This window comes from Barbus barbus (genome assembly GCF_936440315.1).
Source record: "Barbus barbus genome assembly, chromosome: 4".
Taxonomy (NCBI): Eukaryota; Metazoa; Chordata; class Actinopteri; order Cypriniformes; family Cyprinidae; genus Barbus; species Barbus barbus.
This window is the reverse complement of record NC_136732.1, coordinates 9,444,001-9,707,137: the sequence shown is the minus strand read 5'-3', so window position 1 is coordinate 9,707,137 and position 263,137 is coordinate 9,444,001. Positions and strand designations below refer to the sequence as shown.

The following is a 263,137-nucleotide window of genomic DNA, read 5'->3' as shown; positions in this document are numbered from 1 at the left end:
TATGGAATAAGGGCAATAAAATAAATGAACTGTGTTTTTACTACAAATGAATAAATAAAATAATGATAATAAAAAAAATAAAAAAAACATTGTAGTTAAACCATGGTAACCACAAATTGCTACACTAACCATAGTTTAACCATGGGATTTATAGTAAAACTGCAGTCATATGGGGAAAACATACTATAATAAATCCATGGTTTATTATCCTTTAACCTTTATCATCCTTAATTGGTTATATAGTAGTCAACTTTTGAAGCGATCAAAAAAGTTCATCAAAGTTGTCATATAAGACAATAACGCATTTTGGTTTTAGGTTTTTGGGCAACTTTGATGAAAGGTTTTGATCCACTTCAAATGTTGACTAGTGTAGATTTTCTATAGATGCAGATATTCTTCAGTATGAAATGATTGCACAAATGTCTAATGTCAAATTTAGTTTGGTTGTTTTTGGAACATACAGTACATTTAAGTCATATAAAACAACATATCAGTGTGTTTAAAATGATCTGCAGATTCCAGTTGTTTTGCTAATGGCTGAATGTGAGAAAAAGAAATCATACATTTTGCGACTGTGGTCATTAAGCGCATTTGTATTCTAGCAATTAAAAAAGCTGGGAAAGCCAAATCCACTTGTAAAAAGTGACTAATGAGGGGAAAATAACTATGTGCACCTTTACAAACTGAGGGACAAATGACTTTCTGTGGTATTCATTAACGTTATGCCACAAATGCTGTCAATAGAGCTCGACCTGTATTGAACACTCATTTCATAATTTCCAGTGACTCACTGTCTGCAGAACTTGAACAACAGCGACTTTCTGATTATTAGCCTCAACCATGACACCACCCCACCCTAAAACAAATTGTCATTCCTCACACATCCATCAAATGAATATACATGCATGTGCACTGGAGACAGAGCCAGATATCCTTCCCTTGTGAAATTGTTAAATGGGTCAGCAAAGGGTGTAGCTTTACAGAAGTCTGATTAGCATTAATTACCATCAATGAGTGATGAGCTAAAGGGAAATGTTCCTCTTGCTGTCTTTAAAGGGGATTTTAGTGTCATGCATTAAGCAAAGCAATGTTAAAATCCATATTTTATGATTCCTTTTGGTGGCAGCATAAAAACATGTACAAGCTTGTAATACTTTATCTGCTGTATGCAGACTTTTAGCCATATAATTTATGAGAATTGCTTTTGCATGGTTACATCTATGGTAGGTTAACACTCATGTTCTGTTGAGATTGACGTTACTGTCTAAAAAAAAAAAAAATCAATGCTTAAATATAAGTGATAATTTTCTTCTTTAAATTGTTTTATGTTCATCTGATCTAAACAAAAACTTATTGAAACTTTAACCATCTCTTCTATCACAAATCATTAAGTGAATATTGAATATTATTGAAGTTTGAATATTAACTGGGCAGTCGTGGCCTAATGGATAGAGCGTTGGACTTGTAACCTGAGAGTGCGGGTTCAAGTCTTGGGTCTGGCAGGAGTTGTCGGTGGGGGGAGTCAATAACAAGCGCTCTCTCCACCTTCAACACCACGACTGAGGTGAGACCCTTGATCCTGATCCCCCAACTGCTCCCTGGGTGCTGCAGCATTGGCTGCCCACTGCTCCAGGTGTGTGTTCACTACTGTGTGTGTGCACTTGGATGGGTTAACTGCAGAGCACAAATTCTGAATGTGGGTCACCATACTTGGCCACATGTCACTTCAAAAATTCAATAAACTGGTTATCATCAACTCACCTTTATACATAAACAAAGAGAAACCATGAAAATTTTAATTTGGCCCCTTCATTCCAATGCTTGGTTCACGCATATCACTGACTCATTGGCCCGAGTCTGATTTGGTGAACTGTTTCAACTAGCTTGAATCATCAAGGACCAGGGTTTCAGCTGAAAATCTTCTTTACTGCTCTGCTGAAGAAGAAAAAAAATTCACCTACATATTGCTTGGCCTGAGGTTGAGTAAATTAACTGCAAATTTTACATTTGGGTGAACTAACCCTTTACGTTTTCTTTAATGATTAAACAACCTAACGTTTAAAAAACGTTAGATGAATGTCCAAAAATGTTTCATGAATAATGTATAAAAAAAAATTGTGCTAATATTTTGAGAACATCATCAAAGATCAGATGACTTTGAACAAACTTTCTTTTAAAGTCACTGAAGGAACATTTGTTTGTATCTTTGAGAGAAACTTGCCAGAGCATTAGCTAAAATTCTGAAAACGTTCCCTGTTAGCTTAGTCTAGGTATTTTAATGTATTAAAATGACACTCAATCTATAAAGGACACCAAACAGAACATGAAGGTTAAACCTTGATACTACATGTTTATACATGTTTATGAGTGCATACACATGCACTACTTAAGGCACCAGGATTACAATCTGGAAGAGAAAAAAACTGAGCTGATGTTGCATTTCCAGCTCGTTCTGATGATTCCCACAGAGACAAAACCCACATTTCTGAAGAAAGGCTATTTATGTTTGCTGTATTTGGCACTAACAGTGTTTCTTATCACTGCTTAGAGTGTGACTGAATTCTCCATGCACCAATTATGATTGCTCAGATACACTCCTAGCCGGCTAAAGGCACAGAGCCAGCACAACTGGCAGAATTAGACTGTGTGTATGTGAAGTATTCTCTGCCAGTTTCATATAGTGAACATGCTCTAGGTGATGCTTCATAATGCTTCATTTTGGCGTAAACAGCAGTAAAGTTGGGTGCCAAACAGCAACTGACTAGATGCTCCTGCATGGCCCAAACCACAACAACATGACCTAATTTCAACATTCTCACCTAGTTTTATACAATACTTCTTCCCAGGGGAGCAAATATTAATCAAAACCTCAAAACCCATTTGTGAGAAATAAGTGGTTAAAGCAAAGGTCAGCTGCCTTGCATGCTGCATGCTAAAGCTAGTGTGCTACTTGCTCAATTTTCCATTTTCATTCATAGTTTGGCAGGGATCAGCCATATTGACATGTAATATTATCCACGACCCAAGAAAAATGATCTGAACCAAACATTTTCCTCTGCAAAGGCACATATATCACAGATGCTACAGCTAGACACCAATTGTCATTTATGATGATTCAGTAACGTATGTAACCCTAGTTCCTCGAGGGAACGAGACACTGCGTCCGAAAACTCTAGGGGAACGCCTCCAGCATGACTGGCTCTGAATTTCGTGTGCAACCTATCCAATGGATGAGCAAGACGTCACGGACGAGGTGACGTAATGACCAGTTGGTATAAAAGCACGTGTGGTGAAACCGGCGTCAGTTTCTAGGAATGAACCAAGCGCTGGCAGGGATGCCGGAAGTATGGCCTCGAGTTCCCTCGAGGAACTAGAGTTACATACGTAACCTAGAGACGTTCCTTTTCAAGAACTCGAGCTGCGTCCAAAAACGCTAGGGAAACGAGATACCCACGCTGCCAGACTTTCAAGTCCTTGCCCAGTGTATCCCTATGGAGCACATCTAGGGCAAGAGGACAGAAGAGCCTGGAGTGGCCCTAATAAAACCTGACAAAGGTCAGGGGCGTAGACCATCCCGCAGCTTTGCAGATGTCCTGTATTGGGACACCTGGAGAAAGGCCTTGGAGGCCGCCACACTTCGTGTCGAATGAGCTCTGACTCCCATCAGCGAGGGGAGCTGAGAGAACTCATAGGCAGTGTTGATAGCATCCACAATCCACCGACTGAGAGTCAGCTTTGTAGCAGGCAGATCTCTCTTAGGGGGGGGACCGTAGCAAACTAGCAACTGGTCCGCCCTTCTCCAAATGGCAGCTCTGTGGACGTATGTTATACAGTTATACTTTTGCTGGTCAGGCTCCCGAAGGGAGGAGGACAGAAGGCCTGCAGGCCTCTTGTCTGGGTCACAACAGCAGTTTGCTTAATTCATCATGTTGAATTGGCATTGGGGCCATAAATTAGAGCGATAACTCTGATTGGGTGTTCGACACAGACAGAAGGCTGTTGTAATGTTACGTTATCTTTCCTAAGCTTTCCAATAAGTGAATATATTCAAAACAACATGAGTATCTTTAAATGATCAAAGTTATCAACATAACTATTATTCAAAACGTTTTGTATATCTACATATTTCGGTTTCTCAGTTTGAACGATGAATATAGACTAATGATTCCTGCTGATTCAGATATGCTGGCACAGAATGCACATGCTAGTTTTCAGTCGGCTGTAGTCTATGCAGCGTGTTCAACAGCTTTTTGATGCAGACACAGCTGCCGTGAAGCGACAACTCTGTTAGCTTGGTGGGTCTCAGCCTATAGCGCTACTCACTGGACATTTCATTTTCAAACTGAAATACATACAACAAAGTAATAAAACATTTCCAGTTTTAAATTGATCTGTTTCAGATTAAACTGGATGTGCTTTTATCACCTCTTAATTGAAAAAGTGTTGCAAAACATGCAAGAAGCATAATATAATTTTGAAGAAAACTCACCACGGGTATGGTTCTCCAATCAGACTGGATTGAGTAATAGTGTAGTAATTAATAAATTATTTCATCAGCAAGCTTTTGGTCTCTTATCTGTTGTCTAGACTTTTTCTCACATTAAGCAGAGTGTGTGTGTTTGCTTGTTCATACTGATAAGACACTGCTGTTTCACCTGTGTCACTCTTATCATTCTATCCCTCCATCCAAGATGAGGCTGAGAAATCAGAGTGACAGGATTAATTTACAGCTGGATAGATTTAAAGTTTGAGAGTGGATTACAATTATCGATTCCTTCTCTTTAAAACAACATTGCTGGTTTTCCTCTGGCATTTGTCACATGAGTTCAAGCACACCATGTGCTGTGGAAAGCTATTTCGGGTGACACTGAAGACATTGAAGGCTATTTATTTATTGATCTTCATTCTGAGAAAGTCTTACTCATAAAATGCCTCTATAATACTTCCAGCTCATAAAAGCTGCCACTGCAGTGAAACCCCTGGAGATAGATCTTACCATGGCACATCTCAGCAAAGAAGACAATACAGTGAAGAGACGTGAGAAAATAGGAAAAATAGGAGAAAATAATTATGTGTCTGTGTGACTGCCGATAGCTTTAAAATTCTAACCTCGTCATGTTATTTGGCAGATTTAACTTGCTTGCTTACATGTTAGTGTTACCTGTAAATGTTTGCACATTCCCTTATTCAATAAATATAAAACGTTACGTTACGAATTAAAGGTACATTAAAGGTCATTTTCTCATAAATTCTCATGTAACATCCAAGACTCTAGTGTGACCAAACATGAATACAAAAATATAGACTGTGTTTCATAGTGTCACAGAATGGCCTGTCTCCAGCGTCATCACGATCACATTCACCTGCTAATGATCACACGCACCTCATCACCGTAATAAAGACCAACATAAGAAGCTCACACCACAGCCATCTCACTGTCCGATCTTGTTAATCCTATGTGGACTCAACTCCTACGGACGTCACTCGATGAGTTTAACCTCTGAATACTTCCCTTTTGTACTTCCCTCCTGTTCTCCACCCCATTGTCTCTCCTGTGCTCAGATCGTCCACCGCTGTGGTCAGTGTCTCCTGTGTTCCTGTCCTTATCGTCTGCTCTGCTCCTCGCTCCTGTAAAACACGAAACCACAATCAGAATCACAACACGAGATCCAACACACGACTTCTTGAGAATCCTCACCTCACGCACCCATCTACACGAATCCTCTGCACCAAAGCTGTCAATAAAAGTCACTGTGTTAACACCTACCTCTGTGTCCGGCACATTTATAACAGAAGATCGGACCGACACGGACGACGCACTCATCAAGATGGAGTTTTTCGTCCGCCTTGACTCTTTAATCCAGCAGAACCCCTCATTTTACGAATTCACAGAGGAGTTCTGCAAGCTCGCCGCGACGGTGGATTTGCATGATGTGGCCATCCTCGAGCTGTTCAGACTCAGGATCCATCGTCTTTATTCTATGGACCTCCCAGACACTTCTGGATTATGTTGGAGACAGGGAATTTTCCAGTTGGGTACTGCGATATGTTTGACTCCTTGCCATTTTTTTTATGATTGACTTGTAGGACTTCACCTTGTACGTCCATCAAAGATCTTTACTGTTAGCTGCTCTCACAGCAGCAAAAAATTGCTAGTCAACTGTTGGAATCCTCCTCACACAATGGACCGACTAACCTGGACTGTGTATCTTTTGGACATTATCTCGATGGAACTCTCAACTTCTTGCATACATGGATCTAGTGTGAAGGCTGTGGCATTTGACTTTTGATGTTGTCATCTTTTCTAAAATCTTTTGTAAAAATTATATTAGTTTATTTTTATTTATTTTGCTTATTTACTTGTTATTATATTTTGGGGGTCTGCTGGGGTGGATTCTGGATTTGTACAGCTGCTTTTTGTTTTGGGCTACTGTTTCTGGAAAAAAATCAATAAACCGTTGTTAACAAAAAAAAATTGTGCAGTGCTGGAGGGCCTCCAGGACATGTTTGAAAACCCCAAGCAGTGCTTTTCAAAGCTCTCCTGGAGCCCCTGCATATTTTGGATGTCATGGATGTTACACACAATTCAAGTCTTGCAGTCTCATCTAATGAGATGGTTAGTTGAATCAGGTGTGTTAAATGAGGGAGACATCCTAAATGTGCAGTGCTGGGGGTCTCCAGGACAGCTTTGAGAAGCACTGCATGTCTTATAGCACTACACTGCTAAAAATAGAGCCCCTAACTGCTCTATATGCTACTGCGTTTCTAAATGTTGACAGATTAGCTTTTAGCAAACAAAGGCATTTCAAATTTCAGTCTTTTTGTTCAGGAAAAATTAAACAAAAGTATTTTAAAAAGTTGTAATTACTAATGTGTAATGTCATGTTCAACTGCTTTGCTGTTGGAGGTAAAAGGTAACCGTAATAATTCAGAAAATGAATAATTAGCTTTCATTCACAACAGTCTTCTCTGCTGTAATAATAGGTAATGACTAACTCCAAAGTTCCCCTTCATAATTGCAATTTTTGTCCAATCAATGTTGTTTAGAATGAAAATGTCCCTCCCCTTTCAGCTTAAAATGGGTACACAAAGGGGTTTTTAACAGCTACTGTATGGTGTAGAAGAACAAATTAGAGATCTTAAAATAATCTAAAAATACTCCAATTCTACTACAAGGGAGTCGTTAACGCATTGGAAATGTTCCATGGACGGTTCATACAGGAAACAAAGAGTTAAAGTTTTTGTTTACCAAATATATAATGGGAAATATATCTTCTCAGGACAGAAAATGATGCTTGCCTCACAATTTCAAAGGGTTTTTAATGTAAGTTACTGTACATTGTAGTGATACTGTGTACAAACATTTGAACTTCAATAGGTTTCTTTCCAGATAAACAGAAGGAGAAGATAATGCATATGTAATGTTGCTTTTATCAGCCTTAATTATTTCTGAAAGCTCAAAAGGTCCAACATCCAGGACTGTTTTAGATCTTGCTTTTCTCTTCTGAACAGTTACTAATCAGACCGAAGCTGTAATTCGTTATGGACCATTGCCCTTTCAAGTAGAGTGAAGTGCATTTTGCTTAATCTGAATCAAGCAAAAAAAAAAAAACAGTGTCTCATTAAAAAGAGTGACATTACCAGAAACAATTGGAAATAAGCAGTGTGTCCAATGATAAAGCCTTTTTTGAACACTTTTGTATAAACTCCCCCCAAAATTAGTGTATCTTTTTTGGATACCTACTGCAGCCGACTATTAGCAAATAACAAATAATGGTTTTGTAAACTAATAGTTATTGACTATTGAATATTAGGACAAGCCAGACACAGAATGAGTAGGAGACAAACAACTTGCAGAACAGAGAAATAACAATGCGCAATATGATAGTTATACAGAATTAAGTCCAGCCTTTCAGCCAAAAGAGCCAGTCACATACAATAATTGATAAAGACAATGCCTTATCTTTTCACTCTAGAACAGTGCATCTCAAACCTGCTCTTAAGGCCCTCACCACTGCATTTTTAAGATGTCTTCCATATCTAGCACACCTGATTCAACTCGCCAGCTCATTAATAAAGACAACAAAACCCAAAAGTTTTTCTCTTCATTTTTTGCTTGTTCAAGAAGCAGTTTCACGATATACATCACAATATGGAAAAAAAATATCATTGCAACTTCCATTTCATGCCGACTTTAACCTTTATGACTCCAAAGCCAACCATTGTCTAAAGAAAAATGCCTACTAATATATTTTTGCTATATTTACAGAACTGCTTGATTTCAAGCTTTTTTGATTAATTAGGAGTGGCAATATATTAAATAATTGAATAAATTAAATGATTAATTTCACAATTCAAAGCAGTGTTATTTTGATATTTTAGTGTTCTTTTTTCATTTTACTGTTTTCTGTTTTCTTGACTAGCTGTTTCAGATGGGGATGAGCTAAACTGTGGCCCTCCTGGAGCAGGATTGGATTGGCTGTTTAAAACAGATAAATAAAGCCGAGCCCATGGGCATCCTTCAGTGGCTCTAATAAAAGCGCAGTGTATAATTTAATTCATCAGGATTGATTCATTTTAATTTATGTAAAAGTTGCAATAATTTTGTCATTCTTATTTTTAGATTTTTTTAATATTGTTAAATAGTTTTTTAATTATTATTTTAGTTCTATTTTTATTTTTTAGCATGTCAAGTTAAACTAAATTTATTTATTTATTTGTTTTAGTTTTTTTTTTACTATAATAACCCCAATGTTTCAAGAACATATTATACCTCAGGGTTCACTCGTTCAGTCGTTCTTGAGGACATTTTATGAGACATTTTTAATTACAAACGGCAATTTCTGCCAGTATTTTAGACCATATTTTAAAATATTGTAGAGCTTGACATAAACAGAGAATTTATTTTCATTTGTTCATATTAATTCCATTTGGAAATCACACTTTAAAAATTCCCTCTTATAACCAATATTGTGTGAACCCTGGGTCTTAAATACAAATGGCACATTAAAAGAACAAAATAATACAAGATATATGTCAATGTTTAGCGGTTTTACCTTATTTAAAAGCTTATTCTGTGTTATTTTAAATATTATAGCCCCCTTGGAAGTTTTTCAAGACATCCTAGTTGAGTTTAAGCTAAAGAATATTGATGATATTTCAATTTGTGATAAAGTTTTGTCATAGTTTGCTGATTTGAAATATGCTTTTAAAATGTAAGCTTAGAGCCAACAATTTTGGTCTTGCCATATTCAAACAGATTGAACCTCTATTTGCATATCTATTTCCCAGACAGAAAACAGCTGCTTGGAGTTGTTGCTAGGATGGAAGTACCCAGTCTTTGCTAAGGGGCATTCAGTTCCTTTTAACTCAGTTACCTGAGCTGCAAATGCCATTTGACTAATTACTCTGAAGCTGCAGGAAAATTATGTTATGGCAGCACCACAAGAACATCTCAAACCTCAAACCCTTACAGTAATTATCCTGAGCTTCAATGATTTTTTGTTTGTTTTTTTGTTGTTGTTGGTATTTATTTCTAACGAGTTGATGCAAAGGTGTCTAGGCCTGAAAAGTTTAGTTCCAACTTGCTCCAACACACCTAGCTGGAAATTTCTAGTAAGCCAAGACTATGGGATCCCCCTGGGTCTTTAAAATGACAGCCACTGAAAGAGCAGCCTTGACTAGCTGTTTCAGATGGGGATGAGCTAAACTGTGGCCCTCCAGGAGCAGGATTGGACACCACTGAGTTAATGAGTTGAATCAGATGTGTTTGATGAGGACTGGGTTTCTCAACTCTGGCCCTTGAGGTCCTGAAAAGTTCAGCCCCTAATCAAGCACATCTGAAAAAGTTAATCAATGTCTTCAGGAATACAAGAAAGTTGTAAGCAGGTTAGTTTGATAGTCTTTGGAGCTAAACTCTGCTGAGGGCCACATTTGAGAAACCATTTAACGGAAAGAGCTGCAAAAACAAGATTGAGAAGCACTGTGTTAGTATTTTTGAATAGTTGTTAATGGTTTAAAAAAAAAGATGAAAAATACAGAGGTTTTACAATTCCTTCCAATCTGCCTCAGACCTTTAGGGAATTAATGTTCTTGGTTTGACTGTAGATGAGAAAAAATACCTTTTCAAACCTCTAGACCATACAAAAGGTCAAAGCTAATTTCTTTTCCCACCACGCTGTGATCATTCATTCTCAGTTATTTTGTCGTTATGAAAGTCTAGCTTCCGCCTGGTGCTCATTTTTACTCCGGTAGATTCACTGTACGGGTCACCGCAAGCACCATCCTTGGTTCATTAGAATGTGTAATCAGCAACATATTCATCATGATGATTGATGTGTTCAATATGGCAGGAGGGATTTTGCTTTTTTTCTCTTATTACTACTAAGTAATCTCCATCAATATGCCTCACACGCAGGTCCAAGCTATAAAATAATGACTAAATGACAATATGAGTTGACATTTACATCTGTTTTCATGAATCAACAGCTTTCATATATTCTGAGATCTAATTAAGCTTATATGTGCCAGTGTTGTGAGTTTAGTGTGAGTATGGAGCCATTAGTTTCGCTGTAAGATTTTGTTTGAAAAATTTTAAAGGGATACTTCACCTAAAATTCTGTCTTCAATTCTGTGCATTTCTGTCATTTTTATGCAATTGCATGGAATTCAGAAGGTTTTAAGCTTCAAAGAAAGGACACGGAAACACCTTATGTATTATAAGTGAGACCCATAAAATATCTGAGGCCATCCCATATGCATTCTTTTTTTTTTTTTTGGTTAGTTAGTTAGTTAACTTAAGGGGTCAATAAAGCCCATTTTAAGTCTTAAAGGTCAATGCAAAATGTAAATTTTAAAATATGTTATGAACACATGGAACTCTAAATGGTCATTTAAATGCAATCTTCTTGCGATCACATTATTTACTACATAACACAAGCTCATTGGCCAATGCTGATTCTCCAGCCAGTAAGATTACTTGCTCAATTTGAAAATAAAGTCTGGTTCAGTTCATTGTATGCTGGTCCTGCAGTGTGCTTTCAAAATGTATCTGAAACCCTCCTTCTCCCCCAGCTCCACCTGTTTAGATCTAAATAAAAGATAAATATTTCAATATCTATGTTAGCAATATTTGTGGATTTCCTTATATATATTGAAATGTATTTTTATGTATGCAGTATGCAATACAATAGCTTTGTGCGGGAATTTCAGTAAACTGTTGATCTGGTCTGAATGATTAATGATTCATGCATTGGACTGATTTGGATCTCTACAATCAATGATCCAGTTACTGCAGTTAACAGTGCACTGGAGGGGAAGATTATCAGTAAATATCGACTGAATATTGACAGTAAATATTATTATCGTATGACCTTGGAAGACCTGGAATATTGTGCACTGCTTCCATATGAACTACACACATGGTCATATTTTGTAAGTTGAAAGCTTCAGTCCCTGTTCATTATTTTTGCGTCAAGCAGCACAGTGTTCAGATTTCCTCCTTTTGTGCTCTACAGAAGAAAGAAAGCCATGTGGGTTTGGAACGACATGCGGGTGAGTAAATGATGACAGAACTATTCCTTTCATTTGTTCCACTATCCTATGAATACATAATCACATTATCTTAACAATTCTGTCTTTCTGCCCTCCTACACTGTTATAATTCTGAAGTGTTCTGAAAGCAGGACTAATGTTTTCAGCCCTCTCAGAATAAAGATCTGTCTACATGTTAGTGCTAAAACATCAATAAAACAAATGGATCTGTCGCTCTGAGTGCAAAGATAGCGGCAATAGGCACCTTCAAGGTTTATGCAAGAATTATTCGATTGCTGCCTGAACTGCATGCGTGTGTGTGTTCCTCTCACAGAGAAACCCATGCTAAAGAATGGCTGTTTAAAACAGATAAATAAAGCCGAGCCCATGGGCATCCTTCAGTGGCTCTAATAAAAGCGCAGTGTATAATTTAATTCATCAGGATTGCTCTCAGAGCAATAGGAGAAACTGTTATTTAAAATGATGTTGATAGTGAACATTTGGCAGTGGCAGTGTCTGTGACAGATCATTCTGCTTTAGTTCATGTGAAGGGTCCAAAATTAGCACTTGTAAAAGACAGTTTAATTTCCTGCTGAAACAAGAATTTGGGCCAGGACATTTTGAAGGGCTCATCCCTTAAAAAAGCCAGCCTTAATGTCCAATTCCATTCATTATCCATTTTTGGAATAATACATGTACTTTCCAGGAAGGTCAGAAATGTTCAAGCCATTACTTTTTGGCCCTCTTGTGAAAGTGGAATTGCATGGACTGTGTTGTAACTAATTGGATTTCATCTGAATAAAAGCTTGTAATGAGGCAGACTGTAATGTGTGCTGGAATCCGTGTACAGTGGCTCCATAGAGTAAAGCTGTAATCCAGTATTACAATCATTATAAAATGCAGTCCAGTGAACAATCCAAAAAAAAAAAAAAACTCCTGCACCAAACCAAGAGAGCATAAGCAATAAAATAAAGGTAAAAGCCCAAAAAAAATAAATGTGTGATGACTCAGAACGGGAAAACAGGTGATGGAAATTATGATAAAACAGTTTATTGCTTGTAAACGTATAGATACATTTTCTGAAAGTTAAGTATCAAATTGATGATGATTGTTTTCCAAAGTATTGAGTCATAACAGCAGTATTCTTGAGATATTGCTGAACCAAATGAACATGCTGGACTTATCAGCCTTGGGACACACTCTGCAGTCTCCAATAATCAACTTATATGTTTAGAAAAGGCTTTCATTGTTCACTTTCTATTAGAAGCTCTTTATTTGAAATTCATAACTGAACTGGTTCTGTGAAGCTTATGTTGCATAGATGCCACAGAAAGCGGCATATTCCTACAGAATGTTTTCAAGCTTATCGTGCTGAATGCAGTGTGTATTGGTGATAACCTAGAGATTAAAGGAGCCGTCGCAGCAGTCAACCAGCATCCATTGAGCATGACAACAAACCTAGAGAGCCGCTAACTGGATTGAAATGGAGACAGAGTAGTGTTCTATTTGGGCCAGTACTGCCAATGTAACCATGTGCCCAGAGAAACAGCGGCACTGAGCTTCCCCTGCAGTCTTTGTGTCATTTAAATGCTCTTTACGCACCATAATTCTCACCAAAGAATTCAGGAAAGACTAAAAATCACTTCTAGCTAGTAACCTCTAGTGACCTTATTCACTAGAGATGGGAATCTTAAAATATGTTTAGTTTTCACTGCACTTAATGATTCTGAATAATTCCGTTTTAGATCTTTTAGTTCTTGAAGAGGATGGATGGATGGATGGATGGATGGATGGATGGATGGGTGGATGGATGGGAAAATCTCACAAACAACATTTGGTTCTAGCAAGTATTTGTTTAAACATGGAAAAGGTTTTGAATAAGGAGTAGTTCTTCATTCCCAACTCTATTATTTAAAAAAATGATTCACTATGGAGTTTAAGTCACTAAATATAGCAACAAGGCAGTGGATGTAATGCCTAAGGCAGGAATCTTTTGAGACCAAGGCCGAGTTCAAATGGAATTGGTCTAGAGACTGTCATCAGCCTTGAGAAATATAAACCTGCTTGGTGGAGGTTGTAATGTGAAGACATATTCATATTTATATTCATACTGCGCAAATGTTAATGAAAGCAAAGGCCGGTATCGTAATGTACTAGCAGCAGAGCATCAATATGTGTGGATAACCTCTCATTAGCAGTAGCCATTTCTATGGCCCTCCAAGGAACAGCTGCTGTTGGAAATGCAGCACCATCTGGCCTCCTGTACACAGGTCACAAAGTTTGCAAAACTAGGTCTGTATCATCATTTGTACTGCACCTTTTATAAAGTATTTTGTGAAACATCCTAGAAAATTCAGCATTGTTAGAAGATGCTGTTTTCAGACAATGAAGGTTGGATCAGATGTACTTTAGACTTGCATTGTGTAGTTTGTAAAATTTTCAGTTAGAAATTACAACAGGAAGGTTTGTCAAGTCAAACTTTTTTATCTTGACGTCTAAAGGTTATATGACTTGTATGTCATTTAAATACTCAAGTTGAAGAGAGAATTTAACTTTGAACAGGGAAATGTAAATATTTGTGGCAATTTCATATGAATTCGTAGAAAACCATAGAAAAACAGTATTTTTAGGAAAAGAAAAAAAGAAAAACATCCACCCCAACCAAACTTCTAAACAAACTGTCAGTGGGGTGTGAGCAGATCATGCATACATGTATGAATCAGATTGTACACATTCGTACAAATTAGCCACCAATTAGTCAAAATGTAAATAGTTATGAATTGCCATGAGAGTGTGTTGGTTTGAATGGGTGTAGGATAGATGGTTTGTGGTTGCTAGTATTTCCAGTGTTTCATCTTCAACTTCAACTTCAACTTCAAAATCAATGCTACTTTTAAAACAATAGACTAATTGGATGCATTTGGAACACATATATTAAGTCAAGTGTGTATATTAGCAGCTTTCTACAATAACAGTATGTTAACTTTGTAAAGCCAGCATAATATGTTTAGTCTCATTTAAATGTCGGATATAGACATGCCTAATTCATGGAATATTTTCATCCTGACCTTTTTCTAGTATTCGCAGCTGTGATCTTCCCCTTGATTAGCGCTAATGCATTGATTGAGAGTAATTGAATGTTTCTCTTGTTCCTCATCTCCACTGAGTTCAAGGCCAAACACATCATTAGGGGCACAGCTCTCCTGCCATGCCATTGCTGTAATTTTCTCTTTTTCCTCTCAAACCCTCGCTCACACTTGCATTCAGCTAAAAAAAACATTGATGTTTTGTGCCAGATTTGATATCATTGATGCATTTCGCATAAGAAAACGTTAATATGCCAAATGAAAAATTAAAATGTAAGAGCTGCAGTGGTGGGAACTGTTTTTCCTTCTTTTTTCTGTGAATAGAGGCTGGAATACACCATTGTTGCAAATTTCTATCCCGATTTCCCAAAATCTAAAGTCAAATCCTGTCTGCGGATTTTTATCAGTTGGAGTTGACAGGTGTCACAGAAAATCACATAATGTTTTTAGCTTCAGACTATGAATCTGTGCAGAGAATATCAAATACGTTTTTAAAATGCATTTTGTTTTCATTTTCCATGCGTCTTCTAGCAACATGGTGCTTGTTTCTGCATAGAGTAGAGTTTTTCCTCACTCATTTAGTGTATGATGATTTTTCTCTATAACCATTTACAGACATTATGCCCAGGTAACACATTTAGGTTATAAAACATTGTTTAGAAATGTTTCTGAAATATTGAAATGTCCAGTTCTTTTGTCGTGATTATAATGTTATTTACAGGTTACAAAAGTGTTTATTACAGTGTTCTACTAACTTTGGTTTCACCAAAAATATGTTTATGAAAGTTTATTGTTTTACATTCTGAGAATGTTGATGTGATAAGAAAGCTATATAAAGGTAACAAAAATGTTTCTTAAAATGTTTATCAAGTACAAATATCATCATAAGGGGATTTTGGAAAATTTAGTTATAAGAACGTTTTCTCTTAACATTATGAAAATGTGCATCAAGTACAAATAACATAATAACAAAGGAAGTTTTGAGAATGTTGATCCCTGATTTTCTCTCAACATTCTGAGCATACATCAAATTTTAGTTATAAAGTTATAAGAATGTTTTAGAAACATTACTTTAAGAATGTTTTGTCCTAATATATATATATATAACTTTCAAAAAACTTTTGTTAAGTTGATGCCTAGTTTTAAAAATCTGTTCAGATTCGAAATTGTGTAGTGTATTCCAGTCCGATCTTATATTTCACTCTGTTCCTCGTACAAAGCAATCATACCACTTCAAAAGACTGAAATTATTTTATTTTCTAAGCTGCCATGTCAGATTTGGCAGGAAGTTCCTAGTTCCTAGTCATGTTTGCAAAAGGTCTGGCTTGTATATCTCGTGTGTGGGTACTGGTTGTAGCTTGATACAAAATGATACATAGAATTTTAAACTATAGTCAACTAGATAACTAGCAATTTGAACTTGGAAAGTTCAAAATAACAACGCTGTTTGACTTCTGGGATTCACCCACAGTCAAAACAAAGAAAATGAGAAAAAGATTCTGTCTGAAAACAAAAGCTGGTCCACAGCGGCCAACACAGCTAATATTATTTCTGATATGTGCTTTGCTGGAAGATCTTCTAAATGTCAGATCTTAGTGCAGCATTATCTGCTTTGATATGGTGTTTATCAGTAACCATTATTCCTCAAAACATCAGATTCATCCATGCAAAAGAGCAGTGCCAAAGCACATCTGTCATAAAAGAACTACTCTGCAAGTCACATGCAGTTTGATGTTTCTACCCCAGATAGCGATGGAGAGGCCAAAGTTCTGTAGTACAACCAAAGCAAAATCTTTATATTTATTGTGTTCAGTGTCATTTGTGTGATACATAAAGCCCTTAAACTGATATAATGTGATAAAGTTCCTCTGTAGAGAACACAACTGCAAGTAGAAAAACATACAGATAAATAAAGATGTCCAGTTGTCCAAAATGTCCTACATGAACATTCACAACAAGTACATAGTCTGCAGAGGTCTGCTAGATACAGTTATCTCAGTCGATCAGCAGCTGCTTTCTTACTCAAAAAAGATTTATAATTTATAGGGCATTTTCTTGGAAGAACTAAAGTGCCTTCCTCAAGGACACCAAGGTGATAAGGGATATCAGGCTTTTCAGTTTGCGTATATCATTCTTGCAAATTAACAACCTTTAGGTTATACTAGACAAGACTACACAATCACAAAACTCATTCTTTATGTTTCCCTAGAATGCTTACGTTGAAGTTTTCATTAAGTTTTACTTTGATATTTACTGCATTAAGCTCCACATATATCGTTATATACACTCACCTAAAGGATTATTAGGAACACCTGTTCAATTTCTCATTAATGCAATTATCTAATCAACCAATCACATGGCAGTTGCTTCAATGCATTTAGGGGTGTGGTCCTGGTCAAGACAAGCTCCTGAACTCCAAACTGAATGTCAGAATGGGAAAGGAAGGTGATTTAAGCAATTTTGAGCGTGGCATGGTTGTTGGTGCCAGATGGGCCGGTCTGAGTATTTCACAATCTTCTCAGTTACTGGGATTTTCACCCACAACCATTTCTAGGGTTTACAAAGAATGCTGTGAAAAGGGAAAAACATCCAGTATGCGGCAGTCCTGTGGGCGAAAATGCCTTGTTGATGCTAGAGGTCAGAGGAGAATGGGCCGACTGATTCAAGCTGATAGAAGAGCAACTTTGACTGAAATAACCACTCGTTACAACCGAGGTATGCAGCAAAGCATTAGTGAAGCCACAACACGCACAACCTTGAGGCGGATGGGCTACAACAGTAGAAGACCCCACCGGGTACCACTCATCTCCACTACAAATAGGAAAAAGAGGCTACAATTTGCACGAGCTCACCAAAATTGGACGGTTGAAGACTGGAAAAATGTTGCCTGGTCTGATGAGTCTCCATTTCTGTTGAGACATTCAGATGGTAGAGTCAGAATTTGGCGTAAACAGAATGAGAACATGGATCCATCATGCCTTGTTACCACTGTGCAGGCTGGTGGTGGTGGTGTAATGGTGTGGGGGATGTTTTCTTGGCACACTTTAGGCCCCTTAGTGCCAATTGGGCATCGTTTAAATGCCACGGCCGACCTGAGCATTGTTTCTGACCATGTCCATCCCTTTATGACCACCATGTACCCATCCTCTGATGGCTACTTCCAGCAGGATAATGCACCATGTCACAAAGCTCGAATAATTTCAAATTGGTTTCTTGAACATGACAATGAGTTCACTGTACTAAAATGGCCCCCACAGTCACCAGATCTCAACCCAATAGAGCATCTTTGGGATGTGGTGGAACGGGAGCTTCGTGCCCTGGATGTGCATCCCACAAATCTCCATCAACTGCAAGATGCTATCCTATCAATATGGGCCAACATTTCTAAAGAATGCTTTCAGCACCTTGTTGAATCAATGCCACGTAGAATTAAGGCAGTTCTGAAGGCGAAAGGGGGTCAAACACAGTATTAGTATGGTGTTCCTAATAATCCTTTAGGTGAGTGTATATTTTCTTCTTGTTTCATTAATAAATGCTGCAGATGGCTCTCGATATTGCAGTCTTACAATAATAAGGTCGATATTGGCAAAATCCTTTTCATTCATAACACATTTCTTCAAAAAGATTAGTATATTTTAGTCTGGTTATGTGCCTGTAAGTATATTCATTCAAATCTCTGGCTAGGCAGTACTTGCATGCCTCATATAAATATAGTCTTTAGTCATGGACACTATGGAAATGCCACATGAGCGCAGCTTTTTTTTTTTTTTAAATGTTATCTGGGAAATTTAAGCATTTTTAGTGTATTTTTTGTGTATGTAAACAGTCACTAAGCTTTTCAAGCCCATTTTGAAAAGAGGCTACTGCAATAGTGTTCAATAATGGATTTGAATGATTTGAACTGCAATGAACTGCAGTAACAGAAAAAAATAAATAAATAAACAGTTTTAATGCTGGAGTCCTTGAAGGTCATTCATCAAAGTTTCTTGTTATCTATTGATGCAAATAAAACAGTTATGTGTGGAAGAAATTAATTTTTAATTTAACTGAATTAAACTTTAATTTGAACTGAATTGAAATTAATAAATAAAAATAAATATATTACCTTACAACCCTTAGTGAGTAAGCTAATATAAACAGACCCCCATAAAAAAATATATATATAATACTGATACATGTTGTGTTCTAGATTTTACATTTTTAAAAACATTGACTTTCATTCATTTCGGTAACTTCCACATCTGAAATCTATTAATGAGATCTGTCTATTAAAGGGGTCATCGGATGCAAAATTCACTTTTACATGGTGTTTGAACTAAAATGTGTCTTGGCAGTGGGTGTACACAACCACCCTATAATGATAAAAATAGACAGTGGCTAAAGGTAACAGTCTAGAGAACTGCTTGTCACCTCATGGAAGAGAGGGGCGAGGTGAACAGAGCTCATTGGCACTTAAAGGGACATACTGTACATCAACATGGGTCACTGTGAACAGAGCAGTTTTTGACAAGGTAAAAAGGGTGTTGTTTTACACTATCATTGATAAATTTTAACCAAAGTATGTTATAGATTTTTCATAAAGACCCTAAAGAATCATATCAACTTGTGGAAAATGGGCATCCGATGTCCCCTTTAAGGCAATATATGACACACACAGGTTATGGTAAGCATTGGGTCAGAACATTTTGACAGTAGATGATGGTGCAAAAGACATAGTGTAGATTGTAGACGCTAAAACTTAGCTAGGGGGCTTCACCCTCCTTACTTTCATCCCAATCACAATTTATGTGGACTAATAAATGAATGATGCAGTCTCTCTTCAAATTACCTGAAAACTGCAGCTGTGGTAAGCAATCTTCCCTTACTAGTCACTAAAAAAGCTAATTAAAGCTTAAGTATTATACTTCTCTCTGATCAGTGGGAGATCTTTGCATATCTGGAGGGTGCTGGATTGCTAGAGTGAAACATACAGGCCATTTTTACGGGACACATCCTTGCCAGGATTTCTATATTGCCTAAAATATCCAGGTTTTGGCTGTTTGCATTGTGCAGATCAGTCATTGTATGACATTCACAAGAGCTATAGAGAGCAGAGCAGATGGCTTTCGAATCACTCTCGTGGTACTTTGGTGTCATACAATTATCGGTGCACAGCTACACTTCAAGTTGAACGAATGAACAAACACACCTAACATTTGCGCGTATTCGCATCGATTTGATCATTCTCTGTAGATCTCACCTTCTCATGCACCATGATTGGTCGATTATGTACCTGCATGTTATTGGTCAAACTACTTTGGATGTTTTAGGCGATATAAAACTCATGGTCAGGACATGTCCCGCATAAATGGCACATATGGCCACCCTATGGATTGCAAATATTGATTTAGTCTGTCAGTTGGCCATTGCTGAGCATCTGCCATTTTTGCATATAGAATCGGCATTGGTGAGAGACGTCACTCTGATTGTCTGTATAGCTTAGCAAACCAGTGCAGAAGAAGAAAAATTAAAGTGTTATAAGTGAGTAAACGACAAAGTCAGAAAGGGAAACATAAGGTTCTTCTGATTTTTTATTTTTTTTTATCTTCATCTTACCTCAGCATTCCAAAATGTGAATATTTTCATAACAACATGGCCATCAGGAATGATAAAAAGGGAAGAACTATTGATCAGCATCAATCATATTCAAAATGGTAAGCAAGTGCTGCTTTGTTCTTTTTTAATGTTCTTTTTAACTGCCACCTGCTGGTATGGAGAGTTATTTCCACTCACTCAGGTACAGAATGTGCTAGTTTGGCCACTGACTGTAGTATTTGTGTGTTCAAGCACAACTTTTTGGCCCAGACACATGAAACGCTGCTGGTTCTTTGATGTCGACTTGGTGTGTCACAGCCTTAAGACCATCAGTGAACAGATTGTGGGTGGTCCATAAGATGTGCCATCTCAGAATTCATCTATGTGTTGATGAGAAGCTTTAAGGCAGTGATCCTAGAGCCCTTCTGAGACAGACAGCTCACTCTGCCCCGCTTCAGTCATTCATCTGAATCAATGTATGATTCTTCTCCAGCATGATGTACTGTATTAAGGACACTGAGCTCAACATGCTTTAAATATATATGCTAAGTGAAAGAAATGCCAGATCCCCTTATTCACGCACCAAAGCTGACGCTGAAGATCTGCACTGAATGACAGCTTTACTATTTTAAAGAACAATGAGAAGCTTTTTCAAGACCCCTCAGGGATACTGGCCTATTCTCTCTGTACTAATAAAACTGTGCTTACTGAGCCATAACCAAACCTTATCTGAGTTACATTGTGAAGCACAGTGGATGACGGTGTTAAATTCCTAAACTGACCCTTCTCTCAACCCATACTCCTACTCAAGCATATCACAGACCCTGTTGAGCTGTGTGTGTCTCAGCTTCAACATTTATTTATTAGCTTGCTGAACATCCTCCATGTGTTAAGCTATGAGTGTGTGTTTAGACTGAAAAAGTGGATTTATTACGCCAACATGCAGCTGAGCCAATATGTGCCCACAAACAGGGCCGCCTGTAGGATCTCAGTCCATGGTAAGCCAAATACATGACTTGTTTTGAGATGACTGAAAATGTGGTCATCTGCATTTAAATTGGTAAATATAAGTAATTGTTTGTTTTGTTACATTTTAATGCTATCATAATTACTTTGGTTATACTTTGGTGTCCTTCTTACAGTGTAATTATACATTCATTTACTAAGTAATATTATTTATTTTTTATTTTTTTAAATGTGTATTTATAGTATTTATAACATTTTAGATTTTAATTTTGGATCTGTTTTAATGCTGCAATTGATTGCTTCTGTTGTCCTCATTTGTAAGTCGCTTTGAATAAAAGTGTCTGCTAAATGACTAAATAATAATAATAAAAATAATAATTAATTACATGCACTTACTATATGGGTAGGGTTTGGTTTAGGGATACTTGGGATATTTATAATTAATTATAAATAATTTATTTTTATTATAATTGTACATGTAAAGTGTAACAAGGACACCTTAAAATAAAGTGTTTTACCGCAGCTTTTGCTCTGGGTAAATTAAATTCTGTATAAGAGAAATGTTGAAATGTATTGATGTTGGTTGTGGGGTTTTTTTTGTTTTTTTTAATGTACAAAAGTTAATGGCTGTTAAAAAAAAAAAAAAAGTAATAGCATATTAGTAACATATTTTGTTAAATACTGTATTATTATTATTATTATTATCTTTATTATTATTATTATAGTATAACAAAATAGTATAATAGTATTAATAGCATAGCATTGCACCACATGACATTTTATAATCTAGGACATTTAACTTGTTTTTCTTTTTTTTTTCATTGTCAAATTATAATATATTTTTAAACACTTATTGACCTTGACAGTCTTGGGGTCTGCAAGATTGTCTGTTTTACATTTCTGCATGTTGTTTGGACCAATATTGTATTGGTCACACCACATTACTTTTATTTGGCAAACTATTTATTTATGAAATATCAATAAGCAGTGACACAGTTTTGTTAAAATATTATTTAAATAATATCAGAAATAAGGAGACTTTATGCTAATCTACTTAATAAAGAAATAATAATCATTGTATGTTTCATTGTAGATCAGCTGTAGGTCACTTCACACATACAAAGTAAATTTTGCTGTTAAACTGCTATGCTGGATGTAGTTTCTTCCACAAGCGATCATTTTAAAGAACAAAAACAGTCAACGTTTCTAGTAATTTCAGACAGAAAGGCAGCTTTTGATACCACCACCTGCAGATCTCCACACAGCTGAACTTACTATATATCATGGCACTCTGTGTGTTAATAAAGGTACAAAGACATTTCTGGAGCAACCAATATTAACTTATTTACTACCATTATTACTAATTTTGTAGGCCAACCCAGATTTAGCATTTGTTCAAACTCCTGAAATTTGTTCAAGCATCTACCAGTGATATGGAATACATTTTGTTGAATACATATCAACAAAACAGAACAAAAAGAATTGTTAGCTCACACATCATGGACACTGCATTAGCATGAGTGAGTGGTGCATCTGATAGTCTTAATGGATTGGCATGCTTCTAATGTTAGCATGAACATATGCTTGGATGCCAGCTTACCTCTGGTGACATATTGTACAGTGCCTGTGAATCAACCTGGAGCCATCAAAATGGAAATATAATGGGCTGGTCATATAGGCAAACACCTGTTCACTATATCAGGGATAAATAGGAGAGGACAAATGCAGCATAGGTGACTCAATGGGGTGAGTATGATCCCTCATAGGGCACTTGTAGTAGACTAAGCAGGACTGCTGAACGCTCCCACAATAACTTGCACAATTAATCATTTCCCACACCAGTGTGCAACTAATTTACTTAATTCCTAAGAAAATTGAGGCAAAGTGCATCATAATGTATGATTTACACCATAGGTCTTCAACCTTGCTCCTGGGGACCCACTGTCTTGCAAAGTATGCCTATAGCTAAATCCCTAAATAAACACCCCTGTACAAGCTAATGAAGCTCTTCAGGATCACTTGAAAAATCAGAGGCCAGGTAAGCTGAAGGAGGTTGGAAATAAAATTTGCAGGACAGTCGTTCCTCAGCAGCAGGGTAGAATACCTTAGACCTTTTCATTACTTTTCATTATTATTTTAATAAGACCTTTTCATTATTATAATGGATAATATGAATGATAAGACATTGCAGAATTTGTATATTGTACAGTAAATCAATTATCACATTAAAAAGGCAGCATCTGTTTGCAAGTTGATGCTATTTACACTAAGTGCAAATAGCTATAGATTATATTTACACTATTCTATTTATACTACTTATTGCAAATAGAGGCAATTATCTGCACCTCAGTATTGTAGTACATTATAAAACAGTATACAATATTAATGTCACAACACACTCTCTGGAGCAGGAAATGAGGAGGCAAGGAACTTCAATAACGAAAGACTTTAACAAAACTCAGGGACCGCTGGAGACATGGAAATACACAGAAAGATGATCACTGACGATAAGACCAGACACAGACACAGGGAAACGCAGGGCTTATGACGGGCAGACTAAACTAGATAATTAACAACACATGGCTGGGGACTAATTAACTGATGAAGAGATGAAACGAGGACAGGAACAGGAAGACCAAATATGGGCATGGAAACACAGGGAGCACGTGGAAACACAAGACACAGGGAAACAAAGTCTGCCATTATGCCCCCCTCCGGAAGGCGCGTCCTCGCGCCATAAACCATCCAACGGGGAGGGGGGGGGTGGGCGCTCTGGAGGCCTCCAGGGCGGCGCCCGTTCCAGGAGTCATGGCGGGTTAGGTGACTTGGGTGGCCATTGCGGGTCAGGGAACTCGGGAGGCCATGGTGGAGCAGGGAGCTTGGGCGGCCATGGCAGGTCTGTTTCCGAGACCGCAGCCCCAGCCTCCGCCTCTTCGGCAGGAGCCCTACTACCCTCCCAAAAAAATCCTTGGGGCAAGTAGGGGCTCGATCCGACCAGCATCTTGGAAGCGCGGGCACTTGAGGGCGCTCTGGAAGCCCGGGCTCTTGGGGGCGCTCCGGCAGCGCGGACACTTGGGGGCACTCAGGCAGCGCGGACACTTGGGGGCGCTCAGGCAGCGTGGAGCTGGACGGAACCAGCGGAGACGCAGGAGACGAAGGAGAACTGGACGGGACCAGCGGATTCATAGAAGGACTCATGCGAGGAGCTGGCACTAGAGGGCACTTGCGAGGGGCAGGCACAACTTTGGAGAGAGCATCAACCGGAGGGCTTGCCATACTCTCTGCCGGAAGGCTTATGTGGGCCGCGATTCGCTGGCTGGTGAGGGAGAGCCGCGGATGGCAGCATGAACTTCCCCGCGGACGGTGGGCTTACGTGGGCCACGAACGGCGGCGTGAGTTTCCCCGCGGATGTCGGGCTTGCGTGGGCCGCGAATGGCAGCTGGCTTATGTGGGCCGCAAGCGGCGGCAGGCATGGGTGAGCCGCGGATGGCGGCGTGAATTTCCCCGCGGATGGCGGCGGGCTTGCATTGGCCACGGGTGGTTGTCCTGCGTTGGCCGCGTACGGCAGTGGGCTTGACTTCGGAGCTGCGGACGGCATTTCTGGGCTGAGGGTAGGGATGGATCTGGGAGCTGGGCTCGGAAGACAGGGGGCAGATTTCAGCACTGACTGGACAGATGTTAATGACGGGTCCAGTACTTTCGCCCCCAGGTCAGCGCTGTTGGAGGCCCACTTATGGGCTCATTGGAAAACAAGAGAATATGGGTGGCCGTAGCCATTGGCCAGGCATGTGGAGGGTCCTGGCGTGGGGTGAATTGGAGAGGCCCTGCAGTTCTCAGGAGGGGCTGGATGAGTATGGCTCTTACATTCTTCTACTTCCCAATCACAACCATTTAAATAGAGAACCAAATTAATCAGCTCGATCAAGGGAAAATCACTGACAGGAAGATCAATTAACAATACAACACAAGGCTGGGGACTAATTAACTGATGAAGACATGAAACGAGGACAGGAACGGGAAGACCAAATATGGGCATGGAAACACAGGGAGCACGTGGAAACACAAGACACAGGGAAACAAAGTCTGACAATTAATGTATTGAGTGTAAATTACAATTTTAATTCAAATTATTAAATGGATGCCACCTTGTTGGGGCAATAAAGCCCTCCCTACACCTACTCTAACCGTACCTGATACTCTATTTTCAACTTTTTGATTATTTCCTTCATTTTTTATTGAAAATAAATGCCTTTCTAATGTGAAATGACATTTGAAAAGGGAGAAAAAAAGTTCAGCAATAGGCAGATTCAATATCTAAGCCTCTGAAAACTATTTTTAATGGGCAATTTTTGCAACGTTGACTGTCCCAATCACAAGTTGGTGGGCGGAGTTAGTGTAAATAGCCTCTGCCAACAAGGCGGGCTATTTGCACTTAGTGTAAATAGACACTCCGTATTAAAAATGTCAGTCTTGTGAAATCTTTAAGAAGTCAGAGTAGCCTGTTCAACCTTGTGATCGTGTTTAGCTCCTGGTCTTGTACAATCTTAAAGTCATTCATTCTGATTTAAAATGTTAACAAATCTGTTGGGTTAATGATTCAATGACTCACTCAAAAGACACTCACTGCTTGCCATGGTTACCAACAGAAAGTCACTGAATGAATCAGTGAACTAATATTTTGGTGAATGGAATCTAAAGCTCACTCGGGTGAACCAATTTCTTCAACAGCTAGAACACCAGTTTCTAGCTGTTGAAGCTCTTCTGAGATGTGTAGAAGTTTGGTAATAAATATAATTTATAATATGTGTGCTGACACTCAATCCCTCATGCCACAGAATTAAAATATCATTCCTTTTCGGGGCATGACTCATAGCTCTAATCATAGCATAATTGTATCTCTCTGTAAAACTGCACCATCACGATAATGTTAGATTCACTAACACAATATTGCAAGTATTGTTTTTTTTTTACTAAACTTACAGTATTTCAATTTAAACCAGGCATTATGTACCTCAGCAGCAGATCACTGAATTCTTTCCAAATGCACTGAAGGACGCAAACTCTAAATTTGTTATGGCACATTGAACCCACTCAGCTCCTTCCCCCTTCTTTCCCCTAACTTGTACTTTTAATAAACATTCGTCACAGTAACTTCCAACTTCAAAATTATGTTTGTGCCTCATCCTTCACCACACTTCTACAAAGACTTATTCCCTCACAACCTGTGCAGGCAGCATGAGTCAGAGTATGCTGATGGGGAAACTTTTGCTGCTGATGTGAGTTCACAAGCATTAATGGAGGACATTACCACTGTGATCAATAGCTGTGGTTTGACAAATTAATATGCTTGAGAGCTCACAGGCTTTTCAACAGAACTGCTGAAAGAACTGTGAGTATATTTTGATGTACAGAATCGGATATGCAATGTTTGATTTTATATTCCTTCATCATTTACTCACGCTCATGTTGTTCCAAACCTGTATAAATGTAACTACTTTAACTTCTGTGGAGCATTAAGATGTTTTGCACAATCTCTGGTTGGTGTTTTCATAAGTGTCTTGATAAGATAAGTTGATAAGTTTTCAAATTAAATCAAGTGAGACAGTGATAGTAACAGACAAATTAAAAGTAACTAGGAAAAAAAAGGAGAAGCATGAATTTAATATAATAATTTTCTTGCTCATGCAGGTGCCTGTGGTGAACTTTTTTTTTGGCAAAACATTACATTACATTACTGCTGCATTTCACAAATATTTAGTGAGTTTATTTGAGCATGGATCTGGCAACCTTTTATAATGTTATTTGTTGTATGTATCATGGCAGTTTAGTAATGAAATGTCTGCTGAGTTACCTTCACCTACACTAAACCCTAGCTTAAACTTGGCTGAAAGCATTAACAAAAGCAAATGTGAGATAAAAACATTTGCTGAAGCAATCATGTCATTTTAGCTTGCTTCTACAAGTCTTTGAGCTCTTTTATTGTGACTCTTATTTCACAGGACTCGTATCTCAAAGTGCAATGCTTTACCAGATGGGCTTACAAGCAAGTTTACTACTTCAGAAAAGCTATACACCTGGAACTGATTATGTAAACCTTAAAATGTATTGGATTACAAATCATGCACTATATGGTAAAAATGTTTTTAGGTCATATAGTATTGTGTGAAGAACTGTGTGAAAATAAATGTTTATTAATCAATAATCTGGCCATGTAATCATGATTTTTAGGGAAAATAATAAAGTTGTTGGTGATTTACTGTTTCTAGCGTTCATTTCAGCTAGAAACTGCATGCATGTAGAGTACAGGTACGTTTTGTAGTTTCGCAAAAAAATTATTTAAAAAGTCAGATTTTTTTTATTGAGTATGTATCGGAATTTTCAGTGTCTCCTTCCCTTCCTTTATTAAATTTTCTGTTGTTGAGAAAAAAATAACGCTCAATAACACATCCTGTGCCGACCTCTGAAGACAGCAAGGCTGTGTCTCCCGCCCCTGTTATTCAACTGTTAGCGTGATGAAAACTACCCCTCCACATTAGCCTCTCCCTCTGGAGCTCTACCGGTAGATTCATTAACACATTAACACAGAGTCTGATTGAAATGGAGCTGGTCTCATGGGCTAGAATCTATTAGAGCAGACAACCTCTGTCACATCTCCTCAGCATCTCATCTGGCTCTCATGACTCCTGACAGCTCTGGGAAAAAGAAAAGTGGCCTCCAGTAATGAAGAAACACTTTAACTCAGCAAGTCTGTGCAGTAGGCATACTTTTATGCAAACGAGCTGCATTGACAGGACATTTCCGTTTTCAGAAAGCTGAGACTACTACTCCAACCCCAGACGCAGCTTCGGTTCATTTCACTCTGGCAAAACAAATTCTTGTTTGGAGCAGTCGGCCGCTGTTTGAGTTGGTTAACTAGATGTCAGTAGTAAATTTATTGAGTGTTCAAATTATTCCAGAGGTTCCGGATGCCACTGGGGGGTGGGAAGTAAGTTTTTTGACATTCCTATAGGGCTTGAAAAAAAATCAATGATGGCCACATTGTGGTGACACATGAAGGTGCACAATCAAAAACATTGATTATTTACAATTATTTAGTCATAAAAGAATCTTGCACGAAACAAGCTATTTCTTTCCTGATGAGAACATGAAAAAAATTTAAGTACTGCACATGTTCTCTGGTCTGGAATGCTGTGAAAATGTTGATATCCCCACAATAACAGACCAGCGTGCAACATTTATGAAGGTCATGCAAGTTTAAAGTAACAATGGAGCACAATGTATACCATGAACCTAACATATTTTTGAAATTCCAGTGTTTGGTTGATCTGATAAGCTATCATTGTTACAACTGTAAACACAACGGCGATGAGTGATATTTAGAGATGAGTGATACACGTCTCCTGGAAAATCTTCTAGAATTCAACAAATCAGATGATTACTTCAAAATTCACCGAAGTATTTTCCATTTTGTGTGCCTTTTGCATATTCAGACATTCAGCCAATGGTCCATGAGCATAGCGTCTGCATTCTTGCAATCTTAGAGTATTGGAAATATGTTACATTGTACAGCATATGATACCATTTTGAACATTGTTATAGCTGACCCATTATATTTTACCTACACTCTAAGATTTAGGTTAAAATATTAACTGTAGTGGGAATGCAAAGTTACAATTTGGATAAAATGTATAGTTTAAAGATGTTGTAACTGGTCACAACTGGTCACAAAAAGTTAAAACAAGAACAACACCGTTTACTCCAGCTCAGAATAGTTGGCTGGCCTTTTGCCATGGCCCAAGTTTCTTGCATGGTTTTAAAAGGGCTTTGTACGGTGGCCAAGAGAGCTCAATGCACTGCAACTTCAGAAAACACATGCAAATAAAAAAAAGCACCAGCAAATCAAGAAAACATCTTCATCAGTTTGACAGCAGGTGGTGCAAATGCTCACAACACAAACAAATGAAGAATAGTGATGGGAAGTTCGGATCATTTTACCGACTCGGACCTTTGAGTCTCGTTCAGCAAAATGAACGAATCTTTTTTCGAGTCATTTCGTTCATTTCGTTCATTTTAGCAAAATATAATTCCAATGTTATCTGTTACTTTCCAAACACATCTACTACTTATGCAAACGTTTATCACACTACAAACAATACAAAACTATGCTATAAGAAACAGAAAATATTACTTAATTGTTTACCTGGGTCTTTAGTCTATGATTAGCGCACCACCTCTTATCTGACAAGTGTTCGGGTTTGAGTCGTTCGTTCATCACGTGACAGCCCCATACGCTTAACCAATGCAGCCTGAGCCGGAAAGAGAATTGATTAGTTCGTCTATATCGAGTCTCGGGTTTGAGTCGTTCGTTCTTTTGTCACGTGAGGTGACAGTTTTGGACAGAGAAATTAGTTAATTTACAACCTTCCTTACAAACGGGTGCATAGTCATTATTATTATTATTAGAATTATTAGTATTATTATTTACTCTTACAGTTATGTGATGCTTTTCTGGTCTCAAATTATTGCTTTTAATTTCTGTCACATGGCTCTTTTCCATAACACCATGTGGTAAAAAAAGATAATGACGAGTTGGTTAACCTCTTCTTGCACTACACATATATCTGCACAGTTTTGTTTTATTTAACTGGTTTGCACTCTATCTATTCTGCCATGTGCCTTATGCCACTTTATCTCTTTTTTTATTTTTCTACAAACGTCCTCATTTGTATATCTGTATAGTTGCATGTACATGTGTTTAAACTGTATTTATCTGTATTTGAACGTCTACTGTCAGTGTCTTAAATGTTAACTGTATGCACCAAGGGTCTGAGAGTAACGCAATTTCAGTTCTCTGTATGTATGTGCTGTACATGTGGAAGAATTGACAATAAAGCAGACTTGACTTGTTATGCTTTGTTTTTATTTATTTGTTTTAGTCTGATCTTCATAAAATACAATACCTTACTTTTGTAACATATGACACTTTAGACATTAACACTCTGTAAACACTCCTGAATTGTTTTCATTGTTTATTTTTGTGCCAGAAAAGCTATAGCAAAGAAGATAACTATTCCAAAATGAATTTAAACTATTTAAATAAAAAATACAAGAAAATTAAAATATACTAAAGCCACAGAGCCTTAAAAAACTAAAACAAAATACTGCACAACAAGCTAGGCTTTTTTTAATAATAAATAAAATAAATAAGCTTTAAAATAAATAACACTTTTGTGCCAAAAAAAGCTTTCTAGCTAAGAGAATAACTAATCCCAAATGAATTTAAACAATGAAAAAAAAAAATGAAAAAATGTTTATATATATATATATATATATATATATATATATATATATATATATATATATATATATTAGCACAACAAGCTAGGCCTTTTTTAAATAAATAAAAAATAAATAAGCTTTAAAATAACACTGTGGCTATATTTTAGAACATGCTTTAAGGCATGTTTGCATTCAAAAAAATGAACAGACCATTTTTATTTCTAGGAAAATGCTTATTACACATATTTTGATAATTTTATGATAATTCTTAAATATGATCCAACATACAAAAAATACAGTTTTACTTTATGGTAGCCTATTTGATATGTACTGATCCGGCAAGTGGTCACGTGACAAAAGAACGAACGACTCAAACCCGAGACTCAATCGAAGAACTAATCAATTCTCTTTCCGGCTCAGGCTGCATTGGTTAAGCGTATGGGGCTGTCACGTGATGAACGAACGACTCAAACCCGAGACTCGATATAGACGAACTAATCAATTCTCTTTCCGGCTCAGGCTGCATTGGTTAAGCGTATGGGGCTGTCACGTGATGAACGAACGACTCAAACCCGAGACTCGATATAGACGAACTAATCAATTCTCTTTCCGGCTCACGCTGCATTGGTTAAGCGTATGGGGCTGTCACGTGATGAACGAACGACTCAAACCCGAGACTCAATAGAAGAACTAATCAATTCTCTTTCTGGCTCAGGCTGCATTGGTTAAGTGTATGGGGCTGTCACGTGATGAACGAACGACTCAAACCCGAGACTCGATATAGACGAACTAATCAATTCTCTTTCCGGCTCAGGCTGCATTGGTTAAGCGTATGGGGCTGTCACGTGATGAACGAACGACTCAAACCCGAGACTCAATAGAAGAACTAATCAATTCTCTTTCTGGCTCAGGCTGCATTGGTTAAGTGTATGGGGCTGTCACGTGATGAACGAACGACTCAAACCCGAGACTCGATATAGACGAACTAATCAATTCTCTTTCCGGCTCAGGCTGCATTGGTTAAGCGTATGGGGCTGTCACGTGATGAACGAACGACTCAAACCCGAGACTCGATATAGACAAACTAATCAATTCTCTTTCCGGCTCAGGCTGCATTGGTTAAGCGTATGGGGCTGTCACGTGATGAACGAACAACTCAAACCCGAGAATGCTGTGCAATGCGCATGTGCGACTGAACGAATCACTCCCCGAGACGACTCGTTCTTCCCGAGTCACATTAAAGATTCGTTCAAAATGAACGAATCGTTCAAGAACGACCCATCACTAATAAAGAAACACACTGCAAATGCTCACAATACAACCAAATACATTTTATTTGCAGTGCGTTTCTTTGTTTGGTTGTATTGTGAGCATTTGCAGCTTGTGTGTTGTCAAATTGACAAAAGTTGTTTTCTTAATTTGCAGGCGTTTGTTTTCTATTAGCAGTGTGTTTCTTTTTTTGGTTGTGTTGTGAGCATTTGCAGTGTGTGCGTTGTAAAATTAATGAAGTTGTTTTCTTAATTTGCAGGTGTTTTTTCTATTTGCAGCTCGTTGAGCTCTCTCGGCCACCGTAGCTTTGGACTAGAACATTTATGACCAGAAAACCACCATTGTGTAGCTTAAGGTATTTGTTTCATCAGGGCAGATTTCCTTGTGCCAACATTCACACAAAAAATCAAAGCTTCAACTTACTTTATGATGTTAATCTCTTTCTATTATAGAGGAGTCATACTGTGGCAATGAGTTAATGAACACCCATGTAGTTCCACATGAACATTAAAAACTTAATTAATAGCAGGAGGTAAAACTCTCCCACAAACTCACATGCTAGAAAATCTTATTTACTTCCCGGTGAGGTCCTGATGAGCAGCATTTTAAAGAAAGAGATTTCCAAATTAGGTTTCCTGAGTTACTCCAGAAGACTAAACGAATTTTAAATGCATGACCAGTCTTTTTGAAAATAGCCATTACATTGCTCATTTTGATTTTTTATTTAGATTTTATTTTTTTTACTGTCAGACTGTGATATTTTTCATTGTTGAAGATGTGTGTATACTGCAAGTGTGTTTTTAGTTTGGTTATGTATAAACTATTTGTTGTTGTCATGTACATTTTAGGTTTATGTCATGTACATTATTATATGTAATGAACTAGTAGAAGTAGTGCATTTATAGGAAGTTGGGCTGTTTTAGGTTGTATAAATACCAAATGTTAGATTTAATACATTACACAAATCCAGCTAATTAAGGTTCAACACAGAGTGTTGATTTGCACTAGATTTGAACACAAGTACATAAACCACACAATAACATGTATGAAAAGTACAGTAGGATAAGGCTTTGACGCCTTTATATGGGGACCTATGAAATGAGGTTCAAAAGCATCTGATTTTAATAATAATATGCTTAACAGATTATTTATTAGTTTATCCTATTCAGTTTATTATGTGGTTTTACATTTAGATTAATTCATGCATTAAAAAGAACCTAGAACATGGAAAGGTGACTTTGTGAAAAGAGAAGAGTGGAAAACTTCACTGAGACCAAACAGAAAAAGAAAAGAAATGAACAAATCTTTCAGCAAAAATCTTTATAATTTGTGGCCATCAGTATGCAGGCTGAGAGACAGCGGATGACTCCATAACACACTCCACTGCCCCTTACAGCTCCACAATCAGCACTGTCATGCGGGTTAGTGTTTGTGAGGGCCTGTCAGCCTGCCTCGATGCACATCACTGTCTTTCATCTGCATATAAAGGACAAGGGCAGCACTTCCTGATAATGGGAATAGCATACATTTGACTTCTGCCACCCACTGCAGCAGTACGGCATACAAATGTTAATGGCTTCAACTCTTGAAAAGATCCTGAGGTCTATGTCTACATACTGCACAATACTTTTATTTGAAGATCACTGCTAGATTATTTGTGTCATACAAAGGATCAAGGTGTGCAAGCAAGTTTGTTGGTCTTATTGTCCATTAATGACAATTTACAAGTATCATTTTTTTAAAGACAAATACTATATTATAGTAGATGTTTTGGCAGTGGCTGATTGGTTTATGTTTTATAATGATACTATACATGATGTTTGTCAGTACTGATGCAGGTGAATCATACTAATTAATGCTCTACATCATTTGCTTAACATGCACAGATGGAGACTTTTTCCATTATAGACATCAGCAGATCCCCAGCCCATTGCTTTCCATTCTGTTCAATCAAATTATTTTTGCAGACGCTCCAAGAGCTCACACACGCTGTCACTGTGTTCCATAACCAGAGCCAAATGTCAACACTCCTCACCAAACAATGGCTCTGTAATTAATCACATGTCAAAGGCAGGTCATTTATCAGTAGCTTCAGATCACAACAATGCAAATGTTTCATCAAATCCTTGGAAAGTTCAGTGGATGTCTAATTTCTTTTCATTTCCATGGCTGTCTTGACCTTCTGATACATGGTGTTCATTATAGTGGAAGGACATTTATACTGCATTTCAGTCATTTTAACTATTTATGGTGGGAAATTTTTATATTTAGCTCATATACTACTGTGCTCTGTATAGGTGTTTTTTTTTTTAGGATAACATAAAACCAAAATGGCTAGATCAGTTTACATGCAAATGATCCATTAGTAATCAGATTCATGGCTCATTTTATCTAACCTGATATCCAAATCTGATAGACCTGAAATAACAGTTGGTCTGATAGACCAATCAATAATACATGAATCTGACTATTTTCTCAATCGGATTGAAAAATACCTTCCACGTCTGCTGTTCTATGGCTTACAAATGCGTTATTTTACATCAAACTGAGTGAATGAGAATTAATATTTACCATATATTTGCTAAAATAGTTCTACCGATATGTCAGGTTTCTATTTAGATATTTTTAATTATGCTCCAGTAACATTAGCACAGTAGCTTTCTCTAGTTCTGAACACAGCGTGGGCTTAAGTTTTGTTCAGAATATATGTCACAACTCTCGGGAAACACGGAAGCCAGGAGACGAGGAATTCACGAAGCGAGAGTCTTTAATATCCAGAAGATCACAGGCAAGGAAGACTATTCAAGGACCGACAAACACTAACTGAACGGACTGGGGCTTTTAAAGACAGTATAACGAGGGAACTAAGGAGACACACCTGGGATCAAATTAACAATTAACATGAGGCAAAAACTGGGTCACAGAACATATGGGGAGCAAAACACAACAAAAACAGGTCCATGATCCTGACAATATGTACTGCACATGTAAACGAATATGTGAAATAGATTACAAAGTTTCAGAATCTGAAATCGGATTTGATTTATTCAGATTGATTAAAGGTGTAATATTATTTATGCCCTTTTTCCAAGTCTTGATTTGTTTTTTGGAGTGTACTAGAATAGGTTTTCATGCTTTATCTTTACAAAAACATGATTTATTTATTTTTTTGACATGTTACATTGTTACAGCACCTCTCTTCCTAGTCTGTCTCAAACATTCTGTCTAGCTAATGTTTTGATGAGATCCCTATTTCACGAGTTCACACTTACATATATTTAGCACGAGTAAGGTAATGCGTATTTGGCAAGTATGGTAATGCATAGTTGGCGTGCTGTCCTGGGGAAGGGCTCCTAACTCGGGAATGGCCCGAACCCAGAGTACCAACCAAAAGCAATTGAGTGTTGGACAGCCGCCAGACTAAGATAGGTAGGTGGACTGAAAAGCCAAGATTGCTTGACCGAACGGGTAAGTAGCGTTCGACGGGGGTTCGATATTGTGGCGCAAGCAGACGGAAAAGGTAAGTTTGTCTGGCTGGGAGGCTCTCGCCGACGTCCGACGGGAGATCAAGACTCACTGTGTCGGACAGGTAAAGACAGAAAAGGTCAAGATGTGTGGTCGGGAGGCTCTCACCGACATCCGACTGGAGATGGATACTCGCAGCCAGGATGGGTAAGTCCCTCCGGCCGCAGGATGGAAAAGGTAAGTAGTCTGGCTGGGAGGCTCTCGCCAACGTCCGACATGAGATCAAGACTGACTGTGTGGGACGGGTAGGCCTCGCCAAGCGTGGGACTTGAAAAGGTACGTTTATATAGTTGGAAGGCCAAATTTTTATTTATTTATTTTTTAGCCAATGAGTGTCTGGTGGGCTATTTTTATACTGGTTCGTTCTGATGTAGCTTTGGAAAGCTTCTGAAGACCATCTTGCTAGAGTTCTGCTGTTTAGAGAGGCCTTTTTGGGCTGCTGCTGATGTTGCTGCCCCGATACGAAAGGAGTGACTGGAGAAATTTCCTGCTGGGAAGTCTGACGATAGCAAAATTAATCTCATGTGTTATTTGGAACCAAAAGCGACTGATGGGTTTTTTGGCGTCGTCTATAAATAGAGGTTCGAAGGGGGATTTGGCCTGAGAAATTCTAAGGCGAAGGTACTCGAGGACGGATTGGTAAGGTTGGATTGGAGAAGAATGTTTGAAAAATGTAAATTAAATTACCTTTCTTAATTTGGTCTGTCTTTGTTTGATCAAAAAGGAAATGGTTTCGCTATTGAGAACTGTTAGGTCTGAGATGGTGGGGTTGGTTTCCGGATTGAATTTAGAGGAGATTGTGAGCTCTGAGCATCTCAGAATCCCAGAAAAGACTAAAATGAACATGGCGTTCGACGGGAGATCAATACTCATAGCATCAGATGGATAAGCTTTGCTGGTGGTCGGACTGAAAGGCCAAGATTTGCTTGGCTCTCGCAGCATCCGGCGGGAGTTCAATACTCACTGCATCGGATGGTTATGCCTCGCCAGTAGACGGACTGAAAGGCCAAGATTTGCTTGGCCGGATGCTGTTGTAGCGTTTGACGGGAGTTCAATACTCGCTGCATCGGACGGGTAAGCCTCGCCGAACGTAGGATGGAAAAGGTAAGGGATAGGAGGACCGTAGGACAAAAAGGTACAATTGCTGGGCTGGGAGGATTTTGGCAGGAGTTTGATACTCACGGCAGCAGACGGGTAGTTGAAAGGGAAGTATTCACTCAACCGGGAAGGCTCACACAGCGTCTGACGGGGGCTCCGCACTTGCGGCATCGGACATGTAAGCTTCGCCGGTGGTCGGATGGAAAAGCGAGGTTTGCTCGACCGGGAAGCTCTCGCAGCATCCAACGAGAGTTCAATACTCATGGCGTCGGATGAGTGAGTCTCGCCGGTAGTCGACAGAGAAATATATTGCTCCACCGGGAGCTCTCTTGCAGCATCTGACAGGGAGTGATCATGAACCCTCGTTTAATTTGTGCCTATAGGGGAAAAACTGAACAGATTATTTCAGTGAAACGGCTGAACGTAATGAAGAACTCAGAAAAATGGCAATTTTTGATGTCCACATACGATAATTTAAAATTGTTGCAGCATTTCTGTCGTAAAGAAATGGCCAAATATTAAAGATTAAGTGGACATTTTAATTAAATGTTAAACCGAACGAGGATTAGATCACACGGTGACATGTAGACGATTGTCGGGCCATTGGAGCCCTCTGTAGGTTTTGATGTAATGCAAATGTTCATTATATTGTTCAATACATTATATTAAGTTTTCGACAGAACCATATGTTAATTACTTTTGATACTTTATACAAATTATTATTATGGCCTATTGGGAAACTGATAGAAGCGTTAGAGAAAAAGGAGTATGAGAAAGAGATGTGTGGGTCTGTGTTGCGAGCAGAGGCATCTGGAAATGGAAGCTAAAGGCCCGGCTGCATATGGCGCTGCGGCCAGGAGAGCTGTGGTGAAGGCTGAGCCAAAGCGGGAAGGTGAGTGAGGCTTTGCTGCGGTGAGAACTGGGGCGTGGCCCAGGCTCGTTGAAGGCCTGCTGCTGCGACCTGACACTCGCGGGTGTTGTGCGGGACAATGGTGGTGTCGAGAGAAGCTAGTTCGGGCTTTTCTCGATCTATTGGTCGCTGGAATGGATTTAGCAGTGAGGTTGGCTGGTCTGCGGGGTGATGAAAGATCGTGCAAATCCGCTTTGTTTACCCTCCGCGAGGACGGTGCGTCGGAATTAATCAGCGTTTGCGCCGGTGGAGGAGAGCTTGTGGCTGGTTGAGCAGAAAGCAGCGGCCGCGACAAAGCCTGGAGCTCGGTGGCCGTGTCTGGTGGAGAAAGGCAGATCGTGGGGTCAGCAGATTGGCCGGAGGATCCGAAAAGATCCCCAGCATAGGTCTCGTTGTTTGGACGGGAAAAGTTGAGTCTGTAATGTAATGGCAAAAGGTGCAGACCGAATGCTGAATAACCGTTGAATGAATAGAGGTATGTCATCTGTATTTATATCCATGCATTGATTCACTTGAGTGCGTACCACTTGTGTTTAATTAGGCTAAGTATCTGACATGATCCTCCCGAACTTTGTTAATAAAACATAATTTCTAAAATACGAAAGCTGCTCTGAGGCTGGCATGCTAACAAGAACATTAAACATTAGTGTACCTCTTGAGCTCAGAAGGGTTAGGTTTAACCACACAACGTTTACTAGATGGCCTCCGTTACACTCATTCCCTAAACCTCACTCCCATCTGGGTCAAGGCACCAATGTAACAGGATGTAGCAGTAATGTAGCAGGATTCAAACCAGTGTTTCCAGCATGGGAGGCATGTGTCCTAACAGAAATGCTAAAGACCGCACCCTCTAGCGATTTAAATTTGAACTGATCATGGTCCGGAATTGACCCATATGTGAAAAAGAGCAATAACAAAAATAGAGGCCAGGTCAGTTTATGCATTCATGAGCCGTAGAAGCCAGCAAATTCATGAGCAGACGATAAGGAGGATGAGGAGAAAGAGTAAAGGTATTTAAATATTTATGATTCCTCAAGTTTTGCTTGTATAGAGCTGAGTCCTAACACTTTCCTCTCTCTTTACTTTAGCAGCCATGTTCCATATTTAACAAAAGACCAAAGAGCTACTGGTATGTCAAATATTTTGCATGACTCCCATCAGCACAGAATTATAACAAATCTAGAGTGACGTAGAGGTAAATTTCGATATAACTGTTCAGACTGAGGTTACATTGTAAAACATTGCATCTCTATGTGATTTAGTACCACATATGGGAGTTTCATTGTGTGTACGGAACAGAACTCACTCTCAAAATTGTGATGACTGACACTGTTGTAACCATAGCAATATTTTAACATCTTCGGTGGCTGGAACAGTAGTACAAAACAAAAATCAGCTGTACAAATTTAAAAACCAACCCCAACCCATCCCACCTTTTGGTAGACTTAAATAAAATAACATAAATAATAATAATAAACACATATTAATTAGTATTAATAGATAAACAAATAACAATAAAAATAATTTTTACAAAGATTTTAGAAAAGACACTAAATTAAAAGCTGAATGCCATGAATTTACAGTTTTCACGTTAGATTCGAGAAGTAGAGCGTTCATTAAGATAATGCCCAACAAATACACAGTCCAGGTTCGTCTGTCTATTGTGTGAGGAGGATTTCAACAGTTGACAAGCAATTTTTTTGCTGCTGTGAGAGCAGCTAACAGTAAATATCTTTGTTGGACGGACAAGGTGTTCCAAAAGTCATTCATGAAAAAATGGCGCGCAGTCAAACATATCTCAGTACCCAACAAATATGATCCTGTGAGAGCTGAGTCCAAAAAGGTGAGAGAGAGGGGCACTCCCCAAAAAATGGCAAAAACGTGCCTAAAACTCCTTGGGAACAGAGATTGCACTTAGGAGAAGACAACAGATTCATAGCGAATGCCTATGCCATTTTGTAACTAATTGTGAACGTCTTTCAACATCTCTCCATGTGGAGAGGAGATGGGTTACAATGGGACCAAACCGAGATTTACACTGCCTAAGCGGAACTCCCGAAAAAACAAGATGCTTCAATTTATACGGATAAACAATAGATTCCTCAATTGCTCTCCAAGACACAGAAGCGACAGGATCAAACCAAACTGCTAAAGGGTGGAGGGAAAAGGCTTGAGAATACAGTCTAAAATTATAGATACAAAGACCTCCATGTAATCTACATCGTTGTAAGGTAGTCAGTTTAATACGAGGACGTTTCCCATCCCATATATACCGTGAAGCACATGCATCTAGTTTATTCCAGTAGCCAACCGGTGGAGGGAGAGGAATCATGGAAGAAAAGAAATTGATACGTGGGAAAACATTAATTTTAATCACCGATATACGGGCCTGAAAAGAAGCAGGAAGATGAGACCAATTTTCCAAATCTGAGGATACTTTGGCTATACCATTATAGTTTTTTGAGACGATTTCCTGCAGGGGAGGAGAAACATCTATCCCCAAGTATTTAAGTTTTTAACCAATGGACTAGATATAGAAAGGGACATGGAATAAATTTTAGAATTGAGGGGAAGTAAACATGACTTACTCCAATTAATTTTAAACCCAGAGAGAGATCCAAAATGGTAAAATAAATTCAACACACGAGGAACAGAATGTGACAGCTTCTCCAAAAATAAGATAAGATATCACCAGCAAACAAAGAAATATGATGATGAGTATTCCGTATACTTATGAGAGAAATAGTTTCAGATTGTCGGACCAACCCTTACGAGTACCTCGGTGTATAAAGAATGGGTGAGAGCGAACAGCACCTGTGAGAACAGTGGCTGCTGGATTGACATACAGAACTTTTATCATATTTATGAAACTCGATCCCAGATCCAGATGCTGTAGAACCGCCCATAAATAGTTCCATTCTAGCTGTTCAAAAGCTTTCATTGCATCTAGAGATAATACTGCGCAAGGGGAGGACAAACTATTCTTTGAATTAATAATATGATATAACCTGCGTAAGTTATCCGTAGCAGAGCGAGATTTAATGAATCCTGTTTGGTCATGATGAACTAGCCTAATCATAAATTTCTCTAGACGACGAGATAGTACTTTAGCATATATTTTAGCATCAGTCCCTATCAAAGAAAGTGGCCGGTAACTAGAACAGGAAGTCGGATCTTTATCTTTTTTTAACAAGAGAGAAATAACATCTATATTAATAGATGGGTGAAATGAGCCTTGAGTAACTGAAAAATGTATCATATCTAACATGAGGGGACCTAAATCGGACCAAAAAGTAGTATACAATTTGTTTGGAATACCATCTATATGCCTGGGGATTTCCCCTTGTTCATAGATCGAATTGCTGACTCCAGCTCCTGAAGAGTGTTCGGTTCAGCCAGGTATTGACTAGGTAGTATTTCTATTAAAAAAAAAAAGATAGAAAGAAAGAAAAGAGAGATAAAGAATACAACTAAAACAAATAAAATATCATAATCAGTAAGCGATACTGTATGCACAATGAACTATGAATTAAGAAGTGAACATTAAAGTGAACAGTGAAAGACACAAATGTCCAGCTGGAGTTCACTGAGAGTTGGTGGATGAAAGGGATCTGAGAAAAGCTCTTGCTTCTTCTGGGGAATATAGCATTTTAGGTTCACCTTGATTGAAAATGACCTTCAGCGTTGCAGGATAAAGGAGAAAATTCTGGATGCCAGCGTCTCTCATCTCCTTCCTAATTGGCACAAATGCACTTCTTCTTTTTGCGGTGACCAGAGAAAAATCTGGAAAGAAAGAAAAAAAAGTTTTCACCGGGGCATGAAGTCTGGCGGCCCACAGAATGAGCTCCCTATCTGTGACCCGCAGTAGTTTAAAGATGAAAATCCATGGTTTAGCGCGATCGGAGGAGAGCCTTGTGTACACGCCATGCGCTCGCTCCACTTCAATCTCTTTGCCGGCCAGAGACGGGAGCCACGTCGGTAGCGATCTTTTCAGAAAGCCCATAAGGTCGTCCTTTTTGGAACCTTCAGGCAATCCAACCAGACGCAGATTGCTGCGCCTATTGAGATCCTGTAAGTCCACAACCTGTTGCGTGGCAGCGCACCTATCGTGATCTGCGATGACTTTCTTTTGTCCTCTCATCTCCCCTGTAAGAAGATCCAGTTTAGAGCATAGCGACTGAACAACTGACATGTGAGAAGCGAATTCGTTCCGCATCGCCGTCAATTCGGTTCTTAGAATGTCCTCAAAGTGTGTAACAGTGTTCACCATCTCGTCCATCATATCGTTTGAGTTCGGTGACTTGGATTTCTTCTAAATCGGAGAAGCCGACGGAGACAACTCCTGATGTTTACGACTGCATGCCATCAGGTAAAACACAACCAATGAATAAAACTTAAAACAAAATGAAAAAAATCAGCAAAAAGAAGCCAAACGTACGGAGCTCTACTCAAGTGCGACTAGGTTCATGAGCATGTCACGTGACTCCTTGAACATGCATATTAAAGTATTAGCAAACTACTTTGATTTTCCCAGAGTGGCCATTAGTAGCCATTAGAAACATGAATCCAGAAGATTTGTTGTACAGAATTTGTGAATATGTCTGAGAAGAGAAAAAGAGACTCTGAAAGGCATACAGTATTAATGAAAAGGGGCAGAAAGCAAGATCAGGAAAAACAGATGTAGCTCGAAGCGTTTTATGTGCAAGTATCAAGATAAGCGATAAATGACCGTTAAATGAGCAAGAGCCAAATGTTTTTCCTGAGACCCAAGATGACTTTTTGAGAATAGTTAATTCACAAGCTTCTGTCATGCTCACTGATCCAGTATTAAAATTGGCCGATGCTTTACTTCAACAACACACAGCAGTGATGAGTTCAGGGCAAATGCACAAACACACACTGCTTTCTGTTTGATTCTCCTGCTTTAAATCAGTCTCCTAAAACAACCATTCATTACCGACAATCTACTGTTTCCCAGATCATAGTGTGCAACAAGAAGTGTAAATAAGTCAGTTTTGTGTTTAGCTTTCATATAAAACTTTTTCAATGATTCTTTGCAGTAGATGAATAAATCATCTAAAAATGAAAACTGACTCTCATTATCATCTGACATCCAAATATTATTTCTTCTGTGGAAAACATAAAATGAGATACTTAGCAGATTGTCTAAGCTGCTGTTTTAATGACTATTGCTTGCCAAGACACCATTGAACTCTGTAGTCCTCTGTAGTCCTTTAATAGCTTTATCTGAGGATCAGACAGAAATTTAAGTTGTTAACCACAAATCACAAAGGTTTAACTGGCTCATCTCATAATGCCATGTGTTTTCGAGCTTGTATTAGAAGATATGGGCCTGTAAATGAGTTATACCTATAGGCTACCTTATACCTAAGGGAAATTATCTGCTTGTTTGTTAATTACTAACAGTTATTGGTATTACGTACTATTAAGCACATAACAGTTATATAATTAGTGATAATCCTGACTGTTTAACAAACATGCCAGTCTCATTAAGCTTAAAATAGGTGGGTGTAAACAACACTCAAATACAGTTTGATAGCATAACCTTCTACTAAAGGAGGTTATGCTATCCTGCTAAAGGAGATCCATACATTTAACGCTGGTTTTAAGCCAAATGCAGCAAGACTTGGCCATTTATTATAAGACAATATAAATAACAAGTCCTGAATCATGAAACGCCACAATTCTGTGAAGTCAGTTAACTATTTGATGGTCAGAATACCAAAGGGAATGGTAATAAATGAGAAGAAATTCATATTTGTATCAGAAATCCTGCAGTTGACTGGCCATCCATCCAAGGATTTCCCCTGCCTAGAAGGTCCCTAGAAGCACTTTGAAAGACAGGTGTGGGATGTTTGTATCAGAAATCAGGAAACTGAGAACAGTTACTGGTTATTAAGCACTTAATTAATAAAATCCTTCAAAGATTTTAGTCAGAAATCACTTTAATGACTAAAAATGATCTGGATAATGAGTCTGTGTTTAACTGATCTCATGTGACTGCCTCTATCAATGTGTATTATGTTGCATTGGTTTATGATATATTTTTTTCTAATAACATACATATAATTGCATATATATTAATTACATATTAATAACACTAAAAGATTAAACAAAAGCTGTTTTATCCTATTGCGGGTCTTAGAGAAATGGCAGCCTGAGGATATAGACAAAATATCAGACCTGGATTCTGTTGAATCCTTATTGTAACATGATATTATAGGCTTCATTAAAATAAAAACTTTATTTGCACTTGACATCACTTCATGTTGTTGTCAGCCAGTGCGCAGAGGACATAAAAACAGCAATAGTGTCATCTACTGGTTCATAAATGCCATTTTCAAATATCACACAATCATTTTCAGCAACATATCAGTGCGCAAAGAATGAATATGATATAAGGTAACACTTTAAAATACTGTTCCAGAACTACAAAAGATTAAATGAGTAACACTACAATATGATAAAGGCTAGTTGGGATTAGGGTTAGGGTTAATAAGACTTTATTTTAGGGTTAGGGTTTGTTGGTACTAATGTACCCAAGGAGCCCAGACTTATCTTGCTGGGGGACACTTCACTACAGGTTAAAGAACAAAAGGGAATTAATCTGAGGTTTGTAAGAATAGCTCTTCTACCAACCATAAAATATATAATGCTGAAATGGAAGGATTCAGAACCTCCTTTGACTTCTATGTGGACTAAGGAAGTATCATCTTATGTGCCTCTTGAAAAAAATAACATTTCGCTTGAAGAAACTTCAAGATCTGTTTGTAAAACACTGGGGCAGCTTCCTCTCTTATTTGGGTATAACAACAGGACAGAATATATAGACCTCATCTAACTATCTATCCTTTACTTTTTTTAATCAATATTTGTTTCATTTGTTTTTTGTGGCACTATGGGATTGAGATTAAGGGTTGTAGGGGTATGTCTTATATGGGGAAGATCTGTTCAGGCTAGTTTGTATTTTGTGATGTATATTTTATTGTAAAAGCATAATAAATGTATTAAAGTAAAAAAGTGTTCACAAAAAAAAAAGACAAAAGGGTTAGGGTTAGGGCTTAGAATTTAATTTTTTTTCTATTGTGTAAATAATCAGCATTGTAAACAACATGTGTACAGGGTGGAGTAAGCATAACTGGTTTGGGGGGGGGGGGGGGGGGGCAATAACGTCAATGGCTTCAGTCATTATTAAAGGTGCTGTATGATTGACTGAACTAGGTATTGCAGTCAAAATTCAAAATATTGGAGAGGGTTTTTTTCACCATCCCCTCCTCCTCAGACTTGATGCACATGACAATGACTGAAATGAAATGGGCTGTGTTTTCCGCCAACTGGTAACCCGGTAAACTGTCAGTGGGCGGGTTTCCCAAACCAACACACAAACAGACATTCCGGGCCGGAACGCACATTTTCAAAGGAAAATAGCTAACTGTAGCATTGTTTTTCAGATAAGCAAGTATGTTAACTTAACATGTTTCTTAAATATCTGCAAACATATTATGGTATTTGTATGCTTTAGTAGAGTCAAAAACTTACATACGGCACCTTTAAGGAGTTATGTTTTTGTTATTGTTTTACCTTAGAATTCTGTTTCAAATAATTCGAAATTGCTTCTGAGGGATTTGGTAATACTTGAGTCATCGCTAGTAGGTTTCCAATTCTAAATTATGCATTATTCAACTTAAAATTTTAAGGCAACCAGCTTCAGCAGATTTTTGAGTTTTCTCAATTTGTTGTTTTAAGTTTATACAACAAAATGTTGAGAATCTCCTACAAAAATAAGTTGAGAGAACTCAAAAATCTGCAGAAGCTGGTTGCCTTAAAATTTTAAGTTGGCTCAACTTTTTTATTTTTTTTACAGTGTAGTAGTTTTTAGTAGTCCTCTGAGAAGAAAACTAGTAGTTATTGACAATAGTTAAACTAGTCTGCTGTTACTTATTACTGACTAATTTGTTAATCAGAGGTTTTTGACAGTCTTGTTAATCGGAGATTAAATAGATCCTAACCCTAACCCTAAATTTAACCAATTAAATTGGCTGTTGATTTTTTATTTTTTTGGGATTTGCACTGAATAGTTTGTGAAAGAATATTTCACAAGTCATTGTAAACTTTTGAGGTTTTTTTAAGGTTATAATTCCTTTTGCTGGATTTGGTAACATTTGAATCATTACTAGGGAGTTATCATGTTTTTCACTATAGAATAGCTTTCCAAATAGCAAGTACATTTGTAAAAGGGATGCAGGAAAAATTTTCATCATTTTACTATCCAAAACCTTACAAAAACCTCAAACGCTTATATGACTTCAGTCATTACTAAGGGGTGTTCATGCTTTCCACTTAAGAATACTGATCCAACAGTGTATGTACAGTAGTTATTCATTAATGATGCAATCGTATTCCAAAATGCTACCCATAATCATAACAAAAAGACAATACATCAACAAAAAAGCTGAAGCTAGCATGACAACCGCGCTTCTCGTACCTTTAAAAAGCCTGAACCGCTCAACACAAAGACCAATCATCTGAGCCGTAAATGTCATTTGACTAATTACCCATAAGAATGCACCTGAAAGTGCTTCACTAAAGCAACTCTGGCCCCATCCCAAATGGCACACTTCATGTCAATTACCAGGGGCTACAGGGGCTGTGCTAACCCGCTAAACACTGACATTTTATTCCTGATGGATAAAATCCAAAGTCCCTTCTACATTCTATTATTTTCTAGTTGTATATCACATATAGTAAAATGGTATAGTACATTCTTTCTCCGCTCTTGTCCACGACCTCACAAATCTCAGCCTATCAAACTCCCCCGAAGTTCTGCTTTTGTGGGAGGATGATAAGACTCTGCTTTGACATTTGAAATATACAGATGAGCTACGCAGGGGTTACACAAAAGAATTTAACTTTCTCTACGTCATTCTCCATATCTTACCCATACTTAACTCTATGTTCCTTACACTAATTCATTTTCATCAGAAAAGAAAAGCTTATCATGGCAAACATTTGAATGTTGACAATACTAGAGCAATTTGCAAAGAGATTTGAAATGTATAAAAGCATTATGTTGCCTATATACACGTCTTGCTATGTGGTTGATAAGTGGTGGTGGTTGCTAGGTAGATGGTAAGGAGGTTTCTAAGAAGATTTCAAAAAGATGGACTGGCAAAGTATACACACAGTGTCAATTCAATACACTTTTCCAACCCAGCCAGTCAGAATCATGAAAATGATATACTATCAAACAATCATCAGCTGACTTTAAGGCTTATGACAGAAGTGATTGCCTTCACCTCACAGTGACTCGCATGAAGAATATTTCTCAATGATTTGATGGTCTTGCTGTTTGCCTCACAGTGATTTCAGCTCAGAATGAATTGAAAACACCCACTTATATAGTGGACACATATAGTTGCAATCCATAGGTCTGGTATCCTTAGGCTCTCACGAAACTTATTATTCATGACTTTGACCATTCTTTGACTCATGACCATTTTATTAATGAGATAGACAGTATATTTACTTCTATGAACTTGGCATATGCTTAGCATGCATTTTGATAGGAAATGCATGCCAAATACAAAACAAAAACAAAGAAACGGACAAGCGCATGCAAAAATTTAGGACCTTAACCTTTTAACCGCACGTTTTCCCATGAGTGTGGGATTTCATAGGCAATAAGGATTCATTAATGCTATATGTAACACTGGATTCAGACAAGCTTTGATGTCCTCCTACTTCAGCATTTTTCAGGTTTTGGACAGAGCCAAGTGCATCAAAGACAGAACTTCAAAATAAAAGCTAACAAAGACCAGTCTAACAAATCCGACATTGCTCGAAGGATACCAAACAGACTCAACAGCATGGAGCAAGATAACCCAGGATTACATTTACACAGAATTGTGATCTGTCATACTTCAGATTTTGCAGGCTGTACAGAATAAAAGATAGATAAAAGGCATGTTAGAGTGAAAAAATGAGTTTTCAAGCATTCTATGCGTGGGATGAAAATGCATTTCATCACAGATGTCTCCAAAGTACCTGACTAGGTTATAGTGTTTGAGTGCACTACTGCGAATATCTCCTCAGTGAAGTCACCATAAAAAATTAATTAATCAAAAAAATCTCTCCATGTTTCCAAAAACAGCTACTTTAACAACTCAGTTTTTACTCTAATTAAGTATTTATTTTTCTCTTTAACAGTCAATAAAAATACTACACACTCCTAAAAAAAAAAGGTTCCAAAAACCTTTTTTTGTTTTTTTTTACAGGAAAGTCATAGAAGAACCTTTTCAGGTTCCCCAAAGAACCTTTCAATAAACAGGTATGAAAGTAAGCATTTTTATATTGATAAAATATTTTCATAATCCAACATTTTTACACTCTACAGAACCATGGATTAGAGATGTAGCGGTATGAAAAATTCTTATCATGGTTATTGACCAAAATTATCCCGGTTATCAGTATTATCACGGTACTGTTAAAATGTGCTGGAAATGTTCAAAAAGTACTGACTCATAAATAGTTTCCCCAAGTTGTATATTTAAAATCAACAAACAACAAATAAAATAACTTTTTGTTTGCATAAACACTAAAACAATAACATTACCAGTGATGTCCGGATTTTAAATGACAACCTGACGAAATGTTCGAAAAATAAGATTTTAAAGAGTTTCATAAAATGATAACCTCACATTTCAGCCTTTAAACAACGAAAAGGGTTAAGTCAAAGTGAAAACTGATTAATAAATGGTTAATTGCGCATGACACCACTAACTTTATCAGTTCTGTGTCCTTAACTCTTAATATTTAGTTGATGATTGTTAAAAATAATTAGAATAAACTAGTGCTGTCAAATGATTAATCGCATCCAAAATAAAAGGTTTTGTTTACATAATATATGTGTGTATACTGTGTATATTTATTATGTATATATATAAATACACACACATTGTCACGAATCTGGTCCATGCTCTCCTGGTTTACCACCACCAGAGGTCACCCGTTCACCACATTGACTCTCACACTACACAGCACACTGGACTCCATTTCCCACTATGCATTGCACAGATCACAGCTGTCACCATTCACTCATCACACACACCTGATGCTCATTTCACAATCACACACACTATTTAAGCCATGGACTTCCTCAGCTCAGGGCCGAGTATTGTTTAGCGTTTATCACTCACCCAGCGATAGCTACTTTACAGAGCCATAGGCTGTGTCCAAATTCAGGGTCTGCATCCTCCTTAGGATCCTTCCTACCTGGTTGAAGGAGGAGGGATCCTCCGACGTCCGCAAAACCCGGAAGTCGGTGTTTGTGAATTTGGACAGCCTACCCTTCTTTCAGTTCCCTCCCTTACCCGTTGCTCATATCCTGTCGCCTAGCAACCGTGACAGCGCCAAGCAAGAAGCGGGAAAATGGACAAACAAAGAGTTATTCTCCTCATTTTAATTCTTTTGGAAGAAATAAAGCAATTAAATAAATTAAATACTTTCTTTGCTCGTTGTCGGAGAGTTTTTTATATCAGACTACAAGACAGTCACATCCAGGTAAGCCATTATAGCCTATTTTTATTTGTTTTTAAGTATTCTACTAATTTCTCCTACAAATTCATTGAGCCGAAGCATAAACTTTAGCTTGTTTTGTCAGAGAAACTCCTCTCCCACTCCGCTACCGCTCGCTTCGTCCGCCATTACGCTCTGCCGAAAAGAATTATGGGATAGGTAGGACGGGAAAGGATCCACCACACCCATCCTTCCAATTCGGGGAAAAGGAGGACGTATTTGTGGGCCGCATTTGAAGGATCCTACGAATTTGGACAGCCTTCGTCGCGGCGCTGTGACGTAACATCCTTCAAATGAGTACTCCGAAGGATGCAGACCCTGAATTTGGACACAGCCATAGTCATTGTCACAGTCTTAGTCTTGCCTTGTGTTCCTGCCGTGTCTGACCCTGCCCTTGTTTACTGGATTTATCCTTTGCCTCTGCCGTTTGGACTCTGTTCGCTCCCCGTTTGGACTATTGCTCCTGTTTCTGGACTATCTCTCTGCCTTGCCCCTTTGGATACTGTTCGCTGATCGTTGACCCACGCTTGCTCCACGGATTGCTTTGTCTTGCCCTTGCCATACCTGTTTGCCACTGTTTGACCCTGCCTGTCTCACCATGTTTTATAATAAAGCTTTGCACATGGATCCGCACGTCTCACGTCTCGTCAGCCCCGTAACACACATACAGCATATATTTTGAAAATATTTCCATGTATATATTTACATTCATATAACTGACATTATATATAAATGTTTTAAATATATAAACATAACATATATTTCTTAAATACATGCATGTGTGTTTATATATACATAAGTATACACACATATATTATGTAAACAAATCTTTTATTTTGGATGCGATTAATCGTAATAAATCATTTGACATCACTAGTAGTTCATAACAATCAATTGAGGAACTTAATGATTTCAGTGAATCAGAGAATTAGTTTTTTAGAGCATTTTCTGACTGAGATAAGGTGCTAAAATTATTTTATCCAGCTGTTTTTTGTTGAGTGTTGGGTGTGTGTTTCTTTTTTGACTTAGAGCCAGTTGAGTAAACCTCTGTAATATGAGCACGAGCACAATCCCTCCTCTATCCTGTGACGACAGAAGTCTAACAGAGAGCCAAATGTTTTTGGATGCTTCTCACTTTGAGAGATCAGTTACATGATGATTAATGTTCTTTGCCTCTATGAAGCAAAGGAGGAAGAATGAACCCCTGAGGACATGATGATACCACTCAACCATAGGAAAACAACACTTTACACAGTCAAATTGATACATTCAAAACATTGTATCAAGGCTCTTCAGCTACTCCTCAGCATTATGTCCTGCATTGCCCCAGCATGCCAATACAGCACCCATGTCTGTCTGAAATATGTGCAACACCTTAGAGAACACTATTCACTATTAACTAGCTGCTTATTAGAATGCATTTTACTAGCATTGTTGTTTATTAGTACTTATAAAGCACATATTAATGCATGACCATATTCTAGATCCCTTAACCCTACCCAATGCCTGAACATATAACAACTACCTTACTTACTATCAATAAACAGCAAATTGGGAGTTTTTGAGGGTAAACTGTTAGTTAATAGTGAATATGTGTTCCCTAGTCTAAAATACACAGTCTTAAAACATCTGCCAAAGTAATACTGAAAACATGTAAACTCAAAAGCCTAGACAATTTTGTGGAAGAGTTCCAAGAATTGGACCTGCTGTTGAGTTTCTGTTTTGAGTTTCTCAATTCATTACACAAGACAGAGTCCAATAAATTTCCTGGGAAAGTGTACTTTTGCAAAGTAAAAATCATATTATTGTAAATGCAGTAGCATTCCAGATAAAAGGATATGAAAGAAGGTGTTGGATGTTTGACCGAATCTCTTGATAAGAGAAATAATGGGTACTTTTGAGATCTTGAAAGCCAAAGAGAGATAGTCTCATTGTTTAAGAGGGAGAAGCTAAACCTGCCTTAATTACAGTGGGCAAGCATCTACATGCTGTAAGCTTGAAGAAAATTCCCCTGTTCATAGTCAGAGGCCGAGAACACTTTATTCTTCACTTTCACAATCACCTTCTTCTTCCACACAGCACGCATCTAACAGCATCCCGATCTATTCTAAAAGGGAAGATGTTAGTCGTTATGTCATTTTTAATTATTCTCCTGACATCAGATTATAGCAAAGGTAAGTAATTTACCACATAGACTTTTAATCCTCAAAATGACATTTTAGTGTTTTAAAAGGGTTTTGGTTTTGTATCCCATTGTATGTAATATGCTCAGCAAAAAAGAAACCTTTTTTTCACATTCAACTGCTTTTATTCCCAGCGAATTTCGTAATATGTGTACATAACAATTATTGTTTATTGAATAAGTATGAAACATAATTTAAACCCGTTCCAATAAAGATCTGAAAAGTTTGTTTAGATTTAATGAAATTATCTTTCAAATACAATATGCATAGAAATGTGTCAGCATATGCTAATATTGCTTTCTTATGCATTCAGGTGAAATAGAGCTGCATGCTGTTAAACACCAGACAGTGAATTGCAATGAGAGGACTGTCTTACATTGCAGCGTCAGCTCATCGGTGCCATTGAACTTTATTAAAGTTTACTGGATAAAACAAGATGAGAAAGATTTTGAATGTGATCCAAAATCCAGCAACAACCCTCCAGGATTTGAGTGCAACTACACAGGGGAAGCATTGACATTAACCATCTCAAATCCCACACCAGCAAACATGGGCACATATTTTTGTTGTATAAAAACAGACTCTGGACATGGATCAGAAAAAAATTATGTGTCTATGGGTCAGTGCATCCACCTATTTAGCAGTCCAATGCTGTAAGCATGAAGCATATTTTAATGAATAAATACAGGATTAAATGTATCAATCAATCAATAAGTAGAAAACGCTGCATCCATGATAAACTGGGTAGAACTTTATTTTACAGTCCTGTGACTCATGTGCATACTATGTACTACATTTACATTTATGCATTTAGCAGACGCTTTTATCCAAAGCGACTTACATTGCATTCAAGTTACAGTTTTTACATTTTTATCAGCTCTTGCTTTCCCTGGGAATCGAACCCATGACCTTGGCATTGCTAGCGCCATGCTAGCGCCATTTGAGCTACAGGAAAGTACTAAGTATAGTAATTACAATTACTAGGTAATAACTACCCCTAACCCTACCCCATGTACCCACATTATATTACCAGTGCTTCCTTGGGTAGTTACACTGTAAATATATGGAAGAACACATACTGTAAAATAAAGTGCAACCATAAACTTTTATTTTCTTTTTTCATTTTTTTTTTCTTTTGTAATTATTATTGTATTATATATTATATAATTTTCTTTAGTCAGTGTATTACTCCATCACTAAAATGTATAATTGCATTGCAACTAAATTTAGGTACATGACCTGCAAGATTCAAAAGAAACTGAATGAATAGAAATTTTAGTCAAGCATAAATGCTTGTAATAACAATCACATCGATTGTTATTACTAACCATTTTTAAAAGAAAATAGAAGTAATTATGAAATTACACATTAGGATGTACTTAAGTGGCTCAAAAACACACTATTAAGCTCAACTAATTGTATTGTATGTTTATGTAAAATATAGCACATTTTGATTTAATTGAAATTAATATGCAATTAAGTGTCCAAGAAAAGAACATTATTGTTTTTGTGTTATATGACAATGATTCCTCCTTCCACTGTCATATGGTGAAAAAAAACGTCTCGGGTTACGTATGTAACGTCTCGGTTACGTACGTAACCCTCGTTCCCTGATGGAGGGAACGGAGACGTTATGTCGTGACGACATAGGGGATTTACTTGGAAGCCCCAATCATCTCTGACTTAAGAGAAAACGCCAATGAAATTGGCTAGTGGATTTTGCATACCTGAGCCACTCCCCGTGCATACGGGTATAAAAGGGCGACAGGTGCATCCACTCATTCGGTTTTACCCGCTGAGGAGCCGAGAACGTGTCCCTGGCAACCAGCGATGGTTCAAGATTGTGGCATGGGGACATAACGTCTCCGTTCCCTCCATCAGGGAACGAGGGTTACGTACGTAACCGAGACGTTCCCTATCTGTCGGTCACTACGAGTTATGTCGTGACGACATAGGGGTCATATGGAAAGCGCCACAACCTGAACCCCGTCACGACCTTATGCATGCAAATGTTGACAAGCTAGTGCGTGACAGACAAATGCCATGCGAAGGTCGCAACCTTCCCATCGCCCCAGCGCAAATTCGCTAACCTTGGTGCCCGCAGGGACCACTGAGTACATTGCTGCTGGAGATAGCCAAGCCGCTGTTCCTTTCCCCAAGAAATCGGAAGGGATTTCGACCTTCTATGAAAGACTGCTTCAAGTCTTTCCTATTTGCTGTTACAGCTTGGCGGTAACGACGGGGAAGCGAGCCTTCCGGAGAAGGGCGCTACGGAGGCCACATCCTGCCCGAAGGGAGGTAACATGTGGAGACACTGATATGGACTGACCCAGGCCTGGGGCAGTACTACATACGACTGGACCCTGGGGCAGATCCTACCTAGGAGTAGGGAGGAGGACTGCCAGCAGGGCCTGACAGAGCTCTGCCAAAGGGAAGACACGGGTTTACCGTGAGGGAAACCGTACCGTGGATGAATACACGTGTGGGATTACCCGAAGGGAATCAGGCCATACGGACACCTAGCCGAGTACAGGGGCTGACCGGAGACCCGGGCGAGCTAGCACCAGTACTGGGCCTGGCGTCAGACTGCTCCGCCCAGTCTGACTGCCGGGGGTGCTGGAGGTCTCCACCAGGGTTCGCCGTCCGGGGAACTGAACTGGAGGAGGAAAACAGGCGCTCGTATCCCCGGGTGAGGGGGAATGGCGCAGCAAGCGTGACACCGGCCAACTCTTCCCGCCACTTACCTGTTACCCAACACACGGGAAGAGACTGGCTCCACGCGGAGACTGTAAAATCTCGCGAAGGTGTTCGGTGTCGCCCAGCCCGCAGCTCTACAGCTGTCTGCCAAAGAGGCGCCGTGCGACAACGCATAGGAGGAGGCAACACTCCGTGTGGAGTGAGCCCTCACCCCAAGGGGGCACGGCTCGCCTTGGGATTGGTACGCCAAGGCGATGGCCTCCACTATCCAGTGGGCCAACCTCTGCTTGGAGACAGCCTTCCCTTTCTGCTGACCTCCGTGGCAGACAAAGAGCTGCTCAGAGCTTCTGAAGCTCCGGGTGCGGTCCACGTATATGCGCAATGCTCTTACGGGACACAGCAACGCCAAGACTGGATCTGCCTCCTCCGAAGGCAGTGCTTGCAGGTTCACCACCTGATCACGGAAGGGCGTGGTGGGAACCTTGGGCACGTATCCCGGCCGGGGTCTCAGGACAACGTGAGAGTAGTCCGGCCCGAACACAAGGCACTCTTCGCTCACCGAAAATGCTTGGAGGTCCCCGACCCTCTTGATGGAAGTGAGCGCGGTCAGGAGCGCTGTCTTAGCCGACAGGAATTTCAGCTCGACTGAGTCCAGCGGCTCAAAGGGACCCCTCTGAAGTCCCGCCAGGACGATAGAGAGGTCCCAGGAGGGCATCAGGGGTGGCCTAGGCGGATTCAACCTCCTGGCACCCCTCAGGAACCTCACGATGAGATCATGCTTTCCCACGGACCGGCCGTCCACTGCATCGTGATGGGCCGCGATAGCAGCCACATACACCTTCAAGGTGGAGGGTGACAGCCTACGCTCCAACCTTTCTTGCAGGAAAGAAAGCACTACTCCAATCGTGCATCTTCGGGGGTCTTCCCGGCGAGAAGAACACCAGTTCGCGAACAGACTCCACTTCAGAGCATAGGCTTGCCTTGTTGAAGGAGCTCTAGCCTGAGTGATGGTGTCTACCACGGCCTGTGGTAGACCACTTAAGTCTGCCGCGTCCCGTCCAGGAGCCACACCTGGAGGTTCCACAGATCTGGACGCGGGTGCCATATGGTGCCGAGTCCCTGAGAAAGGAGTTCCTTCCTCAGAGGGATACGCCAGGGAGGGGCTGTCGCGAGGAGAATGAGTTCCGGAAACCAGGTCCGGGTGGGCCAATACGGCACGACCAGCAGGACCTGCTCCTCGTCCTCCCTGACCTTGCACAGTGTCTGTGCGAGTAGGCTCACTGGGGGAAATGCATACTTGCGTAAAGCCCGAGGCCAGCTGTGTGCCAGTGCGTCCGTGCCGCGGGGCCCCTCGGTCAGGGAGAATATAGCTGGCAGTGGGAGGACTCGCGGGAAGCAAACAGGTCTACCTGAGCTTCCCCGAATCGACTCCAGATCAGCCGGATCGTCTCGGGATGGAGTCGCCACTCTCCGAGAAAGTGAGCTGTCGTGAGAGCGCATCGGCCGCACGATTGAGCTCCCCCGGAATGTGGACAGCGCGCAGCGACCTGAGCTGCGTGTGACTCCAGAGGAGGAGATGGCGGGCGAGCTGTGACATGCGGCGTGATCGTACACCTCCCGGCCGGTTGATGTACGACACAGCCGCAGTGTTGTCCATGCGGACCAACACATGCTTGCCTAGCAGCAGTGGCCGAAACTGCCGCAAGGCCAGATGCACTGCCAACAGCTCCAGGCAATTGATATGCCAAAGCAGTCGAGGCCCTGTCCAGAGCCCCGAGGCTGCCTGCCCGTTGCATGTAGCGCCCTAGCCCGTACTGGAGGCATCTGTTGTGACAACAACATGCCAGGACACTTGTTCTAAGGGCACCCCGGCCCGTAGAAAAGCACGGTCCGTCCAGGGGCTGAAGGAGCGGCAACACTCGCGCGTGATACTCACCCGAAGTGAACCGCGGCGCCATGCCCACCTCAGGACTCGGGAGTGCAACCAGTGCTGAAGTGGTCTCATATGAAGCAATCCGAGCGGCGTGACCGCAGCTGCGGATGCCATATGCCCCAGGAGCCTCTGAAACTGTTTCAGTGGCACCACAGTCCTGCCTCTGAAGGAACTCAGGCAGTTCAGCACTGATTGGGCGCGCTCGTCCATGAGGCGCGCCGTCCTACTCACCGAGTCTAACTCCACACCGAGAAAAGAGATTCTCTGCCCAGGGGAGAGCTTGCTCCTTTCCCAGTTGACCCGAAGCCCCAACTGGCTGAGGTGCCGTAACACCAGCTCCCTGTGGTCGCACAACTGCTCTCGGGACTGGGCCAGAATGAGCCAGTCGTCGAGGTAGTTGAGGACCCTGACGCCCACTTCCCGTAGCGGGGCAAGGGCGCCTTCAACGCCCTTCGTGAAGACACGGGGAGACAGGGAGAGCCCGAAGGGGAGGACCTTGTACTGCCATGCCCGACCTTCGGACGCAAACCGTAGGAACGGTCTGTGTCGCGGAAGGATCGAAACATGAAAGTAAGCATCCTTCAGGTCAATCGCTGCAAACCAATCCTGGGGATTGCACCCCAGGATTGGTCGAAGACCACCGCCTTTCTTGGGTACGATGAAGTAAGGGCTGTAAAACCCCTGCCTCATCTCGGCTGGAGGGACCGGCTCGATTGCATCCTTTGCCAGGAGGACAGCAATCTCCTCGCGCAAGACAGGAACGTTCCGAGCTACCACTGAGGTCTCGAGAACGCAGCTGAACTTGGGAGGTCGCCTGGCGAACTGAATCGCATAGCCGAGTCGAATTGTGCGCGTGAGCCACCGAGACGGGCTGGGCAGCGCAAGCCACGCTTCCAGACGCCGTGCAAGGGGCTCCAACGGCACAATCGACGTACCTGCGGTGGTGCAGCGCAGAGGAGTAGGGCTGGATAGTACAGAAGGCAGCGCGTTCTGAAGCATCCTTACCGAACTCCCTAGGTCCCAAAGGGGACTGGCTAGAGGTGCGTGGGGAGGCACTGCGTCCCCGAACCGCACTCTCTTGGCCGCTGGCAAGATGGGTCGCGGGCGAGAGTGAGGAGGCAGTGCGTCGCGCGCTGTCAACCCGCAAACCTGATAACCCGGGGAAAAAGGAAATTGCTCTTCTTTTGACAAAGTGGGTACCGCTGGCTTTCTTGAGCCAGCGGCGGAACAGAATGAATGATTCTCCCCCCAACCCTCCTTCGGGGGAAGGAGCGGCGCTGATCCCGCCATCTCCTGAGATAGAGCAGCTTCCCACACCTCCGGGTTGCCCGTGTCAGGGCCGTTTTATCGCCTCCTTGGACGATATCGGGGCCAGTTGGAACACGGGGGGGGGGGGGGCGCCACGCTCCTGCAAGAGGCTCGACGCCCCAGCACAAGGCGGAGCAGCTCAAAGGGACACAGGAGGGCGCCCACGGTGACCAGCAGACTGGGGCTTGCCCTGTGGCGGAGCGGTGCATCACGCCGGGGCAAGATGTGCTGGACGGCCTCGGTCTGCTGCAGTACTGCCGAGAACTGCTGGGCACAGTCCTCGACAGTGTCGCCGAACAGTCCAGCCTGGGAGACAAGAGCGTCGAGAAAGTGTACTTTGTCGACTTCGCCCCTCTCCACAGGCTGAGCCACAGACGGCACTCTTGGACCACAAGTGTGTGCACATCGCCTTCCCGAGGCACTGCGCTGTGACTTCCGTTGCCCGTAGGGCAAGGCCAGTCGCTGAGCGCAGCTCCTGCGTCAACCTCGGGTTGGTACTACCCTCGTGCATTTAATGCCTTGGCCTGTGTACTCGCAGGATAGCCGTGGCATGCAGGGCAGGGGCGGCCTGGCCCGCAGCACTATAAGCTTTGGCCGAGAACGGCCATCAGCCTATAGGCTTTGGACGGGAGGCGCGAACGACTCCCCTAAGTGGCGGCGTTTCGCGGGCACAAGTGCGCCGCGACCGCTCTCTCCACCTGGGGAATGTCAGCGTCACCCTTAGCCGCCCCGCCATCGAGGGTAGCGAGGATGGAGGAGGCAGACGCGCCGCTTCTGGCCGTAAAAAGGGGCCGTCCACGACTTCATCAGCTCCTCGTGCACTTCCGGGAAGAAAGGAACCAGGGCAGGGCGTGGTCGCGAGCCACAGCCTCTGCCGAGGAGCCAATCATCTCACCGCGAGGGCTCAGGACTGAGAGGTGTGCACGCCTCCAGCCCGATCTCGCGGCGGCCCGGGAAAGCACGGCCGTCAACTCTGGGTCCGATTCGGCGGCGGCCGCGAACCCCGCAGCTGCGCCGAACCTTCATCCTCAGAGGACGATTGCCCATCCCCCGATGCCGCGATCGACATCTAATCCTCTATCGGCGCGCCGAATGAAACTGCTGGGCACGCCGTGAGACGGCACAGCAGAATCACCGGGGAGCCGCACAGAACAGCTGCTGCAGGAGGAGTGAAAGGTCCGTGGGGACTGGCCCGGCGGAAGGCTCTCACTGTAACCCTCAGATCGCCCAGAGCACTAGCCGATGGTTCTCTGCTCGTGGCAGAGAAGCCAGCGCGGGTAGTGACAGAGGGGGCCCCTCCCATCCCCGTGAGGAGAGAGAGGCGCGATCGCAGCGCTGCTATGGTTATACGCTCAATGAACGCATAAACCATCCACGAACGCAGCTTCAGCGTGCTGGAGCCCCAGACACTGAAGACAACGATCGTGGCTGTTTACGGAGGACAGGAAACGACCGCAACCAAGAGGACACGGCCGGAACAGCGTCTTTAAAAAGACGTGAACCGACCATGATTTGCTCTTTTAGGAAATTTGCTCTTTCAGTTGAAGTGCCCAGGGGAATCGCTGCAGACAGGACACCGCTGTTCGCACCGTAACGCCAACCAGAACAGCTTCCAGACAGATGATGAATGGCTTTGTGGAGATCAACACGTTCATCCACTCGGCTCCGAAGCAAAAATCGGATGAGTGGATGCACCTGTCGCCCTTTTATACCCGTATGCATGGGGAGTGGCTCAGGTATGCAAAATCCACTAGCCAATTTCATTGGCGTTTTCTCTTAAGTCAGAGATGATTGGGGCTTCCAAGTAAATCCCCTATGTCGTCACGACATAACTCGTAGTGACCGACAGATAGGGAACCATGGTTCCCTGAGAGGGAACGAGACACTGCGTCCTCTAGAGGTCGCTATGGGGAACTCCATCTACGTGACCCGTGTCTGAAGCATATATACAACAACACCAAATATTGGCCGGCGACAGCCTATGACGTCACTCCCGGTGCGCCACAGTATAAAGGGGCGCCGGGAGAAAGCATCATCCGCTTCTTCGTCTGAAGCTGCATCCGAAGCATGGCCTGAAGTCTAGAGGACGCAGTGTCTCGTTCCCTCTCAGGGAACCATGGTTACATACGTAACCCGAGACGTTCCCTATCAAGGGAACTTCGAACTGCGTCCTCTAGAGGTCGCTATGGGGAACGATATACCAACGCCGCCATGCTGAGGGAAGTGCATGCCATTCCAAAGGCGAGCACTAAGCATCAACTCTTATCAACGATAAAGGAGTTGTCCCTGGGATGAATTGACGGCTGTCAGTGACATTATCCCCTTCGGCCAAAGGCCTGAGTTTCATACCCCGGACTTACCTGATAGAGGCCGGACCTCCTGGACCTAGGGTAAAACTCAGGGCTTGGAATCAGAAAGAAAGATTCCTTTAAGGGGATACGGCCGAGCGCTTAGGATAGTAACTAAGCCTGGCCTGTCACCCAGGGGCTACTGCTTGCTCCTACAAGAGCTCGCCGAAGGAACTGTATCAACAGATCCTTAATAGTAGCCCCCTTGCAAATGATATCACTGGGGATACATAGGTAGAGTGGGGCCCAAGGAGACCGGGGCCCAACTGACTCAAAGAATGGGACGAAGCCTCAGCGCGTAACCCATACCATACAGGATTTTTAGAAAAGACCACAAGACACTCGGTGTGCGATCTTACCACAGCGTGGCTTTCAGAAAGTGAACAAAGACTAGCGTGCGCACTTACCATAACATGGATTTAGACATCGTTCTTTTCATATGCTCTGGAGGGAGCAGCAAGCTCATAGATAACCCTCTATAGCGAGGGGAGCAGTGCCGGCTCGACCAACAAGGAGAGCTCGTGAGGGAGCAGCAAGCTCATAGATAACCCTCTATAGCGAGGGGAGCAATGCCAGCTCTACCACGACAGAGCTCCAGAGAGCGGAGAACTTAACTCTCAGTTCATGAGAGGATACTAGCACGTACATGAGTAGAGTGGGGCCCAAGGAGACCGGGGCCTAACCAACTCAAAGAATGGGACGAAGCCTCGGCGCGTAACCCATACCATACAGGATTTTTAGAAAAGACCACAAGACACTCGGTGTGCGATCTTACCACAGCGTGGTTTTTAGAAAAGTGCACAGAGACTAGCGTGCGCACTTACCAAATATGGATTTTAGAAATCGTACTGTCAGATGACGAGGAGGCCTAAAGAAAGGCCTGACGTGCTGAAATTTCTGAATAACAGAGCTCTGAGAGCGGAGACTCGACCCTCATAAGAGGGGAAACTCAACGCTCAGCAGGGAGCGGCATGCTCATAGGCAGCAATGCCAGCTCTACCCAGACCGAGCTCCAGCGAGCGGAGAACTTAACTCTCAGTTCATGAGAGGATATTAGCACATACATGAGTAGAGTGGGGCCCAAGGAGACCGGGGCCTAACCAACTCAAAGAATGGGACGAAGCCTCAGCGCGTACCCCATACCATACAGGATTTTTAGAAAGACCACAAGACACTCGGTGTGCGATCTTACCACGTCGTGGATTTCAGAAAGTGCCCAGAGACTAGCGTGCGCACTTACCATAATGATGGATTTGAAATTTCTATTCTCCAAATGCTCTAGCTTTAAACAACGTTACTCTCTATCGGATGCTCTCTGGAGGGAGCAGCATGCTCGTGGTCAAAGTGACCCTCTAAGAGAGGGGAGCAATGCTATCTCGACCAGCAAAGAGAGCTCCTGAGGGAGCAGCATGCTCATAGGCGACCCTCTAAATGAGGGGAGCAATGCTAGCTCTACCAAGACAGAGAGGATACTCAGCACATATATAAGTAGAGTGGGGCCCAAGGTGAAAACCGGGGCCTAACCGACTCAAAGAATGGGACGAAGCCTCAGCGCGTAACCCATACCATACAGGATTTTAGAAAAGACCGCAAAAACACTTGGTGTGCGATCTTACCACAGCGTGGTTCTTAGAAAAATGCACAGACACTAGCGTGCGCACTTACCAAATATGGATTTCAGAAACCGTATTGTCAGATGCTCTCTGGAGGGAGCAGCATGTTCATAGATGACCCTCTAAGTGAGGGGAACAATGCTAACTCTACCAAGAAAGAGCTCTGGAGAGCGGAGAATTCAACTCTCAACATGAGAGGGAACTCAGACACTCAGAAGGGAGCGACACGCTCATAAGAGACCCTCTAAAATAAGGGGAGCGATGCCAGCTCACCCAACAAAGAGAGCTCAGAAAGGGAGCAACATGCTCATAAATAACCCTCTAAAGTGAGGAGAGCAATGCTAGCTCGACCAACTATGAGAGCAACCTGACAAGGAGGCCTAGAGAAAGGCCTGACGTGCTGAGGCTTCTGAATAACAGAGCTCTGGGAGCGGAGACTCGACTCTCATATGAGAGGAAACTCAGACGCTCAGCAGGGGGCGGCATGCTCATAGGCAACCCTCTATAGCGAGGGGAGCAGCGCCAGCTCAACTAACAGGGTAGAGCTCGGAGGGGTACAGCAGCAACGACGAGCAGGTTGTTAAGTAACAAGCTCTGGGAGCGAAACTCTACTTACGGCAAAAGAGGGAACTCACACGCTCATACGAGAGCAGTATACTCAAGGTGACCCTCAACCGTGAGGGGAGCAAGACTAGCTCTACCATGATAAAGCTCTGGAGAGCGGAGAATCTACTCTCAGCATGAGAGCTCAGACACTCAGGAGGGAGCGGCATGCTCAAAAAATAACCCTCCACATTCTAGGCGAGGGGAGCAAACCGGCTCGACCTACAAACAGAGGGATACCTAACAACCCGAACGAGCTGCTGGAAAAGTATCAGGTAACAGGTAGCTGAACAGAAGGCAACAAGGGCTCAGGGAAACTGCTACTTAAAACCCTAATAAGGGTGGGCAGTTCCAAGCTAAACCTCGTGTGCCTATTACTGCCTCGTTTGAAGAACAAAAGGGCCAAACTCGAAATGCTGCTCCTAGTTACCAAAGCATAGTAATAACGACGCTCATCCATACCTGATACCATTTCTAAAGTAGATTGAACACATCCCAGCGAATCTGAAAATTGGATCGTACTCACCCATCCAAGGATCCAGCGCATAAGATCGGACCCAGAGGCGCAAACAGGGCCTAGGTCCAGATCATCAGTAAGGCAGGTTCTAAAGGCATAGAACCTAACCAAAATCATCATAGATCCGGTAGATGGAAATGTGAGTGTAGGAGGTGCTCACCTAGCCTCAGTTAGGTGGAGTGAACGGAGGTTGCAAGGGAATTAGAGAGGGAGATGTAAAGGCCCTCTGAAGGAAGGAAAGTCTCAACTTTCACCCTGGCCCGGGCGAGAGCGTTGTGAACGTCCCTCAGGTTCTGCCTACCTCTCGTCGACCTGCGCTTCCCTGAGGCCTTACCCGCAGGTGGGGGAGGGGCGCGAGTCGCGACACTAGCCTTCTGTACCCATCTTTGATCCTCAGATCCAGATGGGCCAGGACCCTCGCGTTGTTTGGGTTCAGACCTGGACCTTCTCGGGATGAAGGTTTTAAAAGCCGCTGAGCGCGCCCTCGCCTCCCTAAACTTTTCAACCACCGTCTCGACGGAGGTACCAAAAAGTTCAGAAGGCGAAACCAGCGCATCGAGAAGAAAGCCCCTCTCTTTCTTCCCAACGTCTGCCAGGTTCAACCACAGTTGTCTCTCCGTTACCACCATGGCCGCCATGGACCTGCCCATAGCAGCGGCGGCCTGTTTGGTGGCTCGGAGAGCCAAATCAGTGGTGCGGCGCAACTCAGCCACCTCGTCAGGGGAAAGACCCTGACCCTTATCCAGGTCTTTCAGCAGATCAGCCTGATAAGCCTGAAGCACAGCCATCGTGTGCACCGAGGCGACGGCCTGACCTGCTGCTGCATATGCCTTACCATTTAAGCGAGATGTCATCTGAAGGGGCTTAGATGGCAAGGAAGGAACCTGAAGAGAGGATGCCTTGCCCTCAGAGAGATAGCTAGCTAGCGTCTCTTCTATGGGAGGCATCCGCTCATAGCCGTTCTCACGCATCCCCTCAATATTAGCATAACTGGTATGCTGAAATCTAACAATACGAGAGGAAAACGGCTTTTTCCATTCCTTCTCAACCTCCGTATGAAGGTCAGGAAGGAAAGGAAGGTTCACTTGGGCTGGGGGGTTATGGCCAGAGAGATAACGCTCATCGAGACGACCCCGCGGCGCCACCACTCTGGCCCGCTTCCACGGCAAGTCAAGCCTTGCCGAGGCGCGTTCCATAACCTCCAACAGCTCCTCATACGCAGGGCAGGAGGGTTGAGAGGGCTCCGTCTCGACTTCTTCACCCTCAGACATCTCCTGCTCTTCCTGGGCAGCGCCCAGCAGAGCACTAGCTGTTGAGTCAGATGGCGCCAGTGAAATCGCGTCATCCTCCTCCAGCAGCTCGCCCTCGTCCGCGACTGATGAGCGTGAGAAGGAAAGCCCCTTCTCTAACTCACCAGCGAGACTCACCTGCGAGCCCCATGAGCTCATTTTCCTCCGTGCCTCAGCAGCAGAGGGTCCTGAACCCCGGGGAGCAGATGGCTGTCCCTCCTTCCTCAAAAAGAGAGACAAACGAGAGCGGAGCGTTTTCATGGAAAACCGCTCACAGTGCACGCATACCGCTCCCTCGAGAACATCGCGTGCGTGCTCTTCACCCAAACAAAAGACGCAAAGATCGTGTGAATCATCAGGTGTCAGATAACGCGGACACGGATGCACACACCTCTTAAACGCCTTGCTAGTGCTCGCCATTATTATATTTAGAAGAAACCGTTCTTACCTCGTGAATACACGCTTCAAACAAAGCAGTCATTGAAGACGAAGAAGAGGATGATGCTTTCTCCCGGCGCCCCTTTATACTGTGGCGCACCGGGAGTGACGTCATAGGCTGTCGCCGGCCAATATTTGGTGTTGTTGTATATATGCTTCAGACACGGGTCACGTAGATGGAGTTCCCCATAGCGACCTCTAGAGGACGCAGTTCGAAGTTCCCTTGATAGGGAACTCACTTATTTTCCTATTTTTTTCCCTTTTTTTTATTTTTTTATTTACTTATTAACAATACTAAAGTTTTACTCTACTTAAGTTTTTTTTTTTTTTTACTTATTAACAATACTAAAGTGTTACTCTACTTAAGTTTTTTTTTAGTTTTTTTTTACTTATTAACAATACTAAAGTTTTACTCTACTTAAGTTTTTTTTAGTTTTTTTTTTATTAACAATACTAAAGTTTTACTCTACTTAAGTTTTTTTTTAACTTTCAGCATGTTATGAGATTTTTCTATATTTATTTTCAATAATTCTTATTATAAAATTTGGTGACACCATTCTGACTCCACAAGTATCATGCAAATATAAAATACTCCATAGTATCATGCAAATATAAAATACTCTTATACCTTGTGTTTGTAACTGTTTTATGCAGGACAATGCACCGGAGAATTCTACAACCAGATGGCTGGACCCAAACGAATGCAGTGCAGCTTCAATGGTGTGTACCCAGAGGCCACAATAAACTGGTATCATTATGACAAAAACGTGACTTCCAACTCTACAACCACAAGCCTGGGGAACTCTGATGGAACGTTCAACATCACAAGTGTCCTCAACATCCAGGACGATCAAAAGAGATACAACTGCTCACTGTGGTCACTCAAATGTGGACGATATAGTGATCAAGAGTTTGAAGTGACAGATCATGCTAATTCCAGTCCTGTTAGCAGGATCAGCACACAGCATTGTTTATCATGGACTCTTTTCCTTCTTTGTCTGCTGTTTACATTGAAAGCCTGTTTGTCTTTATAATCTTGGTACATGGTAACTCAATCTAACGAACACAAGACCTGATGACAAAACCAAAGATCTGATAAATGGAATTTGCCAGATAAAATGATCATCTAGAACTTCACCATGTGGTAGGTCTGGATCTAATTACGAACCAGGAAACACCTGAAGACATGGCCACTGGATATGGCAGTGAATTGACATTTGACCCACAACTTCTCTTTTACTGATTCTTGACTGGATTTATTAAGAAACCTCTCAAATGAAAAATCCAAACTATTTCGAACAGCATTCTAAAAATGTATTTATTCCCATTCTTTATGCAAAATAATGTATGATCTCAAGTTAATTGAAAGACTTCACTGAATATACAGTAAAAATGGTGAAAAGCTTAGTCATTTTAGTGTCATTGAGATACTCTTATAGTTTGTATTAATTCGTTTTTATTTTTATATTTTGTATTTTCATTATATATATATATATATATATATATATATATATATATATATATATATATATGTTTTTGTTCAAATCTATTTGTTTAACGTCATTTTGTTTTGTTTTTCATTTTATTGTTTTTATGACTATATATATTATTTCTTATTTTAGTTTCAGTTGTTTTAATACATCAATAAATTAAAATTAGGAATGTTTCCTTTAACTTTCAGGTTACAAAAAAGAAACACTTTCAAACATCAATTATTAGATATACCATGCTGTTTAGAAATTAATATAATTGATCTGTTTTTTGTTTTTTTTTGTGTGTTTTTTTTTGAGTGACTGAGCTGCCTATATGTGCACTTAAGATTTGTTTAGTTTGTTTTTAAACTGCTGCTAATAAAATTATTTTGTTTATGCTTTTGTTCCCATCAAGGCAAATTAGTATTATTATTTAGCCTTACATTATATGTTTTGCAGCAGACTGTAACCCTTTTTTCTCAATTGAAAAAAAAAAAAGTAAAATAATACTTGTTCTTTCTTTCCCTACTTCACAAGTCACCAAAAAGAATTCCATCTGAAATCACATCCATAGTCTAATACCTGATTTAGGTAAAGCTCCAGTAAGCTCAAAGCTACACTCTAAAAAAAATGGTGCTATATAGCACTAAAAGTTCTTGGCTTGTAGGGGAACCACTTTTGGTGCTATATAGCACCATATCTTTAAAGGTGCTATATAGAACCTTTGTCAAATGGTGCTATGTAGAACCATAAGAGGTGCCATATTGCATTGTATTTCTTCAACAAAAATGGTGCTAAACAGGACCAATAGAGGTTCTTTGGCTCGTAAAGAACATTAAAAAGGGGCTTAACAGGTTCTTTGTACAGCAGTGGTGCAATATAGCACCTTATTCACCCAAAAGAACTGCTGAAGAACCACTGAAGCACTAAGATTTGGTGCTATACAGCACCAAAAGTGGTTCCCCTATGATTACGAGCCAAAGAACCACTTTTAGTGCTATATAGCACCATTTAGTTTTTAGAGTGTAGCTGAAGGAAATGTGAAATCCTGCTATTATAAAACAGCAACTGGTGAAACAGACAAACATAAAAAAGAAAATAACTGTTTATACATGTGCACTAACTAAATCTGATTCAAGTCTCTATTCAAGTATTCTTGTGATTTTCACTGATGCATTTATGCAAATATATATAACGTATTTCCACTCCAGAAGTTTCTTGCCGTTCTACTTGCACCCACTTGGTGTCATACTCCCACTACAGTAAACACATGATTGAGTGCTTCTCAACTAGTTTTGCACAAGGATAGAGATTTTACATTGAAAATCAAGTCAATGCAGTACCAAAAGTATTACTGTTCTGGATTTTGATGTCAAAAACAAATGAGAAGTATGAGAAGGGTTTTCTCTTCCCAATACTGATTAAGGGGTTTGTTTTTGCAACTGGTGAAATAAACCGAATGTGCTAGGTATTACACATGCTTGCATAAAACGTAATTGAACTCTTTTGTGTAGCAACAAATTTGGGCCAAATCTGGCTAGCATTTGCCACTTCTGCTTTGGTTCTGGAATTGTGTGTAAAACAGCACTGGGTTATTCTGGGATGGAGTCCTGTGTGACACACATTGAGTGTGTTGGATGCGAGTGTGTTTACAAGAGACAGAAACCAGCCTAATTCAGAATATTGTAAGTTTAATTTTACACAGTATTTCAAGAAACTTTGAAATTAATTCCCTGCTGGGGAAAAACAAATAAAAAATAGAAACCATTTGTAACGGTTTTACAGTTTATAATGGGAATTGTATTGGTTTTAATGGAAATTGTAATGGTCCCTGTGGGTCTGTACTGGTAATTTGTGGCTTGTTAAAACCACTAAAAATTTTAACATTGAGTAACTTACTTTAAGACATTGCCAGTTGTTCTATCAGTGAAAATAGTTCCTATCTGAGCAACATAGACACGTTTCATTCATGAAAGACGTTTTTTTTTTTTTTTACAGATCAGTTGAGTGATTGATTAAATGACTGTATGTCTGTCTGAAACAGACTATATCAGCCTTTGGAAAGGAGCTCAGCCAACCAATCTGAGGACTAAAATTAATTAACTTTCATTAATGTCATTTAGAATTATTAATTATAACATGATAATCACTTTATTTTCAGTTACCACCGACATCTCTTTTCTACACAATTGAATGAAACCATATTGATTTATCCAATAACCTACTGTATTGATCTTTCTATTATTAACTGTAATGTAGCTCAATAAAGCAGACAGAAACAGCAGTCATGGGTTTCCATGTGAACCACTGTAGCATTAAGGATAGATTTCATTTCATCTGCGCTGGAGCTTATGTTACGGATAGTAGATTTATGAGGATGGTCATAGTAACTGCATGTGTTTTACCTTGAAATATCAGTTTCAAAATGAGTCTGATGCTACACTGACTTCTATAATGAAACAAATAGCTTCTGTTTCTTTCCCATGCTTCATCACAAACGTCTATTCTGCAAGTGTTTAGGTTTATGAAGTGGGTAAAAAATTTGGCGAAATGGGCAGGTTGCTTTAGGCAGCAACAAAAGCACGTGCATTGTTATCCACTGAAATTACGACAGTGAATTTCACTCACTTAACTGTAGGGGCACCAAAGTCACCAACATATACAAAACTACACAGTTGCTTCAATCAAATACAAATTAAATAAAAACTGATAATGAAACGAGACAGAATACAAGAATTCCCAACGCTATCTCACGACCAATTCGTACGTATTTTACGAGGTGGCTAATTTCGTACGACCTCACTCGTACAATTTTGTACGATTTGTCTAATTTGAATCAGTACTTTATAACGAAAATCATATCTTAAAATGAAAAGAAGCAATCACACCATTTTAAACCGTAAACTCCTGGAAAATCCAAGGATCCAGAAAGAATTCAAACAGTAAGCTCAAAACAGCGCTAATGCCGATTTTATCAGCGATTACGGAGAGAATAGCGACTGACGTCCAGATGTCAGTAAAATTATTATTTTCAGCGTGTATTTGGCTCAAAAGCAAGAGTGTTTTATTATGAACGCTGATTATGCGATGGTCAGAGATTTAGCGATTCTGAATGGATCCGTATATGAAAGGCAGGCAATTTAGTGGTCTTTGGCCTCTCCCTGTGGTCCTGTTTGGTATTGCAGCTTGACTTGTGCTAATTTGTATTGAAAACTTTTATTTAATTATTGATTTATTGATTGTGGCACTATACATTGTGAACTATTAAAAAGTACTTATTTATTTAACATAAATAAATAAATAAATAAATAAATAGGGGGGGGGGGTGATTTCAAATTGTATGAATTTGTACAAAAGCGAGGTCGTACGAATTTGTAAGAATTAGCCACTTCGTAAAATATGTACGAATTGCCGTAAGGTCGGGCTGGAATTCCATGTTCCTTTTGGAATAATTTTACATTATGACAAACTTGTTTGCTCTCGAGATTATAAAGAATGAAGAGAGTTGAGTCTTTTTTATTAATGAAAGGTTTGTAAATATTGTGAAAATAATCGACTATTATCTGTTTTGTCAGTAGGTTAGAGGTTTAGCTGCTCAGCAGTGAGTTTCATTGGTTGTTCTCAAAGCCCAGTATCACACAGTCCCACACACCTGAGCTTCTGCCGCCAGAGCCGCTGTTGCCATGGTGAACTCAGGTTTACGATGCTTCTTGCTCGCAAGGAAACATTTCTGAATGCCTGCTACACAACAACAGCTGATTAGCTCCAATTATTTTATTCCAAGTGCAGTGAAATTAGATAAAGATGCATTTGAAAAATCTGCAGTGAATTGTATGCTGTGAAATATTACTTAACAAGAACAACCGACACAGTCTGATGGCTATTTGTGAATATCTAACAATTGCAATTTATTTTGTATGTGTTTGAAAATGTACTGATGGTCTTCTCGCACCTCTGAATAAATTTGGGTCCATTCAGCCTGAACACCCAAAGTGCAGTTCACACTTATTTCCAGATGTGAAATCTCCAACTCTGTAATACGCGCGAATCAAGTTTAATCAACATAAACTGGTTGGTATTATATAAAAATGCACATAAATGCTTTGGCAGCTAAAAGCAGAGAATAATTAATTGCACTCAGTTTGCTTGAGGGCTCTACCTCTGTTATTCAGTTCTAAGAAGTGCAGCCCATGTACTTTTTTTTTTTTTTCCCTGACCCAACTCTGGTCCACACAACAGTGTTTAATTAATTTAACTGGTCAGAGCTGCATCCATAATGTCTCAGCAAAGGTCTGTGCTAGCAAATCTGACTCATCTCAGTGTTACTAGCCTATAGAAAATGTGGTCATTAAAGTTTCAGTTCTCATGCCCTACATCTGTTAAACCATGAACAGAACTGTGTAAAATAAAAGAAAACAGACAACCCCCACACAATACTTAATTCAGCTTCACTTGCAGTGTTTTGTGAAATATTGGCTGCCGAGAGCAGAGAGACCATCAAAATTCAAGATTCAAAACCTCAAATGATCAATGTTGCACTGTTTAGTCTCTTTATATTGTTAAGCTTAATTATTTTACGTGTAGTGTTTTATTATAAAGATATTTATATTTAATTTTGCACAAGCAATTCTGGTACTATATTTTGAGTCACCACTTGATATCAAATCTAAAGTAAAATCAGTTCTACCAACACTGTATATATATATATATATATATATATATATATAAAGTGAAAGTGAAAAGTGACATACGGCCAAGTATGGTGACCCATACTTGGAATTCGTGCTCTGCATTTAACCCATCCAAAGTGCACACACACAGCAGTGAACACACACCCAGAGCAGTGGGCAGCCATTTATGCTGCGGCACCCGGGGAGCAGTTGGGGGTTCGGTGCCTTGCTCAAGGGCACCTCAGTCGTGGTATTGAGGGTGGAGAGAGCGCTGGACATTCACTCCCCCCACCTACAATCCCTGCCGGCCTGAGACTCGAACCCGCAACCTTTGGATTACGAGTCCAAATCTCTAACCATTAGGCCATGACTTCCCCACAACCAAATATATATATATATATATATACACACACACTTACCTAAAGGATTATTAGGAACACCATACTAATACTGTGTTTGACCCCCTTTCGCCTTCAGAACTGCCTTAATTCTACGTGGCATTGATTCAACAAGGTGCTGAAAGCATTCTTTAGAAATGTTGGCCCATATTGATAGGATAGCATCTTGCAGTTGATGGAGATTTGTGGGATGCACATCCAGTTTGGGCATTTAAACGATGCCCAATTGGCACTAAGGGGCCTAAAGTGTGCCAAGAAAACATCCCCCACACCATTACACCACCACCACCAGCCTGCACAGTGGTAACAAGGCATGATGGATCCATGTTCTCATTCTGTTTACGCCAAATTCTGACTCTACCATCTGAATGTCTCAACAGAAATCGAGACTCATCAGACCAGGCAACATTTTTCCAGTCTACAACCGTCCAATTTTTGGTGAGCTCGTGCAAATTGTAGCCTCTTTTTCCTATTTGTAGTGGAGATGAGTGGTACCCGGTGGGGTCTTCTGCTGTTGTAGCCCATCCGCCTCAAGGTTGTGCGTGATGTTTTTCCCTTTTCACACCATTCATTGTAAACCCTAGAAATGGTTGTGCGTGAAAATCCCAATAACTGAGCAGATTGTGAAATACTCAGACCGGCCCGTCTGGCACCAACAACCATGCCACGCTCAAAATTGCTTAAATCACCTTTCTTTCCCATTCTGACATTCAGTTTGGAGTTCAGGAGCTTGTCTTGACCAGGACCACACCCCTAAATGCATTGAAGCAACTGCCATGTGATTGGTTGATTAGATAATTGCATTAATGAGAAATTGAACAGGTGTTCCTAATAATCCTTTAGGTGAGTGTATATTGTTCAAAATTTATTTTTTTATTTTTTCAAAATAAGTCTTTTATGCTCATCAAGGCTGCATCCATGCATTTATATGAAAAAAACCTGTAAATTTGTGAACTATTATTACAATTTAAAACAACAATTTTCTAATGTAATATATTTTAAAATGTAATTTATTTCTGTGATGCAAAGCTGAATTTTCAGCATCCTTACTTCATTACTCCAGATCCTTCAGAAATCATTCAAATATGCTGATCTGCTGCTCAAGAAACATTTTTGAACATTGTTAAACAAATAAATAAATAAAAAAACTTGTTGTTTAGTATGGGATACTATTTTCCTGAATTCTTGCATGCATAGAAAGATAAAAATAACTGAATTTATTTAAAATCGAAATCTTTTGTAACATAAATATCCTTACTGTCACTTTTGACCAATTCAATGTGTCCTTGCAGAATCTTTTTTTCTTTTTTTTCTTTTGGATAGCAGTGTTCAAACCTTTGATGTCTGGATGATATGTAGCACACTGTGGAGCTTTAGGGGTTAAATTGCCTGAATTTAAATTGAAATCGATCATGTGTAAATAGAAAGGCTATTGTACTCTATTTACCCAGTTGCACCAGGTGGAAAATGTAAACACCACTGGCAATGCAAAAGCCCATTATAAGGATGGTGGTGAACTATCGCTCCTCTCAGTGCTGGGGGTTGTTGAAGCTACACAATCCCATCATTAAAACCACTGCTTGCATCTATGATTATTCTGCGAGGAAACACCCAGATGAAAAACGTTGTGTGTAGTTTAGTGGATGAGCTCTGTATGATTCACAACACGTTTGGTGCCAACCATGATCGAACATGCATGAGCCTAAAAGTGTTTGGGCTTGGGAAATAAAACAAAAGCCCATGTATGAGTCATGTCTATTAATCAATGGAGACTTAAAGAATGGATGTGTGCCCAGTGTGTTACGCACTTTTCACTTTTGCACGAATCTAGCTTGGACCACTGGAATATAAAGCTCTGTAGAAATGCTTGGATCTGCACTCCTAATAATTGTCAGCTCACACTCAAGAGTCTGATTTTGTCTGTTCTTCTAAATTGCATTAGTATTTTCTCACGACCCTGTACAATAACACTCGGTTGCTGAAGTGGTTTGTATACTAGCTGTATGTATTTGAAAAGTCATTTGTATTCATAGCAGAATCCGTACCGAAGCTAGAAACACCAGAGCACATCTCATGAGACTCAGTGGATTTCCTGACCAAGCATTTGCCTTATGTTGCTTTTGGAGCAGTGCACACACATTTAAATGCAAATGGCTTCAATGGTGCCATACATACCTGAAAAGTTAACGAAAAATACTTTTTGAATTAATATGTCTTTTTTATATATATGAATGGGGAGAATCACAGTGTAATGCATTGGAGTTGACCAAAATAGATTTCAAATTTCAAATATTTTTAAACAAACACAAACAGTAAAAGCATCTTTCAGTTTCAGTAAAAGCAAGAATTTGACATAACTCCCATGAAAATATGAATGGTGAAACGCAAATGTACCTACATTCTGATGAAAAACGAGCATTTAAGTAACTTTAAGGTCTCTAAGTAGCATGAGAGACAGTAAAGAGCTAACCATAATTTGCCATAAATTCAAGAGCTCTATAATATAAATATCTGCCAAATAATGTTTCCATCCAAGCTATTACAGCAGCAAAAATGACAAATTGTTCCTTGGCTTTTATGAAGCAAACTCGCGCCAGCTGACCTGTAAATCATTTGCAACAATGTGCTATTAAAAAAGCCTGTCTCTGCAGACCTTTCTGATCCAGGTCGGTCCCCTTTCCTTCCATATATAGAAGCGTCTAGCATCACTACAATACCTCCCAAATGCAATACAGCAATTACCCGTGCAAGGGATTGTGGGGGCTGAGGTAACCCATTGTGATGGATATCACTTGATCATTCTGCTCAGGAACATGGGCACACACATACAAATGATTTCAAATCTTCGCCCTTTTTAGATCTGCCTGGTTTATTTGCACATTTATGGGCATTCAGATCCACGATCTCCAGTATGATTTAAGAATGAGCCAGAGAGCATATTGTGCTTCAATGAAAGCAAGAAATTCTGTATACAATTACTTTACAACAGAAATAGTTCAGAATCTTGAATATTAAATGCTGAATCTTGAATTTTATAAACTGATACAATTTATAATAATTTATAATGAATGAAGGTGTATTTATTTAGTTAGTTTGTTTAAATATAAAAAAGATAGTTTAGACATGCCAAATATATTTTATTAATAATAATAATAATTTCAGTATTTACTTAAAAAGGAAATAATTTTAACAAAAATGATTGGAAAATTATTCCTTTTTTTTTTTTTTACAGTGGTGATGATGCCTGCAAGAGAGGGTTAAGCAGATGAATTGTCCTAGAATGACATATAAGTCTTTTGTTTCAGAGCACTTTTGATCAAGCAATCGAAGAAAAGAAATTATTGTGGCTGCCTGAAATAGGGCTGATATATAGATCATGGCACTATGTTATTAAATATTAATTTCAGAAAAAGCTTTGTCTTTGTTTGCTTCACGTATTTCCTCCTCATTCTATCAAGATGAGGCAGCAAACATCGGGTGAACAGGTTTGCTTTTCCTTCCCATATTGATCGGCATACATCTGTGCTGATACACTTCAACTGACAAGGCCAATCGCTACCTTACTATGTTCATGTGCTTCCATGCGGATTTTTAACTTAGTCGTGTGACCCTCTCCGGGTTTAGTGGTTAACGTCATTGCTGGCATTGTAGCCCATTAATACGGCACATTAAACCAGCAAACACATCATAACCACATGGCCGCTCAAACCCAAACACACTGTCAGTATGGTTGACTCCGCTGTGTTGACAGTGACGCAAATCTTACACATTTGGCATTACAAGAGTAGGGTTTGTTATGATGATTTTACCCTGTTATGATGATTTTATTTGTGTTTGGTAGTGAGAGCATGTTTTATAGGTACTGACCTGTAATATGATGTATTACTCAACAAGTTACTACTGGACACTGACTGTCAGGGCCGTGCAGAGACCTTTGGAGGGGCAGGTGCTCAAAGTATAAAAGGGGCACATGGAACATGGCTTTTAATAGGGCTGTGCTCCTTGCTGATATGTATTGAAATGGATGCTTCTGTATTGATACAGCAGCAAATGCCATGACGCAGGTTTGAAAAAGAAACACAGAACAGAAAAGACCATTTTAAGTTTAAATGTTAAAGACATTTTTGCACCTCTTAATTTCTCTAAAAGCAGAAACGTTTTTACAGATGAAATGTGAAGACAATAAACAGACGATTTCTTTTGAAATGTGAATTAAAAAATAGACAATCAAAAAGATCAAAATGGTTTGTGTTTGTATGCATGCCTTGCCCGAAATACCCTCTGGCCTCCAGGCAATTAAAAAAAAAAAAAAAAAAAAAACCCTCACTGTACAGGATTGCCACCCCAATTGCTACCAAACCGCTACCAAAATCACTCGAAATTCATATTCGTCTGTCAAAATCGCATTCCGGAGGCGGTGGTTTTCACTAAAAGTGGCCCAAATCCACAGACTTGGCAACACTGTTACTGCATCAACTGGGAATTGTTATGTAGGGGAATTGTGGGGATTGTTATGTAGATCAATTCAAACAGTGATGACTTTTTTTTTTAGGGTGGAGCCTATCTGGTGGCAGAAAATGTCAAATTTCAAGTAGCAGTCTATGGAGCCATGGAATTATAGAATTTAAAAAAAAAGGTAAATTTGAGTTGATATTTTAAAATACTGACTTTATTCTCGCAATTCCGAGATTGTAAATCACAATTCTGATAAGGACAAAAAACTTTCTCTCATTCTCTCTTTTACCCTCGGCACAGAATCATGAATTTATATCCCACACGTCTGGCTTATTTTTTCCCTCAGAATTGACAAACTCACTATTGTTGAGATAAATCGAGTTATAAAGTCCGAACTAGGAGATATAAACTTGCACTTGCAAGAAAAAAAAGTCAGAATTGTGAAATAATGTTATGCAAAATTAAAATTAATAGGTTAAAATAATATTTATTGCTGTAACTGTAGGGCTAATACAATACGTCCCCTATGAACAGCATATGTAAATATTATATAGACCTATTGTTTAAATCAAATTTATGCTTTAAAAGTAAAATAATCATAGCAGTTTTCATCCATAGTATGTCTGTTTAAACATCTGCATTTAGCTTCAAATGGCGTCTTTGATGACAATATTCTATAAAAATTATTTGCATTCCGATTCTGACATTCAAAGCACAAAAATATTTTTCTCGCTCTTATTCAATGAATTTTACCAATTTCCCTCAACTTGTTACCAGTATTTCAATTTTAATGTAAACAATTAATATAATAAATAAAATAACGCTAAACAGAACTTTTAATGGTTTATACAAAATAAAAAATAGTGAACCTCTAGTGTCTGTGGCAGTTACTTCCCTGATAGTTTGAGTGTGAGGAAGGAAAATGATTTCTTGCACATCCTGTAATGAAATGATACAAAACATCACATAAATCAAAAATAATTCTTGATGCATCCTCAAGGGTCACCATAGAGAAGAAACTAAACAAAGCCATTAAGACAGATAGGGACCAAATTTAGCAGTACACTGGAACTGGATCATTGCACTCACCTCTAACCCAAATCAAAGAAAGCACAGAGCATAATTGGTAGCCTACACCTATTACATAATGTTCTTCCTGTCAAAACAATATTTCCTTTTTAGTAAGAGGTCATCTAAGCCACAGCATTACTATAAGTCTGGAAATGCTTGAAGAAATTATAGTCAGAGTCAACATGAAAGCAAAATCCACACTGTTTTTAATGTTTGTTCCTGATCTTCATGTGTGTGTGAATCATTAGTGCATGCTTTTATAAAAAAGAAAACAATAAGTTGCAATCATTCATCAAAATCTAATAACTTACTCCACCTCTGAAACAAATGCTCTTTTCAGCTGACACCAACAAGCCATGTTTAGCACCTCTCTGACTTCATTCTTGTATCTCATATGGAAAAAATAAATAAATAAATAAATAAAATCAAGCCATGTCCTACATTTATTCTCACTCAGTAACAGTTTTACCAGAAATATGTGCAAAATATGGGTTTCATGTTGATTTCAAACAAGATCATTTATACACTTTCATTAAGTACACAATGAAAGATTTAGTTTATTACTTTTGTAATACATTTATTCCAAAAGCATAACGTATTTACTTGCAGCATATACTTTATATCCTAAAAAAGTCATTGAAAAGTGATATGTACAGCTGAAAAAGCATATCCAAATGAAACCCTGGAACAGATGATTCAACCATGCCTGAAACACAATCTTCTAAAGCTGCACTTCTTTTTTTTATGATATTTTATTATACACACCGTAATATTCACTGGATTATTCAGCACATTAGAGTACACCACCAGATTTGAGACATACATTACCGTTTGACCACCAGAGGCAAAGGTTGCTCTGAAATATCCAGGATAAACAACATGGAGAAAGCTGGCAGTGAAGGACAGCCTGTGAACTTCAAAATTCAAAGCCAACATTGTAGCAGATATCTCTGTTGCCAAAGGGAGTGTGATAGCATCTCATGGATATTCATGTGGGGAAGAAAGAGATAACACTGGCAGATTTATAGTTTGAGTTTCGAGTCAAATCCATCCACAGGGTTGGTTGATATTCCTGTAGCATTCAGCTGTGCTAATCCATACATCTACAGGCTATGTACTCAAACCTTGCCATAGCTGCACTGCTAATAGCAGCCCTGCTGTCTCTAAGCCTTTCATGATTGCAGCCAAGCTGACGAAACCAGGTTTGTAAAGATTCACAAAGGCCGATTCAGTCCTCACAACAAAACCACTATATACTATTTCAGAGAACCTGGTACTTTCCAACTCATGTTTGATTCATAAAGCGAGACTCTCACAGAATATCAAGTGACTGTGTGAATTTAACATTAACATTAATAACCTAATCAGGAGTGTTTTTCCAAAAAGCATCACTTGCCAACTATGGTTAGTTGTTACCAGCATCGTTCAACAATTTGGTGTTTCCTGAGTCCATAGTTGAAACAAACATTTGCAAACAATATCACAAAAATATGGATGGATCTACAGCTGTCAACCTGCGGTTAGAAGCATAGTTTCTTGTTAGTAAGACGTGTAAGGAACAATGTTCATCCAGCCGGTTGTTATCACAGAAAAAAAAGCCAGACAGGCTTATGAGCAGCCCAATGCGAAGTATGAATCAAGAGAGAGTGATTCCGCGATACCAGGATGATATAATTCAATATTTGCACAGTGAATAATGATTTAAGTTTTAATATTTTATTAGCCACCCAAACGAAAAACAAAGAAAAAATGTTTGCAGCAAGCGAACAGCTCTGACTGCAGTTCCCCGGATGTGTTATTAATTTTACCCGGTTGTTATTGGGGAATAACATACCTCAAAATTTGGTGACTGACCAATCAGAATAGACTATTCCGCAGAGCCGTGCATTAAAAGGGCTTAAATATATCTTGCTCTTGAGTAAAATAAGCAAGCTAACATACAGGAAAATCTATATTTTTAATTCCATCCATATACAAATATCATTCTACGTCTTTTAGTTTGTTAAAGGGGTCATGAACTGCCTCTGTTTCTGATTTTGTACTGTTCTCTGAGGTCCACTTTTAATTTTATCAAGATTTTTACTTCTTCTGCAGAGGCGGTGCTTGTCCACTCTATTACATCATAGAGTTGTACATTCCAAAAGCTGTCTGTTTTTAGACTAACAAGATAGTTTTGAGTTCTGAAACTTACAGGATGTTTTTGTAGTACAGTGACCTCTTACGGTATATGTCAAAAGCTCAAGGTTTCATGTTGGTTTCTCAGTATATGACTCCTTTAAAGAATTAAGCACAATTTTTTAAAAGTGCATGTGTGTATGTGCTCTAGTACCATGGGGGAAAGCCGCAAAATGATGAATAACAAAAACAGCAGAGCAATGCTCAGATGCCGTGCTTGTCTTTTACAGCAATAATCTGATATTAATTTGATTTTGGACTGATTAATTTTATGTCATTAATGACAGTTCTAACCACCATGGATTGAAAATATGGAAGGCAGACAAGGCCAAAAGTGTTTAAACTGAAAGCGTGAAATTTAACTTGCTCAACACGCACAGCAGCCACTTAAACTACTGTATTTTAGAGTACATTAGCATATGCAATGTGATAGTACATTGGTTTATACCAGAGGTGTTAAGTAATAAATTACATTTACTCACACTACTGTAATTGAGTAGCTTTTTTGTGTACTTCTACTTTTTAAAGTCATTTTTAAAATCTGTTATTTTACTTTTACTCAAGTATATGTTGTTTGAAGTATTGTACTTCGCTACATTTTAAAACACATTAATTACTGAGTAAAAAAAATCGCTTCTTAGAAACTACTGCAGTAAATAATGGGCAGGAGAACAAACTGGTGCTAAAATCACAAGAAACAAGACAGGGGTGTTACATGTTGGGTTTTTTTGTGACTGTTCCATGTCGGGTTTTCTGTTTTCCCCTGTGTCCTAGTTCAGTTTAATTAGTCATTGTGTGCACCTGTCCATCCTCGTTATCTGTCCCTTTATAAGTTCCTGTGTTAGTATGTCTGATTGTCGGTTATTGTTTCTGTTATGTTGTGTGTGCACTCCTGTGTCTGTATCTGCTCCTGGATCTCTGATTAAAAGAGAAGTTAATGGTTTATCCTCGTCGTGCGCTCCTTACTCCGCACAGCACCGTAACATAATAACCGACCGAAACAGTAAGATTGCGGCGTGTTTTTTCCCCGTTTTGTTTCCCGTTTTTCGTCAAGTTTTTTATTTTTTACTATGGATCCCGCGTTCCTCGTCATCCTGCTGGAGCAGGGGGACCGCTCTCTCGAGGACCACACAGAGGATTTTTTGTTCCTGGCCAACTTAACACACTTCCCGGACTACTGCCTCTGCTCGTTCTACAAAGCTGGACTGAACAACACCACACGTGGGCAGTTGTCCGGGGACGGTCCTCGAGAGAGCCTCGCCGCCTTTATCGAGTGGGTGCTGGTGTCTTGCAAATCGCAACTCACCGTGGACCTCGCAGAGAATGACACCAGCCCCACTCGGGACCCAGCGCCCAGTCCACTACCACCCCGCAGCGCGGAGCTGCCCGAGCCCACCGCAGACGGAGAGCCAGAGCCTGCCGCGGTCGTTGAGCCATCGCCATCAGGAGCGACAGAGCTGCCGATCGTCCCGGAGCCCGAGCCCCAAACGTCTGACCAGGTGCGAGAGCCGGCAGTGCATCCGACGGTGGAGAAAGTTGTGGAGATCGCGGGGGCTATGGAGCGCCCCGCCCACGGCGCCACCGCTGAGGGTGAGCATGAACTGGACCTGGGTAACCTCATTGACTTCCACTCTGACACGATCATCCTTAAGCCAGCTCCTGTATTGAACTTCTGGGAAATTATCCCACCCGACCTCCCTCTCCCACCGCCTCTCATTGATCTAGTTCCTACTCCAACACCCTCATCACTGGAGTTCGTCAGCCCCTCTGCTCACCCTCAGCACACCATCTGTGGCGTGGGCTCGCCGCGGGTCTGCCGACCTCCAGCTCTGTTGGCGTTGAGTCTGGAGGATCCCTCGTCTCCGCCCTCAGCCTCCGAGACCCAGACTCCGCCTCAGTCCGGCGACCCTGCGGCTCCACCATGCCTTCAAGCTCCCTCGGCTCCACCGGATCCCGTCTGTCCACCAGCTCCACCGGGCTCCCTCGTCCTTCCGGCTCCGCATTGGTCAGTCGTCCCCCTACCTGCACCTCAGGACTACTCTCCTTGGGCTGCGCCCCGTCCCTTCGTCCCTCCGGCTCCGTTGGGCTCCTCCTTCCCTCCTGCTCCACCTATGTCCTCTGTCGCTCCGGCTCCGCCGCGGCCTTCCGGATCTCCGCCTGCGCCGAGGTCGCCGAAGACATCTGCTCCGCCTTGGACCTCCGGATCTTCGGCGTCACCCTGGCTCTTCGGCTCTCCGTCTCCACCTCGGGCTCCACCTCCACCTGCTCCGCCGCCGTGGGTCGGTCCCATGGAGTCGGCGGCCACTCCTCCACCATGGCTCCTCCCTCCGTCGGCTCCCCCGTGGACCACCATCCTGACTGTGGCCTGGGTCGTCATCTGGCTCCTCCTGTTCCTGGCTCCCCCTTGGCTCCTCCCACCCTCCACTCCCCCATGGACTTATTGTTTGGACTCCATGTCTTGTCTCCGTCACCCTCCTGTTCCACATCCTCCTCCAGAACCCCCACCCGCCCTCCTCAGTTGTTACGGTACGGCGTGAGGCCACGCCTTGCGGGGAGGGGGCGATATGTTACATGTTGGGTTTTTTTGTGACTGTTCCATGTCGGGTTTTCTGTTTTCCCCTGTGTCCTAGTTCAGTTTAATTAGTCATTGTGTGCACCTGTCCATCCTCGTTATCTGTCCCTTTATAAGTTCCTGTGTTAGTATGTCTGATTGTCGGTTATTGTTTCTGTTATGTTGTGTGTGCACTCCTGTGTCTGTATCTGCTCCTGGATCTCTGATTAAAAGAGAAGTTAATGGTTTATCCTCGTCGTGCGCTCCTTACTCCGCACAGCACCGTAACAAGGGGTTATGGTGCAGACCCAGCTGAAAACCAAACCCTGTCGTATTCTACTGAAGTTGAACTCGAAGGAAAGGAAGTGAACACCTGGCCATGTTTATGCTCTATTATGCAGTGTAAGCTGTTTGCCTAGGAAGACCAAACTAGCAGCTAATAAAATCTGGACATAAACCCTTTGCAAGCATGTAGAGCATTGGTTGTTAAAATGAAGCTTTTACAGTTTATCAAAAGGTTTTGCACAAATTTGCCAAAAAGACAGTGATGCAGGGTGTGCGATAGTAATATCGTAATTGTTGTTATAACAATGTGCGATTTGACATTATCAGTATTTTGCCCAAACCAAATAAAACACTCCTACAGAGTGCTGTGAAGTCTAGTAGATTAGACTAGTGTGTTCTTTCACTGCGTGTTTCAGTCTGTTAAATGCATTTAGAATGATCACAAAATTGAAGATATAGGGGCAGTAAATGTATATATTTATATCATTTCATATAGTAAATCAATATCACATGAAGAGTGCCGATTTTTTCTCCAAAAATCAGCGTCATTACATATAGATTTTTTACAACAGTTCAATAAACAAGAAGTTAATTAAGACACTTGCATTTTAGACACCATGTTGCCTGTTTTTTCGACAACAAAAATAATTCCAAACACAGCCACCATAGCACAGTTTTACGTTTCTGAGCAATGACGGTCGTTCCTGAATGGATCAACAGTTTAAATGATTCGGTTCAATCGCAATGACTCACTTATTAACAGTGACTTGCTGCCACCTACTGGCGGTTTTAATTTCTCATTTACTTTATTTTTTTTAATAATTTCAAATGAGTATTCAACATTTCATGTCTTATATATAAAAACATTATTTCTGCATTTGTAACTGCAGATTAAATGCATTCATGTCCTGCATTAAACAGTGTGTAAATACATCTAAATGCCACTTCAGATGAAGCTTCTGTTTCCTCTGCATTGCAAAGATGAATTTTGTTGATACTAATTTAATGTGCCTGGTAACAGCCACAGAGTTTAGTTCCAACCCTGCTCTACCTCACATACCATGTAGTTTTCAAATAAGCCTAAATGATTAGATCAGCTGGATAAGAAGTGTTTAATTGGGATTATATCTAAACTGTGCAGGGCTGTGGTCCTCCAGAAATTGTTGTCACGGAACACTTCGGGAACGGCGTGAAAAGAGGGAGTCAGGGTCCAAGTGCAGGGAAGGTGCTCTTTAATTGAAACAAAAATGCCAACACGGCAAAAAACAAAGTAGTAACAGACTGGGATACAAAAACGGCAACACAGTGCATGTATCCCAGAACCGAGCAGACACTAGAAACCAAAAACACATCAACTACCAAATACCAAATATCAAATAACGCAACCAGGCAGAGTGGTGGGAGAGGGGAGACTAAGGCCCCGTCCACACGAAGACACGTTTCGCTATATACGCATACATTTTTTTACCGTATAGGCGTTTCGTCCACACGAATCTGGCGTTTTCGAATAGTGAAACCGATCATTTTTGAAACCGGGTCCCAGGGTGGATAAATTTGAAAAACGCCGTTTTCACGTATTCGTGTGGACGGCAAATCCGTATATTTTCTGAAACGATGATGTCATCAGCCCACGTCTCGCCCCTAATCAGACACCGCTATGTCACATAATAGCGACAACAACAACAACAATGTCAGACTACGTGCCTGTGTTCGTGCTGCAGAACCCACTGAGCTCATTAGTTTTATTAAAGCAAAATCTTCTGCTTTGTGTGTTAGTTTGTATTCAGCGCGCAAGGTTTACGCACATGGTCCAAGTCTTCTTCTCTGTTTTTTTGTGTATCTCTGTGGCAGAATTACAGCGCCACATATTGGTCTGGCATGTGTACTACATCGTTTTCAGTCGGTTTCAGTGATTCCGTGTGTACGCAGATATTTCCTGAGACGACTCCGTGTTTACGGAATTTGAGGCAAAAAAAAAGATTGGATAGGGAGAAATCTGGCTTCGTGTGGACGTAGCCTAAATAGTCTGTGACAATGGGGAACAGCTGCGGGTGTCGTGAGTGTAATAATGATGCGGCAGGTGTGAGTGATGTGGCAGGTGTATTTGGTTATGGGAAATGAGTCCGGGAGGACGGGAGATGGCGGCCTCCTGTGGCGACAGGGAGAAGGGCCGGACCCGGACTCATGACAATTGTGTTTGACACCCTTGGCCTATCCCATTTTTGCCTCCGTCCCACTGTTAAAATGTAACTTAATTAGTTACTAATTATTATTACTAATTATATTAGTAAGTTAGTAAATTTGAAATGAGCTACGTTTTACTTTTACTTGAGTAGATTTTTAGACTGGTACTTTTACTTGAGTAGAATGTTTTTGTACGCTTTCCACCTCTGGTTTATACATATACAAGCATCAGACATCATGTTTATTTATGAAGGATGCTGTAATGGCACACTGGTATGCATGTATGCAAACATCAGATGCTATGTTTGTTCATGAGGGATGATGCATTGGTTGTGTGTGATGTTGTTATGGTTTTTCATGTCCTTTTTCAATAGTTTAGTTCAGCGTTCTTTTTTATGTGGAAAAGTCTTAATTTACATTGCTACATTAATTTACTCTAGCACAGTAGATATCAGTAAAGCAATGCAGAAATAAGCTAAATGAAGGATTAATGTGTGTATAAATCTAGTAAATTTACTTAAAAAATATATTAAAAGTATAAAAAGTATTTCACATTGAAGAAATTTGAGACACATTATTGAGAAACTTTAAAATTCATTGTCTTTACAGGCTAAAACTGTGAATCTTTAAACGTACTAAAGAAACACTGAAAAAACTGATTCAGTTAAGACACCAATTCATTTAAGACACTGAAAACTGCCTTAACCAAATGTGTGTCTAGACATACAAAAGAAACATGTTCAAAACTGCCGTGTTAACGCAGTCGAACATAGCATGTTGAGAGTCAAATTTTACATATCTTTTTTAAAGACTTTTGGCCCCATTCGCCTTCCATATGAATGAAGAATGTGAGACAAGACACAGTTAGATCATTTCTGCAACAACGTATCATACTATGATAGATAAGCAGCGATTTATGTCTTTGATTGGGAAATACACACCTGATTACAACTATTTGCTCTGCTGATTCTTTTCAAAAGTGATTTCCGAACACAAAAGAGTAATAGGAATGTAACTCGTGGCCTAATGGTTAGAGAGTCGGACCTGTAACCCGAGGTTGTGGGTTTGAGTCTGAGGTCTGGCAGGGATTGTCGGTGGGGGGAGTGAATATCCAGTGCTCTCTCCACCCTCGATACCATGACTGAGGTGAGACCCTTGAGCAAGGCACCGAACCCCCAACTGTTCCCCGGGCGCCGCAGCATTGGCTGCCCACTGCTCCGGGTGTGTGTTCACGGTGTGTGTGTGTGTGTCCACTGCTGTGTATGTGCACTTTGGATGGGTTAAATGCAGAGCACGAATTCCGAGTATGGGTCACCCACTATACTTGGCCACACGTCACGTCCTTTCCTTCCTTCCTTTTCTCTTGTTTCAGTGAAACACTACAAGTATGCAACATCAGTTACACTACAGACAAGACCTTGATACCTATGCAAATGTTTAGATATGCTGAGATTAGAAGATTTTCAAAGGTTTCTAGTGAGGTCTGTGAATAGATTAAATGCCACCAAGCACACTTTATACCCTGCAAATGGCAGACCTTTTCTTCTAAAGGCTAATTCAAATACACCAACAAACAGCAGCGGTTGTTGGGTTTGGTAAGATCAGTGTGCTAACTCTGTTGCCATTTGTTAGTGTTTATTTTCACCGACCAAACATGTTCAGCCATGGTTGTTGGGTCATGAAATGTGTGAGCAAACTGGTATGATTTTCAACTCCAAACAAACCCTGGAGTAATTGGACTTGATCACCATCTGTAGCCATAACAATGAGGTAAGCACAGGGTGTATCACTTAAAATTCACGAGGTAGGACCAAAATGGACCAAAAATCGTATACTGGTGACTTCCCCCAATCGTATATTGGGGGAAGTCGTGGCCTAATGGTTAGAGAGTCGGACTCGTAATCGAAAGGTTGCGGGTTCGAGTCCCCGGCCGGCAGGGATTGTAGATGGGGGGAGTGTAGGTGGTACAGTGCTCTCTCCACCCTCAATACCACGACTGAGGTGCCCTTGAGCAAGGCACCGAACCCCCAACTGCTCCCCGGGCGCCGCAGCATAAATGGCTCCGGGTGTGTGTTCACGGTGTGTGTGTGTGTGTGTGTGTGTGTGCATTTGTTCACTACTCACTGCTGTGTGTGTGCACTTGGATGGGTTAAACGCAGAGCACCAATTTCGAGTATGGGTCACCATACTTGACAATACGTCACGACTTACTTACTTACTGTGTGTGCTATACATACATTTTATAACTAATTTTAGAAGGTATCTCTGTATCATTTACTGATAAGCCCTAACAGCTTAATCCAGGTTTTTTGAAGCAAAGTGTATGTGTTGTTCATAGCGTTGCACATAATGAATTTTTAAGGCTTACATGGAATCAGAAACAGATCAATAACAAATTGTATCCATGGAGTGTAAAGGGCCCTTAGGAGCTTGTCACACAGCTCAATCTCATTTGACAATGTCAATGCCCTGTGGTTTGAGTCTTAAAATGAAATCTGAAGGACAACTGGGTAGAAATGCAGTATGATTCTAATCACAGACATGAAATTGCATTATACATCTGATTATATTTCCATACTGAACTCCAGAGGACATATGGTTTTTATAATCACTATATAGGGTCGTATGAATAATGGATGGCAGTGAAACATGCCAGAGGAGTATTTTCTAATAAACAGTTCTTGGATGTCAAAACCTGTTTTTGTCATTTGATGAAATAAGAAACATTTGGTATGACATCCTCGGCTCTTGAGGCATAAATGACCCAAACCGAATGGCTACCATCAACTCAGTTATTGCAGCTAATGAATTAAATAATGGGATAATTATCAAGTATAAGGCTTTAGATAAATTAATTTTATTTTTTAGCAATCAACAGGTTAATAATATTAAAGTAATTATTGGGATTCATTCACCATTGTGTCCTCATAACACTGAATTTATTTTTAACGTACGTTTATGGTAATAAACAGAACATGAAGGTAAACCAGGTCAACATTCTAGAAGGCTTAACATCAAGTTTATACTCTCTGAACTTTCAAGCCTCTTATGTCTCTGAGCAATTGAGAATGGGCAAAAAAATAATAAATAAAATACACTATAATAAAATACAATATATTTAATCAAATAAAAATAGTATATTTCAGCCTTTTGGCAATATTTAATACAAATCTCAGTTTGTGCACTGGAATGGCTTGAATAGAGGATCTCAACCTTTTTGACTCCAAGGAAGAGTTACAGCTATATAAATATTTCGGTATAACTAGAAAGAGATTAGTGGTTTTAGCTTATTTTAATAGTCTTTTCTTGTTTTTGTCATTTTAAGCCATTTTGAGGCTTGCTGGTTTAGAATCACTCATTTTTTTCAAAGCACAGTACATGATTTATGGAAATGAATAAAACATAAACTCAAAAGCCATCTATGCTCCAGAAGATCAGACACTGTTAAAGGGCAAAAATTAAAAACTATGGCACATAGTCTTAGAGTACGTACTTGACTAACTGGGGCCCAGGTCAGGAAGCACACAGACTGGCTAAACCGACCGTCTGCTAGCCACCTCACGTCACAGAAGACAGTTAATTCTCAGCACATAGAGACTCTTTCACCTAGATATCACACTATAGAGACTGTGTCTGTTCCCCGAACTAGAAAATACAAAAAACATCCAAACCAATTTATGAGTAACAACTTAATTGATGTTCAACAAATGAAAAATGCATTTAACAGAGAAACAAATGATTAAGCTTGGCTTATTGAATATCAGGTCCATTTCCACGAAAACGCTTTTTGTAAATGATATGATCACTGATCACTAGATGTGCTTTGTTTGACAGAAACCTGGCTAAAACCAGATGAATACATTAATCTTGGGAGGTAGACTCGTTTAAAATACTGTTATAAAACTGAGCCGCATCCAAAAGGCAAAGGGGGAGGTGTTGTTACAATTTATAGCAATATTTTCAGTATTTCACAGAAGGCAGGCTTTAAGTATAACTCCTTTGAAGTTATGGTGCTTCATATAACATTATCTAGAGAAAAAAGTATTAATGATATATCCCCTGCGATGTTTGTACTGGCTACTGTATACAGGCCACCAAGGCACCATACAGACTTTATTAAACAATTTGGTGATTTTCTATCAGAGTTAGTGCTGGCTGCAGATAAAGTCTTAACCATGGATCACTGCAAAACTCGGACAGCTCCGTCAGGCCAAAAAAGATGCTTACAAAAAGGGGGATAAAGTCTTGTATAAACAGGCCAAATACACACTGGAAAAGGAGATCAGAGTGGCAAAGAGGAATTATTCTGACAAGCTAAGGAACAAATTATCTTCCAGTGATCCTGCTTCAGTGTGGATAGGTATGAAAGATATCACCAGCTACAAAACCGGCAGGCTGATCATAGCTTATGCTTGATCAATTTAGCCTTCTCAAATTATCATGACTTGCCTAAAATAAAATCTATAGATATTCTAAAACAGTTCAAGCATATAACAGTGTTAAATACATAATGATAATGATAATACATCATTCGTAACTGTAAAGGGTCTACTTTTATTTGTGTGCACTCACAATATCAACAAAACGTTGTGCTTTTATCTTGAACAGGAGTGCTTCACAAAATTGAACCGAAAGTCAGTGAATACATGCCTCACAGACATGATAAATATATATATTGAAAGCTTTAAATTACTACTTAACAAAATAAATAAAAATGAAAACAAAAACTGTTTAATACAATCGTTATCCGTGAAGATGCACTTTTCTATAAGGCGCGTCTAACGAGCAAATCCTTACTATTTCACCACCACTGAAGCCGGGCCCTAGGGACACAAAAAAGTCGGAGCCCGACTTTAAATTAAATTTAAAAAAAAATTGGGGGCTAAAAGTGTGTTGTAACGCAAGCATTACTGAACATTAATAATGCCTTACACTACTGCGTTACAGCAAAAAGTAATACGTTACTATAATGCATTACTTTAACGAGTAACGCGTTACTCCCAACACTGATCACGGACACCCTTCAGAATAAACTCTCAGCTCTCCGTCCCCACCTCCGTCTGTCAGTGGATCACCAGCTTCCTGACAGACAGACAGCAGTTAGTAAAGCTTAGTAAATCCACATCCAGCACTCGTACCATCAGCACTGGAGCTCCTCAGGGCTGCGCTCTCTCCCCACTGCTCTTCTCCCTCTACACCAACGACTGCACATCTAAAGACCCCTCTGTCAAGCTCCTGAAGTTTGCAGATGACACCACACTGATCGGCCTCATTCAGGATGGTGACGAGTCTGCTTACAGACAGGAGGTTAAGGAGCTGGCTGTATGGTGCAGTCTTAACAATCTGGAGCTGAACACACTCAAAACTGTGGAGATGATTGTGGACTTCAGGAGAAACCCGCCTGCACTCTCCCCACTCACCATCATGAACAGCACTCTAACAACAGTGGAGTCATTCAGATTCCTGGGCACCACCATCTCTCAGGACCTGAAGTAGAATCACATTGACTCTATTGTGAAAAAGGCCCAGCAGAGGTTGTACTTCCTTCGCCAGCTGAGGAAGTTCAACCTGCCACAGGAGCTGATGAAACAATTCTACTCTGCCATCACTGAATCCGTCCTCTGCACTTCAATAACTGTCTGGTTCAGCTCAGCTACCAAATCTGTCCTCAGAAGATTACGGAGAGTAGTCCGGACTGCTGAGCGAATCATTGGTACAACCCTCCCCACTCTCCAAGAACTATACTTATCCAGAGTGACCAAAAGGGCTGGTAAAATCACTCTGGACCCCTCACATCCAGCACACTCCCTCTTTGAACTGTTACCGTCTGGTCGACGCCACAGAGCTCTGAGCACCAGAACGACCAGACACAGAAACAGTTTCTTCCCTCAGGCAAGCCATCTCATGAACACTTGACAATAAAACGCGGAACACACAACTCTATTATTTATTCACCACACTTGCTTACTTTTTTATTTATCAAATTTTTCATTTCAAATTTGCACATATCAGACCTGGACACCATAACTGTCTATATTATATATTGTGTTTTTGCTGTTTTGTACATTGCCTATTTGGATATTTGTATTATTCTTTATTATCTGTGTCCTGTCCTGTTGCTGTCTCTCTGTTGCACTGTGGAGCTTCTGTCACTATAACAAATTCCTTGTATGTGTAAACATACATGGCCAATGAAGCTCATTCTGATTCTGATTAAGGGAGATTAAGGAAAAGAGTCCAACACCGTGGTATAATGAGCACACTCGCACACTAAAGAGAGCAGCCCGGAAAATGGAGCGCAGCTGGAGGAAAACTAAACTAAAGGTAGTTCATATTGCTTGGCGGGAAAGTACCCTATCCTACAGAAAAGCATTAAAAACTGCTAGATCTGATTACTTTTGGTCTCTTTTAGAAGAAAACAAATATAACCCCTGGTATTTATTCAATACAGTGGGAAAATTAACAAAAATAAAGCATCAACAGGTGTTAACATTTCCCAACAGCACAGCATAATGACTTTAATGAACTATTTTACTTCCAAAATCGATACTACTAGACATCAAATTGTAAGCATGCAGCCGTCAGCCACAGTATCGCATCAGAGAGTGCACTATAGATCCCCTGAAGATCAGTTCCACTCATTCTCTCCTATAGGAGAGGAAGAATTGTATAAACTTGTTAAATCAGCTGAACCAACAACATGTATGTTAAACCCTATTCCATCTAAACTACTAAAAGAGGTGCTTCCAGAAGTCATAGATCCTCTTTTGGCTATTATTAATTCGACATTGTCATTAGGATATGTCCCAAAAACCTTTAAATTGGTTGTTATTAAGCCTCTCATTAAAAAAACACAACCTGGATCTTAGAGCTGCGTTTGACACTATCGATCACAACATTCTTTTGAATAGACTAGAAAACTTTGTTGGCGTTAATGGAAGTGCATTAGCATGGTTCAAACCGTACTTATCTGACCACCATCAATTCGTAGCAGTAAATGAAGAGGTATCATATCGATTACAAGTGTAGCATGGAGTACCTCAAGGCTCAGTACTAGGGCCGTTACGCTTAACATGTTACCCTTGGGAAATATCATCAGGAAACACAGGGTTAGCTTTCACTGTTATGCTGATGATACTCAGCTCTATATTTCTTCACGGCCCGGTGAAACACACCAATTTGAGAAACTTATGGAATGCATAGTCGATATAAAAAACTGAATGAAAAAACTGTGTTAATTATTGGACCTAAACCCCCCAAAAGTAATAACCTGTCTAACACTTGATGGCTTCTCTGTAATTTTTTCATCATCAGCCAGGAACCTAGGTGTGCTGTTTGATAACAATCTCTCCTTTGACAGCCATGTTTCTAGCATTTGTAAAACTGCTTTTTTTCATCTTAAAAATATATCTAAACTGAGACCTATGCTCTCGATGTCAAATGCAGAAATGTTAATTCATGCGTTTATGACCTCAAGGTTAGATTATTGTAATGCTTTATTGGGCGGTTGTTCTGCACGCTTAATAAACAAACTACTAGAGTTCCTACTAGAAAGCTAGAGTTTTTACTTGAACCACATTATGACCACATTAGCCCGGTTCTGTCAACACTGCACTGGCTCCCTATTAAACATTGTATAGATTTTAAAATCTTGTTAATTACTTCAGTACTTGAGCGAGCTCTTATCGCATTATAGTCCTCCACGTCCACTGCGTTCTCAAAACTCTGGCCATTTGATAATACCTAGAATATCAAAATCAACTGCTGGGGTCAGATCCTTTTTCTATTTAGCGCCCAAACTCTGGAACAATCTACCAAACACTGTTCAGGAGGCAGACACACTCTGTCAGTTTAAATCTAGATTAAAGACCCATCTCTTTAACCTGGCATACACATAACACACTAATACGTTTCTAGTATTCAAATCCGTTAAAGGATTGTTAGGCTGCATTAACTAGGTCAACCGGAACCAGGAACACTTCCCATAACACACAATGTACTTGTTATATCGTAAGAAGATTGACATCTACACTAATATTAGTCTGTTTCTCTCTTATTCCGAGATCACCGTAGCCACCCGATCCGGTCCGTATCCAGCCCAGAGACGACCTCTACAGCCCTGAACGTCAGCGGAGACCAGGACACCTAGATGAGCCCCAGAGACAGATCCCCAGTGAGGACCCCACCACCTAGACAGCCATCGGGAAAAGACCACTGGAACCAGTTGAGCCCTTACAATCTGACTTTGCTGCAGTTGGAATTGAACTGCTGGTTCATTTGGCCAGAGGAGAACTGGCCCCCTGACTGAGCCTGGTTTCTGATCGCAAAGACACTATTTAAACTGAACTGAGCTGGACGATGACATCACTGAACTCAGTAATGAAATGCCTTTAACTGAAAATTGAGTGTTCAATCTTGTCATTTTACATTACTGACACACTATTTTCCTATTTTTTTTCCTATTTTGATATTGTGCAGTTGCTTTGACACAATTTGCATTGTTAAAAGTGCTATATAAATAAAGCTGACTTGACTTGATTTGGAAAAATACTTAAAATACTTGACTTAAAAATGGAGCAAAATGCAGTGTAAACAAGCAACTTTTGTTTTCATGGTTAAACTGGTCTCCTGGGTTAGGCTTGTGCTTCAATGTTGAACTTGCTGAATTACATACAGTGAGAAATATACTGATAAACCATTTAAAAAATACAGATACAAAATGTATGAGAAAATCTACTCTGATAGAACAATGTGATTAAACATGATTAGGCCTATCTTTAAAATATGAAGTTTTATAGATCAAAAATTATATTTAAAGGGACGTCAGAGCATAATTGTGTTAAACAGAAATAAAACTACAGAGACATTAAGATCAGTGAACCATTAATAAAATATACAGTGCCGTGAAAAGATTTTTGCCCCTTTCCTGTTTTTTTTTTTGTTTGGTTTTTTTTTGCATATTTGTCACAATTAAAATGTTCAGATCATCAAACAAATTTTAATATTACATAAAGATAATGCAAGTAAATACAAAATAGGTGGAAGGTGGAAAAAAGCTGTCAAAACCTGCCTGGCACTACGTGAAAAAGTAATTGCCCCCTAAATCTATAAACTGGTTGTGCCACCCTTTGCAGCAACAACTGCAATCAAGCATTTGCAATAACTGGCAGTGAGTCTTTCACATCACTGTGGATGAATTTTGGCCCACTCTTCTTTGCAGAATTGCTTTAATTCAGCCATATTGGAGAGTTTTCGAGCATGAAAGGACTGCTTAAATAAGGGAAGTGGTGGCCTAATGGTTAGAGAAGTCAGACTTGTAACCCAAAGGTTGTGGGTTCGAGTCTCGAGCCGGCAGGGATTGTAGGTGGAGGAGTGAATAACGAGTGCTTTCTCCACCTTCAGTACCACGACTGAGGTACCCTTGAGCAAGGCACCGAACCTCCAACTGCTCCCCGGGCGCCGCAGCATTGGCTGCCCACTGCTCCAGGTGTGTGTACACTTGGATGGGTTAAATGCAGAGCACAAATTCCAAGTATGGGTCACCATGCCACAGCATCTCAATCGGATTTAAGTCCAGACTTTGATTTGGCCACTCCAAAACCTTAATTTTGTTTTTCTTGAGCCATTCAGAGGTGGACTTGCTGCTGTGTTTGGGATCATTGTCCTGCTGCATAACCCAAGTGCACTTGAGCTTGAGGTCACAAACTGATGGCCGGAATTCATGGCTCCATCAATTATGGCAAGTCGTCCAGGTCCTGAAGCTGCAAAGCAGCCCCAGACCATCACACTACTACCACCATGTTTGACTGTTGGTATGATGTTCTTTTTATGAAATGCTGTGTTGGTTTTATGCCAGATGTAACGGAACACACACCTTCCACAACGTTAAAATTCTGTCTCATCAATCCACAGAATATTTGTCCAAAAGTCTTGTGAGACAAGCCTTTGTGTACTTTTTGGTCAGCAGTGGCTTTTGCTTTGGAACTCTCCCATGGATGCCGTTTTTGCCCAGTCTCTTTTGCCTCAGTAATTATGGTAAGCCGGCCACTGTTGCAAGTTTTCTCTATTTGTGGATAATGGCTCTGACCATGGTCCGCTGGAGTCCTAAAGCCTTAGAAATGACTTTATAACCCTTTCCAGACTGGTACGTCAACTATTTTGTTTCTCTTCTGTTCTTGAATTTCTTTAGATTGCACCATGATGTGTTGCTCTGTATAAGTATGCTTCACTTTGTCAGACAGGTTGCATTTAAGTGATTAATCAGGCTTGGGTTTGGCTAGTGAAATTTGACTTGGCTTTCTAAAATAATGTGGTTACAGTTCTTTCATGATTTAACAGGAGGGGCAATTAATTTTTCACGTAGGGCCAGGTAGGCCAGCTTTTTTCCCTTAATAAATGAAATCACCATTTAAAAACTGCATTTTGTATTTACTTGCATTATCTTTGTGTAATATTAAAAATTTGTTTGATGATCTGAATTTTTTAAGTGTGACAAATATGCAAAAAAATTAATTTCCACGGCACTGTATGTAAGTGATGATATGCAAACTAGCTAATGATAAACATTTAATTTAAAACTTCATTCTGCATTAATTATTAAATACATTCAAATAAAGTTTGAAAAAGTCCATTAGATCAGTAAGTCGTTTGGAAGCAGATAGGGCACACATCTCACTGTATCCTGAGAAATACTGACCCAGATGTGGACTAATGTCTACTTTAATTTTTTTTCAAAGGGAAACACTTTGAAAAATATACTTCACAATGAATATTAGATTTCCTGAGGGAAACAACAAAAGGAGCCCAGAGTAAAAGTGAAAAATAGTCTGAGTGCAGTCATATTACTCCTGCATAAAGATTGAGTCGGCAAAGTCTCTCTTCCCATCATCCTTCTATTTCGGGCTCAGAGATGTCAATAAAAGTTCTTTCAAGTCCGCATAACACTGCAGCCTTATTATCATTTGTGGTTTCAGACCAAAAAGCTACTGAATGATACAAATCAAATTAGACCGCATGCCTTCAGAGCTTCTGAAACTAGGTCATCGGTAAGGAAGTTCTCGTGTGCTAATAAAAGAGTACTCACGTTAACATTTTGGATGAGTCATATGGGTCAGTGCCTGGTTGGCGGAGCGGCCCGACGGACCCAGAAAACGAGCCTCTTGTCTTTGAGTGTTTCTGCCCATGAGGCAGATGATGAACTGCTTCATCACAGTGAGAATGATGACGCACACAGTGTTCTCATTACAACAAATAATCGTCAGTGTGATCTGCTTCTCCGCACCCAGAGTTGCATGGTCTGCTGATATGTGCGGTCCTGAGGGCACTTATTTTAGAGTTCAGGAACTTTAGAGTTCCTCAAGTGCCTGCCACCTATTAGTGAAGTTAGGTCCAGTCATATATATACTCTCACAAAATAATTATAAAACTGTCATGGTGCCCTTTCAAGGTATTAATATGAACGTTTATGGTAATAATAAAAATATGTACCTTTCATGCCTTAGGGTCTTTGCTCCAGTGACAGCTTTGTATCCTTTTTTTCTAATAGTATACTGTTATTGCTCATACTGCAGAAACAAAACCCACAAACATGACTACAAAGCCTAGATCGCTTCCCATTATTTACAGAAATATATTTTTTTTAACTAGATGATAGAGGTTTGGAAACAGACTTTGATGTTGGATTGACAAAGCCTTTTTTGAAAGTTTGAAATAACTTTGAAAAGCGTGAAGTTTGAAGATGTTATTAAAATGTTATGTTCTAGCACATTGCCAAAAGGCTTGACTAAACATGCTTTAATATATTGCTAGCATGATTTAGCATGTTGCTAGTATGTTTTAACTCGTTTTAATAAGATTTAACATGCTTTTGCATGATTTAGCACATTGCTAGCATGTTTTAACATGTTGCTAGCATGAATTAGAACGTTTGGTCACACTTTATTTTAAGGTCCAATTCTCACTATTAACAAACCATTAACTACCTCAACCATTAATTTTCCCTCAATAAACTCCTAATTTGCTGCTTATTATTATTAATAGTTATTAAGGTAGTTTTTTTGTTTCTTTTCATGTACAGTACAAAATGTTCACAAAAAGGAGAATGCTCTTGACTCTTTAGCTCCGCCCACAGCACGACTCCTCCAGGAGCTCGACTGTTTTAAGAGGCAAGCAATACAGCTGTATCTGTCTTTTATAAATCTGCTAAAAATAAAGACTCTTCAAAGATATGAAGCAATGCAAAACTACTCTATAGGTACTCAAGATTACCATGAAATTGGCAGAAACTATATGGCCTGGTTTCACAGACATGGCTTAGATTAAACCAGGATTAGGAAATAGTTCAATTAGGACATTTAAAGGTGCTGTATGTAAATTGTTGACTCTACTAAAGCATAACAATACCATAATATGTTTGCAGATATTTAAGAAACATGCCAAGTTAACATTTATTTGAAAAAACAATGCTACAGTTGTATTTCAGTACCTTGGGTTGCCAGTTGGCGGAAAACACAGCATATTTCATATCATTCATCATCATGTGCGCTCGTTCCTGTTGGTGTCATTAATACGTCAAGTCTGAGGAGGAGGGGATAGTGAAAAAAACCCTCTCCAATATTTTGAATTTGGACTGCAGCACCTTTAAGTACTTTTTATAAACATGCCTTTGAAAAAAACAATACTGATGTATCTTGAGACAAAACAAAGGCACTGACATATTTTAAGATCAGTTAGTGCAAGTTTCTTTAAGTTGACACAGCTCAGACTTACATATTAGTCTGGGATTAGGCCTAAACCTTGTTTGTGAAACCAGGGGTATGTGCTATGTCCCCTTTAACTTCAAATCAGTGTTTCTTATGTGATACATTTTTGAGCTGCTTGGCTGAGTTATTGAACTATTTTTTTAAAGACCCTTTGTAAAACATGAATGGAAAATTCTTCTGAAATACGAACAACTATACGAACATTCAAAATAAGTGTGCCATTGAGCTGAATTGGCTACTGCTGCACATTGAAACACTTCTCACTACTGCTCTATGATTGTTAACTTCTCCTGAATAATAAAATGCAGATGCAAGTGGGTGACACATCACAGCGATACGTCTGGGTCAGATGTGTCATTTCAGCTGAAGAGCGTCTTTCAGCTACATCCACAGTCAGCACTGCCGATGGTAAATATAAAAGATGGGGAACAGGAATAGGATCTTTTGAAGAATCATATCCAGGCAACAAACAAGCTTTGAAACATGAAGCTACTCACATTTGACCCTGTATGCTGAAAGAAAAGCAGTACATTGTGTCTTCTGTCATGGTTCATTTACTCCATTATGTATAAAATGCATTATTAAAGAAAATATGGTTACACTTTATTTTAAGGTGTCCTTGTTAGTGTAATAATACATTTAAGTATTGAGTAATATTAATACATGTACTATATGGTTAGGGTTACTTGCATGTAATTATGTATACTTTATTGTTATTATGATAGTAAGTAACACGAAAGGACGCCTTAAAATCAAGTATTACCAAAAATATCACATAAAAATAAAACCTGATATTGGGAGACCGGTCAGTCCTCAGTCTGTCTGGGTAGAAACAGTATTACTGTTGGAGTCTTTAAACATAAATTTTAAGTCTCTACAAACACACATCACATACTTCACAAACACACCTCCATGCAGTACATTATCCTTCAGAAGGTCTCGTCCTTGCGCATCTAATGAGTAAATTACTGATCAGTGAGTGGAGAAAGAGCTGTTCACCTTAAAGCAACCCTTTCATTATTCACAATACCATCAGCTGTTGCCTGAACCTCTGACTGAGACTCATTTGAATTATGGATCCAAACCCCAGAACATATGTACATGTTTTTATAAAAAGCATAATTAACATGCAAATTTTGTGCAAGCATGCACATTTCATATGCAAGGTCACTTAAATTTGTGCATTTCCCCACTACACATATGCTTCATGAACAGATATGCTCTACTTGAACAGAAAATGATACAGGCATGAGAGGAAACTCAATAGAATGGTTTTCAAAGATCTCACTGAGATATTCAAAATAATTGTCATCTGGGGTGGTGATGGCGGAGTGGATAAAACACATGCCTTTGGTGTGAGAGACCCGGGTTCGAATCCACTGTGAGACACCAATGTGTCCCTGAGCAAGACACTTAACCCCTAGTTGCTCCAGAGGTGTGCGACCTCTGACATGTATAGCAATTGTAAGTCGCTTTGGATAAAAGCGTCAGCTAAATGAATAAATGTAAATGTGGATAAATCTACTTGTTTAAGACTAAATCATATTATATAATCTTATTTCAATCATTTACTCATCTTTTGTCTCTTAATAATGAAAAGATTTTACAGGAATCTTAAAGAAACTTGAAAATAGATATAAGTACATTCTGATTAGATTAGACGTATTTAAAATAATAATAAAAACAAAATTGCAACTTCATGCAATTTATATGTTGTTTGGCACCTGTTGACATCAGAGCTAGGCAATTATATTTTGATTATTAATATTAATAATTTAAATACAGAATGAACATAATTAAACATTATACATTATATACTGTACATGTATGCTTCTTTATTTTACCATTATTTAAACATCACTGTAATGCATGGCCTTTCAAGACTTATTGCTTTATAAGATTTTCTCTAAAAATAAAAATCATCATCCTTTAAAAGTAAATAACGTATGCATCAGCCTTACAGCCAATAATAGTACAACTGAGAGAAACTGCAGCGTACATGAGAAAAAGTATGACAATATATAGAAAATAGACAATGTTACCACAATGGAGCTTTTCATGTTATATTACATGCTCTGAATCGATCTTTAATGAAAGGATTTTCAGTGGTATTCCAGCATCTGAGGCCGAGACACATGAAAGAACCCACAGCTTCTTGAGTGTCAGCTGAGTCGCACATTCGAGCACATCAGTGTTGGGGGTGGGGAGAGTAAACCAGTGAAATTACCACAGGTAATGGTTATATGCTGCTCTTAACAATTCTAATGCCAACAATCCATACAGTGCTTCTGTCTTTTCAAATTAGTGTGATCTAAATTGTGCATTGCGCAAATGCACTAATGCATTTTTTTTATTATTTTTACATTTTACTTCAACAGAGAAAATAAAGCCATGCACCTCCTCCACTTACAATCCAAGTAACTGGCTTTCTCCTTGAAAAACTGAGAAAATGCTCTCAGCAATACAATATTGTTTCTATTCGAAAACATAGCAAGCATCCAAAATCGAATCATGTACATGACAGATTTGAAATACTCTATTGGTAACAACTGTACACTTCCAGAAGAAGATTGCCTTCTTCTTGAAGGATACATTCTAGTACATCAAAACACGGTATCTTGAAAGCCAGCATGGAAAGAAAAACACCCATGATGCCAGTGTTGGAACAAATATAGTGTGCATGCTACTGCTGTTTGTGTTACTTCAGGCTAAATCTGCTGCAATGATGAATTTATATATGATATCAATAACACATATTTGTCATATAGTATCAGAGAATCTGACGAACTACTGCTGAACTAGTCACACTAATACTTTCAATTGCACATGCAAACACAAAAACTGGCAAAATGTGAATCCAAGCTCTTTGGATATTAAATTCACACATTTTTTTCTAAAACACCCAGCTTATTCAAGGCGCAAAACACATCTGCCAGCTCTCCTCTCCTTCAACAGCAAGTGCTTGTATCTCATATGCATAGTGTCTCGTGATTGGCCAGTGGTTTAACAACAGGAGATGCTGCTGCGAGCTGATTGGCTGAGCTCTGAAGAGGGCATGGAATCCCTGCAATTGAGAAAGGCCATAAATAGGGCATGAGAACACACAAATCACAGATGCAACTGCAACAGCTTACCATTCGACATTTCACACGCTCTGAGACAGCTACAATCAAAAATTGAGAAGTTTGAAGCCTTTACTGGAAGCTGCAGACTTAAATACAGTAGAGAGTTTGGATTTGGGATTGGGATCATGTCTCTAGCAGTGAAGGAAAAGACAGAGGTGCGCTTGGTGTTCATGGGAGCAGCAGGTGTGGGAAAAACAGCCCTGATTAAACGTTTCCTACAAGACAGCTTTGACCCCAAACATCGGCGCACGGTGGAGGAGCTCCACAGCAAGGAGTATGAGGTGGCTGGAGTCAAAGTGACCATTAACATCATGGACACAAGCGGCAGCTACTCCTTCCCAGCCATGCGGAAGCTCTCCATCCAGAATGGAGATGCATTTGCCCTGGTCTACTCCGTGGATGACCCTGAATCTCTAGCAGCTGTCAAGAGACTGCGTGAGGAAATCCTGGAGGTCAAAGAGGACAAGTTCACACCTATTGTGGTGGTGGGCAACAAAAAAGACCGAATGCAAGAACGAAGGGTATCGGCGGACGATGTTCTGGTGAAGGTGGAACTGGACTGGAACAACTGTTTTCTGGAGGCCTCGGCTAAAGAAAACGAAAACGTGATGGAGGTGTTCAAGGAGCTGCTCCAGCAAGCAAACCTCCCCAGCTGTCTCAGCCCGGCTTTGCGCCGTCGCAGAGAGACCTTTCCCAAGGACATGAGTCTTCGGCCGCCCATGAACAAGACCAACAGCTGTTCCGTCTCCTAAAGCTGGCAAGAAAAAGATTATGGAGAACGGAAAGGGTCGAGTTGCTTCTCAATGCCAATGTTGAAGCAAAGCAAAGATGCGGAAGGCTCTTTGAAGGAATGAAAATATGGTTTTGTTACACAGCGAAACTTCCCCTAATCCTGCTCCAAAATCAGCATCCTCCGCAGTCATGAGGGAAAATGGACAATGATGACAAATGGGAGAAAGATCAAAGGACAATGAACTGTTGCATTTGTGCAAAGAATGTCTTGAATGTTTTGAGTTCTTATTTAAAAATTTGACTGTAAGACATTTTTTGGTTTACAAATCATTGCACCAAGTATTGAAGTCAACTTGTCTATATTTCAAAATGTTTGGCACTGTGCACATGCACTTTTATTCTCTCGAAAACTCATATAATGCACAGGTGTCTTTTTTTTTTTTTTACCTTTTTGATTTGCTGTAACATGTATAGGAAAAAATAAAAGAAAAAGAAAACTAATGGCACCTCAAATGCTTTCTGGCTTCTCTTAAGATAATTAATATATATATATATATGCGTGGCGTGTGTGTGTAATGACTTCAAAGAGTTCAGAAAAGACTTGAAAGACTTCAGACCTATGGAATGACAAATCGAGGGGTGAGAACCAGAAGGGCGTAAGTGGTAAATTTCGCCAACTTTACAGGAGAGCCAAAACAAAAATTTGACCACAGTTTGATCTGACTTTGTGTACTGATTTCAATAGTTTATAATACAAATGCTCTCACTAGGGCGGTACCTCTTCAAAAAAGTACATTTTAGGTATGCTCCTTTAAGGCACTCTTCACATGTAAATAAATGTGTACCTATTGATAGTATGCTAATCTATTTAAAATAAATACTTTTAAAATATTATTAACTATAAATGCACTAATAAATTTGACATTTGTCTAATCATTTCCAAATAGCTAATTAGAAGTGTTGTCAAATTGTGTCCAGATCTCTCTCATAATTATCAAATTTGATCAGTCCTAAAATCCAAGGAGCAATAAAACATCTAGTGGCTGCCACAGCTTAAATTGCATGTTCGCAAGTATGCAGTGAGGATCCTACAGGAATTGTCAAATATTGCCATCTTGTGGTGCATCGACTGACTTGAAGCTTCTCACTTCACCTGCTATAATATGAAGTGAATAGTGACAATAAAGTAACAGGAAATGTGTGCTGTGTTTAACAATGGCTCATTGTTCTTTACGCACACAACAGGATGTCAACTAGTTCCTAAAACAGTCAGTTAATGACCTATTGAATGAAAATGTAGGGCCCATTTTATGCATGTTGTGTATGCAGCATATAACTACAACAGGATCATATAACTTTGCACTAAATATCTGCAGCATTACAGCACTGAAAGTGACATCTGGGTTACCACATTAAGTATTCTCTATAATAATGGCCATAAAATACAAACCAAGAGTGTTTTGTTTGTTCAGACTGAATACTGCCTGAGAGAAAAACTATATACATATGTCTGGTTGTGCTGGTGCTCAGTGTAGCACCAGCAGGAGGGCAACAGCAGAAAGAGAAAGTGGGCTGGGTGTCTGGGGTCTAAAGTAAATTCTCAGCCCTTTTTCTCACTCTGGAGGTGTAAAGATCTTGAGGTTTGGGCAGGGAGGCACGAATGACGCACAGGACAGACTCAACGACAGCCGAGCAGCTCCTGTGGCAGGTTGAACTTCCTTAACTGGTGTAGGAAGTACACTTGTTGGCCCTTTCTGATTCTAATATTTTCAAACTAAAGGGATGTAGATGAGCTTGTTTCTTTATCGGAACAGATTTGGAGAAATCTAGCATTACATCACTTGCTTACCAATGGATCCTCTGCAGTGAATGGGTGCCGTCAGAATGAGAACCAAACAGCTGATAAAAACATCACATTAATCCACACCACTCCAAAGATGCACGTTTACGATAAGCAAATCGATTTTTTTCCAGACCATTGCTTACAGCAAAAATACTATAGTCGCTAATCCATAATATTGTTTTCGTTGAAAAAGTCGTCTCGTCTGAATGAGGAGAGAAATATTCACAGATCAAGCAGCGTTTGTAAGCAAAAACAGTCCAAAACTGTTCTAAACTTTGATATGAGAGAACAATAGGGGCTATTATGGACTATTATATTTTTGCCAGGAGCGACGGTTTAAATATTACGTTAAAATGCCTTAATGATACATGTGTTTCTTATAAACACATAGCTCTCTGCTTCACACGGCTACAATTGATGGACTGGAGTGTTGTGGATTACTGTGATGTTTTTTATCAGTTGTTTGGACTCTCATTCTGACGGCACCCATGCACTGTAGAGCAAGTAATGTAATGCTACATTTCTCAAAATCTGTTCCAATGAAGAAACAAACTCATCTATATCTCGGATGGTAATTTTCAGCAAATTTTTATTTTTGGGTGAACTATTCGTAAGGCTCGTTTTCATTGACTTTCTTGAATTGAAGTTTTTTTTTTTTCTATTTCACTTTCTACACTTTTCTGTTCTTAAAACAAGTGAAATATTCCAATGCAGTAAGTGAAAATGTAATGAAAACATTTTAATTGTGGTATTTCATTGTTTCTCACAGAAGGCTACTGTATTATTTCACAGAAGACAAGTCATATGAACTACTTTTATTTTGATTTTTAATCTTTTCTAAATGAACCATTTATCTTGATTGCACTGAAACAAGTAAATCATCTCTTTTCGAGTCAGTTATGTAGGTTTGGAACAACTTTTCAACAAAGTTTCACAAAATGTCTATGCACTAAAATACAGTTAGCCATTTATACACACAAACCGTGAATATTTCCCCTTTCATACAAACGGTAGATACAAGGTGTATTGTTTCCTGAGGCCAAAAGCGGGAAGTGTCCTCTAAATGCTGCATGTCTAGTTCCTCTTTAAGTCGTGTTTAAACACACAGCTGTCTGTTCATCGGCTCTGACCTACAGCCATCCTCACACCGATAAGTGCTGCTCTCTCAACACAGCTTTGTTTCACAGATAAGGTGAGGTTTAGCTCGGCTACAGCTGGAGAACAATTGGAGGTATGGGTTTTTATCTTTGCACAACTTTCATTGTTCTTTTGAGATGTAAAGATCCTTGACAAAGCTATATCTAGCCATCAATAAAAGGGTAATATTTGATTTTTAAACAGTTCTGTAATGATCTCTGTGGGGTGAAGCTCACTAAATCGGTTTAAAATGTTCAATTCTGTCATCATTTACTCATTCTCATGACTTTGTTTTCCGTAGAATATAAATATTGATATTTCGGTAGAATGTTGGTAGCCAAATCATTTTGATGGCCTTTTAATTCCACTGCAGAAACAAGAAACATTCTCAAAATATAGATTTTATGCTTCACAGAAGAAAAAAAAAGAAAGGGAAAGTAAAAGACATTTTCATTTTCGGTTGAACATGTCTGGGTGGCGTTTCACTTCAAGAAAAGTAAAACTGTAAAACCATTAAGATGTTTCAAATTAAATGAATTTTTTTTTTTTAATGATTTAAATTAATTTATGTAGGGGAGAGCAGGGACTTTCTCAAATTGTGTAAATCCACTTCGTGTTCAGAGTATAATTTTTTTTTATCCACAGTAATTTCACACTCGCCTAGTACAAATATGTCGCTTTGTTTCATAAATACATTTTCTAACCCACATTTAAAAAAGTTCAGATGCATTATAGCAATGGGAACAGTCAAATATATAATGTCAATGCTAAATATTCTAATTATTAAACAAAAACAAAAAACCAGGAGACACAGAGCTTTGTTTGAGTCCCTTGACTTGGTCTAAGCTCCTCAGTGTCATGTGAACAATCCTGAGGAGTATAGAGCAAGTAAAGGGTCTTTTACCAACTCATCCTCTAAAAATGAAGACCACTGATGACATCAAATCCTGATGGAGATTTTCAAAATACATAACATCCCCTTGTATTTTTTCAATAAAGATACACCTGAGCAGCATGAAGCAAATCACTTGTGTTTATTTACAAAAATAAGATTGCAAAGCAACAGCAAATACAATACACTGTAGCAAAACTGTATGTTCTCCATAAGGTTGGACCATATTTGCACTATACTGCAAAAATATAGCTAGAACAGCTCTGAATAAGGTTGCCATAGCAACCACACTCGCTCTCACAGAGTGAGGCACTGGTAAACGGCTAGTCGACGTACAATTGAGGAACACAAAGAAGTGGAAGACAACTTTAAAAGAAAGAAGTGTAGCTGTGCTTCAAAGGAACACTGAATGACGGCTCGATGGCAGAGACAAATGCACACAGAGGAAGTACAGGGACGTGCGGGGGCAGTGCTGGTGCATGTTTTCTCCGTCCATCTGTGATCCCGGTCAACCTGACACACAAAACTCATGCATTATGGTTATCAGCTTACCATTCGGTTTTACAATCCTGCGCCAACCTCCTCTAAGATTTAATCAGGAAGCAAAAGCTAAATGGTTTTATCTGATTGGGTGGATGTCACTGCTAACAAGCCAAGTGCTCACAGTATACTGCATTTAGTTAATGCTAAACGTATCTGCAGTATATAACTGGCCTATTACTAATATGGTTTAAGAAAAATCCATTCTACACCAGGCAATACAGATCTTAACATTACAGCACACAAATGAAATGCACTGAAACTGAGGAACATGCCATTTTTGCTCCCTTAGTTTTGCTATGTAGGAGTACAGAGATGTATTCACAGTACTTGGTTCATTTAGAGCTCGTTTGTTTGTCGTTTGGAGTAAATATTCCGACCCAAAACCACTCAGAAACCCGCATTTTCTGTAACATACTATATTTTGGTTCCTTAATGTGCACCATAGATATTAAGGGATAGTTCACCCAAAAATTTAAAAAAGGTAACACTTTAGTATATGGACCAATTCTCTCTATTAACAAGTAGCTTATAGCATACCTATTATTATCATATTGGCTGTTTATTAGTACTTATAAAGCACATATTCTGCATTCCTAATCCTACCCAATAACAACTACCTTACTAACTATTAATAAGCAGAAAAGTCACACTCCAATCCTGTATGACTTTGACTCTCAAATGGAAAAAACAGGAATATTTTAAAGAATATACTGGAAACTCTTATAATATTAGCAAACAAGGATGGTTTGTTTTTGGTGCTTTTACGACAGATAAAACGTCATACACGTTTAGAACAAAATGAAATGAATAAATATGAAATATTTTACTTTTGGGCGAACTATCCCTTTCATTTTGAAGGAGCTATGGTACAATGAAACCAAAATAAACCAGAAATACTGGTAAGCAGTGAAATCATCAGTTTTCCATAACAGTAGAAAGGTAACACTTTACAATAAAGCTCCATAGTTAACTGCATTAGTTAACTAACAATAAAAAATATATAATAATTACTTCTAATACATTAACTCTTTCCCCACCAAACGTGGAATTTTCTGGGTTTTCAAATTGTCACTGTTATACACTGGGGGCGCTATAACGCATCTCCTGATTGAGTCCAGAATCTCCCGATCAAATATGCAGACAAAGAAGAAGCGATCTTATATGCAAGCATATGCATATGAAAAATAATGCAATCATCAACAACATTACAGCATGAAAATGTCGATCCAGGAAGAGGCAAAGGACTGTGAAGCTTTAGGGGTGTTGATGGAAGCCATCTATTGCATCAATGCTTTGATAATTTTACTGAATATGATCCAGGTGTAGTACTTGATAAAAATAAAATGTTATTAGCTTTTTGCACAAAATGTTGCTTTTTATGACACGTGTTAATAAAAAATAAAAAAAGAACGCTTGAAGCTAGAATGTTTAAAAAGAAGAGGCTCTGTTCTTTATTTTTATGCATTGCATGTACAGATATTCATACAAAAAAATATTCTAGCGATCATGAAATTTTAGTGAAAATGTTCAAAAATTCTGCCGGGGAAAGAGTTATTAATAGTAATTTCAACATTTACTAATATATTATTAAAATATAAAGTTATTAAAGTTAATATGAACTAACAATGAACCGTATTTTGATTTGTTAATGTTAAAAAGATTAATAAATACTGCAACAAATTAATTGCTCGTTGCTAGTTAATGTGTTAACTAATGTTAACCAATGGGACATTATTGTAAAGTTTTACCAGTAAATCTAAAACTGCTGATTTTAATGCAGAGTATCACTTAAAGGTTAAAAAAATCAAGTGAAAAGGTAAGTGAACACTTGCATAAATTATGTTATTTGCATCATTTCATATCTACGTTCATATCTGCATACTGGCAAATGTTTGAGTAAATCTTCATTTATTTTAGACTTCAACTATATAATTTGGCAATGGAAGTTTAGTTAAATTTTTTGCAGAGTAAAATGTGTTTGTTTGGGAAATGAAGGTGATTGCAGTGTTTGTTCGGTTGGGAATGCGGAACTGTGGTGGCACACCTCTCAATTGTGTGAGAGGGGAAGTATTTCCCTAAACTCTACACCTCACCATCTGTTTGTTGGCTAGTCGTCTACTGTGATATTACGGAACAGGTAGGCCATGGACTCCCCGTTGTGAATGCGTCGGATCGCCTCGGCCAGGATCATACTGACATCCACAGTCTTGATCTTAGGACACTGCAGCTTTTGCACCTCATGAGGGACAGTGTTGGTCACCACCACCTGAAAGACCATAAAGATATCCCAAACATTTGGTCATGCTCCATCATTTAATACACTTATTCACACCAATATTTAATGCTAATTAAACAGCTAATGGACTTCTAGCTTATCAGGAAATAATGGCTCCTGTCTATTAAGAGTTAAGGCCCTTGCACACCAACGACGATAACTATAAAGATAACGATAAAGATATAGTTCTAAAAATCGTTCTCAATATTAAAGAATAGCTGGGTCCACACCACAGCTATAACGATAAAGGCACAGAGAAACAATATCGTTGGAATAATTTTCAACAAACATTGACATCCAATCAGAATCCATCCTGCTACAAGGAGCTCGAGAATGTAAAGCTGCAGACTAGCGTGCGCTTAGAATAGGCAGACGATATCGTTCGCTGGTGTGGACGCTTATATCGTTATCTTTATAGTTATCGTTCTTGGTGTGAACAGGGCTTTACAGCTGAACTTTTTTGAAGAATGACCTTCTTTTCCCAATTCAGGGACCTCCATAAGCATCCTAATTAGGGATGCACGATATTGGATTTTTGCCGATATGCCGATAATTGTCAACTCATTTTGGCCGATACCGATATCTAATTATTTTTTATTTTGGTTAGTTTAAACGAACTTATTTGTTAGAATTAAATAAACAATAATAAAGTTATTTTATAATGACAGTACATTGAAGATTTGAAAATAACTATAAATAAACTATAAATTAATCACTGCATTTATTTTTATAAAATTTTTTCAGAAGATGCAGTGGTAACCTTAACATTTTATTTTATGATTTAACATTTGTAAATGGTCTAAAGCAAAAGAGTTGTAAAAAATCTGAACATCTTTCAGAGCTCATAATTTGTTTAAAAAATATATCATAAATCACATTGAATAAATCAGTACAGAAAAAATTATTTAATTTGTGTCATGTTTGTGATTTTTATTTTTTTTGTTCATGTAAGCTATAACTTCTGACCTTTAAATCAAAACATACTCATGATTTTATGGCATCAATTACTGCTTTATTTAATCAGAAACAGTCTACATAGTGTGTGTATTTTGCTTTAATTTTATTAGAAATAGGCCAACAGCGCCCCCTATGAAATTAAAACTAGCTACAAACGGGCATTAGGACCTGCACGTGCTATTACGGTATACTCTGTCATACAACGAACACGTCATTCTGTACGTGCGTTCTAGGTTTAAATGCAGCGATCTAAATCAGTGAATCCAAATCAACATTAAGGCAAAACTTTGCTTCAAGAATGAGCCACAATGCTGACGTGATCTAATCGCTAGCACACCCTGAGCACATGCGAGTTAATGTATTCCTCTTGTCGGAAAGACAAATGGGCATAATTTCTCATATCGGGCCGATACCGATATTTACATTTAAAGCCATTATTGGCCGGTTATTGGTCCGATAATATCGTGCATCCCTAATCCTAATAGTCAATAATATCTTTGAATGACAGTTTCACAATGTTTCCCCATTCCTAAATACACGGTTATGATTGGTTAGAGCCTTGCAAAATCTAACTGTCACTAAAGTCACATTATTTAAACCATTCTGTACTATAAGGGCTTGTTCACACTTGGCGTCTTTTTTGACGAAGTTGACAAAGAGCGCTTTTTAAGTCAAATAAAATGCTGGCAGCTTTTTGGTAACAAATAGCAACAGAGGGCTTCTTTTGTTGCTATAACAACAGATGCAACAGTAGCCCAGTGTTGTGAGCAGCAGAAATGTTGAGAAAGAGTAAAAAGCTGGCTCTTGCGTTGGCTTTTGAAGTTAACGGGAGGGTAATGTCGGCTCACAATTACAATTGTGGGTGTGCGGCATTATACGGGGAAGGAAACCGTATGGTGCTTACAACAATTTAGTCCAGGAGCTCCGGTTGGATGATGCACGGTTTGCGCCATATGTGCGCTTTTCCACTGCATGATATGGCATGGTACGGTTCACTTTTGGGGGGTTTTCCACTGGGTACAGTACCTGGTACTTTTTTTAGTACCACCTCGGCCGAGGTTCCAATGGCGCTTTTCCACTGCGTGGTACAACTTGGCACGGTTCAGAACGGCATGGCATGGCTCAGTTCGGCTCGGTTTGCTTTTCCGCTGCAGTTTAGTTCCGCTTTAAAGTGGCCGCGTGAATAATCCCGCTCACTCTAAAGCAATTTTTAAACTGCAGTTAAACTGCAGCGGAAAAGCAAACCGAGCCGAACTGAGCCATGCCATGCCGTTCTGAACCGTGCCGAGCCGAGTCATACCACGCAGTGGAAAAGCGGCAATAGAGTTTCGTGCGAAACTAGTACCATCTATCTACGGGCTATCTTCTCCATTTTTCTTGTTGTTTTTCTTGTTATGGAAATGACTCGCCACTCGCTTGTCATTGATCAGCTGTGAAAAGGCACTTGACATAGGGCATTTTTTTCAGAAGAGTTTAAATTTTTAAACTTGAAAAGATGCTCTAAGCTGCAGAAAAAGACGCCGGCGGCGGTGTTTTAAAAAGCGCTCAGGACTTTTTTGAAAACAGGATTATAATGTAAAACAGGCACTGGCAGCTTCAAAAAAGACGCCAAGTGTGAACACAACCTAATGAAATCATAACAGTTTTAATTTTTCAGAAAATGCATGAAGCATGTAGACAGTAAAAGCATGTACAACTTTCATTACAATAAAATCTTTTCTTTTTTTTGGAGAATTAGAATGAGCTATTCACTTCTCAATGGACGTGCATTATAAACAAGCTGAAAGACTCACTTCGTCTATGGCGGACTCCTCGATGAGGCGCGGGGCGTCTGCAGACAAGAGGCCGTGGGTGGCCATGATGTAGATCTTATAAGCTCCTCTCTCCTTCAGAATCTCAGCTGTTGCCACAAAGTCCTCCACATCATCAATAATGTCATCCTACAGGGCAGAAACAACATGTACTGCTCATCCCGTCAATCAAAAATTACTGTCACACTGATACCTAGTCTAAAAATACGCATTTCTTACAACAATGATGGCGATGCGGCCTCCAACATCTCCGACAACAGTGATTGGTGGTTTCTCCTTGGCCATCATTACTATAAAAGACAAACATCAACTAGTTTTTCAAATGATTTCAGGAAATTGTCTGTAGACCAAGAGGCCAATCAATCACATTCCATCATTAGAGTAGATTGGGTAAGATGGGTTCAAGTTTATGCAATGGCCTAGAAGTTTAGGCAATGACCCAACCAACCCATATACACAAGTATAATTTAATCATTTGAAAAGTCCTGCATGGACCCAATTACACATAACACTAGCTTATTTTTTGGAGAACGCTTCCCATTTTACCCCACCTACAATTCAATCCAAATACGAATGAAAAACTCATGCCATGCAGAAATCAAAATGATCATCTCTTGGTCCCCAATATACCCAATCATAGAGGCGAACATCTAGAGGTTTTACACTAAGAGTCAGTGCAGGAAACTACACAATCAATCAATCTGTCCTTGAGCCAACATGACAGACTCCAGGACATCGCTGTAATTCAGGAGTGGTCAAGAACGGCTAATGTCATTCATCCAGAGGAAGGACACAGGAACACAGCCAAAACACACACTGATCCAAGTAATCACGAGAGAGAGGACGACTGGTGGGTCGATTAAGAATACAAGGGGGTTATAGGAGTAATGCATGCCTTCAACACATGCCTTTCATTAAGAGCACGAACCACAATGCTTTTCTACATGTATACCTTCAGTTTTACAGGTTAATGAGGCTCACAGACCTTCTCTCCTAATCATACTCAATAGATCACTGCTTTAAGGAGTCGCTGTTCTGTAAAACTTTAAAATAGTATCTTTGAAAGGCATCGTTCACAGAGGACAGGTTCTTGACTTAAAAAGAGCTATAGTATATAGGTGCAAATAGGTTATACTTTTAGTCGTTTGGAATTTGAATTGCCTTTTTGAGTTGAACTCTAAAACTGCATGTCTACATTTTGGTTAATATGAAGGATATTTCTTATTTTACATTATTTCTTAACATACCTGCAGGATGTTTTTAAAACCAGCTTTTGCAATATTTGCATATTTCATGCATCTTTTCTGCAAAGATATTTAAGAAGTGAATTTGTTTTACATTTACACCATGTTGACCACTTCACGTGTGCTGCACTTGGAATAGAGCTTTCTTTAACCAGATCATAAAGACAATGTTACTTGAACCATGCTGTAGTTAAAAAAAAAACAACATTTAAATAGTAATCTTGTATTGGTCTGATGGACAAAATGAGATTTGATTTTTTCTCTCTTTTTTGCCTTATCACCCAGCCCTAATCATTCTCCACAGACAATCAAATATATATTACATTTTGGATTTTGCAATATTTAAATGACAAATTTTTCATTATATTATAGTAAATGTTTTACAAGTGACATTTATTTGCAGAGCTTTTATAAGAGTGAAGATGACAGGCTTGTGTCATCAGCCAATACGCATGATAACGATGACGTAATTCTCCTGCAGTGATTAGTCACATGGCAGAGATTATCTTTATGCAAATGAGAAGTGACATAAATGCTACCAATAAAGACAATGATCTGCTGTCTGATAATGCTGGATACTGCAGCAAACAAAAATCTATTCAGTTTCAGCCAAAATAAATTTAAAAAGCAGAAATCACTGACCAAAAGTTCAGAACGTGGACAAACAACAAGTAAACGTCAGCAGAGATTATCAAAAATGATGGTAGAGCTGCAATATTTAACATTTGTTCGGCTAAAAATATCAAGTTTCTAAGGAACTAGTGAACTACAACAGATTTAATTTTAATCTGAGACTACTACACCCTGAACAGATTTTTAAAAATAAATAAATAATTAATTAATTAAAAAATGAATTACTAAAATTTAATTACCAAACTGTATCCATATTTAATTACTACAACTTAATTTTTGACTTTGGTTTTCAACTAAATGAAAAATTCAATGTTTTAGTAAAAACAAAAACTAAATAAATAACTTAATGAAAATAACAAATAAATATGTATTAAATACTAAATAAATAGTAAAAATATGTATTTATAAATTATAATAATAATAACAATAGTAATAATTTTGGTGCATCACTACTACAAAATGTGGTGCTCATGGCACCAGACAATGTATATGAATGGCTGACGTCTGTGTAGTGCCTTGTCTACATACTGTAGATTATCAATAATACAAAAAAATAAATGCAAGATGATGTCCAGTGTGAACGACCCCAACAAGTGCCAACAACAGTATTTATGTATGACAATAAATATTTAAAGTTTTCTAAAAACTGCTTTGTTTTGGTTTTTCTGTGTACTTCTACAAGCTTATATGAACAAAAAGCATTCACTTTTTTAAATTAACACTGCATCTAAACCTCTATGAACTTTCAGTGAACACCTTCCTCTATTTATTTTTTTAAGGTCATGTGTTTCCAGGACGATGCAGGGTCCTTGGTTACAAGCAGCTAAAAGACTAGCATTTAAAACCTCTAGTCTAGGGATTTTTCATAAGCAGGCATGGAGTGTTGATTGGCAAGATGAGCCTGGATCACAAATAAAGGCATTTCTCTCAGACAGACATTCCATGGTTCCATTTCTGAACAATGGTAATTACATGGAACTTGAAAATAAGCACTTCATTTGAGGCTTCTTAGTTCTGTTCGACTGAAGCACTCTGAAGCTTAATTCGTTTTTTGTTACCATTATTAGGTCAAAATTATTAGGCTGGGCGGTACATCGGTCGATATATTTATGCCATTGTGTGTGCTTTTATCGGCTATTTTACAATGGCTTCTAGTGATTTAAAATGTATCAAATTTAGAGTCACTGTGTTTTATTGAATTAACTAATTTATGTATTTTAATGTATAAGATGAAGCACCTTTCATTTGTAAAATAGTAAATTAGGGGGTTGCGCAAAAATTTTCATTAGGACATGGTTATTAAATACAAAATTTATATTGAAAATATTATATAGAAATGTGACTGTTAGCATAATATAAAAAAAAAATAACTGTATTAGTGCAGGTGATCTGTGCAAAATTTGAGATAATGTTCACTTTTTCATAAACGCATGAAACTTGGTACAATTGTACAGGTTAGTGCCCTGAACATTTTCAGAAATTACGCCATCGCAAAAACACCTCGTTGTTGCCATGGCGACCATTTTACTTTCCATGACTAAATGTTATATTTTGTCACATCTCCTGAACCAAACATGATAACACAGAAAAGGTGATGTCTGCTCCTATGTTTTGATGGTCAAGGATTACAATGATACTATATACAAAAACAAACTGTTCAGGTGAAGAGTTAATGGTGAAATCAATGTGAATTTTTTTTTTAAATCACAGTATCTGAGCATCACAGTATCACAGCATTTACAATAGTCCATATTATGGCTATAATTTTTTTCTTTCTTTGATAATTAACTAATATTTTATTCAATAGTACAATAAAAGATTGTTTTAATTAATTATTTACATTTCTATAGCGCTTTACATGGAAGTGGGAATCTCCTCAACCACCACCAATGTGCAGCATCTTTCCTCTGAAGTGTCATCCCCTCACCCACCCATTTCTCATCTCTGGATGTAAATACAGCAACTGACACTTTCTGATCCACTTTTACTTCTTGTCAAGACAATATATGTCTAGACCGGCCAGTGCATACTACTCCTTTTAATCTAAAAAGTTGCCCCATGCCCCATCTTTACTGTATTTTTGCTGAGCAGTCTTTTGGGTGGCTCACCAATGTACTAGATTTCTCTAATACTAAAAATTAAGTAGGCTTGACCAAAATGTTTGTGGGAAGAAGAATTTATTGAAGATGGCAGTATAGCAGTTCTTCAATAGCGATGTTAGCATGTCTTCCTTCAAACAATCTTAACCCTTGTATGAATCCTAGCTTCTCCCAAAGTTCTGTCTGTGGGATATAATTTAATACTTGTTTGAATTTTATCTCACAGGTAGGTCTTTTAGGGTTTCCTGGGGATGAGAGGTATCCAAAGGACATCAACTGGCAACAGGGTTTCCTCAGGGATCAGTTCTTGGACCCCTTATCTTTTCCATATACACTACATGACTGGGACGCATCATACATGGTCTCTCCTACCATTGCTATGCTGATGACACACAGTTCTATCATTCATTTCAACCAGACAATCCAATAGAAGCTGCACAGCTCTCAGGCTGCCTGGCAAACATCTTGGCATGGATGAAAGAACATCACCTGCAGTTCAACCTGGCAAAGACCGAGCTTCTCGTTTTCCCTGCCACTCCGACTCTACAGCATGATTTCATTATCCTGCTAGGTTCATCAAAAATTATTCTTTGGTGGCCAGCTGACCTTCAAGGACCATATTGTAAAGACAGCTCGATCATGCAAGTTTGCATTGCACACTACATCAGGAGGATCAGGCCTTTCCAAACAGGCCCTTCTTGCCCAGGCCCTTGTCATTTCTAGGCTGGACTATTGCAATGCTCTTCTAACTGGACTTCCATCATGCGCAATCAAACCTCGACAAATGTTTCAGAATGCAGCAGCACGACTGGTCTTCCAGAAGCCCAAAAGGGCCAACTTTACACCTCTCTTTATCTCCCTGCACTGGCTCCCGATTGCGGCTTGCATCAAGTTCAAGACATTGATGTTTGCGTAAAGAACAGCCACAGGTTCAGCACCCTCCTACTTCCTCCTCACTCGTACAAAGCTGCATCCCCTCTAGAAGCCTGAGATCTGTAAGCGATGCCTTGTGGTAACATCATAGAGAGGCATTTTCATTCACCTTTCCTGGCTGGTGAAATGATCTTCCCACAATCGCAGTAATTAACAGAACACCTGATACGTTATTTGACAGCAACACTAATTTAACCCCATATCCGACCCATTTGACAAAAACTGGGACCCGAACCTGCATTAAATCTCCTACATGAGGTAGACAAAACTCATTTATATTGTAAATAGATTAAATACAGAAAGCAAGCAAAGAGTGCTCCCTTTAATATAATCACTACAGCTGTCAATCAGTGGCAGTGCGATTGGCTACATTGCTCAGCGTGTACTGGACCGAGCCGAAATAGTCTTGGTTACTGGACCCGCAACCCTCCTGTGCTTGTCACCATCTGGCCTGCACTCGCACCACACCCTACACATAAATATTATTCCACCCGTTACATCAAATATTAGCGATTCACCTGCGTGTATCTGCCAGCATTCAGGACTCTGGCTTCCCCCTTGTGGACAACATAATAGACAACTCTGGCCCCAAAGAGTGATTGTAAATTAAGTTTACATGAAATATGTTTGAAATTTCATTCTGCATCTTCTGAAACTTAATTGTAATCCTTCTCATAAAGTCACTGAATTAACCATTAACTGTTCACCTGATTGTGTTGCCGTCTGCGTGTGATGTTAGAGCGCTGTATTGTATATTTTACCTGACTCTGAGGTAAGGAAAAATACAGTTACCTGAGATTTTTTTTTTATATATCTCTGAAAAACATGATAGCATTCTGGAAAACAATCTTTTAATGTATTATTGAATAAAATATTAGTTAATTAACTAAGAAAGAAAGAAATAATAGCCATAATATGGACTTTTGTAAATGCTGTGATACTCAGATACTGTGACTTTCTTCTCACATTGATTTCACCATTAACTCTTCACCTGAACAGTTTATGCTTTTGTATTCCTATTCATTGTATTCCTTGACCATCAAAACATAGGTGTAGACATCACCTTTTCTGTGTTATGTTTGGTTTAGGAGATATGACACAAAATATATAATTTGGTTTAGGGCGGAAAGCAAAATGGTCGCCTTGGCAACCACAAGGTGTTTTTGTTCAGGGCCGCAAACTATACAAGTGTACCAAGTTTCATGCTTTTATGAAAAAGTATTTTCACATATCACCTGGACTATATTGTGATATTTTGGACATACCGACCACCCCTACTCTTTATAATTGTTTATAATTATATTAAAATAATATAATAATTTTAACTGCTCTTGTCATAACCGAGAAATATTTACAGAATAAATATCTCTAACTGGGTTTGCTCGTGGTAAAATAAAGTGCTTCAGAGTGCTGGATCACAGACACTGAGAGACCTCAGCCACTGCACGCATGCAATAGGAACCATTTCAGCGTGTTCACTGCTGTGATCGGTAGCAAATAGAGTTAACCGTCATACTTGGGAGCTCTATGCCTGGGAACGGAGCTTGTTGTTTGCCTATTACCAATAAATAAACATCACGTTAAACAAAAATCCACACACAAATGATAGAACATACAGACATGAAACCAGGACTTTAACAATCCTTATCAAACCCCGATGAAATCATTTTACAAGCTTTATATTGAACTTTTCTTAAACATTTCTCAGTTCCACTGAATCTAGTCCGTTGAAATTGAGCAAATTGAGGGTTTTTTCTGGATTGTCAAAGACCATACAAAAACCATAAATATAGATCGAGCTACTTGAACTGCTCTCAGGCAATGTGTGAGTAGACAAAGGCCAAGACACGTATCACCCAGGACCTGCTCATACATTAATATGCTAAATATCATCAATGTGTGTTTATGATTTTAATTTCCTTCTATACTGAGGTAACTGTGTGCTCAAGGTAAAGCATAAGTGAGAATCTTAAAATCTGGAACAATTAATGGAACAGTTAAAATAATAACTGTGTCTCAAAACCTAGATGATTGATTCGTCTATTTCACTTGGTTGGTGTCTAAACACACCAGAAATAAACTGTTCGGCATGGAATCTAATTCTTGTCACAGGAAATAACATGTTTTGTGTAGTGCTTTAATTGTTGGTCTATATATACACATGCTTCAGACAGATCTATTTTTTAAAGATTTTTCTTTTTTTTAATCTCAAGACCATACAGTGTAGAGCACTGTTTTTCTCCAAGCAAGCAAGTTGCTGCGCTCTAAACATTTGGACCACTAGACAGAGCCAAAATGCCACTAAATTAAAACTAAGACTTCATTTTGATATGTCTTCTGTCAGTGAGAAATGTTCCGGTATTATGCAATTAATGTGCTTTCATGATTGATCATTCCTGTCACTTTTGAGTATTTGTTGGATTGTTCAATAGGTTTGGAACAGAACAGAGAAGACTCAGAGCTCTCTAGGTGGCTCGTTTTAGTAGGTTTTGAGACAAAGTCTTTGTAAACATCTAGAGACAGTGATAAATGAATGGGGGAAGGTTTACAAAAAAACCCTCTTGACCTATCTTGATCTCCTTAATCTCCAGAATCAGCTATTTTGCAAGCTGAATGCTGCAATCGAACCCTTAATTAAAAGGCTCGTTGTATGAACTCAGCTAAAACTTACAAAAACATGTTTTTTTCACCCCAAAATCAAAAGGAAAAATAAATATATTTTTGGAAATTTACTTTGGATAAACATTTTTTGTCAAAAAATACAATTTTTATGACAGTAAATCATTTTCGTTCATTCGTTTTTGTACTTTTGTTATAGTTTAATATGTATTTTTTTATTAGTGATGAGATTGAAATAAAAAAAAGTGTCCCATAAATATTAAACTTCATTTCTTAGTGAAAAACAACTACCTACTTTTACTTTTGATTTTTGGGGTGAAATGCCAACACAAAATGCCTTTCTGATCTAGTTTGTGTTTATAACCTGGTTCAACCTCTTAATAACATTAATGCTTTAGTCACTGGGTTGGAGCTGCTGAGATGTGCAGCAACAACCTGCAGATTCAGAGTGTGGTGACTCTTACATGGCAACTCCAAGCCGGAATGACCAAAGGTGTTGCGGACACATGGAGGAGAATGCCGCCCATCTGCCATGTCGGACTCTGAACACTGTGCTTCTCCGTGCATGACGGCCAGACCAAGACGCAGGCGCTCTGCATACGACTGAGCCCTGAAGAGAGGGGAGACATACAGAGATATTCCTTATGATCCTCTTGACTATATGTGACCCTGGATCACAAAACCAGTCATAAGGGTCGATTTTTTGAAATTGAGATTTATCCATCATCTGAAAGCTGAATAAATAAGCTTTCCATTGATGTATGGTTTAGGATAGGACAATATTTGTCCGAGATACAACTATTTGAAAATCTGGAATCTGAGGGTGCAAAAAAATGTAAACTATTTATTGAGAAAATTGCCTTTAAAGGCACCGTTTAAATCCACATCCAGATTTTCCCTTGAAATCAGAATATGAAAATTAAAGTGAGCAAATTCCATCTATGCCTGCTTTTATCTATGACAAATACAACACAGTTCCAGGAGCTGTTACCTTTTCGCAGCAGATGGGGATTTGGCTACAATGATAGCGTTTCTATAATCAGGAATCTATGCAAAATAGAAATGGGAAGAACAGAAAATTATATTATATTTGTTTTTTTTCCTCCTTTATATATTTAAAAAAAAAAAGTGAAGTTAATGGCTGTAAATGCTGCCTACCTCCTCCTGAATGTACTGCAGCAGGAATGGAGAAGCCCGCAGGTTGTCAACAGGGAAAGTAAAGAAGCCCTGGATCTCTTTCTGATGCAGATCCATGGTGATTATATGAGTCAGACCTAGTTAACATTCCAAATTGTTAAAAGCTGCAGAAATAACACTCTGGATCATAATGGTGTAACACATAACCATATCAGTAAAAGGTTTAGACACACTGGACATCATTTATCTATTTTTTGAATGCTAAAATGCTAAGAATTAGTCAATGTCGACAAATATAAATTATGTATTTTACATAACATATTTCATTTGGAGCAGAGAGTTAAGAAAAAGCAGTCAACCACATTTTTGACTGTTACTGTGAAAACAGAAGTAGGAACATGACAGCCATTACCTGCTCTGGCTAGCATGGAAGCGAGCAGTTTGCACACTATAGATCCTCTCTTCCTCATCTTACACTGTTTACTGTAGGGGAAGTACGGGATCACGCCGATGATGTTCTTGGCACAGGAGGTCTTCAGTGCATAGGCCATAATCAGCAGCTCCATGATAGCAGTGTTAACATCTCTGACGGACACAAGACAAATGGACTTTAGATAATTGTTCTAAAGAGCTTCAAAGCCTGTTGAGAACTGCAATCTGAGACATGCAATTTAGCACAAAGATGCCCTGTAGACTCCACTTTGCACCTTCTGTATTCCACGGGAAAAAAGAAAGTCAAAAGACATAAGGGAAGGCAAATGGTGTCAGAATTGGCCAATAAAGTGCACATTAAAAATATAATTTAATGTACAATGATGCTCGTGAAAAATCATGGAAAGTATACGGTGAATATATGAACTCTAAACAGCTCTATATATAGATTATATACTATTTATAGACAGCAATTAAGCTATAGCGTTATGCAAAAATTCACAGGCACAAATAAGTTTAAACGGTCTGAATTTACTAGAATTTAATAAGCATGCTGATTTCCTATCCTCTCACTGGCGCTCTTACCTGGGAATGGTTTGGATGATGAAGATCGTTTGGCCTCTCACAGACTCTTTAATCTCAACTCTGGTTTCTGTCAGAAAAAAGCAAAAACATCAAAATAACACATCAAAATTGACACTAACCTGTTTGGGTGAACCTCATGAAGAAATGGAAACTTTCACCTCAAAATAAAAATAAGAAACCATTTTGGAAAAAAGAAACAAAGCCTATTTTATTTTAGACCATTACTCCATTATTAAGATTCTTCTTTACCTCCTTAATAATTATCATCATTTCATTCCATTATTAACCATTGTTAATACCATTTAATCACATATATCAATCACCATTACATTAAATGTAAATAATTACACATTACCATAATTGCAATATCTTCAGATTGACTAAAATCAGAAGACCCCAGATGATGCCAACCTTCAGACAACATGCAAAACTACCAAAATTTTGCTATAAGTTTGATCACAACATATAATAATCGCTGTTAATAGTGTTCACCGTCTGTTTGATTGCATTTTTCACCGTAGATTTCTGTCCTATGAACATCATCTTGATATCAACCACCACTGATAAGCTATTACTAAATATAATGTAGAAACTTTCATTTTCTGTAAAGCTGCTTCACAACGATTTGCATCGTGAAAAGCGCTGTACAAATAAACTTGAATCGAACAGAATTAATAGTGAGAACTGGACCTTGAAATAAAGTGACCAAAAATATGTGAAAGCGTAAGAAAAGCAGCAATAGAGCTTGAGCTGTGAGGTTTCTCAGATACATGTACATACAGCTGGCTAATCAGCGGTCAGTAATCTGGGTCTGTATTAAAGGTGTTTATTGTTTGAACTGGTTTCTAGGACAGCATTTTAGGTATTATTTGAGAATCTAGCTGCATGTCTTTCAGATGACTCTTTAGAGAGCGTCACGTTTTTACTGAGAGCCACGAAACAGGCTGTAAAGTAAAGGCTGTGTAGAAAGCCCTTATATGGCCGCTCATTTAGAGTAGTCTAAATTCATTAACATTAGAACGAGGTTAACGAGACATTCATGTGTGTACGGATTCATGTGGTGAGGTTTTTTGTAAGAAGTTCTCCTGTGCATACAAATAACATAATTATTAGTAAATGACACCCATTAAGTTGTGTGATTTAATACACATTCTTGTTATGAATTGTGCTGACTTTTACTGACAGATACTGATTACACTGCAAGAATGAAGTGATTACAGTAATGACAACGAGATTTTCACATCTATTTAGGTGCATATCAAAAACGTTTGTGTGTGTGTGTGTGTGTAAATAAAGCCTGATTGATCACCTCTGTTTGACTCCTGGTAAACAACAGATTTCCCCAGCTCAACTCCAAGACGCCTGAGCAAGCAAACACAAGCAGAAAATCAACACAGGTATGCCAAACCTTTCTTATCATGAAAATCACTTTCAAACAGAGCTGCATAACAACCTGATTAAACAGATTGTATTATTTCAGGCACAATTTGCAATGAATGCAGGCTATTTCCAAGAGCAGTCAGTCACATGCACAGCTTATGTGATGAATAGCCCACTGTTCACCAGTTTCCCTGCTCTCTTCATGTGGAGAAAACATTGCATTTACTAAGTACACTTAACACACGTCCACAGTTATCAGTCCAAATCCACATAGTATGCACTACTGCAGCTGGCGGAAGTATTTATGTTTTTTTTTTACTATTCCGACATCAAAATAACATCATGAAGAACCAGGCCAGGCTGTCGTGTTTTCTGCTGATCTAACGTTACAGGCCAAAATCATCACTGCACATGCATACAACATCATGCTCATCATCTCAAATCAAGATCCTTGTTCAATACTGAGCCACTATACTCACTCAGTGATCTTCTTAGAGAGTTCAGTGCACGCGGGCGTGGAGTTGGCAGAGAAAACGCGATAACCACTTTTAGCCACGTTCATGATCAACTAGCTATAACGTTACCTAGCGGTCCACAACAAAAGTAAGAGGTATACAAGTCTAATGCTAAACAGTCGCGTGGTTTTATCGCTGTCTTATATGGGAATGTGAATGATGTATTAGCTATTGAAGAAGTCAACCTGCTGCTGCTGCTGTTCAAGTTTACTGTGGTTTCCAAACGAGCAGCCGATTTCTTCTGCTGAGGACTCACTACAGCCGGAGATCACAGCATCAACCAACGAAAAAGGTGCATTACCACCACCTACTGGTCTGGAGTGTGCATAGGTTTGGAAGAAAGAAATACAAAAGGTATTACAAATAAACCTGTGTTCCTGTGTTTTTCAGGTATGGTATTTAAATAATATTTCATGCACTCTTGACCCGTTTCCTAACAATACTTTTAATATCTAAATATTATCAACTCCCACCCATCCTGATTCTTGTATTAATTGAAATATCTCCCTTTCATATGCAGAGCACTCAATAAGAATATGCATCACTGTTTCTAATTCTCCACATTTGTCACACTTACCTATTTTATAAAGACTATAGTTTGCTGTATGAATAATGACATCTTTTTTCCTATTTCCATATCTTTTTCTCTCATTTCCAACATACTCCTGAATCCGGAAAAGACGTCTTCCTTTAGGCCCACTATATCCATATAACGTGTCCCCCCCCCACTTTTTATTAAAAAAGTGACTCTTTTGTAACGTCTTTTATTTGAACACGTATGTCTGTTATCAGAACCCTTCAAATAAGAATAAAGATAATGTTGAACTGAGATTTTACAGCGTTTGCAGCATTGTGACATGATGTATTTCAATCAAGCATGCAAGCACTGATCTGATACAGGACCGATCTTAATTTAGGGCTGCTCTGTCATTATTGCACTAATTTGACGTTTTTATGTGTTGTCAAGAATGAACAAGAAACAGTCAGCCTAGGTTTGTTAGAGCAGAATAACACAAGAAAAACAAACTTCACAGGTGAGAAGAACTGATAGAGTGGCTTTTAACACCTGGCTGTTTTTACATTGTATAAAATCTATTAATACACAAGCGTTTGTAGGATTATATATGGACCAATCATAAAGAACACATAATTAGTCAAATATAGAAAATAAAAAATAACAGTATGGTGAACAACTTCTCAGCTATAATTTTTAACTACAGTAGGTAATTATTAGCTTGCATATTGGTTGTTTATTAGTACTTAAGCACATATTAATTATGTATTCTTCATGACCATATTCTGCATCCCATAATCCTAAATTTAACAATTACAACAACTACCTTACAAGCTATTAATACGCAGTAAATGAAGAGTTTGAGGCAAAAGTCATAGTTAATAGTGAATATGTGTTCCCCATTCTAAAGTGTTAAAAAATTATTTAGGATACAAATGATTGGTTATTGTCCAGCAGTGAAGCTGAAGAACATTATAACACAGTTTCAGTAGTAAATCTTTATTTCTTGTAAACAAACCTCTTGTGGTCTGAACATGTACCACTGGAGACACAGGCACTATTCTGAGACGAACAGAATCTCCTCCACAAATGCAAATCTGAGTTTCAGGCCACACATCTGGTTTGACTTTGGAGTTTATTTGATTCAGTGCTTATAAATAGTTCAGCTCTGTGCAGATGGCTCACTTTCTATATTTCAGTAAAACTCTTGAACAGGTTCTGAAGTTCATGAGATGGAGCTGAAGTTTCTCCAGAATTGCAGTGAACCGTAGAGATTTTCTTCCACACACAGGATGCACCTGCTGCTCCTACACTTTACTGTTATGTATACGAGTAAATAAAGAGCTGTCTCTGTGTTCTCTTCATTATACATGTACATATAATTTATTTATAATACATAAATAGTGTATATAGCTAAAGTCAAGCCAAATTATTGGAAATGTTTGCTTGCAAAAGATTTTCAGCCCAAAATCAAAGTGAAAAAATAAATAAATTATAATTTACATATATATATATATATATATATATATATATATATATATATATATATATATATATATATATGTATGCAATAATATTTTTTTATGCTCACCAAGTCTAAATTTTTTGATAAAACCGTAAGAAGACTAGTATTGTATTACAATTTAAAATACCTGTTTGTATTGTAATATATTTTAAAATGTAATTTATTTCTGTGATGCGCAGCTGAATTTTCAGCATCATTACTCTATTCTTCAGTGTCACGTGATCTTCAGAAATCATTCTAATTCAGAAACCTTTTTTTCAGCATTATTTGATGAACAGAAAATTCAAAAGAATAGCATTTATATGAAACATAACTTTCTATAAAAGTATTGACTGTAACTTTTGATAAATTTAATGCACCCATGCTGAATAAAAGTATTAATTTAATTTGAGGGGAAAAACAAAACAAAAAAACTTTTGAACAGTAATGTAAATCATGACTACAGAAAATACATTCACTGCAGAAATCTGCATGCATTGTTTCTTCTTCTTTGTTGTCCTCTTCCTCCTCCTTCCTCTCTGTTTTTTTATTTTATGGCAGTTAGCAGCCAACTTCTAGTGCAGTAGGCTACCGCCACCAACTGGACTGAGGCATTAATAAGCAGGTGACAATAAACAAAAATAAATCATTTTTAAATTATCTTTTATAATCCTAATATTTTAACATATCTCAATATTGCACTATATAATTATGTTACAAATTAAATGTTTTTTTAACCTATGTCTTTTAATTACTTAAGTTATATTCTTACCTTTTTTTTAAACATTTTATTAGTACATGCTCTATTGTTTCTGTTTGCTCACAATAATCACACTGTCTTGTTTCAGGTTTTCATATTTTATACAATGAATGCTTTACTCCAGAATGCTCTCTTCGAGTAATTGAATCTTCCTTCCTGTTATTAAAAACGTTTCTCCCTTTGCCTGTTTGTTGTTTACAGATGTCTGCCCTTAATTTCACAGCTCCACGCTTGTACATCTATCTCTGTGTGTTTCACAGCTTGCTTAGCTCACTTATGAACAACTTCATTAGCCTCCACTCCCATATGAGCAGGAACCCACAGAAACATTATTAAGCTTGCATTACGTATTCTGAAAAAAAGTTGTAAGAATCTCACATGTAATGTCTTCCTCTTGCAAGCCTTGATAGTGCTACATAAGAGTCAGTACATATTACATCTGCTCTTGTTTTACATCTTCAACCCACTGAAGTAGCTAACATCATGACAATTAATTTAGCTAAATACACAGATGTGTGTTCATTTAATCTTCAGTAATAATATTTTGTAACTTTGGAATATATTCTGCAGCAGTTGTTCATCCATAAATTGGATTTTTAGATCTATATGTTTATTATATGTAGCCATGTTAAATAGATCTGATCTAAACACTGCTGCACAATAATATTCAATTGTAAGTCATCTATAGCCATTGAAAATATCCACAGGGAAATATTAGATCACAGTAGATCTGAAAGCCATTTCTCATTTGAGGTGTTAATAAGAATATGGATTAAGAAATCTGTGGAATAAGAAATCTTTGAGTGAAGATGTAGACGCTCATCCACAGCTTCTGACAGATTTGAAGTTCAGTAGCTCTGACTCTCTCTCTAGTAAGTCCAGTCTCCTGGATGTAAGTGCTTCCCTCAAAGCTTCGGTGGAAGTGAGAGGATCTGTCAAGTATCTGTGTGACACCAAATCATCAATCAAGCCAACAGTCCAGACTCCAGAGTAACAGTGTATTACAAAGAAACCTCCAGATTCAAACATCTTACTGTGACCCCCGCTGGGCCAGATCACCTACCCGCAGGTGTTTTAGCCGAAAACTGCAACACATGTGTTCACGGCTGCACTATACAGAGCTCAGACCTTCGTGGTGTTTGACCGGACACTTTCCCAGGACAAGAGGAGAACTGAATGTCATGGTCAACAAGATCCCTGAACTTTCAACTGAAGGAAAACGAGCCGTGAAAAGAAAATGTCTGAGAATATTAGTCACTATTTACATGCAGGCCCTGAATTTGTTGCTCATTTACTGGATTAAAAAGCAAATCAGTTGGAGAAAGAAATCAGCACAAGTCCGGTTTCCATCACTTAACGTATAATGAAGGCTCTGGAAGAGGCAATAAGGACATTCAAAGAACTATCCAAAAGTGTAATGATACATGTCTTACATAGTAATAATAATAATAATATAGTATGGATCATAAAAATGTATGAAGGGTATTTGATGTCCACAATAACAATCTAATTTATTATTTTATTTTTTCATTCTCTCTGGCTCTCTGTTTTAATGAGGGTAATTCTCTATTCGAGGGTTGAACAAATTATATTTCTATATTTGTGTCAATGACAAGCAGACAATTTGTGCAGCATGCAACAGCAAATAGCACGTGACACAGCGTCATCACGTTCTTAGCGGAAGTCCGTAAAGTGAAACAGAAAGTGATCGTATCAGAAGAGACACTTTTGCGGATGATTGTAAATACAACTGCCTTAACATGTCACGGTAAGTTTGTTACAACGTTTCAAAGCTATAATATATGTTATTGTGAGGACCTTTTGTGTTTAAACAGATGTTATGTCGAACTCGAGCGTTGTTCGCTTCTCTCTAAAGAGCTGCTGTCACGGTGGAAACTATAAAGGCGGAAGTTAACTCGCAAACCTGCCGCGAAAAGTTCACTGTTAAAAATGACCAAGAGGCGTCCATAATGTACTTTAATGGAAAATATGTGAGTGAAGAATTAGAAAATCTGAGCATATCAGACCAGTCCTCAGAAGGCCAGGATTAAGAACACATGGACCTGAGGCTATAGCAAACCCAAGGGCCCTCCTTCATAGTAGCGTATCTTGGTGCCACGACGTTTTCTACCACAGGAATAATTCGGGTTTTTTTGTTTTTTTAATCAAATCTAATCTCCAACACTCAGAGATACAATGACACTAAATATTCCAGGCTACAAAATAATAAATTAACACTAGATATGAGCAGCAACAACTTTTGAGCATATGCAGATCCCTTAAGCAGTTTATTTTAAATGGTTTTATTATTAGAAGGCCTTCTTTCTGGCCCTAGAAGAGGAGAATCGTCAGGGCTGGACTGCTGCTAAAATTCAGCCCATCTGGCCCACAAATCATGTCTTGCTGGGGTTTGGGCAATTGGAATAAATCAATTAACGGACAAAAACAAATGATATTTTCGAATACTTAAAATGTATTTTACAATATTAATATTCCATTATATTGCAGGCTCTTAATTATTGAATTCATATTTTTCTGCAATTAAGGTTTATTACAACTAGCCTATTAAATTCTCTGTAGTTACCCTAATGAAAAGCTAATTCTTTAATCCAGAAATAACTGTATAGGCTAGTTAAACCTTTATAAAAGTGACCTATTGCTTTTATTTTACCCAATATTTAATAGGCTATAATTAGCCTATAATAATTTTCGTGACATTAATAATAAATGTCATTAATGCCATTTCTACAGTGTCAAAAACTGCATGTTAAATAGCCTAGGTGTGATGTTGTGGATTAAATATCTTATTTATAGTTTTGTACAGTTTACCTCTAAACTTTAGTTTACATGGTCGGTGCTATTCAATCTGGTTTCCGCTAGCTTCACCACAGAGACTTTACTGTTCAAATATAAGTGTCATGTGTGTGTCGAATTCAAACGGGCAAGCACTGCTTATTATCACTTCAATAGAGCGGCGAAAGTGTGGAGCTACAGCCACGGGTGGAAGATGGTGACGGTGTGGTCCAGCTGTTCTTTTGTTTAATCAGGTAACGTAGTGCCGTTTTATCACTTGACTTTTAGTGTATGTTTCCCATGCGCTGTAAAGCCGCGGCGATTAAAAGATACCCACAACTCTAGTGTAAACTTGTGCAAAGACATTTTTATTGCTCATATTGAAATAGTGCAGACACTAACATGTGGGGGCGTGTTGGGATTTCTGCAATCGACACAAAAAGCTTGGGTGCTCCTAATCGCCAATCAATTATTGGTCTAATTTTCCTTTCCTCCACAGCCAATCACTGATGATAGCTCACTCAGGGTGGGTGTAAGGTAAAACGCTAGTGTCAATCAACAATCGTGGGAGGGGCCTGGGTCTGTGTGACATCACACTGACAGGTATCTGAGAATGGCTTGATATGAGAAAGGGGAAATGATTTAACGAGATTTAAAAAAAAAAAACACTTTATCATTACAGGGTGGTTGTTTATACACACTGCCAACATACATTTCAGTTCAAATAACACACATTTCACTTCAAACAACTTGTAAAAGTGCATGTCGCATCCGATGACCCCTTGAAGGGTAGCAAAATAGTGATTTAAATGTCTTTTATTTTTTATAAATGCATTGAAACTTACACTTAAGACATTTAAATTTCATTTTCATTAAACACCATTAAATACTATGAATATAGTTTAGTTTAAGGCCCGGATTAAGAATACATAGGGCTTTGGCTATAGCAAACCCAAGGGCCAACTTCATAGTAGCCCGTTTTTTTGTCACACGTTGTTGTTGTTAGGGCTGGGTATCATTCAAAAATTTTCGATACCGATACCTTGAGTTCGATACCGGTTCCCGAACGATACTTTTTTTGATACCAATTTTATGAAATCAGTTTTAACAAGATTACATTATCTCAAACAACTTTGGTTTTTTCAGCTTTTTGACATATTTGTACAGACTCGAAGCCTCATCTCCTGAGACACTGCACAAAGGAACAAAATATATCCAACACAATAAATCAGTTAAACACTGATCAATCAGTGCCGCGTCGCTTCTAGTCGAACACACATAGGGTGTTTCTCAAACGGAAGGCTGCATCCTACAAAGACTGCATATCTCAGCTGCCACGTCATCAAACATCGCTGAAGGCCATCTCAGTCGGAAGGATCCTTGGAAGGCAGCCTTCGTTTCACGTCCTTCATTCAGCTGAAATTGAAGGATGCATGGGATTTATCCTCCGCGACCTTCAATCACCCACAATCCTTTGTACCCATTTCATGAAAATAAACTGATGAAAAACGAGTAAGTACTGAGCTTGTCTGAATTTATTATGAAATCTAAGACAAAAGTAATGTTTTTGGACATGAAAGGATAGATGTTATCTTTTGTTTCGTTGTAAATTACATACTAAATGCTAAATTGCCAATAACTTAAGCCACAGGGAGATTGTATATGGCTGTGATTCATTGTATTGCATTAATAGAAAACCAAATAATATAAAGATATGTAATACAAAGTATTTTTCCAAAACTAATTTTTACTAGTGTTTTCGTGCCGTGACGGTGAGGGCAGGAACACATGTGAAGTAGCCACGCGCACTTACTAGACCATCTCATTCTAGCGTTTATATGCTGATGAGGACTCTAGCCTACAAGACTCTGAAGGACTGAACTAGGAAGGACGCAGTCTCTGTAGGATCCAGCCTTCCATTTGAGAAGCACCCCTTGTGCTGCAGGCTTATTGCCTCACTGACGCTGATGAGATTAACCCCTTAGATATCGAAATTTGGTACCGAACGACCAGACGTTTTTCGATACTCAGTGGTCGGTGCCTAAAAAGTGTCGAACTCGATACCTAGCCCTAGTTGTTGTTTTAATTCCTACAACTTTAGAGGTAAAACTGACTGTCAAACTGTCAAAATTGACAATATTTATTTTGTTAGCGCACATTGCTTTTCTTGAGGTGAACAATTCATCCATGTAAATCAATCCACAAAAAAAAATTGTTTGCCTTCATAATCTTTAATCCAAATCTGAAAATTCTCCTCCCCTCTAGAATGATGGGCCTTCTCTGATGACATTAGTTTGACGGCTTACCACGCCCCTCCAACTGTCAGTGTTCATTTCTGAATGAAACGCCTACTTTATTACATCCAGTCAATTCGCAGTAGAAAAAACAAGCCATGCCCTCTATTTTCCTCATTCAGTATTCTATTTCTCTCGGAAGTACGTCACAATATGGAAGTAAAAACGGTCGCAAAAGTTCACGCAAACTTTAAATATGTTTTGGTGTTGTCAGTTTTCTGTATACAAAGTGTGAGAAAGCACTGGGAACGAGGTACGTCTTGACTTGTTTGTGTTGCCAGATCTTGCTAGAAAAAGAAGAAAATACTTTATCTTGGGAAGTAGCCACATTGTGAAATATCTAGACCTGTACCTGCGAAATGTAATATTACTTTGATAAAAATGGGGTATATGTCGAATGACAGCTGACCAAACCAGAAAACAGGTCTGTTGCATCCACTTATCGGAGAAACTTAACAGCGATATGAACTGATGACAAAATCTATGGACACTTAAAGGTAGTCAGCTAACTTAGCTAGTTGTTTTTACTGTTGCGGGTTTTTTTTTTTTTTTTTTTTTTTATATTAGAATATTAGTAAGAAGAAGAATATATATATATATATATATATATATATCAATGCATGTGTGATGGACATCAGTTATGATCATCTTTGGTATCTCCTTTGAGCTCATACCAACAGTGTGAGAAGCCAGAACATTGCTATGGTTATAATACGTCAATCAACAGGGCCTGTCTCTGCCCTCACTTTTGCCCTGACTCTGCTGCTGTCCTGAAAATGCTGATACTGCATATCCCACTATGCATCTCATTTCAAACGGTTGTGCCCTCCAGAGTGCATATTTATTGATCTCAAACATCAACAAAGATGTCTCATTTCAGAAAAGCAAGCATTATAATACTGACTGTTATTACTTGTGAGCCTTCAACATTAGATTGTTAAAGAAATGATGTGATGAGGAATTCCGCTCTTAGTAATTTTGTTGGATCATTATTAGCATTATCCCTATATTACTGTGCCAACAGTGTGTTACTGCATCTGTGTTTTGTGCTTTGTGCATAACAACAGCCCTTAACTGTTGTAAAATTACTGTAAACCATGACTACAGGGCGTCCAGGTACTTACTGTGCCTCCTCACTTCTGGGCAACATCTTCTACTGAAACTCAATTGTATAAAAATTCTGTGTATTTTCTCTGTCTCCACGTATAGGCCTGAAATCAAGTCTCTCATCTAGGAAAAAAAGAGAAGTGAGTGTGTAGGAGGAGAGAGAGGAGGAGGCTCCTGTTGACACTCAGAGAGCAGCATCTCCAGGATTCAGCTATGTGTCTATGAAGAGTAACAACTCCATGCATCAGCCCCCTTATCTCAGTGATGTTGACACTCAGAGAGCAGCATCTCCAGGATTCAGCTATGTGTCTATGAAGAGTAACAACTCCATGCATCAGCCCCCTTATCTCAGTGATGTTGATGCTCAGAGAGCAGCATCTCCCGGATTCAGCTATGTGTCTATGAAGAGTAACAACTCCATGCATCAGCCCCCTGATCTCAGTGATGTTCACGCTCAGAGAGTAGCATCTCCAGGATTCAGCTATGTGTCTATGAAGAGTAACAACTCCATGCATCAGCCCCCTTATCTCAGTGATGTTGATGCTCAGAGAGCAGCATCTCCCGGATTCAGCTATGTGTCTATGAAGAGTAACAACTCCATGCATCAGCCCCCTGATCTCAGTGATGTTCACGCTCAGAGAGTAGCATCTCCAGGATTCAGCTATGTGTCTATGAAGAGTAACAACTCCATGCATCAGCCCCCTGATCTCAGTGATGTTCATGCTCAGAGAGTAGCATCTCCAGGATTCAGCTATGTGTCTATGAAGAGTAACAACTCCATGCATCAGCCCCCTTATCTAAGTTATGTTGAAGCTCAGAGAGCAGCATCTCCAGGATTCAGTTGTGTATCTATGAAGAGTAACAACTCCATGCATCAGCCCCCTGATCTCAGTGATGTTCATGCTCAGAGAGTAGCATCTCCAGGATTCAGCTATGTGTCTATGAAGAGTAACAACTCCATGCATCAGCCCCCTTATCTAAGTTATGTTGACGCTCAGAGAGCAGCATCTCCAGGATTCAGTTGTGTATCTATGAAGAGTAACAACTCCATGCATCAGCCCCCTGATCTCAGTGATGTTCATGCTCAGAGAGTAGCATCTCCAGGATTCAGCTATGTGTCTATGAAGAGTAACAACTCCATGCATCAGCCCCCTTATCTAAGTTATGTTGACGCTCAGAGAGCAGCATCTCCAGGATTCAGTTGTGTATCTATGAAGAGTAACAACTCCATGCATCAGCCCCCTGATCTCAGTGATGTTCATGCTCAAACAGTAGCCTCTCCAGGATTCAGCTATGTGTCTATGAAGAGTAACAACTCCATGCATCAGCCCCCTGATCTCAGTGATGTTCATGCTAAGAGAGTAGCATCTGCAGGATTCAGCTATGTGTCTATGAAGAGTAACAACTCCATGCATCAGCCCCCTGATCTCAGTTATGTTCATGCTCAAACAGTAGCCTCTCCAGGATTCAGCTGTGTGCCTATGAAGAGTAACAACTCCATGCATCAGCCCCCTTATCTCCGTGATGGACCTGCTGCTACTTTTGACCCTGTGTGAGTATCATGAAGTCATGTATTTTTTTATTTACATGATTATTCTTTCACTACGGTTCTTTTTATTGAATTGTTTAATAATAATAAAGATTCCTCATTAAATAGTCATTACACACCTGTATGATCACTGAAATGAAAACTATGCTAAGAATCTTACTTCAGTTAAAGGAGAAAGAACAATCAGGCGAGTGATCAGGTAAGGAAAAAAAAAGAAAAAAAAAAGACAATAACAACATGAACCACTCCTTATTGTACTGTGAGGTAAAAAATGAGCATTTAATAATAATAATCATAATTTGCAAAAAATACAATACTAATATTTATGGCTGTACATTACTTTGCCTTCAAATGTTAAACCATAAAGCCTTTATTTTGTCAGAAAACACAAGGGAACTACACAAGGGAACTGCATCCAGAATCACAAAAGAAAATGTTCTTTTCAGTTTTAATAGCAGAAGCCCGTTTCAACACTCAGCAAAGAGTTTATAGGCCACTTTACTTACACATCACATACAGCAGCAGTCAGCAATTTATATCACTACTTCAGGATTCATGATCCTGATTGGTTTCAGGCACAGATTAAATTGAAAGGTAGCCAAGCATGGACATCTTTGTAGCGTATCTTCATTGATTATCATAGGTTCCAGCTAGGTTCAAAATCTGCACTTCTGTATGTCCAATTTTTCCCCATTTGTTACAGTCTTCCCATCCTATTGTTACACATTTTGCTTCTCTAGGCCGGCAGAGCTGATAATATAGATCAAACCCTACTGTGTAAAATATTGTAAAATCGGGGTCTATATACTGTCAAAATGCAGTGCAGGGAGGGACAACTATGTTTTCAGCACTTGTTTATGCATGTCATAATGAGAAATTTTGACTTGGCGATTATAGTCTGATAATATATCTTGATACCTACACTTAAAAAAAAAACAATATATGTGAAGTTACCATTGTGGAGATAAGTGTCTGCTTTAGTTGGGCACTTGACCCTTGACTTTTTCAAATTAGATTTTCTCTGGCTGCTTTAACTGTGTTTATAAGGCCCATTTGTTATACCAAAAATAGCTAAAGGAAATCTGATCAGATGAAGTTGGTTATTTATTGATGATGATTCAATCACCGTGTAGTAGCCTGATTTACTAATCATTTCCAGAGTCTTATGTGTGTATGCCATTTATATTCATTTAGGGTGACCATATATCGACCAAATATCTGCCACCGTTTTATCATAGGTAGAATGCTAAATGTTTCAATACAAGCATTTCATTCAAATGTAATGTATGCAATATTTCAAACCATTAACCCACAGGAGAAAATCAATCTGCCGCAACAGTTTAAAATCAGCCAATTACGTGGGAAAAATGTGGATTTTGGCAACCCTACATCCAACACGAGCTGCATCCAAACTAAACTGAACACAATTATATTTTACATAAGGTTCAACATAAGTTGTGATGAAAGTTTTAAATGTTTTATTGGGGTTTGTGTTCACAAGCATGAATGTTAATTACTGCAATGAGTGATGTTTTCATTCTCAAGCAATCATTCTCAGTCATTCATCGACCTCAAATAAGCCATTCAAATTATTTTGAAAATTAAAACATGTAAATTGTAGCAGCTTTACACTGCTGCTCACTCTAACATTATAACTTAGATGAATGTGTGCTATTAGACACATGGAAGCTGTTAGCGCACCGAGGCGCCAGTGCGATCGCAGGGATTTTTGCCTGATAACAATGGAAACAACCTCAAATCTGCCCTCATGTTTGCTTATACAGATAAGACTAATCATTTGAAACTGTAAAGGGTCTACTTTTACTTGTGTACACTCACTATATTAACAAAACGTTGTGTTTGTGTAAAATAAAGAAAACTGTCGCTTTCTGGATGCACTTTCTCTTGTCTCGGTCTCTGTGAACTGGAGCATGGCACAAAAATTAAACTCAGTGTATAGCCTACTTGCCCAGACATGAGAAATATCTCTATAGAAAGCCAGAAATGTCTACTTTTAATCAGTAACTCGGTGATTAGATTATTTGTATTAAAGGTGCATTTCTCTCTAAAGGCGTGTTACTGTACTGTGGAGATGGCGGGTCAGCATTGTGATTTTTGCATAAAGACGCTTTGAAAAATACTCGTAGAGCAAAAAGTTAGGAGTCGTCAAATTGATTCCTAATTTTTTCTATTATGTTTTTCTCAGTACCATCAGCAGGAAGAGAAAGAGAGCAGCTTCTCCATTGCAGCCCCCTGATCTCAGTAATGAATCAGTGCCCTTTGATCCTGTGTGAGTATATTCATGTAGAGAGAAACATTCAACACAAGAACAAATAATGTACACAGAAATAACAAAAGAGAATTTTTTTTATTTTTGCAATAATGTTTTAAAGACAGAAAAAAACTAACAGAAATTGTTCTCTTTTTTTAACAGCAAATATAACACTAAAATGAAAAACATAAAGAAAACTGAAATCAAAAAGTCAATAGGCTCTTTGTTAAATGAAGCTGCTTTGTTAAATAATGCTTTCATGTGCTTCTCTATGTCTATTCCCTTTTTGTCTAATTACACAAAAATTCAGGGACACAGTGGGATTTCTGCATCAGATATATTGATGGATTAATATTGATGGTAATAAGAAGGACCTGTTGGCCACAATAGATTGATTATATTTCAAATTTGTCTATATATCGAACACGTCTTTCTAAATGTGGTTGTGTTATGATTTCAAATAAGATTGTTTAATATTAGAGACATTTAAAAATGTTCTGTTTTGATAATTCTTTCTGTTTGTTTTTGTCTCTGTTCTTCTTAATGTCTTTTCAGTAGTGAGAGAGCTGAACGGATCAGAAATGTGTCCTGTCAGACCTTCACATCCTCCTACAGTCAGACACACATCAGTCATCATGACACAGAAGCAGAGCTGGAGCTCAAATCTCATCAACCAGTGCATTATGATCTGCAAAGAGTTAAAGACCAGCACAAAACCAGCATGAAGAACAAGTATGAGAGCTTGTTTGAGGGAATCAAACTACAAGAGAATCAAACCCTCCTGAACCAGATTTACACACAGCTGTACATCATAGAGGGAGAGAGTGAAGGAGTGAATGAAGAACATGAGGTGCTACAGATGGAGAAAAGCTACAGGACACTCCAAGACACTCCAATCAACTGTAATGACATCTTTAATCCTTTATCTGATCCAGGATATGAGGAGATGAGAAGAGAGAAGAAAGACAAAATAAAGACAGTTCTTACTAAAGGCATCGCTGGAATTGGAAAAACTGTCTCTGTGCAGAAGTTCATTCTGGACTGGGCCGAGGGAAAAGCCAATCAGGATGTAGATTTCATGTTTGTGCTTACATTTCGAGAGCTGAACTTGATTAAAGATCATCAGTATAGTCTTCACAGACTTCTGCTGGACTTTCATCCTGAGCTTCAACATCTGGACTCAAAGATTTATGATGAATGCAATGTAGTGTTCATCTTTGATGGTCTGGATGAAAGCAGAATTACACTGATGTTTTCAGACAGTCAGAAAGTTTCTGATGTGACTGAGATTTCATCAGTGGGTCTGTTGATGTCAAACCTCCTGAGACGAGATCTGCTTCCCTCGGCTCTCATCTGGATCACCACCAGACCCGCAGCAGCCAATCAGATCCCCTCCAACTACATCAACCGTGTGACAGAGATTCAGGGATTCAATGACCCTCAGAAGGAGGAATATTTTAGGAAGAGAATCAGTGACGAGCATCAAGCCAGCAGAATCATCTCAAACATCAGAAGAGCAAGAAGCCTCCACATCATGTGCCACATACCCGTCTTCTGCTGGATCTCAGCCACTGTGCTTCAGAACATCCTGAAACAAGATCTCAATGAAGAAATCCCTCAAACTCTGACTGAAATGTACATCTACTTCCTGCTCATTCAAACAAATATGAGAAACCAGAAATATGAGGAGAGAGATCCAGAGAAACTCCTGCAGTCCAGCAGAGAAGTGATTGTTAAACTTGCTGAACTGGCTTTCAATCAGCTGATGAAGGGCAATGTGATGTTTTATGAGGAGGACCTGAGAGAGAGCGGCATAGACGTCACTGATGCCTCAGTGTATTCTGGGATTTGCACTGAGATCTTTAGAGAGGAATCTGTGATTTATCACAGGAAGGTTTACAGCTTTGTACATCTGAGCTTTCAGGAGTTTTTTGCAGCACTGTATGTGTTTTACTGCTATTTACACAAGATCAGTGAGGTTCTGAAAATGTTCCTGACAGGAAAGTCCAGAACTCAGTGTGAGAATGTTACTCTGGATGTGTTTCTGAAAGGAGCAATGAATAAAGCCTTGAAGAGTAAAAACGGACACCTGGATCTTTTCCTTCGATTTCTTCATGGCATCTCACTGGAGTGCAATCAGAGACTCTTACAGGATGCACTGATACACACAGAAAACAACCCAGAGAGCATCAAGAAAATAATCCAAAACCTCAAACGAGGTCAAAAAAACAATGTCAGTCCTGACAGATGGATAAATCTGTCACACTGCTTGATTGAGATGAAGGATAACTCTGTTGTTGAAGAAATGCAGGCATTTTTAAACTCTAACACAAAAGAAAAACGTATTTCTCTTGCACAATGCTCAACTTTGGCAAACATAATCCTGATGTCAGAGGAGGCGCTGGATGAGTTTGACCTTAAACAGTACAACATCATATCATCAAAAGAGGGCAGATGGAGACTGTTACCTGCTGTGAGGAACTGCAGAAAAGCTTTGTAAGTGTGAAAAACTGAACACAATTAACATAAGGTTCAACATAATTTGTGATGGAAGTTTGATGTGTTTTTATTGGTTACTGCAATGAGTGATGTTTTCATTCTCAAGCAATGTGTAGTGAGTGGGGCGGGGCCGAGAGCTGTGGGAGCAGAACGAGGCCGGTGGAGTTAATGATAATGAGCGACACCTGCTCCACTCACCGGTCTCGAGTCCCACGGAGGAGCTCCGGAAGGATAAAAGGAGGAGTGACGACAGTGGAAGACGAGAGAGAAGACGGCAGTCGTCTGTGAGGGGCTGCCGCTTTACTTTTGTGTTTGTTTTGATTATTAAATTCTTTAAGTGTTTGCCGGTTCCCACCTCCTTCTTGGACGACAGCCACCCCTCCTCGATCCAGGAGCATGGCAGCGAGCCTTCTGTCCCACCTGTTCTTCCCTCGCTCCAGCACCACCGCCACCTCGGGCAGCCAGCGGCCGCCCCCGCTACGTCCTGCTGCCCGATCTCCTCAGCACCGCTATCCCCCTCAGCCGCGTGTCCCTCCTTCCTCCCGGGTTTCGGCACCAGTGTAACAAAGTTCGTAGAACGGGAAGAAGGAGGCGGGAACCGGCAAACATTTATAAAGAATTTATTACTCAAAATAAACAAACACCAAAAGTAAAGCGGCAGCCCCTCACAGACGACTGCCGCACACAAAACACAAAATAAAGTCCAGGCCTGGTCCTCTCTCGTCTTCCACTGTCGTCACTCCTACTTTTATCCTTTTACAGCTATGATGTACATAATGTACTTTTAATTATGCCATGTACTTGTTTTAGTTTTTGAACCTTTTTTTTTTTTTTTGAAACAGGCCAAAGAGTGAATGTTAAACTAACATGATTTTATATGGTAAAGTTTGTTAACTAAGGCAATGCTTCTCAAACCTGTCCTGGGTACCCCAGCACTGCACATTTTGGATGTCTCCTTCATCTAACACATCTGATTTAACTCATCAGTTCATTAGTAGAGACTCCAAGACTTGAATTGAATTGTGGTGTGACTGATGAGGGAGGCATCCAAAATGTGCAATGATAGGGAATCCCCAGGACAGTTTGAGAAGCATTGAACTAAGGAAGTCTTTCAGTGAGCACACCAGCATGCCTTTTAACCAGAGTCCTTGCTGTTTTCAGTTTGTCAGACTGTAATCTCACTGATCAGCGGCACTGTGAATTTGTGGCTTCTGTTCTACAATCATCAAACTCCCTGAGAGTGCTGGACCTGAGTAACAATCGTCTGTATAATTCAGGAGGGAAGCTGCTCGCTGCTGGACTGAAGAGTACAAACTGTCAACTTAACATACTGAGGTTTGTGTTTCACACTGATTAATTTTGTGATTTTAATGATTATAGGCACCCTGTCAAGCAAGTTTAAGAGGAAAGCATTTTGGGAAACTGTTGTCTGATGAGGGGGGGTCAAAAAAAGGACAGAAAATAGCCTATTACTTCTAAATTATGATGTTTTTTGATGTAAAAATCTTGATAACATTATAAGTGGACCTCAGAGAACGGTACAAAATAAAAAAAAACAGAGGCAGCTGATGACCCCCTTTAAAACTTTCAGACAAGGCCTTGTCACATCAAAGTTTGTCATCAAAATGGACTCATCTAGTTTCATTTTATTAATCCTACTCCAGTTCGGATAGTTTTAAATGCACACAGAAACTTTCCAAAAATAAATGAACTAAGATAGCGCCGCAGATGGCAGCTACAGTGCTTTGCTCTTCAGTGTTTGTATTGTTTTTGTTTGTTTTTCCTGTTTTTTGTTTTTCAAACACGATCAGTTTTATCAGGGATGACCTGCTGAACATTCGGCAGAACACACCACAAAATCTTTTACCGGATTATTTTGATTATTCAGACGTTTTACTGGACATTGTAGTTGGTGGAGATGTAGCTCTGATCAAACGCTTCAGGACACGCAGACGGGGGAAACGAGCCGGCGCACTCGTGATGCTCCGACAGCGCGGATTTAGAATGGTGTTGCCTAGCATCCATCTGGCGAATCTCCACTCTCTACCCAACAAAATGGACAAACTCCTTCTGCTCTCCCGGACAAACAAGGATTTTTCAAACTCTGCTGCTCTGTGTTTCACGGAAACCTGGCTGAATGACGCCATTCCGGACAGTGTGCTACATCTGCCTAACTTCCAGCTGATCAGAGCAGATAGCAACGCAGAATCAACGGGGAAATCACGCGGCGACGGGACGTGCTTTTATGAGAGGGGGTGTACAGATTTAAATGTGTTTAAGAAGATGTGCTGTTCAGATCTAGAAACGCTCTTCATTAACTGCAAGCCGTTCTATTCGCCACAGGAGATTTGTTCGTTCATTCTTGTGAGTGTTTGCATTCCACCGCAAGCGCACGCGAGCTCAGCTTTACAGAAACTCGCTGATAAGATCACAGACACAGAACAACAACACCCGGACTCTGTTTTAATCATTCTAGGGGACTTTAAGAAAGCAAATCTCTCCCGCGAACTGCCAAAATACAAACAGTACATCACATGTCTCACCAGAGACAGTAATATACTGGATCACTGTTACACAGCAATAAAGGATGCATATCACTCTGTCCCACGGGCAGCTTTGGGACTCTCTGATCACTGTTTGGTTCTCTTATTCCGACCTATAGGCAGAAACTTAAATCTGGTAAACCTGTATTAAGAACTGTTAAAAGATGAACTAATGAAACTGAGCGGGTTTTACAAGCCTGTTTCTCTCTCACTGATTGGACTGTTTTCGAAGCTGCTGCAAACTATCTGTACGAACTCACAGAGACTGTAACATCTTATATCAGTTTCTGTGAGGATATGTGCATACCTACCAAGACTCATCTAACTTAGAACAACGACAAACCATGGTTCACTGCAAAACTCACACAGCGCCGTCAGGCCAAAGAAGATGCTTACAGAAAGTCTTGTATAAACAGGCCAAATACACACTGGAAAAAAAGATCAGAGTGGGAAAGAGGAATTATTCTGGCAAGCTAAGGAACAAATTATCTTCCAGTGATTCTGCTTCAGTGTGGAAAGGTATGAAAGATATCACCAGTTACAAGACACCACCAGCAGACGATCTGAATGAGTTCTACTGCAGGTTTGAAAAAACACCCCACACCTGCCCTGAATTCATCTCCACACAACCATTAACACCCCCAGCAACCCCCCTCTCCCCCACATCTGCAATTCAGATCAGTGAAGATGACGTGCGCCAGGTCTTCAGAAAGAACAAAAGAAGGAAAGCAGCAGGCCCAGAAGGTGTGTCACCAGCCTGCCTAAATACCTGTGCTGACCAACTGGCCCCCGTCTTCACACAGATCTTCAACAAATCACTGGAGCTGTGCGAAGTCTCCTCATGCTTCAAACGCTCCACCATAATCCCCGTTCCAAAGAAACCCCAAATTACTGGACTTAATGACTACAGAACTGTGGCTCTAACGTCTGTGGCCATGAAATCATTTGAAAGACTGGTTTTGGGTTATCTGAAGGCCTCCACTGGATGCTTACTGGACCCCCTGCAGTTTGCCTACAGAGCAAACAGGTCTGTAGATGATGCAGTCAACATGGGACTGCACTTCATCCTGCAGCATCTGGACAGACCAGGGACTTATGTGAGGATCCTGTTTGTAGACTTCAGCTCCGCTTTTAACACCATCATCCCGGACACCCTTCAGAATAAACTTATACAGCTCTCTCCGTGCCCACCTCCATCTGTCAGTGGATCACCAGCTTCCTGATAGACAGGCAGCAGCTAGTGAGGCTGGGAAAATTCTCATGCAGCACCCGCATCATCAGCACTGGAGCTCCTCAGGGCTGTGTTCTCTCCCCACTGCTCTTCTCCCTCTACACGAACGGCTGCACATCAATAGACCCCTCTGTCAAGCTCCTGGAGTTTGCAGACGACATCACATTGATCTGCCTCATCCAGGACGGTGACGAGTCTGCTTACAGACAGGAGGTTAAGCAGCTGCCTGTCTGGTGCAGTCTTAACAACCTGGAGCTTAACACGCTCAAAACTGTGGAGATGATCGTGGACTTCAGGAGAAATCCCCCTGCTCTCCCCCCACTCACCATCATGAACAGCACTGTGACTGCAGTGGAGTCATTCAGATTCCTGGGCACCACAATTTCTCAGGACCTGAAGTGGGACAATCACATTGAGTCTATTGTGAAAAAGGCCCAGCAGAGGTTGTACTTCCTTCGCCAACTGAGGAAGTTCAAGCTGCCACAGGAGCTGCTGAAACAGTTCTACACCTCCATCGTTGAATCTAGGGGTGTAAGAAAATATCGATACACGTGAGTATCGCAATATTTTGTTTGGCGATACTGTATCGATTCTCCAAAACAGAATATCGATATTTAAAAAAAATTAAATAAAATTCATACAAGACTCATGGCAGTTGTTTCGTTTTGAGTTCATATCCAACCGCTAGAGACCAGTCTTCATCTCTGAACTTAAACAGTGACAGGAAATACTAGCATCAGGGCACTCCACTAATGTTAGCGTTAATATACAGTAGTTCGCTGCCAGTAATGGAGGATGAAAGAATTGTTCCAGTTCTCGTTTCGGTGTACAAAGCTGAAGTGTGGCGCCATTTGGGCTTTTGTGGTAATGTCCGCCCCGGGACCTCGGCGCGAGCGCAATCTCGGTTCTGCCGCTTGCCGCGTCCCGTGTTGAAGAGCCTTTGCGGGGGGTGCGGCGAGTGGTAGAGTCGCCGCGCAGCTGCAGCTTTCTCTCGTAATTCGGGGGCATTTTGTGCAGTTGGGGCGGTGCTCGCGTCACGTCTCGGCGATTCCACACGGAACATAAACACAAACTAAAAAACCTGTGAAATCCAAGTTGAAAAGTTCTGAGAATGTTTAACATCTGTATTTATTTGATTGTTTTACAATTGTTTAGTTTTCTTTAGGAATCCTGCAAGCACTTTATTTTTCATTGATATTAAGCAGATGTCATTTTTTGTTCAGATCAAATCTTATGACATTGTATGTCACAATTGTAAACTTAAATAGTGAACCTTTAAAGTAGAGTATAAATATATATTTTTATCTTTTTATAAAATACATTTTATACATACATTTAACTAAAGAATCATGCAAGCACTATTATATTTCCCATTTACTCGTACTGCACAAAAAGTGGTTCAATAATGAATGTTATAGGGACTGATTATTGCAAATGCAGATCCCAGTGTGTTCTGCAGTGTGTTCTGGTTAAACTATTTTTATTTATTTATTTTTTGCTAAGGTTTGCATATGGTGGTGTGTTCTTAATGACAGCTTTCCTAAAAAATATATATCCTATTCCTAAAATAAGAAATATCCCAATATATCGCCTTGCTTACAGTATCGCAATGTATCACAATATTTCGTATCGCAACCCCTGTATCGTGATACGTAGTGTATTGCCAGATTCTTGCCAATACACAGCCCTAGTTGAATCCGTCCTCTGCACTTCACAATAACTGTCTGGTTCAGCTCAGCTACCAAATCTGACCTCAGAAGACTACGGACGGTAGTCCGGACTGCTGAGCGAATCATTGGTGCAACCCTCCCCACTCTCCAAGAACTCTATTTATCCAGAGTGAGCCAAAGGGCTGGCAAAATCACTCTGGACCCCTCACATCCAGCACACTACCTCTTTGAACTGTTACCATCTGGTCGACGCTACAGAGCTCTGAGCACCAGAATGACCAGACACAGAAACAGTTTCTTCCCTCGAGCAATCCATCTCATGAACACTTGACATTAAATGTGGTACACACAGCACTATTATACATTATTTATTCACCACACATACTTTTTTTTTTCATTTCAAATTTGCACATATGAGACCTGTACACACATAATATATTATATATTGTGTTTTTTCTATTTTGTACACTGCCTATTTGTATATTATTCTTTTATTATCTGTGTCCCTTCCTGTTGCTGTCTTTCTGTTGCACTGTGGAGCTTCTATCACTAAAACAAGTGTAAACATACCTGGCCAATAAAGCTCATTCTGATTCTGATTCTGAAATATGCTAATTTGTTTTTGTTGGGTCACCCAAAATAGTGACACAAGGTTCCCAGAAATACAAGCAGAGATTTTTCCCCAATTTCCAATTTTTAAGTTCTTTGTTGTATATTAGAACATGTCATCTTCATTCCCAAATGAAAATGTTTTTACAGAAAATGACCTTGTAAACAAAAATCTCAAGCCAATTAAATTGTTAGCATATTCATTTATATATAAGGGGTGGCACGGTACACAGATGTCACGGTTCGGTACGTACCTCGATTTGAGGGTCATGGTTTGATACGATTTCGGTACAACAGGGAAAAAAAAAGAAATCTACTATGCTCAGTTTCTTTTCATTTATTTTGAACAGACAGAGACGTTTCAGACAAGCACTTCATCTTCACTTCAGCGTCAGGCGCGAGTCACACGAGCGCGGAAACTGTACTGTGCTCACAGCGCGTGCTCTTCAATACACGCACAAAGGTGCCAGCGTGCACATAGCCTGTATCATTTCATATCAAATCGCGAAAGAAACTACGAGCGCGCAATGTCGCGACCAGTTAAGACAGGGGTTTTCAAACTTCTTTGTTACCCGAACCCTTTTGACATAAATTATTTAAGTACCCCCTGATATTTTAAGTAAACATTTCAATAATTTAATGGCACATTTGTATGCTTAATTTTAAAAACATTTATTTTTATCAGTTATAAATTTCAGCAGTATTTATATAGCAATTTTTATTATTACAGTATAAAATGATAAAAATTCATATTACTTTAATTTACAATGTATTAAAAAACATTTCCCACAATAATTGTTTAAATGCAGGGTTTTCCTAAAAGAGTTATTTTTATACATTTATGATTTTACATTTACATTACAATTGTATAAACCTGTTACATTTATTTGTACAAAAAAAATATTTTTTTATTTTATTTTATTATTAGTTTCCTAATGGTATACACTCATAGGCACACCCTGTAGCAACTTACGAACCCCCTGCAATTCCCTCAGGAACCACCAGGGGTTCACGAACCCCACTTTGGGAAAGCCTGAGTTAAGGCATGAAGTTACCAAAAAGGCAATTAAAGCTGCCATAAAACTGTGCATGCATGTAATATGTTATACTGTATATGAGTTACATTAACATGTCGCTGAAATGGTTTTCAAAACTGTCCTGGAGCATCCTAGAACTGTCTCCCTCATCTAACACACCCGATTCAACTCGACAGTTCATTAGTACAGACTGAAATGGGTAGAGTTTAGAGAAAATACGATGCATGTCAATTCCGCATCACATTCAGCAGCAGCAGCTCTTTAAGAAATAGCAGCCAAAAACATCATAATAACCAGCTGCTGTAATGCTTGTTCATCAAGAACAAAAGAAAAAGAGGAAATCAATAGCTTTTATGGATTTTAAGGATTCATCTGTATTTAGCTTAGTGTTTGATAACTTTATTCAATTTCTGTATATTTCCGCTGAGGGGCACAGGTAGATAAATATGACATTTATTATAATGGGTTTATGTGTAGATTGTTTTAAGTTAACTTAAATTAGAAGTTATTTTTAAAGTCTAATAAATGTTCAAATTGATCTTAATTATAATGTAAAGTTGAATGGCTATAGTCAATGGTTAAATATTAGGGGGAAACATTTTTATAGGAAAATCAGTATTAATTGGTATCAGTGATACTGGCCTTTAGTCATAAAAATAAAGATGCCATTAAACAAATATTTAAATGTATACTGTCTTTGTTGTTTGTACATTAATTTGAATATTGAATGTGAAATTATTGCAATATTAAATTATATTTAAAAACTTTAATGTTGGTTGGGATTAATCGCGATTAAAAGTGTAATTAATTAGTAAAAAAAATTTAATCGATTGACAGCACTAGAAAATACTAAATATTATTACATGTTATATAAAATCTGTTTTGTTTTCATTGTGAGTGTACACAAATAAAAGCAGACCTTTATACAGTGATTATTAATAAGACAATCAGTGTTTAAAGTTTATTTTGCTGGTAGAAAGAAACAGTTGAAGTGATTGCGCCGGAGCGTGCACACACACACACATTCACACACATGCACATAAACAACAACAAAAAAACACACACATCCGTTCCAGCATTGCTAACTTGACAGCGTAGTTGGTACTTTATCAGAATAAAATACAGTGAGCCAAACATCAGCGCACCCGCCTCTGTGTCACCGTTGGAACGTGACTGAAGTACAAAGCCTATAATTTACGTAATTAATAATAGTTTAGCATTCAGATACGTCACACCAAATATGGAAATATTATGGAATATTTGGATTTGTGACAAATGATTTTTTTATCTTGCTTTTATTTAAATTTGAACTCACTTCTAGATATATATTTGTCCCCAAAATAAGGTTAAGTAGAGGTGCACACACACACACCATCATGCACCCCACATTCCTACTGATGTTCCCAAATGCCAGAAATAAGATCGAATGCATCTTTAAAATGAAACACAAAACATTATTATTCTTGTTGTAGATTATCTGGCTGTTTGGTGAAAGAGGAAGGTTGTGCTGCTCTGACATCAGCTCTGAGTTCAAACCTTTCACACTTGAGAGAGCTGGATCTGAGTAAGAATGACCTGCAGGATTCAGGAGTGAAGCTGCTCTCTGCTGGACTGAGGAGTCCAAATCAACTCAACGTACTAAGGTTCGTGATTCATAATGATTTATATTTTAATAATAGTGTGTGTGAGAGAGAGACTATACCTCTAATTTTGTAATGAAATAATAATTAATTGCATAAAAATAATTGCTCAATGTGTTAAACGTGTTAACAAAAACAACAAAAACTGACAGCGGTGTGAAAGCAGCAGTTAAAAACACAACTGGGGGGTATTTCTGAAAACAGGTTTTGTGACATACCTGGGTATGTTTAAGGTAAGTAAGTGGATAAACTCAGCTTTCGGTTCCAAAAATGGAGCTAATTTTCAGAGTAAGTAGCCATAGCAACTTACTCTCTGAACATAATCTACTGCAGAGTAGGTTATATTTCGGCGTTAGCTTACTTTAGTACTATCAGCACATGCGTGACCTACTGACCAGAATCCAGTGGGTGTGACTGATTGCGCACAATGTTATATATTATTACAATATAGTTATGTAATATACGATAGATAGATAGATAGATAGATAGATAGATAGATAGATAGATAGATAGATAGATAGATAGATAGATAGATAGATAGATAGATAGATAGAGATATACAGATATACAGTAGTCAACATTTGAAGTGGATCAAAAAATTCATCAAAGTTGTCCTAAGAGAAAAACGGGAATTGATTTTGTTTAGGACAACTTATATATATATGTGTGTGTGTGTGTGTGTGTATATGTGTGTGTGTGTTTGTATATATCTATCTATATATCTATATATATATATATATATAGGGTATGCATATATATGCTGTCAATTGTTTTTTTTATCTTGATTTTATTTAAATTTGAACTCACTTCTAGGTATATATTTGTCCCCAAAATAAGGTTAAGTAGAGGTGCACACACACACACACACACCATCATGCACCCCACATTCCTACTGATGTTCCCAAATGCCAGAAATAAGATCGAATGCATCTTTAAAATGAAACACAAAACATTATTATTCTTGTTGTAGATTATCTGGCTGTTTGGTGAAAGAGGAAGGTTGTGCTGCTCTGACATCAGCTCTGAGTTCGAACCTTTCACACCTGAGAGAGCTGGATCTGAGTAAGAATGACCTGCAGGATTCAGGAGTGAAGCTGCTCTCTGCTGGACTGAGGAGTCCAAATCAACTCAACGTACTGAGGTTCGTGATTCATAATGATTTATATTTTAATAATAGTGTGTGTGAGAGAGAGACTATACCTCTAATTTTGTAATGAAATAATAATTAATTGCATAAAAATAATTGCTCAATGTGTTAAACGTGTTAACAAAAACAACAAAAACTGACAGCGGTGTGAAAGCAGCAGTTAAAAACACAACTGGGGGGTATTTCTGAAAACAGGTTATGTGACATACCTGGGTATGTTTAAGGTAAGTAAGTGGATAAACTCAGCTTTCGGTTCCAAAAATGGAGCTAACTTTCAGAGTAAGTAGCCATAGCAACTTACTCTCTGAACATAACCTGCTGCAGAGTAGGTTATATTTCGGCGTTAGCTTACTTTAGTACTATCAGCACATGCGTGACCTACTGACCAGAATCCAGTGGGTGTGACTGATTGCGCACAATGTTATATATTATTACAATATAGTTATGTAATATACTATATATATATATATATATATATATAGATAGATAGATAGATAGATAGATAGATAGATAGATAGATAGATAGATAGATAGATAGAGATATACAGTAGTCAACATTTGAAGTGGATCAAAAAAGTTCATCAAAGTTGTCCTAAGACAAGAACGGGAATTGATTTTGTTTTAGAACAACTTTGATGAAAGGTTTTGAACCACTTCAAATGTTGACTACTAAAAAAAAATATATATATATATATATATATATATATATATATATATATATATATATATATTTATTTACTTATATATATACATACAGTATATACTGTATGTATATATATGCTGTCAATTGTTTTTTATTTTGCTTTTATTTACATTTTTAACTCACTTCTAGGTATATATTTGTCCCCAAAATAAGGTTAAGTAGAGGTGCACACACACACACACACACACCATCATGCACCCCACATTCCTACTGATGTTCCCAAATGCCAGAAATAAGATCGAAAGCATCTTTAAAATGAAGCACACTAACATTATTATTCTTGTTATAGATTATCTGGCTGTTTGGTGAAAGAGGAAGGTTGTGCTGCTCTGACATCAGCTCTGAGTTCGAACCTTTCACACTTGAGAGAGCTGGATCTGAGTAAGAATGACCTGCAGGATTCAGGAGTGAAGCTGCTCTCTGCTGGACTGAGGAGTCCAAATCAACTCAACGTACTGAGGTTCGTGATTCATAATGATTTATATTTAAATAATAGTGTGTGTGAGAGAGAGACTATACCTCTAATTTTGTAATGAAATAATAATTAATTGCATAAAAATAATTGTTCAATGTGTTAAACGTGTTAACAAAAACAACAAAAACTGACAGCGGTGTGAAAGCAAACACGACTGGGGGGCTATTTCTGAAAACAGGTTTTGTGACATACCTGGGTATGTTTAAGGTAAGTAAGTGGATAAACTCAGCTTTCGGTTCCCAAAACGGAGCTAACTTTCAGAGTAAGTAGCCATAGCCGTGTGTGTGTATATATATATATATATATATATATATATATATATATAGGGTATGTATATATATATGCTGTCAATTGTTTTTTTTTATCTTGCTTTTATTTAAATTTGAACTCACTTCTAGGTATATATTTGTCCCCAAAATAAGGTTATGTAGAGGTGCACACACACACACAAAAAAAATCTCATGATGAAATAAATGTTTTTCTCCAATGAATGTTGGCCACAATTATTGGCACCCCTAGAAATTCTTATGAGTAAAATATCTCTGAAGTATATTCCATTAATATTTAAATTTTTTAGTACACCAGGGTGACTAGGAGCATGAAATTGTCCAGCCATGACTTCCTGTTCCACCGGATTATAAATATGAGGAACACAAAGGCCAAGTTCTCTTAATCATCCATCACAAGGAGTAAAACCTAAGAATACAGTTCTGTTGTGCAGAACAAGATTGTTGAGCATCAAAAAAGAGAATGTGGCTGTAAGCCTAATATATATATATATATATATCAAACAGCCCCTAAATCACCACATGTTGTTCGGGAAGGTTTCAAAGAAAATTCTCCTCACTCATCCAAAAACAATCTCCAGCAAATTCAGTTATCAGACACAACTGGAACTTCAAATGGCACTGGCTTCAAGTCAAGTCAAGTCAAGTCAAGTCTGCTTTATTGTCAATTCTTCCACATGTACAGCACATACATACAGAGAATTGAAATTGTGTTACTCTCAGACCCTTGGTGTAAACAGTTAACATTAAACACGTTCAAATACAGATAATACGGTTTAAACATATGTACATACAACTCTATAGCTATACAAGTAAGGACATTGTAGAAAAAAAGTGGCATAAGGCGCTTGGCAGATAATGCAAACCAGTTAAATAAAAACAAAACTGTGCAGATATATTTGTAGTGCAAAAAGAGCTTATCAATCTGAGAACATTGTAGAAACATTTTAATAAAAAAAGATAGATAAAGTGACATAAGGCACATGGCAGAATAGATGGAGTGCAAACCAGTTAAATAAACCAAAACTGTGCAGATATATGTGTAGTGCAAAAAGAGTTTGCCAGTCTGAGGACATTGTAGAAAAATAAAAAAGATAGATAAGTGACATAAGGCACATGGCAGAATAGATGGAGTGCAAACCAGTTAAATAAAACAAAAACTGTGCAGATATATGTGTAGTGCAAAAAGAGCTTGTCAGTCTGTTAAATTGACAGGAGAACAGTCTTTTTATGAGACTATCCGAGTAGGTAGTTTGCAGTCAATGCTGGATGAGGTAGTGATCAGTCCAATGCTGCACAAGTGACAGGTGCTGGTCACAGTTTGTAAGTAGGTGGGGGTGGCTGGTCCTGGGGGTGTGGGGAGCCGTGGGGGGGGGGGTCTCATAGTGTCAGAGTTCAGTGTTGTATGGGGTAAAAAGAGGGGAGGGGGGGCAGGGACGGGAGGGAGTTTAGCTTCCTGACAGCCTGATGTATGAAGCTGTCCTTCAGTCTGCTGGTCCTCGCCTGGAGACTCCGCAGTCTCCTCCCTGATGGCAGCAGACTGAAGAAGCTGTGTGTCGGGTGGGTGGGATCACCTGCAATGCGGAGGGCTTTGCGGGTGAGACGGGTGCTGTAGATGTCCTGGAGGGAGGGGAGAGAGACACCAATGATCTTCTCAGCTGCTCTCACTATGCGCTGAAGTGAATTGCGGCAGGATGCGTTGCAAGCGCCATACCACACAGTGATGCAGCTGGTTAGGATGCTCTCGATGGTGCCTCTGTAGAAGGTGCACATGATGGGGGTCGGGGCTCTGGCTCTTCTGAGTTTGCGGAGGAAGTAGAGACGCTGCTATGCTTTCTTGGCCAGTGCTACAGTGTTGTTAGTCCAGGAGAGGTCCTCTGTGATGGCACACCCAGGAACTTGGTGCTGCTCACTCTCTCCACAGTCGCACCGTTGATGGTCAGAGGGGCATGCTGAGTGTGTACTCTCCTGAAGTCAACAACAATCTCCTTCGTCTTCTCCACATTCAGAGAGAGATTGTTGTCACTGCACCACCCGGCCAGGCGGCTCACCTCGCTCCTGTAGTTTGTCTCATCTCTGTTGCTGATGAGACCCACCACAGTTGTGTCATCCGCAAACTTAATGATCAGGTTAGAGTTGTGTGACGGTGTGCAGTCGTGGGTCAGCAGAGTGAAGAGGGGGGGGGGGGGGGGGGGGGGGGGGGGGCTCAGCACACATCCTTGGGGGGCCCCGGTGTTCAGTGTGATGGTGCTGGATGTGTTACTGCCAACCCGTACTGCTTGAGGTCTCCCGGTCAGGAAGTCCAACAGCCAGTTGCACAGAGAGGTGTTGAGCCCCAGCTGGACCAGTTTGTGTGTGAGCTGTTGAGGGATGATTGTGTTGAATGCTGAACTGAAGTCTACGAACAGCATCCTGACATATGAGTCTTTTTTGTCCAGATGTGTGAGCGCTGGGTGGAGGGCAGTGGCGATGGCATCATCGGTCGAGCGGTTGGACCTATATGCAAACTGGAAGGGGTCAAGTGAGGGGGGGAGGACAGACTTGATGTGGTGCATGACTAGCCGTTCAAAGCACTTGATGAGAATAGGAGTGAGTGCTATTGGACGGTAGTCATTGAAACAGGATGGAGATGACTTCTTCGGGACTGGAATGATGGTGGTAGCTTTGGTGGTCAGATGGCTTCTATGGTCAGATGAAACTGAAAAAGAGCTTTTTGGCAGAAAACCCACCAAATGAGTTTATAACAAACAGGGATAAAAAGAACCCCATGTCCACGGTTAAATATACTGCTGGATCTTTAATGTTGTCGGCCTGTTTTTCTGCCAGAGGTTCTGAACTTCTTGTTCAGATGCATGGCATCATGGATTCTATCAAATACCAACAGATAAAAAATCAAAACCTGACTGCCTCTGTTAGAAATCTTACAATGGGCCGTGTTTGGATCTTCCACCAGGTCAACAATCCAAAACAAACATAATAATAAACACAAAATGGGTCACTGAGCACAATTCAATTCAATTCAAGTTTATTTGTATAGCGCTTTTTACGATACAAATCATTCCAAAGCAGCTCTACAGGAATTTAAGTTTCCACAATATAGTTATATTGCAGAACCTTAATATGTTTGACTTCTGGCCAAATTTGGTAATTCTGTATGTTGTCTGAGCGTTGGCATCCTCTGAAGTCCTCTGAGGGGTTGGCATCATCTTTCTCAGGTGTTCGGTCATCTCAGATCATTTAAGGGTTGGATCCAGACTGAAGCATCTGTCATTCCTAGTTACCACGGGATGTTAATCAGAAACAGAGAAACAAATAGAGACATAATTAGCGTAGCTGCTGTTCCATCTAAGCAAAAATGATTTGTTCAGCCCAAGCTAAAGAATAATAATAATGTACATTTGATCAGATATAACTGCAGTGCAAGATTATAAGAGGCATTATGTGAATGCTTGGCTAAAGAGATGTGTCTTTAATCTAGATTTAAACAGAGAGAGTGTGTCTGAACCCCGAACGTTATCAGGAAGGCTATTCCAGAGTTTGGGAGCCAAATGTGAAAAAGCTCTACCTCCTTTAGTGGACTTTGCTATCCTAGGTACTACCAAAAGTCCAGAGTTTTGCTTTTATTATACTTTTAGAGTATATTTTAAAATGGGTACTTTTACTCTTACTCAAGTATATTTTCAGAGAAAAAACAGTACCTTTACTTCGTTACTGTGGGCGACTCTCCTCTCGTTATCTTAATGCAATACAAGTTAAAAATGCTTCAGTTTATTCCAAACGCGCCGTCTACTTTTCTCTGGGCAATGAACGATGCCCATTCGCGAATGATTCATTCTTTTGAGTCCATTCTGTTTAAAGGCTTTATCAAACCAGTTGGCAAACCAGTGAATCGGTTCGCGAATCAGTTTGAATGATTCGTTCAGTTCCCTGCCGCACGCGCTGAGTCTCTGAAGCGGTTCTCACTCAGATAACAGAGAGTTTAAGAACATCAAGAGCGCTGAAGACGTGGCTTTGGATCTACAGTCAGTTGAAAGCAAATCTGCAAAGGCTTGTTTGCTAGAGCTATATGAAGATCTTTTATTAGATGAACACCGCGTGTGCTGTCTACTGTTCCACAGGTATAGGCCAAGATACCACTATGACATTACCAGTTTGTTGTACATGTACCTTACATTAAATACAATGTATAATTTATACATTAAATAAGCTGTCACAGAGTATGAAATGAACACCCGCGGAACCCGCGTTAGCTCTGCGCAGCGGCGCGCGGCCTGTTCTAGACACAATTAATATTCATAATTTTACAATATTTACGCTTGCAAAAATATAGGCTACATTTGTTTACATTTTGCAGAACAGAAGATCCGTCAATATGCATTTGTTTCGTTATGTCCAGAGCAGTCATGTGAGGCGTTTTCAGAGGTTTCAGTGTCAGAGGTTATAGGATAATACATAATTAATTTACTTTAAAATATAATTTAATTCAGTGATGCAAATCTGAATTTTCATCAGCTGTTACTCCAGTTTTCGGAGTCATGTGATCCTTCAGAAATCATTATAATATATCGATTTATTACCAGTGTTGGAAACAGTTTTGCTGCTTAATATTTTTTGGAACCTGTGACATTTTGTTCAGTATTCTTTGATGAATAGAAAGCTAAAAAGAGCAGCACTGATAATAAATCAACATGATTTCTGAAGGATTATGTGAAGACTGGGGTAAAGGCTGATGAAAATTCTGATTTGCATCACTGAAATAAATTACATTAAAAAAAAAAAAAAAAAAAAAAAAAAAAATATATATATATATATATATATATATATATATATTGAACGGCAGTGTGTGTGTGTGTGTGTGTGTATACACATTACATAAATGTAATCTATATATCTAAATAAAAATAGACTATATTCAGTACCTATATGATCCAAAGTAACTAGTAACTAACTACTTGAGTAGTTTTTTTTATCCGATACTTTTTTACTCTTACTCAAGTAACTAGAAAGACTATTAATTTTACTTTTACTTGAGTAAATATTTCTAGAAGTACTTTTACTTGAGTACAGTTTTTGGGTACTCTACCCACCTCTGGTACGCAGGAGCTAAACCATTTAGGGCCTTATAGGCAAGTAATAATATTTTGTAAATGATACGGAACTGAATAGGTAGCCAGTGCAGAGACTGTAAAATTGGGGTAATATGATCATATTTTCTTGACCTGGTAAGAACTCTAGCCGCTGCATTTTGGATCTGTAGCTTGTTTATTGAAGATGCAGGACAACCACCTAGCAGTGCATTACAATAGTCCAGTCTAGAGGTCATGAATGCATGAACTAGCTTTTCTGCATCAGAAACAGGTAGCATGTTTCAAAGCTTGGCAATTTCAATTTTAATTATTCTAATATGTTTACTATATTCATATACTATATACTATTATATTTATATTATATTCATTTTTATTGGCATATATCATTGTCACGGTTTGGTTTCTGTCTAGTTTCCCTTTTGCCCATATTTGGTTTTTCCTGTCATTAGTTAAGTGTCTATCATTCTCATCACCTGTGTTTAATTAATTATCTTGTTTGTTCCTTTGTCTCGATCCCTTTAAAAGTCCTCAGTTCTCCTTATGTCTTTGTCAAGTCTTAAAGTTATGTTTACGTTGTTTGAGGATTGATTTCATGTATTCTGAAACTCTTGTTTTATTAAAAGACCTGTTTTCGACTCACCCTCTAGTTCCTGCATTCATTCGAGGAGCGTAAACCGTAACAGAAGACTTGACCATACTGAAGATGAGGAGGCGGCTGATTTTGGTTCCTCGCAAAGATGGCCCAGGGATCATCAGTCTGCTGCCGCCCGTGACAAAGATGGTTCCGCCGTCCACGGCGATGATTGTGCCGCTGTACAAGGCGATGATGATTCTGCCTGCGGCGAAGATGGTTCCGCCGTCCACGGCGATGATTGTGCTGCCGTCCGAGGCGATGATGGTTCCGCCCGCGGCGAAGATAGTTCCGCCGACACAGAACGGGGGGCTATTGGATGAGGCTCTGCCCCCGGAGTTCTCAGCTCCCATACTCTCTCCAGTGCCTGCTCCTCGCCAGTGCCTTCTAGTGCCTGCTCCTCGCCAGTGCCCTCCAGTGCCTGCTCCTCGCAAGTGCCCTCCAGTGCCTGCTCCTCGCAAGTACCCTCCTGCGTCTCCGCTGGTTCCGCCCAGCTCTCCTGCGTCCCTGCTGGTCCTGTACGGATCCGCTCTCCCAGAGTACCCACGAGAAGTCGCACTTCCAGAGCACCCCCGAGAATTTGCGCTGTCAGAGCGCCGCCGAGAGTCCGCGCTGCAAGAGCGCCCTCCTGCGTCTCCGCAGGTCCCTACCAGCTCTCCTGCGTCTCCGCTGGTCCCGACCAGCTCTCCTTCGTCTCCGCTGGTCCCGTCCAGCTCTCTTGCGTCTCCGCTGGTCCCGTCCAGCTCTCCTGCGTCCCCGCTGGTCCCGTACGGATCCGCGCTCTCAGAGTACCCCCGAGAAGTCGAACTTCCAGAGCACCCCCGAGAATTCGCGCTGTCAGAGCACCGCCGAGAGTCCACGCTGCAAGAGCGCCCTCCTGCGTCGCCGCTGGTCCCGACCAGCTCTCCTGCGTCTCCGCTGGTCCCGTCCAGCTCTCCTGCGTCTCCGCTGGTTTCGTCCAGCTCTCCTGCGTCTCCGCTGGTCCCGTCCAGCTCCGCGCCTCCCGAGCGCCCTCAAATGTCCGCGCTGCATGAGCGCCCTCAAGTATCTGCGCTGCAAGAGCGCCCCCCCCGCTCATCCAGAGCGTCCCCCAGAGCCCGCTCCTCCAGAGCGCCCTCAAGTACCCTCTCCTCCAGAGTGTTCCCCAGAGCCCGCTCCTCCAGAGCGCCCATCAGAGCCCGCTCCCAGAGGGGAACTTCCCCAAGAAAATTTGGGGGGGGGGGTCTATAGGGTCACGGCCTGTGTGGCCAGGCCAAGGGCCAAGGCCGCAGAACCCCTCTGGCGGCCTGAAAGAATAAGGCTGTGGCCTCCCGTGTCTCCTGATCCACCATGGTCTCCCGTGTCTCCTGATCCACCATGGCCTCCCGTGTCTCCTGATCCACCATGACCTCCCTCATTTTTGAGCAAGATGCTAATGGTCTAATCTGTGTGCTAATGGTCTAATCCGTCTAATCTGTGCTAAAATAAGATAAAAGTGCTACCGCCAGACCTGGAGATCAGCTGAATGGATTTAATCAGTGAAATAATCGGCAATTATTGCAGCCCTATTCTCCACTGAAAACTGGAGTTTATAGGCTCTTTCAGCTACCTTTAGGGAATCCCTATACCCCCAAACCCTCCCATTTTGTGAGTTTCCCTAATCAAACACACTTTATTTAATTTATCAGTTTATGAGTAGAGACTTTAAGACCTGAAATGGTTGTGTCAGATGAGAGAAACTTTGTAAGGTGCAGTATGCAACATGCATTCTTCTGAAACTCTATATCTTAGATCAGTAAACGTTATTTTACGCCATACCACAGTGCATTATTGTGTAGTCTGCTTTATTAATTCCTCAATTAGCTACTATAAAAACGAAGGAAAGGACAGTTCAGTGCAAGAGGTACTAAGATTACTAAGCATATAAACAGCAGTGATTACACAGTTTTGTCTATACAGCAGCAGCAAATGCTCTACTCTATGTAGTTGCTGACAGGATACAGTGACTAAGCATTGTGCATAGGAGAACACATTAAAGTGAAATAGGGTTGGGAAGTTTACTTTTAAATGTATTTCACTTCAGATTACAAAATACTTGCTTTTTTACCGTATTTTAAAATATTACTCAAGTTCAGTAACAGTCTAAATACTTTTGAATACTTTAGGTGAGGGGCATAAACTTTGGTGTCTTGCTTTAATGCTAACCACTTCTAAATAAAAATAGGTAGGCTAAAGCAATTATAAATGCATTGAAAATATTGAGATTACCGTTTTAAATATACATTTTTAAACATTGAAATATGAAATGATGGTGGGGAAATAAATTGCTTTAGAAATTAAACTAATAACACCAGTAGGTGGCAGCAAATCACTGTCTTAATGAATGAGTCATGGAATCGTTCAAATTCAATTTGATTCATTCAAAAGGATTTATTCATTAAGGAATGAAGCAAGTGATTTTATGAATGTATTCAAATCTTTTGCTCAGCCGAATTCATTCAAAACACAGGTTCAATCAGAACCCAAGCAGTACTCGGTTACTCACAGACGCACAACTTTCTGATGTGGATTTATTTCAAAGGCATTAGTTATTTGCATTTAGTGTAAATAGCAATAGATGCTGTTTACACCAAGTGAAAGTAACATTTTTTTTCTTGGCGACAGATGCTATTTACTCTAAATGTAAATAACCATAGATTCTGTTTAAACGCTGTAAAAAACATCAGTAACTGTGCTACACTAATATGGGAGCAAGATGGATGTACATGTTTGCATTTTTTAGACAAACAAAAACAAAGATTATGCGTGGTTAGTACGTTTTGGGAAATAAATGTATATGAAATCAGGCCATAAAACCCATACTGAATAGTTCTGAATAAGAATTTTGAGTAATCAGACTTGTAGGCTAGAATATTTATTTCAAAATGATGTGAAAATCATCCTGCTCACTCATTCACTGACTTGAAACACAATACTTTCTTTACTGAGGTGAATATCTCTGTTCTGAGACAGAGTATTATACAGCCTAGAATGCGCTTAAAGAGTGCTCCCTCATATAATCACTAAAAGCTGCCACTCACTTCAGTTCATTGTGATCTCACAACGTTCCGTTAATAAGTTCTCTACACTGCACAATTGCTCTCTTAATTACATCGTATCTACACTTTGTTATAATGAGAAGATTCCCGAGCTTGCAGAACTCAGCACTTGAAAAAACTCAGCATTTTGAGTGACCAGTGCATTCTAACTTAAACACTTCTGGTTATTGCGTTCAAGAAATCAACAGATATGTCTGCTACATTGCTCAACGCTGCAAATATTTACATTTTTACATTTTTATTAATTTAGCTGACGCTTTTATCCAAAGCGACTTACAATTGCTATATATGTCAGAGGTCGCACGCCTCTGGAGCAACTAGGGGTTAAGTGTCTTGCTCAGGGACACATTGGTGTCTCACAGTGGATTCGCCATCACCACTCCAGAAATATGTTTCGCCAGTATTGTGTTTCGCCCCCTGATTCAATGGTTAAATGTTAAGTTCGCCCCTGCCCTGTAGCACGACCATATTCTTTCTTATCCAGGAAAAACAAAGGGGGTGCAATGTAATGATGCAAAGGGGGAAAATGTAATGCTGTAATCATATTCACAATCATGTCACAATAACCCGCCGCTGTATTTATACAGTACGTTTCTAAAAATGGATCTCACTAACATGAACACATTCTGTTGTAGATTATCTCAGTGTTTGGTGACAGAAGAAGGTTGTGCTGCTCTGGCTTCAGCTCTGAGTTCAAACCCCTCACACCTGAGAGAGCTGGATCTGAGCTACAATCACCCAGGAGAATCAGGAGTGAAGCTGCTCTCTGAAACACTCAAACATCTGGACAAACTCAAGTAAGTTAAGCAGTAACAATCATTCTGTCAGCTCTGTATGTGACAAAGGTTTTTAGTTTCAGTCTTATGATTTTTATCATGATTTATCACGATGAACAATAATAATACTACAATTCTATGCTTCAGACTTAGATAATTATTTAATTTCACTTGCTCCATGAAAAATTACAATCATTTATTAGGCTACTGATTTGACTGAAGTCTTCATCACTTAATTTAAACATTTAAACATATTTGTCTATACATTTGTTCACATTTGTAGGTCTGTAATAAGAGCAGATTAATTTTAGATATGTTTGTACCAAACAGATATGATACAAACAAAATAATAATAATAATAATAATTCATTACATTTATATAGCGCTTTTCTGCTTTTTCTAAGCACTCAAAGCGCTCTACATTGTGAGGGGTGGTGTCTCCTCGTCCACCACCAATAAACAAACAATTATCTGATGGTCAATGTGTTTACATACTTCTTGTATGAAATGAACTAGTAGCACCGTTGCTAGTGGAAATGTTATCAAAATCATCAGTGGTAAATATATATTTTATTTTTATTTATTTATCCTTTATTTTAGCAGGATAGTCCCATTGAGATGTAAAATCTCTTCTTCTAGGGAGTCCTGGCCAAAATGGCAGCACAAAAATCACATTAATAAAATAAATAAATTACAAACACAAAAGACGAACTAAATTTTGGCCTGCAGTCATGTAGTGACAGATCAAAAAATTAAAACAAGTACATGTTTCCTTTAGATTAGTCCATAATATTTTTTTTTACAATACGCATCTTATTCCATAATGAGGGAGCAAAAAAAAAAGAATGCAGTTTTACTCTTGGAACATTTAAAGTGGTCATGAACTGATAAACCAAAATTCCCTTGATCTTTTGACATGTAAGAGGTAATTGTACTATAAAAAAAAACATTCTGTAAGTTCATGTACACACCCATGCACGACAGCCAGAAATGTTATTCTATTGATACATACTGTATGATAATCAGACATCAAAAATAAAATAATAATAACAATTAACAACAATAATGCGCTTACCTTTGTCTTGTGGTTTATCTTCAGGCAGAACTACAGCACGTATTTCACGAAGTACACATTTGAGAACATAATGCAGAACTTTGCACAGTCAAAACTGTTCAAGTCCAGCAGCTGTCAATATGCCAAGTATACCAAAGTAGAGTCTGGACAGTTTAAAAGATGTTCTGATGCAGAACAGCATTGTGTATTTTTATTAAATCATTCAACTGTTCTCTTATTTCAGTTACAATTACATTTAGAAGTCTTCTATTCATCTCTCACCACGTGTAATACATGTTGTGAGATTTGAGTCACTCTTGGACTCTTTATCGTGTAACTAATATTTAGGCCACTTTGCCATCGCAATCACTTAAATAAAATGAATGAATGAATATATAGCTGCACGTTTAAATCTTGCCCTTTATAGCGCCAAAACCCCGTTACTCACGAGTCATCACATCTCACCAACATAAAAGATGGTAAATTGATTGACAAGCCTCTGTTAAACTGAACCAATAAGGGCTGTGTTAAGGAAATATTAGTTGATGACTGCACTACACATATTTTACTGTGATACTTTGAGCTCGAACATATTAAAATAACACCCGCCCAATCTGGCAACACTGTTGGCCGCCTCCAGTTTTCCCTTTGTTTTGCCTCCAGCTAGCGCTGTAACGTAATCCCTAAAAGGGTCTATAAGCAAACTACTGAAATTAAGTCTTCCCTTTTTTTTACAAAACCTTTTGCTCTCTAGAAACCATGTAAGTCTCCAGGCACGTGCAGAGGGGGTGCGGTGGGTGCTTGAGTTATATAATAATAACTATTATTATTACAGTATTTATCACAACACTGGTAAAACAGACTTATACTTATCAATCCTGTTTTTATAATCATTATCATTCAAAAATGAATAAATTCAGAACAGGATTAGAATAGAATTGTATTTTAAATAAGACAGGAATATTTTTTCTACAACAACAACAACAGTAGTGTTTACAACAGCAAAACCGCCATACCCTGTAAACTCAATAACAACAACAACAACAATAATAATAATATCATTCCAGAGAAATTAAGAGGTACCCTGTAAACTCCACTGTAAAAAAAAATTCCGTAAAAAAATGGAAAAAGTACTGGCAGCTCATTACCCGGACTTTGTACCGTAATTAAAAAACAAACATTTTCCGTTAATTGACAGTTTGCCCACAATAAAAAAACAGGACTTTTTCTGTTTTTTAATGGTGCATCTATATATATATAAAAAAATGTTTTAATGGTATACCTACAATAAAAAACAGGACATTTACTATTATTTAATAAGGTATTCATTGTTAAATAGGGTATTGCACACGTACAGTATAAAAACTGCAAATATTAACTAAATCCATAAAATAACATATATACTGGCATCTCATTACATCAATTAAAAAAACTAAACATTTCTAAAACAAAATTGTTCAATATTATACCAACAGCAAACAATTACATTTATTTGTAGTTAACTGTGTACCTACAGTGACCTTTTAAAAAACAAACAAAATACTCTGTGAGAAAAACAGTGTTTTTTATTAACGTGCAATAGGATGTCTCAAATAAATTTCATTGTTTTAGATGAAAGAAAAAAAAATAACGAAACTTCATAACATCCTTAACAGTTGGGATATGAACATAAACTTGAAAATGACCAATTTCATGGGTCAAGCAAAAACAAAATACAGTTCAGGAATAGAGTGCAGATCAACATGAGGTTTCTTAAGTACAAAATTATTGTACATTTTAGACACAGAACTAAGACATAACAGAGCCTAACAGAGGGTTATGTTGAGTGAAGCCTTGTTTAAATCCTTGTATAAATTGAAAATACACAAAAAGGTACCTTTTAAAAGGCATTCAGAGAGAATGGCAACTGTCATATTGACGTAGAAAGGTCAGGGTCCTGCTCATGGGTGTGTTGTTTGTCTAATGTGTAATCCTGAAGGTATATTGTCATAAGAAAAAGAACACTGTCAATGCAGAATGCGATCACTACTGTATGAAAGCACCAGTGCTGTAATGAAACACTACGGGATGCCTCTCTACAGCAGTCATGTTGTATTGGTTCGGTCCTCTCCAGATGCTGCTTCTTTGGCTGTAAGACAAAAACAATATATTAAATGGCTGTAATTAATGAAAGAAGAAATTTTACAGATTATATGAAATCACTTAAAACAAAAGTTTGTTTAAAGAAAAGTTATTCAAGTTCAAATTTATTGTTATGAAAATGTACATTAATATTATATTTTTCTTTTAATTCAAATTTAAAAAAAAAAATGTTTCAGCAAAAAAAATACTAGAAAGTCAGAGCCTCAAGTCTAACCAAGTTGTGTGTAATAAAGTTTTCTGGGAGACTTTCAGATGCTGTGTTTCAATAGTGATTCCTAAAGGTCATTTAGTTAAAGGAACACTCCCGTTTTTTTGGAAATATGCTCATTCTATTGCAAAATATTAAAGTAAACAAGTTCTGCTGGCAGAACAGTGACATTTAGCAGCCAGTATATTCTTGTTTTATGCACACTCTTGTCATAAATTAATCAATTACTGTTCTGACATAATTTATATTATAAAAGATAGATTTATATTGTGGAAAGACAGAGATGGGGGGAAAGATGATCAGAGAGAGAGAAAGTGTGAAAATCAAAAGGGAGTGTTGTAATGACCTTTAAATCTTCCAAGGATTCTGAAAGTCACTCAGGTCTGACAGGAATCGAAGCAGTTTTGGTGGAATACTGTATTGTTTTGTGCCCTTTTTTCTGCTTTAGACCTATGTTCTGGATTTATACCCAACAGGCTCCTGTGTCAAAGACAAAAACAAAACAAAAAATTATAATGCCACTTTGCATTGCAAAATGAAGTATACTTTAAACTGGACAAGGAACATTGTCAAAATATACCTTTGGAAAAACTCCAGAGTCAGGGCTGCTCCCTTGGGGTACATGATGTTCAGCACATAGAAAAAAATGTAAAGCACAACTTTAAGCTAAACTGCTTAAATAAATAGTTTTTTTACAGCCTCGTTTTGTCTCCTTCCCTAACAGCGTTACGTTACACGGCCACGCACACAAATGACAGACCTGCTTACAGCTGTTTAGCGTCATTACGAACGTGAACGTTAGATTAGTGTTGTTCCTCAGTCAAATGACAAAATTCAGTACGTTATACAAACAAGAACACAAACGACAAATTATATTTAAAAAGAGCCTTTACATGACTCAAACGACACCATTAACACAGCCGTCTCGACTCGATCAAACTAACGTCACTAGACTATAGTTACGAACTTAAACGGTTATTGTATACACATTAAAGCAAGAAAACATTCATTTTAAATTGCCATTTGAATATTTACGTTACCTTTTCAACTCAACGTGGAGCTTGCAGCTTGAAGAGAGACACAGAGGGGGAGGTTCACGTTCGAGGTTCCCGCCTAACGTTAGATAAAAAATAAATAAATACTGACAATAAAACTGTAAATTCACAGACACTCACCAACTGCCACAAACATTGGGGCTGTTGGCATAAATAACTTTGCAAAAAAAGAATCACTCACAGAAAGCTTCTCAGTTTGTAAACTTATGGAAAAAATCATCAGTCCTGTAATCTCCCAAACTAAGTGGCCTTGTGAACACTAGTTCACTACATTAACGAATATTTACGGGAACTCCGTATAGTATTTCACATGACCAACAAAGACAATATCTCATTTAAACAGTCAAATTGTTAAATTGCAGTGATAATGTTTCATAAATAGACTTACCGCTCAAACAGGTGAATAAAACGTGCTGTAACGGCCACAAGTAGTCGGAGCGGAGATCAAGATCCCATAATGCAAAGCGAAAATGTAAATAGACGGAAAAACACATGTGAATCACGGACTACGGACAATTTCTGGTAAAATGTACGGTCATACAACTGTTAATACACGGATATTTTTTACAGTGTCAATAACAACAACAACAACAATAACTAGAATGTATATTTCCTGAAGAAAATGTGAGTGGGTGCTTGGCGTGGCAAAACTCGCCACTCGGTTGCTAGGGTACTCTGTTTGGTTGCTAGGGAGTGGCTTGGCAGCTGCCAATCGTGAAACTCCAAAGGCTTCTTGTCAGTATGAATGATATAATCCAACTCTCATGCCTCTGTGACATTCAGAATGGAAGATATCCCTCTTTGGATTTTAGTTGCTAGGGTACTCTGTTTGGTTGCTATGGAGTTGCTTGGCAGCTGCCAATGATGAAACTGCAAAGGCTTCTTGTCACTATGAATGATATAAACCAACTCCCATGCCTCTGTGACATTCAGAATGGAAGATATCCCTCTTTGGATTTTGGTTGCTAGGGTACTCTGTTTGGTTGCTATGGAGTTGCTTGGCAGCTGCCAATGATGAAACTGCAAAGGCTTCTTGTCACTATGAATGATATAAACCAACTCCCATGCCTCTGTGACATTCAGAATGGAAGATATCCCTCTTTGGATTTTGGTTGCTAAGGTGCTCGACAATGGTTGCTAGGGAGGGGCTAGGAAGTGTTGAGGTGATTCATGATTGGCTGTTTGCTGCCCCGAGTCAAATGAGACCACCCTCATGTTTCTATGACAATTCAGTCCGGAGATATCCCTTTGATCTCTTTCAATGGATGTCTATGGAACTTGTTGCTAAGGTGCTCTAAATGGTTGCTAGGGCGTGGCTTGATAGCTTCACAATGATCCTGAGAGATTGATTGGTCATCTGAGTAAAATGAGCCCGCCCCCTTGTCTCTATGACACTGTGATCCAGAGCTATTTTCAATACAATATCCCTATGCAATTTACCATAGTAGGTTAAACGCATGCATTTCATGGGCCGTCCTGCTCCATAGTAAGTCAATGGGGCAACTTTGGGGGGCTCTTGTGCCCCAGGGGTGCAACTTTTACCCCATTGTGAGGTATGTTCTTACAGAGCCTGCCAGCCTCTTCAAATGTGGCAAACCACAAGTTTCTGCGAAATCCTCGCTCTGAGCTATGATTCGTCAAAGTTTGTCGTAATGTTAAGTCAATACGATTTTTGGGCCGCTTTTTCGCCCCTGGGGTGAACACCGTACCCCCGATCGCTTATAAAAGTCATAGCACACCATTCCCGATTAATCCGCACGATTTGATGCCTCATTCATGGGTCTGTGACAAAAGCTGCGGGAGGAGTAGCGCGCCAAAATAACGGCGGAATAAAGAAGAAGAAGAAGAAAATAAGTATGAGCAATAACAATAGTGAGTGCTTCAAAAAAGCACCCACTAATAATAATATAATTCCAGAGTAATTAAGAGGTGCAAAAATGTCTTTAACATTTAAACTTAAAATGGTCTTTTCTGTTCTGTGTTTCTTTTTCAAACCTGCGTCATGGCATTTGCTGCTGTATCAATACAGAAGCATCCATTTCGATATCAGCAAGGAGCACAGCCCTATTAAAAGCCATGTTTCATGTGCTAGCAAGTTTCTAGCATGATTAGCATGTTGCTGGCATGATTAGCACGTTATTAGCATGTTTCTAGCATGATTAGCATGCTATTACATAGATTATAAATATTAGAGTGGAATCTTAAATGAGTTTGAATGAGTTATAAACAGAAGGGAAGCTTGATCGAGTCTCAAAGGATTCTGGGAGTTTAAGTTTGAATTTTGACAGTTGGAGTTTGAAGAGACTTTTCTTTTCTTCTCATCCTGTATTTGCATTAAACACAATATGAAACAGTGACGACTTATAGTGAAATATCACGTGTGTTTTCTAGTGTGGATCATGGAGGAGAGTTTATGATCACAACAGGACTCCACAAATGTAAGTCACACAGACACACAGACACAGACAGACACACACACACAGAGTTTAGTTGTTAGTAGTTTAGTGTGTAATGTGTGTGTGTTGTGTTCAGATGGCTGTGATCTCACTCTGGATCCAAACACAGCAAACGCTCGACTCGTTCTGTCTGAGGAGAACAGGAAGGTGACGAGAGTGGAAGAGAGACAGTCATATCCTGATCATCCCGACAGATTTGATGATGATCCTCAGGTTCTGTGTTCAGAGAGACTGACTGGACGCTGTTACTGGGAGACTGAGTGGAGCGGAGGAGATGTTCATATATCAGTGTCTTATAAAGGAATCAAGAGGAAAGGAGGGAGTGACTGTAGGTTTGGATGGAATGATCAGTCCTGGAGTCTGTTCTGCTCTGATCAGGGATTCACTGCTCTACACAATAAGAAGGAAACTGATATCTCAGCAGCTGCTGGTGTCTCCTGTAAGAGAATAGCAGTGTTTCTGGACGAGTCGGGCGGCTCTCTGTCCTTCTACAGCATCTCTGACAAACACACACTCACACACTTACACACATTCACACACACATTCACTCAACCTCTACACGCTGGATTTAGACTTTATCATTATAACTCTTCAGTGTCTCTGTGTCACATTAAACATTAAACACGTGACTTTAAAATATTGTAGCGGAGCCTGCGTGACGTTTTTCAGGCGACCGTTATTTTAGAATGTTTAGTTTGTTTCCATGGAGACGCGTCATGCTCGTCACGTGAATAGCGCTGTATGACACATGGATCGCTTTTATTTCCTTTTTTGATTATTAATATTCACAAACGTACTCGCTATATTATGAAATATCTGATATTCTGTATAAGTAAATGTATTTGTTAGTTTAACTCTGTTTCTAATGACCGTGTTAGTTGATCTGTAGCGGGTGATGGGCGCCGCCATGTTTGTTCTCTGAATCCGAGCTGTGGGATTAACAACACGTGACTTCATCCTCTCCTCCAGAAACACCTTAAAGTCAGTCTCCGGTTAAACTGTACACTTTAAATCTGTATATGATATCAATAAAACATCTGGTCAGATTATATTTGTAAGGATCATTATTGCTGCTTCAGAGACATCAGCGTGTATTTTACAAACTATATATGTATGGTTTTACTAGTACTTGTGTATTTTAATGTCTGAAACCTAAAATAAGCATTATATGGTATGTGTTAAAGGGTTCAACATTAAACACACACAAATACACACACACTAGCACACAGTCTGTAATGATGTGAAAGTGTGTGTTTTAATCTGAATCTTCAGGAAGTTGAATCTCATCAGTTTCCTGTTTCAGATCATCAGGAGATGTTTCAGAGACACACAATAATCACACACTAACAGACAAATATACTAGTGTTTGTGTCAAATAATGTGTCATATTTACACTCTACATAATATTAAAAGAGTGTTTATGTATTTGAACTTTTTGAATTTATTTTGACTCCTGAAGCACAAACATTATTAACCCTCTGAGCCTCTTCATATCTGGCTCAATTTTCATTAGTTATTTTTACCATTAAAATTAATTCATATATTTTTGTTCAATAATATTTTCTGAGGAGATTTTATGATACTAATATTTATAACATCTTTATTAGCTATTTTTCCATTAAAATGAATTAAACTGAGCAACTTCGTTTTTGGTTCACACTTGGTTCTTGAAATGTAGACTAAGTGTTTTTTTTTGTTTTGTTTTTTTCAGGAAAATCAATATAATATATATTTTTTTAAATCTGAGCCTCTTCTTTTTTATATATATATCTGGCAAGGAACAACAGATGAAAAATAGCCAATAGGGCTAACTCTGGCTTATTTACAGTTTTTTTCAGCTGCTAACAAGCATTGTTCAATAATGAAACACGTTTTCAAAACCGTTCATACAGTCTGCATTACCAACATGAATCTTGGCCAAACAGTTGATCTCAGCTCCAAAACTCACTCAGACCAGCAAAACACTTCATATAGTCTCAAAATAAGCTTGTTTCCTCGTAACACTGGGAACAATTCTCATTCAAAAAACATACATTTCATTCATAACACACTGATTTAAAAACACTAAAAACAGGGAGCGTTACATAATCAATTAACTTTTATCTTTGAAGTTTGAATGATTTGTCACATAAGTATTTCATTATTGGATAAGAATAACATCTTTTCATTTTACTAACTGTATTACAGCACAAATAATTAATGTGAAAAGCAGCATTTTCCATGCTATTTCTTTATATACCAAAAACAAAACCCATCAGCATTTACAGAATTTACTTATAAAAATAACAATACATATAAAAAGTTAAGAAAAAAATATATAATAAAATAAATTCTGAAGCAATAAAAAACACACATAATCAGTCAATAATGAGGCGCTGTGCAGTATTGGAGTCCCAGCTGCTGCGGGAGTCTCTCTGTGTTGAGTTTGGTTTCCTCTGGGTTTCTCCCACAATCCAGAGACATACAGGACAGGTGAACTGGAGACTGAACGTGTGTGATGGACTGGCCATCTGTCCAGGGGGGTTTCCTGCCTATGACCCAGGAAAGGCTCCAGCCTCCTCATGATCGTACATAGGACAAGTGCTTTGGAAAATGGATGGATGTTCAGTACTGTGAGGGTTGTACTCCTCCCTCTCTCTGCCACTCTTTTTTCCCACCAATGTGTCTTCCCTGATCCATGTTTCCAAACAAAATCATTCCAAAGCCATCCATTTATCAAAAGATAACCAAAAAGAAAGAAGAAATAGGACTAAAAATTTGGCTTTCAGCTGAAATTGCATTTAGTTGTGTTTGGAATAATTATTAAATTTCATAATAAATATTCTGCTAAGATTTTATATTTCAATATAATTCCTGCAGAAATGGACAGTTTGCCATCGTTCTGATTTGAATGTGCTTTTATCAGTTTTGAAAGCAGTTTGTTAGCATCTGGAAAATGTGCTGAAAGTGTATAATGTTTTGCAGGTTGTGGAGTATGAATAACAAAAGAGTTTGTGGATTTTGAAAAATGTGGTCATTGCATGCATTCTGTCTGAAAGCAATGAAACATGATTCACAGTTTGATCCACATATACTTCTGTATCGCTGAACAGCTTTGAAAATGTGCTTTCAGTATTGAACAATGCTTGCTTGCAATTGAAAAAAAACTAACTTGATTAAGCACTGTTTAAAAAAATCATCGTAACGCCTGCAGGTGTGTCTCAAACTGGATGGAGAGGCATACCAGGATGAGTAAGGTAGAGCTTCTTTATTAAACAAACTGAAGGCAACCTCAACAGGTGACAAGTGCAAACCTGAAAACATGATCTGAGGGAGTTTTTAGTGAGTAATCAGCTTGGTGAAATTCACTCCATGTCTGTGACCAATATTTACTGAGCTTTGATGACTGATGATCTGAACAATTCAAAATAGTTCAAAGTTAATTATTAAAAAGAATAGCTGAACATAAGTTCACAAATAAAATATATTGTTGAAATTATTACTGCCTTGAGTTATTATTTTTGAATAAATGTAAAATGCTTAAAAACACTAACTTGATGAGATTCACATGGCTTTGATAGATAATATTCATTACATTGTTAATGTAAAAATATTATATATATATATATATATATATATATATATATATACATATAAAAAAATATATAATTTTTCTGAAAGTGTAAGTAATGTTATTTAACCAAGAAAATGTGACTGGGACATGAATTTACATTTGATTAACCCTTTCATGCATGTGTCCATATTTGTAGACAGTTAATTTAACTCTATTTAGGGTTCATTTATCATGGTAATGTTCTCCAAACCCCTTGAGGGCAGTGTCAGTAGATATTGGAACAGTGGCTACTATCTTGGACAGGTAAATCATTTTTAAATAAAACTGAATTTTGTAAAAAATGAAAATGGATTTCAATTTTAGCATCATATTAAAGAAATAAAATTAATCATAAAAAAATCTAGATAATGTTTTCCATAATTCATGCATGAAAGGGTTAAAAAAATCAATAAATAATAACTTTTTGCCTCATTTCAGAACACCACCACACACCATATATACCAGTGATTCTATAACTGAAGGTACAATTATTTCCAATTTCTGTTTTTTTTTTTTCAAATGGTTATATTTCTAATTATTTAAATAATTTTTTACTCATTGTTATGAATTACAAGATGTTACAGTCCATAAAATATAATAATTTATGTAAACCGTGTCTAAAATAGCTGAAAATCATGATTTAGTCAGTGCATTTGTTCCATCATGAAACATTGTGTAATCAAAATATTTTATTGTACTTTTCTTTTGGTAATATTTAATTCACTTTATTTATAAAAGCTCTAAATGGTCATTTACTTAATTCTACAACATTAAATTGTTTAAAAATATTTTTTTTCTTATAAAAATGTGTGTCCATAAATCTTGCGTCAACCATGCTTTACCAGTAAATTACAAGATACAGGAAATGACATCACGTTCACTCACTGATAAGATCTGAAGCACTGAAAGGTCTGTGTGCTCTCTCTGAGAAAATATTTTCATCTAAAAAGTTCTTACACCAAGAGTTATCTTGCAGAATTTCAACACTGTTACAACAATATCAAAAAGAAAACAGAGTTTATTACTGACCACATGAGCTTATTTACAAGTCTATTCATCATGTTTTCATTTGTGACATGTGCTCTTAGCATTTATGCTAGCAAGTGGATTTTTGCTAAAAATTATATAAAATGGTCAATTCTGTTACTTTTCAATTCTGTTACTTAAATGGTCAACTCTGTTTATGAACTATTTTCACAAAAAACAATACAATTGTTGTTTAAAATCTCATAAATATTATTGAGATATTTTTGCACCCTTATAATATTAAAAAATATATATTTTTTTTATTGGATATTGTATATAATACATATCCAGATGAACAATATTAGCTCCTAGTGGGTGGTTCTGTGAAGACATGGGTATTTTTCTCATTTTTAAGGTATGCATAGGTGAAATATCATCTCAGTTTCAAGTGATGTAACGTAAGGACTGTTTATCTCGTGAAACCAGAAGGATTTTCCTCTTATGATTCATTGTTATTTCTACACGTTGCCTAATTGGTCTGTAACAGAGTTGACAAACAATACCCTAAAGACATCTGTTTTTTCATTAAAAGTAAAAAAAGGAAATAACTTGTGTTTGGCAAGCACTGAATTATTAAAACTGAACATGTTTTCAATAACAGTTTTTTTTCTTAACTTTCTGAAATGGCAAATGTACATCATTATATATAGCCTAATAATGCTTGATTTTGTCGGAATTGTGATGTTTAATTTTTTATTAATAATATGTTGATTTTGGCCAATTACTTCATTCATAAATGTAGATTCTTTAATAAATCTCCCACTTTATTACTTTAAATCCCTGAAGATCATGCGTTCTGAAAAAGCCCTTAAACTATGTGGCCTTTTGAACGTGTTTTTTGATGATTAAGCCCCTTGTATTATATTACTGTATTATTTATTTTTCTGTATTTATTTGTTTTTTTCTTTCTTGGTTTTCCTGTTATGTTTATTTTGTTTATCTGTATTTTTTGTTATGCTGCTATTTGGACTTTTTTTAATTGTATTAAGAATTTTCTGACTGTTGTTAATTGGTGTTTTTGTAATTTTAAGCAATAAATAAAACATAAATAAAAAAATAAAATAAAATAATGGTTGATTTTGATTTCTTGGTGACTTTAATTTGTGAAAGTCGTACTCTTCCTCGCGGTGTCTTATGGGTAACATCCGCCGCGCGCTGTTCGCCATTTTGTTGTGGAGCTCAGAGCAGGGGACGCAGCACACGTTATTCTGTAAATGAGTAAACATCGTCTCTTATAGCGGGTCAGAAGTAAAGCCGAGGCACGATGCTGTCTGCTGCCCAGTTGCTGGATGAGTTGATGGGTCGGGACCGGAACCTGGCTCCGGACGAGAAGCGCTGTAACGTGCGCTGGGATCACGAGACCGTAAGTAGAGCTGACTGCTAACCAGCAGATTCATACAGTAACATTATTCACACACACGCAGCTCTGCAGATCACTGAAGCACTTCAAGAGCTCGTGTAGATGTGTTTGTGTGTGAGTAAGTTGAACTGACCCATGTGTGTTGTGCTAGTTTGTCCGGGGTGTTGTTTGTGTCTGTTAGCATGCTAAGCTCGTGTCTCATTGTTGAACACATGCGCTAAACACGCGCCCTCATCTTCATCTGTTTATATTGTGTTTTTCTCAGCTAAAATAGCGCTTATTAGTTCAAAACAATCGCCAAGTTTCAAACTTTTACGTGTAACTCGTTTGTGCTTCATGTATGAATGACTATTACTTTTATAAGTGCTCTTAAAACTGACACAAATCCCATAGATCTAAGTTTAATGAGACGCATCTGGAGATAAAAATATCATGGACTGTATGTTAGGCTCTTTTGACTTGAGCCAGTAAGAAATCATATTAAACACCACCGAAAAATTTAATTGTTACAGAAGTGATGCACCTTAAATAAATCTAAATGATATGTAATTCAATGTACATGTTATTTGCGATTTAATGAAGATGTATTATACTGTAAGTTTATATTAAATGTAATTAATTGAATGTAAGAGTTTTTTTTGTTTTGTTTCTTTTTAACCAAATTGTACTTTTTTTCTCAATGTGTTATTTTATAATCACTTCTATTGTCTAAATATATTTCAAGTATATCGCTCTAAATGTACTGACACCCTGGATGTCACAAAAACAGTCATAAGGGTATATTTAAATAAGCTTTCCATTGATGTATGGTTTGTTAGGATCTGACGATATTTGGCTGAGATACAACTATTTGAAAATCTGGAATCTGAGGGTGCAAAAAATCTAAATATTGAGAAAATTGCCTTTAAAGTTGTTCAAATGAAGCTCTTAGCAATGCACATTACTAATCAAAAATGAAGTTTTAATATATTTATAGTAGGAAATTTACTAAATATCTTTATGGAACATGATCTTTACTTAATATCGTAATGGTTTTTGGCATAAAAGAAAAATAAATAATTTTTATCTTTTGCTACAAATATACCCCAGCGACTTAAGACTGGTTTTGTGTTCCAGGGTCACATTTATGGAAAACTAATAGTAATATTTACTGAAACTTCTTTCTCATGTATTAAATGTATTTGTAATAAGCTGTAATTTAGTACACTTTACATGTATTCATTTTAAATGTAATAATGAATAACACTACAGTTAAAATCATAATCAATGTGCTTTAGAATGTTATTCAACGCATGAAAATAAGTGCACTTTAAAAGATTATTGAAACAATGATTTAACATGTACTTTGAACTTTTAATTTCTCATTATTACAAAGTGCAATTTTTAAGAGTAATTAAGAAACATAGTCATTGGGGTGAACTCGAAGTACACTTAAGTGACCTTTTATTTCCTTCGGGTAAAGTATACTTGTAAGATTTGAAGTATGCTTGTAAGAAGTGCACATGCAATATAATCAAGCAGAGTTATTTTTCACAGTTGATTAGTACTACATTTTTGATTTAGTAACACCTGAGGTATTTTGGCGGGACTAATGCTCCCTTAGTGAGCGGCTAAGTCTTGTACATTTTGTCATTTTAAAATGTTAAATGAAGTCACAATGGATGTATTTTTATCTAGTTATGATCTCTGAAATATGGCATCAGCAAGAAATGACTTATTTTGAGTACTCTCTCTATAAAATGAATTATTGGTGACGGATAAATTTGTTTCTCAGTTTTAGCAGCTCCAGCAGAGCTCATGGCCTCTTCATGAGGTTAATGCTGTTTGTCGTGTTTTGAGGTGACAAACCACAAAGTTGTGAAAAGAGATCTTGGAGTACTGATGAGGATTTAACACAAGTGTTCTCTCTTTTCTTCAGGTCTGCAAATACTACCTGTGTGGCTTTTGCCCCGCTGAACTCTTCACAAACACACGATCAGACTTGGGTAAGGACAGCTTCTCAAATACATGCATCTCAGTTTATTCTTGTGATCCACATTGTAATGTATCCTTTTGTTTTCTAGGTCCTTGTGAAAAAATCCATGATGAAAATTTGAGGAAAATGTAAGTTAGTATTCTGTATTGGGTGAATATCATGAAAACAACCAGATCCCAAATCAGATGGTAAAACAAAGTTTTTTTTTTTTGTTTTTTTTAGAACAATTAAGTTTTTTTTTTTTTAATTCTGATATTAAATTTCTAAAATTTTCCATTAAAATTTAAAAAAACGAATTATTTTTACTGTAATACCTGGGCTGATTTTTTTATTCCCGTTGTTCTCAATGGTGATTTGTAATTGCTGTTAAAATTACTTTATTAAATTTTAGATTTTCATTTAGATTTTTTTTTTAAATTATAATTATAGTTTAGGTTGTCATAAACATGTTTTACAGCAGTGGTTCTCAAAGTGTGGTACAAGTAGAGCGCTAGTGGTGCTCAGCCTCCCTCTAGTGGTACGCAGAGGAATCACGAAATTAAATTTAAATTAATGTTAAAGCACAATACATTTTAATTTAATCTTTGTTTGAGTAAAGTTTGTTGTTGTTTTACCCTGAAGTACAGTGCAGTTTTTATTTTGCTTTTGTACAAAACATTTTAATTTATTCATTAGTTATGTTTTTTTTATTTACTTGTATGTAAGCATAGTGCAATGTTTATTTTCAAACTGTGTATTTACAATGTTAAAGTGGCTGACAACAATAAATATTGTTATTAGGAATAAAACTGCTGTGTTTTTGAACTGTGCTGTAGCTGAACAGTTAGGCCTACCACGCTACTGTATTTTAATGTTGGTCATTATGGTGGTACATGGAGAGCCAAATATTTTCTGAGATGGTATTTGGTATAAAAAGTTTGAAAACCACTGTTCTAAAGCAAAATTCGTATTGTTTCTAAAAATGATCTTCATTTTCTTTAAACATAATACAATTTAAAATTTTACCCCAAAAGTATTAATGATAAATAAAAGAAACATCTGGACATGTTCTTTAAAAGTTTCCTGATGTGGTTCTGCATCTTATTTGGAATGAGTTTTCTTCAGTATAGCCTTTGACTCCTGACTGTTACACGTTGTCTTAGGTATGAGAAGAGCTCCCACTTTATGAAGGAAGGATATGAGCGGGACTTCCTGCGGTACCTGCAGTCTCTCCTGGCCGAGGTGGAGCGCAGGATTCGGAGAGGCCATGCACGTTTAGCGCTGTCCCAAGCCCAGCAGAACTCTGGAGTAAGTATTTCCATAGCCTTCACAGTCTACATTTTTATATTACCACATTTTGGAACATATTTATTGCTTACTTCAGCAAGCCAGCTGGTTAGGGCTGTCTATTAAATTCATATGCAGTTTTTATAATAATAATATAGAAAAAGATGTTTGTACACTGTGTGTCGAACACAGCTCACTCTGAACTCTGATTTCCAGGCACCGGGTCCATCTGGGAAGAACGAGGAGAAAGCTCAGGTCCTCACCACGAAGATTGAGGAGCTTGTTGTTCAGGTAGGTTCTGCCTGTCATAAGCTGAGAAATAAGCATGAATGTGTTCAGAGAGGCATATAGATGTGTGTTTGTGTGTGTTCAGATTGAGGAGTTGGGCTCGGAGGGCCGTGTTGAGGAGGCACAGGGCATGATGAAGCTGGTGGAGCAGCTGAAGGAGGAGCGGGAGCAGCTCAGTTCTACTCCTTCAGTGAGTAACACATCCAGGTTTAAGCAGACATGAAGCTTGTTTTTGTTTAATTGTAGAAGGCACTGACATGTTTTCTTGTTTGTCAGACGATTGAGAGCTTTGCAGCTCAGGAGAAGCAGATGGAGGTGTGTGAAGTGTGTGGCGCTTTCCTTATAGTTGGTGACGCTCAGTCCAGAGTGGACGATCATCTAATGGGCAAGCAGCATATGGGATATGCCAAAATCAAAGCCACGGTCGAGGAACTGAAGGTGAGTTGACTGTCAGCGTTTAGTTATTTTTTGCGGTGGGAGGGTTGTTTAACCCTTGTGCGTCAATTTAAAAAATAAGTTACACCATAGGAGGACACAGGGCCGGCGCCAAGGTGGGGCATTTGCGGGCCGTGCCCCCCCACCTCTCCCCTCCTTGCTGAACACGATCGATTTCGAAAGTGAAAGTACCAATAAAACAGCGCACATAAGAAAGGGATTGCACGCTTTAGCGAGCGTCAGCAACTGCACGCGATCACAGATTGCACCCTCCCCCCTGATGGAGGTGCTCTGGCGCCGGATCTGGGAGTACAAAAATGTCCTTGTCAAAAACCTGTCATAAAAATGTGAAGCTTGGGAGTACAGACTTAAATTTGGTCTCATTTCAAAGAAGACCCTTAAAGTTGTTAAAAAATATATTTAAACCAAAAAAGTTAAGAGATTTAAGTTTTATGAAAATGATTTATGAGCAATTTTTTATATAAAATATATATTTTATAAAACATTTTGAATTCCAAAATTGATAGAAAATCAAAACCATCCATCTAAACAAGTTGTGTTCCAAATTTGAGGTTGATATCTCAAAAAATTAGCTTTTAGTAAGATTTTATTTGGGTGAAGTGCCAAACTTTTCCCATTAGATTCCAGCAAAGCTCCACTGGCATACACGGCAGTGATTTGTGATATGCAGTACAGTATAATTTCTCTCTCTCAAACATTACATGTGCGCTCGCACAATTTTATTTAGGACACGCATACCAACAAGACTCTGACATCCATACCAACATGCCCACACAATTATAGCTGCATAATTTATCCAGTTGACTCTATAATAGACTATTATGCATAAGCAGAAAACAGGAATAAAGCGAGTATTTGCTTTATATGCCAAACTTGAAAAAATAGCACCATCTAGTAAAAATAGTGAACATTTTGAATTAATTTTGAAGCCTTGCCAACAGAATGAGAGCCTATTGACATATATTGCATCATTTTATAGTTAAATGGCCCTGGGATTAAAAATTTTTTTTTTCCTTAAGTACCGGAGAGGAACTGCTTTTTTGTACCTAGTGTAAAATAGATTTATTAAAAGAAACAGGGTGAAATATTAATTCCAATAAAAAATACACACCTGTGCCAAAATGTATGCATTGGCATTAACACAGGCAAAAACGATAAAAAAAAAAAAAAAAAAAAAAATTGTGCTGCCAAATGATTAATCGCATCCAAAATAAGATTTTGTTTACATGTTTGTGTATTGAGTATATTTAAGTATAATTTAATATACACATGTATGTATATCTTTAAGAAAAACATGCTAAGTTTAAAATATTTTATATAATATCAATTATATGGATATAAAAATATACAAGGACATTTTCAATATATATATAATGTTTATTTATCCATAATAGATATACACAGTATACACACACATTATGTAAACACAAACCTTTATTTTGAATGCGATTAATCCCGATTAATCATTTGACAGCAGCAAAAAAAAAAAAACTGAAAGACTAGTCTATAAGGACGCACAAGGGTTAAATAATCTTTTCTGGTGTTATGAATATTCACAATTGTTTAGGTTTCAACCATCAACAAAAAAAAAATTGTATTATATTATTTCTGTTAAATCAAAAAATTGCAAAACAAATTCAAAATATTTAGACAATGTAAGAGTGCTTTTTTTTTTTTTTTGTCAATAAATCAAAAATCGGTAATGTTCAGACCATGATTTTCTGTTTGATCCCACAGGAAAAGCTGCATCGGCGCTCAGAGGATCCGGAGAAGGATGAGCAAGGCAAGAAAGAGCGGGAGGACCGGGAGCGTGAAAGGGAGGAACGCGAGAAGAAACGCAAAGAGGAGGAGGAGAAGGAGAAAGAGCGAGAAAAGGAGAGGGAGAGAGAGCGGGAGAAGGAGAGGGAACGGGAACGTGAGCGGGAGAGGGATCGGGATAGGGAACGGGACAGGGACAGGGACAGGCGCAGGAGGAGTCACTCAACCAGCAGACACTCCAGCCGTGCATCAGACCGCCGCAGGAGCCGCTCAAGAGACAGGAAGAGGTCCAGGAGTAAGGAGCGTGACAGGAGGCGCAGCAGGTACACAAGTCACACAGCTCCTAGACACACATGCTTGACGGGTGGTTGTGCAAAAACAGCCTAAGAAAGTATTTGATGTCAAAATGGCAAATTTAAGTGGTATTTTAGAATTATATATGCTATTATGGTATTTTTTTATATAGATTTTGATTTTATATTTTAAGTTTTTTTTTTTTTTTTTTGGTCTATAATTTTGTCTTATATTTCGTTATTTTTTTTAACTAACACTTATATATTTCGGCTTCATTTCAATTAAGGAATAAAAAAAAAAGTTAGATTTAGTTAACAATACTGGTTCAACATGCTTTACTACATCTGATATTCACCTGTGGTGGCAGTTGTGATTTCCTTAACTTTTTACCGATGGATGAAACCTTACACATCAACAGGAGCCGTGACCGAGAGAGGAGGCGCAGCCGTGACCGCTCAGACAAGAAGCGACGTTCTCGCAGCAGGGAGAGGAGGAGGTCCCGCAGCTCTGAGCGCAAGAGTCACCGGCACCGCAGCCGCAGCAGAGACAGAGAAAAGGACAGAGGAGACCGAGACAAGGACAAATCCTCTAGGGACAAAGGTGTGACCATTTTAATTTAAGTTTTTGATCAGAGAAAGTGAGTCTTTAGCCCGATTCGGACGGTAATTGTTTCTCATATGGACGTCTGTAAAAATAAATTTACATATCACCTCAGTGATGAAACTCATGGATTCTGATTTATTCATAGTGGAGGAGCAAGTTCTGTGATCCTACGAACTCGGAAACACACTGCTTACGTGGCCAGTCACATGATTGTCTGCTCTAAATAAAATTAATTTATTCTTATTATTCTGTAAAATGCATTTAAAAATATTTATGTAAAATGTATTCTTATTATTACAAACATGTTTTATAATATATAATCCTATTTGTGACCCTGTACCACAAAACCAGTCTTAGTCGCTGGGGTATATTTGTAGCAGTAGCCAAAAATACATTGTATGGGTCAAAATTATAGATTTTTCTTTTATGCCAAGAATCATTAGGATATTAAGTAAAGATCATGTTCCATGAAGATATTTTTTAAATTTCCTACCGTAAATATATGAAAACGTAATTTTTGATTAGTAATATGCATTGATAAGAACTTCATTTGGAGTAGGGCTGCCACTAACGACTATTTTTATTGCGATTAATCTATCGACTAATTTATCGTTCAATCTAAACGATTAATTTCCCACGCAAAAAAAATCTACAATTTTATTTAAGAATATTTTATTATACCAAATGAAATCCAAATGTCTATGAAACCCTTTTTTAAAGCATAAGTGCAACATGGAGTGCAAGAAGCAAGTGTCCATCTCGGTCCAAATCACAGCATGACAACAAATCCATGTGTTCTAGTTTACTACTAATAAAATTATAATCTAAAAAACACTTTTTAAAGGAGTATTTACCAGAAATATTATTTACCAGAATTTATTTAGGTGAAAAATGTGTGCAGTATTTCTGAATAAATAAAACTTTTTCAAATATAAAATCAATTAATTGGAAATGCTTTTGATTATTAATTTTATGGAACCATTAAAGTGGAATCCAGAAAATAATTTGGTACAGATAAAACTGTAAAACTCAATTAATTAGACAGGATTTTTGATTAATAGAATTTTATTTAACCATTAAAACAGAGTGTAGAAAAATTAAAATGGAAAAAACGAATTTGGAAATAAAACTGATTTCATAGGGCTCTATAATTATAATAAATAGAGTATTAAAAATCTGTATTATAAAGAATAGAGCTAATGTAGATTACGCATTGCAACAAAGGCCTGCAGGGGGCGCCGATGGCCAGATGATTGTTTTTACACATTACTGTTTAATATTGACCGAGCACATTTAATTCAAAAATCCACTTAATCTTTAATATTTGGCCATTTCTTTAGGACAGAAATGCTATAGCTGCTGTAATTACATGAATATGTGGACATTAGGGGTGTAACGATATCACAAACCGAACCGAAAGATCGCGATACACCACCCACGATACGAATCGCGTAACTCTCGTGGTGTACCGTGGTACTCTCACGCCCCCTGCTGCCCATTGTTGAGGTTAATGGCACTTATCTCTAACTAGTAATTTAAACAAATTTTTCTTTGCTTACATTTGATTAAATTGTATTAGTTGTGACTAATAAGAGCTTTTTAAATTTTGTTCTAAATATTATATTCTAAAGTTACTGATTTCCAAGTGCATGTCATTTCACGTGACTTGGGAGTGAGCGTCACACTCGGTTGCTAGTATATGCAGGATGGCTGCTTCACATAGTACTGAAATTGCAGATCCCCCGGACACATTTAAGTCTCCTGTGTGGGAACACTTTGGTTTTCCAGTGGAGTACAGGAATGGAATTCGTGTCTTAGACAAAGCGCACACAATCTGTCGTAACTTCCACAAAACTCTCTTATACGACAGGAAACACATCTCATGGTGCGTTCACACCAGACGCGAATGAAGCGTTAAACGCAAGTGATTTACATGTTAAGTCAATGCAAAGACGCGAATAGACATCCTGTGGCACGATTCGCGTGAATGAGCCGACCGCATTTCAGTCAGAATGTGCTGCATGATGGTGTTTTTGAAAAATAACTTAAAACTTAATTGAACTTCCAAATGTTTCTTAGAGTGGACAAGCCAGTGTTTATTTTTGACTGGAGTACATTGGAGTTTATTTCATTTTAGTTTACTCTGTTAAGCTGGCTGCACTAAAGAGAGAAATGTTTTATTCTGACTAGTCTACATTGGAGTTATTTTCATTTGTGTTTACTCCGGTATGCTGACTGCACTAAAAATGTGAAGCCAAAGTTAATAAAGAAAAAGTTTCATGATAAGTCAAGTTATTGTTATTATTGAGTTAAGTGAATCTATTGTTCCTTAGCATTGCTGGTAAGATGACATGAACCCTACCCCCACAGCAAACCGGACCGAACCGTGGCTCCAAAACCGTGAACCGAACCGTGCCACTGGTGTATCGTTACACCCCTAGTGGACATCAAAACCTGTAAACTCAGAGTGAGGGTTTGAGCTTTTATTTTGAAACCGCGATGTACTCTCCTGTTTGTGTAGATTTATAAATGATTTACCTTACAAATCTGATGAAATGGCACACGTTGCGTTCCCAGATGAACGTTATAATAAACCCAAACTCACAACATCATGCGGAGATGGAGTTTGAGACGCTCCACATGTAAATAAGTTTCTGTGGAGCCGCTGTGTGATGTAACCTACACGCATGTAAATAAAGCGCATATACGGTGTTAGAACTGCATCGCATATAATTAATTAAATCATAGCGTTTGTGAATTCACAATTATGCTTAATTATGATTTTTAAATGTTGTTAATATAACATGCAGCCTTGGAAAATAGTCTAATAATGAGTTTTATGCACTGATCTATTATAGATCAGTAGTTTTATGGATTCTGTTCCGTGAAATGCGCCGCTTCCGGTATTTTGCCGGTTAGTCGACGCAAGCAAAATGAAGTCGATGATTTAAAAAAAATCGACTAGTAGACTAAAATCAACGAATCGCGATAGCCCTAATTTGGACAACTTTAATGTCGATTTTCTCACTATTTAAATTTTTTTTGGCACCCTCAGATTCCAGATTTTTAAATAGTTTAGTATAGTTTAGTATCTCGGCCAAATATTGTCCTATCATAACAAACCATACATCAATTGAAAATGTATTTATTCAGCTTTCAGATGATGTATAAATCTCAATTTCAAAAAATGGACACTTAAGACTTTGTGGCTTTATTTTTTTTAATCTCCTGTTTAAAAATAGGAAAATAGAGCAGTATATATACGTTTATAATACACATTTTAAAATTGTATTGCAGCTGCCATAATAAAGACCCATTTCGAATGTTTATGTGCTTTTCTCTTTCTGCTCCCAGTCGCTGTGGTTCAGCAGTTATGAAGTATTGTTCTTTTAAATACTTTCCAGCTTTTCAGAAATATTTATGCAAACTATACCGAAGTACGAAGTTCGGGAGTGCTAAAAAAGGGTTTAAACACTGAATTTTGAATCAATTTCTTCTCGTAAACTCAGATTTTAAATGGTACTTAGGGTGGTTTTGTTCTTGTTTGTAATTTTTGTGTTTGCTGTTTTGATTTTGTTGTATCATTGTTTTAATTTGTCAGACAATTTTGACATCTTGGCCAGTTAGATTAGAGAGATTTATTGGAATGAATTTAATGAAACATTTTAAGGTTTAATTTTTCTGTAGTTGCATGTGCATTTATTTATTTTTTTCAAACATCAACAAACAACTTTTGATTGTATCATTTTGTTTGCGTGTTGTTTTTCATTTTTGGTTTGTATAGTTTTTTTTTTTTTGTTGTTTTTTTTTTGTTGAATTTAAACTGACTTGAGAGACTAAATCAAATATGGCTAATATTTTTCTGAATCTCCCAGATACCATGTCTGTTTGTTTATCTCACAGGGCACAAGGACTCTTCAGATGAGAAAAGGAGCAGCAGAAAGGGCTCGGTTGAGAAGTCTAATGAGCTCTCCAAGCCCGAGCCCGTGGAGGCGGAGCCTCCCAAAGCGGAAGTGAATGGCACCGCGCAAGAGCTACATTCTGAAGGTGACACACAGTCCAATTAAAACTGATCTGATACGACCTCAGATCAGCCCCAGGTAAGTGCACCGTCCCGTCCGGCCCGGGTCTTTCCCCCTCTCCCATTCCCCCCTTTTTCTTTCAGTTCTGTCTGTGATTTTTCTTCCTGTTTTTTAATAGTGCATCGTAAGTATGCACTGAAGATGGGGACTAGGCTGATGAAACGGAAGAAAGTAGAAAGAAACAAACCCAGAGGGAAAGGCCAGTGTAGCCCTGAAAAACATGCTTGGAGGTACCTCGTTTTGTATCGGTCATACATCTGTCTCTTTAGACAAGTTCTCTTCCAAATTTACGTGTTTTTTTTTTTGCTTTTTTTCCCCTAACTCTGCCTTTACTACCTCAACCTGTTTACTCTATGCTCGCAGTAAGATTAAACTAGTTGACTGAACTTTGTTTTTCTCACATAAAATGATTGTGTGCTCTATGTACATGCATAAACACACAGCATTTTACCATCTGATGTCTATAAGGTGTTAAGTAGTAGTCCAAAGAGTTCATTCAACTGCAATGAATGCAGATATGTACTTTTTTTTTAGTTACATGGATATGTTGCACTTTTAATACCGTCTGTTCTTAAAGTTGAGATCCGATAGTTTGGGATGATGGAAGTGTAGGGTTAATGAATTATTGCAGCTGACTTCCACACCTCACACAGCGTTGGTGTTGTGAGCGACCCCCCCCCCCCATGAAAAGCCAATTTAAAAATCAAGGATACTGTCAATCTGTGCAGGTACTCACCCAAGGTACTCCTTTCACTACCCACATCCATTTGAATGCTGTTGCCTGTGAACGTGTCTCAGAGCTTGATGTTTATTTACCCTATCTCTTTTCTCCCAGTTTTAAATGTTCTCAGTTTTGCTTTCTGTTGGTTTCAAGTGCCAATGGTTTACTCTACGCCGTAACGGGTGAATGTCAGGCTTACAGATGAGCCCAATTGATATCCCACAGTAACCTATCAAACCAGATCAAGCTCAAAACTGTTCTCTCTCCTTGTTTGTGTCGCTTATTTTCATTTTGCCTGTTCGATAACAAGTAATAGGTTTGAATTAGGGCTGGGTGATATAGCTAAAGAAATTGATGAAATTGAACGTATTTAACACTCAAATGGCCTTAAAGTTTTTTAAATGGATTTTTTTTCTTTTTGTCTATAATAGAAGCCACCCATTTGTTAACGTAGCATATACGTTACAAAATTCAAAATCAAAGTACTGAAATAGTGGAAATGTAAAAATATTTCCATAATACCCCCCCGCACCCCACCCAAAAATATCAATTAAAATCATTAAATAGACAAAGTATTTTTGCGAAATTAAGCAAAACGGGTAATATTGACAATACTGCGCCTAAAATGTAACACCATATTAACTGTTAAATCAATAACTTGCAATCATGCAGATTTTTGGCATAAACGGTACTCTTGCTCAAGTAATATTGCTGAATTATATCATATGACATTTATACATAAAATAAATGTTTATAGTCCAGATTTAACTGAGCATATTAGCGCGAGACCGCAATTTCATGAAAGTGCCGATGGGAGGGAAAATTGTGTGTGATTTACTAACATTGCGCAAATTAAAGAACACCGACGCAGCCAGATAATTTTCATAATGACCAGCGCAATCTACCAAGAGCGGCGTTGCGTGATTCATTTGAATACTAAATAACTGTCCACGCCTTTTTAGCGCTTATTCTTCACAGCGCGTATTTAGAAAAACCTGACGGTACTATTTTAACGCCAAAAGACCGTTTGTGCTAAATAGTAAATCAGGCCCTAAATGTGATGTATAGTAAATGCTACAAGTATACGCAATTTTTTTGCCCTCACATCTTCAATTTTATGGGCATATGACTGGATTCTCATAGGCTACATCACGCAGTTTTTCGTCATCCTGCCTTGTTTTGGTTTTTTTCCATAATTGCACCAAATGAATGCATTAATTTGTCAGTCCTAATATACACTAACAGTACACAGGAATCAACATTAATATGTTGATTCACAGTTTTGAATTGATTTATCAGATCAATCAAACTGTTCAAATTTGTATGCATTTTTGTGATATCGCTGCTGATTCTATCAGGGGTATTGGATATATCGCTCAGCCCTAGTATGAATTAGCTTGTGTTTTAATGCAGGTGTGTCTTTTTGAAGTAAACTTTTACTTTCTCTCTAGTGTTTTGTTTAAATTCCCTACTTGTGTTGTCCTTAAAATAGCAGTGCATGCTTTCAGAGCAAGATCAGCCACCTACAGAGAGTCACAGTCTGGCCGTATAGAAGAGGGATATCAATTCTTTAAATATCTCATGGTTTTATTTGTGTGCTTGCCTTCAATCATTTGTTCTTGCAGCTGAGCAGTTACTCTAGCTGCTGTTGTAAATATAAGCCTTTATAAATCTGTGTAGAACAAAGATAAGTGATCAAATGTATTTATTGCCAATTGGACATGAAAAAAAATTTGTGGTTTGATCATTTTTAAAACTCTGTAAATAAGACTGTTAATCTGGTGTAATGCTTGTGCTGTAAATGTGTCTGGTTTCACACACTAATTGAGTTTCTCTGACCATTTGTGTACATCAGGGGGAGTTTGAACAGCTGCAAGAGGAAGACTTGAAAACCTCCATCCGGCAACTCACCTCCGCTGCTTTAAAACAAGGTGAACCACAGATGTAGTGGCCTAAATGATAAAGATGTAAATGTAAAACGGTCCCGTTTTCAGCGTTTCCACAGGACCTTTCGTGTTTTGATTTATGTTTGTTTGGTTTTCTTTGGTCTTACTGCTATGAGCTGGCGTAATGCACATGCAGGCCCACCATTATTTCTGTTAGTATGCATTCAGAATGAATCAAATACTTGTGGCATGTTTGCTCTGTACAGTCCGCTCTCATTTGACACGTTGGAAATATTGACGATCAGTTTTGTTCAGTATTTTGACTGGAAGCCTTAAAGGTCTCTCAACTGCTTTCTCTCTTGGTTTTCCCCTCTGTATGCTAAATCCCAAATCTTTATACGATTTTAGTTTAGAGAAGTGTTATCATTTTGTTCCAGTTTTAAAAACCTGTATTTGTCATGAATAAAAATGAAGAAAAAAATGCTGTGTTCTTTTTTGAAACGATGTGGAAGCATGTAAAATTGAGCTGACCCGCTCGTTTGAGATACCAGAATGTTTTTCCTTCTTAAACTTGTTTAACGATAAAGTTTGCCGCTTTTTAGTACATCAGGTTTCATAAAACAGGTTTACCAAATAAGCCAGACTCATTTCATTTACTCTGACTTCATTTGAACCAAATCAACGGACAATAAGACTAACTGAAATAAACCTGGCATATTTGGTAAACCTGTTTTATGAAACCGGCCCCAGAGGTCAACAATCTTGATCAAATCTGACAGACACAAAATATTTAGTATGTCCAGGATTGTTTATTCTACATGATTAAAGTATTTCATCACTTTAACCCCCGGTTTCACAGACCAGGCTTAAACTAGTCCCAGACTAAAATGTTATTCTGAGCTGTCTCGACTGAAGTAAACTTGCACTGATTGATCTTAAAACATATCAGTGCCTTTGTTTTGTCTCAAGGTGCACACCAGTAATGTTTTCTTCTAAGGGATGTTAATCAAAATTACTCAAATGTACTAATTGAACTATGGCCTTCTCCTGGTTTAGTCTAAGCCCTGTCTGAAAACAGGCCTATATGTGTCTCAATGTATGCAAATTCATGATTTCCTGGAAAGGCATGATGGTTCACTTGGTGATTATTTGTTTGAAGATGGCCTGCTTAAAAGGAAATGGCTGAAATCTGCAAGACTTTGAATGCACACAGCTGCAAACTCATTACCTTCGTGTACCAGGGTAGATTGGGTACTGTTCAATTGTTAAACATCTTAACGCTTCATGTGACGCACAACACATCTCTGATTGAGGGACCTGTGAATTTAAAAGAATCCTCTTGGTTTAACAAATGAACCAGTTTGAATTGAATTTGAACGGTAAAGTTTTCTAAAGCCTAGAGTTTGCAGGCATGGCATGCCAATAAATCTGCATAAAATCTGACAAAAGCATGGTAAAATTTAATTTTTGTTCAACGTTTTTATGCATTTTTTTGTTGTTGAATGGATAAATCTGATATATTTGAGTGCGAGGAGGGATATATTTCAGTAACTCAAAGCGGAGGAAAACAGTGTCTCGTGCAGTTATAGTCATGTGTTATTTGTGATCACTGACACTAGATGGAGACACTTTTCTGGTATCTTGAATTAAAACAAAGACATGAGCAAATATTATGACAAATAAAATGTGTTGCATATTTGATGCCTTTCACACCCAGTGCAAGGGAAATCCTCTCACACTCACAGGCTGGATCATAAAGCATATCCGTCTATATTTATATTAATGACTGAGTAATCAAGTACGCCAGTCTCTAAGTAACGATGTGCAGTATTTATGGAAATTACACCTCATTATGAAACAGACGTTGAAAAGTTCTGTCCCTGGTTCAATTCTAATATAAACAGTTTTTCGACAAGTTGACACTTTCTGCTCGTAAATCTCGAATAAGGTCTAGTGTTTTCTTTGAGAAATACAGTGTTTGAAATATTTTGGTATGGATACGCGCCTCTTGTCACCGATGTGGCGAAGTTTGTGCTCATGAATATTAATGAGTTAATGCTGCGTCCAATCACATTCCTAATTAATATTCATGAGCTAAACCTAATATGCCATTGTAGGACTGACTTCCGGCTTAACTTTTCAAACGGGACAGGGGACGCTCCCTATCCTTTACTATATAGGATTATTATTCCTTTTAATTCGTAAGGACTTGTCTAATTAAAACCGGACTGGATAACAAATCAGCATTATTTAATAGTTAACTAACTAAATGTTTTTTTCTCTTAAACGTCGCAATGGATTATATTTCTGAGAGGACTGGAGAAGTTTGCACGCGCGACATGTGTTGCACTGAAGAGAGTTATTCTGACAGCGGAGCACACAGACTGATATATAGCTGCTAAACTTACATTTGCGATTGAATCATTGCACTCGTCCACATGCTAAAATGATCTCGGAGGAAAGAAGCAATCACATCTCTAAACAAGCTCTCGGGATATTGATCCGCTCGCCCAAGAGACGCCTGGCAATGCTGGGCAGAAAGACCAGCAATGGATCTCTACAGTGAGTTATTCATACACGTTTGTTTGCTTTTAACACAAATGGCCCTCTGAAAGCATTTTAGGGCTTCAACACACTTAAACAAGGGTGACATGGATAGCATTAAATAAATCAAGTGTCAGTTTGTATTTTAAGTATAAGACAAGAAAAACATTTGTTAATATAATTATGCAAGATATAGTGTGCATAATGCACTTTCTCATGCATTTAGCCTGAAAAACGTTGCTCTAATAAAAAGTGTAAACAAAAAACATTCATAGTTAACATAACTTGAACAATACTTCATTTATTAATCTTAGTTAATGTTATTTTTAACATTTACTAATATATTATTAAAATGTAAAATTGTGTTCAATTAAGGCATAATGGCAATGGCTAGTTTATATGTGTGTGTGTGTGTGTGTGTGTGTGTGTGCATCAGTTAAAGCAGTGCATTAATATTGAACAGTGATTAAACTGACCTGGAACTACCTGTGCATTAAACAGTTATACTGCACACCTGCCAACCAATCAGAATCCAGTATTCAGACAGACCATGGAATAACATTAGTTCATCAACAATGAAAAACTATTTTTATTAACTAACATCAACAACGGTCAATAAATACTGTAATAAATGTATTGTTTATTGTTCATGTTAGTTAATGCATTAAGTAATGTTAACAGTTAAGTAAAGTGTACAATATGTAATAACATTGTAGTAATATTAAATTATTTACATATGAAAATATTGATTTATTATTGTTATTATTATCATATTAGCTCATGTCTCGAAGAAAATCACACATAAAAGTATGCCTCAGTGAAATAACCGACTATAATTAATGTAATAAAATATTTTTTTGTAATTGTATATACATATTTAAAGTAAAATTGTTTTTATAGTTTTAATCTTTATACGGTTTTGATTCCTTTGTCACAAATACAAGTCTAAATCTGTATTATAATTTGTAAAGGTGTTTAATCGTTTTTACTAAAATATGTTAATTATCTCATGAGCCAGAACCCTTCTTGATACTTTAATGAAAACAATATTACACATTTTAAGAGTCCAGCCTTTAAAAAGTGTTAGTATTGATGAAATCTTGCAAGGTTGCTACCAGCGAGAATCTGTCATTCATGTTAACTTCTAACCAAGAAACTAAAGATAACATAGATGCTAGATGATAAAATAGAGGGTTCACATACATCTTCGCTATAGACAGTATATGAAAAGATTAGTCAAACCTCAGTATTTATTATGTTTCTAACAAGGTGAAATAGTCACAGTAGTTTTTCCCAGGCAAAGGATCTCAGAACTCTCTTTTCTTAGCAGGGGTTTGTATTTGATCCGCAGTCTATTACACTCATTCTGTCGTTGTATCTAAAGCAGACTGAGTGCAAGCTTTTAAAGTCATCTTAACCTGTCACTGCTCCGGGTGTGTGTTCACGTGTGTGTGTGTTCACTGCTGTGTCTGTGCACGTTGGATGGGTTAAATGCAGAGCACAAATTCCGAGTATGGGTCACCATACTTGACCGTATGTCACTTCACTTCTCTCTGAGGTCCAACACGTCTGACAGCACGGCTCAGTCTGTGGAGAGCACTGGAGTCCGGCAGCCGGCCAAAAGCAAGATACGCCGACACAACAACAGACTGACCACGGTGTTCAGCCGAAGCCCTGTTCTGCGAAACAGATGGCCGGGTCAGGGCAGCGGGACCCTAGAACTGCAAGCAGCGGACGACCCCGCGGAGCTGTCCAGTCAAAGGACTATCCCAGGGATCCTCAAGATATTTGGCAGTGACATTTGTCAAGGAACCAACTACAAGAGCGTGCTGGCCACCAGTCACTCCAGTGCCACAGAGCTGGTCAAAGAAGCTCTGGAGAGGTGAGGGATGCACTCTCGTCAGATTCAATGTGTGTCATCTTTACAATAAATTTCTCCATCAACAGGCCGCATCTCGGTATTTCAGCCCAAGAGATTTGATATATTACTACTCTAGCATAATTTTCGGTCACAGTGATGTGTGTCCACACTGCTGACCTGTTTACCTGCTGTAGTTTATCCACATTGTGTGCACATAGAAAAGAGTCAAACACAGTCAAAAGATAACATTGGAAAGCACTAAGGGCTGTACGCATCAACAAATAAAATAACTGTCACTATAAAGTTTCAATAATCGTTCTAATTGTATGATAACAGTGAAGTCCACACCTCAGCTACAGCGATAATGACACACAGAAACCATATAGTTTGAATCACTTTTTCAAGCTGTTGAACAAAAAAACATTGACAGCCAATCAGAATCCATCAGACTTTAAAGAGCTCAACCGTTTAAAGCAGTAGGCAATAAAATGGCAGCACGCACATACACATCGTTACTTAAACAGCCCATAAAGGGGACATAACACGCAGAGTTTCGGCCAATCTCATGTTAATCTTGAGTACCTACAACAGGGATGGACATCTTTGGTGACATTGTTGATTTCGTGGTCTAAACGGCGACTTGCGTAACCCAAATCCCATTGATGGTGTGCTCTTGCTCTCGCTCTGGTTGATGTGTGTACGCTCTTCCGGGAGAAGTGCCCTTCCGCCCTTTATGGCGTCATACAGGGCCACACTCGAAAAAAAAAAAAAGTCTGAAGAAGTGTGTTTGGCTCAGAAACACTCTGTCATACATCCAACTCATTTCTTTTGCCATGTTTAGCATGAGAATCCCACTCTTTAACATTGTAAAAACGTCAGAATGCATGAAATAGCATTAGACCTCCCCTTTAACTGTTGTGGTCAATGGTTTTGGCCATGAAAGTTATTGATCCAGCAAAATATTTTCATTTAGTTTCAGTTCATCAGTACTTCAAACCCAAGACTTGAAATACACGTAATGTCATTGGTCTCTTCAACTGTAGACTCGTTATTAGTCCAGCAGGTAAGGCTGACTGAGCTGTTCTCTTGCCTCACAGGTACTGCTTGGAAAAGGAAGACTCCAGTGCTTATGTGCTCTGTGATGTGATTGGCCAAACTGGATTGGACCATGAATGGAAGACGGAGTGCTGTCGGGTTGTCGGTGACCACGAGAAGCCCCTCATGTTGCAGTCACTCTGGAAACCCAAGGAGGGATTCTCCAGGCGTTTCGAGATCCAAAAAAGAGCAAACGTGGAGGCGCAAAGTGCCAAGAATACAGACAACATCACTGCAGGTATTGAAGCAGTTTATTGTGTGAACGTATCAATGGTTTAGGGCCTGTTCGCACCAATGACAGTATCTATAACAACTAACTTTTAATAATCTTTCTAATTATGTGAGAGTAGTATCCTCACTACAGCCAACGAATCAGAATCCATCACCTTTAAAGTGGCAGTTGACAAAACGGCGCTCTTATAATAATCAGAATGGTATGCATTGGACTAGACGCTGATATAGTTATCGTTGTAGTTATTGTTCTTGGTGTGAACGGCCTTTAGAGATGTTTTGACTAGTTGAACTTTGATCTGTGTTCCAGTTGACACAATTTAGGATTGTTTTAACAGAGTGAGGTGCCTCACGGCTTATCCCAACAAAAGCCTGTCAGCAAGAAGCTTAGTCAAATTGCTCTCTCAGAAGTATGTTTTATTGGGATAGTCCCATCAGCTCTCACACTGAGCTTTCCCACCGCGCTCCAGCTGCCAACATGGAAATGGCCGCTTGTTTTTCTTTCTGAGCGTGCTTCCTGCACTCTTGAGGGTCTTTTTTTTCTTTGGCATGGGGCTGTGGTGTTCCACAGGGTTCCCTTGAGAATCGGTGACTGGGGAAGCTCGGCCCCCATCGCTGTGTGTTCTGGCAGAACAATGTAGATGACCGCCCATTTCCACAGCTGATAACGCCCAGAGTGCTGCTGGTGTGAAAGCCTGAGCTCCGAGAACATTTCACAGCAGTCTTCAGTTCTGTTTATGCGACGTCACCAGTGTTGGGGAAAGTTACTTTTAAAAGTAATGCATTGCATAAATGTGTTACTCCCTAAAAAAGTAACTAATTGCGTTACTTAGTTACTTTTGTATGGAAAGTAATGCGTGCCGTTACTGTTGAGTTTCTTTTTCTCATCTGGCCTGAGCTTGCTTGTTTTCAACATAAAAAAGTTATATTTGTGGCAAATGTAAAAACCCTTTCATACCAAAATTGCTTATTAGTTTGGTTGAATTGTATCATTGAATGTCGGCAGCACTGGTTAATAAAATGGGATTAAATACATAAAGGATTTTTGTGTTTACATATTTAGTTATTGCAGGTGTGCGTCATATTCTGAACTTGCTTTTCATTGATTGTATTAACTTTGAGGAATACTAAATCTGTGCAAGTGAAATAAGTAGGATATGCATTTAGTCTAGAACTACAGTAACAATCATGTTCACACCGCACACACAACACCTCTGCACTTAAAGGGGTCCTATTATGCATGAATTTTAGTCAGTGTGTAGTGTGTATGTTTGGGCATAAAACGATCTACAAAGTTACAAATCTCAAAGTCCACTCCAAAGAGAGATATTTTGTTTTTTTTTAAATCCCTTTTCAAGAACTACAGCGAACGGCTCGTTTGGACTACAAAGTTGTTTGCCTGTATTTATATGACATCACAAATTGTAAATCCCACCTACAGAAATTTGAATGGAGGAGCACTGCACGTTTCAAAATCGAAACCCAGTGCGGGTGTTTTTATATCACTGTATTTCTGATGGAAACCAACTATTTTCAGAAAATGTTGGATGTCATTTTCATTTAATCTTGCATGTAATGTCTGATAAAGCAGCAGAGCTCTGTTTTGTGTACAGCGTTACGTTATTGTGTTAATCACATTTACACACTGCCTCTGAAACTTGACTGTCATAAAAAAATTCGGATCAGGTTCGATTTTCTGCATTTTCACATCTGTAACAAGCATTTTGATAGGAAAGGATGGCGAATACAAACCCCCCCCCCAGAAATAATGCATACGAAAATGTCGGACTTAGTGTGCAAGGTCCTTTACTCCCGATTTCTCCCAACATGGGGAAAGGAGAGCTGTTAGTTAATAAATGGGAAAACATTCAATTAAAAAGTAAAGTTACTTTACTAGTTACTTGAAAAAAGTAATCTGATTACAAAACTCGCATTACTTATCCGTTACTCCCAACACTGTTTATCTCTCCCATCGAGTCATCTTATAGCAGATCATCTGAACAAAATGTGGCAGATTTACAACTTTATTTAGAAGAATGTTTGAAAGCTTAATCCTAATACATTTAATTGTATTTAATTTAATCGTTTTAGGCAATTATGAGCTTATGCTGCTTTAAAATTGTTCATGCAGTAAGAAGTCTGACTAAGCCATAGTCAGTGTTATTATCCTCTTAAGCAATTGTTGTCTATAAGTTTTTAGAATGACAATGTAAAATTATATACATTGTTATGTGCAAATCATGTATTTTTAAAAATTGTATTACCCCAGGCCTCAATGCCCAAGCCCGAAGGCTGCTGCATGCTCGTGCACGGGTCACCTCTATGTTTGTGGATGGGACGAATGAGGGGCTGGATGCTCTGGGTATCTGGAGGAGCTTGAGTGACATGGACGTCTCCACTATGGGAAAAGAAGCCAGTGAGACCCATAATACACCTCTACAGGAGGATCCAGAGGCAGAGGCTGATAAAGAGGCTCACCGCCTCAACGCAGAGAAAGAGGAGACGGAAAGCAGCGACGACAACAACACGCAGTACTCCATCCACTTGCCCTTTGATTTCCCATATTTCCTTCTGCTGCAAGGATATAACCACAGACAGGTAGGACCTTCAGTGATGTTCTTGTTTTGTGTATTTGGATTAGGGTGCTAGTTATGGTTCTGAAACTGTAGACATCCATGGTTTCCTTTAAGATTTTTAGTGGTGTTTTGCTTAAACTTATTTAAAAAATCTTATTTAGAGATAATCATTTTTTTCAGTAACCTTAAACCTAAAGTATTAAACGTTGGAGTGCATCCCTTCCCACACTTTATGTACATCAGTGATTTATCAAATCATGTGACTTTTTGATGAGAACTTTAGTTTTTTTATGGTGAATTCAGTAGTTTGTTGCTAATTTAAACTATGGTGTTTCACTAAACATCCTCACACTCATTGGCTGCCACCTCTGAAGATACGCTGGCAGCATAGTGTAGTGTAGTAATGTGAAGAGTGAAAACTTGACAATGAAACATACTTTACTAGTGGGGACAACAGGAGACTTAGTTCCTGTACAGCTAAAAAAGCAGAAAAGTTCAGAAGACAATAAAAACAGGCAAAGACTAAAAAGAGTGTAAACATGCCACAAGGGAATTTGTGGTATCTGTACTTAAAGTATACACAGAACAGTGATTGCTAACGCTAGCTAAAGAACCACTGGATGCTGCTTTTGAAGTGGATAAAAAAATCTCACATTTTACATTAAAGGAAGGGCCTGAGACATATATAGACCTTGAATTAATGGATCAATTTGACCCATTTCAGTCTTTGAGTTGTTGAAAATAGTGGTTAACCTATGATGTTTTGAAATTTTTTGGCTTTTTCTCATTTAAGGTTATGAACTTTGCATACAAAATTTGTTATGATTATGAGGTTTTGTCAATTTGACCCAAATATTTAATTGTTAAAACCAGCTGAAAACGTTTTTTATGTATTTGGTTTGAGGGTATTATATTTGTCCATTACACTGCATTGAAGGATTACATTTTTATCAGGTTTTTGCACACCCTGTTGAACAAGTGTTATTTGATACTTTTTTGTTCTTTTAGCCTTGATATCTTACCAGCATCAGTCTGAGATGCTACAAGTGTATCATGTAATAGTCTAAAATTGCTATATTTGTCAAACAAGAAAGCACAATGTGTTCAAATGTCCCTGACACCATAGAGGCTTTCCCAAACCTTACATAAGTCATTGGTGCATTCATACCATGTTGTTGACACTAAGTGCAGTAAAGTCTTGACTTAAACAGTTTAATCTGGTCAGGAGTATCCTGGCTGGTAGCCACTTACGTTAGAGAGAGGTGGCGTTTTCTTCAGGTTTGGCCTAGGTCAGAGTGACAGGATTTGGACAGATAGGCAGACAGATAGGTGATCATGTGTCTCTAAGCGTCCTGGGACTGGCCGGCAATGGGTGAAGAGCTAAACTGGAGCTCAACACGAGGGCTGCCTGCAGCAGCTTACCTCTCACACAGGAGGAGCCGAAGTGTGTGAGAGAAACACACTGAATCCCACAAGCCCTTAATAAGCCCAGAGATCCAGGCAACAGATTAAAGGCAACAGTGAAGTTAAAATAGATTGAGGCCTGTGCACTCATTTTGAATTTCAGTGCTTGTATTTAAAAATATAGTACTTTTATATACAGTATAAACCATAAATGAGTATATAAATATTATCCACTAACTTTTCACAACCACAAAGGGTTCAGATACATTTTGTCTTTATTTGGAACAGTATCATTTCAAACTTTTTTGTTAAATGTTTTGTGCTTGTGTCATTTGATTCCATCACACCACAACAGTTGAAATCAATTTGATTCATTAAATAACAAAAAAAAATCTGTAGTTCCACCCAATCATCCATCTATTTTCCAAACCACTTGTCCTGGGAGATGTGGGAGCCTCCAGTGGATAAATGGCCAGCCCTATGCTGCAAATAGTTTCCTTAAAATGAAGTAAAGGGACATTCTCTCTCTTCAACACCACAGATACAGTAATTTTTCTACTGTTTGCTGAACATGTTAAAGGGATAGTTCACCCAAAAATGAAAATTTGATGTGTATCTACTCACCCCCAGGGCATACAAGTTGGCATACATATGTTGTTTTTGACTCTCAAAGCCGTGGATCCCATTGACTGACATTATATGACTGACAGACTGCAGCGGTTTGAGTTAAACATCTTTGTTTGTGTTCTACTGAAGAAACAAAGTCACCTACATCTTGGATGCCTTGGGGGTAAGCAGATAAACATCAAATTTTCATTTTTGGGTGAACTATCCCTTTAAATGTAGCAATCTGCATGGGAAAGCCAAACATGTTTTCAGAGACAGGAATTGTGCTACCCTGCTATTCCTCGGTCAGCGTTGCTGAGTATGCATTGTCAAGGGTGTGCGAGTTTTTGTATGTACACACTACACTGGAAAACCATAATACAATGTGACCACAGAAATAAACAGACATATTTAAAATAGACATGAAATGCCATTCACAAGCCATTTTTGAAGCTTTTTCAATATGGAATGTTTGCAGTTGAAACAGAATATTCAATGAGAATCCATCTACAGTTGATATGATTGTGAAAAGTGAGTAAACTGGAGCCATATAAATGGTTTCAGAAGCAGAGAAAGTTATTATAATTACAAACATTTCATTCTCTTGCTCAAAGCGTATGCATGTGAGAGAGCGATAAACGGGTTTGCGGTTCTAGCAGTAATTATATGCACATTGTGTCGTTTAAATGCTGAACTATAATCAGGAGTTAAAATTCCAGCGCCGTGAGCACTGCACTTTACTGAAGGTAATAATCAGCGTTGTTTATTGTAAGCCTGCGGTGAGCCCTGGCAGTGACACGACTCATTCTGCCCGGCACTGCTGTTTCTCTTGCTTTTGGCCATAGTCCCTTGAGCCTCCACTTTTTTAGATGGAAATGTTAGTATTCCTGTTTCACAATGTCTACACCGGATTTTCCCCATCCTATTATAATTAACAAAGCAGCGTATACTGGAAACACTGGACTTGTAGTAATTAAATTAAAGAGAAAAGAGAAAATGTATTAATTAAATTAAAATAGACAAGTCTCATATGGGGTTGTTTTTCCACGCACAAATTATATGACATGCTACTAACTGTATGTATCTGAATTCAGGGAAATATCGATTATGCGATTTTGACATCAGTGATTTGAAATGTTCCAATAGCTAAATATGATTAATTATGTTGATTAAGCAAGGCCTCTTGACATTTACACTATATCTGGTCTTGAAAGTGGGCTTAGATTGATTATTTTTTCCACTTTAATCATGATGGGGTACTCAGTCTATTTCCAATGTGTGTCAAGCAAAAGAGTTTTGTAAATGGGTGAATGAGAGTGAGTTTACAGCCTAAAGTGCTTGGGAGATTATCTTGGGTTCAGGGATTTAGATCAGCTCTATGTCAGTCACTCATAGTCCTGAGAGGCGATTCTTCAGAGCAGAAGAATCATGTGGTTTAGCAGCACAAAGTGGATCAATCAATTAACAGTGCAATCTGCTTTGACACCTCGGTTTAAGCAGATGAAGATTTAGACAAGGCCATCTTTATATGGGATTTCCTCCTTCTGTTACAATCAGTTGTCAGTGCACTGGGATTACATAACATATTGATTCTTGAGATATGAAACAAAACATGTCTCACACCTTTAACAGACACTAATTTACAATATAACAGCATTTACTCTTTAAAATTGATCTGAGGTGAATGAACGTAATTTAAAAAAATAAATAAATCCCACTAAAAGCACCTGCCTATAAACCATAATTTAATACTTAATATAGATTACAATATTAGAATTAGAAACATTTATCTTTAAAAGTAACATGGTGCTGAAGAGGTTCACTTTAAAAAATAAAAATCTTTTGTAATGTCTCACAAATGTACCTCAAAACTGCACTTTTTGTCAAAACTACAGATATTTATAAAAAGATTTATAAAACTGGCAGTATTTAACTCTAATAGTGCTAGTTCAGCAACATTAATTCTGATAAGTGGTATAGTTTAAATGTATACATATATAATGTTAGATAGTCACACAAATTGTAAAGCAATTGTTAGGGTGTTTGAAATTATTTCACTCATTTTATGTAGGTTCTGATAGTAGCTAAAAACTGCATTTAATGCAAAATATTATTATATTGTTAACACCTTAAGAACAGTACTTGCAAATAATTCATAATCAAATGCTAATGCTAGAGTTTTCAATATTTATAATAAATATTTAACATGACAGTGCGTAACATTTTTATATCTAGACCATGTTGAACCATATTGAGTGTTAGGCAAGGAAAAAACTTAAAGATGCAGGAAGCATCACCAAAAAAGAAGGCGAATACATGTTTTACAGATTTATCCCAAATTATCAAATCCTTGGAATATAAATAAGTTTTCCCCACCCTGTTTGTCTCAGTCAGTCAGTGAACTCATTGTAAGTTAGTTTTGTTTCAGATTCTGTTGGCGCACAATTAATAAAACCACTCTTCTCTTCTTAGGACTTTCTGATCTATCTGATGAGTGGGAACAGTTGTATATTTGGCTCCTCCATTGAATCCTCCACTGGTAAGAATGAGGAGATCCTGAAAGTGGACGTCCTACTCTTTGCCCCTGACATCCTACCTCAGCACTGCTGCGTACAGCGTCTAGACGCCACCATTGACCAAACCAAGGGAAGTAGCAATATACGAACCCTGCTCAGACCCCTCCACAGTGCATACATTACGCACAACGGCGTCCTCCTTGATGACGAGGTTGAGTTGTGTCCGGGGGACCTGGTGGGGCTTGGGCAGCACTATCTCTTTATGTTCAAGGACCCTACAGCCTCAGGAGCCTTCCAGACCCCATCCTGGATGGCCACCCTGTGTCCTCCAGCCACAGCGTCACCCTGTAAATTGTGTGGAACATCCGTCAGAAAGAGGAGGGCTCAAAAAATGGCCGCCCGCTGGAGGGACTTGGAGGGCAGTGTGCTGTCGCTGTCCTATCAGGTTCAGCATGAAGATCAGGTCTTGGGGAAGATTCTCAGTATGGTGGACCCAGGAGGGGAAGAACCCAAACTTACTCCAGCCTTTCTGCTCTGTTTGTGCATTCAGCACTCTGCCACCAACTTTGAGTTGGCTCACCTCCGGAAATTGCTGCTCTCTATCGCTAATCAGGTCCAGCTCACCGTGTGGGTGAGTGGGAGTTTATAGAGAATGAAAAGCAGCCAGTAAATACCATTAAAAAGAAAAGCACCATGCTATTAAATGTTGTACCATAGTAATACGATGGTGTTTTTGGACATGAATACCATGATAGTTCCTTGGTATTCTTTAAAATACCTTTGAGTACCACATAGTACCATCTTACTCTGCAGGCTGGTTTGAGACCCCTTTTGGATAGCTAAAATAGGTCATTGTTGTGATCTGAGATTAAAGGTTACGGTACACTTAAACAGATCTGTTCTTCTGACATGCTTTTTTTTTCTTCTCCTCTACAGGAAAGAACAAAAGAACTCGCAGCTCTGCAGCCAGACATGTGAGAGAGCTTATTTCTTTCTGCAACCATTCTTCTTTCACATGCCTCTTTGAAATAAGAGCAGGGAACTTAAAGGACAGCAGTAACTAGCTCATTATCACCCATGGTGCTGTGGGTGCTCAATTCACTTTTGTTTTCTCTGTGGCACCCAATCATGACCTGAGACAGGGCCACTTGAGCATGTCATTAACTGTTGAGGTGTCCAGTAATAAATCTGTCTGCAGACACACAGCAGTGTTAAAGTGGTTCAGACTCTGATTGTCTCATGTGCAGATTGTAGATTTGGCTAGCAGAGAGCTGGCATTTTCTATCAGTTGATGTTTTTCGCTCCGTCTACATCCTGATTTTTTATCTTTTCCCTCCATATTGTGGTGAGCTATACAGATTAGTGGTTAAAAATGGAAGTACTAAAGGGTGGCAAATTAACCGCAACATCATCTTTTATTTTGATAATGGTTTGCTTGCTTCTTTTTGGGGCTATTCAAAGTCAAGAAGCCAAAAAAAAGTTTTTGCAAGTGTTTTCAAGTGTATAGAAAGTTGTGAAGCCAGTGGCATCATTGCCCCAAGTTAAACCAGATTTTCTTTGTCTTATTTAATTAGTTGTTAAGATGTTTGGTTGATTGGATGGATGGATGGATGGATGTTGGATGGTTGGACAGACAGACAGATACATAAATGGTTATATGGATGGTTAATGATTGAGTTGGTTAGGGAGAAAAATTAATAGATGTATGGTTGTATAGACAGATACATTATATATAATTGGTTAGACATAATGTTATGGTGATTTATTGGTTTGTTGGTTGGACAGACATGTAGACAGACAGAAAGGTTAATAGATGGTTGGCTAGTTAGACAAAATGACAGATAAATGTAAAGTTTGACAGACCAATCAATGGATGGATGTAGACAGACAAATGATTTATCAGTTAGTTAGTAGGATATAAATTTTGATGAATAGAAACATAGCTGGATAGATCGTTGGTTAGACAGAAAGATAGTTGGTTGCTGGGTTGGTTTGACAGACAGATAAAAAAAAGTTACAGAGGTAAATAATAGATGGATTATTGTTTAGACAAATGGATAGATATATGGTTGAACAAGCTTATAGATTGGTGTTCATAGACAGATGTCTGGTTGGTTGGATGTACAGATATTTTTATATATAGATGGTTGGTTGGTTAGTCAGACAGATGAAGGGGTGGCTGTTTAGATTGCTGGTTGATTGGTTAGACACATTGTTTAGATATATGAATGGTTGGTTGGTTATACAGATGATCGGTTGGTTGTTTGTTTGGACAAAGAGATATATAGATATATAAATGGTTGTTTGGTTGGTTGGCTTGGAGAATCAGTGTTTGGTTGGTCTGATAAAGAATGGATGATTGTTTTTTGGAGAGGCAGATAGATGGATGGATGAATAATTGAATGCATAACGTGTGAACATTGTGCTTACTATGCTACAGAAGCACCAGTGAGATGTCAGCAGAGCAGCATGTGTTGAACATCAAGGATCTGATCCCAGGCCTGCAGCCGCTGGTGCTGTGGATGTCCAACTCCATTGAGCTGCTGCACTTCATCCAGCATGACGTCCCTCTGCTCCTAACATGGAGACAGCAGGACAGACAGGAAATGGACAAAGGTACAAGCCTTCCCTCTGTGTTGTCCTAAATTATACAAAATGTTTTCGATCACTGTGACACATGGCCTCTTTTGCTCGTGGCTTTAGTTAATGGTTCATTTCAGCTTTTGGTTTCAGAACAATAGAAAGCTGGTACTTGAGGTCTTCTGTGAATGTGCAATAACATCATGTCTCCATCGGCTCAGAATCGATGGATTATCAGATCCAGTCCACACGTGCTGCCAGTGAGGAGGCCATGACCGTCCTAGAGGAAGTCATCATGTTCACCTTCCAGCAATGTGTCTACTATCTCACTAAAGTAAGTACAAATGAAAGACCATTATGTCTGTCTATTGATTAAATTATTTAAAGGTTAAGTACGGTATTTAGTATATTACTACTAAAATTATAACCTTTTAGTAATTGTTCTTGATAGGTAATGTTTATATTACATTTAAATATGTTCCTCCTAGCCCTAAAGGATGTAAAATATGTAAAACAGGACATAACCGTGTAAACACCATTTTGCACTTCCAGTCTGTAAGCCAAAATAAAGTCATAACAAGGCAGTAGAGACATAGGGATTGGCCATAGCCATTGGTGAGCGAGATAACTTGTCCTCTCCGCCCAAAGAATAAAAAACAAACACATTAACAGTGTATTTTCTCAAGGCTCAAGTTAATGACAAATCCCTGCCTCTCTCAGACGAGCGTGGAATGTTTTGGAACACGATGTTGACAACATTTATTTTCGGGCTGGATTTGTCTGTAGTTGTCCTTGATGAATGTCTTAAAGACATTGTTCAATCCCACTCAAATTGTTAATTTTTTGTCCATTGTTATTTCCTCCATGGAACATAAGGAACATTTATTAGTTTTTGATTTTTAACTGAACTATTTTTTTTTATGTTTGATGTACCTCCTTGGGAACCAGCCAATGTTGTTATTGTTAACTAAAACAAAAACTATTTAAAGTAAAGTAAAAGTATTGAAATTACTAATACTAAAATTGAAATAGCTGTTATTTAAATATAAAACAAAATGCACATAAAATTGAAACTAATATTAAAATAAAAAACAGACCATATGAAAAGTAAACTTAATTCAAAATAATAAATTCTACTGTATATAAACAGCGCTAAAATAGCACTTAAGGAATAAAACTCATTCTCGATTGCATTTCGTCAGAGTTACATCTGTTCAGTGGAGCAGAAAATCCTGCAGGTGATGAGGTCACCTTGAAATCCGGGCTAGTTGAAGACAAGAAATTCAGAATATGTGACGCACTTGTTGCAGATTAACTTTGTGGATGAATAGTAAATGGAAAGGTTATGTATTTCACAGTCCAGTCACTCCAGTCTTGTCCTAGAAAACAACTGTTATATCAGGGGTTTAGAGGACTGTCAGTGGAGCAGACAGGAAAGCTGTAGTTACCCATCCTCTGCCTGACGGGGAAGCAGCTGTGGACCTCCACATTTGGAGAGTTCATCTGTTTCCTGAGCAGGAAATATTCTGTTCTCGTCACCAGAAAGAGAGAGGAGTGTCCAGTTAAAGCAGTCATAACTAACGCCCATCAGGAAATGAACAGTTACCAGGAGTTTAGTTTCTGAATCATTACCATAGAAATGCCTTTGAAGAAACCAGTCTGACATCTGTTGCCTGTGATGCCAGACTGTGTAAGGTGATTGGTTGGTGACAGGAAATTGTATTTTCATGGTAAAAGAGCATACAGATCATTAAATGCATTGTAATAAGGAACATTAATTTCTATTCTATTAGCACATGTTGGGAATGGTTTAATCATAGCATTTAGGTATTTCCATTGTATATCAGTTGTTGTGAATGGTGGGATCCAGGCATCATTACAATGAATGACATGATGGCATGGCTGTGACCAAAAGGCAAGGCAAGAATGCGTCAGTCAGTGATGAGTCATGGGGGCGGGACCTTTGGCTCTGGGTAGTTTCTCAATGACCTCATGTGGCTGAAGTGCATAGAGTGTGATGAGTGTGAACCACTTATTTCAGCTTCATTAACCTTTGCTGTGCCCTGACATATTGGCATTGTGTGTGTGTGTTTTCTGGGTTTTATTGAGGAACAGCCACATTTACCACTGTTCAGTGATTTTTTTATGGACAAAATCCAGTAATTTCAATAGGAATCCACGCGATTGGCAGTTTCACGTGAGGGTGAAAAATTTTGTCGCACAGATTTCGCGATGGATTCAAGGTAGTCACGGATTTGCTGCTTGGTTTGAAAGTTCTATGTGAGCTGTGCTTCACTGATTTCTACACTATTGACAACAGACGATAGACTTTTTTCTTACGAAATTTCGCAGTTGTGACCATGCCTTTACATTGAAACCTGGTGTTTTATTTGCAATGGATGACCATAGTGATTGTGAGCTGTTTCATACATCACTACACTGTTGACAATTGACAAACAACCTTTTTCCAAAAAAATGTCATTTTACTCACATTTGCGATAATAAAAGTAGAGCATATAGATTTCAAAATAAGAGTCCCACAGTGTATTTCGGGCTTCTAATTAAAAGTCTCGCAATATGCATAATGTTATTTTCCATGCTTAATATTGGTATTATGCCTTTAGTTCGAAATCTCACGTTTCACTTGCAGTGGATGCTCATAATCTCTTCCCTTTCCTTATTTCCTTGTGCTTAAAGAAACAACTTCCTGGTGAATGTTGTTTGATATTTTCCTTTATTTTGGATCAGTATGCAGTGTTTTTGTGAGCTCTGTGATAAAATACGCTCCCACTGGGCTCTCAGTCTTGCCTGAGTTCCCGTCTGGTACAGTATCTGCTCGATCCTTATTTGTTTACAGAATCCTTTTATCTGTTCCTGAGGGGGAGCAGTGGTTTAGTCAGTGGGAAAAGTGAGATGCGTCTGCTGCTTTAGTCTTATCTGAATGATTCTCAGGACTCTCACTGGTGCTGTAACAATGGGCAGTCAGGGCAGAGACATTCTCCAGAGTCCAGTCACAGCCGCATATCACCCCGCTGAGAGGAAGCTAGCCTGTGCTGTACTTCCTGTTGGCTCAGACGCAACGTTCAGTAACTGCACACAACACTCCTCCTGGCTACGTGACCTGCACAAATAATATGACCTGTATTGCTCTGTCCTGTGCTTTCTGTAATGTTTTAGGGTTACGTTTACACACACATTTATGGCGTTACATATTATATATTCGGCTATACATTGAGGATTTAAAATATTAGAAATATATATTCAGGATCGATATATATTTATATATACAACCACTAAAAGTATTTTTTTTTTTTTTTTTTTTAATGTTTTTAAAGAAGCATAACATTAGCACAGTAACATTTGTAGCCAAAAATACATTGTATGGGTCAAACTGATCAATTTTTCTTTTATGCCAAAAATCATTAGGATATTAAGTAAAGATCATGTTCCATGAAGATATTTTGTAAATTTCCTACCGTAAATGTATCAAAATATATATTTTTTTATTAGTGATATGCATGGCTAAGAACTTAATTTGGACAACTTTAAAGGTGATTTTCTCCATGTTTAGGTTTCTTTGCACCCTCAGATTCCAGATTTTCAAATAGTTGTATCTCAGCCAAATATTGTCTGATCCTAACAAACCATACATCAATGGAAAACTTATTTATTCAAAAATACAAAATTGACCCAGATGACTGGATTTGTGGTCCAGGGTCACATATGCTAGTTTGATGCTCAAGAAACATTTAATAAATGTTGACAACAGTTCTGTATATTTATTCATTGTAGAAACTGATCCATTTTTACAAGTTCAAAAGAACTCAATTTATTTGAAACAGAAATATTTTGTAACATTATAAATGTCTTTACTGTCACTTTTGATCACTTTTCCTTGCTGAATAAAAGTATTAACATCTTTCATAGAGAAAAAAATCTCTCTGACCCCAAACTTTTAAACAGTAGCATATATTTAGATTCAGAGCTATTCAAGATTTTCAAATTATATACATTTGAATTTAAAGTATATATTTAGAATTTGGATTGATACTTATATTTTCAAATATTTTTTATTTTACTTATGTATTTTTAATTGTTTTTAATAATTAATTAAAAATAATAATTTATTTAAAATGATGTATTCTTGTTTACAAGTCAAGATTTGTCCAACTATATATTCATATTTACAACTCAATATTCAGATTTGAAAATCTATATTAAGATTTACAACTCTATATTACGATTTGACGATTACACTCATATGGCTACATTTTACACAAAATCCTACTACATAATTTTCATATGACTTGGTAATTAGTATGATTAAGTACATAAATTAAGTATTCATTTTATGTTGCAAAATGAAGACTCCTGAAGTATATGTACTGCAGTAAGTGTTATATATGGGGTCAGTTTGTATAGAGTTTCTCATAATAAAGCTATCATATCATATATATATATATTTAAGTGAACATTTTTCCCATTCCCTCTGTTAGAGTATGTATGCCATGTTACCGGGGCTGCTGGATAGTAACCCTTTCTCTGAGAGCAGTCAGCTGCGCATGCCTGCGGGAGTCAGCCAAATCCTGGACGTCCTGAAGGAGGCACTGCACCTGCTCAACACTTTCCAGGTGCACAGCGAGATCACATCTCAACTGCTGACCTACCTGTTCTTCTTCACCAACGCCTCGCTCTTCAACACACTCATGGAGAGAGGTGAGCACACGCACTGAAGGTCCTTCTGAAGACCTGTTGCACAAGCTGTTCACAGTGTGAGTGTGGTGTGAACTACTTGGTTGAAACGTCTGTTCTCACTCCAGTGGTCTTGATACTTCGTTTGGACAGGAATTTTTCACAAGGGTTTGAATTTTACAAAGTTAATATTTGCACCTAGGTGTAAATAACACTGGCTGCATATCACAGTTGTTTGCATTATACTAGTTTCCTTGAGCCGGACAAAATTATGACTAAATGTACATTGGTTTAGTTTGAATTGAGATTTTGACATTTTGTGAGATTGTGACTTTTACTAAAAAGCTATAATGAATAACATGTTACCTCTTGCACTGATTGAGACGTTGATGTGTTTTAAGGGTCTGGAGGTGGCTTCTACCAGTGGTCTAGAGGAGTGCAGAGCCGGGCCAACCTGGATTTGCTGATGGACTGGATTCAGAGCATTGGCATGGGAGATTTGGCTGTTGACTTCTTCCAGAGACTCTCCTCAGCTGTCAATCTGCTCGCAACTCCCAAGGAGACCCTGCTGGAGGTCAGAAACCCTTTGAACTGCTTTACACATGCTTACACAGATACAAATGCAAAGTATTTACAGATGTATTGTACTAGAGATGTGCCTTTATTCTGCAATTCTGCTGCCATGCTCATATACTCACACAGTAAAATGCTCTTACACCAAAAAAAACAACACTAACTATACAGAATAAAAACATTCAATTTAATAAACCCACAGAAGAACATAATGCCATAATAATAACAGACTGATTTATCAGCTGATAAATTAAACAATATTTGTGCATTTTGTAAATGGATATTTTGCAGACAGTATTGAAGCCTTTATGTTTTTAAGACCATTAAGATTAATAATGCATCCTAATGAGAAGAATAAATGATTGATTGATTTCGTGATGAGAATTGTGTTTCATTGCATTCAAATGCATTTTCATTTTCTGTAAGCAAAATATAATTTCCTTAATTTTGGGTCAAATTTTGATTTGTATTATTTGAGGTGAACCTACCCAAAATGTTGTTTCCTAGTGTCACGTATAACCTGGAAATTTCATGGAATTTTATTTATTTTTATTTATTTATTTATATAGAAGTCATGAAATTAGTAAAATCTTTATATAGTGAAAAAAAAGTTTATATAGTGATATGGGTAACACTTTACAATAAGGTCCTACACTCACCTAAAGGATTATTAGGAACACCTGTTCAATTTCTCATTAATGCAATTATCTAATCAACCAATCACATGGCAGTTGCTTCAATGCATTTAGGGGTGTGGTCCTGGTCAAGACAATCTCCTGAACTCCAAACTGAATGTCAGAATGGGAAAGAAAGGTGATTTAAGCAATTTTGAGCGTGGCATGGTTGTTGGTGCCAGACGGGCCGGTCTGAGTATTTCACAATCTGCTCAGTTACTGGGATTTTCACGCACAACCATTTCTAGGGTTTACAAAGAATGGTGTGAAAAGGGAGAAACATCCAGTATGCGGCAGTCCTGTGGGCGAAAATGCCTTGTTGATGCTAGAGGTCAGAGGAGAATGGGCCGACTGATTCAAGCTGATAGAAGAGCAACTTTGACTGAAATAACCACTCGTTACAACCGAGGTATGCAGCAAAGCATTTGTGAAGCCACAACACGCACAACCTTGAGGCGGATGGGCTACAACAGCAGAAGACCCCACGGGTACCACTCATCTCCACTACAAATAGGAAAAAGAGGCTACAATTTGCACGAGCTCACCAAAATTGGACGGTTGAAGACTGGAAAAATGTTGCCTGGTCTGATGAGTCTCGATTTCCGTTGAGACATTCAGATGGTAGAGTCAGAATTTGGCGTAAACAGAAAGAGAACATGGATCCATCATGCCTTGTTACCACTGTGCAGGCTGGTGGTGGTGGTGTAATGGTGTGGGGGATGTTTTCTTGGCACACTTTAAGCCCCTTAGTGCCAATTTGGCATCGTTTAAATGCCACGGCCTACCTGAGCATTGTTTCTGACCATGTCCATCCCTTTATGACCACCATGTACCCATCCTCTGATGGCTACTTCCAGCAGGATAATGCACCATGTCACAAAGCTCGAATCATTTCAAATTGGTTTCTTGAACATGACAATGAGTTCACTGTACTAAAATGGCCCCCACAATCACCAGATCTCAACCCAATAGAGCATCTTTGGGATGTGGTGGAACGGGAGCTTCGTGCCCTGGATGTGCATCCCACAAATCTCCATCAACTGCAAGATGCTATCCTATCAATATGGGTCAACATTTCTAAAGAATGCTTTCAGCACCTTGTTGAATCAATGCCACATAGAATTAAGGCAGTTCTGAAGGCGAAAGGGGGTCAAACACAGTATTAGTATGGTGTTCCTAATAATCCTTTAGGTGAGTGTATATTAGGTGACATTACTGCATTAACACTGAATAATAATGATCAATTAATTTGTTACAGTTCTTATTAATCTTTTTAAATATGTTTTAATAAAAATACAGCTGTTCGTTGTTAGTTTGTTAGCTCAGGTCAATTAAATAATATTAACAGATACTATTTTTTTATTTTAATATAATAATTTGAATGTATTAGTGAACTAATGTAGTAATTACCTAATGTCATCAAATGGAACCATATTGTAAAGTGTTGCATAATTTTTGGTTGTTATACTCAGAAATTTTCCATCAGTTAGATTTTGCTCTTTTGAGTAAAATTGCTTGCAAGCCATAGTGCTGTGAGAAAATTGTTCTCTTGAATTGCTTTTAATGAATTAGTCAAAATCTGAATCTGAATGATTCATTAGTGAATCAGTCCAAATAAAATAAATGCCCATATTAGGAAATGCATTGGTCATAAAGTATGGGAAACCTGGGTATCGATGACTACCAAAAGAAACTGTGTACTGTACTTGCTTGGTGTGTCAAAAATGGTGCTGATGCATTCCTATATTGTCTGTTCAGTTTCCTTTTGACCAACATCTTGTTCTAGTTTCACTAAACTGTGAATAAGGCAGCTCTTTAGTTGCAAAGAAGAATGAATTTGGGTTTGACAGCAAGGTGTGTTGGAGGTTATAATCTGGGTTTGACTGCTGAATTGACAGGTTGTGAGTATCAGTTATCCTGATAAAGCCCTTTATTGGTCATCAAGCAGCCACTAGGACTATAAAAATGATGTGATGTTTCAAGAAACGCTAAGAAAACCTGTTTCACAAGCCAACAGCATTGCCCGAGGTATCCGGTTAATTCAATAAAACCGCACGATGGCATCAATCGCATGACAAAGGTCATATCTACATCTTGAGCCATGTAGTTTTTCAGTACATCACATAAATAAAACCTAGTTGAGCTTGTCCGAACATGCCGATGGATTCATCTGTGAATGGTCTGTCATGTAATCCTACATAATATGCATTATTCAGTTAAGTCATCAAAGTTGAATCACTTTGTAATTCACAATGTAGACCGAGCGCCGCAAGCAGGAGAGACGTTAGTACCTGGATGAACAGGAAATAGAAGAACTCAAAACAGCTGTTTGTCTGGTCCTAAACCTGTTAACTTCCTTCAGAAGCCATTGTTTACTCTTTTGTGCATAAGGAAATTAGTTTCTCTTGTAGCTTATCATACCATAAAACAAAGGCACAATAACAGAAGACAGTACAAAATTTACAGCATGCCACCTAAACACATCCTGTGCCGAGGGGGGTTACAGGTCTCGTGAAGCGGCTCACGGCGGTTGAGAGTCTGACTGTCGTTTGACTGGTGAACTTTGACCTTTAAGGCTCTTAAACTGGCAAAGTGTCACACAGCAGACGTGAGAGCCGGATTACAGTTCTGGGTGGGAGGTACTAGCATGATCTCACTGTCTTGAATGAGCTGAGTTTACTTTAAACACACTCCAAACAAACACATACGTGACTCACTCTCACATGACCGCTCTGTTTATTTGTTCTGCATTCTGCCGTCAACCATAAATGCACTTTGAATAGTTTGAAGCTGTAAATGAAGTATGTTTTTCAATAACATTTCAGTCCTAATTGGATTAAAGGCGTTTCTAATCCAACTCAACACAGTCTTTCTGCCTTTTCTGAAATAGTATGCTTTAATTTATTGGGGTTTTTCTGTATCTGTCTAAAGCTGCTTTTTCATTATCTCTGACAATCCACAGAAAATATATTTATTTCTAGTGGAAAGTAAATCAGGAGCTGCGTGAACAGGAGGTCTGCTCATACAGTATACATATGCAAGATTTTCAGATTTGATTCGAGCTTCTGGTGAATTTAAATATTTGAACTTCTGTGGCTAGACTGTGCAAGAAAGTGTTTCCTAAAAAAAAGCCTTATTTTTCCACTAAATGTTACTCTTTAGACACTATTTCCATAATGGGTGATGGAATAGTAATGTCCAAAATAATATCCATCCATCTATTCTTTAAACTTATCCTCTGTAGGGTTGCGGGATGCTTTCAAACATATATTCACAATTATTTTATGTGGATATATATATTTTTCCATGGTGAATAAGCGGAGGGTAATGGCTGCTTCACAACTATGTGCGACAGCCACTAGGAGACGAAATGCAACAGTGTTGGAGCCAGTTTAAGACTTTTCACACTACATTTAACTCTAGCTTAATGTATTTTTACGCCGTGAGTATATGTGAATTTTAACGTCGAATTGAGCAATGTTTCACATATTTCCACAAATGGACAATCTGTAATTTAAACAGATTGCGTGCTGGTCAAGGATTAGTTTACCCAAGATTTTGCATGCCATGAAATTAACAGTTGTAAATAGTTTCCATTATCCTTCAAATTGCGCGAATTGAAATTGCGAATTGAAAATACGCCTAATGGAAACACGTCAATTTCACAAAAACGGCCATATATCACAAAAGTTTTTATGCTCGCATGAGGTGCTTTTTTCAGGCAATTCGAAAAATGAATATTTTGCAAAACTGCAATGGAAACATTTTTTTCCACATTTTCAGGTCACTTGGAGTATGTAAAAAGTCGTATGATCCTGCTTCAGCATGCTATAACCTTATAAGAAACACGTCATACGTGGCTGATCCCATTAATATTTAGATAACATTAATATTTACACTGCATTGTGGCTCTGACATGGCCACCAGAACTGATCTAGTCAAGGCCACTCTAGTCAATGCTGGTGTTAATACCAGTCGCGCCATGATATGTTTCAGAAGCGCCCCCTGTAATGGAAACGCAGCTAATGTGAAAGGGTATTTTGCCTAGCAACACCTTATCAACCAAACAGACAACCTTAGTAACCATCTAGTACTTAGCAGCCATACAGCAATACCTTAGCACTTTCCTAGGAACACAACACTCTACTACTTAGAACATTTTAGCAACACCCTGCCAGTTGCCTAAGAAAGTTCTAGCAACAGTCTAGCACACCCTGACAACTACTCAGAACACTCCAGCAATCACTAAATCTATCTCACTCTTAATGCTGTATAGATCTTAAACTACTTCAAATGCACAAGGGTGATTTAACCTTCAGACTTCTAGGTTTTTTAAAACTATTTTAAAGATTTCGACAACTCTAGCAACATTAAAATTTGTCTTGAAGAATTGTACCATTCTAGCTAATAATACTAGCACATGAAGCACTTGTCGAGACAAATGAGACCGCATATGCCTGTCAGTATCATCCAGTGTGCAATTATTGAATGTTAACTTCCTCTATCCTGTCAACAAACAATGGTTGCATGTCACAGTTACTAGGAGACTGGTTGTTAAGGTTCCACCCGTGGCATGAGGTCACAGTTTGTGGTTTGTAAAACAACCATTTCTGCACATAGTTTCAGATGTCTTTTCCTCTTTTCCGTCCATCTATTCTGGGACAGCCATTCGGACTCTTCAGCCCAGACCGTTGCTTGTGGGTGTTCATAGCAAAGAAAAATCACAAAATGACTTCTTAATGTCTCAGTTATTTCTTTTAGACAGCAATGAGGTCAAATGAAAAGCAATTATAGACATTTTCTTAAGAAAAAAAAAACTCTAGCAAATGTGCTCTAGACAGTGTCTTAAACTGCCCTCAGGTTTGTCAAGTCTGCAAACAAAATCAGAGATCTTAAATATTTCTCATCAGATTTATCCAAGATGATCTGAGCAGCTATCCACATGCATTGTCTATTGTCTCATTTGTGTCTATGTTTAAGGAAGCTCACGAGGAACTACTGAAACAAATTTGATACACCCAACATCTAGACCTGTTGTACTTATGGGATTGGGTTCTAGTATATCCTTTTCATATTCCAATTATACTCCAAAATGGTGTCACATCAGTAAAACGGGTACATTTATCCAGACCTGGCTTCATTAAATATTTATCATTCTTCTAATGCACATGGTTCAAAGCAACAACGCAACTGTTTTGACTTTAGTCTGTCTTGTGGCTTTTCCAGTCTAATGTGACACCACCCATCACGTGTTTGAGGCTTTTCTCAAAAATGTCTATGCATCAGCTAAAACTTTCTCACTACATTCACCCCAGTTCATTACTTAGGTTTATGTAACTGAGAAATGCAATTAAGCAATTATCTGTAAAATTTGCATTCATTATTTAAAAGATTGTCTTACATATTTTAAAAAACACTAGTGTTTTTGTTTTTGCACAAGACATGTGAACTGTATTCTTTATTCATATTAAACCGAACGAAACACTGAAATATATAAACTAAAATATCATTAATAAAGATGAACTCTGAGCTGAATTAAACTAAGCTGTAACTGTAACCATGTGCCACACATATCCTGTCAGCTTCGGCAGAGGTCTGTTGTGCTGGTGAGTTTGTACAATGTTCATTCCCAGCCACTGTTTCCTAAATTTTGTGAAGAGACTGGTTTAATTACATACAAGTACTGGATGTTGTTTTGTTCTGGATTCAAAATGACACAGAGGAAAACACTACCCTGTTATTAAGAGCGACTATTCTTAAAACACCACTGAAGGAGAATGAAAACAAATGTGGAGTGTTGTTTGGTGAGCTGTGCTTTAAGTGTTTTGGCTGTATTTCCTTTGTGGTATTTTAAAAATGTTTTGTTTGTTCGAGAATAGAGTTTGCTTGTCAAATCAAGGCATATAAACTCAGCAAAAAAAGAAACGTTCCCCTGACTTTCAACTGTTTTTACTTTCAGTAAACTTAATGTGTAAATATTTGTATGAACACTAAAAGAGTCAACACCATAAGACATAAACTAAAAATGTTTCACAGACATGTGACTAACAGAAATAGAATAATGTGTCCGTGAATGAAGGGAGGCTCAAAATCAAAAGTACCAGTCAGTATCTGGTGTGGCCACCAGCTGCTTGAAGTACTGCAGTGCATCTCCTCCTCATGGACTGGACCAGATTTGTCAGTTCTTGCTGTGAGATGTTACCCCACTCTTCCACCAAGGCACTTGCAAGTTCCTGGACATTTCTGGGGGGAATGGCCCTAGCCCTCACTAGGGCTGAACCAGAATATTCGATTATTCGAATATTCGTTGGGTGGGTTGGCATTCGATCTTCAATTTTGAGATTCGAATATCCTTTTTTTTTTTTTTTTACACCTGGCATCCCCCGCAAAACGGTTCTCAACTTGTCCGCCTGGCTGAACATCTGCACCAGCCAATGAAAGACGTTCGTGCTGACCTATAGCATATATCATGAGCCCGCTTATATTATGAGCGCGCTTGCTGCACATCTACATTGGAAATAATGAACTTAAGCGCGCAAAAGACGCGACATGTGAACGGACCCTCTGCTATCACAAAACCGAATGCGATGCATGCGTTTTCTTTCTGTCAACTGTCCCGAGATGCGAGCGAAAGTCTTGGGTCAGCGTGCTGTAGCTCTTGTAGTGCAGACGAGATGCGCCGATATGAAGCCGCTTTGAGACCACAACGAGAGTGAAAGAGAGAAGACGCGGTCCAGCTGAATCACTCACGCTGTTTTCAAATGACTGATTTAATCTGATATTTTGTGTGGATTTATTTATTCATCTAACCTACATGCTATATTTAATAAATGTTTGCAAGATTTTCCCTCATTATAAACTCGAAAGCTGCGGGAATGAGTAAAACTATGCGATATGCCTACACACAAATTCAGGACCTGATTAAATATAATTCTATTATACAGAGATTAAAAATATATATGTAAAATAAAATTCCATGACTTCTACTAAACTTTTCCAGGTCTAGAAATGGCTGTTCGCTTCCGGCTCGCTCTGTTAGTTTATTAAATGTTTATTAATTATGAACGTGTCGCATGTCCATATTGCACCAAAATGCAACACTGCACTCCCTTGGGTCCGCAGCAACACACCTGCCGCGTGTGAAGTCATTGGATGAACATTTCTCGACACAATAAAAATGCAAACAGGCAGACAGACGCACAGAGATTCCTGCCTTTATTAGAGAGAAGAATATGTTCAGCCCCTCCCTCCGAAGCTTCGAATATTCGGTGTTGATTCCTATGGAAGCTTTGAAGCTCAAAAAATGGTATTCGGACCAGCCCTAGCCCTCACCCTGCGATCCAACAGGTCCCAGACGTGCTCAATGGGATTGAGATCCGGGCTCTTCGCTGGCCATGGCAGAACACTGACATTACTGTCATGCAGAAACTCACGCAGTATGGCTGGTGGCATTGTCCTGCTGGAGGATCATGTCCGGATGAGCATGCATAAAGGGTACCACATGAGGGAGGAGGATGTCTTCCCTGTCCCGCAAGGCATTGAGATTGCCTGCAATGACAACAAGCTCAGTCCGATGGTGATGTGATATACCGCCCCCAGACCATGACGGACCCCCCACCTCCAAATCGATCCCGCTCCAGGGTACAGGCCTCGGTGTAACGCTCATTCCTTCGACGATAAACACGAATCCGTCCATCACCCCTGGTGAGACAAAACCGTGACTCATCAGTGAAGAGCACTTTTTGCCACTCCTGTCTGGTCCAGCGAAGGTGGGTTTGTACCCATAGGCGGCGTTGTTGCTGGTGAATTCTGGTAAGGACCTGCCTTACAACAGGCCGACAAGCCCTCAGTCCAGCCTCTCTCAGCCTATTGAGGACAGTCTGAGCACTGATGGAGGGATTGTGTGTTCCTGGTGTGACTCGGGCAGTTGTTGTGGCCATCCTGTACCTGTCACGCAGGTGTGATATTCGGATGTACCGATCCTGTGCAGGTGTTGTTACACGTGGTCTTCCACTGCGAGGATGATCAGCTGTCCTTCCTGTCTCGCTGTAGCGCTGTCTTAGGCGTCTCACAGTGCGGACATGGCAATTTATTGCCCTAGCCACATCAGCAGTCCTCATGCCTCCCTGCAGCATGCCTAATACACGTTCACGCAGATGAGCAGGGACCCTGGGCATCTTTCTTTGGGTGTTTTTCACAGTCGGTAGACAAGTCTCTTTAGTGTCCTGCGTTTTTAGAACTGTGACCTTAAATGCCTACTCTCTGTAAGCTGTTAAGGTCTTAACGACCATTCCACAGGTGCATGTTAATTAATTGATTATGGTTAATTGAACATGCATGGAGAACATTGTTTAAACCTTTACAATGAAGATCTGTAAAGTTATTTGGATTTTTACAACATTATTGTTGAAATACACAGTCCTGAAAAAGGGACGTTTCTTTTTTTGCGGAGTTTATCATTATAAATGATGTACTCTTGCAAAATGAATAATTGTATAACTATTTTATTTTTTATCAAAAATACAAGAAACTAGTGTTTCCACCCTATTATTCTCATTATTGCATAGAAATTAACTGAGACTACAAGATATTTGACCAGAGTTACATTTCTCTGTTTGTTTTACTTGAACTTGGTACTGCTTTTGACAATAGAGAACACAACAATATTCTATATTGTGTTAACATTTCTAAACAGGCACTTGCCTATTTTAGATTCTACAAGTTAATTTGTGTAAATTTAACTGTGTAAAATATGGTGCTCCGATGCTAAAGAAGGGTATTCCACAAGGTTCAGTCTTAGGTCCTTTGGTTTTCCCCTTGTACATACTCCCTTTAGGTGCTATTATTAGAAAACTTGGCATTTCATTGTTATGCAGACTATACACAGCTTTCATCCAAATTGATCTGTGTGATCTGTGAATGTTTGCAACAACTGATGGCAGTTTTGATCCAACACTTACATTACTTATGCCCTGAATAGAGTTAACTGTGCTGAGAAATCTGTGTATGGAGTGGTTTGAAATTGCCGTTACTCACTGAGCTCAGTACAGTTTGTCCCAAAAACTAGTTTTATGTGTGAATTTTTGACCCAATCACAACCAGGTCCCTTGCAGATTAATTCTTCTATGCATCTGTATGTGTGTTTACAGGCATCATGGTGCACTCTGAGAGCTGAGTTTGTTCATCTTAACCCTGCACAACTGCATCACATGCTGAGAGAGTACAACACATCTCGGATGTGCCCTCCGTGCTGGACGCCATCTCCAGAGGATTCAGCAGCTGCCCTCAATACCTGTGAGCCCAAATATGAGCACACACATATTTCATTTTGTAACTGGATTATACAATTTCCAATATTTAACCATTGTCATTTCCAAAATCTCTTATACCAACAGCCTTATTTTATAAGATAAGGCTTAAGTGATGTCTTGAATGCTTTTCTTTAGCTTACTGAGATTCTCTGTTCCTCTGCCTGAGTGCCTGACAACAAAAATGTTTTTTTCTTAGCTAATATCCTGGAAAGTTTCGACAACCATCCTCCTCTAACCCTGCCCAGCAGCATTTTTAATCTGGAGCTGGGAAATCCCATCACAGAGCCAGGGCTGTTCACTCCTCTCCGGCATCTGCAGGAGTTTATCCAGTCTCTCCCAGACAGCCAGACACAGTCTGATAATCAGCCCTCACAGGTAAACCTCCTCCATGCTGTTAACTCCCTACAGACGCCACAGAAAATGCAATGGTTTAAAACTGGTTTGACAGTAGATTTCGGAATGTTGGCCTGTAGTTTAGAAATGAGCAATTTTCAACTAAAGTCAGTATAGTTATTCTGCTATAGTTATAAACCTACCCTAGATTTCTTAACAGTGTTGCTTAAATGATTGCTATTTAATTTAAAAAATGGTAAACACACCAGACTCCGACAACTGGCTGTTTTACACTGAAGACAATAGAATTGCATCTTCCTTCATTCATTCTGTTTTCTTTTACTTACAACAAAACTGAGCATTGACTAAATTTCTTAATTACTTTCCCTGAGAATCAGACTTTTTAACGTACAACATCTATTCATAATTTTCATTAATAGTTTTAGAATATCTTACTCTTGCTTTGAACAAAACCAAACAATATTTATATCTTACTATCTTAATAGAACCTAACTGGCCATCATTTAAATATCTTAATAAAACAGAACTGACCAATATTACATACCAATAACACAATATAGCCAGATCTAAATCTGGAGGATCCCTCGTATAATTGTTACGTAGTGTCATATCGCCCAGCCCTAAAACTACTGCATTATTAACTACATGACTTTCTATAAAGCTGCTTTGAAACATTGTGTATCTTGAAAGGTGTTATAAAAAAATTAATTGACTTGAAATATAGTGTGTCAATTATTTTTGACATTTCGGATGCATTCAGGGCTCCTGCAGTAACTTGACTGAAGAGACAGCACCTGAACTAATCACCTGCCAAGACTCAGAGGAGAAGGATCAACACCATGTCAGCTTGACACCTCAGTTTCGGGGGTCTCACAGTAACCTGAGCTCATGTGAGGCTGTCCTGACCCAGAAACTCAAGTGCCTGGAGCTCCAAAACAGCTTGTCAGGAAATACAGACCTGGGCTACCACAAGAGTCTGGCCCTCGACCCCTCCTGCCTGCTGACGCCTCCCAACACCCCTCAGAGTCTTGAGCAAGCTGAGCTTGAAGCCAGTCTGCTGGAGGGGGCGGCACAGCAGACGGCACGCCAGCACAGGAAAGGTAACATCACTTCACCATGACCGAGCAGATGCTAAAACACATGCTGAACTGCCTCTCTCCACCAAAAACCTTTCCAGTTACAAGGATTATGAAAAAAAAAAATGGGAAAATACAAGGTTTCTTGCATTTGCAAGTAGTTTTACAAAGATTTAAACCTACTTGAGCACTAGTACTACTCATCTTCTGTTTGTTTGTCAGCTGTACTCTTAGAAATATCTCAGATGTTTTCATCCCATAGCGTGCTGATTTCAAAGGTAGGGTGTATTGTTTTTGGAGGCGTGTGGGAAGTGCTGGTGTTGATGTGGATTTGGGTTTGTGTGCTCTGGCTGCACAAGGAAACCAGCCCCCTCTTCTCTCCAGAATGCTCTCCCACATGTAATATATTTATACAGTGAGCAATGTTCAGGTGAGGTCACTGAACAACTTTAAGAGTGAGTCTTTGTAACTGGTGTTAACTTTGTAACAGGTTAATATTCTGAACTGGCATTCCTGAGCACTTTATTTCTTCCGTAGAAGTACTAAAATAATTATTTATTATTGGAAATTAAGCAATCAAAATTACGCCTCAGCCTAAATATGATAAATCATAGAGCTTCTGAAGCACTTTAAAACATTGTAGCGAAATTTGTCGGAAAACAATAATAACTCTTGCTGTTTCATCAGTGACGATAAATGATTTCCATGATAAAATCATAAAAAGATCATATATTTTTACAGCATCGGAAAGTAATAAACAGGAAGCTTTGTGAAGCAAAATAGGCAAATAGTAAATAGGTCCAGTGATGATAATACCATGCTAATGGATTATTGCCATATTCATATACCATGGTTTTTACATTGTACTTCTGAGAATACCCTGGGATGCCAAACAAACTTGAAAAAAATAAACAAATAAAATAAAATATTGGCATGTTTTTTAACCATGGTAAAATATTGAATTTATTTACAGGTTGGCACACACTCTTGAGTGACTTTTTTGCATTTATAAAAGAGTAGCAAAAACAATACGAAAGAATTATGCCAATATTCAGTATAATTGCAATTTATACCTAAAAAAAAAAAAAAAGCATAACTAGGCATAGTTCATCCAAAAATGAAAATTCATAATTTCTTCACCCTGTCGTTTCAAACCCATAAGACTGTTAATTTTCAAAACACAAGTTTAAGGTAGTTTTAATGAAACCTGAGAGATTTCTGTCCCTCCACTGAAATTTTATTCCACCAAAGCAGACAAGCCCCAAAAAGGTCATAAAGGCATCATAAAAAGCAATCCATCTGACTCCAGTAGTTGAATCCCAATTTTATGAAGCAACATAAAAACTTCTTTCCTAAATTATCTTGACTTTGCATAGGGATCTGATGCACATTCACAAGAAACAATGATGCATATGTGTCGTTTTAACGTAAGAGTGGACGTTTTGACTGTATAGGTTAAAGTCTCAAATTACATTTTTGGTCCCAAAAATCAGTTTTACTGGTAGTCCACTGTACGAATATTTTTTGGGTATAATATGTCACAGTTTACTTTATTTTGCTATCCTCACTTACATAAATGAACTATAGTGTCCTGCACCCACTAGTAAGAAAAAAAAATCTGTCTGAATAATTTTTGGTTTGACTGTAGATAAAGAGTGGTAGAGCCCTACATGTGGCATCCTGTTCCCATTGGTTTCCCGCCTCCTTCTAAAGACTAGTGTGGACTTTCCTTATCAAAGGAACTCTGTTTCGACCACACTGGTTTTGGTCACTAATTCATCCCGCTTTTTTGGTTGTGGCACAAATCCTATAATCTGGTTCAGGAATTACAGAGAGGTGGTGATGTCAGGAGAAAAAAGAGCATTGGATAAAGCATCATGGGAATTTACAGTTGGCTTGCTGGCTGGAATCTTAATCGGGACAGGCATTGTTCAGGATGCTGGCCGGGTGGCCGAGCGCTGGAGGAAAACCCCCTTTTCCACCAACCCAGAGCAGATCTTTATGGGAACATGAAGAGACATCATAAAATCAGGGTTCATACTTATGTATCATATGCAATATGAAGAATCGACTGATGTTTATGACAAACCAAACCTGCTGTGAAAATCGACATGTCAGTTTTTTTTTTTTTTTTTTTTTTTCAATTCGGATTTCATTTTGACTGTCAGGAAATAAACACAGTTATAATAATCTTGACAATCCTGGAAACAAATTTCATGTTCTTCATACACAATATACTTTCTTATTTTTTTCTTCTGAATACGAGGTGATGTATGACCTGGAAATTCAGTGGCTTTTGGTTTGTTTGTGCTTCTGAACTAGTGAAGTTTCTGAGCTGGTAATGAATTGTTTGATTTTATTTTCTCATTAGAAAACGGCATCACAGGAAACCAAAGAACAAAGGAGGATGAGGATGATAGAGATGAAGTGTTCACCGTAGAGCTGATGAGAGGACCTCATGGTCTTGGGCTGGCGCTGGTGGATGGAATGGTGAGACTAATCTTTTTTTCTTTTCTATTTATCATTCTGTACTTGTGTACTTGTCTCTCGCCCTTATGCTAGTGTACGTGTGTCTCCTAGACGATGTACATAATGGCATACTACCCTACTGCTCTTACTCTTTCTGTGATATATAGCATGTAGACTGTGCACAGTATGTATGTTTTTATGGAATACCTGCATGATGGTTGATGCAGATTAATGGTAATAAGAATTTATCAGGAAAATGACCTGGATATGTTTTTGTTTGACACAAACATTCTCTCCATTTACTGGAGAAGGTGTGACATTTTAAGCAAAAGGCCCCTCTAATAAGCAGATTACATATTGTCTTTTATGGTTGTTCCTTCATTGTGATTATGCTGTTGAAATGACCCTGTTTTATATACAGAAGGATGGTACTTCATATCCATTTCTTTGTGTAAACGCACTGCTGTGTAAAAAACATGCTAGTCAAATGAAAACTGTGATGCAGTTTGAGCACTTGCTACAACATCTCAACAGCTTCGAAACTAGGCCACTCAACAGCTGTTATGACTAAAAATAATCAGGGCTACACTAGCTCTGTACACTTAAGTACATGCAGGCTTTGTTCCAAAACCTACCTTGCTGTATACAGCCTACATACAGTCGTGGTCACAATTATTGGCACCCTTGGTAAATATGATCAAAGAAGGCTGTGAAAATTGATCTGCATTGTTAATCCTTTTGAACTTTTCTTTTAAAAATTCACAAAAATCTGACCTTTCATTGGATAATAAGAATTTAAAATGGGGGAAATATTAATTGGCCACAATTAACGGCGCCCTTCTATTCAATACTTTTTGAAACCTCCATTTGCCAGTTTAACAGCAATTTTCTCCTATAATGCCCGATGAGGTTAGAGAACACCTGACAAGAGATCAGAGACCATTCCTTCATCCAGAATCTCTCCAGACCCTTTAGATTCACAGCTCCATGATGGTGCTTCTTCTCTTCAGTTCACCTGGGGTTCAGGTCAGAAGCAGAAGCTTGGTTTTGTGCTCCGTGACCCAGTGATTTTTGTGTTGTTTTTGAGGTTTGTGTTTGGATTATTGTATGGTTGGAAGATCCAAACATGGCCCATTATAACATTAACAGAGTCAGTCACTTATTGATTTTTTTATCTGTTGGTATTTGATAGAATCCATGATGCCATGTGTCTAAACAAGATGTCCATGACTTCCAGCAGAAATATAGGCCCACAACATCAAATATACAGCAGTATATTTCATTGTACACATGGGGTACTTTTTATCCCCGTGTTCACCAAACCCATCTTGAGTGTTTGCTGCTAAAAAGCTAAATTTTTTGTTTCATCTGACCATAGAAGCCAGTCTAATTTGACGTTCCAGTCCTGTCTGATAACTGAATATGCTGGAGTTTGTTTTTGGATGAGCTGGGAGAATTTTTCTTGAAACCCTCCCAAACAACATGTGGTGATGTAGGGGCTGTTTGACAATTTTTTTAAGGTTTTCTGACCCCGAGGCTCTACTATTCTGCAGTTCTCCAGCTGTGGTCCTTGGAGAGCCGTTAGCCACTCAAACTCTCCTCCTCACTGTGCATTAGGACGATATAGACACACGTCCTCTTCCAGGCAGTTTCATAAAAAATTTTATTGATTGGAAATCCTTAATTATTGCCCTGATGGTGGAAATGATAATTTTGCTCCATGGGAACACTGCTCTAGCTCTTTTCTTAAAGCCACTTCACTAATTTGTGAAGCTCAATTATCTTTTGCTGCACATAAGAAATATATTCTTTGGTTTTTCTCATTGTGATGGATGATTAAGGGAATTTGGGCTTTGTTTTCCCTCCTATTTATATTTCTGTGAAACAGGAAGCCATGGCTGGATAATTTCATGTTCATAATCACCCTGGAGTGCTCAAAATTGTGAATATGAATGGGAACATACTTCAGAGATATTTTACTCATAAGAATTTCTAGGGGTACCAATAATTGTGTCCAACGTGTATTTGAGAAAAACATTTATTTCATAATGAGTTTTTCCCCCATTTTCAATTGTTTTAGTTCAATACAAGGTTAGATTTTTGTGATTCTTTTTAAATAAAAGATCACTAGGATTAATATTGCAGGTTTATTTTCAAAGCCTTCTATAATCATATTTACTAAGGGTGCCAATAATTCTCACCACGACTGTAGACAGCATCTTAACCTTTGAAGGGATACTTCACCCAAAAATGTAAATTCTGTAATTTCATGTCATGTCATTACTAACCCATAAGACCTTCGTTCAGCTGAGAGAATTCTGTTCCTCCACTGAAGATCCATACACCCAAAAAGTTCATAAAGACACTGCAAAAGTAATCCATATGAGTCAAGCAGTTTAATCCAAGTCTTCTGAAGAGACTCTTTATATGAGTTTTATATGGTTACACACTAATATTTTATAAAGTGGGCCTATTTTATTGAATTATATGTATAATACATAGTTAGCATGTTCAGACTAGGTTTCTTGACTGAATTTGTCACATTGTGTTGTGGGATTGTCTTCTCTGCAAAGGACACATAATGCTACCTTAGATTTTTGCTAAATGTGTTGCTACCTTAGATCTGGTTTTGGCCAAAGATGACGTGGGCGATGGAATAATCTTGTAGTTTTTAAAGCCTTCACATCAGAAGTGATGCCCTAGAATGCTGCCTACATAGGACGCTCATTAGCTTTTGGAACAGAGCCATAGTCTCTTAGGGCTGCTTTGTTCTTTTCTTTGGAGAGTTTGGCTCTGTAAATGACTTGGTATTGCTGACTTAGGTGTTAGCTATGAGGTGCATGTGAGGGGGGTAGTTTTACGAGAAGCTGCTGAGGAGGGATGAATGGGTTTGCGTTGGACACTGAACGAATAATGAGTCCAGAGCTTGACTGAACGTGAGAAGCTCTCCTGCGTTTCCCAGAACTGCACTGTCATTGAAAATATAGAGCTGATGTTAAAAATAAGATGAAGTTAGAACCTGATGACTGTGTGGTTGAGTCTTCAGAGACAATAAAACATTCTCCATGTGAGTCAGGACACTCTCAAACAAATGCAGCAGTTCAACTAAACTGATACCGAGGAGAATCAAACTAATTCATTTCCCGTTGCTGTTGAATCATCATGTAGTCATGGCTAATCTTGTGTGTTGATAGAAAACTCCTCTGCGAGTGAGTGGGATCTACGTGAAGTCAGTGGTGCCTGATTCCCCAGCAGCCCTCAGTCAGAGACTAAGAGTGGGCGACCGCATCCTCGTTGTCAATGGAGTCAGTCTGGTGGGAATGGACTACCACAGGTGAACACCGGACACTTCTCCAAACATTCAACATGCTGCCTTCCTGCTGAACATGTCTTTTTATACGTTTCCTCTTTCCTTTTATTATGTGAAAAACATTTCTTGATCATTTTACCTACATTTTTACTGATTTGGTTAAAAAAGGATTAAACCTCTAATTGATAAAAACACCCATAAGCTGTTTCAGAACAAATATACTGAATAAAGTTAAAAGGCTGACAAATATTTAGAGTTATTTATGCAGTTCTGTCTGGAGCAAAATTACACACTTTATCTTTAGCTTATAACTTAAACTAATAAGAAATTGTCCACATTAGTGGATGCTTTTGATACCAATGCTGTCAGTCAGGGTTATATTAAAAAAAAAAATTGATATCTTAAAATTATTTTCTGTATTTGTATAAAGTAATTTTCCAAAAAGTAATTTAGTCCTAAAATCAAAAGAAAGCTTTAGGACCACTACAATGTTTTCACATTTGAAATGAACAATAAAATGTCAAAATTATTGATTCCGAAATATTTTTGGATTATTTTTTTCTCATTCACTTTAATCCCAATTTAAATTGTCACAAATAATAGCATGAGTTGTCTTTTTTTCATTTTGCCACAGTCTTTTTGTTTAATACTTCACGATTTAAATAGTACTGCATTGTTCATTATTAGCATTCATTTATTTGTTGTTTTCTTAAAACATATAATTATTTCTTTTGATTTTGGAGTCAAATGACTTGGAAATGTTCTGAACATGTTTGGAGAGGTTCACTTTATACGATTGAATCGAGATGTCTGAGGTTTCACAGATGAGATCAATGTTCTTGACACTGAAACTGATCTGTTTTTTTCTGTCAGTGGACGAGAACTGATCCGGACGTCCAGCGACTCGCTGCGGTTACTGGTGGCCAAAACTGAATCCAGGAGCAGCAGCAGGAGCTTCATCACCAGATGCTGAGAAACAAAACAGACCCGTCTGGACGATTGACTATCATTGGACTGATCTTTCCTCATTGCTCCATTCAGTCAAATCTCAGGCAGTGAAACTCAGATTTATGCTGAAACCAAAGGAAAGGCAATTCAAATGAATTCATTAATGTTGCTGTTTGTGTTGTTTTCTTTGTCTTTGGCTGTTGGTGGCAGTACAGACGTCTCAAATGGCCAGGACAATATGTTGATATCTTATTTTAGCATTTATTTCACACTTTTCTTTCTTTTTTTTATGTAACACAGTTTACCAGATGTTTTCTCGTGTTTTATTTTTGTTTAGTGTCTGTCATTTTCCAGTTTCCTGAGAAATAGTTGTGGTCCAGACGGAGTTATTTCAGTTTCCCTAAAACTCAAACTGGAAGAGAAAGAGAGTCTCATAAATCCATTTTGCTCATAACATCCAAATACTGCTGTAAATATCTGTCAGAACTACATTAGTTTTAGTCAGTTTTTAATATTTGGCCAAAGTATCACTATTAATGTGGTTTGCGTTGTTGATGTTATTTTATATTGATGTAATTTCATATTAATATTACTTGATGACGATCATAAATGATGTTCTTCCTCAGTGCCAGAGAAACAGTGTTATATTGTCATCAGTGTTCATGATGGTGTTAAAAACAATCGGTTATAATATTTATATTGATAACTGTTCATGTAGAAGTGTAATAAATATTATTTCATTTCTTTTTAAAGAAAAGAGAAAAACTGTTGCTGTTTATTTTCTTTTTAAAAAGTTTGACTTTCAGTTTGTTTAATATCCATTCATTGTATTAACATTTTCTATGCATATAAACTATATCAGAATATCCCATAATCCTTCTGGACAAGATGATCATGCAATATTACATGCACAGTTTTCCAGTAATATATTTCCTATTGAACAGGAAGTTGGATGGTGCAAAGCAATCATTTTAATAGTTAGCAGGTGTTAGAAATTTAAAATACACCTGGAAAAAATTATGATAATTTTGTCAATATTTAGTGAGAGTATAAATAGTTTCAAAACTAACAGACATGGACTAAAGCCACAGACCTGTAGGCTGGATTTCAGAGGGTCTTTATCTGGTCTATCTCTGCTGGTCTGTGAGTCTGCAGAGGTTTACAAATGAAATCTAAATAAAGCAGCACACACTTCAGTGTAAAGGAGGAGCTGCAGAAGAGCATGGAGGAGCTCAAGGGTGAATCTGAATGGAAATGCTGCTCACCGCAAAACTCAACGCCATTTATAGAGCTTTTATTGAGCGAATGCAGCAGCAACACACACATACAGACTTTAACATGATCTTTAGACATATGCACCTCTTTATATGTATTGTTAGTTTTTTTTTGGCTGACCATTCGCTGTCTGGAATAGCAGATTGTACTACTCTCTATGTATAGTATGCATTCACATCATCTACTACTATACATTTGCTAATGTGCTGAAGAACTCAATGCACCGAATACTGTATCCCACAATACGTAATATTTAACTTTATTTGTCATTTCAGGTGGATGAGCAGAATGATCAGCTTTGATTTAATTAAACATTGTTACAAAATTACACACATGCACGCACACACACATTTACATTTAGCAGACACTTTTATTCAAAGCGACTTACAAATGAGGACATTAGAAGCAATCAAAACCAACAAAAGAGCAACAACATACAAGTGCTATGACAAGTCTTGGTTAGCCTAACGCAGTACACGAGTACACGTAGAACGTTTTTTTTTTTTTTAAAGAAAACGAGTAGATAAAAAAAACAAAAAACTAGGTTTCTATTTTCTATATTCTAAGAAACAAGTAGAATAGAAAAAAGAAAGCTAGTGTTAGTTTTTCAAGAAAAGCTAGCAGTTAGAGAATAAATTTATAATTGATAGAGGGTCAAATGTGTTTTTTAAATAAAAAGAAGACTGATAGATAAAATAGAATTAGAATAGAGAATGCTAGAGTTAGAGGGTCAAATAAAGATGGAAGAGATGTGTTTTTAGCCATTGGCTAAGGGTTCAGCTTCTCGGATTGAGTTGGGCAGGTCATTCCACCAGGTGGGAACAGTTAATGAAAAAGTCTGTGAAGGTGATTTGTGCCTCTTTGGGATGGCACTACAATGCGTCGTTCACTTGCAGAACGCAAGCTTCTAGAGGGCACATAAGTCTGAAGTACTGAATTTAGGTTAAGGGGTTCAGGTGGTTCTGTAGACAAACATTAATGCCTTGAATTTTACGTGAGCAGCTATTGGTAGCCAGTGCAAATTGATGAACAGAGGTGTGATGTGCGTTCTTTTCGGCTCATTAAAGATTAATCTTGCAGCAGCATTTTGGATTAATTGTAGAGATTTGACGGAAATGGCTGGAAGACCTGCTAAGAGAGCATTGCGATAGTCAAGTCTGGACAGAACAAGAGCCTGAACAAGGAGTTGTGAAGCATGTTCCGAAAGAAAGGGCCTGGTCTTCTTAATATTGTATAAAGACACATATATATCAACATATATAAACACACACACACATATATATATATATATATACACACACGCACGTGACAGCAGTCTAACAAACTACTGTTTGATATTGTAAAATAATGACTGCTGTTTCATTACAGAAATCACAACAAAAGTGCTTTAACATTATTATACAATATTTCTTGAATTAAACCAACTCACTGAGACATTATAATGTGTTTTCAATGAATAGTCATTTAAAATAATAATGATAATGATTAATAACCCTCTTTCTCCCAACAGCAGGAGATGGATGAAGTAAATATTTAACAGCTGTGGCTGAATGATGCTGTTAGTCCAGACACAGATCCAGTCTGGAGACTGATCAGACAGAGGATGAACGAGATTAATTCACTTCATCAATCCTCAGTGATGCGGTGTTCATGTATTCATTCACTGAATGATGTTTGTCTCGCTCTCTCTCTCTTTCAATTCAATTCAATTCAGCTTTATTAGCATGACTGTGTAACACAGTGTTGCCAAAGCATTAACATAACAACAACAACATAAATAACAACATAATAATAATTAAAATCCATCTAAATAAATGAAAAGATAAAGTAAGTCAGTTTCAAGTTAACATTGTGAATGGTTAATACATATTTTGCAGCTAGTGCAGCTGTGTTATCTTCTCCAAGTAAGAAGGGCATTTTCTCAGTATAACTAAGTTCAGTAAATGATGGGATCAGGGCTTCAAATCTGGGAGAAATTGTGATATTTAGGACAAATCAGCAGAAAGTGTTTCTCATCCTCTGTTTGCTGTAGATCACAGTGTCTACAGATCCTCTGCTCTCGCTCTGTCCATGTTCGTCTATGTCTTCCTCTCTCTATTTCTAAATCATGGTTACTTAATCTGTATTTGGAGAGGATTTGTCTTTCTTTAAATGGTTTAATCAATAAATAATTGGCAACTTTAGTGCTTCTGTTTAGGGTTGAGTAGCATTGGAGTTTATTTTTAGAGATTCATCAAGTGTCTTTTAGATTTTTGTCAATTTCTTTAATAATGGTTTTGGGGTTGAAGCTGTAGTCAGCGAGGAGCTGGGTTTTATGGACTAGCTGAAGAGCGAGTGTCTTTAGACCCTTACAGAAAAACCACATGAATTTCACATGTGCAAAAGCACATGTGGCCACATATACATGTGATTCTGCACATGTAAAATTTTACGTGTGAAAACATGTGAAAATCACATGTGAAGCGTGTGCTTTGCACATGGGAAATGTGTTTTTGGAACATTTTCATGTGAATTTCCATGTGAATCCCATGTTAATCCCATGTGAAACCCATGTGATCACATGTCAAACACATGAGATCACATGTGAAACATGTATATTCCCATGTGAAACCCATGGTACTTTCCTATATGAATCCCATGTGAAACCCATGGGATCACATGAGAATCCCATGTGATCACATGTGAAACACATATATATTCCCATGTGAAACCCATGGTACTTTCTTATGTGAAACCCATGGTACTTTCCTATGTGAATCCCATGTGAAACCCATGGGATCACATGAGAATCCCATGTGATCACATGTGAAACATGTATAATCCCACGTGAAACCTATGAGATAACGTGAAATACATGTAAATTCTCATGTGAAACTTGTGAATCCCATGTGAAACGTTTGCAACACAACCTGCTTGTGTTGCAATGTGATTGTGAAATGACTTTAAAAACTCTAGTCAATATTTAACTCATGCACAATATACACTAAAATTCACTAAAATTCCATTACGTTTTATTAATCAATCCTTATACACTATTCATACTATGAAGAATAACTACAGTCTAAAGCATTTATATAAATCTTAAAGGGATAGTTCGTCCAAAAATGAAAATTCTGTCATTAATTACTCACCCTCATGTTGTTCCAAATACATACCTTCGTTCATCTTCAGAACACAAAATAAGATATTTTTGAAAATCTCAGTTGCATTGCTGTCTATGCAGGGTCAGAAAGCTCTTGGATTTCATAAAAATATCTTATTTTGTGTTCCAAAGATGAACGAAGATCTTATGCAATATGGCCTTTCTTTTTGATACCACAAAAGGGGAAATTAAAAAATTAAAAAAAAAATAATTTTAAAAATTCAGTTGGTCTCGAGTGGAGGATTGCGTTTATGAGAATATATTTGCTCAACATTTCACTTTAGCTCACCGAGGATTAATGAAGATTGTAAAAATGTCAAGGTTTAAAACACTACACAAAACATGAATCTCAGAAAACTCAAAACTATTACTCATGTATTGTCTTTTATGAGGTGAAGATCTCCAGACCAAAACAATGCAAGAACTTGATTTGTCGTTATGACAGGCAGAAAACAACAGATATATTCACCTCAGAAAAAAAAGTATATGCAAATTTTTTTAGTAGCCATGAGTTGCATGTGACTGAATTTTAGTTTTTGGGTGAGCTGTCCTTTTCAAATAACTGGCAAATTAGTTTGAACAAAACAACACAGATATAGTAACACAGATGTAGTAAAACCAATCAAATGTTGATGAACTGACTAAACAACAGTATGAGTAAAAACACTTTTGTATTTTGATGAAATACATAGTTGTTTGGTATTTATTACCTGGAGAAGATTTGAAAAACACACAAACCATATCGTCTTCACGTTTCATCAGTTAGCTTAGCTACAAAAAGTTACTAGTCTATTACTCACTACGGAGTCCTGAGGAAAAGCAGTAGCTCCTCACTGCAGAACAAAGATCCAGGGGGCGTGGTTGGATCCACATCTAGGAGGTGGAGATTGGTAGGTTTAGGGGTGGAGATGGGTAGGTTTAGGGGTGGGTGGATTTAGGGATCAGGGGGTGGAGACGGGTAGGTTCAGGTATATGTAAGGTGGGAGGAGTTGGATCTAGATCCAGCCACGCCCCCTGGATCTTGTGTTCTGCAGTGAGGACCATCTCGTGACGCGCGCTGCTGGTTTAAATGATAATTTGTCCCATGCCCTCTTTCAATAAATCTTATTCTCAGTCATTCACAAACATATTAACAATGATCATCATTTGCTAAGCAAACTATTTGTTTTTTGTTTTGTCCTTGATGACAAATATTTTATATATCTACAAATATAATAATTCATGCCATCTTTTAAAATGCTTATGAATTAAGTATATTTCCCAAATCCAAGTGGCATCTTAACATGATAATACATGTAGTGCAATAATATGAAAAGTTATCATGAGACCAGCTGACCACGTCGCTACAACGTTCTCCATGAGACTAACTAGTGACGTATTTTGAGGACGTGCTCACAATGTTTCTGGAACGTTAGCCAAGATTCTAAAAAATGTAACTTTACCACGACGTCCTCACAATGTCACCATAAAGTAATGTTGTGCTGCCAAAATTGCTCTGTTGGCTGTGGAGTCAAGACATTCGCAAATATGATCAAAAGATGAATACGAGACAAAACTACAGAATGTCATATTTTATTATTAGCCGTTTCAACACATACATGTTTTACCAAATAAAAAGAGCAGCACTTTTAGAGTTCATCCCACTCATTGATGTGAGCATAAGTATTGGGACAGTTGAACATAAGGCAGATATAACAGATTAAAAGCTATTATTTAGTTGCAGATCCCTTGCGCACAATCACAGCAGTGAGTCTGTGACCCATAGACATCACCAGACTCTTGGTCTCATCCTTTGAAATACTTTTCCCAGCCTTTAATACAGTCTTTACTCTCCTCTCCAGCTGGTGAAATTCATGTTCAATCAGATTTAAATCTGGAGATTGACTTGAGCAATCTAAGACTTTCCATTTCTTTGCCCTTATAATACCTTGACTGAACTGGCAGGGTGTTTTGGGTCATTGTCCTGATGCAATATGAAACACTTCCCAATGAATCTGGTGGCATTTTCTTGAATATTGGTAGGCAAGATGGTTTTGTACCCTTCCAAATTCATTCTGCTACTGTCATCATACATAAAGTCATCAGTAAAGTTGAGAGGGCCTGTTCCAGAGGCAGCCATGCATGCCCATGCCATGACATCACCTCCACCATGCTTTACAGATGAGGCTGGATGCTTGGGATCATTGCAGTTCCCTTTTTTTCTCCACATTTTTGCTTTCCCATCACTTAGATAAAGGTACATCTTTGTCTCATCGGTCCATAAACACAGTTCCAAAACTCTTCTGGCTCATCTTTGTGCTTTTTTGCAAACTCTAATGTTGCCTTTCTATTTTTGGTGCTGGTCAGAGGTTTGCATCTTGCTGTGTAGCATAATTATGTGTCAAAGTCTCCTGAGGACAGTAGATTGTCAGAGTATCACCCCAGCTTTCTGGAAGTTGTTGGTGATTTTACAGACACGTCTTTTAGGGTTCATTTTCACAGCTTTTATGATTTGTCTGTCATCAACTACTGTTGTTTTCTCAGCTGATCAGGGGCCTGTTTCAGAAAGGAGGTTAAGTGAAAACTCTGAGTATGTTAACCCTGAAATTAGGGAAACTCTGGGTTTTCGGTTTCAGAATGGGAGGTATGTTAAACCTGAGAAAGCAGAGTAAGTCTAGCCCGTTTCTGAAAGAGAGGTAACTTATACTCAGAGTCAGTTACCATGGCAACTTACTCTGTGAACCTAACCTGGTCGGGAGCAGGTTTTCTTCGGGAAACCCAGAGTTTCTTTCGGTCTCCTCCCATTTTTTAAAGAGGAAGTGGTATTTAAACACCCCATTCATTATTTCGGTACATTCAATCATTGCGCACATTTCAGTCACGCAGAGCACATCAAATTAAGTGAATGAAATGGCATGTCCTTTTATGGACGATCCTGTGGATGAAGAGGCTGCATTAATCCGTAGGGAGTTACATTTACGTCGGGAGAGGATTTTGAGGCCCAGAGTGGATTTTTTGTCATATCCATATTCAATTTTATTTGAGCGGTACCGTTTTTCTTTACAGTCAATAAGATACATCCATAATCTCATCCATCCTTACATCAGAAACATCAGCCATCGCGGCCGTGCTCTTACATCCGAGCAGATGCTTTGCATTGCATTACGTTTCTTTGCAAATGGTAGTTTTCTGTATAACATCGGGGATGCAGAACATATTAGTAAGGATACTGTTTGCAGAGTTGTAAGGAAAGTGTGCCTCGCTCTCAAGCGCTTTCTGAGAATTTTTGTGCTGTTTCCTGGGCACAAACCCGTGAGAGCCATCAAAGAGGAGTTTCACAGGATTGCAGGTCAGTGATGTATAAATCGGTTTAAATGAGGCTAACATGATAAATGACGTTCAGTTAAGAGCATCTTGCTGCGACCCCTGGAAGTAAACTAATAGGCTAATTAGAATTACTTTTAGGATTTCCGAATGTGGTTGGATGCATTGATGGCACACATATTCCCATCATTGCACCTTCTGAAAATGAAGTTGACTATGTCAACAGGAGGTCCATCCACAGTATTAATGTGCAGGTACACTGACAGCCTATTGTTTCTAATGGTCAAAGACTACATCACAATACTATAACATGTCTCATTCTTTGCACTGTCAAGATCATATGTGATGCTGCACATCTCATTACAAATGTGGAGGCCAAGTGGCCCGGTTCTGTTCATGACTCACGAATGTATCGTGAGTCGACCCTGAGCAACAGACTGGAAAGGGGTAAGTAAATGCACGTATTTCAATGTATGCACTACACACTTACAGGGGAACTTCTATGCAGCCCTAAACCAATGTGAACTTTCTTACAGGAGAGATTGATGGCTTTCTGCTGGGAGATAGGGGTTACCCATGCCGACCAACACTGATTACCCCTTACCCAGAACCTGAACCAGGCCCCCAGCGCCGCTTCAATGTGGCACACTGCAGGACGAGAGCCCATGTGGAGATGACCATAGGCCTGTTGAAAGCATGTTTCCAGTGCCTACGTTACCTCAGGGTAACCCCTGAAAGGGCCTGCGACATTATTGTGGCATGTGTTGTTCTCCATAATATTGCCATAATTAGAGGGGAGCAACACCCTGCCCTACAAATACAAGACCCAGAGGAAGACCCCATCAACCCGGCAGATTTCCAGGATGGAAGGGTAGTCAGGGATATGATATGCCGCAATGTCTTCTCAGATTAATATACATTATATTATACTTAATGACTACAGACCTGTGGCACTAACGTCTGTAGCCATGAAATCATTCGAAAGACTGGTTCTGGCTCATCTGAAGGACATCACTGGACCCTTACTGGACCCCCTGCAGTTTGCCTACAGAGCAAACAGGTCTGTGGATGATGCAGTCAACATGGGACTGCACTTCATCCTGCAGCATCTGGACAGACCAGGGACTTATGTGAGGATCCTGTTTGTGGACTTCAGCTCTGCTTTTAACACCATTATCCCGGAAACCCTTCAAAATAAACTAACTCAGCTCTCTGTCCCCACCTCCGTCTGCCAGTGGATCAACAGCTTCCTGACAGACAGACAGCAGTTAGTAAAGCTTGGCAAATTCACATCCAGCACCCGAACCATCAGCACTGGAGCTCCCCAGGGCTGCGTACTCTCCCCACTGCTCTTCTCCCTCTACACCAACGACTGCACATCTAAAGACCCCTCTGTCAAGCTCCTGAAGTTCGCAGACGACACCACACTGATCGGCCTCATCCAGGACGGTGACGAGTCTGCTTACAGACAGGAGGTTAAGGAGCTGGCTGTCTGGTGCAGTCTCAACAACCTGGAGCTTAACACGCTCAAAACTGTGGAGATGATCGTGGACTTCAGGAGAAACCCCCCTGCTCTCTCCCCACTTACCATCATGAACAGCACCGTGACTGCAGTGGAGTCATTCAGATTCCTGGGCACCACCATCTCTCAGGACCTAAAGTGGGATATTCACATTGACTCCATTGTCAGGAAGGCCCAGCAGAGGCTGTACTTTCTTCGCCAGCTGAGGAAGTTCAACCTGCCACAGGACTTACTGAAACAGTTCTACTCTGCCATCATTGAATCCATCCTCTGCACCTCAATAACTGTCTGGTTCAGCTCAGCTACCAAATCTGACCTCAGAAGACTACGGAGGGTAGTCCGGACTGCTGAGCGAATCATTGGTACAACCCTCCCCACTCTCCAAGAACTGTACTTATCCAGAGTGAGCAAAAGGGCTGGTAAAATCACTCTGGACCCCTCACATCCAGCACACAACCTCTTTGAACTGTTACCATCTGGTCGACGCTACAGAGCTCTGAGCACCAGAACGACCAGACACAGGAACAGTTTCTTCCCTCAGTCAATACATCTCATGAACACTCAATAAATAAACGTAGAACACACAACTAATACATTATCCATTCACCACACTCACTTATTTTATTTTATTTTCTCATTTCTAATTTGCACATACTTCACCTGTACATACATAGTCGCCTATATTATATATTATATATTGTGTAGTTTTTTTATTTTATTTTTGCTGCTTTGTACATTGGTTATTGGCTATTTCCTGTTATTTTGTTTCATTACCTGTGTCCTGTCCTGTTACTGTCCTTCTGTTGCACTGTGGAGCTTCTGTCACTACAACAAATTCCTTGTATGTGTAAACATACTTGGCCAATAAAGCTCATTCTGATTCTGATTCTGATTCTGACATTATATCCACCACCACAGCTAACCACAAAATAAAATAAAAATTAATAAACACAAATTCACAGCAATTTATATGATGTTCTTTATTTCCTACACATTCAAAAAAAAAAAAAGAAAAAAAAAAAAGATGTAATTTTTTTTCAATACTTATTAGAATTCACCTGTGTGACCATGCACTCACCTCTAGCTTTTGCTTCAGAATCTCGATTTCTAGATCTGGCTTTTGGATCTGGCGGTCCAAGTATACAAGTTCTTTGCTGTTTTTTTCTATCTTTTTAATAAGAAGAAGTCTATATAACTCCTTAACTGGCAACTGAAAATACAGTAGATTACAGTTACATCATGTAGTTCTAAAATTCTACAGAATTAAACTGTGGCATTTACTGAAAATCACTGAACTGTGTTCATCTGTGCACCAGAAGTTGATGGACCATCCTCCTGCTGTTCTTCCACACTCTGGGGGAGAGAGATAAGAATGTAATTTTATACTTGGATATAAAACTTAGATTCTATAGGCTACTCCACAAATAATAAGGTGAAGAAATGTGAATGTGTAGATTGTTTGATAGACACATACTATTAACATGACCTCTGTAGGCCTCTCTGTGGCAGCAGAAACTGTTTCTTCATCCCCATCGTCCTGTGAAGATGAGCATTTGAGTACACTTTATAACACTATTTGTCATAATTTCTGGTGTATTGAGTAGGCTGCTTACAACTGCCTGTGGTTCTGTTGGGACAGGAGGCTCCAAAAGACAGATTTTACCGTCAGAATCTGTTGGGACCAACGAAAAATAAATCCCAAAGTAAAAAAAATGGAAATATCACAAATAGTCTATATAAAAATACAACCTCTTACATTTTATGAAGGCACTTAAATCTTCTGGAGTGACTGGCTCTGATGAAGTCCCTCCAGGAATTCCCTCAGCCATTGGCCTTCCAGCATTCAGGCTCAGGGCCATCTCCTCTGCATTTGTCAGAGGTGGTGGTGCAGGTCCTCCCCCCGTTTTGCGAGCCTCTGCCTTCTTTCTGTTGGCTGAGTAGTCAAATGAGAAAGAACATTTAGACCTATGTCAAAAATGCTGATGCACTGCTAGCCACTGGATGCTATTTAGTTATTTAATATGTCAAATGTTTGTAAAGTCAGGTAGACTACAACCATGATATGCTCAAGCCTTACCTGATTGAATTATGTTTTTATATTTCATTTTCAGCTGCTGCCATGTTCTTTTAACACCTGCAGGATTGCACCTGCATGAAAATTTAAATTAGGTTGAATAACATACTGTTCTTCCAGTGTCACCTCTGATATTATAACAGTTGTGCAAGTTACTTGTATTACTAACTACAAATGACATCTTCAACAGTGTAATTAGATTAATGTAATAATTACTATCTCTAGAAAGTATTGGTCTATTTATTACTAATTACTTTCTAAAGCCCATATCAACCTCAACCACTTGAAAAATACAAGGAGAGACAAGAAACTGCACTTTTATTGCTTTCAAATAAACATTATACAATTACATGAATTATTCTTGAAACAATATATCCTTTAAAATTTGATGTTAAAGCCACTATTTGTTTTATAGAGAATTGCTTTATAGTCTATGCAGCATTTAATACAATTACATCAGATTTTACTTAAAATTACGGAGTAATCCCTTTAATTAAATTACAGTTTTTAGATTACTTAATAATAATTACACACAACACTGTATAACACTAATTCAAATGTAAACTTACGCATTGACTCGAGCAGCTATTTTCTCCCAAGCTAACTCTCTGTCCTTTGCCGCTGCAGCCGTGTTGCTTTTTTTTTTTTTATATATATATGTTCGTTCTCTCCATATGCTTGCATAAGCACATCCAGTTCTGCTGGTGAAAAATATGAAGACCTCTTTTTGTCTGGCGCCGTTGCCATGGTGACTCATAATATCTGCGCTCCATTGATAATGGCTTTTTATAATTGCGGTGCACGCACTTAACTCAGAGTCAGTCAACTCAGAGTTGATTGAACTAACTCATTTCAGCTGTTCTGTAACCGAAAACTCAGAGTTTCCCATCTCAGGGTAAGTCAACTCAGAGTTCAAGTTTTAACTCAGAGTTGGTTGAACCTCCTTATTGAAACAGGCCCCAGGTAGTTGTTGGTTGCCGGTGTCGCTGGTGGTTTCCAAACTCTTGATTTCTCCATGCACTTTGTTTTTGCTAGAGCTCTAACTGACTTACTCTTTTCTTTTAGCATCCAAATTGCTTGCCTTTCTCTCAAAGTCAGCTCCCAAATCTTCATCCTGGTTTGTGTGTGTCATCATCGAATGCAAGATTCAGAATACAGAAGTAATGGATACAACTGATACGACACATTCTCTGCTTTTAATATCTGAAGAATTAATGCAACAGGACACAGCTGATCACTTAGAAAGACCTGTGAGGCAACTGTTCCAATACTTATGCTCACATCAGATAGAGGGATGAACTCTAAAAGTGCTGAACTTCTGCGGGAGTTTGAAGAAGAAGATTGATTCTGCGGCTCCACCTCACGACTCTGCTGCTTAGACTCGGGCTCCAAACGAATCTCTACTGCGCAGACTCAGGCTCCAAATGACGTCATTTACTCACGATGGCAGCGGCCATACTGAGATGTTTTGGCTTCACTTTTCTATAATGGAAGGAAGCGGAGACGCGTCGTCCATCTTTTTTACAGTCTATGGTTCTAACCGTGTGTTTAGATTCAGTTATTAACACTCGATCATTGTAGCCATATAGACCTGCATAACTATCGAATAGTAAATCACTCGGAGCTGTAAATCTGTGCACTTTTAATGAGTAAAAGAAACATTCTCTGTGATTAATATTGCTTATGTATTAAAGACTATATACCTAAAAATCTAAAATCAGTAGGCCTAATATAGTACAGTGATTCCTGGTTCTTTTTAAATGATTGAGCCACAAAACCAGTCATCTAATTTGTGCACATAGCCTATAAAAGTATAGAAATCTTGCAGAGAAAATTAACATGTATTGCTTAAATACGCACTAAAGCACATTAATAATAATATTTGTTGTAGGTCAGATTTAATAACAGCTGTTTTAGTAAACAAAACATTTAAAATAGGCCTATATGCAAAATAAATAAATTGTTTTGGCAAGGTTTTTATTCCCATTATCCACATATAAAACCCCAGTTCACGCTGATGGGCTATTTGGTATTATTGTCTTATTTTCACCGCAGTTGTTCTTTAAAATAAAACCATTTGCGGGTTTGTCCTGTGTCTTACTGAACTACAGTAAATTATCATCATAAGTTTTTGCTTATACACCGATCCTAAAATAAAGAATATAGGCTACATATAAATATAATTATACAAAACAGCTAAATCTCAAACAGTGGATTATTTTTATCAACATCGCCCAGCTAAAACTGCTCAGTGTTTAAGTAGGCTATGTCTGCTTCGTGTACTGTGAACTAACGACCATAGTTAGCTAACGATGATTTTGGGAAACGCACCCCTGCAGGTGCGTTACGTCATTCATGTACAGAGCACACGCACACTTTGGTCAGAGAGGCAATAATGCAATTGGGTGCATGAAAATGCACTGATTGATAATAATCAGAAATGTTTCTTAAGCAGCACATCAGTATATGAGAATGATCATGTGACACTGAAGACTGGAGTAAAGGCTACTGAAAAATTCAACTTGGCCTCACAGGAATGAAATGCATTTTAAAGTGTATTAGAAAAAGGGTATGAAAACTGTTATTAAAAAAAAAAAAAAAAAATAAAAAAAAATATATATATATATATATATATATATATATATATATATATATATATATATATATATATATATTACTGAAGAGGAGGAAGAACTATGGTTCTTTGGTGATTGTAATATTGTTTAGGTTTATCTTCTGATAGTGAAGCAGTATTAAAGCACATCACCAGACATTTGTAGCAGGCGCCTCATATAGGACATTCAGGAAACAATTGTACTTATTTCTACAAAGAAGTAATAATGAAGTATCTACTGAATTGTTTCATATTTTTTTATCATGTCTTTATTTTTGCACCAAATTATGGGGAGTTGTATCAATAATGATCATTTTCACTGATAGCATCATTATTTAACAATGGCCATCCTTAATGAGACACAAACCTTCTCGGTTGATTATATTGTGTAATCTATGAATTGATGTGGTCAGTTTTCTGTGCTCATGACTTGGTAACGCTTTGCATGGTTAAAGAACAGGTGTAATGTTCAACATGTTTTGGTTTAGTATTTGTAGAAAGTAACACTGAATAAATGTTGATTCATGAATGCATTGTGTTTTTGTCTATTTTCTATTAGAATGTAATGTTTTTGAATTGGTTTGCACTGCATGTATGTAATGAATGTATTCACTATAAGTCCCCTATAATTAGATTACTATTATATTTTATAAGGTTTCTTTTTTGCACCAAAGATGAGTTTATTAGTTCTATGTGTATTTCAAGGTAATGTCGGAGCACATCCTCAGGACCCGGACTAAAGGTGAGGTGTAAATATGTGTATTTTGGTCGTTAGGACATACTTGGTACGTTGCTGCGACCAATATGATCCGGTACTGTCATGACGTGCCAGTTTGGTCGTTAGGACGTACCCGCCACGTTCCACCGACGTACCACTATAACGTCGCCACGATGTAACTGTGTTAGCTGGGCAGCTATTGTAAATAAAATAAGCTAATACAGTACTGTTAATAGTCCTAATTACTAAGCTCAGATGAGTTAATGTGTTTCTTATAGCAGTTAAAATTTACTTTTAATTTAGTGATTTTAATGCTTTAAAGAGCAATTTTAGATTGTAATGTTCTGCTTACTATAAAAGGTACAGCTGTCATAAAACCAGAGAGAAAGGCTGCATGGCTATAATATAATGAGAGAGTCAGTGGTAATATCATTGCATTTTTATTGGTCAGTGTTAGAGGAGCTCAGCTTAGCCTGACAGTTAGCCTACCCTGCACCAGGTTAGTTTCCCAGCATCAGTTGCCACAGTGACTGAGGATGATCTATGTTAAATTTGCTTTATGGTTAATGGTTAAGTTAATTTATGATTTGCTGTCTGTCTGAACCAAAGAACTAAAAGTGGTCATATTTTTTCCATTGCATCACACTGCATCGAATCGTGTCGAATCGAATCGAAATCGAATCGCACTGCATCGTAATAGGGGTGAATCGTATCATATGAATAATCATATCATCATATTAATTTACCTTATAGATTGATGCCATGTATCTGAACAAGATGAGCAGGACCTCTGACAAAAAAACAGGCCTACAACATTAGATGCAGTATATTTAACTGTGGGCATGGGGTATGAGACCATACAAGCCAGTGCTATTTGAAGTTCCAGTCGTGTCTGATAACTGAATATGCTGGAGTTTGTTTTTGGATGAGTGAGGAGAATTTTCCTTGAAACCCTCCCTAACAACATGTGGTGATGTAGGGGCTGTTTGATATTTTTAGGCTTTCTGACCCCAAGACTCAACTAATCTCTGTAATTCTCCAGCTGTGGTCCTTGGCGAGTCTTTGGCCACTTGGTGGAAATGGGGATTTTCAATGCTTTAACTCTTTTCTTACAGCCACTTTCTATTTTGTGAAGATCAACAATCTTGTTTTGCACATCAGAACTATATTTTTAGGTTTTACTCCTTGTGATAGATGAATAAGGGAATTTGGCCTTTGTATTCCTCATATTTATAATCCTGTGGAACAGGAAGTCATGGCTGGACAATTTCATGCTCTTAGTCACCCTGGTGTGCTAAAAAATGTAAACATGAACAGGAATATACTTCAAAGATATTTTACTTGTAAGAATTTCTAGGGGTGCCAATAATTGTGGCCAGCATGCATTGGAGAAAAACATTTCATCATGAGATTTTCTCCCCACTTTCAATTGTTTTACTTCAATGATAGGTAAAACTTTTCATGATTTTTTTTAATGAAGGATCAAAAAGATCAACAAAGCAGATTTATTTTCACAGCCGCCTTTGCTCATACTTACCAAGGGTGTCAATGTTAGTGGAGGGCATTGTACACACACGTGCGCGTGCATAGTTATTTTTTTTTTATTTAGATATCATGAAATAACATTTCTCATATCGTGGTCAAATATCAACACCCCCATGTTCAGTATTGAACCATGAGAAATCAGGTCACCCTATTTGTAAACCACAAACGAGAAATCGAGCCGAAATCTCATTTTCCGTTTGTTAAACTACTAAACGAATAAATGAGCCGTCTTTTCACTTCTTGTTATTCCATTCCAATTAGGAAATGAAATGATCAAAATGGATTGCCATAACACATTAAGCAGAGTTCATCAGATGAATTGAGGAGGGCAGCAATGCGCCACTGATGTATCTCCTGTACCGCAAATGTTGAAAGAAAAAGAACCTTATAAAGATCTGTTCATTATTTTATTAATGTGGAAAGAACTGTGAACTTTTCCGCATAATGGTGTCAGTCATAAAAATGAATCAAGGTTTTTCGTTTCTTGTTTTTATTTATTTTGCTGTGTAATTTACTTAATTTGTCTTTAACTGGTGATTTGTTGTTTTAACATTTAGGGGATACTAAATGGGACATACGCCATAAAGTATGGAACTACATTGAAGTGAAAAACCTGGCCAGCTTCCCTCGACCTGTGCACAACAGAATTCCCCATTTCAAGGTATCCAGACCAACAAAGGCCCCCTAATGAGTAATAATAAAACAACTTGTATATTTGAACAGAAATTTGTAAAATAAGGATTGTGTGGGCTGTTGGTTTAGGAAGCAGTTCATGACTGTAACAGGCTCACAGATATGTTTACCACAGGCTTTATTTTACTCATTGGCCCAGTTTCACAAACGGGGCTTATCTTAAACCAGGATTAGGCTTTAGTTAAATTAAGATATTTAAGCAACCTTTTCAAAAATGCCTTAGAAAACATTAAGGTGTGCATCTTGACACAGAACAATACACTGAGATATGTCAGAGCAAGATATTTTCAGTTGAGACAGCTCAAACATGCATTTTAGTCTGGGACTAGCTTAAGTCTTGTCTGTGAAACTAGGGGATTGTAACAATTTATATAGCTCAAAATGGAATTGTATATAAATAATTACAATTAATTACAATTATTTATATCGGCTGACAGTAATAACGGTAGCAAAATTAAATTCCCATCAACTGATCTGTCCGTCCAGCGAACATTCAGTGTAAGTTCGTATCAACGCTAAGAAAGGATATTTCCTTGGCCACAGAAAATACTTTCCTATTAATGCATTAGAGCATGTAGCAAGGGTCAAAATCGTTAAGGGACATTTAATATGCAAGGTAGAATCAGAAACTCATGTAATTTGTGCACAGACAACTTTTATTAACTAAACACTAACGCAGACTAGTCTAACAAACACACAAACAAACATACAATCACTCATACATGGGAAAGGCTAATGAGCGTTGATGGATGAAACCATCAGGAAAACCAGAGAATGCAGTTATGGAGAAAGTCATTTAACCACCTGAGTAAAACCATCAGCACCATTTATAATAGGGTCTATAACTTATAATAAACCTCTGTTTCGTTTAGTTAAAGGTTATACTTGCACTGCCTTTGGCCGGGTCGAGTGTCCGGAATACAGTCTCAGATGAAAGTCTTAATGGTTTCACAGTTTTGGACTCCCGATTACGTTCTTCCGGGTTGAAGAGTGATGAATTCCAAAGATGTTGTGAAGGTAGAAATGTTCTTCCAAGTATTGAATGGAAAAAGAGCTAAGAAAGAGATCTGCTGAGGTCCAAGGAGCTTGGTTGAATGTAAAGACAAGGCCGCAAGGCCAGGCACAAAAACGTACCAGGTTACGTATATAACCCAGGTTCCCTGAAGGGAACGAGAGCTGCGTCGAAACGCATATGGGAACGCCATCAGCGTAACCGATGCTCTGAATATCGTCTACAACTAGTCCAATAGAAGGGCGAGGCGTCACGGGCGGGGTTACGTCACAACCAGGAGGCATATAAGCACGTGAGGCAGAGCCCGCATCAGCTTCATGTCATGAAGCAAGCGCTGGCAGGGATGCCGGAAGTATGGCTGCGAGACGCAGCTCTCGTTCCCTTCAGGGAACCTGGGTTACATGCGTAACCTGGTACGTTCCCTTCCAGGAACTTCGAGCTGCGTCGAAACGCATATGGGAACGCTATACCAACGCCGCCAGACTGACAAGTCCCTGCCTGATGTCAGGCCAAGAGAACAGAAGAGCCTGTAGTGGCTCGGATGTCGAGGTCGTAAGCCTGGCGAAGTCAGGGGCGTGGACTATCCAGCAGCGTCGCAGATGTCCTGATCGGTACATCTGTCCAAAAAGGCCTTGGAGGCCGCCATACCTCTGGTTGAGTGCACTCTGACTCCCAACGGATGGGCAAGCCCAGAGGCCTCGTAAGCAAGATTGACAGCATCCATCATCCACCTACCACAGGGCAGCTCTGTGGATGCACGTGCGCAGTGCTCACACTGGACACATACAGTTGTGCCCCTCCTGGCCGGGCTCCCCGAGGGGAGGAGGACAGAGGCCTGGAGTACGACTGGCTGTGGTATGACCGTTGGAACCTTCGGTACGTACCCCGCGCCGAACCGGGCGCAGTCAACATCGAAGGGGCCGCAGACAGGCCCTGAAGGTCACACACCCTCCTCAGAGAAGTGATGGCCAGCAAGAAGACGGTCTTGATGGTGAGGAGTCTATCTGTTATCTCCTCGATATGCTCAAAAGGTGCTCTGCACCGAACCTCAGAACCACAGCCAGGTCCCACGTGGGGACGCGTGAACGTACAGGAGGCCTCAGCCTCAGCGCACCAGATGAAACGTGTAACTAGGGGGTGTCTGCCCACTGAGTGGCCACCGATAAGGCCGTGCTACGAAGAGATAGCTGCCACGTAGACCTTAACAGTGGAGTGGGTTAACCCTGCGGAGAAATGGGCCTGCAGGAACTCCAGAACTGTACCAACTGGGCAGTTGACTGGGTCGAGCTGGTGGTCTCCGCACCAGGAAGTGAAGAGCTTCCACTTCAAGGTATACAGTTTCCTCATGGAGGGAGCTCTGGATTGAAGGAGGGTCTCGACAACCTCGGTTGATAGACCGGAAGCTATGAGTTGCGCCCCTTCAGAGGCCATACCCACAGCTTCCATAGCTCCGGCCGGGGGTGCACGATAGTGCCCCCGGCCTGTGAGAGGAGATCTCTCCTGACCGGTACCGGCCACGGGGTGCCGTCGAGGAGAGAAATCAGGTCCGAGAACCATACCCGGCCCGGCCAGAACGGCGCTACCAATGGTAGACTGACCTCGTCCCGGCGCACTCTCGCCAGAACTCCCGGGAGCAGAGCGATCGGGGGGGAAGGCGTACGGACGGAGCCTCGGCCACGTCTGTCCTATAGCATCCAGTCCTGGAGGAGCTGGAGGGACCAGAGGGGACATTGCGCTGACTCTCGAGTGGCGAAGAGGTCCACCTGTGCCTGGCCACAACCTTCCAAATCTGCTTCACCCCTCAGTGAAGTCTTAACCCCAAACCTTTCACGTGGGCGAGAACGACACCTCGATGCCGAATCGCCTCCCGCTCTGATTGAGCGAGAATCGACCAATCGTCGATATAATTGAGTATGCGGATGTCCTGCGGTCGCAACGGGACCTGTGCCGCTTCCACACACTTGGTAAAAGTGCGGGGTGAGAGTGCTAGGCCGAAAGGAAGAACCCGATACAGATACGCTTTGCCCCCGAAAGCGAACCTCAGGAACTCCCTCTGTGAGTGGGAAGGATGGGTATCTGGAGAGGTCTGTCGTGACAAATCAGTCTTCGGACCTGATTTGAGACACGATCTGCCTGACAGTGAGCATCTTGAACTTCAGCTTTCTGGTTGAGCGGTTCAGAAAACTCAAATCCAGTATGGGCCTCAGCCCCTCATCCTTCTCCGGAACAATGAAGTGCCGGCTGTAGCAGCCGGCGTGGACTTCGTGAGGAGGAACCGACTCGATGGCTTCCTTCCTCAGCAAAATATCGACTTCTTGTTCCAGGACCAGAGCCTGCTCGGGGCGGACCACAGTCACGCAAACCCCGTTGAACGGCGGAGGTGGCCCATCGAACTGGATGGAGTAACCATTCTCTACCGTCGGCAGGACCCAAAGAGACACGTCCGGCAGTCGCTGCCAGGCTGCCAGATGATCTACTAAGGGAATCAGTCTCTCGAGACTGACCTCTGGTGTCAGAGAGATGGCCAGACCGCTGTCTCGCTGCGGAGCTCCGGAGGGAGACGCGGTCTCTGGCAACTGAGGCAAGTTTCTCAGGCCCGCAGTCACTACCGGCGGGGAATTCTGAGAAAAGCACTCGCTGGGACCTGCTGTGCCCTGGAACTGCAGGGTTGACAGACAAATCCCCGGAGGACCCCGAGGGGAGACGGTCACCGTGTGCCCCGGTGCAAGCCGCTTCACCCCAGTAGGGGTCGCTCTCCGCGGTCCTGGGGCTCGCCCGTCAGGACCTGTTGCGAGGAGTTGGTATGCGGAGGAGGCTGCAATTTCGAGAGCGCGCATACCCTCTGCCTTCAAAGATTTCACCCGCGATCTCAACACCTCGGTGGAGATTGGAGAAACTGAAGGCTCTTGTGGCTCCTCACACTGGGGCGAGAGAGGCGGCGAAACTTCGTCATTGCTCGTCTCTTCAACCTCCTCGGAGGAAGAGAGACGAAGCGTTGAGCCCTCATCTCGGGGGGGGGGGGTTAGACCGCTTCCGAACCGCGAGACGGGGCGCCAGATCTAATTCTCTTCTATATGCCCGCCAGCCAGATCAGCCTTTTTTTCCTCTGCGAGCCCCACGAGCGCAGCCGCCGCTCTGCCTCGGCAGGAAGACAAGCGGGGCGTCGAGCCCTCTCTCTGGGGGAAGAGAACCGCTTCCGAGCACAGAGAGCGGGCGCTGGATCTGATGATCCATATGCGAGCCGCGCGAGCGCAGCCACCGCTCTGTCTTTCTTTTTTTTTTTTGCAAAAAGCGGGGCCGACAGCGCGTGGAGAGCTCGCTTTCCTTCTATATATTGGGGCGACAGAGGCGGCGAAACCTCGTCAACGCTCGTCACGTCAACCTCCTCGGAGGAAGAAAGACGAAGCGTTGAGCCCTCGTCTCGGGGGGAAGAGACCGCTTCCGAACCGCAAGACAGGGCGCCAGATCTGACGGATACGGGAGGAGATAGGGACCTGCCCATATAACTCTCGACGGCCAGATCAGCCTGTGAGTCCCACGAGTGCAGCCGCCGCTCTGCCTAGGCAAAAGTGGGGCCAGCACCACGCGGGGAGCTCACAAAGGCTCCCTCCTCGAAGAGAGCCCTCCGAGTGCGGAGTGTGCGCAGCGAGAGCCGCTCACAATGCGGGCAGTCAGCTCCCTCAAGAGCCGCTGCTGCGCGCTCCGCACTCAGGTAGACCACGCACAGATCATGTGTAATTAATAATAATAATAATAATAATAATAATTCATTAGATTTATATAGCGCTTTTCTGCATTTCTAAGCACTCAAAGCGCTCTACATTGTGAGGGGTGGTGTCTCCTCGTCCACCACCAGTGTGCAGCATCCACCTGGATGATGCGACGGCAGCCATAGTGCGCCAGAACGCCCACCACACACCAGCTTACGGGTGGAGAGGAGACAGAGTGATGAAGCCAATCAGTGTAAGGGGATGATTAGGAGGCCATGATGGTCAGAGACCAATGGGGAAATTTGGCCAGGATGCCGAGGTCACACCTCTACTCTTTTCGAAAGACATCCTGGGATTTTTAATGACCACAGAGAGTCAGGACCTCGGTTTAACGTCTCATCCGAAAGACGGTGCTTTTTGACAGTATAGTGTCCCCGTCACTATACTGGGGCATTAGGACCCACACAGACCACAGGGTGAGCACCCCCTGCTGGCCTCACTAACACCTCTTCCAACAGCAACCTAGTTTTCGCCGGAGGTCTCCCATCCAGGTACTGACCAGGCTCAACCCTGCTTAGCTTCAGTGGGCAACCAGTCTTGGTGAGTTCAGTCATGTGTGTCCCAACTCGTAATGTAACGCAGGCAGTGGACTAGCACATAATCTGAAACGCGATCTAGGACCGCCCCCTGTTTTGGTCTTAGCTTTAGGGATGTCTACTTTCTTTTCTCAGGACACACAAGACTAAATAAGACTCACAAAACAGATATGGACTGACAACACACAGAGCGTGTTGCTGAATGACAAAAAGCTGACGCGGGCTCTGCCTCACGTGCTTATATGCCTCCTGGTCATGACGTCACCCCGCCCGTGACGCCTCGCCCTTCTATTGGACTAGTTGTAGACGATATTCAGAGCGTCGGTTACGCTGATGGCGTTCCCATATGAGTTTCGACGCAGCTCGAAGTTCCTGGAAGGGAACTTAGAGGGTCCAGAAAAAGTTCTAGCTCACATCCTCTTAGGATCTAACAAAACCGCAGACTGCATGGGCGTCTCTGAAGTGGGAGTTTTATCTGCTATAGAGGTCACACCTCTGGGGTGTCAAATACCCAATGGAGTCCTGAATTTTTGGAGGGAAAGTTTTACGATTCTTTGTCTCTGGACATGGTAATTTGCATAGGTAATTCAGCTGGGTTAATGCACAAACTTCTAAAGATTCTTAAGACACTAATATGTTGCATAGGTATCAACATGTAATATTCACTCTCAATTAGATCATCCGAAGACGAATTGATAGAGACTAAACATGATGCAGCTAGAGTGATATTAACTAGTGATCTATCATGAGCATGCATAAAATGGTGTACAATACACAAAAACATATACAAGATAGTAATAATATACACAATGACCTGAAGATATGTGTGTTCATTCAAAGAAAGGGTTTTCTATTAATTAATTAGAGAAGATTCACCAACACCATGTCACTCTCCAAAAAGGCACAACAGCGCCTACACTTTCTCCGCCGGCTGAAAAGAGCAAGTCTCCCTCCACCCATCCTCACCACATTCTACAGAGGCACCATTGAGAGTGTGCTGACCAGCTGCATCACTGTCTGGTACGGGAACTGCAGTGCTGCTGACCGCAAGACCCTCCAGAGGACAGTGAACACAGCTGCAAAGATCATCGGTGCCCCTCTCCCCTCCATCCTGGACATTTTCCTTACACGATGCTCCAGCAAAACCAACAGCATCGTGAAGGACTCCACCCATCCCTCCCACAGTCTCTTCCAGCTCCTACCATCAGGAAGACGGTACCGGAGCATCAGAGCCCGCTCCGCCAGACTGCTCAACAGCTTTTTCCCCCAGGCTGTGAGAGCCCTGAACTCAAACCACCCCGCCCCCCTCTGAAACCCCATGCAAACTCCTGAAACATGGACCACCCCCCACCCCAAACCTTAACACACCAAAGGAAAAACTGTATGGAACTTTTTTTTTTTTTTTGTGCAATTCAAAGTGTGCTACACACAGGTGAGTGGGCCTGTACAAACCACCTGTAATAACACATGGACACTTTACACTATGTGCACTATGGACACTTACACACACTGCTGCGTGTGCACAATCCCACAAAAGAACTCAGCAATATATGTATGTTTACATGCTCATGCACTAAAAATCATCCTGCACTGTTCCCCAACCAGCTGTTGACTCAAATGTCTCTTTGCACAGTATTTGTGAAGCATTCGTATAGTTTGTATTTTTTATCTTCTATTTTTTAGTTTGTATAGGGTAATATTTATGTGAAGCATTCGTATAGTTTGTATTTTTTATCTTCTAATATTTTAGTTTGTATAGGGTAATATTTAGTGATCGACCGATATTGATTTTTTATAACCGATACCGATACCAATTATTGGCATATCTATGTGCCCGATAACCGATATGCAGAACCGATATTTATTTACTGTTATAAAGTAAATAAATGACTGCGTGAAGTAAGTCCATACTTCACTTTGGTTTTACCTCCTTTCAGTCATCTTTACAAATTTTTTTTGAGAATTAGCAGTCTTTCATGCAGGGCTCTAGACTCATTCTTCCCACTGATCTCACTTTTGCGCACGAGCACATCATTTGGTTGCAATTTGTTTTTTGTTTTTGCTACAACATTTGATTAATCAATGCATGCTGATGAACTTTTATCATAGTTTATAGTTATATGGTAACGAAAGTTTTCAACATTCAACTCGTTCTTTTTCATCTGTATTATTTGTGATTTAAATTTTGTGAACAGGAATTCCTTTTTTCGTGCGCTTTTTACTTTCAAATTTGCGATCTTGGTGTCACATTTTACAAGAAAAGATCATCGTCTGTTTTGCTTATATCTATACACCTTTAACTTTTTAAGACTAAAACAAAAGATGGATTCATTGTTATTCTTAATTAAAAAGCGCAACAACAATAAAACAGTACGTTGACAATGACAAACTCTTACATAACATTTATCAACAAAAACGAATAAGATGAGGCATGGCACAGGACACACCACATGCTGTACTATATACCGAGTATATTACAGAATGTTTAGCAAACCCTGAGGAAGCAAATAAATATTAATATATATATATATATATATATATATATATATATATATATATATATATATATGGTAAACAGCAAAGATAACAAGCTTCTCAAAACGAAAACAAAAAGAAAAGTAAAACTAAACTGGCTGTAGCTGACAGGACTTGCATGTTTTTTCTACAAGAATACCACCACGTTCACCTTCTCTGGTTTAAGAAGCGGTCTTTTACTTTAGTTTGAAAACAAATCCATCCGTTGCGCTCCATCCGCGACGCGCACCTTCACGCTCGTGCTGACGCAGCGAGTATAAACCAGGCTCTACCCACGCTCGCGCTGAAAGCACCTCTCTTCACGTGATCAGTGAAATCTGACTCCTGCTATAATGTGCTGCGGCTGGCAGCGCGCGCTGTATGAAGCAGACGCTTTGGAGTAGCGCAGACCTGGCACTCCTACAAATGCGACCATGTCAAATTTTAACTCGCAAACAATTACCATTTTGGTCGCAGTCTAGAGCCCTGTCATGTTAAATGTAATCTTCGTATTACAACAATAAAAAACATTTTATTTATAAAAAGCTTTAGCAGCAACACTAATATTAGCAGTAAGCAAAATGAACATAGAAAGTCTAATGTTTTCAAATGGAGAAAATAAATAAAGGACAGGAGTCATATCAACTTCATTTTTAACTTCATTTTTAAAAACAGTTTTTTAAGCTGTTATAATAGGATAAAGAGTGAAGAATAATTCACTGGATAATGTTAATTCACGGAATAATATTCTCTGGAATATTGGAATATAACAAGCATTGTATTTTATTGCATTTCTCAACTGGCATGCTCTAAATTATGCTGCTGACAGCGTGGTTTATATGACTTTACACAGAACTATAGGCTACTCAAACTGCGATCGATCGCGGAGATAATAAATAATTAATTTCCATAGAGTTGTATTAATTTAGATGTTTATAAACTAAATAATGGTTATATAGTAAGTGTTAATACAATTTAGGGTGCTTCAAAAAAGTGAATCTTGTTAAAAGTTACATGCGGTGTCCGAGCTGGAGCATTTCTTGAGCATCAACCGCTGAGTGAACTGCAATATGAAAGCGGCTTCACGAGACTAATGATGAGCATATAGACAACAGAGAGAGAATTACTTTCAATGCTTTTCTTTCCAACATGCAATCATTCATGGCTGTATTATTTAATTAATGCAAAGTTACGTCTTTATTGGGAGAGGACTTGACGGATTATCTATGTGACTCCGACTTCACGAGACTAAAAGACCACAGAGAGAATTAAATTCAGCGCTTTTATTTCCACCATGTGCTAATTCATGGCTGTGTTATTTCAGGCAAAGTTATAGCCTATCTTTATAGGGACAGGGCTTGACAGAGTATCTTATTTATCATATTTCTTAGAGCCAAGTTGCATTTAAACTATATCAGGCATTTATGTAATACATCTAATTTGTGCATTAATGCCTGTAATATTAAATAGTTTACTAACTACAGCAAATCAAGTACCTGCACGCCGTTGCTGTCTTGTCTCCCCTCAGATGCGCTGCAATTGCGATCCTGCGCGCAATTCTGAAAACGTCCACAAGATGGCGGTGTTTATCGGGGAATCCGATATTACAAAACCGATATTCGATTATGAAAAAATGCTTAAATATCGGGAAAAATATCGGTAAATCGATATATCGGTCGATCTCTAGTAATATTTATGTGAAGCATTCGTATAGTTTGTATTTTTTATCTTCTATTTTTCAGTTTGTATAGGGTAATATTTATGTGAAGCATTCGTATAGATTGTATTTTTTATCCTTTATTATTTTAGTTTGTATAGGGTAAATACTTATATATAGTATACTTATAGCTAAATCTATCAGTAGGTTAGTTGTGTATAGGTTTATAGTGTTTTTTACTTCATTGCTGTATGTCTGTATTTATGTAGCACCGTGGTCCTGCGAGGCACGACATTTCGTTCCACTGTATGTCCCCACATGTAGAGGAATGACAATAAAGCTCAACTTGACTTGACTTGACTTGAAGATTCCATTTTATGACATAATGTGTCTTTCCTAAGAGGAAGTGATGCTCTACCTGCATTCCATTGAGCAATAAAACAAGTGTTATCAGATGGGTTGCCATGAAACCAGGGGCCTGGAGTCGTTGACACATCAGCACCAGTATGGGTATTGGGTGGGGGGGGTCTGTGACCATTTGTTAATCTAATAACTAATTGATTTGTTAAATCAAATGCAAAATTGTGTGTCTGATTCGTCAAAATGCTACATAAATCCCCCCATTTCGAACGTTGTTGTCCATCCAATAGACAACAGCAAGCGATGTAAAAAATGCAGAACAATCAAACACGCACCTGCCACCCACGGCTGAGAGACAGTGGTGGCTCTCTGTCTGTTGGTTGTCTCCAGGAGTGGTTGTGGTGCCGTGGCGGATGCTGTCAGGTGGTATGCTGTGGGGATACAGGCTGTAGGAATGTGCGGGTCCTCGAGCTTGTGCAGCAGGTGTTGAGTTGTGTCAGGCAAGGAGTCAGAAGTTTGTCCTTCACAATATTTCTCAGCTGAGTTTTGTTCAAGGAGCTCTTTTGCTAGCGACAGCAGCTCCTGTAACTCAGAAGTAGGCATGTCCAGCTGTCCTTGAGCAGCATCATTTTGGCACCTGTGTGAAGGGTGTGGAGGAGGATTATGTGGGGGACTGTCGTTGGACATGCCGTGGTGTTCGCAGGATGAGGATGGCCTTTTCCATGGTCTCTGCCAGTGGTTGGTCTGGAACCTGGGTCTGTTGCCATGGTGACGGCTCTGTCCTCCGCTGACTTGTGGCTTTCTATAGAAGGGCCTTGCATTGTGGCAATGCTGTGTGCCTTCTGGTGCCTGCTTTGGATTCTGGGTTGTGCAGTTCAGAATCAGTGGGGTCTTACAAACACCTTTGGTAGAGGCCATGTGCTTATTAAAGGTCTTTTGTGTCAGGCCACGCAGTCGTTGAATAGGCATTGTGGGGCAGGCCATAATGCCTATATGGTGACTTACAGTGGGGTGGAGGTTTCGGAGGAAAAGGCTCTTAAAGCTAGTGTCTTCCTCCATCCCAGGTTCACTGCGAGCTCCAAAGTAAGCTCGTCGAAGTCTGTGGTAGTAAGCATGGGGAGTTTCATGACGGCCCTGTTTAATGGCTAGGGCAGCGATCAGTCCGTGTTCAGACTCTGGGTCTGAGAATTCCTTTATGATAGCTTGTTTAAGCTGCTGGTAGCTGGTAGTTCTGGGCTAGCGGTGACCCAGAGCAGATAGAGTCTATCTTGGTGATTCACACTGATCCAAGACTGCAGGTGAAAGTCAATTTCTCTTAAGTAAGCATAAACATCATTCTCTCCTGCAAGTTCTGGTGTGAATGCATGGATATTTCTGGCCATTCGGTTGAGGTCTTTGAGTGTCACTCCATGTGCCATTTCAGCGCTCGCCTGAATCAACCCCTTTCTTTCTGCAGCTGGAGAGGTTTTCAGGAGGCTGACTTGTGAAATGTCAAACAGAAGGCTTTGGCTCCCCCCTTCGTATCTGTGTACAGTAGTGAGGGGATTTGCACTGCTGGCTGTGTGACGTGCAGCAGGGTGCCTTTGACTTGAGTCCATGCACAGTCGGTAGGACTGTTTCAGTTCTCTCTGAACCATGTCAAGCTCCTCGTTAATGTTGCAGAATTGTTGAGTCAAAGTTTGGACTTCATCTCTGGCTGCATGTAGATGGCCTTCTAAGGCCTTAGTTCTGGTGTCCCTCTCATTAAGTTCCACATACGCTGTTTTTAACAGTGTCTTTGTGTGAAACAATTCTCTTTCCAGGTCCTGTCTGGTGGCTTTTTCACTCTGTGCTTGGTGTGCAGCAGCTGTTAGAGCCTCCTGAAGACTGATGATTTCCTTCTGTTGCGCCATTCTGTAAGGTTCTTTGCATCCGTTCTGTACCTTTTCTCGCTGAGCGGGTCACAGTTCCCTGTAGAACTCTGTGACTTGCAAGTTCAGTTCATTTACCTCCTGTCTGAGGCCCTTGAGGGTGCGGGCCAAGGAGATGACGATGCTAGTCAGCTCCTGGTGGTTCAGGCTGGGTGTCAGGTGTCCACTTGTGTCGCAGTCTCGCTGTTCCTTTCTCTACCATTGCAGGTCAGTGGCTGCTTTGGGCTGAAGGATAGTGCTCTGCCGGGTTTTCAGGTGGTCCTGGTGAGCTGGCAGGGCTGGATGTCTGTGGAATGTCTGAGACACACTAGCACACTTGGGGGAACACCAGAGAGTGAGAGGCAGAAGGCAAGTGCAAGTACGTACAGAGGCGTTAGGCTATCTGTATGGGGAGCGACTCTGTAAGCCGTGTAAGGTGTGGATAGCTGGTGAGGGGCAGCTAGTGTGGTAGGGTGCTAAGAACACCAGTAGAGGGTTTGAGTAACTTTCTTGACGGGGCTGTAAGCAGGGGTCAGCTGATGACCTGGCTATACGTGTGGTCAAACTATTACTCAAAGCACTGATGGTTCACAGGTTTGGTCATTATGAAGGTATCAAATAAACAAAACTGAAATAAAACAGGAAGAGACAGAGGGAGAAAGAAGGGCTTTCCTTATTTCGTTTAAGCTAGGAGATATGACTAAGCAGTTGTCACTTGTTCAAAGGAATTTAGCAGGGTCATAAAACCTTGGGAGACTGTTGGCTACACTGTTGGCTACCACTTCAAGGTAAACAAACAGAAACAATGGGAAGTGTTTCCAGTCTGCTCAGGGGCCTGGTGTAAGGAGGGTAATAGAAAAGACAGGATTTAGGCTACTAATAACCTGTACAGCTCATTAAGGGGACAACAGTTGCTAGAACTGCTCTAATCCTATACCAAAAGGGAGGATGTCAAATATCTAAGATAAGGTAAAGGTATAATGAAAATGTCCTAATAGCTTTAGGAAACTAAAAGGAATTTAAAAATAAAAATAAAATAAACAAATTGATTGAATTAATTCTCAGACTTAATTAAAAACAACTTAGCTGAATTGGAACATTCAAGCTAAACAAGGGTAAATAAATAAAACAAAATCAAAGACAGGTATAATAAAGTCAAAATAAAAATAACACAAAGAGGACCAACATATGTGAGGAGGGCCCAACTAGAATCTCAACAGAAGGTGATAGTGCAAACAGGAAATGAAACCAGAGTGAGGGAGAGAGAGAGAGAGAGAGAGAGAGAGAGAGAGAGAGAGGAGTGGTTCAGACGCTACACTTTACACTCACACAGTGTCAGTTAGTCAGATGCTAACAGCTAACAGTTGAGGTAAAGGGCTTAGTTATCTTATATGCCTGTTTGGCTGCTAAAGAGTTAGACTACACTCAGTTGCTTGTTTACAAAAGGGTCTGTGACGTGTGTGCTGTTATCAGATTGAACCGGAAGAGGCTGCTCTCAACTCCCGGGGTCAGACATTGCTAAGAGACCATTGAGATCTTACAACACGCGCAAGTGGAGCAGAACTTGCGCTGCTGTAAACATCAGGGCTCTCAAGTGTCACGCATTGAGCGTGACAGTCACTCATTTCGGTCTATTGTCACGCACTCCCGCCACACATTGTATTTCTCACGCAGAATTTTTTTTTCATAATATATTTAATATACCGCAGCGCCCAACATTTCTCTGGCCGCGCCGCTCTCGCTATGGAACTGGCCGGATTCAAGCGCGTCTCCCCTGGAGTTCTTAGTCGAGCCTGCCACTTATCAGCCAATCAAAAAAGAAATAGGCTATACAATAGCCAATCAGAAAATAGCACTATTGTATCTGGGTAAGATTTAACGCAACAACCAATGAACAACCAAAAAGCATCCTGAATTGTTCACCATCTTCCTCGTTCACCCACAGAGGAAACCACTGGAGCCCCGAGCATCACTTTGAGCACAAAGTAATGATCTCCTGTTACAGCAAATTCACAACTTGTTTGACACAAACAATATTATGACAACTTGACTGCTGTTAGAGAATGTTTCCCAGATAATTAACATCAGTTTTTCATGAGTGTCTGTTACTTAGCCAACAGTTTTACAGCCTGTTCACTGACAACATCTGCTCAGAACAAGTAGTCTAGGCCTAGTCATATTTTCGTTATCACACGATGACTGACATATTGTCACATTATAAATATATCTCTCTCCAATAGGCTTAATAATTTTATTAGCACTAAATTAATTCAAGTGTATTGCATAGTTGATGTTATAGGTCACTTTTAAAATCATGTCATATTTTATAATTCTATCCTGGCCATGGATGCATTAATCATTGCATCTGTCTTTCAAAGATGTCAGGTAAAAGGCAAATAAGCATCCTTTCATTCACCCTGAGAGGAAAGCCCCCCCAAAAAGGGCAGGTTACGGGGGGGGGGGGGGGGGGATGTCACTCTTGCCTGTCTTCAAAATTTGAGAGCCCTGAAACATGCATGGGCACTCACGTTCAGTCAGTTATGACGCATCGCATACAACTTTTTTTCAAAAATCAAAACAGCACATTCACTTCACAGAAAATGGCAATTACTAGTTAGCTAGGCTAGAATTACACTGTTAATTCGCTATTCAATTGCATCACTTCAGTGACTACAAGGATACGCGAAGGTTACAAAAAGGCCTTTCTTCGTTGCCCAGTTTAAATATCACTGCAAGTGGGATTGCTTCGCCACGCAGATTAATTTGTGCTGCTAATCTGAGATTTGTTCATCAGAGAAGATTTACACATTTAAAGATGAAATGGGGATTTCTTCACCCCAAAATCAGATAAATTTTGTCTGGTACCATCTATACAGGCTGCTAATCTGAGATTTCTTCATCAGAGAAGGCTTTCGCTCTACTAACAACAGAAATTAGGGTGTCTTCGCTAATATCAGGTTAGTTCCTTAATGTACGATTAAAAACACGCATTATAGCATTGATAAACTTTATACTGCTCGTAGTAAGGTGCATTCAAGCTATAGTCTATCTGATTTTATCAGAAACTGCATGTGTAAAGCCGGGCTCACACAGTGCGATTTTTAATAGTCTTTTGCGATTGTTTCTTGTCACACTGTACGAACATGATCCCCATGTCAGACTGTAGGATCTCAGTTGTCTTAATGTCAGACTGTACGACAGTCAAGACGCGACAAAAACGGACATACTTTTTTTTTTTTTTTTCTACAAAAATGGACGTACTCAAGAAGACTTGTCCGGAGTTTTACGTCATCAATACGTGACCCACGTTCTCTCGCTATAATGGTAGCTAGCAAACAACAGCAACGTGTAGCGTTAGTTTTATTAATTACATGCCTTGATGTTAAAAAAAACAACGAAAAAGACGACGTGGGTGGAGCAAGTCATGGCTGGGCAAAAGAGGACTTTATGTACTTCCAGTTCTACAGAGCGAACTTAACGTAATTTTGTTATTCGAGTTTAAACATCCTGCCCCTAAATAAATAAACTTTAAGTAAACTTTACTTTGTACATATATTGTTTTTACAAATAATGAATGGTTTGAAGTTGTCGCGCTAATTGCGTCAACAAGTTCAGTGCTCCTATTGGTTCTTGGTTTGACGGTCGTCGTAGGAGATGTCACACTGCAGGAAAGTGTCTGAAATCTTCTGACACTGCCAGAATTTAATCGGAGGAAAAAATGGATCGCAACGGCCATTAATCGGCTGTCGGTGAACATGTCAAACCAGCGAACTAGACGACCGATTTTAGCCTAGGATTATAGGAATCTTTTAGGATTTTAGGATTTTCAAAATTTGTCTCAGACGACCAAATCGTGGCCAAAATCGCACAGTATGAGCCGGGCTTAAGACGTTAATAAAATTATGAGACAAACACACAAGACTGATACTGAGTCTGCTTGTAAATAATGTTTAAACGATTGCCACCATTCTCCACCATTTCTGTAACAATTTATATAGCTTAAAAGGGAATTGTATATAAATAATTACAATTAATTATGATTAATTACAATTATTTATATCGGCTGACAGTAATAACTGTCGCAGAATTAAATTGCCATCAGCTGATCTGTCCGTCCAGCAAAGAGTAAGTTTGTCTCAACGCTAAGAAAGGATATTTCCTTGGCCACAGAAAATACTTTCCTATTAATGCATTAGAACATGTAGCAAGGGTCAAAATCGTAAAGGAACATTTAATATGCAAGGTAGAATCAGAAACTCATGTAATTTGTTCACACAACTTTTATTAACTAAACACTAACGCAGACTAGTCTAACAAACAAACAAACAAACAAACAAACAAACATACAAAAATTCATACATGGGAAAGGCTAATGATAGTTGATGGATGAAGCCATCAGGAAAACCAGAGAATGCAGTTATGGAGAAAGTCATTTAACCACCTGAGTAAAACCATCAGCACCATTTATATGGGGTCTATAACTTATAATAAACCTCTGTTTCGTTTAGTTAAATGTTATACTTGCACTGCCTTTGGTCGGGTCGAGTGTCCAGAATACAGTCTCAGATGGAAGTCTTAATGGTTTCACAGTTTTGGACTCCCGATCACGTTCTTCCGGGTTGAAGAGTGATGAATTCCAAAGATGTTCTGAAGGTAGAAATGTTCTTCCAAGTATTGAATGGAAAAAGAGCTAAGAAAGAGATCTACTGAGGTCCAAGGAGCTTGGTTGAATGGAAAGACAAGGCCGCAAGGCCTGGCACAAAAACTTAGAGGGTCCAGAAAAAGTTTTAGCTCACATCCTCTTAGGATCTAACAAAACCGCAGACTGCATGGGCGTCTCTGAAGTGGGAGTTTTATCTGCTATAGAGGTCACACATCTGGGGTGTCAAATACCCAATGGAGTCCTGGATTTTTGGAGGGAAAGTTTTACGATTCTTTGTCTCTGGACATCGTAATTTGCATAGGTAATTCAGCTGGGTTAATTCACAAACTTCTAAAGATTCTTAAGACACTAATATGTCAAGTCAAGTCAAGTCACCTTTACTTATATAGCGCTTTTTACAATGCAAATTGTGTCAAAGCACTGCACAATATCAAAAAAAAGGAAAATAAAGTGTCAATAAGTTTGAATGGTGTCTTTGCAATAAGGTCGGCGATATCGCTGGAAATGAAGCGTCCCCAACTAAGCAAGCCAGAATATGTTGCATAGGTATCAATGTAATATTCACTCTCAATTAGATCATCCAAAGACGAATTGATAGAGACTAAACATGATGCAGCTAGAGTGATATTAACTAGTGATCTATCATAAGCATGCATAAAATGGTGTACAATACACACAAACATATACAAGACAGCAATAATATACACAATGACCTGAAGATATGTGTGTTCATTCAAAGAAAGGTTTTTCTATTAATTAATTAGAGAAGATTCCATTTTATGACATAATGTGTCTTTCCTGAGAGGAAGCGTTGCTCTACCTGCATTCCATTGAGCAATAAAACAAGTGTTATCAGATGGGTTGCCATGAAACCAGGGGCCTGGAGTCGTTGACAGACACCAGCACCAGTATGTGTATTGGGTGGGGGGGTCTGTGACCATTTGTTAATCTAATAACTAATTGATTTGTTAAATTAAATCAAATGCAAAATTGTGTGTCTGATTGGTCAAAATGCTACAGGATCCATAAACACACAACAAAATTTTAAACCACGGACAACAATATTTTTTGTATGACCATCATCATCATCACCTAAAAAAGTTTAAATACCTAGGCTGAGGCCGTGCAAAATAATTCAAGGCTATCACTTGAACTTCCATTTTCCTTTTAGTCTCTTCATTTTCCCTGACATCACTCTGTCAATTACGTGTATGTTTACTTTTTTCACTTATTTTTTTCATCAACACATCTCCACCTTGTTGCAAACCAACCACCTCATAATTTGTTTGCACATAGTCTACTTTTATTTTAGAAAAAAATCATTATTACATTAGGACCATATGTTATTTTTTAATCTTAAATGTCAAAATTGGTACAATAATAGCTACAACTTGAATATATCTTTATAGAAAAATCTTAACACTGAACATGTTGTAGCGGTGGTGGCCGCCCTAGTTTAGATAAGCTCTAAAGGAAATGTTCGGGTGCCAGTCAGGATTAATTCTAACAATTTAAATTAACCCAGGATAGCAAAAAAAAAAAAAAAAAAAAAAACCACCTGTTACAATACTAATTTACAAAAAAAAAAAAAAAGTCAATGAAAGAACTCTTCACAAGGGGAAGATTTATTCCATGATGTCCATGAGAGAGAGAGAGAGAGAGAGAGAGAGAGAGAGAGAGAGAGAAAAAAAACACAAGTAAAAAAAAAACAAAAAAAAACAGTTCGGTTCAACTTTGAAATCGGAGCAGAAATTGCGTCACGCTAATTCAAGTTCCCAACACAGGCAGATTCACGTCCACAATCATAAATTGTCCATAGAAAGAGAGAAAAAAAAGAAACATAAAACATTGTTCATTTAATAGTTAAGGAAAAACATCAAACAATAATCTTAAAGCAAAAATAACCATTAAACACAATGTGAATACCATAAGCACATCGAATGTGCGAAAGTGACTGTTGTGCGAGTACATGCGTGTGTAGTAAGTAGTGAATGAATGTGTGTGTGTGTATTGGCGGCTTAGAGTGTTGCAGGTTTTGTCAGACACCAGGACAGGTGAATGAACAGCCATCACTTGTCTTCAGAACAGTTTTACTAAAAGCAGACGATCGTGATGTGCAACGCTTGAAAGTCAAGTGAAACTCCGCGACGCACCAGACATCGCTCACAGGAATAATCCCCCCACAGGTAATCCCCTTACTCTCACTACTGCAAACCTTACTGATGGCGGTATGAAAAGCTTCCTTATATCCTCCTTCCTTCCGCCGTTAATGGAAACACTACACCCCAAATATGCAAAGTGAAAGTAAAATGATTTCTGTGGCACGGATTTTCCGCATTGCCACACTCTTCCCCCCTGAAAGTAAACAACAAGAGAACATGAATTTAGAAACCTTCATCAGCTGAGGCTGCGTTTGCCAAACTGAAAGGCCGCTTTGTTTCAGCCCCCATCTTAGTTACCCCTGATCCATCACGTCAGTTCGTGGTGGAGGTCGATGCGTCAGAGGTGGGGGTAGGTGCAGTGCTATCCCAACGTTCTCCTGCAGACGACAGAATGCATCCGTGCGCGTTTTTGTCTCACCGTTTGTCCCCTGCCGAAAGTAATTATGACATTGGTAACCGAGAGTTGTTGGCAGTCAAATTAGCATTGGAAGAATGGCGTCACTGGGTAGAAGGGTCGGGGGTACCTTTGATCGTATGGACCGATCATAAGAATTTGGAATACATTAGAACTGCTAAAAGATTGAACTCCAGGCAGGCTCGGTGGGCACTTTTTTTCGGACCTTTTGACTTTACGCTCTCGTACCGCCCGGGTTCCAAGAACATCAAACCTGATTCCTTATCACGTATTTTTGACCGTTCCGATCGACAGTTTACTAAACGGAAACAGACACATGACAGATATTGCCCCCCTCCCGGAAGGTGCGTCCCGCACCGTAAAATACACACAGGGAAGGGCGCAGATCAGGGGACTCTGGAGGCCATGGTGGATCTGGGGACTCCGTGGCCTTGGCCCTTGGCCTGGCCACACAGGCCGTGACTATATGCCCCCCCCAAAAAAATTTTTATTGGTGAAGTTCCCCTCTAGGAGCCATTGAGGAGCGGGCACTTGAGGGCGCTCTGGAGGAGCGGGCACTTGAGGGCGCTCTGGAGGCGCGGAGCTGGATGGAACCAGCGGGTAAGCAGGAGAGCTGGACGGGACAGGAGAGCTGGACGGGACCAGCGGAGACGAGGGAGATTCTGGGGTTAGAATGGGCGCAGCAAATTCCAGCGGTAGCGCCATATCCAGGAGCGCTGGAACAAGTGTCGGTGGGCCTGCCATACTCTGAGACGGTGGCGGCACAATCATCGCTGCGGGCGGAATCATCGTCGTCGCGGGCGGCTGAACCATCTTCGCCACGGGCGGAATTATCATCGTCGCGGACGGCGGAACCATCTTCGCTGCGGGCGGAATCATCATCGTTGCGGGCGGCGGAACCATCATCGACGCGGGTGGAGGAAGCAGGCTGAATATCCCCGGACCTCCCTTGCGGGGAACCAAAATCAAACGCCTCCTCATTTGTTTGTCTGTCGGTGATGGTCTGGTCTTCTGTTTAGGTCTTCTGTTACGGTACTGTGGTTTTAGAATAAATGCCACGACAAAGGAGTAAACAAACAAAGAAACTTTAATCTGCATAAACACACTTTCCATTAATTAACATCAAGCGGAGACAAAGACTAAGGGAGAACTGAGGACTTATAAAGGAACGGAAACAAAGGAACAAAAAAGATGATTAATATAAGAAAGATGATGAGAATGATAACTAAAGACTGGAAACTAGAACAGGAAATACCAAATAAGGGAAAACAGGAACTAAACGGAAACAGACACGTGACATCAGGTGCTACATTGAGTTTTCCTTTTCGGTATTCAATGACGAAATCAAACTTTTGCAATCGTAGAGCCCATCTAGTGAGACGGCTGGTGATCTTTGGGGAACTTAAGACCCACTGTAGTGCATCTTGTGCTCCAGGTAATGCTGCCATTTCTCAAGTGTCCATATGACTGCTAGGCATTCTTTCTCTGTAGCAGAGTAGTTTGATTCAGCTTTGTTAAGAGTGAGGCTTGCATATGCAACGACTTTCTCCAATCCCTGAGCTTTCCGTTGTGTTAAGACAGCACCGAGTCCGGTATCACTGGCATCGGTATACACGATGAACAGAAGTTAGAGATTTGGATGGCCAAGAATAGGAGGTGATGTGAGATGTGCCTTCAATTTCTCAAAAGCTTCCTGGCATTGGGGTGACCAGTGAAAAGTGTGTCCCTTCTTTTTCAGTGCATTGATGGGTTCAGCGATCTTGAAGAAATTTGGGACAAAGAGGTGATACCATCCAGCTAGTCCAAGAAAACGCTGGACCTCTTTGATATTCCGTGGCACAGGGTAAGATCTGATTGCCTCAACTTTGGATGAGTCTGCTGTGATGCCATCGATACAAACCACATGTCCCAGGAATGTAATTTCTTTAAGGCACTTGCTCTTTTTAAGGTTTATGGTCAATCCAGCTTCCTGCAGTCGATTGAGAACAGTTTGGAGGTCCTTGAAGTGCTGAGCTACTGATGGTGAGTATATGATAATATCATTGATGTAGACAAAGCACATATTTCTTTGTAATTCTCCCAGTACTGTTCCCATTAACCGCTGGAATGTTGCAGGTGCATTTTTTCATCCAAAGGGCATAACATTAAAGTGGAAGAGCCCTGATGGAGTGATGAATGCAGTCTTTGGTTTACTCTGGGGGTCCATAGCCACCTGCCAGCAGCCACTGTTAAGGTCGATGGTTGAAAAGATGGCCGCTCCAGTGTTTCTCCTCAGTCTGTTTTTTTCAGCAGGAGGTAAGTGTGCTTCACTTACAGCACTGTCATTTAAACATTGTGCATCTGTACTGACAAGTGGTGATGATCGGCATACAGGTTGTGGTGGAGGGGTTGAACTTATCAATGAAAGCCTTTGGTTAAAAGTCTTTGCATGTGGTCCCGTCTTTTGACGTTGAGGGCTGATATCTGGTATACTTGCATTGCCAGGTTGAAATTGATTATCTTCTTGTGGGGAGGACTTAAATTAATATTTACTGTCGATTACATTAATTTGTAGGCCACTGAAGAAGATGAAATCCAGTCCCAGAACTACAGCATAGGCGAGTGCTTTAGGGGAAAGGACAGCGACAGGTAAAGTGAAAGTTTTGTTGTGAATGTGGACTGGTAACTGCAGCCATCCTAGAGGCACCTCTGCTTCGCCATTAGCCAAATACAGCGGACCAAGAGACCAAAGTTGGAGGTTCTCTTGTGGTAAGAGATTTTTCCACAAACTCTCATGGATCATGGTATAGCTGGCCCCTATGTCCACGATGGCCTTTCCAGACCACCCACCAATGCAGATGGGAACAATCAGCTGTTGTGGAACGACAACAGGAGAAACAGGCGTTGGTGTAGGGCAGTGCTTCTCAAAGTCCGGACTCCGGTCCGGATCCGGACCCGGAGGGAATTCAATCCGGACCCGCTTCTATTTCATATTTCAAGAACACTAATTATATTTCCTACTTTGATAAACGCACATTAAACTTGTAAATCATTTGTTTATTTATTCTTATTTTTTTATGTCTTTTGGAGAAGGTCCGAAATTGCAGGCGAGATACTGAAACTTTTCCTTCATTGTTGTCATCATGGGATTCAGTGAGCGTATGACGTTTGACATAATCGGGCGACATTTCACTGCTAATATTTTTTTGTTTGTTTGTTTTGTTTTGCTATCACTTATATTATGGCAATTTGTCTTATAGCAGTGCCCAGTGTATATATTTATTTGTGGCGGCTTGTCACAATATCAAAACTGACCGCTACAAATAGATTTTCCAAAAGGCTTATACTTCGTTGAATAAACTGAGCACTGCGCATTTCAAAAATAAAATGATGCGCGGGTGTTTTTATATGAATGTATCTTTTAAAAGAACCGTCCGTTTTCTTCAGAAAAGCTTTGATGTCAATTTTCATTTGGTCTTTCTATGGCTGATAAAGTAGCGCTTATTTGATTCCAGTCGTTACCGGGGAAACAGCGATATATCACGCTCCAACAGCGCCTCCTGCTGGCAGAGAATCAACTTGCATTTGCTAGTCTGTGGGAAACACTGGTGTCTGTCAGCAAACATAAACAAAAAAGCATGCTTCAGAACTGTTTTGAGAAGGTGCTTAAGTTTTGAGCCATGTACTAGTACTATGAATTAGGCTACTACTACTACTATTACTATCTTGTGCCCTGCAATAACCATTTACGCAAACTCTCTTTTGATATAAAGGGAAAAAAAGAGAAAATCGGCCCAAAAAATCAGCATCATATATCGGCCATAGGCTGCCCTGATTTCTAAATATCGGCATTGGCCAGAGAAAAAACATTATAGGTCGACTTCTACTGCTGACACTTAAATTAATTGTTTTGCCGCTTTGCACTTGTTATTAAAGTATTTTGAATGCAAAGGGAACCTTTTTTTTTTTTAAATGAGTGTTTATTTGTTATGTATGTTTATTAAAAACACGTTTTGTAATAACCAATTGTTCCGGACCTTTGACACTGATGAAAATTCAGATTTGGACCTTTGAATGTAGACTTTGAGAACCCCTGGTGTAGGGGATGATTTCTTGGACGTTTTTTTGGTATTAATAGTTCATAAAAATTGTATACATATTGCACAGTATCATAAAATCTCCTGAAATTTGTAAATAATTATAAGAAAATATTATTGAACAAAAGTATATTATAATTTTCCTGAAAAAAGTAAAAAAAACTTTCATTTCAAGAACCAAGTGTGACCCAAAAATGAAGTTTCTCAGAGTTTAATTAATTTTAATGGTAAATAATAGTTCTTAAACATTTTATAAATATTGCATAGTACCATAAAATCTCCTCAAAATTGTAAATAATAAAACAAAAATATTATTGAACAAAAATATATTATGATTTTCTTGGAAAAAAGCAAAAACTTTCATTTCAAGGACCGAGTGTGACCCAAAAACGACGTTTCTCAGTTTAATTCATTTTAATGGTAAAAATAGTTAATAAAAATGGTATAAATATTGCATAGTATCATAAAATCTCCTCAGAATTGTAAATAATAATAAGAAAATATTATTGAACAAAAGTATAGTTTAATGATTTTACTGAAAAAAGCAAAAACTTTCATTTCAAGAACCAAGTGTGACCCAAAAATGAAGTTTCTCAGTTTAATTAATTTTAATGGTAAAAATAACTAATGAAAACTGCATAAATATTGCATAGGATCATAAAATATCCTCAGAATTGTAAATAATAATAAAATAATATTATTGAACAAAAGTATATTATTATGATTTTTCTGGAAAAAAGTAAAAACGTTCAATTCAAGAATCAAGTGTGACCCAAAAATGAAGTTTCTCACAGTTTAATTAATTTTAATGGTAAAAAATTGTTCTTAAAAATTTTATAAATATTGCATAGTACCATAAAATCTCCTCAAAACTGTAAATAATAATAAGAAAATATTATTGAAGAAAATCATAATTTTATGAATTTCCTGGAAGAAAGCAAAAACTTTCATTTCAAGAACCAAGTGTGACCCAAAAATGTTTCTCAGTTTAATTAATTATAATGGTAAAAATAACTAATGAAAATTGCATAAATATTGCATAGAATCATAAAATCTCCTCAGAATTTCAATTATCCTTTAAATTGTAAATAATAATAATAATAATAAAATATTATTGAACAAATATATATTAATTCATTTTAATGGTAAAAATAACTAACTCAAATTGACCCAAATATGAAGTAGCCGTGAAAGCTGGGCCTCACGATCCCTCTGGCTTTTTGGGTTTTAAGCAGGTGGTGTCAGAAAAGTTACCACATGGATAACTGGCTTG

General features: G+C 39.1%; 5 protein-coding genes across 12 annotated transcripts; 4 read left to right on the top strand and 1 right to left on the bottom strand.

Moving 5' to 3' along the window:
• Positions 1 to 24,688: 24,688 nt before the first annotated feature.
• Positions 24,689 to 164,844, top strand: LOC306868855 (NACHT, LRR and PYD domains-containing protein 12-like). 5 transcript variants are annotated; one of them, XM_079415268.1, is made up of 12 exons: positions 24,689 to 24,701; positions 126,450 to 126,502; positions 129,752 to 131,201; positions 133,405 to 133,488; positions 134,026 to 135,966; positions 137,131 to 137,304; positions 144,532 to 144,702; positions 145,670 to 145,840; positions 146,839 to 147,009; positions 156,742 to 156,903; positions 163,733 to 163,779; positions 163,874 to 164,844. In XM_079415268.1, exons 3-12 carry the CDS (start codon positions 129,871 to 129,873, stop codon positions 164,416 to 164,418), a joined length of 4,797 nt encoding a protein of 1,598 aa, XP_079271394.1. In that variant the 5' UTR covers positions 24,689 to 24,701; positions 126,450 to 126,502; positions 129,752 to 129,870; the 3' UTR covers positions 164,419 to 164,844. The 5 variants fall into 5 exon arrangements, with proteins under 5 accessions (XP_079271394.1, XP_079271395.1, XP_079271393.1 ...); XM_079415269.1 differs by lacking the exon at positions 24,689 to 24,701 and adding an exon at positions 125,126 to 125,223 and having other exon boundaries at positions 126,426 to 126,502; positions 134,029 to 135,966; XM_079415267.1 differs by lacking the exon at positions 24,689 to 24,701 and adding an exon at positions 125,126 to 125,223 and having other exon boundaries at positions 126,426 to 126,502.
• On the top strand, positions 98,904 to 100,111 carry LOC306868860 (GTP-binding protein Rhes-like). Its single transcript, XM_079415277.1, has one exon. The coding sequence runs from the start codon at positions 99,036 to 99,038 to the stop codon at positions 99,660 to 99,662; it is 627 nt and encodes a 208-aa protein (XP_079271403.1). The 5' UTR covers positions 98,904 to 99,035; the 3' UTR covers positions 99,663 to 100,111.
• Positions 103,638 to 120,952, bottom strand: LOC306868859 (phosphoribosyl pyrophosphate synthase-associated protein 1-like). Of its 2 annotated transcripts, XM_079415275.1 has the most exons (12): positions 120,642 to 120,952; positions 120,092 to 120,144; positions 118,783 to 118,849; positions 118,178 to 118,350; positions 117,787 to 117,902; positions 117,620 to 117,675; positions 117,093 to 117,238; positions 115,526 to 115,564; positions 109,320 to 109,390; positions 109,083 to 109,229; positions 106,151 to 106,323; positions 103,638 to 104,027 (listed from the first exon to the last, which is right to left on the bottom strand). In XM_079415275.1, exons 1-11 carry the CDS (start codon positions 120,722 to 120,724, stop codon positions 106,165 to 106,167), a joined length of 1,110 nt encoding a protein of 369 aa, XP_079271401.1. In that variant the 5' UTR covers positions 120,725 to 120,952; the 3' UTR covers positions 103,638 to 104,027; positions 106,151 to 106,164. The 2 variants fall into 2 exon arrangements, with proteins under 2 accessions (XP_079271401.1, XP_079271402.1); XM_079415276.1 differs by lacking the exon at positions 115,526 to 115,564.
• Positions 164,845 to 169,541: 4,697 nt separating the features above from the next.
• LOC306868919 (luc7-like protein 3) lies at positions 169,542 to 183,565 on the top strand. 3 transcript variants are annotated; one of them, XR_013784139.1, is made up of 12 exons: positions 169,542 to 169,778; positions 171,694 to 171,760; positions 171,839 to 171,878; positions 172,893 to 173,037; positions 173,233 to 173,307; positions 173,390 to 173,494; positions 173,581 to 173,742; positions 175,498 to 175,841; positions 176,231 to 176,412; positions 180,319 to 180,515; positions 180,616 to 180,727; positions 183,074 to 183,565. XR_013784139.1 is itself a non-coding variant. In XM_079415393.1 (11 exons), exons 1-11 carry the CDS (start codon positions 169,680 to 169,682, stop codon positions 183,082 to 183,084), a joined length of 1,374 nt encoding a protein of 457 aa, XP_079271519.1. In that variant the 5' UTR covers positions 169,542 to 169,679; the 3' UTR covers positions 183,085 to 183,565. The 3 variants fall into 3 exon arrangements, 2 of the variants coding, with proteins under 2 accessions (XP_079271519.1, XP_079271518.1); XM_079415393.1 differs by lacking the exon at positions 180,616 to 180,727 and having other exon boundaries at positions 180,319 to 180,462; XM_079415392.1 differs by lacking the exon at positions 180,616 to 180,727.
• A 1,680-nt stretch (positions 183,566 to 185,245) lies between these two features.
• LOC306865664 (ras-associating and dilute domain-containing protein-like) lies at positions 185,246 to 222,673 on the top strand. Its single transcript, XM_079410406.1, has 16 exons — positions 185,246 to 185,666; positions 187,207 to 187,530; positions 188,607 to 188,842; positions 191,105 to 191,433; positions 195,894 to 196,568; positions 196,874 to 196,911; positions 198,378 to 198,553; positions 198,739 to 198,851; positions 203,014 to 203,233; positions 203,611 to 203,783; positions 213,606 to 213,750; positions 213,964 to 214,142; positions 214,882 to 215,221; positions 217,569 to 217,687; positions 220,861 to 221,000; positions 221,850 to 222,673. Exons 1-16 carry the CDS (start codon positions 185,551 to 185,553, stop codon positions 221,947 to 221,949), a joined length of 3,423 nt encoding a protein of 1,140 aa, XP_079266532.1. The 5' UTR covers positions 185,246 to 185,550; the 3' UTR covers positions 221,950 to 222,673.
• The last annotated feature ends 40,464 nt before the right edge of the window (positions 222,674 to 263,137 follow it).

Excerpts from the sequence above, each read along its gene's own strand:
- LOC306868860 (XM_079415277.1), top strand. The coding sequence starts at position 99,036 with ATGTCTCTAGCAGTGAAGGAAAAGACAGAGGTGCGCTTGGTGTTCATG.
- LOC306868859 (XM_079415275.1), bottom strand. The coding sequence starts at position 120,724 with ATGAACGTGGCTAAAAGTGGTTATCGCGTTTTCTCTGCCAACTCCACG. Across the intron at positions 117,903-118,177 it reads TTCCATGCTAGCCAGAGCAG|GTCTGACTCATATAATCACC; the intron begins GTAATGGCTGTC and ends AATGTTAACTAG. Across the intron at positions 117,239-117,619 it reads TCCCCATCTGCTGCGAAAAG|GGCTCAGTCGTATGCAGAGC; the intron begins GTAACAGCTCCT and ends CCCTCTCTTCAG.
- LOC306865664 (XM_079410406.1), top strand. The coding sequence starts at position 185,551 with ATGATCTCGGAGGAAAGAAGCAATCACATCTCTAAACAAGCTCTCGGG. Across the intron at positions 215,222-217,568 it reads GGCACGCCAGCACAGGAAAG|AAAACGGCATCACAGGAAAC; the intron begins GTAACATCACTT and ends TTTTCTCATTAG. Across the intron at positions 217,688-220,860 it reads TGGCGCTGGTGGATGGAATG|AAAACTCCTCTGCGAGTGAG; the intron begins GTGAGACTAATC and ends GTGTGTTGATAG.
- LOC306868855 (XM_079415268.1), top strand. The coding sequence starts at position 129,871 with ATGAAGAGTAACAACTCCATGCATCAGCCCCCTTATCTCAGTGATGTT. Across the intron at positions 137,305-144,531 it reads TGTCAACTTAACATACTGAG|ATTATCTGGCTGTTTGGTGA; the intron begins GTTTGTGTTTCA and ends TTCTTGTTGTAG. Across the intron at positions 156,904-163,732 it reads AAACATCTGGACAAACTCAA|TGTGGATCATGGAGGAGAGT; the intron begins GTAAGTTAAGCA and ends TGTGTTTTCTAG.
- LOC306868919 (XM_079415392.1), top strand. The coding sequence starts at position 169,680 with ATGCTGTCTGCTGCCCAGTTGCTGGATGAGTTGATGGGTCGGGACCGG. Across the intron at positions 171,761-171,838 it reads AAACACACGATCAGACTTGG|GTCCTTGTGAAAAAATCCAT; the intron begins GTAAGGACAGCT and ends TTTGTTTTCTAG. Across the intron at positions 176,413-180,318 it reads CAAATCCTCTAGGGACAAAG|GGCACAAGGACTCTTCAGAT; the intron begins GTGTGACCATTT and ends TTTATCTCACAG.